The sequence below is a fragment of the Colletes gigas genome, unplaced genomic scaffold (assembly GCF_013123115.1).
Source record: "Colletes gigas isolate AHSC1104 unplaced genomic scaffold, ASM1312311v1 Colletes_gigas_Sc00008, whole genome shotgun sequence".
Classification (NCBI taxonomy): domain Eukaryota; kingdom Metazoa; phylum Arthropoda; class Insecta; order Hymenoptera; family Colletidae; genus Colletes; species Colletes gigas.
In genome coordinates, this window is record NW_025106637.1 from 1,036,458 (window position 1) to 1,324,815 (window position 288,358).

General features: G+C 44.7%; 17 protein-coding genes across 22 annotated transcripts in view; 2 read left to right on the forward strand and 15 right to left on the reverse strand.

The window, feature by feature from the left end:
* The first annotated feature begins 23,488 nt into the window (after positions 1–23,488).
* Positions 23,489–172,026, forward strand: LOC122396947 (dopamine D2-like receptor). Its single transcript, XM_043395744.1, has 8 exons — positions 23,489–24,151; positions 162,006–162,115; positions 163,025–163,277; positions 164,677–164,777; positions 167,044–167,220; positions 170,318–170,790; positions 170,989–171,185; positions 171,895–172,026. The coding sequence occupies exons 1-8, from the start codon at positions 23,489–23,491 to the stop codon at positions 172,024–172,026; spliced, it is 2,106 nt and encodes a 701-aa protein (XP_043251679.1).
* A 5,868-nt stretch (positions 172,027–177,894) lies between these two features.
* On the reverse strand, positions 177,895–183,210 carry LOC122396948. The gene is made up of 8 exons (XM_043395745.1): positions 183,199–183,210; positions 182,562–183,129; positions 182,268–182,506; positions 181,476–181,645; positions 180,487–181,022; positions 179,756–179,986; positions 179,356–179,504; positions 177,895–177,921 (listed from the first exon to the last, which is right to left on the reverse strand). Exons 1-8 carry the CDS (start codon positions 183,208–183,210, stop codon positions 177,895–177,897), a joined length of 1,932 nt encoding a protein of 643 aa, XP_043251680.1.
* Positions 183,211–200,313: 17,103 nt separating this feature from the next.
* Positions 200,314–222,643, forward strand: LOC122396691 (1-phosphatidylinositol 4,5-bisphosphate phosphodiesterase-like). Of its 6 annotated transcripts, XM_043395303.1 has the most exons (20): positions 200,314–200,540; positions 207,827–207,881; positions 213,349–213,577; positions 214,685–214,744; positions 215,086–215,223; positions 215,846–215,925; positions 216,480–216,615; positions 216,693–216,793; positions 216,893–217,059; positions 217,619–217,829; positions 217,960–218,218; positions 218,732–218,932; positions 219,032–219,236; positions 219,348–219,505; positions 219,582–219,788; positions 219,849–220,221; positions 220,297–220,446; positions 220,527–220,704; positions 220,792–221,242; positions 221,306–222,643. In XM_043395303.1, exons 3-20 carry the CDS (start codon positions 213,407–213,409, stop codon positions 221,372–221,374), a joined length of 3,315 nt encoding a protein of 1,104 aa, XP_043251238.1. In that variant the 5' UTR covers positions 200,314–200,540; positions 207,827–207,881; positions 213,349–213,406; the 3' UTR covers positions 221,375–222,643. The 6 variants fall into 6 exon arrangements, with proteins under 6 accessions (XP_043251238.1, XP_043251233.1, XP_043251236.1 ...); XM_043395298.1 differs by having other exon boundaries at positions 219,032–219,505; XM_043395301.1 differs by having other exon boundaries at positions 220,527–221,242.
* A 63-nt stretch (positions 222,644–222,706) lies between these two features.
* LOC122396693 lies at positions 222,707–223,299 on the reverse strand. Its single transcript, XM_043395305.1, has 3 exons — positions 223,258–223,299; positions 222,907–223,162; positions 222,707–222,853 (listed from the first exon to the last, which is right to left on the reverse strand). The coding sequence occupies exons 1-3, from the start codon at positions 223,267–223,269 to the stop codon at positions 222,750–222,752; spliced, it is 372 nt and encodes a 123-aa protein (XP_043251240.1). The 5' UTR covers positions 223,270–223,299; the 3' UTR covers positions 222,707–222,749.
* A 1,829-nt stretch (positions 223,300–225,128) lies between these two features.
* Positions 225,129–225,952, reverse strand: LOC122396949 (repetitive proline-rich cell wall protein 1-like). The gene is made up of 2 exons (XM_043395746.1): positions 225,938–225,952; positions 225,129–225,752 (listed from the first exon to the last, which is right to left on the reverse strand). The coding sequence occupies exons 1-2, from the start codon at positions 225,950–225,952 to the stop codon at positions 225,129–225,131; spliced, it is 639 nt and encodes a 212-aa protein (XP_043251681.1).
* A 1,133-nt stretch (positions 225,953–227,085) lies between these two features.
* LOC122396950 (MAGE-like protein 2) lies at positions 227,086–227,933 on the reverse strand. The gene is given in 3 exon segments (XM_043395748.1): positions 227,086–227,229; positions 227,490–227,825; positions 227,922–227,933. Coding segments are annotated over 3 exon segments (492 nt in total).
* Positions 227,934–230,621: 2,688 nt separating this feature from the next.
* On the reverse strand, positions 230,622–231,486 carry LOC122396875 (MAGE-like protein 2). Its single transcript, XM_043395604.1, has 4 exons — positions 231,475–231,486; positions 231,191–231,317; positions 230,873–231,042; positions 230,622–230,762 (listed from the first exon to the last, which is right to left on the reverse strand). The coding sequence occupies exons 1-4, from the start codon at positions 231,484–231,486 to the stop codon at positions 230,622–230,624; spliced, it is 450 nt and encodes a 149-aa protein (XP_043251539.1).
* Positions 231,487–235,773: 4,287 nt separating this feature from the next.
* LOC122396822 lies at positions 235,774–236,624 on the reverse strand. The gene is made up of 5 exons (XM_043395522.1): positions 236,613–236,624; positions 236,380–236,503; positions 236,212–236,286; positions 236,044–236,153; positions 235,774–235,962 (listed from the first exon to the last, which is right to left on the reverse strand). Exons 1-5 carry the CDS (start codon positions 236,622–236,624, stop codon positions 235,774–235,776), a joined length of 510 nt encoding a protein of 169 aa, XP_043251457.1.
* Positions 236,625–238,896: 2,272 nt separating this feature from the next.
* LOC122396951 (heavy metal-associated isoprenylated plant protein 33-like) lies at positions 238,897–240,078 on the reverse strand. The gene is made up of 3 exons (XM_043395749.1): positions 240,000–240,078; positions 239,273–239,818; positions 238,897–239,195 (listed from the first exon to the last, which is right to left on the reverse strand). The coding sequence occupies exons 1-3, from the start codon at positions 240,076–240,078 to the stop codon at positions 238,897–238,899; spliced, it is 924 nt and encodes a 307-aa protein (XP_043251684.1).
* Positions 240,079–242,904: 2,826 nt separating this feature from the next.
* On the reverse strand, positions 242,905–244,121 carry LOC122396952 (zinc finger protein 512B-like). Its single transcript, XM_043395750.1, has 4 exons — positions 244,098–244,121; positions 243,855–243,928; positions 243,562–243,791; positions 242,905–243,221 (listed from the first exon to the last, which is right to left on the reverse strand). Exons 1-4 carry the CDS (start codon positions 244,119–244,121, stop codon positions 242,905–242,907), a joined length of 645 nt encoding a protein of 214 aa, XP_043251685.1.
* A 2,351-nt stretch (positions 244,122–246,472) lies between these two features.
* On the reverse strand, positions 246,473–247,642 carry LOC122396953 (nuclease SbcCD subunit C-like). Its single transcript, XM_043395751.1, has 5 exons — positions 247,625–247,642; positions 247,210–247,485; positions 246,953–247,149; positions 246,656–246,893; positions 246,473–246,568 (listed from the first exon to the last, which is right to left on the reverse strand). The coding sequence occupies exons 1-5, from the start codon at positions 247,640–247,642 to the stop codon at positions 246,473–246,475; spliced, it is 825 nt and encodes a 274-aa protein (XP_043251686.1).
* Positions 247,643–248,330: 688 nt separating this feature from the next.
* Positions 248,331–251,341, reverse strand: LOC122396954. Its single transcript, XM_043395752.1, has 5 exons — positions 251,336–251,341; positions 250,883–251,237; positions 250,223–250,810; positions 249,708–250,151; positions 248,331–248,590 (listed from the first exon to the last, which is right to left on the reverse strand). Exons 1-5 carry the CDS (start codon positions 251,339–251,341, stop codon positions 248,331–248,333), a joined length of 1,653 nt encoding a protein of 550 aa, XP_043251687.1.
* Positions 251,342–253,291: 1,950 nt separating this feature from the next.
* On the reverse strand, positions 253,292–257,392 carry LOC122396955. Its single transcript, XM_043395753.1, has one exon. The coding sequence runs from the start codon at positions 257,390–257,392 to the stop codon at positions 253,292–253,294; it is 4,101 nt and encodes a 1,366-aa protein (XP_043251688.1).
* Positions 257,393–262,080: 4,688 nt separating this feature from the next.
* Positions 262,081–266,746, reverse strand: LOC122396956. The gene is made up of 2 exons (XM_043395754.1): positions 266,570–266,746; positions 262,081–264,153 (listed from the first exon to the last, which is right to left on the reverse strand). Exons 1-2 carry the CDS (start codon positions 266,744–266,746, stop codon positions 262,081–262,083), a joined length of 2,250 nt encoding a protein of 749 aa, XP_043251689.1.
* A 1,645-nt stretch (positions 266,747–268,391) lies between these two features.
* Positions 268,392–275,426, reverse strand: LOC122396958. Its single transcript, XM_043395755.1, has 7 exons — positions 275,319–275,426; positions 270,342–270,584; positions 270,017–270,245; positions 269,700–269,941; positions 269,126–269,524; positions 268,573–268,775; positions 268,392–268,476 (listed from the first exon to the last, which is right to left on the reverse strand). The coding sequence occupies exons 1-7, from the start codon at positions 275,424–275,426 to the stop codon at positions 268,392–268,394; spliced, it is 1,509 nt and encodes a 502-aa protein (XP_043251690.1).
* Positions 275,427–276,877: 1,451 nt separating this feature from the next.
* Positions 276,878–278,484, reverse strand: LOC122396959 (DNA-directed RNA polymerase II subunit RPB1-like). Its single transcript, XM_043395756.1, has 2 exons — positions 278,479–278,484; positions 276,878–278,371 (listed from the first exon to the last, which is right to left on the reverse strand). Exons 1-2 carry the CDS (start codon positions 278,482–278,484, stop codon positions 276,878–276,880), a joined length of 1,500 nt encoding a protein of 499 aa, XP_043251691.1.
* A 4,696-nt stretch (positions 278,485–283,180) lies between these two features.
* LOC122396960 overlaps positions 283,181–288,358 on the reverse strand; it is an 8,584-nt gene continuing 3,406 nt past the window's right edge. Inside the window, 3 exon segments of the mRNA XM_043395757.1 lie at positions 283,181–284,620; positions 284,736–284,927; positions 284,929–284,942. Coding sequence (XP_043251692.1) covers positions 283,181–284,620; positions 284,736–284,927; positions 284,929–284,942 — 1,646 coding nt within the window.

A 288,358-nucleotide genomic window follows, 5' to 3' on the forward strand; every position in this document is an offset into this window, starting at 1 on the left:
CTGATCTTGGTATCCAGCAGCAGTACCCGGGGCGGTATCGGGCGGTGGACCACGAGCGAACAACGTAAGTATAAATTTATACTTTGAAATTTTTAATTAAAAATCTCTATAATTTTAACAATAGATTATAATTGCTATCTTATTCTTTATAGCAGGACCATGCAGGGGGCTTTGATGACTTTCACTGGGCAGCAGCAGCATCATTATGCAGTCATCCCAGAGGCACAAGTTCATCATTGGTGAGTCGCATGCTATTTGTGTTCCTCTGGTCCCCAACCATGTTGTAGGATGAAAGATCCGAATCAACACGGGTGACCAGTTGTATACTTAGTATTTTTGACGAGTTAAGTGACCGCGGGTATGAAAAATACCCGCGAGTAGCAACATCAATTGTTATATTTCTTTAGTGTAGGCTAGGGTCTTCTTGCACTCGCGTTTTTTAATGTTACCAATAAATATTACACAACTTTATATGAATTATATAATTGAGTAGAATACGAATTAATATAATGCGAAAGCGTTATATTAATCATATGATCCAGTATTCATTTTATCAATTAATACATCATATGATGTATTTCACGTGCAAGAAGGCGTTTCGCGACTGGTCGTTTCTCAACTCAAAGGAACATGCATGTTAGTTTCATCTTTTAAAACATTTACTTTGACGACAGAATCGACCAGGGATAATTTAATATTTTGAATAATAATTTAATAAACTTATTTCAATTTGCAAAGTAAATTACTTCATTGTGATATCATTATTAGAGTCTTCCATTTTGAGCAATTAAATTTCAGTTACAAATTTTTCTTGAATAATAGTATTTTTCAATATTAACGTACTCTGTTGTTGATATATTACATATAACAAGTCGAGTCATTTTAACTGAGAATAGTTACCGTTTAGTTGATTATTAATAACCAGTTGTTCTAGTCAGGATTTTCAGGATACTTTTCCGTGTTCGTTGCCTAAGTTCGTGCACATGCCCAAGTGTTATTTGCACGAGCGAAGGCAACGGGGCACGATGACTTAGTTTGTAACATTTATAATAATAATTTATCCGTGCGACTGACAATGCTAGTGTATCGTGCACGATGTACTGTCCACATATGTGTGTTTGTGGTTAGGATGTGGAAGTGCATCGTTTCAAAAGTTCATTACAATTCAGATACAGAATTTTTTGACATTAGATTCATAACAATCGTAATAATAATATTAAACTTATAGTTATCATTTACTTGACAAAAGACTATATTAGATATATTACAATGTTTTACATAAATAATAAAAGTACGCAATGGGCACTAGCTTTGTCAGTCGATTCCAGAAATGGTACGTACATTTAGAGTATGAATGAGGTTGTGTCCGGGTGTCGGAGGAACCCCGGGGAGTCCTCTCTAGTTTAGGTCGCGCCCGGACATTGAGAATGAGAACCGTGGAGTGTTTGTTTGAGAGACTGAGTTTTGCATTTTTTTAAATATAGGGTTAGGTAGGTAGGTAACTTATTCTCTGGTGTGTGTGTTTAATCTAAGTAGGTAGGGTCAGGGCAGGACTGTCCACATTAGTTATTCGGGTAGGCGCGTTTTCGCGTGGCAGTTCTGTTCCTGTAGTTACGATTTCGAGAGTAGAAATTTTGCTGATTCAAACGGTGTACATGTGCTGTTTGTTTCGGCTTTATTTTCGACTCCTCGAATCGCACGACTCTTAAAGTCGCTCTCTCGCGCTCGCGGTCGCGATCAGGTCCCTTTCGAAACGTTCGTCCCGCTCGAGATGACCACGTTTGCTCTTTCAACAATTCGTATATTGTTGGAAGACTACGTATTGCACGAAATCTCGAGCCCGGTCTTAAGTAAGTTTCAGGCATCGGCAGGACCGCCGAAGAAAGAAAAGGCTCTCGATGAGCTGAAGAGGCCCTGACAAACTGTCTCAAGAGTGGGCTACAACAAATGGCTTTTCATCTTCATCCTCGGATGAGGATGGAAAGTCATTCCTATTGCTACTTTGTCACTTAACTCGTCTGTAGTTGTAGTTAGTTTATTTTTCTGTCTGGCTCCCGTATGCATGTACCTGATGGTACATGATTGCACCATACATGCCAGCCATCCCTCCCCATAACTCGCGGTTATGATATACATAGAGTTGCGAATATCGAATAATCGCGTTTGCTTTTAGAGTTGCGAATTGTTATTTTTCGCGTTTCCTTTTCAGGGTAGCGTTGCGAATAATTACCATTCGCGATTGTTTTCATGCAAACTTAGGTACCGGAAGTTTGCTTTAAAAGTAGCGTTGCGAATTATCGATAAACGCGATTGCTCGTAGAGTTGCGAATTACCATTTTTCGCGTTTCCTTTTCAGGGTAGTGTTTCGAATAATCACGATTCGCGTTGCTTTTTTACTCTTTTATACATATAATGGACATCAACCGCGTTTGCAATTTTCATATTATAAATTAGCGTTGCGATCTTGATCAATCGTGCGATTTTTTCTTTAGAGTTGCGATATTTTCAATGCCCAAATTCTACCCTAACTGTAGTAATAGAAGTAGTTAGTTTATTTTGTGGCCAGTACATGTGAATTCACATGTACCATGATTCCCCTGATTAAAGTTAGAGTTGCGAATAATATACAATGTTCGCGTTTGCTCGTAGAGTTGCGAACAAATATTTATCGCGTTGATATATCAGTGCTGCGAATAAATACGATTCGTGATTGTCTTTATGCAAACCTAGGAACCGGGCGTTTGCTTTAAAAATAGCGTTGCGAATTTTTAGTAAACGCGATTGCGAATTAGAGTTGCGAATTACTATTTTTCGCGTTTGCTTTTCAGGGTAGTGTTGCGAATAATTACCATTCGCGAGTTGCTTTTATTGTTACAAGTCGCGTTTGAAATTTTTCTATTATAAATTAGCGTTGCGATTGCTGATTTATCGCGTTGTTGGCCCGTAGTGTTGCGATATTTAAAACGTCTAACTTCATCCCCATATGTGCCACTCTATTGTAGTTTGAAGTAGCTTGATGTAGTTCGTTTCTTTGTACAATTTTATTTATTGTCTGATTTATGTTTCAGGGAAACATCGTTGGATTAATCAAGACACCAAGAAGAAATATTTTTTCATATTTATTTGTTTTATATGTGTTATATATTTTATTGAATATGAGTTTTTGTTTCAGGAAGACATCGTGGGAGTGACGAAGACACCAAGAAGAAAATATCTTGTCGTATTTCTTTGTTTCATAGCGGTTATATTTATTGTATATGAGTGTATGTTTTAGAAAAACATCGTGGGATTGGTCAAGACACCTAGAAGAAAATATTTCCTCATAGTTCTTCATGTTTCTAGAGACAGCGTTAGAATATAAGTACAAATGTATATAGATTATTAGATAAAAAAGCGTTCTCCTGCCATTTATTAAATATTAACGAAACGTGTGCGTAAATTTAAATGGGGATGATTAATATTAAGGTTCATTTTAGTATTCTAATATGCAAGGTCCATACGTGCAGTTGCACATTTCTGGTTGTGTCACATTTCAATTTCGTTTTTAGAAAACATGTGTATCATCTCACATGTATTGACATTTTGTTAGGTTCTTCATCTCTTGATTTTCTAACTTATCGATAGTTTCTCTCTTAGATAGGTATTCGAATTCCTCGCCAAAGGAAGGGTGGTTGGGGCGAGGCTAGCGTTTGTCTCCATTCGCAGCAACCTCCACGTGGTGAGACCCGGGTCATATTATTTACTATGTAATTAATATAATTATTAATTAAATAGCAAATAATATGAGCTAATGGCTGCGATCTTCCGCGTATAGTTTCGCGTTACAGTATGTGTTTATGATTATTATCGACTTTCTTCTTACGTCTAAATTTTCAACTCTGGCCTGTATAGCTTCAGTCCGGTGAAAAGAAAAGAATTCTTCTAATTTCATTTCCTACCATAGGAATGCGCTGTGTTCGCTTTCTATAAGCTGTTGGTAACGTTGGGAGTGACATAGAAATGGCAATGGGGCTCTATGGCATTTCCTGTAATCTCGTTTCTTACCGTAAGGGACGCTATGATTGCTTTCTGTAGCCTGTCGGTGCTGTTGCGAGGGGCACAGAAATGATAATGGGGTTGGAAAAACACGTTGGAGGTAACGTTTACTTGTATAACTCGTTTATGATGCGATATTCCCAACAGTTGGTAGTAGCACGCGGAATTAAGAACGTTGTTCGAGTTATAAGTACCCCAGTACCGAAATTGTTCGAATCTCTAAACAATTCGCAGAAACGATTTCCGTTAATTCTCGACGGTTATCTTAGAGTGCCTTATGGGAACACTGATTTTCCGCTAAATCGACTGTTTAGTTCGCCATACAAGCTCCCAATGAATGGTGTATACTACGCCTCGTTGTTAAAACGCATGCAAACGTGTATCCCTTGGTATCGCGAAATGATCCTTCCGACGTTAGCTCGAGGAAATAAACTGCCCCGAATAATTGTCGCTAGAGTGGCAATAAAATTCATTATCGTCGCGCAAGTGATTCTACACGATCCGGTGCACAATGTCACGTTGTTTGCGTTAATTACCCTCGTAAGTAGAATTACAGATTCGCAAAGTACAAAGGGCAGCGCCTGCAGTGTCTATATTAGCCACGAGGGGAGAGCATAATGCGGAGATATAGCTTTGTTTTCCGAGGAAACGGTACCCGGAGGATCTTACAGTCACTTCGTAATCCGTGGCGCGTTATCGGCGTATCTTTCGATACATCGGCGAAAGCAACGGGGGGAGATGTGCTTTTCTACCATTAGCATCCGAGGAAAGCGCGATAATCAGCATATTCATGAATAACAGACTAGGTTGGCTTGGTCGGTTGGACAGGAAGTATTTCAAAGTAAAATGAGTCGACGCTTCGCTCTCTGGGAAGCCCTCCATAAATATCAGATTCGCAAATTTCATTAAAGTTCAGCCGGTAACGCGTCGAAGCGCGTGTTGGCGGTTTTCAAGGCGATTCGACTTTTATGCCCGCGGATCCGTGGACCGAAAGGGGACTTCTCCTTAATCCCGCAATCTTCCGCGCGGTTAAAGGGAACATTGAAAGGACGATTCACGGGCTCGCGTGACGATATCGGCTGCCAAGTGCTGCTTCGCGCCCTCGCGGATTCAATTCGAGATTAAAGAAGCCTTATTGGCCGTCTCGGCATTCATCGGGGCCAGAAGTCACGGTGATTAGATTCGCGTACGCGTGTCGTGTCCGTTTCGTACCGTTTCGTCGACGACTGGAAATATCGGCGCGTTGACGATCCGAACGAAAGTATCACGTATCATTTTGTTCGGTCCGGGATGGAGAAACAACTTGAAATCGGTGAAAAGGTTCGAACGGTGCACGTTAAAAATCGTTTCAAGTTTATTTTTAGTGTAAAAATTTGGTCGCTACAAATGAAGCGGCTTTCCTCCTGCAAGTTTTCGCTCGGATTTGTTCCCTTTGGGAGGCGCGCATCGCTTTCGATTAAAACCATTTCATCCGAGGATGGATCATCGACCGTAATCCGCGTCATTTCGTTCCAGCAAAGAGGCGCGTTTCAACTGGAAACACTCCGACCGGCAAAACCCCTGTTGTCCGTGATGCGGATTATTTATTTTTCACAATGCCTGTCATACGGTCACCGCGTAGTCGCTGAAATTCATATGTAACGCCAGGTGGTTGTCGTGCAACGATCGAGTGGGACGGTCGCGAACCCGACGCGAATCGACGCACGAAATCGCCGGTACGTCGAAATTATTTACGCACCCGATCATACCGTTTCATTATCGCGCGTCATTGTCGTTAACGTCCACGCGTAATTGCATTTGCCTGGACAAACTCCTGCCCGTTTCGTTCGCACTGTCGCCGTTCCTCTCCATCGACGTTGCGTCTGCTCGTCGGCGTCGAGCGGTCATTTTCTCGTCAAGACGCGGTCCCGATCCGATTTATCGCGACGAATTAAACCCGCGACCGCACGTTGCTGCCGATTATGCGAGGACGGGCAAGAGTTTTCATTACACGGTACGCTTGCCCCGATCGCGCATAACCCCGCGATTTATAGTATTAATTGGTGTGTCAATCATTTTCGTTACGCTTGCCGGCGAACAACGTCAGCAGTCCAACCGCGTCAGGGTATGTATTCCTAATTCGCGATATGCACAGGGCGCTTCGGAATATGTGGTACGCACACGCGGAATAGAAAAGAAAAATGTCGGTTTATACTTGGTTGTCAGAGATGTCTACGAAGATTCGTCGGAAATGGAGTAGTCAATTTTCGCAACATCCATTAATGGACCAAAATCTCTATACTCTTCGATTAAATCACCAATAATCGGTGCACATCTATGAATAGAAATAATTGGCGATAATACGATCAGAACCGCTTACCTTTATGTTAATTCCATGAACATTGAATTGCCTATTGAAAGAAATTCCATTTGATGTTTCCTGTCGCTCGTGGTATACATTCGTGACGATGTATCGCCACATTTTGGCTCAGCATTGTTAATATATTTTAGGCAATACACGTATTTAATTGAAATATCATTTTCTATACCTGGGTATTCACACTTTTGCCAGAGGGTGCCTAGAATTCCATTACAATGGATAATTAAACGAAACAAATATTTTATTCCGTGCAATTGAACGCATGAAACAATTTCAGTTATTTGAATGATCCAATCCCCCTTCAATTAATTTGTCGTTTTCGTTATTGATAGAAAAGGGAGCGTTTTATTATTCAAAAATTCACTCGACCGTACAGTCTTTTACTATAGTTACACGAGCGTCAGGAATCGGTGGAGGAATTTTCATGGTCCCAGCGGGAACGAGCCCCTCGCGTCTTCAAGATTTTGATAAATGGATTTGCGAGCTGACTAACATTTTTCGCGCGTAGATAACCCTCTAAAGTTCTCCGAGCTCCGATCAATTTCACGGTCATAAAAGGCGTCCGGCACTATTACTTGCTTTATGAGAGTCCTCTTATCCCCGCTTTTCTCAGATCCGTGTGAAAAGAATTGTCGAGTGTACGTTGACTTTCATCGCGAAAACGAGACGGTTCTTATTGGCGTCCGGAATAGGGAACGTTATTAAATTAGAATGTCTTCGTTAAACGTTTGTCGTCCTAATGCCGGGAAGCTTAAGTGCCGGTTAATAATTAAAGCCACGCCATCTCGAACTTGAACCGCGATAGAAATACATCGGTTCTGAAAGCAAATTATCAAAGGTCGATTCTATACTCGTTCCCGACGAATATATTTATGAACGAAATTTGTTTGAACATTCTAAAACAAATAATGTTGCTAACAACTCAACGTTTCCAACGGCAAGTTGTGCGCAAAACGACGTCCGATAAGCGTTAAATTTTTCGATCCGGTCGGTTGCAATTTTATCGCGGGCCAGACGGACGGTGGAAAATATTACCCCGGTCGTGTTGTTTTTTAAAATTAAAGGCACACAACGGCGCCACTTTTGCGGACAGAGGGCGCTGTAAAGCTGCTCGTAAATTTCCGCGCTGCAATAAGGAGTATTTTGGAATAGCGGGGATGCCGATGCCGTTCGTGTCTCTTTATACGGTGAAATTCGCTAGGAATGCGGAGCAATCGCGCGCCGGGCACCTCGTAAGTAGGCACTTACCCGCGTACCAAAGGGCGAAACAGTAAAAAGTACGAGTAGACGCCCGGGAGACGGTGTTCCCGTGTGGCTTTCGCGTTTTAAGCACGCGGTGGTCGCGTATCATTTAAAGTCACCGCGTTTTATGACTTAAGTTTGCTCGCGGATGAATTTCACTCCGCGAATTCCTTCCCTGAAAAGCGTGTAGAGAGCGCAGAGAAATTCGAAATTTCTCTCCCAATTATATTTATTGCTTCCTTCTCGAGCGTAATGGTATCGACTTGCAGCATTGTAAGAGTCACAATATAGATACCGGTGATATTGGGTTATCCTTTTAAGATGCCACGTTTTCTGTGCTTGCGAAAGCTCGCCGTAGAACGAAGCGTAGAATAAAGCGAATACGTCGAAACCATTTTGGACAGGCGCGTTAATTTTCAGTCTGTTAAATTTCAATTCGATATGTCTTACTAATTTTGTAGCAAGGGGATCAGAGAAGTTAATTAAGTGGCTTGTTTTGTCCGGAGCATCCCCGTGTTATTTTGAGCGCGGTGTCGTTGTCATTTATATATAATTCGTCGGCACTCGTATCGACAGCGAAACTTCTTACGGACCGTCTAAATTATGAATAAGCAATTACGTGGATTTTAGGGGGAAACACGACGGACGTAAACCGTCGCTATGAATATTTATCCGAGTTTAAAAGCCTTCCGCACTTGTTCCACGATCTCAGGTTAATGACTATGAAATCCAGCGGTTGACAAGGCGGAGAATCCGGCGCGTATTCAATCTATTCGCAATGATCGTTTCGAATTTGCTGGGCTGGCTGTGCGTCATAAACTGAAATTCATAATTGGCAAGCTCGCCGTGTCGTATAAGTGGCTATATTTCGATCGAAAGTAGTTATTTATCCGATGAATATCCGAACGGCGCCGCTATCGGGCGCAGCGTTGCGTCACGAGCCAAATATTTGCACCGTTGAACGGTACGGAACAACAACGATTATTATCCAAATTTCCGATTGTTCTTCAACTATGTACAGAACTGATTCGAGCAAGAATTGACAACTAATTTCGAAAAATAAATTAGCGTTACGAAAGAATAGACAAAGGGAAACGATGAGATAATATCAGATCGTCCGATCGAGGCCTGTGAGGGGTCTGAGCGTTATGATTTAATCTCCAACAATTAATAAATCGCTGATTAAGCTACAAAGTTTCATTCATGTTTTGGTTCAACTATAGCCACTATAAACTCACAACAACGACGTATACTGTAAAGTTTGATTATCGAGGGGTCGGGAAATTGTCGACCCGAGGGGTTGAAGTTTCTATTACCTCTGGCGGTTAGACGAAAATAACAGATGAATAAAATAAAAATTAACTCATGATTAATAAACGATTATTTAGTGGTACAAGTCTATGTACTTTTACGCCACACGCGATCGAACACGCTGGTGCGATGTAGCACTCTTTCTCGCAGGCGAAAGGACTCGGCACACTTAATTAATCTCACTTTATAACGTCGCCAGGACGGAATACGAACCATGGAGGACAATGGGCTCCCCTTTCGCGTTCTCTGATTACGCTCGATCGTCGCTTAATTAACGGACTCCAGAACCGAATGCACTCTCTTTGATGTACGTTGCTAAATGTGAAATGTGAAAACACGCAAACTCCTGTGTGTTGGTTTCCTGTCTAAAAACAATTAGACCTTTAGAACGTTATTCAAAGACGTACACGCCTTTGTACTTTTTCCAATAGAAAAGTGGTTGATTATATTTTTTTCCTCGAAAGAGAACGGAACCTTAAACAAACATTTCTGGTCGCTAGAGTAGAAATACTAACAATGCTTTATGAGAAATAATCTCTAAAAATAATAGTCACACGCATCGACTTTTTATAATATATTCGACAGCCTTCGTTAACGACTTTCTTTGTACAAGTATTTCTATCGCATTCCACGTGAAAAACGTATAAAAAACAGTAATACTCCAGGTGGTTATCCACTAGCGTATTTTGTTTAGTTGCTTTCACCCTTACACGAGTGCTTTTTTTGCGCGACGACCGTTGTTCGCGGCTACGGTGCCGGACAAAGCGTTTGCTTCTCAGTCGTAACGCATTGCAGTCAAAAGGATTCAAACTATTTTTTGCAAATGCGAATTTTTTATGTTAAACGTAAGTATCATGGAAAAAGAAACCACATTATTCAAAAATAACTTCAACAATAGCGAAGTTTTGCGTAGAAATTTTCGCGTACTGTTTGAGGGATATCAAATGAACGAGAGTACGAACATTTCTATTCAATTATTGTTCCAGAGAACTCTTTCAAAACGCCAAAAAATGTACTTTTTCAAATCAGTTTTTAAACTCACCATCGGAAATAATAATTAATTGAAGCCTCGATGTTTTTGGAATTTCATGTGGAATGTTTCAGAAATAGGTTTCGAGAAAAACGTAGAAAACATTATCCTTTGATGAATGAAAGTTTTTAAATTTTACCTTCAGTCGGCTACTTCGAGCTCATAGAGTAACATTCTGGCTCGAAAAAAATGTTCAGGGACCGTTACGGTAGGGTTTCCTCTTAGTAATGCAGTTGTTTAGATCTCGAGCGATCGGTTTTCACGAATTTGCAAATGTCGTGTCGATTCGTTGACGGTTTCTCATTGTCGGATCGTCGTGGCGTTCCTAGCTACCAGAGTCCATGAATATTCAACCCCCGCCTGATGCGATCGAGCGAACGTCGTTATATTCTTGCATTCGAGAACGAGAACCCGCCGATGAACGTGTTGGCCACAGGTGTCATCGAATAAATATTATTCGAAACGATACGGCGCACGCTGATCGAATTCGCAACTGCTCCTTTCGCGAGAGAAACGCAAAAAATTCATTTTAAATGGAAAGAAGCCGCGAACGAGCAACAGCTACGCTAACACAAATATTTTCCGCACCCAGGTGGAATTTTAAACACGCACCGCGGCGGAACCCAAAGCCTCGTCTCTTTTTTTCTCCAAAAAAAAATTCATGAAAGTCACCTGTTCCCATTGCGTCCAAGTGCCCAATTTCTTCGAACAATGGCCAACCTGTCGCGCGAAAATACATCAAATATATTTACAACATCGTGGAAACGATCGTGTTTTTCGTGCCGGACGACACGCTTTCCTCGCGTCGCTCGGACGATTTTTCATCTTTACCGGATCGTAAAGAGAGAGAGAGAGAGAAAAAAAAACAGAAGAGCTGTTTGAAAGCGTCGAGAAGAACTCGCTGTAAAATGTTTTTACGAGTCACGGTCTAGAAGAGATATCACGACACCGTAATCGTTGCTCGTAATTCGGCCGCGGAGCAGCGCGTTTAACCGAGGTTTCGCGCGCGGATTCGCTTCGCGGTCGTTTCCCGCGCGGGCAGCGACGCGCGACGATTTTAATTAAGGAAACGATCGGAGCGTCGCGTTTTATCGGGTTTCGAAGAAATTACGCGTCGCCGCGGACTCGTGTCTTCGCCGATACCGCGGCCTTAATTATTTTTCCGATACTTGTGGATAACGAGCGACGACAGTTTTCGTAATCAACACGGAGACGACCAACGCACGCGTCGTTGGTTTCTCGTTTCGTCGACGTACGATGTTTGCGTAATAATATACGACGATCCGTCTGGCAATTAGGCCATCGTATCTAACGTAACAACCGATCTCAATGTTTATTAACGTTTTCGACCCAATTGTCTTTTAAAACGTGCACGTTGTTTGTATCCGTTGTCCACTGTTCCAATAATATTTCATCCATTCATGACTGAAACTTTAATATCCATCGACTCAGGGTGAAAGTTCGCGGTTCGACCGATCGGGGAATTTCCAAGGGTTCGATGTTTACTTCCGGCGACTCGCAACAGTGGCCACTCGTGCAACCTGTAAGATTCGCCATCGCGATCGCGCTGTCAGGCGGTAATTGCTGCCCTGTAAAGTTTACGCTGTCACATTCGTTCGACGTATCTCGAAATTAACCCGGTTGTCAAACCAGCGGAACACGCGTCACCTTGCGCTATTGCCTCCTCATTATTTTAAAATCGATGAACAGCGATCACCATTTAGATTGTGTGCCGCGAATAACTGTCCACACGGACTGTAAATTATGTGCCCTATATTTAATATCGATACTTTACGGCACGGGTCAGTAAATTTGTTCCCAATAGGGACGAGCAATAAACATTTTGAGCTTTACAGGCTACGAGGCAATATGAAAAACAATCATTTACGCTATTCCGTGTAGCTATCCCAACATTTATGATAAAATATCATTAGACAGTCAATTCAATTTGTGAAATAGAAAATTTTTCACTGTCCGTTCAGGAAGATGTCCTAAGCTAGATCACAGTTATTCTCAGGCGCGAATGTCGCTTCTAAGGATCAAACATCTGGCTAACCGAACGTTGGAAGATGTTTGCCATAGAGACTCCTGCATACTCCAAGTTGAACTGTGTTTCAACAAGCGAAATGCGTTGAGTTACTCGCATTACCGAATTCGGAATAATCCGCAAGCGGTGGCCCTGTTAAAATTCATTTGCATGTCTAATACGTACATGCCACGGACTATCCACGACTCGGATATTCACGTGACAATCGACACGTGTCACAGACAAGTTTACCTTCTCCCAGATTGTTGCAGCACACGGGGGAGAATTTTGATTAGGATCGTGTAGGAATTAAAAATTTGTTGTTGTTCTCTGAATAAAGCATAGAGTTTCAAGGGTCCTTGAAGTTGAGCGAGGAGTCAAAAGTAAATCACGGATCTAGTTTCGTACATGCAACGGATAATACATTTCCCGGCGCAAATGGGTTAATCAACCATCGCGTTCCGCGCATTTCGCACGCGTCAGAGTCGCGCGATACCGGGCGGCTGCGACGCGCGCGGAAAGAATAGTTAGTTCTCTGTGCAAATTTACGGGCAGCTGCGTCTCCGCTGTCGCCGGTAACCCTGAATAAAGCAAAACTATACCTTTTGCGAAATGAAATTCTGCCTCGACGGAGCCTGGTCTCTCTCGCGAGAGACACATTTCTTCGTTTCACCTCGTTATTTCGTATCCCCTTGGCTTACGCGGGTTGTCGACCACCCAAGCTAACAAGGGATCCGTTGTTTCCACGTCGCGAGGACGAGACATCCAGTCTGTTCCAAGGTCGTGTGAATGGAAATTTTACGCGGCGACGGTCGATGATCGTTGCCAGCTAGTGGAAAAGGTCAGGATTCGCGCACGGTTATTCATCAAGCACAAAACGCTTTCATAGACTCGTGAAAAAATGTCTCGATGCGGGGAAAATTGGGGAACATAAATTTTGCACGAACTAGAGGCTAAACTTCAAATAGTTGCGAGAAATGGAATATATTTTTTTCGCCCGAGACACGAGGAAGTCTTCTTAAAGGGTCTGTCGAGTTCCCAAAAGTTGATACTAGTCGAGACTTCCGATTGTCGTTCGAGGAGGGTGTTCTTACGTATCTCCAAAGTGATCCAGCTTCTTGGGGCGTCAAATGGCACACCGATAATGTCCCATCACAATGTTGGCGGAACGTCGGAACACTTTCCTCAAAGGACATGGCTTATAGCCGGAAACCTCAATCGGTATCAGCTGTCAGAGCCTCGGGCTGTCAAAGCCTCTAATATCTTGTCCAGTTCCTGGTTTCCAGTGTCTGTCCGCGTTGCTAGGGCGAGATATCCAGTCTGTTTCCGGAACGACGGTGTAAATGGAAATTTTACCTGGTGAGGGTCGATGATTGCTGGTAACCAGTGGAAGGGTCAGGATTCGGGTACTGTAACTCATCGCGCGTGGAACGTTTCCATGGGCCAGTCGGAGATTGCCTCGATGCGGGGTAGCATCGTTCGGGGACTCGGCGACAAACGGAAAATTGGAAACTATAAATTTCCCGTCTCCTCGCGAGCACGGATTCTACGATTCCGCGGAGATACGCGTTAAAGCACATTGGTTATGAACGGTGGCGATATCAGGAAGGATTTTTGTCGAGTATTCCTTCGTACGCGCAGTTTATTCGCCGAGCCAGTGACTTTCATCGGCTTCTTTGAGCCCCGTGCACAAAAGTTCCCGGGGTTGCTTTTCCAGGGTTCTTCTCTCGGTTCGAGCGACTAGAAAAGTTCCACGCATTCAGAGACATCTCTTTGCATTTCATTAGTTTTCGGTCATTTTCTATTCTACCCGCGTAATCGAGTTATTTCGAAATATTTAAAATGGAGTTTCATCTTCGAACGGATGTTTAATTGTTTCTATCTGAAATTATTTGGTAACGTCCAAGACTTGGTTAAATTATTAATGGCATCCCTTTGTTTCCCACAACTTTCGTGCCTCTAAAAATAGCGGTGACATTTAAGTTAAATAAAATAATTATTGCTCTACTCTGTTTAATTGGAGAACCAGATATAAGAACATAGCGAGGATTCCCATTAGGAGACCGATTAATTAGGTCACCATTATAATTGCTTTTAATGATATATTTTTCGGGGATATAACCGTGGCCTTCTGTAGACATATTTATTAACGTTTAAACGTATTGCCCGAATTATTTAACGCGTTGTATTAAATGTTTTGTAGACCAAGCAAAGGTATTTTCACTTTCGTTATGTTTGGAACCGTTCCAGAGATAGCAAAAGCACGAAAGAAACCAAACATTCAAACATACGAGTGTGGTTATCGCCATTAACAGCGTGCCAAATAAAAAGTATAATTTAAAGAAGCAGTAGAACTTAAAAGAGAACGCATTCGATATTGTATCAATTTTTTTGTTTGGTTCAAGAAGTTTTAAAGGTCGCGAAGTTGTGGAGATGATAAACGGATGTCTATTTCACATGCACGCGAAATTTCAAATCGATCGATTCGGTAACTTTCGAGATATCGTGTCGACGGTCTCGAGAAACATGGTTTTGAGAGAAACTCGTTTAAAGTTTTAAGAGTTCTTTCAAGATAGATAAATATACTTACGTTTCCCCCAGCGCACCATTCCCAACTAAGAGTTGTAGCTTTGATAATATTTCATACGTCGGTGTAGGAATTTTTATACACGTTTTCAAGAGTACGTAATTTTCAAAAATCATTACAGACATTTCCTCTAATTTTAATAAGAACTGTTGTCGTTACTGTTGAGAACGTTATGCATCTTGGAACTGTTACAACTCCGAGAAAAGTAGCCCTCGGCTTGCATATTCCCAAGTTGAATTTCCTTGGAAATCCTTTTACACTAGAAAGCGGATAAGAAAGGGAAGATGTTTCTACTTTGAAAAATGTTTTAAATTCAAACTTTGTTTAATATGCCATACGTAAAGTCTGAAATCGACTCGCCCAATAATTTTTCCAAGCCCGAATGAAAATTTCCGATCTTAGCGATTCTCTGGGGCCGCCAACACACTTAAGAATCAATTTTCCCGCGGTACCGCGTTAATTTCCTGCCGATCGACCCGTCGATAGCGACTGAAGGTCATAATTAGAGGAAGGAACCGTCATATCAAAGCGGTAACTAGTTCGCACCGCGAGTTAATATCATTATCGAATGGCTGATCCGCGAATTTCGAAGTTTCCCAGTCGTAAAGCGAAAAGTGGTAGCGAGAAGAAGCGGACGCTCGTCCCGAGAACGAAGCGTAGTGGTAGCGAATGATGGAGCAGGAGGAAGCGACCAGAGGAGAGTCGTGAATTAGGGGTTGGTGGCGAGGAGAGCAGCGTGCGCGGCTGGGGTTGAACAGAGAGGGTAGGTTGCTCCCCTCTTTTGCTCCTCCCTGCCTAGCGATCTCTCACGAACGCGCGAGCTTCGGGATTCGAGGCGGTGTGGAGACTCGAGCAGACAGCCAGTCGCTCGCCGTTCGTTCGACAACGTGGCTCGTAAGTGCCGTTGATCCCAGATAAACGGCCCAGTACCACGACGATGTGGATGACGACGCCGACGACGACGATGCCGTCGCTGGTCGTTGGATTTCGGGCAACGCGGCTCCACCGGGTGGTCCGAGGGCGTCGATAGAAGGCGGCGTGGTTCGATCGCGGATCGGTGATCGTGCCAGTGGAATCCACAGGTACCCTCGGTGGCGTCCCCGTTCGCCGTGCACCAACCTACGCCCGTCCTTGCGCTCGACGATGAAACGCGTGTGGTGAAATCGTCAGAGAGAGTTATCTCGCGATAAGTGAGAATCGACAGAGCGCCGATATCCATTGACTGGTTCCGGTGGACGCGATGGATCGACAACGGGGACGCGCTACCCTCGAAAGAAACGCAAACTGTGCGTCGGTGCGAACAGTGGACTCGGTACGAAGAGGAGAATAATGTCGCGCGGAGGATCGAATGGAAAGCACGCCGGGCGTTCGACGGATCCGCTTCGATCAAAGAATTCCCAGCATTCGGCGTTAGTGGACTAAATTTCCTGTTGGGAAATTCGACGTCGATCGACTGTTCTAGATTTAACCGACGTCGCTGGACGCCGCTGGTATCCGTCGACGTTCGACTCGATCGTTTAATTGGTGAATCGGTGGTGGGAAGGTAAAGAGGACCCGGCCGAAAAGTCGGAACAGTGATCCCTTCGTTTCGAAAGATTCCGTGGAAAGCGTAATAAACCGTCGCGGTACAATGCCGACCGCTTTGGACTGAGTACAATGCCGAGCGAGGTTTTTGATCTCGTTGCAAAATATTGAATCGATCTACCGCCGGTGAATGGCAGGGCTTAGAACGACTTCCGTGTATTCTATGGTTGGGTCACGGTGCTGGGGATTATCCCCCTGACACACACGCAGACACACGGGGCGGAAGAGAGCGCGAAAGGGAGACAGAGATACACTCGATACGTCGATCTTGCGCAGAATATGAGGAAGGCACGAGGAGAACTTGGCGACGAGCGCGTGACACCATGAGGAAATTCTCGGGCGAATCAACGTCGATTCCGGATTACACTTTGACCCGCTGGATTCCGAGGTGTCGAAGAACGCGACAACTCGCCTGCTGAACAAAACAGAACTCGACCAGGACGGTTTTAGTGTTCGTGAGTTCCGTGACAGATCGGATCGTTGAGAATTCAAGGAACAGAAGCGATCATGGACGAACGTTGCAACGGAAACGCGGATGCCACGGTGGTCAACAGTGAGTAACGGCTTTGAACTCTCAATCGACGAGCGAACGGCTTCGTGACTTTGCGTCCGCAAGGTTCTCTTGACCGAGAAATGCCTCGCCGTGTCAAGGGTGTAGCTACGCGCGATTTGAATTGTTAAACGGATCTTTAATGGCCATTAATTAAACACGATTCGACGGCGAGGAAAGGGAACTCGCTTCGGGATTCCGAAAGACGGTCGAATTAGAGGGGCGTGCAAATAATACGAGGCGACAGAGGGTGGAGAAACGGGTGTCGCGATAAGGACGGAATACCAAATTCCTTTTTTTCTTTCACCGCTCTTTCGTTCTTTCTTTTTCCGCGAGATTAAGAGCGCCGGTGCGGCGTCGCCGGAAAATTATTATCGACATTCGGTTTAAAACACGTTACGTCCGCCGAGCCGGGTCAAATTAATATTTGCGCTGTAATAATTTGTGGGAAACAATTTCGCGGCACGATTACATCCGACTGACGTGTTTATAGATTATCGGTCGGCGGATTTCAAAGTTATTGCGTCGAGAATCACTCGGCATCGAGTGGGTTAAACGCGTTTAACAACGAGCCGGAAGGAGTTTCGCGGTTCTGCTATAATTTCCGGCGTGTCAACACTTGCTCGGCCACGGTTAGAGAGACCAAGTCGGATAATGTGCGTAAAATAGCAGATATTCGTAATCTAGAGGGTCAAGAACGTTCTGAACGAACGCTTCCGGCATTCGACATGAAAGCTGGATAAACTGACGGAATAATGACCGTCGAATTTCGTGCTGCCGACCTTATTACGGCCCGTTCCTCTGTCGGGCGTAACGCGTGCTTTTACTACTTAACACGACGGAGCTATCGTTACATCGCAATAACTGCATCCAAACGTTTCGTGCCTATGTTATGCTCGGAATGCGACCTCTAAATTATGCTAATATCTAGTTTATACGTGTTGTTCCAATGTAAAATCGAAAACACGTTCCTTGGTCGTCGGAGCGTATATTTTAATATCTTTGGACATGCGAGTTATTTGAACGCTTTCGAACGCCACATGGTAATTTTCAGACTAAAATGATACCGTCGAATGAATTTTTTTTTTTATTGCAACTCGTGCTACAAATTTGAAACTTAAAATGAATTGCCTGGATTATTTGTTTAATGCTCGTACCGTTTGAATAATTTGCTTTAACTCGTATAGGATCTGTATCGATGTATGCTTGAATAATCACCGTTGTATTATTACATTTTCGATGGAGAGATAAAATGCTCGTTTTACTTTGAATTTTTCCAATTTTAATAAAGATGTCTCGCTCGGTTAAACGTTAACAGGTATGCAAAAAGTACTTGTCCTGTTTTCGCTAAATTTAATGTAGCGCATGTTACCTGTTGCACTGGCTGTCGTTGCGTTCCTCCCAGTGTCTTAGGAAAGAAATTTATAGCGCATCTCCATGCTCGTTTAACCACGATACTAAATCATAGACCCAGATAAATTATTCTTCCTTTATTGGTGCATTTCGTTCCGCGATAAAATACCAGGGAGATTAATCAAACAGACGAAATACTTTTAATCGATAACACGTATATTATTACTTTGAATTCAAGCCGAGACATTCTCACGTCAAATAACTTGTAAATTATGTGTTGCACGAAGAATTGTTGTACAGAATACGATCCCTATAAGTCAGTCCCACCCATAAACATGGATCCTCGCATGGGCCGTGGACAAAAGGATTTATTGGACGATCTATTATAGAATAATGATTCGCGCGGCTGTTTGAATGGTAATTGTTGGGTGTTTAGCGTTGTCGTACATTCGCGATCACGGCGTACCCGGGTTACAAGTCGATGTATGACTCGTGGTACTATAAATCGTTGCGCCCATAGCTCCTATTAGAATCCATTCACCCTTCATCGCTCTTCCCTCGCAACCGATACTCCAGCGCAAACATGTGCTCGATCTCTACCACTCTACTTCCGAACGCGTTCACTCGTCGCTCACATTTGATCATACGGTATTCAAAGCGCAGATATTGCTCGTGAAATTCTGCATGAACGTTCGTACGTCGATGTCCCGGCGGCCTCGTCTCTCCGGTTCAAATAATTACAGAAAAGAGACCGAAACATCTCCGTTCCGACGGAATTTCTTGCTAATTGGTGGCAATTAATTATGCCATTATTTCGCTGATTAATCTAAGCCGAGCCAGCCACGGCTCGGAACCATCTTTTTCACGGTGATGCATCGCGTTTCGTGCCTTTCTATCGCCGGCGAACAGGTAAAGCCGCGAGAACGATCAATCTTAGGAGCCGCGATTTCATTTCTTGCGAGACGGAAACTCGCCCGGCTCCCGCGGAATGAATTGCATATTGTGTTTCCGTTCGCGAAACGTGGAAACGTTTCCTTCTTCGCGACCCGTGCATTCGCACTTTTGGAACAGACACGCGTGATAGATTCACGGGAACGTCTGTTGAGATGCATTCCGCGAACGGGCTGAATGAAACGCCTTACGTATTCGCGGATCACGCCCGAACAATGATTTTACATCAAATGCCTTCACACCGGCTCGTGGCGAACGGGAAACTTCGTCGCGACGCTCGATATTCACTGAGGGCTGTTCGTTCGAATTACGCGATCCTTCGAGATTAACTTTTATCCAGACACATGGAAGCGAAACGTCGAGCTCGAAGTTCAATTCAGTCTTGTATCGCGCGTTCGTCGATTGTTTGCCATCCTCGTCTCGTACAATTAATACATCTTAATATTCTTAGGACGCGTATCCATGCATGTACTTAATTTCAGTTCCACTCCAAGGCATAAGCTCATTATTAATCGACATTTGGTACACTTACGCGTACGCTCTATCGTTTAGAAATTACCGCCACACGTGACCCCAAACTCCCCGATCCATGTATCACGTGACCACTCTCGAGATACAAATGACCGTAATTGGCCGCGAGAAACACAACATCGATACAACCACGATTTTCCACCCTCTCCGACTTTATTGTCAATTTTAGTTCCCCGTTTCTTATTTTATTCTCCATTTATTATCCATGTTTTAATACGCTACGCACACTTTGAATCATTTATATTCAATTTCCAGTACATTTGTTTTACGATGTCAGCAGTACCGTTTCCACGCGATCGTATATATGTACGTGAAATATCATCCACGTCTTTAAGCTCATTCCATGCACTTTATTCCTAATATTTGACTTTCTGCAAAATTTCATTCGTCTCTCGTGCCATGATTGTTTAAAGAAAAGTAAATTAAAAGTTGGAGCCGCAGAATAAACATTTCACGCGGACAGTTTTTAGGGGACCGTGGAGGACTGTCGCTCCACCGCGAACAGAAATATTTACCACTGTCGTTGAACGGGAGATTTTAATCCAGCGTAGAGGATGGATTGAAACGGGACGCGTAAACCGACGTGACCGATGGGAAATTTACACTGCATTAACCGGCGGTTTCGCGACGAAAAAAGGAAACGTTAGATTCGTGTCCTTCTAATTTACATTCCGTCGAGGAATAATGCATGTAATTGCATGGAGAGCGCAAAGAAAGACAGAAAAAGAGGGGGTGGAAACGTCAGAGCTGACATCGAGAATAAAATTTCAACACTGCATTCTTCGTTCGGGATTACAACGTTACTTTGCATATTTACATATTCAGATAGCAAGTTGCTTTCTTAACTGAGCACACGAAAGAATGGGCACCCGAAGGATGCATATCATTGCGACGCAAATTAATTACGAAACTTTGCGAAACGTTGCTCGGTATCGCGCGACGAGACAATGATTTTTCCGCGGTCCGGAGACGGCATCCGCGTCCGCTGTTGTATTTGTTCGCTGAAAATCCGCGGAAAACAGAACGTAGACTGACATTTGAAAATATCCCGGCCGAAATACGATATATCGTTTCGTATCGCGGAACTTGCTCTAACAGACGTCGTTCTTTCGCTGACATTTAGCCAGCAACGACGTTGAAAGCGGCAGCATTTTTCCTTCCGAAAAGCGCGAGAGCAACGACGACGCGTTTTGGTCGGCGGAAAGTTGAACGTTGCGAGCGGAACGAGATGCGCCGCGAGCGAGGAGGAAAAAAGGAAAATAATAAGGGAAGAAAATGGTCATACGGAGCAACGCGATGTCTCTCTTCGTGTCATCCTTTCGCCCGTATTCCGCCGTTCCACCTAAGCGTCGCGTTTCTTACGTTGTCGTGAATCGAGCGTCGTTCGTTATTCCCTAACGCGTCTCGTACGTTCCGAGTCGAGATGCAACCTGACAGCAGGTTTAAGCTATTTACCATCGACTTTCATTCTTTCTCGTTAAAATATCTCGTGTGCGTATACAGAGTGTTCGGCCATCCCTGGAAAAATATTAATGGGATATTCTAGATGCCAAAATAGGACGAAAACCAAGGATACTAATTTGTTGATTGAGGCTTCGTTAAAAAGTTAGAGAAACATTTCCGACCACACAGTATATTTTCGGCAAAGAATTTTTTTCTCAAAAGCACGTAGGATTTCGGGGGTATGTGTAGTCACCAAAAATGATTGTTATTGACCCTCACAACCGAAAATAATTTTTTCAGAACGATTTGATAAAATTAAAAATTTCAGTGAAACATATCGACGGTATGGTCAGACATCATATTTTCGGTAAAGAATTTTTTTCTCAATAGTGCGTAGGAATTCGGTGGTATGTCTATTGACCAAAAATGATTGTACTGGACCCCCGCAACTAAAAATAATTTTTTCAGAACGATTTAAAAAAATTTTTTTTCGCCAAAAAATTTCTGTATACTCGAATTTTTTTCTCGAAAGTCCGTAGAATTTCGAGGGTATGTCTATTGACCAAAAATGCTTGTAATCGACCCCCGGAACTGAAAATAATTTTTTTAGAACGATTTGAAATTTTTTAATTTAATTTTTTAATAACTTTTTAACGAAGCCTCAATCAACGAATTGATATTCTTGATTTTCGTCTTATTTTGGTCTCTGGAATCTCCCATTAAAATTTTTCCCAGGGGTGGCCGAACACCCTGTATACGCGCCTCCACTATGTCAAGGTACTCGAGAGTTTAAAAGTGGCGTACTTGCGACCCTCGTTTTACTTCGTGCTCCTAACGCTTTCCACTGCTATTACACCCGCACATATAGGCCGAGTTACTCGACACGCTCGTCTCGAATAAATCGTGGATTGCACGTTGTACCGAAAATTATTCCACGAAAAAGTTGCACGATTTCATAAAAGGCTATAATATCTATCATAAAATCTAATTCCTTTTGTGACAAATTTATTTAGAAATTCTATGTGTATAGTTTGCATACAAGGATCATTCGTAGAACGCATAATTTACAAGTTGCTCAAGGTGAGGATGTCAGACGATACTCCGCGTATAATCCAGGAAATTCTAAAGCAACGCTCGCGACACCTTCCGCCGAGAAATTTACAGTTTCGAAGATAGCCGGTTGAAATACAGTTCACTGGGCTAGCTAAGCGTATGTAGAACAAGGGAATCGGTGGAAACGCGAGGTCTTGTGGGATAAGGAGATGATTTCTGCCCTTTAAGAGGGTCCCTCGGAGTCCCGGGGGATGATGTTCCGTCGAAGCGCCTCGAGATCCCTCCCCCATCCCTCTTTCTTGCCGTGTCTGAGTCGGAAGACCGAGAGAAACACAGTAATGTCTGTCCATCTGTCAATCCTACCACCCTAGGCGTGCGTGTCTTCGATCCTTTTAACTCGCTAAGAGGACTCGAGTTCCTCCGCAAAAGCTAATCCGAACCAGACGCTGTAGAGAAGTCATGAGTTTTCTTTTAATTCTGAGATTGCCCCGCGACTTTCGTTTCGAGCGTATGAACGCCATCGTGATTCATGGATCCTCTTCGTCTTCGTTTCAACGGGAAGAAGAATAGACTTGCGCGAACCGAACGCTCGAAATAAATAAATATTTATTTAGTTCGGAATATGCAACCGCGACCGGTCGGTCTATCGATTTACACGCAGCGGCACGATATTTATTCCTTTTTCAACCGTTCCATAGGGCGATAAGCTTTTACCTCGTTATATTTTACTTCGTAATAATTGAATTTGATGTTATTTAAAATTTATCTTGGTTTACCCTCGCTGAAACGAATCTGGAAAAAGATCTATACGTCGAATAAATTCCCTTCAGGAAGTAAATGTAACTCTTTCCGCATTACTTTTATGTATCATCTTTATCTCGAGGGCCACGACACACCGCAAATTAAGGCAGACAAAATAATTATTCTCCGTTCCGTTCAACGTATGCCAAGGTTAACGTCGTGTTCGCCGATACAAGTAAGTGGCGTGGTTAATTTGGCGCGGAATGGCCCCTACGATTTTGGCAACTCTCCCCTATTTGGGGGCGAAACGGCAGATCGCGTTCATTTTCCATCGTGCACCGTCATCGGGGAAAGCACTCTGACCGCGGATCTTTTTCCCATTACAGAGATTCTCGGCAGGGGATTTCAATGATACGCGTCTAAGCTGAGGGGTGGCGGTCTGCGCGATCGGCGTGAGGTCAGTGAGGACGCAGCACCTCGTTTCTTGCGTGCACGGAGGATCGTGGGACGTTATCGCGCGCGGAACAGCGCCAGGCGAGTTGAGAGGAAAAACGCTCGGACGCGAATCGGGATAACGGCAACGAGAATGCCAGACAAAATCGAAGAAACGGATTTCCAGCCAGGTCGTCTAAAGATCTCGTAATTGGCTAGCGCCTCGTCCAGGAAGGGATTCGAGAACGGTCGCGATCGAAATGGAGACCAGGGCGAACGAGTCTCTGGTCGGGTCCATCGTGAGGAACTTGACGCTGAACCAAACGCGTCACCACGACCAACTCTTCCCCGTAACCGTCCAGGATGAGGAGAACGTCGTCTCGAGGAGCGACGAGTCGACCAGCGGCGTCGAGCTGGGCTGGTTCAACGACTCGACGACCACCGGTTCGACGTTCTCCGACTCTTGGTACGGCGCGTCGTCGTCGACGTTCTCGTCGTCGTCGCCCAGCTCCGACAATTACACCAGCATATCCGACCTGTTCGTGTTCGAAGATCTGAGCGACTACATAAATCAGCTGAACGCTTTCGTAAATTTGACGTACGCCGGCGGTGCGGGGGATTTAAATCCAAACGGAACCGTGAACTGCACATCGTCGATAGTCGCCGGTACCGCGGTCGGCGTCGTCAGGGCAGGCGAGTGCGCGCCGACGGCCGACGTCGACGAGAAAACGGACCCTAACAGCTGGTGGGCTCTGATCCTCGTGATCGTGCCTTGCTTGACCCTGTTCGGCAACGTCCTCGTCATCCTCGCCGTAGTTCGAGAGAGGGCCTTGCAGACTGTCACCAACTACTTCATCGTCAGTCTGGCCGTCGCCGATCTTCTGGTCGCCGTGCTCGTCATGCCATTCGCCGTCTACGTTCTGGTGAGTTAGATCTAAAAATTCGATTCAGAAAGTATTCACTTCGAAAGAGGATAACATGTGTTTCGTTTTTATTTTTGCTTCGTTTAACACTAGACTGCAATGTGTATTAAAATACCAAAACTTTAGACGCGTGCAGTTCCGAAACTGTTGGTGTTTTATTAATTATTAAGGCATTGTTAGAAGCGGTGAACCTTCCCCTTTAAAATGCTTTTTTGTTTTTGTCGATCGGACTTTCCGTTTTCGAGATATCGTAATTTATGTAAAGGGGTATTTTTCTTAATTTGACTATCGCTGTCTCCGTCAGACGCGTCGCGCCGGACCTCTCTTTCTCGCACGTGTCTCGTGACCGAGTTGGCCGAGTGACCTACTTTCTCCGAGTCACGTGCCGGTCAACGGCCTTGACAAGGCCGTAGTAAGAATGTAAACAAACGCTTCGGATCCTTATATCCCCGGAACTAGCCACCGCATCGACTTGAAATTAAAATCGCTATATCTCCGGAACTAATTGAGCTATCGACTCGTACAAACGCTCATTTTAAAGGGCATTTCATCCTCTATCCAATGACTATACCAGTTACTATCATTTATGTTGTCTTCTGTGTTTATTTTGATGTTTACTTTGACTCTACATACCCAAAGAAGTTTCAACAATTCCTACTTATCGTACGACTTTTTTAAAATAATTGTTTTCTCTAGAACTAACTACGGTTTCATACATAGTTCATTTAGTAAAATATATGAAATGATAACCGAGGAAGCCATTACTCTGCTTCGTATAATCTGGGGAAGCCATCAAAGAACGGAATAAAAATTGCATATTATATTAGAGTAACGCAGAAAATATTACGAATTTCAGTACTTTGATATATCAAATAATCGGATCCTCGAGTCCGACTTGTTCCTACGGATGCAAATATTTGTGTACCCGGATTACAAATTGTTCTCTAATTCGAGTATACTGTTATCGGACGAATCTACACGGCTCCTCAGGTTTCGCGTTCATAGTGATTCTATCGGACGCGATTGCGTCACGGTTCTTCCGTTTTCTATTAATTTGAAGCGTCTTCGGAACGTTGGGGGTCGCTAGGCGTGCAGAAGCGTATTTCATTCAGCGTTTATCCGAAGAATTTTATGGGTCGACGTTGCGCGATGGTTTCCGCAGTTAATTACGAACCTTTGTCCCGATAAAAAGCATAGTTGTCGGACGTTATCTTGGCGCGGTTAATGAAAACTGTTTCCAGATACAAACTTCTTTGGAATTCGCGAGTGAGCTTCCCGCGGTAATTAAAAGCTAGCATTACTTTCAGACTCGCGCCGTCCGAGCTTTACTTTCCGCCCGCAGTGGCGAAAAGTGGGGTTGGGCTTCATTATGCTCAATTTAGAAACGCGTAATATTTATTAAACGAGGCCTTCTACGAGCTTCCGTTCGCGATAATGTTTCCTTCGACGGTGTACATGGACGTCTTGTCCGTTGTTTTTTGCGATACCTAAGCAGGAACTCCATCTGGAGGGTTAATAGGATTGCAAAATACACGCAGAGTGATTCGAACAAAAATCCAACAAAAATCCAGCCAATTGTTCGCAAGGCTCGTTATCGAACAAACTATTGTTCGGCTCGGCTCACGACGCTCCCATAGTTGGAATTCGTCGACCAACAGAACAAAAACAGGATTAGTTCATTGAGCTGTTCATCGTGGATGTGGTGTTAGGCCATTTGTTGAGAGAATAAAGTTTCTACAGGCGACGCTTAAAAAACGCGTCGGATTTATCGAGGTAGAACTTTCGATGATACTTCCTTGTGAAATGTTTTTCTTTAAATTTAATTCGATCGACATTCAAAACTTCTTTCATAATAAGCGACCAAATTAAAGTGGTATGAGTAATTCTTGGAGTGACGGTTCTCCCGAATTCTGTGACAGCAAGTGACCTACTTCCTCTCGCAATGCTCTTGTCGTGTTACAACGCGACTGTCAAACGGACGCGTTCTGCCATCGAGTTCTTTTTACGGAAAGCCGGTATTTATTTAGCTCTCATTTCGTTTACGTTCGGAAATAAATTTCAATCTCATGGGAAACAGTACAATTCCCCGATGGAATTAGTTTCGCTTCATTAAGAAAATAATTCCGACTGTTCTCGCGCTCTTTACGAGCTCTCGTTTGTTTCTGATTAATTCGTTCGGAGATGCGCAGGCGTCTCTGCCCTCTAATATCGGCGAATTTCATTTTTCACTGGTTATTGCATCAACCGTTTAAAATTTACTTTGCGTTAAGCAAACATAAAACTTTACAGCATCGAGTAATACGCTGGCTCGCGGATTTATTCGAATCGATTGCTTAATACTTACGAAAATAATTACATATCGTGGTTCTCGAAAGGCTTTCGCTGGAACAGTAGTATACGAGTATCAAAATTATACAGAAATTCTTAGCTTCAATATACCCTTACGTCATTATTAATAATCTCTGTGCTTCCACGTCCAAATTTCATTACGTTCTTCTTACATAATGCAACTATGTTGTTTGAAGTATTAAATGTTAGGTTCAATACCGTTCGGATAGTATCGTGAGGCATTGAATATCCAGCCCGGTACTTACGTAACTCTGTTGCAAAGGGATTTCCCTTTAATCCACGTTTTCTCGTTCGCTGCGATAATATATCGACGATAATATCAATCACGGGTATCTTTAAATATTTGCAAAACACAAAACTGGTCATAATATATCGCAAAGATGAACGAAATTGTTCGATGGATACAGGTTCTTTCAACGTAAGCAGTTTTCCGACAATCGACGTTCTATTGTGTAGGTACAAGATCCTAACCGAGTTGGAAAACTGCCACCGTGGTCAGTAACGATTTTCCGAAAGTTTGTTATTAATTTAAGCTCGTCCCCTTCGATGATTCACGGTGGCGAGGTGAATAAGCAGCGCCCTGGAAAAACGTACGCTCTCCAAAAGTCGCAAGCAGTTTTCCAACAAAGTCGAACTTTCCGGTAAGGTTGACTCGGGCGTTCGATGCAAACTTTTCCCACGGAAGAAGATAATAATTCTATGATTGCAAAGAGGGAGGAGAAAGAGGAGGAAGATTCGGATTGAAGGATCGTAAAAACGATGTAAAAGTTGAATTTCTGGCCACGGAGTTATTCGCATTCTACCCGTATCGTACGTTTTTATGATAACTTTTATCTAAGCCACTCGAAATCGCGGCACGACCAAAACTCGCCACCCCCGGCTCGATTTATTCGCCCCGCCGAATTTAATACGGAATCGCGAGCTGATAACTTGACCTCCGCGTCAACGAATCCACTAAATTCGCTTCTTCGTTCACAAATTTCTTCCCGGATCGTACCTTCCTCTTTCCGCGTCTGCGTATTTTTTTAGATCAAAATTTGCATGCTACTGTGCAGAATGATTTTGGAAATTGGGGCAAGCTGCAGCTCTTTTCTAAACGAAAATATAACAAATTCATAGAGAAAGTAGAATCCTCCATGTGGGACCATTTTTGGACAAAATGTTTTCGTTCGATCCAATGGTACATGTGCAATATGAATTTATATTCCCGTAGGTATACAAATGTACGATGTTTAACCATTTTATTAGAAACGCATTGTACATCTTTCATAAAATATTCCACACCATTCTCGTCGATGTAAATGTCCCACGTTATTTCGCATTCTAGGACTGAAATGAATTTCTGTCATTTTCAAGCGATCCTTTTATCAATGTTATCCCATCACTGTCGTATTGTGTACTGATATTTCCGAGTCTTCGCGCGATATGTATATCCCAGTCGAATGTACGACTATCTATTTATTCTGTGCAATCGCGAGCGCACTTAATCACTGATTATTTCGCTCGCGGAAAAGGTGTGCTCTCCGCGAGAATTAACGAGCCCCGTGCACGGTAAGTGACGTTTTTAATGCCGGATACATGCACTGTTGGAATCGTAGATGCCCTTTTTCCTTCGTGTAATCCGTGATCGTTACAAACGCGTCCCGTATCGACAGGTCGAAAATCCACGTAACAGAGATATCATTTTGCGTGTCACGAGAACTTACGCCGCTTGACCATTACTGGGTACCGTTTTGCAAGCACGTCGCACACGCACGTCGAAACACAGTCATTGTGCGCGCACCGTTTCCCTTCCTTCGCACTAATTAACCTTTTATAGGAACAACAGCAGAGTGTAATTTATGAGTACGAGTATAATTTATTCCACGCAACTGACATGAAACGTAATGACCGTTAAATGGGCGACCCTTGCTACGTGCACGGGGCATGCTAATATTGGCGATTTGTCGGGAAAAGAGCGAAAGTAAATGTCATTGTAGTCGAAATTAACCAGTTACGAACCCATTGTAATTGGAATTGTTCTCCAAAGGCTCCAAGGGCCGATATCCCGATCGAGCTTATAACTTTCTGCCATTAAATTAACCTCCAGAGAGTTCCTGATATTCTGATAACTAGGCGTCGATGTTGATCGAACGCGTTGCTCATTTGACAGGGTTTCATTTTATGCAAACGTTAAGTGGATCGGTGGAACCCTTATAACGATAGATTACTCGACATTTTCCATCTGCTTGAAAGATTGAGCAAATAATATCCTGTTTTGTCTTAAATAACGTTGTACGATTGAAAACAAGAGAGTTTGATACCACCTAAGTGAAATCCCGTCTATTATGGATTAATTAATAACGTTCCTTCGACGTCGAACAGCGCAAGATGGTCAAAGCGTTCGAGATGATAAAATCGAGACGTCGGGGGTTGGATATTAACGGGATGCAGCGTACTAAAATCCCTCGTCGAACGCTTAAACGATCGTTCGCAAGTTTCGCATTAAACGGTTTAGCGACGCGCGTGTGCGCGCTCGTAAATGCGTCGCGACGATAATGTCGCGACGCGAGCGTCGTGCCACAATCGAAGCACTTTAGTCAGGTGCCAGCGTTGAACCAGCGTTCTAGAGTTATTCCCTCCATCGGCGAAACATTGGAAACGGTTGCTCGGTGCCGTCGAACATCCGCCCGGAAGCTCCGAAATTTCTGCTTCCTCGAATTCTCCCTTTTTAGCGCGGCGATTCGATTGTTTGGAAACGACGTAGCTAGACTGCACGCTCTATAAAATAATGACGACCCGTAGCGTTGACTACGGTGCAACGATCTCTGCCACGTCGCCAGTAATGTTCGTTTTATTCTGTTCGTATTTTAAGGGAAAGTTGCGCCAAGGCACTCCCCGAGGATCGCCTCCACGCGGTTCTCCTACCCGTGACCTAACGCTGATTGGTAATTCGCTTTTATCGGTCCTCTGGTAGTTCTAAGCTTTTACGGTTACTCGGATCACGAGTTTGCAGAAATTTTTAAATTCCTTCCCGAGCCGTTAAACGGGACTGTATTTCCGGATTTTTTAATAACGGTCACCGTGATTCGCACATACTCCCACCCGAAAAGTTTTTTATTTCTCTGGGAATTGCCTCTGTCCGGAGCAGTCTGCAAACAAGCAGAAGAAACAAATTAATTGTGAAATGTGTGTCGGCGGTGGGAGCAAAGATAACGGGGGACGGTTGTCGTCGCTTAAAAATTTCTCTATCGTTAGTTATTTCCCATAATGTCGTCGCTTAATCGTTTCTGCCCCATCGGTCGTAGTTTATGCGCGCATAATTCCTCGTTCAATTTGCTCGGTTATTAGAATTTTTTATCCTCGCGTTTTTATTCCCACCAGACAATTTTTTTTTATCATGTTGAACAGCTTACTTTAACGCCGCGAAGAAACGACCGCGAGCAGCAGTAGTTTCACGCGATCCATTACGACAGATGTTCTCGAAACGATACGCGGATAAAGAATGTGTGTCAGCAAAGTCATGGTCGATAAATCAGCCTCCTCGCGTCTGGATGTTGCAGGCGAAGCTAATTGTCAATTATCAGAACTTCCATACCGTGCACATTTTACAGACGTATCGTCGTCGATTTTCAGGGTGCTTTATACCCCAAAATTATTTTCTTCGAACGAAACTATTACATATTTGTAAATTAATAAACTGGATCTTTTCATCGCCAAACTAGATACCTTCGGACAATCTCGTGTTTCCCGGTCACGTCGTTTCCGTTTTGTATTTGAACGGAAGTCATCCGGTTGTTATTAAATTTCGTCGAGACACGGCGAGACCAAATGCGCGATTTTATATATTTCCGCGTCGGTGTCGGTGCAATCCGGCGCCAACGTCACCGTAAATCTTTCCGTGAATTTGTATACGGTTCGCCGTTCGTTCGTTCTTATCAATGTATTCGTAATCACCACTCAGAAATCGCGGCGGAGATACGTCCGAACGCGACGTCGATTTTAATTAAAATTTAAATTAATCAATTCGTTTTGCATCGTCCGCGAACGTTCAGTATTTTTTCCATGCGACGTGCTCTGTATTTCGTAAGATCCCGTTTGTCCGCGGACAGTTAGGCTACCGTCCAAGCGTTGTAACGTTAACCGGTTGGATAGCGTGCAATTTTCAGTCGAAAACACGTTCCAATTCGCGCGATGCTGCGGTGCAAAACACCGTTAAGACCGTTGAAAAGGGTCGACAATAGTGAACTTTTATGGTCGGGCAGTCCTGGCGGATGAACATCGAAGTCAATCTGGTCAAAACCGAGTGCCATTATTCGAGAACACGTGTTTGGTCTATCGGAACGAATTTGTCCATTTCGGTACACGTTAAAGTCCTCGTAACGTAATTGTCAGTTTTCTTTTTTCGACGATTTCTCATCCGCCGGTGATCTATCGCGAGCTCGAGGGTCTCGTGGACCACGATCGGGGCGTATTTCGAGACACGGTATCGCAGTTTTGGGAAGCGTCGGCACGTGGGCCTCTGGGAACGACGTCTGCCGCCAAAAGTGAAATATTGCGAAGGACGGAGCGTGCGAGACGCGGGAAATAGAAGGACGTGGACGCGGACGAAAGTGGTAGGCAGAAGGGTCCGCGTGGAGTTCCATCGAGGGTGTGCTGGCGTGACCGCAAGTAATTTCAACCCCTCTGACACCGCTCGCCCCCGTAATCCCAAGAATCGAAGGTAGCCTGCACCGCTCAGCCGTTTCACGGAGTGGGTAACGCGGTAGATCGCCGGCCGGGGCAAGGTCTATGTTAATAACAGAGATCACTTCATCGCATGCATGCTTATTTCTTGCTCGACTCGGCTCGGTTATGATTCGTGCTGAGCGCCCAGAGGTTATCCCATCGGCCACGCTGTTAACATGAATATTAATGCTCGCACCGGAGAAGCCACTTTTCTTCTGGGAATAGAGACCACGGAACCGCTTGACCTTCCTAGACCACCTGGATACGATTCATCGTTCTAGCCAGCTTTCGTTCTCTTCGCCGGTATTCTTCGCGTTTGAATTTTAAAACATTCGTGTCACTGATCCGCTATAACACTCGATTTATTTGAAGCTACTTTGCATCGAACGACGATGATCCTTTGGACTTCCATTTTAAGAAACATGACGCGATGTCACGGTGCTAATGTAAAATCCTCGTGACACGGGATTACGGTGGTTTCGAGGTCTGTGTAGTAAAGCTAATTTTCAAAGTGTTCAAGCTATTCTGAATCAGTGGTGAGACGAGGGTATAAGCAAACGCGAGTAGAACTGGTAAACGCATCGTCAGACGGAACGCTCCTTTCCCTTATACGCTCTCGACCGCCTCCTCTTGCGATGTCAAATGCTAAATGGTCGTGGGAGAGGACGGCTCAAAAGCCATCGTTCTTGATCCCGTCTCGCCCCATTTCGAGATTGATCGCAGCCAAACCTGCGTCCCTGTCGAACTCTACGAAATTCGACGCGAACGGTCGCCCTGGTTTCTATACGCGTCACGCAACAGGATCGAGAACAAAAAAACGAACAGAGACGAACGCATCGCCACGCTTTCCAACACGCGGCATTATTACTATTTGAATTAAAGATAATAATTATTTACACCAAGCTCCATTATCATAATTATATTAATTACAGCATTCATGACGCGCGTTATTAACGTGGTTTCAGCGTGCACGGTGTATGATTTTATTTAATTTTGCTTTAATTAGAGAATATGTTTATTTTGCTTTCAAGCCGAGATCCATTTTGTTCGCAGTCCAATTAAACTTTAGAATCAGAATATAGAATTCCGAGGTTTTATCAAAGTTAATTGTTTTTTAATAGTAGAAATGCGGTCGAGGGATTTCAAATCCTGCACTTTCCCGAATAAAATTTCTTTCGATTACACTTTGCCTCCCCGTAGGTTTCAAAGTGATAAAACGAAAATGCAGTGACATTTGCAGGAGCACGATTCGAAGTTCGGTCGGTGGGCAATATTTAAAAATTCCGGCCAACGGAATTTATAACGCGGACGTGCTGAAGCTGCTGTTTTTTAGACAAACGCTGGAACGAAAAAACTAGTCGCGCAATGTTCGCTTCGTGACAAAATTTTCCGATTACCAAAATGTGTTATTCGCTTAAAACTAGAGCACCGTCAGCGGATCCAGTCGCAAAAATTATTCGAGAATTTCATACCTAGAAATTATAAACGACAGAAAAAATATAAAGGAACAGTAGAGGAATCGTTTAAAGCGATTAAAATTCGGAAAGACATTGTACTCGCCATTGATTTGCTCACGCGAATTTCGTGAAGTCCAAGGCTGTTTAATCGTAAATCATTAGAACCCGAGTGGGGCTGGTTTGCTGAAATAATTTTTTTATACAATTTAACGTGACAGAGACGATAGAATTACATTGGTGATTCTGGTGGGAAGAACAGAACGTGTGGAATCTGTGTTAGGGCTTGGGTTAGGTTCGTAGGTGATGCGACGAGGAAACTAAGTGGAGACGTTGGAAAGTTTTCACTTTCGAGCTTGGAAAGTGTCGTAAGTGAGACACAGACGAGGACTATTGTCTCATGTTCTCTCGGAGGCCACCGGATGTAGCTTTTAAGGTTCAGACATCTAGTCACCGAATGTTAGAAGCCATTTACCAGAGAGAGCCCTTGAAATTTTTGTGTTGAAATGCTCTTCAACGGAGGATCAATTATTATCGCTGAATACTTCTCGAATTAATCGATCACTTGCTTAAACAAATTCGAAACTAACGAAAGGATGACTTAAACCTTCCCCAATTTTAAGTAAGCCACATCGTATTCGGTGGAACGATCTTTAATAAATTTTCAGTAGCAATATTTTTGATACCCGATGACTGTTCCCAAGTAATTAGCGTCGTATTCTCGAGCATAAGGGGCACGTACGCGATAACGATATGCCCGAGATACCTGAGATTGTTGGACAGAGTGTTAAACTCGGTTGAATACAACCGCGATACCACAGAAGAGGGATGCTAGGGTTAAGAGGTAGATGAAAAGTGGTGCTTGTCAGGCAAGAGTTTATATCCTAGGTTGAATTTACCTTCGAAAGTCGTGGCAACGTGAGTTTAATGTATCCCGAATCTTCTTACGGATGAATCTTGGGAGGTCGATGGACGAATCGGGCACGCTTTAACGCGAATTTCTGGTACTCGCGTCAGTTTGTGCCCCTTCAGATTCGAACGAGTTTGTCATCAGCGTTTTGTTAGTTATCGTTATCATTAGTTGTCTGTCTGTTGCTTGGACGCGGTTGTGGCGATTTGCACTATCACGATCGCGATTTTATACATATCTGGTAAACCGCGCTCGTGCTTTTGCTCGTATCGGGAATGGAAACAAAACGCGGGGTTATGAAATACGCGAGAAGAAGGAAAAGCAAGTTTTAAACGAACTGTACGAAACACGACGTATAACCCAGTCCAATCTGATAATTTCTGGCGCTGGCACGGAGGTTCGATATACTCCACGGTGGTTAATTCGGTTTTGAGATCGAGAGAACGATCATACGTACTTTATAAGTCCAGAATACTAATTTATCTTCGTCAGTTGTAATATCCCGATTAGAAAATGTCACCGAAACGTTCGATCTCGTCGTAAAGAAACGGATAGCGAAGTTATCGCGGACGGAAAAAAAAATCAGGATGCAGAATTTGCGCGATCGACAGAAGTTGATAGGTTTCTCGTCGAAAGCGGGCAGAGTGATTAGGAAAAAAAGTTTGGCAGCGCGGTGCTCGTAAATTTAGCATATCGAAATTCACTTTCCACTCGTGACGCCACTGAAAGCCAACGGCAGTATATCAAGTTAGCGGATCGACCTTAGCTGCCGGCTGGAGTGTTCATTTTTCATCTGCACTTAGATGCTAACCGATAGGTTCCCGATCGTTTTTACGGACGATGTCGGAAGGAAGAAACGGCATTGCACGTTGGAAAACGGTCTTCTGGCGGTGTCGAGCGCATCAGTCAAGTTCACGGGGCCAAGCCAAATATCGCGACGGTGATAAAATTGCTGGTCGTCGCTGTACAAAGCGTGAAACTTTCTTCTGCGTCCGCAAGTCCGCTCCGATCGATCATGTTCGCCGAGAAAACTGACACCCGAACCATTGTAGAACTCGTAAATGGTAAATGTTTGTCAGTGTTCTGAAACGGTTAACCAGAATCGTAAGCTCCTTTTCTATATGACAATTAATTTGGAAATTACAAGCACGAATAAACCGAAATAAAATCCAAACGTATTCGATGCTGTGTATCATTCTAACAGAGAAACGAAATATCATTATACTTATGATTGAAATCTCGTCTCGATGTTTGCAAAGCAGTAAATAGCACGTACTGCTGCGTTTGCGTTTGTGCTGTATTTTTAAAAGCTTGTTATTTCATACGTTCAAATACGTCATCGGTCGTTTCGTTCGAAAACACTCAGTAGCTTCGACATAAAAATCCCAACAACGTTTTAATCCAATAAAAAAATATTTATCGAGCATCGGATTACTCGAATCTTTCATAAATGTTCGACGGACTACGTCGACGAGTGACATTTTTTCCCGAAAAGCTGTATTAACCCGGAAAATATATTGAACGGTCGCGCCATTATTCAAAGGTGCTCAATATTACCAAATTTCCCATCGCCTGGGCACCGGAGAGAAATTCGATTTCGATAAATAAAGAATAGCCGATGGTCGGGAAAAAAATCGATCAATTGTGCCCGGGAACACTGGCGATCACGTTTTTGGAACTCGTCGCCATTCAGAGTTATATTTCTCTCGCAGATGCTAAATGTACGACGTCATATTTCTCTCGAATCAACGTAAAGTGCATAAATCCGCCATTCCTCTGTGTCACCGTAATCCGACCTGATTGCGGCATGAAAATCGTATCCGTTATAACGTGACCCAGAAAGTTCTGATCGAGCAGAAAGTTTCATAAATTATCGGCGTAGCACGCGGGCGAATTTTTAATTGATAGCTTTAGTACGATTCCATCAGTCATCGTTTGAATCGATCAAAGAGAACGAGTGTTGTTAATAACTGTACTCTGCTCGATGAAGTTTTACATTTAAGGGAGTTCCTATCGCGGTGGAAAAGGTATTTACAAACAGAAGTGAAAATATACGAACATGTGGGGGTTGAGAGTATTTGGCTCAGCGACTAATACTACTTTTAACCCGTAACAACCGCTCTGGTCGCGAGTAGTCTAGGTACACGTATGGTCAGACATTGTCTTCTTCTCTTATTTGAGATACTTTTCGAGGAATTTACCAACAGCCATCAGTTTGTGTAATTACCATCGCGATGTTTAGCATTTTATCGTAATAATTTTTTATAATTTCGCTTAGAAAAGATCTACGTTTTGTCCCAGATTCTATAACTACCCAGTTTATATGCACACGAAGAACGGGCACGTTCTAAGGGAACTCGGTGTGTTTCTTTCCTTTATTGCCAGTTAAAACGACTCGGATCGTACATTTTTCTCGGCATCTGAAAATCGACCAGAGGAACGTTTTAGAATTCCATTAGACTAAAAAGTCGGGACACCGTTATTTGAGGCACGGACGTTGAATGAACACGGGTCACTGTAAAATTCTCTTGGGCAGTTACCGTTTTTGTACGCTCGGGCGAAACAATCACGACCGGTTATACGCGAGTAGAATTTTCATTTTAAAGTGGCCCGCTCGCCGATGCAATCTTCCGATAGTTTTCATTTTTGTGTTCGTTATTAGCGTGGATACATTTACGTAAACAGCGATACATCAACGTACGTTTTTCCGCGATTCTCTAAAACTGAGCATTTTTTTGCTGGTTTTATCGCGTTGACCGTAGGAAGGCGCAGAAAAACAGAAAGCAGCCGTAAAAAGCGTAAGCGGTTCCGTCGGAGTGTTATTTTTCTACGACTCTGGTCGTTGGCCATAATCGACTACGAGGTGGTTCTTTTATGACAGCCGCGCGTGCACGTGTTTGCCGTAATGTAACACACACAAAAAAGCGCAATCTCGAGGAGCGTTAATTGTCCTACGCCCGTCGACGAACTAGAAACAATACCGAACACTGGGCTCGCGGTGCAAGGTCATTTTTCAAAAGATCGCGGTATAATTACAGCCCCGGGCAACGAAGCTCGACAAAGGGCGAGGGTGAAACCTACGAACGGAGGACTGCGTGTGCCCTGCCGCGAAACGCAATACTCGCGATAAAAGCATTGCTGATAAAATATTCTCGCTCGCTCGGCCTCTCGCCAATTTCACGCGGTGCAGCCGCTGTCACAGTATCGTTCGCGTTGACGTTTCTGTTCGCTTCACGGTGCCGTCGCAAACTTTGCAGAAATCATGATCGCGAATACGACCGGTAATAATGCCATTTTTACCCGCAATGTACGAGAACTCGACGAGAAAACGCGGTGTGTTTCGATCTTCGAATAATTAAATTTCCGTTTCTCTATTACAGAGAAATGTTACAGGGATCCTTGCTGGTAATACAAACAAACAAATTCTCGAATATACGGTTATAGGGTTGTTAGGGATAAACGGAGGCCACCACTTTCCGCGATATCGATACCGTTACGAGTTTTTGATAGTAGATAAAGAACTGAAATAAAGCCGGATACAAGGAAATAAGCGAACTCTTGGAATTTTTCTCTTCTCTCGGGGAATTCTTTTCTGAAATTTACTACTGATAAAAAATTTTATTCGGCGTTTTCGACTTGTATTTCTGCCGAGAAATCTCTTTTTCTTCGTACCCGGGGGTAACGGAACGGCATGGATCGTTCTTCCGCGACGCTGGCGGTGCGTTATCGTCGAACGAAAGACATCGATCGCGGTTCGTGCGAAACGATTCCCTCGTCGTTTAGAATTTGACAGTCGTACTTGGTCTCATTAAACTTTATCGCCGCGAAGCGTTCTCGAGCGGAAATGGAAAGAAGAGATGGCTGGACGGATCGAAACCTTTTCTATCCGAAGTATTTCTGCCCGCACAATTACGGCACGTCCATTCGTCAATCTCCCTGTGAACGATCTTGCCCTGAATTGACGAGGCGCAGCGCGGAACGAGTAATTTCCCAGAAAATTTCCTCGTTGCATCGAGGATCGCATTTGCTTCCATCGTCTGGCCGGAATAGGTGTGCTCTCTGTAAAAACGAAACGGTACTCGATGGTCCGCGAACAAGTTAACGGAGTAATTTTATTTTTACCTCGTCGGTTCAGGGTGCGAGAGGGGGAGGCAAAAGTTCGATCAAAGGTATCCACTTAAACCTACCCACGAATTGTTACCTTTTCCCCCGCGGATTAATTTCTTTCCGTTTACCCACTACCGTGCTGGAACGACACTCGTTAACCGCAGAGACGTCGGGCTCAATTTTAATCCTCCTAACGTAATATCCACTTTCCTCGTAATCATCTTCTAATTAACATCTACTTTAACCGCGAGTAACGTCGAAAGTGGAACGAGTCGCGCGACGGCTCCACGATTAAAAAAGACCGACCGACCATAATGTTCGCCGACGCGGTTAGTGGTAATTCGAAACTTGGCCGGCTCAACTTCCCACTGCATTTACATCAACGGGCGTTACGGTGCCGTTGCAAACTCAATCAATTCTAGCTTATTCCGTCGGAATTTCGTCGAACGAGGAAATCGCTACGCCACCGCGATGTTTATGGAAGCGAACGTTCGTCCATAAAATCGGCCACTGGGAAACAATTTTCTCGGGACAGTGGCAGCGAACAGGACTGGATGGGAAGCCCTCGATCGATCGTAAATTATTTGGATCGATGCTCGAACGAGGGTTCGCCGGTGTCGAGGATACGTTTCCCTGGAAATCGACTTCTATTGTCCATGCTCTTCCGTCCCACGGTTGCAGGCATTCCTTGACCTCGAACCGCAATCCGAGCGGTTGCTTCTTGGCTGATAACTCAAAATTCCCTGCACACGGAATACAGATTAAGATTCGTCCGTGCCTAAGCAGGTAGAAACCCTAATTTAACCCTTCGCCCGCACGCTGGACGTTATTTTGTTATCGAATCACTTCGGGCCCCCAACAACTTGCAACCAGAAATACCTCGAAATTAAATACCCTATGTAAATCGAGTTGAAATATAGTTGTCAAAGTTTTAAAAAATATTCAAACGCAAGAAATTTCCCTATTATTTGCAGCTGCAGTTTGCAGAAAGTTTCAAACAGTTTTTGATCCCCCCGATTCCACCGAAAAACGTATAGGTTTTATTTGTACGCAAGGGTTGAAGCCATTTGGGCAAATAGTTTCCATGAATTCCCGTGAACCAGTTTGAAATACCGGTATATTTAAAACCAGACTTCGGGGTACGTAGTTCCGTAAATTTCAACTGTTATTCCACATCCGGAAATTCGTTCCTACATTTTTTTTTTCTAGAAGGAATAATTCCATAAACGTGGCTTATGCATTATAGAACGTAACCACGATGGAACACCATCGAAAATTCGCAGTATACTCAAACTTTAAAGATAATTTCCTCAAGTTTTCGAAGGTTTAAAAAATTCAAACAAATTACAATGCTTCTATCGCGTTGAAAATAGTTCCGAAATCCTCCTTGGTAAAAAGTTTGTCCGCATTGTCGCGAGCGAGAGTTACTAGCAAAAATGACAGAACTCGCGAGCTGTTCGGAACCGTGCAGCAGAAACTTTTTCGCCGGTTTAATTAAATATTTAGACATCGGAGAGGCGCGCGATTTTTATCCGTAAAAAAGTTTCGAATAACAAATACAACGCAAACGACTATTTAACCGTTACTGCGTCGGATGAAAAAGTAAAATGAGATATTTCTCAGCGAACAAATTAAAAGTTTAATTGCTCGATAGAATAAACGTCACGAATGATTTGCCGTTCGTTAGTATTACTCTGTACTTCGATTATTGTAGGATGCTCGAAAGGGATAAATTCGATAATTAAGGGATTTCCGTAATTAGTTCGTCTTGTCGGAATGGAGCCAAATACAGAAGTGAAATTGTTGATGCATTCCGGCGAAAACGCTGCCAAAGTTGGAGAAGCGATAGTTGAATAGCCATGGGATGAGCGTTAAGGGAGGGCCCAGAAGAGGGTGTAATAGGGTGGTACAAGTAATCGAAGCAGCTAGAGGGAATCTATTCCTGTCGGTATAGGTCTCCTGGCAAATGTTAGACTGTTTGGCCATGATTACGGGCACACCTGTGAGACGATATAATTTCGATAGTCGAAATTTCAGTCGTTGGCTGTTAAATGGTTCAAACAATACAGCAACACGGTAACTTATCGCGAAATGTGTGGTCGCACAGTCGAGGTGAGCTATCGTTGCTCGGCTATAGTACGCGGGATCACACACGTCGATCGAATTGCATTTCCTGAAAATTGACGCGAAGACTACGAAAGAAAGATCGCGGCTCGTGTCATCGGGGGTTGCAGATGTTTCCGTGAAGACGTAGTACGGTTCGTTGACGGGAGATATCCAAGTTAAACAATAGAAATGTTTTACGACCACTTTATTATCCTCCGCGGGAGTGGATGTTCTTTTCGCCGTTCCATGGAAACTTCGCACGATGGATCGCGTCTTCTACTATTTTTGCCGTTGGCTGCTATGGAAATGAACCGTTTCCAAAACTTTCACAGTAACTTGACGCGGGTAACGCGCGGATTTATGACCGTCCTACGCGCGTACGTTTCCACATTTCGGCGGGACAACGTTGTCGTGGTTCCGTTGTATTTAGTTACGTAACCGGAAACGCGACGAAGTGGCGTTGTAACGCATAAATCGTTTCTCCTTTCATCGACGTTGGTTTGTCTAACGTCAAGAACAACGAATTTGTTTGTCTCCGAAACATACACAAATCATCGAACTTTTCTTTCTCCCGGCCGAATGTACGCGCAAAAATATCATTAATTCTTCGGCTTCCTTCCGCGCATACCATTTATCGTTTTGTTGAAAATACGTTCATTATTCCGACGTTTCTTCGCGCGGGAACAGCGTCGAGTATGCGAGCGATCGGGACGTCGGTGATCAAAGGAATCGACACTGACAGGACTTTGGTCCCCCGTACGGAGGTCGCCTTTCTACTTTTACCGTTCTCTTCTCACTTGCTGGACGAAAAAGGCAGCGTAGCGTGTTAATAGTCTCGCAAGCTTTTCGATTTCGCGCTTCCTTTGATTCCACTTGGACCTGACGCGGCTTCTGGGTTCTTTCAACTCGAAATTGCAGCTGTCGCTCCGCGCGTTTTCCGATCGACGCGACGTTCTCAGGCGCTTTACTTGCGCCTCCGGTCTTTGACAACGGGTTCCTGCTACTTTCACATTCGCGAATTGCGTGTTCGTATGAATAATTTAGGGTAAGCGCGCCGTTTCGCGCAGCTTCTCCGACACTTCGATTTTTCAAACTTCTCGGACCGATCTCATCGAGATTCGTCGATGAAAATTACTACTATTTCACGGAAACAATTTTATCCCGTCGTTTCTTCCGCGCAATTCGTCCTGCTAAACCAAATTCATTGCATCGACGCCGTTAGAGTTCTGACGCTTACATTTTTATCAAGATCTGGCAATATTTCAGCATGAACGTCAACCGCGGTCTTAAATCTATCAACCGTGGATACGCGATGTATCTCACGACCAGTTTCAACGATCGTTTCCCGACACTTCATTTCCCTGAGAACGAAATTGGAAGTTACGCGTCAGTCATTGTGTTGCATACCTTGACAAGAAGCGATTGTAGATATTCCAAGATTCTTCGACATTTCCCGATATGATTTTCCTATATTGGAAAGCAATTCTATCCGTCGACGACGTCGTAGCGTAATTTTCGTTCCTCCGCGCATCGTCGTACCACGCCTCTACTTATTTCTAATGCTCCATAGAAATTATTAAAAGTTCTTGAGCACACTTCGAGTTCAAAAGATAGAGCATCAAATATTTTAACACAGTACATTACGTATTCGAGTAACGAGATTGCAACTCTGTGTTGAGTAAGGTATTGCTAGAATTCGCTTGAATTTTACATTTCTCGTAAACATTTTTCTTCCTTAACGAGGAAATTAAACGTGGTAGCCAAGTCAGATCGTGTCGGGGAAACTGCTCGCCAAGAAATACATGCATAGAACACATCGGTGAGCCATTCTAAGCCAACTAGACTCGCCACAAAGCGGGTTAATACGACCATTTTTATTTTCGGGCGAGAAGAAACGATGTCAATAACTCTTAATACGCTAGGAATAAAACAGTTTCGGCCAAACAGGGGTGGATGGTATCGACGTAATCGAAAGTGCTAACATCTGGGAAAGACATAATTTTCAATAACCGAATATGTCATAATGAAAACGAAAAGTTGGACGAGAAATCGGAAGTCGTAGCAAGTGTATCGAGAGAGATTTTCTTTCAAAACGAAGTTGTTCATCGCCGTTGAGTATCGATTACCACGAGACCGCGGATAAAGACCAAACGAAGTTTCGATCGTGGACTTAGTCGACGTCGAACAGGGGTGAAAATAACGCGAGGGATATTTCGCGCCATATTTTGGCCGTTATCCAAGTCAAAGGCAACGATAACGATGCTCTCCATCCATTGGATCGTACCATTACCGAAGTGGGTCAAAGCAGACTTTGAAATATCATTGTCGGGACTCCTGTGTCCGTCTAGTTCGACCATTGTTGCTAAGATAACATTTAATTGCGATCGTCACCGCCGTGAGCCGTGAATTTACTTACTCATCGCCCGTAAATTGCCCGACCGTTGTCGATCTGCATTTTTGTAGTTACGCGCTCGACGAGAACGTTTCCAGCGCGTTCAGCAATCACGATTGCCATCGATCTCGACGCATGGTACTGTTCTAATGGAAAGAGAAATGCGATTATTCGATACCAGATACGGTTCCCATTACCATCAGTGGTCCAAATAAAGCTTATACTGGGTATTGACTCGGCCTGGAATGATTCCCCATAACCACGGCTCCGAAAACACACGAAATCGAAGATGCTTGTTGTTAAAGGCGTCGAAAATTTATCCGAAAAGTTATTCTTATTTTGGAACCGCGGGGAAAACTATCGAAAACTATCCAAAAACTATCGGTGGGTTTTTCTTTATATCGTTCGCGCCCGAATACAAGCATGTTCGACCCTTTCCAAGGAAGAATTCCGTCCGAAGGCAGAACGAGGTTCTCGTAAAAACGCGCGCCCTACTTTGGAACTGCCGTTACTTGTCGTTCCGCCGAATCTCCTATTTCCCTCTTCTGGCCATGTTTCCTAACCCCGACTAGCATTCGTTTCGACGCGTGTGCCGGAAAACTTGGCGACTGCACATGTTAGAGGGATTTCTGCTACCCGTCGGGATTTAATCGCGACCCTCCTCGAGACACAGTGCGAAACGAAATCCCTCTCGTCGTATCGCGCTGATCGCGAACTCAGACCCTTCTTCATCCGAGCCTTAGTTACCCGGATGCCTTTCCACCGGAACAATTTACTGCTCGAATGTTCTTTTCTCCCAGTGTAATAATAATAATACCCTTTTATCGCCGCGTGCAGATAGAAGATATTATTTACGGTTTCCTATTTTTTAAATGATCAATCTAGAGTAGAAATGAAACTCCGAGGCTCGATTCTCACTAAATTTTATTTCTACGCTACACGCTGATTTATGTTGCCCGACCAGTAAAATCATCAATTTTGGAAACGCGACTGTTGTGTTTCCCGAACATCCTCTTTACAGGACAGTATGCTCTACCTATTAATAAGGATAATGGAAGCTCCACTGTAATATTTTACCGTCCGCGGCCGATAAACAGCTATGATGTCCAAAAATAGAAAATGAACGTCGAAGCTCGATATCGATGTAAGCGGGAAAGTATTCGAGCTACGAATTTATCAGAAATTTATATTTTGTTGGCTGTCGTGCGGTTGAAAATATTCGCGTGTAGCATCGGGTACGCTAAACGAGGAATAATTTGAAAACATTCTCGAATTGAAACAATTTTTACCATAAATGAAGTTCAAAATTATTGTCAAATCGTACAACAAAAATAACAGAAAATAAAAACGGATACGCACAATTTCGTTACAGCTAGAAATTGTGTACACACGACCCGAAACGATAATACAGAATACGCAACAGCGTTTAATCAAATTACAGAAATATTTATAATTCAACAGCATGAATCGACGCAAAATATAAACGAATGTCGATATTTGGTCACTGCAGGAAATGAAATTTCCACTATTATATTACACGCTTTAAGCAGTAAATACACGTATTCGGTTATAGACATATTTAAATTCCTGAGTGTAAACACACTCACGTTTTCTATTTACCGTTGGCGATTCTGTACCCAGTTTTTCCCCTATTGTCCATGATAATATTCTGCTCTTTACCGCTTTGTTTAACGGTTTGGTGGCCTTAAAAGTTGCACGTAACGTCGATAACATACTATCGCGCGCATCTGCTGCACGTTCATTAGTATGGGTGACATTAACGATTTAATACAATGGTCGCGAGCTGTACCGCCTTTCGTAGGTTTCCCAACAAGTGTCGAGGAGAATAAAACTTTACAACTCCGTCGTTTGCCTGTAAACGTTCGATGCTTCTCGTTTTACAGAGATTCCGAGTCCGCGTTCGTTCGCGACGCCATAAAGCGTCGCTGTCGTGTAACACCAGCGACACTAATTAGATTAAGAGGTATGTAAATGCGCGTCAGCCTTTCTGGCCGCGACGTTGAATGAAATCACGAGCATGTAGTTAAATAGGGCACGGTGATGAAGTCGGTGCAAAGTTCGAAACGTGACGGAAAACTATGGAACAGAGACGCTTCTTAAATCGACAATGCAACGAATAAACATGCTTGATTACGATTGTAACCGCGATGCAATCCACCGTGCCCTGAATTTCTTAATTTATACAAGCTTGCAAAGCAACCCCTTATCAAGAAACAAAGGAAGCATAGAAATAAGCATAGAATAGGGGTCAGCGCACGATTATATTTCAAGATCTGCCGAAGTACGATCGAATAGAATTTTCGAATGGGTATTGGAGTCAGCATCCGTAAGCCTGCCGATTTCGTAAGGTACTTACCTTAAGAATTTACGTTGAAAACTCTCGAGCAGCCCGCTATGACATGGTAGCAAAGGGTTCGAAATTTGAAATGCATATTCAAGATGCGGAAGAATTAATGAGGTATCCAGAGTTTTGAAGGTCTGAGGGCTTTTAAAGTCAGCAGAGTGTCGAATAATAAAGCCTGGAGCTTTAGAGGCGGCATTCCTTATGTACTGGAAATGTGTTACAAAGGAGAAGTAGAGGTGGAGGTGACACCAAGGACACGTATTTCCTCTCGCGCATACAGCTCGGTGTCCTTAATAAAGTATTAAAACTTAATTGTGTTTGTTTTCGACGGTACGGACGATATAACATTTGGAAATTCCCAGAGGTATATTATTTAGAATAATATTTTGTTGGATATAAAGAATGTTGGAGCTTTTTCTTGGAAATGCATGGAAATTTGCAGCGTTGAAGAATGTCAGAAATGTTGTCGATAAAGAGACGAAATAAAAGTAGACTCAATTAAAATTCTTGCGATACAATGGACAGGGTAGATATTGGCTTGGATAAGTAATGGTTTTATTTGACAAAGATTGACTTATTGCAAGGATAATTAGACAGCTACACAATCATGCTACCTCTCCGGTACCGAAGACATTTAACATCTTAATAAGGTGACTATGATTGATGGTATCAAAGACCTCGTAGAAGTCCAGTATACAGGGTATTCGGCCAACTCTGGGAAAAATTTTAACGGGAGATTCTAGGGGTTAAAATAAGACAAAAATCAAGAATATCAATTTGTTGATTCAGACTTTGTTAAGTTATTAACGTTTAAAGTTCCATACCCATCGGAAAATTTTTAATCATTCTGGAAAAAATATTTTTAGTTGCAGGAGTCAATTACAATCATTTTTGGTCAATAGACATACCCTCGAATTCCTACGCACTTTCGAGAAAAAAATTCCTTACCGAAAATGTAATGTCTGACCATCCGTTGATACGTTTCACTTAAAATTTTAAAATTTTTCAAATCGTTCTGAAAAAATTATTTTCGTTTGTGGTGGTCAATTACAATCATTTTTTATGAATACACATACCCCCGAAATCCTAACCATTTTCGAGAAAAAAATTCCTAACTGAAATTTTTAAAATTCTATCAAATCGATCTGGAAAACTTATTTTCGGTTGCGGGGGTCAACACCCTGTATATTGTAACCATCTGAGTGGTCATTGTATATCTCTTGAGACAAATCGTGTCGGTATAATGATAGATTATTCACAGTTATTACCAAATATTTGCTCATAGACAATCAGACCGTTCATCCATTATAGAATTTCTCATTAATTCTGACGTATCGTTAATAATATCCTAAGACTTGACACCGAGACAGCAAATTGGTCCATGATTAATATTATTTTTGTTTCTGGAAACGATCACAGGAAATGATACATTTGATTTTATCTGCGCCGATAAAATTGTCGACAATTGTGAACGTCATCGGCGTTGCGTATACATTGAATAAAATTTACCTATCCCGTGCAAGAGCATTTCAAGGAATAACCAGAAATCGATGCAGAACATTTGTAATCTTGGCAAGAAAAAGCCGACGGAGTGAAACAGCGAAATATGAAAGATAGTTTCGCGTGTCCCGGATGACACAGTATATCACGTGCCTGGCAATGTTTCGCATAAATCAATAAAAATCTCGAGCATTTCAAACACATTTGCAACGGAGGATTTTCGTGGAATATCTCGACGGAGTTTGAGCAAATATTATCGACGAGTCGGACCGTCGCGCGATCTAACTCGATGGAGAGTGGAAAAAAATTATTCGCGCATCGGTCCCGTCGGCGTGGATTCCAAATTCCATATGCTCCGTCCGCGTCACTTCCTTTTGTCGGTAAGAAAATGTTTGCTATAAAAATATTGTGCAACCCTGCGTACCAAGCAGGACGATAAATGTGCGTTTATTCTGGTTCTATTTTCCTTTCGCACAAAAAGAAGAGGAACTTATTCACGTTTCCGCGCGTAGATATCGAGCCTCTGTAGCAACCACTTTGTGTATTTAAGTGGATTACAGAAAAAACAGTCTTTGTTTGCGGGGAAATCAAAAAGTTAGGCGATCCTGGTCGTAGTAATCTAAAATATTCGTAAGAAACGAGTGCAGTCTTGAACAATCTCGAGATTCTTTAGCAAATTTCCATCCCCGATCGTTCGAGATTTATTAGCGAAAGAAACGTCAAGTGCGAAGTGACAGACTGTCAGGTAGAATGGGAGGGAAGTGGAAGGTTCATGAAAGATTGTATAGTGGAATGTTCGAAGGCTGTTCGTAAAGCACGTATGCCACTCACGTATCAAAGGATTTTAGAGGAAATCGCTTGTATTTCATAAATCCCCGATTGCCGCGCGGTGCTCGGCTCGCAGGCTTAGCCACACGAGGGTTCTCGCAGAGAACTTGAGGATCTCTGGGGATCGTGAAATTCGAGTGACTTTCATCCCAGTGGCTCGTTACGCGTCATGAAAGGCGAGCACCGCTCTGTTTCAGCTCGGAGAAAAATTTTCGTCCAGCCGTTAGGGTGAAAACCGTCCGAAGGAAATGAAAGTGGCAAATTGACTTAAAAGAATCCTTGGAATTCTTTATAAAACAGAGGTACTCTAACAACGGAAACAACTTTCGGCAAAGATGATTCCAGATGCACGAGTTTCGCTTTTTAGTAGCTTCAGATATTCTTACCAATTTCAACCGGTCGTTAAGAGCAACTATAAACGTCAGAGTAATTAAAAGAGGTTCTGCGTGAATTTTTATCCCGGTTTTCAATCCCATTGTCTGAAGTTAATCGACTACGTTTAATGCTTCGCAATAAAATTTTTCAACGACCCTTTCCCGGACAACTTTGATCGTGGAATACAGATTAGGCGAGGACGGGCGATGAAACCTATGCGAGGTGAATCTTTGTGCTAAAGTGAGTCGAAAATGTGGAAAGAAGTTTCTTTGTGTCGGTCTTCGTTTTCGAGAAAATCTATTTCAAAGATTTCTGGGTAGGCGTCTGACCATATATGGTTCTTACTACTGTTCACCTAGGTTTCGATATTTCTACTTGATTTTTGTGTGATAAAATTCTCTCAGCTTACGTTTCGAATGTATTAAATTTTACTGTTCATTCCTCGGATCATATGCTAACTTTTTAATTTTGTATAAATAAAAGAAGAACAATTTTTATTCTACAATTTAGGGAATTTAGGGAATTTAATTGGTAAAATTTGTAGTAAAGCGTATTCAAGGTACATTTTGAATTTTTTGATTTAGTTTCGAAATTTGCTATCAAAAGCTCCACGAATTTTAATGTATCGCATGCATGCTCGCATTCGTAAAACGCGCTTCAGTGTCGCTTTGACGAAAATTCGAGTATTAATTGCAAAATTCCATCGCAGACGCATTTCTTTGAACAAACAAACACGAAGTATACATTTTCGTGTAAAATTAGTTTCTCTATCAAATGACAAAATCCTTCTCCACCAAAAAAATCGCGATTACAAATTTCATCGTGCGGTAATTATTTATTATCTTACTAAGGATCATCTTACACCAACGATGAAAACTTTGTAATCCGAGCAAAGAAATAACTTCAATGGGGAATTGGTGGTGTCTGCGGAAAGCTCGGATCTAATTAATGCACATTCGTCCGGCTTTTCGAACGGGAAGGTAATCGATACGAGTCCGTAGCATGACATAGTCGTAGTCAAAGGGAGGACGTTTTAGAGGTAAACGGGAATTCGCTGTAATCAGAGGCATCAGGTACGGTCGAAGAGTAGCGGTTGTGGTTTTCGGTTACGTTTATTGTTGTTTTGTGGCATCGTTAAAAACTGAGCGTGTTTTTTCGTGCAACTCTTTCATCGGGCTTCGTGTTATATTCTTTTTCCGTGGATTTGTCTATTCAGCGGGTTTGAATACATTGTGTACCTGTTCTTCGATCGAGTCGTTCACCTGTTGATGGATGTTCCGTCCGCGGGATCAAAGGGATCTCTCGAAGTATCTGGCGGGATTATTGGAATGGTTGAATTTTCACCAAAACTAAGGAGTCGGCTCTTCTAAAGGGTGTCTTTCTTATTCTGAAACTTGAGCCCGCGGTGATTTGTCAGTGGCAATTCGCTGTGGCTATATGGAATTATAGTTAGGCGTCGTTCGAACAGTGCATCTTGAAAAATAGTAAAAATTGTTTAATTGCAACGGAACCTTTCGCTTGCATTTGACGCATCGTTCAATTATTGGCCTCGAGCCCGCAAACATAAATGTCACGAGATGATAAATTTTCGATTTATCTCAGTGTTTCCGTACATATGAGTTTCGCGCGATCCTCGAGCCCAAATACGTGACAAATCTCGGCGAATAATCACGAACGGTTACATCGGATAGGAAAATCATGGCGCAAAGTCGATTGTTCTTCGTTTCCCGATGCGATTCCCGCGGCGAGATTGTGGAAATAACCGCGTGTATCTGCACGCGCCGGTGGTTGCGAGGGCGATGGGAAAAAAAATCGAAAGGACAGAAACCGAAATCAGGCCATCTGTATTCCGCTGTTTCCGTTCTTTCCACGGCGATATTTCGTCCGTCGAGAGAGACACCGACCCGAAAACGCTTTTATTCGTTCACCGGCTGGCTAAGAGGGAACAATGGCAAGTTAATCACCCACGATCCGCTAGTAAGAGTGGCCGTGGCTGACCGGTGGACGACGATTTCGTTTTAAAGCGAAAGGGTCGCCAAGTTTTCAATGCAACGACCAGTTGAGCGAGTTCGCGCCGTCGCACAATGGCTCGCTACGTTGCTTTCGGTGTTCAGAATCGGTGAAATTGACTAGATTAAAAGTTACGAAATATTTAAACTTCACTTTTAACCGAGTATTTTCAATTTCTTTGCCCGGAAATCTTACTTGCTTTGTTGAAAGTTTAATGTTTGCGCACAAATTAAGCTTTCGAACTTCTGAAATGCCGTTCTGGGTCACTACGCGACGCACTCCGGTTGGAAATCTCGGGAACGTGATCGGAATTCTAAAAATGAAGGTTGTAGTTCGGATTTAGTACCGGTGGAGTCTCACAAGGGGATCTGTACATTCAACGCCAAAAGGGAGGAAGGCTTTTGTACCTGAGCTTGTAGCTCAGTTCTTAGTTGTCGCTTTATGGAAAGTGCTCGCCAGAGATCCAGCACTCGGCACATTTTCAGATTTAAAAGCGTAATGTTTTATATTTTTATATTCTGCTTGGCAAACGGTGTTTTTGGGGGCGCGTAAAATACCCAGCAATTTTTAATTCTAGTTTTCACCTTTGATGGAATTAATTTCAACGGAAAGCTCGTTCTTCGGAATATAATTACGACGTTCTCGTAGGCTTTTCGGCGAACAGTTTCCGTCCAGTCGTTCTTTTCGACCGTTCGACGAAACAAATCTCGCGAGCTAATTAATACGAATTAACAACCAGGTGAAATATGTTTCCTCGAATTGGCAAGTATTGATTGTGCCTCGCACGTCGAGTGTCATGCACAACGCGGACGTGTTTCGTATCGGAAATTAGGTTCGTGGGAACGATAGATGCGATCGAACGAAACTCAGTGTCGAACACGAGCGATCGACGATGTTCGCGCGTATATTCCAAGCGTCCTCGTGCATCCTCCATAATTTTCTCGCCACTATATCGGCATTAACTGAATTTAATTTAAATTACCGTTCGTCTAGATACTGGGATTCCACGCTTCCAATAAACTCCACGATGCATGCGAACTGGAAAACTTAAAAATTTCATAATTTCCGTGATCACGTCGTCGTGTTTGGCGTGTATCGAGCTTCGTTACACATTCTGCGAAGTCTCCGTGCTACCGCCGAGTTCTCGGAGCAGATCAAATGCCTGTGATAGATTAGTCACGACCCCGGAACTTGATTTATCATTTCACCTAGTACAGGACCTTTGCCCTTTCTTCGCCCCCGATCGAATTTCGCGTCTCCCGAGGTAGTTAATACAAATAATTTGTATTAAAATAGTGGATACAGTTTCTTGGAACGCGAGAGAAATTGTCTAAATTTTCTATTAGTCGTATAAAGAAGGGAGGAAACGTGGAACTTTTGACGACGTAGATAAACGAGAGAAGGAATATAAGCAAAGAGGTCCAGATGAGCAATTTCAAACTTATCATTAATATGGGGTTGAACATTCCAGGAAGGATCCAAGGTTTTTACGATTTTCTTCCGCGGAAACGACAGTGGAGTTGAAATTAACGATAAAGGAGTTTAATATAAGATAGTGTCGGATCTAACACGAAGGAGAGAGGTTTTTGTAAAGTTGGAGCTTTAGATCACGCTCTTTAGAGTAGTTTGAAATAGTAGATAAATCACATTCAATTTCACGTTTAGCAGAAGAAGCGTCAGATGGTTTGAAAATGTTAATTTCGATTGCATATCATCAGCGTCCGTGTTCGAGGAAGAGTAATGGCGGACAGTAAGTACTTTAGCTATGTGGATACTGAATAATAAGAGATCCAAGATGGAGAAACCTGGAGTACCGCGATAGGCAGAACGAATGGCGGAGAAAGGGGAATAAATAGCTGAAATCATGACCAGATGGTCCTACATTTGGAAAAGTTAGGATCAGCTCTAAAATAGTACAGCCAACATTTTAAATACAGTTTAACAAAGATTTATCGAAATAATTCCTTTCGTGTTTTAATAAGCCATTAGATATACAATTTCTGGTGCTTGCGTCACAATTACGCGACACAGAACGACGGACAGATCTGAAAGCTGATTGGATTCCGGGGCGTGCATCAGCGACCGTTCATATTTCGAGAACAAGCGAGACAAACTTCGAATCGGACGAATCGGTGCTATCGTTTTTGCTTCTATAATTGCATTCCTTCAAAGTTGTTCGCGTTTGTTCGGCAACTATTCCGCGCCCGGTGAAATTACGCGTCCGAAATGCTATAAACGCGGAGTTTGAATCTGCTGGGTTTCCGTGATAAATAGCCAGCTTAATAACATCAACCGGGATATCGGGTCGGAACGCGTTGCGGGACCGAGATAATATCGAGTTTGAGCTAGCCCAGCGCACTCGAAAGAAAGTTTGGGAATTCCCGGTGGAAACGGATTAACGCGCGTCGACTGAAACTTAACGATGCCGTTCGTTGAAAACTTTTCACTCGTGGTTTCGGCGGTTTAAACTTGCCGATAACATGGATGATTGGGACGATTGTGTACGTTCGATCCTGAACTTTCGAGCGATTGCATTCGTTCCGGTTGGCGGTTGCGGATAGGGTGCTTTTTTTGGTGTCGTTGCAATCTCTGCTGAAATCGAGCCATAAGATTTTGGCTCGGAATTCCAATATTCTGGAGTTCACCGACTTCAGAAATTCTTATCCGGTTTCTTCGTTGGTAAAATAAACTCTTATTTTAGTGTTCTCGAGAGAAAATTCGGTAAATAATTTTATGTCGGAAAAACGACCAAGATCACAACATATTAAAACGTAAATTTAACAACGAGTGTTTTGATTTATTTCTGCGATTCATACCAAATATATTTCAATGGATTCATGGTTCGAGCTTTCATATTGTATAAAATTCGATAACAAACAGTATATGCCATACGTTTGAGATTACAATTTATAAACAGGTATCCCCTGGAAGGTTTTATTTTTCCGAATTTCGTTTAAATTTTCTTTTTAATATGTTCGTGAATATCGTGAATTATCTCGTTGATAAATTTAAGTTCTGGTGAATGGCAAATAATTTTTTTAAAAATGGACAGTTGCATACTGCAGAGGGTGCATCCTACGTTGCACGAAAAATGATAGAAAATTTAGGCTTTCAGGGAAAAGTTTTATGCATTCCACGTGTCAGTGAACGCATTAGGGTAGCGTGCACAGGATACCGTCGAGGACGTCGTCGAACGAAAGTCGCGAAAAGATAATTTTAACGTTTCGAAGTCGACGGGCGAGCGAATTTCTCCCTTGAACGGTTTCGTTCGCCCCTTTTTCACGCGGCAGCGAGACGCAATTGCTCCGTCCTCGATTCCTCACCCATCGATAAGAGCCACTTTTATCGGACGGCTTCTCATAAAAGGTTTCGCTGTAGAAAAAGGAGCCAGTCGATGGAGACGCGATAGCGAAAGGAATCGAGCGTATTGTTCCAGCCTCGACGACCCTTCTTCGCGGGTATTTCGATTTTCAGTCGGTTACGGGCTGCTTTGAATTTATTTCCGTCGAGGAATCGACCTTTCAACGGTCGTGAGGAACCTCGGCCATAAACTCATCCTCGATCGCGCGTCGTATATTTAAAAATCGTAACTTAAATATTCTCTGTTTGAACACGAATTTTGCTAGCAACTCGTGACCAATCAGAGTTCGAGGAACGGTCATTCTAAACGTGTAGTTGTAGGCGGGAAAGTTCCACCCTTTCGGAGGGTGCAAGTGATGTAGGTTCATGGGACTGAGAGCTGCAGGAAAATTGGACCCTGGTCGGTGACATCTGGCACGGTCGTCGATTCGAGAGCCTCGTGCCCTGGTGGTTTATGGTCTTCATTGTTCTTCGAAGGCATAAAGTAGACCTGCACGTGTTCGTCGGAAACGCGCACTGAAACGCGTTGCAACGCCAAATGTATAAACATAATACCTCTTCCGTGCGTCGGTCTCGTTCCAAATTGAAAACAACGAACTTTTGCTCAAAGGTGATGGCAGTCGTTCGCGTCATAATCAAAGTCCGGTTCGCGGGGACAATCAAAGTACCGAACAAAGCTTTAACTCGATTACATGCCTTTTTCCGGGCCGAGGCGTTGTTTTTCCGTGTCTCTTTCCACGCGCGCTCGCATTCTGGCCAGCCCTTCGATGACCCGTGCACTTCGATGCAACTTGAAACGCTCAAACTTTGCACCAGCACCCCAAATGGTTTCAGAGCCGGCTTACGTTCGATGATAAAGTGAAATCTCCACGATAAATAAAGGGAGCTTGAAAAATAAATCATGCTCCGCGCCGTTTCACACCTTTTTCTCGCCGGGCGTGAAACCGACTTTCGTGTGGTTTCCGCACTCGGTTCGCCCGTTCTCCCAACCCCGTCCGTAATTCAATCATATTAATTACTCATAATGGTCTGCCTTTTGGTAGCTCTCGAGGCGCGACTATAGGACACGTTCAACGTCTCTTCGTTTAGCGGTTCTTGGCAAATTTTCGTCGCGAACAATTTGAAAAGTTTCTAAAAATCGTCGGGGAGATAGAGATATTTGTAAACCGTCGAGTTTGTACGGTCGATGGGTAAAGAGCCGTGCATCTTCCTCTGTTTAATGAACGAGGAGCTGAGGGGAACAATAACTCCGGGCGATAAGGTTACAATCTTCCTACAAGCGCGGTGAATTATATCTTTGTAATTAGTAGTCCAGATGGTAGGATTATTAACACCATTAATTAACAGACTGTGTTAAAACGTCTAGAAGCAGTTGCTAATTACTAGCCGAAGACGCTCCGCTTGTTTGCTATATTTCAGCGTAAATACACCGGACCGTTCACGGTTAAAAATCACTGGCGATCGTACTAATTATCCCCGTTCGATTCAAAGCTTCGCGGGTTATTTAGAGACTTCTGGGAAGCTGCTTTGACGAAGAGGGACGCATCGAGCGAGATCTTTGCCGTCGATGCACCGGTGTGCTTAAGCGGATCAAAAGAATCGTGTTGTTATTTCCCGATTATCTGTGTAATGCGATCGTCGAGCATTTCCTTTCCCTCGAATCGTTTAACGAGAGTTCCGTAGCCCGGATTTATTTAAGCACTTTGCAAACGATGTTCTACTTGCCAAAGTAGAACGAGCCGATGTATAATCAGACGCCTTGAGCGAATAGAGTCCACAGAGTTAATTCTGACCATTAGAGGCACGGCATACTAGCCTTTGCTCGAAACGTTGAAAGTCTTTTCACGATTATTCATACATTACGTAACGAGTACCGAATAGTGAATATTTAATGGATACTTGTTACGTAAAGATCGCTGAGAATTAACGTTTCGAGTATTCAGGTATAAATAAAGATCGTTGGAATTATTTAGCGGAATGGATTACACGAGATGCAGCGACAGCGAGATAATAACGCGTACACGTACTTTGCAGGTCGATGTCCATTACGACCACCAGTCGTAGGTCAACTCTCTTTCCCTTTACTGGGATTCTCGATTCGACTGATGCTCGGAAACAGACTGTTCTACACTGACTGACTCGCTGACCCACGACCCTCTATCGCTTTGCGCCCTTATCCTCTTACTCGCGCGCACACACACACACACACACACACACACACACAAACACGCCATACTCGTAGAATGCGTCGCAAAGCGCCCGAAAGCTCCACGTCAATTCTAACAACGCATTCGTTATTCTGTTGCAACCGATAGCCGAACATAAATATCCGCTGTCGCATCGTTCCAAACACGCTTCGTGTACACCAGGGTGGATTTTATTTTTGAGTCATCCGATCTTTGCGACGTAACCCCTTGAATTTAGAGAGTATCGGGCTGGGTTAATTCTCTGATAAACGGTACAATTTGCAACAAATGTTTGAAGCAAGTACATTGACCGAGAGCAAGTGAAATCCAATTCGGTGCTTTCGCTCGTTTGAAACTTCATCTCCATATTTTATTTCCTTTAAACTTTCTCGATACTGCAGGCGTTACATATTAATGCCACTCATTTCAAAGCAGTCGGACTCCGCCACTTTTATCATCGAAAAATATAGCCGCCTCGCCAACCGATGCGAAAAGAAAATTTAATAACAGCTGCATAAAATTGAACGTCAATTTTTACCAAAGGGAAAGAAATTTATGGGAGAGCAGCGTATAAATTTTTATTCTTTCGTTTTGAATTGTACTCGCATTACGACTGTACGTTACCGTAAACCTATCGATCACGAGCAGAGAGGTTCGTTGTTTACAGACGTGTACTTTCGTTCTTGGTGTGGGTGTAACGAATCGTCCTTTCCTTTTCGCGCACAGAAGTCTTTATGACGCTCACTTCGAAGCAAGCTACACGCTCAAGGTGCTATTAACACACCTCTGGCAGTGAACGTTCGGAGAAACGTGCCTTCTAACGTCAATATACCGCGGCAGATTCTCTTCCCTTCTTTCGCTCCGATATTATTTACTTTGCGAGATCGCGAAGAGCTACTAAAGAGTTCACGTATTTATTCTATCAATTTTACCTCCGTTACGGCTCGATCGATTCGAGATTGTTTCCAGAATTTAAATACGATGGTCAATTTCATTATTTACCGAGGCAAAATCGAGTCGACGAGTTTCTGGAAGATCTCACCATTCGTAATATAATTTTATTCAACTTTTGTTCATTGTACTTCTACATCTCGCTTTGTGAAATTCATCTAAATTTTGAAATCAATGGAATTGCAGTAAAAGGATTCATAAATATCTCTTTTCCAACGGGATTCTCGAAATTACGCGTTGCGTAAATAAATTGTCGGCCAGGTTATCGCGTACGCGTTACTTTATTCGTACAACAAATATCCAGGGCGATCCGAGCAAACAAGAACGAATGGCTTCGGTACGGAGTCGAGCAATATCGCGCAATACACTGATGAGAATACACTTTGTACGATGTTTGCAGCGGCTGCTGATAGCTTCGGAGTTTCGTAGCTTCCCGGTGAAGCCAGACGTTTAATAACGATCTCGTCTCGCGTGGCTGGTAAACCATGTGAATCGAAGGATGAAACGTAAAGTCCGGTCGCGTTTATTGCATTTCAATGATTTTACGAATTCCATTTCGTCGCGAAGCGAGTAGACGTTGGTACGTTCTCGGTAAAACTCGGGTCCTTGGAGCAGTTCGATGCAGCGAGCTGATTTCCAAGAAGCCCAGGAAAATATACGCTGAAAGGAAAGCCAGAAAGTTTCACTCTCTTTCAAACTACGCCCTTAAATATCGCGGTCTTGCAAAATAAAAGATAGCGGGGTATAATTACGGGAGAACCTTTAATGGAATGTTTATAATGTATTCGAAAGAGGATACGTCGAATTTGAAAGTAACAAGCGAAAAAGTTCCCGGTTTAATACATAATTTAATATATAATTTAATCAGCCGCTATTCGGAACGGCGGTTGCACGAAAAAGGAACAGCTTCGGCGCCTCGTTCCTTTTTAATTTAACTAGAGAAAAAAGTTGCCACGGTCTCGAATGGAAACGACGAAACGCAAACGTCCCGTTTCGTCTCGGGGCTCGTGCACGCTGGTTTCGTCGTGGATAGTCTGCGGGAAATTTACGTTGGTCCAGGTGAAACGATCGGTTCGAGGGGGATGAATTTCGCAGGATTAGAGGCAGGATTTACGGTTCTGTTTTCAGGAGTCTGGGATCCGCCGCCGTTGAACAAAGGAGTTCAGTAATTACGGTCATCTTTTTAAGCATGCTCCCAGCCTCCCCACAGACCGAATCCCTTGACCATCTTTACTGTTTACCGGTCCCATTTTCTTTATGGCCTCTCCTTTTCGATGTAACGTCAGTCGCCGCGACGGAGCTCGCGCAATTTGCAACCTGTTACCGCTGTGCCTTCGGTCCATAAAACAAATTTTCGCTCCCTGAGCCCTCTTTTAGTACTCGTGAGACTCGAACGTTTCCTTCGAATTCGATCAAGATAATAACTTAACGAATAAGAGTGAAAATAATTTCAATAAGAATTTTTAGTACCAGATTACTAACGTTAGGAACATTCGCGTTGTGTACTGCACAGATATCTCAAAATTGCCTGCGAGTGATGTTCACGATGGTGGAAGTAATTAGTTCTACAACAAAAGTTTTCCCGTAGAGATGTGAATTCACTCGAATAAACAGAGCAACTAATTAATTACTCAATCATCGAAATTCGACAAAATTCCCGGGAAATTCGTAGAACAATAAATTCCACGCCGCGCGGGCGTCAATGCTCGTGTCGACGAGCAAAGACATTTAGTAACGAGAAAATTAATTACCAGATAAATCTTTTTTTCTGGTCGAACGGAATGCGATACGAGAATTGTGCTTCCAAGTACGTTACTCCGCAATTATTCCGTATAGTTTGGAACAAGGGATCGTTAAGGCGACAAATGAATAACACTCGGTCGTAATTTGGCGCGATGTCGGTCCGTCCGAGTGTTTTTTATCGATTGCTGACACAGACAGTCGAACGTCGTTTTCCAAACACACGACGTGGACCAATCGAAATGGATGCTCGAGCACGGTCTCTTGTTTCATCGTCTGTGAACGTCGTCGCGAAAGCTCCTCAAAGGGCTTTTACGCGCAGCAATGCCTCGCAAAATAACGTTCTCGAGGGCTGAAGGAGATTGGAAAACGGAGAAAAATGTTACGGGCGAGACGCTAAGTTCGCTGCTCAGAAATGGAAAAGGGACCGTGAGCTGCGCGTTCCGTGGGAACGGAGGCGAATAAACCGTGGCATTGAAGTACCGATAACGTTGCAAAGATATGACGCGCCTCGTAATGCGTCGTTTAAGAACCAACGCCACAGTAAACAGTCTAAAAAAAACAGATTTTTGCGTTTCTTCAAAATTTCAAAACTGTATCGAAACTCGTGCATCGAACAAAGCCAAAGACTAGAGTTCCTGGCACCGAGCAAAGTCGAACAATGCTATGAACAACTATAATCATAAAAATCCTCTTTCTCGTGTTGCTGAGGATGCGATTTGGTCTATTTACGAGGTCCTCAAGTTGGGTAATCCTTTAAAGATTTGTGTGGAGGTGGTTTCACACTAAATTCTAACGACCAGTATCTCCAAACTTGAGACAATTCGAATCTTTTGGTTATTCCTTTCTTGTGACAACTGTTCGAACGTAACAATTAATGATATGTATATTCGACGCGTTCTGCTTTATGAACATTAGAGAATCACTGTAACCGCATAAACAGCGCAGGACAATGGCGAAGGTGTAGTTTAGATTCGCGCGTGTCAAATGCGGTTCAGAACTTACGAACAGGAAATGTTGGTTTAAATAATGCACCGCGTTCTGGACGACCAAATGGAATAGATGAGGATGATTTACAGAAGGTAATTGCCGTAATTCGTTGCATCGCTACTAGAGAGCTTGCAATCGAGTTTAGCGCGTCCCAAACCTGCATTGTTGATTGTTCCATCAACTTTGTATAGTTTCGAAGCGCGATGTCTGGTTTCCACGTTCGTTCGGTGTCAGAAACAAATTGGGTTAGTTATCAAAATTTGTTTCGTTGATAAATCACTAGCAACGGGCGACTAAATTTTTAAACAAATTGTCACCTGCGACGCGCAGTGAGTCGGTATAATGATATCGGGGAAAAGTTATTGCAGAAACTGGAGAAGATCGTAGGAAATAATAGACACGACTGAAAAGAGGAAAGCTTGACGAGTGGAAGTCGAAGGGTGCTCGGTACGAGTTTTCCGCGTTTCTCGGGTGTATCGAGTGTCGGTTAAAGTTAGCAAACAAACGAGATAGCGGGCGCACAAGCAACCCATAAATACATTTTGATGTCCTCCGACATGACGAACGACACAAACGAGGCGAAGAGGAACTCGAATCAATCCCGACTTTTCCGACTTTTCTTCAGATGATTTTCATCTGGTCGACTTTCCTAATCTTTCAGCGAGCGTTCTTACGTCTTCCATTAACTTCCAAATACCGTTATTGCTGTGTACATAATGGAAATTTATGTAACCAGTTCATAAATATTAATAGAAACTGCTACATTCGCACGACAGAAGTAAAATTAATAGAAAGACGAATAAAGCTGTGTTCTACTGCGGATAAAGTTTGCTGAGCCTTAAAAGAAAGCCATTACAATTGTAGAGTGGATCGTAAAAAGCCATACTTAAACGAAGTAAATCGCGGGAAGAGATAAATGTTTGCGAAACTCCATTTTTAGGGGGAAACGTAGTGGATGAGTTTCATATTTGCGGAAGAAAGTAATTCAACGTTTTTGGATCAGATAAACGAAAAATAGTGCAGCATAAATTCGAACAAGAACTTGGAATAAAAGGTCCCAGACCGTGTTTTTAAGCGCGTTTTAACAACTGGAAAGGGGAATTCTTAGCTGCGAAATTTAGAATGGGAAAACTTAGCTCTCCTAACCCGATGGCGTTTATAATATTTTTCTTCCGAAGAAGTGGCTTTTACTATCGTCTTTAGGGTAGAATAAAAGATCTATTTTTAAAAAATTATTATCACTAATAGGAAGCGAAGGGAATATAGCGTTTCTTCGAGGAAAAGAGCCTTAAAAGCAATAACGAACGAAATACGATGGCGTCCGAATATTAATGCCAGTCACTCGCGAATATATCAGCCGTTGATATTGAAGAGAGTTGGAAGACGTGTTTCGGATCGCATTAATTCCGGTTTATCGCCGTCGTAAAAGACAAGGAGTTTGAATTATAAAATCAGATTGCGATATAGCACGTTTTATATCGAGCATATAACTCGTGCTTGCGACTAAACAAATAACAAAAATGTCGGCGATACTTGGGCAACCGAAAGTAACGGGAAATAAATATTCACATTTGAAACGAAACATCGGGACTTTCAGACGCGGTACATTGCGCAAACATAATTAGTTATCGACTCTCGGATGCTGCAGCGATCGAGCATCTGCTTGGAAAAATCAGAAACTGGCGAAGTTTGACGGTAAAATAAACGCGTCTAATTGGTATTCGCGGACAAAGAAAAGCGATAGTAAAAATATCGTTCGTTAATGAAAGGATATTAAATCGATTCGCTGGTGGGGTATTTCCTTCACTGGCTTCCGGGTAGGCAACAGAAGCGTCGAATGACCGAAATGCTCGTTGGATCGTGAAACTTGTAGACACGTCGGACCGTTCGATTGACGAATATTCTCACATTGGTCCCCCGGTACTGGGTATTCATCAAACTTTCATGTTTTTCCGGCGATTAATGGCACCGACCGACCATCCGAAACTCGTTGCAGGAAATTACGAAATTCGACATTCGGAATTAGGATTGGCTAATGTAGCAGCGAGCCGAAATAATTTAATTATTTATTTTTCATTTTACAATGCTGCTCGTTTGGTTAATCCAGACGACTTCCAATTTCCATTTCGGGTTTACACGTATTTATAATTTTACGATACGAATTCGTGACTTCCAAACTTGCAGAAATTACCAAAGCTTAAAAGCAGAAATATCATTGGCGATGGTACGCTCGACCCAAAGGAGAATTGTTTCCTAGACCCTGCCCTCTTATCTACCACCTAGCTCCTTTTGTCTGTCGTTGAAAGGACAAAGTGGAATCGGTGCAAATTGATGTAATACCTTTCTTAACAAGACGTGTCCGGGCAGGACATTGTCTTCGTTACTTCTGCTCGAAGAAATCCCTCGGTGTTAGGCCAATGAATTCTCCATCTCCGAGAACGACTCTTGCGAAGATCAGCGTTTGGATTTAAAAAAGCTCGAGTAACGCGTCGACGTTGTCTTTAAAATGCAAAGTCTGATCACGGTATCGTCTCAAAGGCGTTACACGTTTCGAAGCTTACACGAGCCGCCAATCTGTTCGAACCAAAAAATTACTCTTCGAATATTAAAGCTGAAAAATTGGGTTTTGGCCAGAAGATGTCGTTTACCGCGCCAAAGTTCGATCGAGAGTTAAACTAAGGGCCGTTCTCGAATAAATTTGCCGCGGAAGCCGGGAAAATCGTCGCGTGTAATTTTCCTCCCTGACGGCGTCGGAATTCGGGGACGCGTATAAATATGAACCCGCAGCCAAACTTGCAATTGACCATTAAACCAAAACGAGCCACGCTTTATATTATGATTGCCGCGGGTTATGCGGTCGGATATTTAAAACCAGTTCAGGGTGCAAAGGTCAATGCTATATTTTCGTACGGGATTGAAAATCGCTTTTGCCGCTCGACTATAAAAAACGAACAAAAACGAAACGCGTTTTTTAATAAACCATTCCTTAGCGCTAAAAATAACAGAACGCGTCAGTTTTATGTGCCTCTGGTGTTTTCCTCTTTTATTGTTTTCGTTATCGACGCGACCGTTTCGCTGCTTATATTTCAGAATACGTTCTGTTTATTCCGCGCGACGGACGCGCGTCGTCTTTGTAACGTTGTTAAAAGCCGTCTCGAGTGACCGAACACTTTGAAAAATGCCAGCTACCGGAGAAGACGGATCGCGAAGAAATGTTTCGTGCAACGTTCGCTCCGAGGGCCCGTCGCGTCATTTTCTTTGACGTCGTAAAGTCGAGCATTCTTTTCGTCACAGTCAGCCGCGCCGGTTAAAAGACGTTTCTCGATAAATCGAAACCGAGCTTTGAAGCATTCTTCGAGCACCCGATCAAAGACACCTTCGAATACTTTCATTTTATACTGCACAGAAGCAAACGAAAGCCTACTTCAAGTTGAGAACAGCCACTCGTAAATGCTATGCCGAGCGGAGGACTGCACTTGTTGCGCTTACATTAAGCCCCAGCAGTTTAATGCTTTTTCGTCTTGCTAATTAGTCGATATTTTCCATTCGTTAATTTTTCCACGCCTCGTGACCTTTCCGCTACTCGTGTGCTCGTACTTGCATCGTACCTTTTTTAAATACAAATTGAAAGAAAGAGATTTATCAACGAACGAACGTTGTGATATAACCGAATGATAAATCCGAGTCCAACCGTGAACGAAAGAAATAATTCCGCGGAGTCACGTGATCGTAGAATGCGACTGATATAGCGAATCAAATTATTGGTTACCAGAGTGTACAATATATTGAAATATTTGCAAGCACCGATGAAAGAATTCGATGAATGCACAAAGTGGATCGATGCCCGCTGGTATTCGACAGTAGCCGGATATTCGAGACGAAATTTCCAATAACGAAGTGGAGCGAAGGGATTTCTGAGGAACCGGATCATAATTGATACAGAAACTCGACGCGGTGGCAATTAGGCGGCACCGAGGCTGCGATCACGCACGATCGGTTCCCGTATTAATGGACCAAGAAGTCGAACCTACGCCACGAATTCGCCGATTCCCGAACCTCGATGCCCGCCATTGTATCTTGCGCGGAGGAAATTGGTTCTCGGGAAAAATGTTGTGAAAGGTTTCAGTAATCGTTGCACGCGCCGCGCGGAAAACGTCAGTCCGGCGATGTAACATCTTGAACAACAATGGGTTATTATGCGGGACCGGTACACGGTAAAGTGGCGGCCAGCTGCAACGTTTAACAACAAAAGGATCACGGCGTTGGAAAATTCTGACGGTTGGTAGAAGCAGGGAAAAATAATGACAGAAAAATAGAGAAATTGTCGAACGCAACAACTATCGCGGGTTTTTAGAGCTCGGTAGGGATTTACATTTTCCCATCCGTTGGAGTCCGATCCTTTCGTCGGGAAAAAGGCTCTTTCATTCGACGAACGGTTTGAATTTTTTTCATCGCGAACCGGTAGACTTTCGAACTCGCGCAGTACCGAGCGAAAACGCGAAAATTTAGAGTTCCCCGTTTCGCAACTGGCATGCTCCTTTGATACGCTTACGATGAAAAAAACGTTCCGCAAAAATTCCAGATAACCAGAGGTCGCTGAATATTCTGCTTTTTCTCGGTTACGTATTTTATATCCATCCCCCGTTGTGTTTCGCTGAGCCAAAACTTTTGCCTCCAGTGTTACAAAAATGTACGTAATTTAATTGCATAATCTAACGCATTAATAGTTTAAAATCCGAGACGATTACCGGCCCTTTTCGTGTGGAAACGGAGCATCGTGGCTCGTACCACCCATAAAATGGAAAGACCAGCGATGCAAGTCCTTTTCTAGAAAGAGGAAGGTCTACTTTACTGCCCGGGAAAAATAGACAAAGTGTTCGGATCGATTTTTCAGCTGTAAGTGTCGTGAAACTTTAAAAACCACGTATTTTTCAAACTGGTACGAAAGATAACTCAACAACGAGTAGACGGATCCCCTAAATTTTATTGTCTAGCTATTTATCTTCATCGAGTTAAGTAAATGCTAGAAACAAATTTAAAAATGGTCGCTAGATTCATCGAAATCGGCTTGCTCGCGAGCGTTTCATCAAGCTGGAGGCAATAATTCCCAGAAGGGGATAAAATATGACTATCGCGGCGCGATTGCCATGAACAATGCAACGAGCAATTACGACTATTGCTGGCAATTGCGACTCGTTACAGAGTTTGCCTGGTCTACAGATCGAACTTGATTTACATAACGTTCAGTTACAGGGCATAGCTAATAGGACATCGCTACCAGTGCACGACCTAATCCATACTCCAAGTTTAATCGATCAAATTTTATGATCCCCGTCGCACGCTACGCAAACGCGTGTTTCAACTCTCCAACTACGTGTTTTTTTATGGAAAGCAATCGTTACCAGCAAAATCGTCCTTGTAACCGAAATAAATTTCAATCTTCGTTCGATCCGTCGAGACTTGTTCGTTTTTTGGTCGTCGAAAAGCATTTCGAAGTGATTTTGTTTGAAGACGGGGCCCACACGACGGGGCTGACAGTTTTCCTCGGATCCGGTTTAGTTCGCGACGAAACTCGCAGTAGCGTGAACGGAGATTACCTATTCCTGAGCGACCAACAACCCGTGCGTTTGGTCCGTCGCGAATTTATAGGGCAAAATCCTACTGGCCGCTCGGCAATTGCGAAACAACCCCTTGAAATATCGTTCGGAGACGCGACGCCGCAAACAAAGTGCTCGATAAATTTTCCTGAGAATTACTGTTCGCCGCTAGGCCTTCTGACGAGCCGTTAACTTTCCTTTTTCGCATTTGTTGTCGTCGCTTTTTATTCGTGATACTTTTTACCTCGTCGGGTCAGTTTAGTTTCCTTTACATCGCCTCACCGCCCGTCAACTTTTTACAACAACGTTGTAGCTTCGTGTACTTTTCTTGCGATAGGTTGGTAGAAAATTCGCTAACACTTTCATTCAGCTAAACGGCGACATAATAAAAAAGAACCTGTTAATTCCACACTTTATTAAAACGTAGTTGACATACAAGAATTACAATTTGTTGATAATGTCTGTGAAAGAATTTGTTTTATTAACGTAAGCGGTACTACCAATTAGAGAATTCGTTATAAGTCGATACAGTTTTTACTTTTGAATTCTTACCGCAGAAAACCTGAGACAGTTTCTTGTTATCTTATCCAATTAGGAGTGGCGTTTTCAAGTTTACCCGAGTTGCTTCTTTGTTCGCGTTCTGTCTACCTGTTATTATTTCCGCCAATTATTAAATCTTTTATTTATTTCGGTATTATCTTACCGAAAGAGGATAGAACTTCGTGAATTGATCGGCAATTTCAGCACGCAGGGGAATATCACGCGTTCCGAACGATCTTTCAATCCTGGCGGATTCGATAGGTCGCGATGTGTTTCTCTCTCGCCTCTTGCGTCCTTTCTTTTCCAACGTGAATAGGCCATAACGCTTCGCAATCCGATTTCAATCACTCGACCGCGTTCGATGTATGGTAATCCCGCAGGAATTATCGAACGCCTTGTGGGAAAGCTATGAAAACACGAACAACTCCGCATTAATGTGTGTTTCACGGGCTAACAGCGACTCGATTTACGATTTGTAAATCTGTTCCGAGAGAAAGAAATTCATCGGACGCGGCGGGACCGTTTTAACAGCGAATATTCAGCGAGCCAGGAGCCACTTTGCGGTCGAAAGTATGTCCTCGCCGAGGAAATTCCTTCGAACAAAGGCGAACCGCTCAATTTTCCGATTCCGCGAGGCAAGGTGGAAACTGAAGAAAACTTCGATCGCGGCGAAGTCGCTTTGCGGCGAAGGCCAGAGTCGCGGGGGCGTGGATCAAGTTGACAAGATACAAATCCTTCGCTGGCAAACGGGATACAATGGCAAAGGGAACGACGATTGTCGTTCGACGTTGGTACGATGAAATACGCCGCGAAACGGGGAGGAACGGCGACCAACGAAAGCTCGCTGCACCGTGATTTGTTACGCCAAGGGCAACTGACTAGCCTAATAAATCGGTTGCCTTTCATCGGGAGCGGTTGGAAACGAAAAGGAGACAAGAATTACGGGCTTCGAAGCGTGAAATTAATAGATTCCCTGTACGAATGCTTGGATCGCTATTCTTTTAATCAACATTAATATTAAAACTGACATAACACGCTGAAAATTGTATGAAACTGTTCTCAACCTTTCCTCGATCGAATAATGAACTACCGTCTATTTATTTCATTCGGCAGGCCAATTTGTCACGCGAATCGATTGCCTTCGCCCATCGAACGATAAAATGTTTGTCAAACGGGGGTCTCGTAAAGATTGACAGGTTATTCGTCGATAATCGACTTTGTAAAAACGGCAATATCAAGATACATCGTTCCCCATACGATTTTACGAAACGGGTGAATTCCATCGGAACCTTTCAACCTTTGACACCGGTACAATTTGTCGAGACAACAGGTACGCGCGCAACACGGCCCGGAATTTGTGAAATACTCGAAAATCGAACGAACGTGTAAAAATACATTGAAACTGTCGAATAAAAGTTATTCATACGAGGACTTCGATCCCGAGAAAAGAGAAAATCGATCGAAGATATTCGTCGAGCACTCGCGCGCGATTGAATACGAGTTGGCTGATGGGTCTGACCATTCCTCGCCGTTTCTACTTGCGTTAGATCGATATTACCTTCTTTAACTCGGTTTAACTAGTTCGAACATAGTAATAGAAAACGAATAAAAGCACACGATCTCGCGTTACCTCCACGTTTTCTAGTTCTATTAACACTCGAACGGTGACATTTTAATCATTGTTTCATTACACCATTGGCGTTGATTTTATTTGAATACATTTTTATATTACATTAACCAAAAAAGGCACTTCACCAAACGCCAGCAAGAGTCCAACACTTGCGAGCGATCGAGCACACTCGTCCAAATGTTATAAAAATCGCCTGTAACCGTGTTTTCGAAATGCACGATGAAAATCGACGTCGATGGCCCGAACAAAACTGATAGCAGTTACACGGCCACTCAGAAAATATATGTTGCATGTAAAAGTTGATAGCGAGGGCGTTATTTGCGATGCTAGTTCGGGCGGAAATTGCAAGTGGCGAAAAGTGGAAAAAATGACAGAGTGCTGGAGCTTTTGTAGAGTGAGAATCGAAATTGCGTGAGTCCGGTTTTGCATACGTGACCGCTCGACATCGTTTACTTGCATGCCCGACAAACGAGCGAGGATAAAAGGCGCTGAAAAGCAGTTGTTTTGCGACACAAATCGACACGCTTTCACCCTCCATGTCGCATGATTCCTCCTAACGTACCTTGTCTTTCCCCAAGATAGGTTTTACCATTTTCTTTAAGGTTCCGTGGTCCGCGGAACCATAAATTCCTCGCGAATAGTTTATGCTACGAGTAAACTTTCCCGGTTTCGCAGATTTCGAATCGGGAATTCGATTATACGGAAGAATTCGCATTCGCGTGAAACCAATATGTTCGCGTGTGATGCGCAGCTATTTATATCAAGTATTCAAAGTCTGAACCCTTGCCATCTTCGTACGTTTATTATTCAACGCTTTATCAACTTCCTTCGAGCAGTTTAACGTCGCTTTTATTGCAACTTGATTTGTACACAGTTAAAGGACCAACGTATTGTTGCTGGACCGGACCCGAACAATGGATCGAAACGTTTAGCCAATAAAGGAGTTAAGCTTGTTCGGTGGCTGTTATTTATTCGCTTTGTTCGGAACAAGTAAACCTCATTTGAATGTTCTTCCTTAAATTCTCTTCGCCCCATCTCACAAACTCATTTTCTCCGCCAAGTTCTTTGAAAGCTCTGCGCCGTGCAACTGCAAAGGTTTATTGGATCGACCGATGTTGCGCCGGTTTTCCAATCTGGGCTTCGCGCTGGTCACGGCGCTACAACATCGCACGTTTTTGACCGGTGCCGTGTTGTATGCCCCGCTTCGTTCGACTTTACAATAGCATTTGACACGATTGATTACAACCTGTTGATTGCCAAATTACACGACTCCATCCGTCGACGACTGTAACTTTTCCGCGGGCGCACTTTTCTCGATGCACTCAGCAAATTGTGCTGGAACCCGTAAAACCTTCCAGTATTAAGAGGATCGTTCACAGAATCTCTCGAGCGTCCTCGGTTTTCTTTTATGTATGTCGATGACGCTTAACAGATTTCGAGAGTTTCGAGAGATGACTTAGTGTGTCTTATACGTCAGAGATTTGCCCGGCTTGTTCCTGGTGTAGGTAGTTCTTTCTATTTCTCTTTGCCCTCTTTTATATTCCCCGGGCGTTTTGTCAATTTGCTGTAAACTCGTGCTTTCTCGATCCTTAATGGTTTCCCGGTTTTATTACTTTGATGTGGTTTATGGTCCCCGACTTTCTTCCCGACTATCCACTCTTCTTCGTGCCCAATATTCGCGTCTTCGTCACTCTTGCTATTCTCATAAATAAGAGCACATTTCTCCTCGGTTCCAACGTTCTGGTTGGTTGAACAGAGATTGATTCTTCGTATCTGCTGCCTTATTCCCAAAGTCCTTGCATCAAAGTCCTCGTACTTACTTATTTAAGTCGCATCCTTCTTCGAACAGTACCAGGAATTCTCCGATCGCCAGCTTCTGTTTTGGATATTGGACAAAATTCTAATTTCTAAAGGTACATAGTTCGAAGTTCCTTGATTGGATCGATGCATCGGAAGCTTTCAAAGACTTTCGTTTTCGTTTTTTTTAATATGGTAAAGGAAGTCGTGACACAAATAGATGAATAAATAATATAACATGGGCACTGTAATGGCGGATCGCGTCAAGTTGCCCCGAACCGTGAGCCGAATTCCCGAGGTCGGTCGGAATGTGTTCCGCGATTCTTTATTCACGACACGCCGATGCATTAATGCCGGCCGTGTGCAGTTTCCGGCCGCGTCTCGTCTCTTTCTATATTTACGGGCGAAAATTTCGCGAAAGCCTGAGCGGGATTTGCATTTGCGAGACGCAACTGTGATTTAATAAACAGGAACGATTCCGAGGAAAGAGGCCGCCCCGACGCCTCTAAGAACCGTGCAAACGACGCCGACGGTAGCCGCGCCGAAGAGGCGAGTTGGGAACGGAAAGCGTTTCCCGTTTGATCCTGTCGCATTTTTGCAGGACCTCTCGGTATTTGCGAAACACAGACAAGCAGATTGAACGCGGAAAAAGAAAGTTTCACGGAAATTCTATATCTCGCGAATGGAGAAGGAAGAAGTCGCGGGTCTCGACGAAACGTTGATCACAGTTCGACGGTTCTGTACATTTTACCAGACCGTTTAAGATATCCGGTGTTAATATTGTTTACAAGGTTCTGTTTCATAACACTGTCACCGAAAGCTGGAACAGTCCCCTGTCTTTGGAAGTTGCAAACTGCAACGAACGATCGCGAGTTGCCTCTGTCGATTTACCAAAGTTCTAATGTTTTCTCGGGAAAGGGAAACCAAAACGGTGCAAAGTTCTGGCCGTCTCGCGACAGCGATTGGAGGTTTCCTTATCAAAGCCACAACTGTAGCAGACCTCCCCGAAACTCGATCTCATTTCTCCCGGCAGCTGTTTTCCAATGATTAATGGTCGAACGGGCGATGATAGGAGTTTGTTCGGGCGGCCGTATAAACGAGGCCAGTAAACGCTCTGTCACGGATCAATTTATTCGATATCTGGTACCGTATCACCCTCCTTTATCGATATTCTAATCGAGGTAACCAGTCGAGTGGGAAAGCTATCGGCCCAGCGAACTGCTTTCGCCGTTTTCGTGCCGCGAGCGAAGCGAGGAAACGGAATCGCTCGTCCGCATTTCGGTTTTACGAAAGCGGGCAATTCCCGCGGCCGGGATAATGGAAATCGATGCATTATTAACAATGCATTATCGTCTGTTTGGACAATTTGTTGTCTCGTTGCGCCGGTTACCTGTGCACTCGTACAATTTAATTAACGATTATTTAATCATCGTTGTAATATGTTCGGTAGTTGGCCGTGAAAATTCCGTCGACGCGATACAGCAATGGAAACACGAATTTAACCGCGACAAGCAGGCATTTTATTTATGAGTTTCACACCGGAAAGTGCTCGAGCTGTCGTTAAAAAAATATCAGCAAATAGGTCAGTGCCATGTCTCGCTAAGATTTTTATCGTTTCTTCCACGCTTCATATTCTTGACATCATTTTTTTATCTAAGCATGCAGTACACTTAAACTTCTAACAGAAACGTGTTAAATCAGTGACGGAAAATAATAAAAAAAAATATGATCAAGAATGATCTACGGCGTGTATAAATGTACGTTTTCAAATGCTGCAAACAGCTCTTGTCTGTTTCTGTATGCCGTGCAAACATCATACTTTCATGCAGTGTATCAATTTGTTATAACGAATATTTTTGTTTACCGTGTGTCTCGGAATTCAATATTCTGTCTGCACAAACGTTGTATGCCCATCCTAAAGTACATAGAATATTCCTATGGAAAACGTGTGACCGCATAAATGCAGCATGTCTATATCATTGCATTTCCTTCTCTTGTGTTCCTCGAACAATTCCAGATTAAATAAAAAATATTGTGAAACACATCTCGATTGAAAATGATCGAGCTACCGATTTTCTTGCCATATTTTCTGGTAAAAAAAGCTTGGATGCGCGGCGCTTTCGAGCGCGTCGATGTGCAAACGGTAAAACGGTGGGAAAGTTTCCCGTGGACGAGAAGTTTGAAGCGATATCCAAACAAGGCGAGAGAAATCGGTCGCTCTTAGCGTTCGAACGAGCAAAAGCCGCGATTCGCCGGGTTTCTTGTTATTTGCTCTGCCATCGGAGCGCATCCACGAGCGCTTTGGAGCGCTGGCCGTGCCTCGATCGATCCTCCCTGATTCCGTAGTCGAGACGTTGTCCCGACTCTGACTGATGTTAACGTGGCACGGGACGAAGTGCGCGCCGCTGACCTTAAGATTAATGCCCGCGTAGATCGTTGGCTACGATATCCTTGATAGCCGGGGAATAGAAAAACGCGGCAGTTGAACTTTTGCCGAGCGTGCTCTCATTATGCACCGGCGTTTAACTCCGTGGAGGGGCTTCGCGTTGCAACGCGCCATTTGCAACAAGGATCGGGCCCGATGGGGAGCCGATTTCAAACTTGGGGCGAATAAAAAATTAAATTTAAATCGCCCGATTGTGTAGCACGTGTCACGATACCGAACGATGTTTCCGCGCCGAGTATTAATTCGAAATACCACTCGACCTTTGAAAATTCGTATCGCATTGCCTGAGCTTTCGAATTCGATAGTAATCATCTGCCTCGTCTCTGTAATTATATATTATTTTTCCGCCTCTGAATTATGAAAAACTCATTAGTAAACTCACGATCAAGATGCAAGCTGAATTCGACAGGTTGCACTACGTTCATAAATCAGAGATAAAATCGCATTACATATTACTGTCCGGGCGTCTAATTGGCTTGGCTCTCGATCGCGACAAAATATTGCGCCAGCGCGTCGATACAGCGAGGAGGGAATGTAAATGTCCCTAACTGGTACACGCGTGAATCCAAATATAGTCGAAGTTTCAGGGAAACGAAACATTTCTCAAGTTATGTAAAATTTCGACTCATAGACTATTCAATCTTCTGGCTTAACTCGATTCTTGACGCTCGATCGCATATTCAATAACTTCTCTACTTCGGATCTCCTGCTGATGATACATTACTACCTCTTGATTCATTTAACTCTGCTTTAAAATCTTTCCAGTTTATCGCTTTCGCTCGATCACAAGGTTTATGAGTTTCGCCATCGAAGAACCATAAAATACGATTTTATCGAGGCCGATTATCTCCTTGGAAATCGGAATTAATAGCCTCTATCCATTAAGCTGGAAATAAATCGGGTGAAACAGACTACAGTTCAGACTTCCTATTCCCCAGTAAATATTCTCATAGCTTTCGCTCCTTTTTCCTGTCATATTGTGTCATTTCACAACTGACACTGCACGGTGAGGAGTCCGTTCTGGAAGTTTCCCGATAAATAAATGAATCAGATCGAAACGTTGATCCAAGCGGCGAAACGGTGCTTCTTTTAAGGTCTCGTATAATTGTTCCAGTCGCGCCCACGGCCGGGAACGGGAAAGATAAAGATCGATTCTCGCGTGAGCACGAAGGCGTTACAACGCGTAAAATTTTAACGCATTCACAGGCGAAAGGTTTACCACCCGAACGGTCGAAAAATAAATTACAGAGGGGGCGGGACGCGATAACCGGAATTACTCGTGCAATTTTCTGCGGCCGAGGCGGTAAGAGTGGGCGCAGTAACAGTAAATTCAACGGTGTGGCACTTAAACGCACCGAGGAGCATCTAAATAGAAAATTACAGTCCTATTCCGGCCGTTCGAGTAAATTAACTTCAACGGCGCTTCGACTTCGTTTCAATCTACCTTGCAACTCCGAGCTTGCTCGCCCGCGATTTATATATTCGCGAACGAAACGTCGACGATTTCCGAACGCACTCCAATTACTCTAACCTTATCTACTATCTCTGATTTAATCTTAATCAGTGGATACTAGTCCCTCGGACGTATTTACTGTCAGTCGTATTTTATACAAAGCCATTTTCTTGCTTCAGTTTCTGTTCTCGTACGAAAACTAACTAAAACGTAAACATTTGTAAAATTGTTCCACGCAGCTTGGAAATACTTTACTTAAGAACGAGGATTCAGGATATTTCTTGACGATTCTTAAATCCCTCTTCCTCTTGTTGACTGTTGCCGTTGCACGAGTAATTCTATTCTTCTTGAATTATCTTTTGATCCGTCTTTCTAACGTAACTACATGTACTTTTGAAGCATTTTCTCTTGGGGATCTTTCCAACGTTTTCAGAAACATCGAATTGGCTTTCTCCGACTAGTACTATTCAGTATCCCTTTCCTCTCGACTAGCTTTTTTATTTCTATAACATTTCTGTTTTTCTCATGTCTTCTCCACTGTTTATTTCATCCTCGAAACAATGCTTAATGGAGCGTTTCGTTTATTTTTAAGCCGGTTCAACGCACATAACATCACGAAAGAACAATCGGTAGGAAATGCATAACGAATGACGATAATGCGATTAATATATTGGCTGTAGTTACGGTAAATTCAGGGAGCAGTATTTGACAAATGGCGACAGATAAGGGAATCAGTCACAGTTCGGTACATCGAACACAACAAGTACACGAATATAATTCATATCGAATATCGTTGCATTATCTAGAAAGCGATTTCGAAAATCATGTTCGTTTTTGTACTTAGTGGAAGGGCAACATTTATCACCATTGGTCACGTTAATACGCATAATTTACATCACTGGTTCCCTGAAAACGATTTTGATATCGATGGTATTTTCACGTTTGACGCGGCATCATCGATAACATAATTATTGGATCACGCTTGACGGTTCTTTAACAAGAACAGTTTATTGCAATTTTTAAATTATTAAGTGTTCCTTATAACCCTAGTTCTGCACAAAAATTCTTCCCGTTATCCATAATATTTTCCAAGAAAAATAGTCCGTAATGCGTCGGACGGGATACCCTGTGTAATATTTCATGTTAAGGCTATGCTAATAAATATGTAAAACGTTATCGTCGTTCGTTCAGTGTTGAATTCCGGCCATGTTTCCTCGAATTTAGCCGACTATGCGACGCGATCAAACAAACTTCTGTCGAACGTTTTCGATGAGCTTTTACTCGAATTTGGCGTTCCTTTCACGGTAAATTTTTCATCTCGTGGCCAATTTCGTCTGGCTGCGATGTCTGTAAGACCAATTTCAGATGCATGAAAAATGTATAGGCAGCAGAAAAGCGCCGGGGTGCGTACGTCGGGACGCAAAAGGAGGTATTTACGACTGCAGACCCGTTTCGTTATTTACGAAAGCTGCCGCGTTAACGTCAGACGCTCGTAAGCGACGTAAGTATAAAAAATAACACGCCGGAATTATATCGCGAGTCCCTCAGGTAATGGCATCCGCGTTCCATTTTTAACGCGACTCTCCGGAGTCTTCTACCAACCCTTCATTGAATATTAAATATTTGCGTTCTGCAGTATTCAGAGGGTAAACGGTGCAAACGTAACGGAGTCTAAAATTTAATTAAACGTCGTTAATGGAGCGTTCGCGCGAACGCTGAAATTCCCGTCGAAGGTGCAACGGGATTCGGAATCGTTCAAGCTCGCCCTGTGGTCATCCTCTGTATTCAGTAGGGGATTTTCCATTACCAACTTTGGCAAAATCGATTATTACAACTCTAGATTTTTGGAAGTACGTAGCTCGAAGCTCAAAATTTCATTCGAGGAGTGTCGTGAAATTTTAAACTCCGGAAGACATTATGTAACTTATCGCAGTTTCAATAAAGTCAATCGTTAAAAAGTTTCTATCCACGATCCAATATCAGACTTCGAATAAGTCTTCAACCTCAGAAAGTCAGTAGAAGGATACGATTATGGTGCCTCGGAAAGTATTGCGCGTTTCAGCCACTCTACCTCGTATTGCTTTTATGTCGTCTATCGAAATAAAGTATGTGTATTAGTACATCGTTGAGAAACTCATTCTGCGCTGATTACGACGATATATCTTGTATTTATTTTCCATTTTATTATTCGATCCGTTTAGAATGACTCGGCAAGAGATCAAAGTTTTACTGCCTTTGCACCATTATTGGATACGAAAGTATAACTTTATAATTAAAACTACAATTCGTAGGGTATATAGTTCAAACTTTAGATCACACTTTTCGAGTAATGCCAGTATAGCATTTCAGTTAATCGTTGTGCTTGAAATTTCGTTTTATCGCGATCATCCCTTCATTAATTAACCGTGCAGTATTTATTCCTGTTATAATCCGGAATTCGATCCGCGGCAAATATTTTATTTTATTTGCCCCAATAATCGAACAGGTTATGCACCGATTGCATTAATAATTTATTTCTTTCGTCTGCTTCCTATATGTTTATACTCAAAACGCTTCAACTTTTAATTTAAAAAAATTCCAATAATCACGTAATTAATAGGGAAATCTATCTTAGGACGACGCACGATTTTCGTCGTAAGAAAAATTCGGCTACATCCGCGGAGGATCTTCGTTTTACGCGGCTTCGCTGAGCAGGGAAAGAAATCAAACGGACTTTATCCCGAAGGCTCGAAATCGGATTACATCGACCTCGTCGATCTCTTTCCTTATCCCGGTTACCCGGAGCCGGGCTCCATTTTCCCGAGAAAATCGTATTCGGGGATGAACCATGCGCGTGAAAATCGATGGGACGTTTGTGGCAACCAGAGGTTCGATGCCGACGCGTTACATCGGTACACGTTTCGCGAATGAAATTTTGCCCGCTGTGTTTCCTCCAAGGCGCCGAGAAAGTCGTTCTTGCGAGAGACAGTCGTGGCAATCAAATTTTCGACAGGTTTGGATACGAAGCCTCGCAGCGGATTAGATCCCGCCTGAAATGAAGCTATTTCCGCCTTCGTGGTTTTAAATTCGCGAAAGTTTCAAATTCGAACGCAATTTCAAGTTCTGGAAAGCCCGATACTTTCATTAATAATTTACGAGTACACCGGAGTTAGAAATACTTACAATTCGACCCGATCGGAACTTCCCAGACGGATATCGCGAAATAATAAATGTGAAACGACGTCTTAAAAAGTTTCGTTAAGACCCTGGAACGGTTCATACATCGTTGATAGCGAGAAAAGTCGATTGTCGTCGTCGCAGCGAATATAAAGTTGTACTTTTCAATCTTTTATCCACCCAGAACAGGCGCTCCGGAGCGCTCAACAATGCATACCAACTACACAGAGCGAAACTTGTTTCGTCTTGAATAAAACGCGCACTTACCGTGGCTCGATCCTTTCGCGATGCTCTCTGGAAGGAGGTTGGAAGCTCGAGTGTTCTTTAATGCCTCGCTTATAAATAAGGCTCTCGGTACACGGACGCTAATGTGCGCAATAATATCTTTCCGAAACAGCCATGGAATTCGCTGGCTCGGCCGGGCTCCGTTGCGAAGGAGTTGATTTCGCCGCGGGGATAATTAGAATTTTATTGTTCCTCGTGATTGCGATTCGGCGTGCAAAGCAGGCTGGAAAATACGTCAAATTCTGGAACGCGATGTATCGTGAATTCTGTCGCGCGAGTTCGGGGCTCACGAAATTGCGCGTGTCTCGTGGAATGGTGGATGAACAGGTATTAATAACCGACGTACAGCTAAGTCTTGCGAACTAATTGTTGCTGCCACGGGCAATCAGTATTTCCGATTGAAATCGTAACCGGGCTACGAATTTACGATCCTCGATGGTTCTCGTAAAAATGCGTCGATGTCGAGTGCTCGCTGATCGGGCGAGTGTGTAATTTGATTAACAAAAGTGCACGCAGTACTTTTGCGCCAAAAATTGAAAATTCTGCACCGATTCCCCGAAATCGCTGAAACGAAACGCGCGAATAATCGCGACGGGCAAGGATTACATTGCCGAGCACACGCGGTCGAATATGTATTGCAATTAATTTTGCGCGTCGATTTTTCATTCCGACCAACGAGCTCTAATAACACTACGGTTCGCCCCGATAGGACGGATTAAATAATTTCGTACGGATCACGATGAAATTAGGGATTCCTGTCAAAATCTAACCCCCTTGAAAAGTAATAAATTTGCGAACGAAATTGAAAACTTTCAGCCCCTTTTCGTTGTCTTTTTTAAACGTCAGTTTTGGTATCTCGTTACTTAAAAATATATTCCAGTAATAATGAACATTAGCGAAGATGAAAATGAATGTGATTTAAATTTTTCCCAGCCGGAGTAACTCGTGACGGTTCTCCAGTAATTGTATAAAATTACTTAAAATGACGAATGGTCCTTGTAATGCGTTCGTGACGGGAAATTCGAAGAAGTTCAGACGTTACCGTAAAGTTTGTTAAAGCGTGAGCAAATTGTGCGGTGTCTTGTGTACCGGCCCATGTACCACGATTCGAGGGAATTTCGCGAGGTCGTAAATCTCGCTTACGCATGGTCTTACATCAAACTGATAGCGTAAGACTGATTCAGACAGCCTGAGTGAATTGTAGCTCATTTGGCTTAACAGAGATAATGTCTACAAATAATACGATACATAGTAAATGCCACTGAATTAAGTTTTCAGATGTCTGAGGTATCGTGTATGAACACTGCTTGAATGCGTTTCCTTAGTACTCTGACGAGTGTCTGAAATTGCGCATAACATTAACTTTATGCGTGTTCTAAATTTTATGGAGATCGGTCCATTAGTATAGGAGTTTTTGGGGTTAACAGCTCGGGGAAAGTACCTTCGATAAAAACGGCATTAAAGTTGGACACTGCGACGGACGACGGTTTCATTTGCACGAGCAATTGCATTTACCGTAATTAAGTTTAGTATTTAAATTCCGTGATTAGTTTAATTGCATGGTGGCTTTCGTTAAATATCGCTTGGGATACCAAAAATATTTTCTACTATCTTTTAAAGTGAACTGTTTCAACAAATTAGTATCCTTGATTTTCGTCTTATTTTTCCTTCTAGAATCTCCCATTAAAATTTTTCCCAGGAGTGACCGAACACCCTGTATATTATTCCTGGTAGAATTCATGCAGCGTGAGTGTCACTGCCAGGCAGGCTTAGCTCTGCGAGAGGGAATGTCATTAATTTGCCTACAAATACTATCCTGGTAGTCTCAGGACCAGTTAGCAAAGATTAACGATTGGAACTGACTCGTAATTAGGAGAGTTCTAATCTATAACATAGTCAGAACGAAGAAATCTCCCAGACTCGAAGGTTCTCGTAATTCGCGAACATTTCATCACTAATTAGCGTCTGACCTTTCGTAATTGTGAATCTTGTTGCCCCCCGTACAAGACCAGGGAATTTACCCGGAATTTTCCCGAAGTTCCGAGCTTCTATTGTTAATCATAAATAGCGAAGCATAATGAATCGTCTGCCAAACTAGCGGGTTGAAAACAAAAGGTACCGGCGAAAACTTCGAAGAATGCTCCGAACGATCCGCAACAGCATCGGATATTTTCTGCGGAACAAAGTCTGGATCGGTGCAAGGGCGACGAGGCGAGGCGAGACGAGATAAAGGCTGTTAATTGGCTTCTAATCACTGCCTCTGGGTAACTGGCATGGCCATTAATCTTACGGGGGTTCCTGGTTCCGCCCCGCGGCTCTGCTTCTCTTCCTCTTTGCGCGTCGATTTTGACAAGATGGACCACGCTTGCCCGGAACTAGAAATCGGAAAGTTAATCTACGTCCAGGAATACGCGATCTAGCAAACTAAGGGATTGATGGCGTACAAGGGTATTCGCTTTGCTGGCAATTATTCAACAACTCAAGTATCACACCGCTGTGTCTGAGATATTGGAAGTACAAAAGTATAGCGAAATGTAATCTCGCGGTGGAAACTGTAAAATACAGTGAAAAATCCCTCGTTTTTCACAGTGTACACGATCACACCGCGCGGGTTCAATTTTCTCAAGCCCTTTTTCTCGCGACTCGCTCTCGTCTAATATTTTCTTCAACTATACGCTGTCGCAGACTTGCCTATAAAACTGTGCAGATCCTCTTAAGACCAACTAAGTTTACGGATACCTTGGAGCAGAGTTTGCAACACCCTTTATATCATTTTTCCAAATATGTGACAGGTGCGTGCTCGTAGCCCCTATTGCAAGTTGTTTCTCTCGATCCTCGATGTAATTACGTTATCGACGTATATCGAGAAGCGTCTTGTTTATGTCCCGCATGCCAAATGCGGAGAGGTTGTTCGAATGTTCGGGAATCCTTAAGTTCAATAGTGGTACCTCGGCCACCCCGGCGATTGACATGACGCCGGCGTCGTCCTGTTGCCTGTCGCGTTTAGCTTTCGAGTCGACACGAGTATCGTAAACAAAGACACCCACTTCCTCAAATTTTAGACACCCGTATTTCCCAATAATAGTTAAATTAGAAAATTAAGTTTTGTAATCATAGAATCGGCTATTTTCAAACGGTTATCGTCGATGGGCGATCGTCGAGCCACCCAGGTGGCGGAAAATGAGCGAACCCCGGAGCTCGTAAAAAAGGAAAATTCTTCCGCGTTCAGTTCGGTTGACGATTACATTTCGAATTAGCTTGCAAATTGGGTAGCGTAATTGCTCCTCCGAGATGTAATTAAACTGATAGCCGTTTTCGTGGGTCACCGGAAGAGCCACGTTAATTTCGCTTCAACAGTCTACCGGCGAGCTGCGAGCCCGCTTCCGTCGAGCTGGGGCTTACGCGCGATTATCTGAAGATCGTGTTTGAACAGGACCGCCTGATATTTAGGCGAAATAATATCCAGCGGACCCGGTGCCCAGATAACGCATCCATACAGACGAAACGGACTATACTTTTCTCGTGTGTCTGAAATTCGGTACGCGAGAGGGAAGAAACGAGCGAGCTTCAAAATAATCCTCTAAGGAGCCTGTGACACCAAACTCCTGGCTACGCGTGTTTTTCCATAGATAAATTTCATTCTGTTTTGCCGGAAAACTAATTCCCGCGAGCTCTTCAGAATTATCTCCGACCCGGGCAAATTACTTATGTTTTTCGAGACTCTCGAGGCTACAAAGCTCGTCGAATAAATGACCGACCGTTCGCGTAAAAAATGGAACGATAGTCGCATTGGCGTCATCCTTTTTATTCGAGATACGTTCTTTCTAGAGGTACCAGAGTTTTTAAGTTTCGGTTTCTCGATGTCAAGAATCGTGAATAATGTGAATGTTGACGACGATACGGAAGACCCGAAAAGCTTCTATAAAGCTGCAAACGATCGCGGAACAAAGATAACAGCGAAGATCGATGGTGGATAAAGAGACAAGCTTCTCAACGGAAATGACTGCGACGACAAGTAAAGATCCAGAACGGAAGGGAAGTATGAAAACTGATTCGCGAAAACCGGCGAAGGAACGAGGCGAAAGGGAATTCGTAGTCCGGTGGAAGAAAAAGCGAAGTGAAAAATGTTGGGGGGGAAGAAATAAACGTTCTTTCCTCGTAGCGCTGGCGGAAGAGTAATTGAAACGGAATGCTGGACGGAGAAGCAATCCCGAAACGTCAACGCGTCAAAATCGACTTCAAAAACAGCGTTCTACAAACGTGACGTTGAAAAGGATGAACGAGGAGTTGTTCACCGAAATTGGACTGTGTCGCGACAAAAAGCTTACGCGATCGAGAGATCTTTGTTCGTCAACCGTTCACCGGGTCTCGAAAAATTGTCACCGCCCGCGGCACGATCATATTTCATTCGGCTTTTTCCGTTTCAGCTTTTCATCCTCGCGTCGACAAAAATTATCTCGATCGTCGGAACCGTGAATCCGTGGACCGTATTAACTTTATCGTACTCAACTAGCGTCGAACTAACATCCGGCTGAACGCGGACTGTTGAAAGATGAAATCGAGGAACACAGAAACCTACTCTAGCCGCAGGAATAGCACGCTGAGATTGGTCACTGTTAGGCAAGTTGTGTTTCTCCGTGCATTGTTCGCCGTCCTGCTCAACCCTTCGCGTTTAGGCTTGCCTTATAACACCACCCCGTCTTCGAAACACGTTTACCAATCCTGCATACTCATACACCTGTGTACACGCACAAGTACACATCGTTACGAGCATATAATCGCGCTACTTGCCCGACGATATCTGCTCGAGGAAGCGTATCTGTGTCCATACAGGGTGTTCCATCGATTCCGTAGCTAGTGGCTTCCGATCAATGTGTTTACGATGTTTGACGATGGTCAATCAGGCATTGTGCAATGGACGAAGACGTTCCAGGTAGCGATACTAATGGGAAATTGAATTACGCGAATCGGATTAAAGAGTTGTAGAATCGATATTGTATTAAAGGCTCCCCTTCATTCCTGTTTGGTAGAAACAAATGATTTGAACCAACGAGGAAAGGAAGTTTCTGCAACAGATTCTCGTCCGCCGCGTTGGAAGGTTGCAAGAGGTATATTTAAAAAAAAAAAGTTACGCAAGCAAGAATGAGTAGTGTTTACGATGAACTCGGTGAAACACACCGTGTGTGCCTGAAACAAGTAGCCGTAGACGGGGCTACGCGTGCTGCAGTGGCAAGGTTTACGTTCAGTCAATCGAACTATCGGTCAATTGGAGTAGCTTCATCATCGTGGCACAATACACACGAGCGGTTAAGTAATTTCTAGTCAAAGGGGCGTTATCCGTGAGCCATAAAAGGGCGGTACGCTGCCGATAAGGGAACCGCACAAAGCACCGTGTTCGCAGCGTCGTTCAATTAGAATCCCGTAAGTTTCCTGAGGGTGAGGGGGAGGACAACGGTTACGCGAGAAGAAACGGGGATACTGGCATTGGGAAGGGGTTGTTTTTGAAGTCTGTAACAGCGTGAAAACGAGCGATAGCGAAACTGGCTACGGATAGCGCGGCGAAAAGCGGATGATGCTCGTTGAACTCTGATTAGTTTCAGTATCGAGCTCCTGTCCTCGACTTACTCGGCTTCGGAGTCGATATCTGTAGAGAACTGTATCGCGTCGAAAATCCTATTTGCTTTCGACGGCGATTAATTGCCACTCTATACGTCGCCGTTTCAAGTTTCCGAATCGCAAAGCGTATTATTGCGTTTATTTTATTTATATCTCGGATAAATCCCGGTAGTAAAGCAAATCCAATACACGGTGCAAAGAATTTATTAAACGCGACTAACGTTTCATAAAAGCAAAGAGTTTGCAACGCGCGAAGATTGTTAAAACCTGGGTTTACGGTACCATCGGCTGGTACACGCCGTTCTTGGTAATAATAGGTCACATTCCGATTCTGAGTCCTGGAAGTTGCTTCAACTTCGTGAAATTTGTGTGCTTTTGGCGACGAAATGCACTTCTAGCGTCTTACTGTCTCATTCTCGATAGCGAACGAGGTATCGTAAATTCACGGGGCGACACTTACAGTTAATGGCTCCGCCAAATTTGTAATCTAGAATCCGACTTCCTGCGCCCTTCCACGCCGCGATTCGACTATGTCCTCGTGCGAGGAGAAGCGGGGAAGTTGACTTTTTGCGAAGATTGCACCACGAAGGAGTTCAGGATTCCCTTATAATTTAAAATGTTAAATGAATGACGAGTAAAATTGATTCAGAAGATTGAATAAAACTGTTCCAACGTCGGTTGTAAGGCGCAGAAGAAATCTTTTCACGAATTGCAAAGTAAAAAGAGATCAGGATAAAATGGATCCATAATCTCAGCGGAAGGAACAAAAAAGTAGATAAGGAAACTGGGGAAGAAAAACGTAACAGGAGGAAACAAACTAGAAAAAACAAAATCCAGATTAACGGTAACAACGGAGTTATGAAAAGAATGCGAAAAATAATCAATAATGTATGCAAAGGAGAGGTACTGCTGGACAGACAGGAAGAGGAGGTAGTATTGCCGATATTTAAGGAAGGAGACAAGGGAAATGTATCAAACTGCAAAGGGATAACGCCGTTGAATACGAAAGATTAAAGAAAGGGATAGAAAGAACTTGAATAATAGCGGAAGCTTAAATTACTTTGTGAACAGAAACCTACCGAGGAAAGGCGGAAAAGTATTCGCATTTTATTGCGGATTGCGACTTTTAACAATGCAAACAGGGAAGTGTTGAGAAAAATTGTGTATAAGAACAATTGTTTTAATGGGAAACTATCGAAGGAATTTTGAATGGAAAAAAGAGGAGAGGTGGGAGGGAATAAATAATCAAAGATTTAAAAACAACTATGAGGGAAGAATGATGATCTATTCCGAATCTTGGGAAGCATTCTATTATACGCAGCAGAAATATGGGGAGGAAGAGAGGAGAATTCATGAAAAGTACATTAGATGGAAACTAGGACTAGATTTCGACACGCCAGCAGATATTTTACTAGAAGAGGAAAAAGCTGAGAAAATAGGAGCGGTGAGGAGGGCAGTAAAATATGAAGAAAATACCAAGAAGTATATGACAGGGAAGAAATCAAAATCGTAAAAAGGGGGACAATTCTACGGAAGAGAACTAATGAAAATTTAAGAAGCTGAGAGGGTAGTAAAAAAATACGGAAAAACTAGAGAGGTATCAGACTCAGGTGTAAAAATAAAGGAGATGCGGAATTTACGAAGAAAATACGAAACCATTGGATCATCTATTAAAGTACTGCAAAGAGACAAGGGGGGACAATAAAACAGCGATGTAAATATCTACTAAAAGGATCGAGGAATAGGATCAACGTCGGGAAAAGAGAGAATTCTAGCTGTTGAAATGGAAAGGATGGCAAAAGTGTGTAATACGTAGTATAAATTTCCTGTTAAGGGATGAAATGCAAATAAACTGGTACTTCGGACATGGAGAGACTATCGCGGAGCGGGTGCTCGACAAATAGGGACACTTTCGTTCCGTCAAAGCGGTCAGCGAACACCGCAAAGTGTGCAGGAAGCATCAAGATGTAGATGTTTCATTAATTAAGTAGAGGCATCGCGACACGCGATTCTGGAAAGCGATATCTTGCTGGCTTTGAAGCGAGGTCGGTCGAAAGCCATCGCGCTAACTCGATGGCACCGGATGGATCAAAGAGGCTCGTTGCGAATACACGTGTTTGCGTGCACACAGTCGCGCGTGTGCGCTGATCCGCTCGGTTCTCGAGCAAGCGGATTCAAATCGATACGCGTCTCATACGAGAGGCGCAGCGCTATTGGCGCTCTCCGGGCCCTTTAACTTTTTCCGATTTTATTGTCCCGCCGGTTCGACGAGCGGCGCTGTAAATTCCACAGAATCCCGAAGCTTTGGAGACCGAGCGGACGTTTGTACTTTTGCCCATTACGCTTGTACAAATCTACTGAATCCGTGCGGCGTAGTGTGTTTAACGTGTACGGTACACCCACGGAAGATTTCAAGTTTATCGCCAGCCCTATCGTATTTTCCTCGGGAAATCGTATAGAGTTTCTACAATATCGAATAATATTTATCGCATCGTGCACAAGGGTCAGGGGGTAGTTTAACTTCGCAAATAATGTAAGATAATTTGCTTTCTTTGCGCCATTACTTACCTGATAATTTCGCTCTAACAGTTGTTTTCCTAAAGCATTGCCCGCCATCGTTCATACTTTCCCAAAGTTTACATTCGTTGAAAGTTTGTCTTACTCGTTTAGTTTACTAAAGGCTAAGGTCGTCTTCCCTCCACTGTACACTCTAATATATATACCACTGGGAATACTATTCCTCGAGTAGTTGAATCTTGAACTTATCGCCGTGTTACTGAAAGTCTGCACTCGGCACTTAGCAACAATTTACGTTAAGTCTTCGTACTGCGAATTCCCCATATTTGGTTTACTTTATTCGTAACACAGTTTAATTTAGAAAGTGCTACATCTGAATAAAAAAATAGACATGTACATCGGATGGTTGGGGGGAACTGTCAATACGTGAGATATTTATTATACGTTATTAAAGTTTAAATATGATAGGTATTAAACGCATTCAATGGAATACACGACAACTGGAGTCGATGTATGTTCGCATAGTACGGTACCAAGTAAACTGTCGGTTAATCTGGAAATGGTGTGGTGTAATTAGCCACGTGTTTACCTGAGATATTATTAATCCAAGATAGATGTTATTACTGGTATCGACAGGATAACGTGCATGATACGAGAGCAAGCAAACGTGTATCGTTAGTACGGAGAAGCGAATCAAATTTGTGTACTATTTTTTATTTTCTCAACTATGGCTTGCTTCGTCAAAAATAGTTGGACCATGGGTTTTTAATATAATTGTAGAGATTAGGGTCGAAAACTTTTAATAATTAATAAACGTACAAATTTTAAGGAACGCACACGCGAACGCATTATTTTATTATAATTGGTCAGGACTAAATTGAAATTTTATGTTCCTAGTACTCGAGTACCGAGTTAACGACGTACCCAGTTGTTTAATTCTACGAGGCGCGCCTGTCGGAGGGTTAATGTCCACACTTCTCATAGCTACTTATGTGATTAGTAAACTGGTCGATATCCTAGTTGTACCAGCCTAAATATCAAGCTGTACACTTTCGCTAAAGCAACTAGTTTCGTTATAATTAGTACGAAATTGCTAGTACGATTTTATGGAGAAATATAACAAAATAATAAATGATGTTTCTCTGCGGAATATAGTTCGGAAACAATTTTGTCAGAAACGCATTCCCAGACAATTTGGGTGTCTGCAAATTTGACTGTTGGGTCCAAACGTGCTGACAGAAGCACTCCACTTTTACAACGTCGAACGTAAATTCTCGAGCATCGTTTTCTGCGAAATTGATTTTCGAGTCATCCGAAAAGATTCCCTTTCCGCGTTTCTTCGTCCCCGTAAGCGTACTTTCGATCCAACTGTAAATTAACTTTCTTCATTTTCTCCATCAGAGGTGGCTTTCTTGTAAGCTATCTGGCGTTCAATCTCGCTCGAACGACCTTATTCTTTATGGTTGGTCCAAAATTTATTTTACAAATACATAGGCAAAAAATTTGATCGATTTCAGTCTTTTCTCGTTCAAATTTCCTTAACAAGTTTAGTCTGTTTGTATCCAACCTGTGCTGCAATTGCACGTATATGTATATCCTCCGCAGCCGACGCAATGATAATACTTAATTTACAAGTCATTAATTCAACGCCACTTCCCATCCTGCATTAGCTAACTCCCCAACGTTCAACTATCGAGTTCCACAATACTGTATTCAAACGTAAATTTGACGATGTTTATACAATACTGCAGCTTTGTTGTGTCGCTCAATATTAGTCATTGAATACCCTAGTCAATAATCAGGCAACAATATTTTCCCGGAATAATATTAACCGAGGTATGAGTAATAATTAATATCAAATCGAATCGATCAACGAATTGCTGTTTTGCAACCTGACCAAAGAAAATATGCTGTAAGACATTTGAGTTTACATCTCGATCAACACGGGTATTCACATTTTAGAAGGAGAACGATTCCTTCTGGTGTTCCTGTTAAGCCAGCGAACACAGTGATTGCCCCCTACCAATCACTGTCCTTCTCGCGGTATACCTGACTCGTTCGTCGTACCTTTTCGCATAGTCGCGTTGGCATTCGTGCCAAGCGTTAGCATTCGTATTCTCGCGAAAGTATAAGCGTTCTACAAATTATCGACGCTGGTAAAAACAATTTTACTGGCCCATGTGGCTTATCGTGGGCATCGATAGTAATTAGAACGACGAGGTAGCTAAGAATACACTTCCGGATTCTTTATTTCATAAAAGTATCTACACAAATTGTTTTGCATCTACGCTTGGAACTAGGCTCGTTCTACTTTCTAAAATTATCTCGTACATGAAAAATGACCTGAAAAGTATTATCGCGACGTTAAAGGGATGAAACATTGCCGGCTACGAGGAAATCTATAAGAATGGCGTGTAAAAATGGACAGGCTCTGTGAAATAACGCACGCATATACAAAATTGTGTTGACCGATAAATCTGTGCGGGAATAAGAATGTATTTTCCGAGGAATATCTTGATAAACTGGTGGTGTTGTTTATCACGGACAGCTCGGACGAATCGCGAGGTCGCGATCCGCGTAAACGCGTGTTGATTGCCAGTTTTCAGTTTCACGCTGAGCATCGTGCGTTTCATGGTTGATCGGCTTTAATTGTAGCATGAGAGAGGGAGAAACACAGTCATCCTTAGTTAGACTCCTATTCACCGTAAACCGTGGCTGAATTTCCCTCATGATTTAACCACGATTCGCCTCTGTCAATTTCTCTCTCAGCGTGGATTTGTCGGGCAAGTAAACAAAACGTCTGTTTGTCACTAAACGATGCTCGTCGACACGACATTGTCACTCTCGCACAATAGGTTCGTCTAATCGAATTTCGCTTCAACTTATTGTTAATTACAATACTGTTTTATTCATGAAGCCTGTACATGCTCGAATAAAGGAACCACTATCGTCACATAGAATATTTTTAAATCCGGAAACTTTCCAAGCTTAATATATTTAAGAGCTTGTTAAGAAAATACATAATTTTGTTCACACTGTCTAACGATATTTATTTATATTGCTTGTTCCACTAGATCTCTACCACGTTTTCCTGATTATTGTGCATGTTTCATGCACTGTTAGCAGAGGTTCTTCGCTCCAATAATGGTAATTAATTGTCACAGTTTTATCGAAACACTCCCAACAGTCTGCGTTCGCATTGTATCGCAGAAATCCGTTCCTCCGGTTGCCAGTATTTTTCGTCGGTATTGTCACTTTTATGCTATTCCATTTTTCCGTCGGCAGGAGACAAATGTTCGTTGTTGATTTTGATTTCTGTATTCGTCGCTTTGTCTTCCTTGGTATCACAGTAAAATATCGTTCGATTGGCGCACACGTGAATGGTCAAAACTTTGAGTCCAGTATCACGGTGTTACGATTGCGGAAAACGCTCGGAACGTGTAACAAAATTGCCTTTTTTCGATTTCTCTTTTACGGCTGCGAACGGGATGAGGTAAACCGTTGCACTCGCTGGCGGAGATCTCCAAAAACAAATACGAGTTTTTCTAACAGACGTCACGAGGGCAATTGAAAATTTTTTAAGTCCCGACATACTTTCTTTCTTTATAGAAAGAAATAACTGATAAGGTTTATAATTTCCCCTGGAAAAATTCGACCATCGTTTCCAGGTTCCACCGCAATTTTGTTGAAATATATTTCTAGATAATGTAGAATATTCAAAGACTGCACACAGTCTACGTTCTATTCTTCTCTTTTATAAAACATTGTAACCAACGCTGTATCTCGTTTACTGGGAATCCCATTGCAACCCTTTTCCGTTTTCCAGCTTTCGTTTTGTCGAGGGCAGACACTCGGACTAGCACGCGACGCAATTTGCATCAACTTCAAAGGATTTCGAGGCAAAAAATATTGATTTCATTTGTTACACTTTTGTTCTAATTCGAGTCTCGAGCATTATTCTTCGACACAGGTTCTTCGGTATACGTGATTTAAATTCTAATAGCTCGGAGAAGCGTTAATAAACATACGTACAAAGTTTGACACCGATTTGTCCAATAGTTTCCCCGAAAGCAAATTTCAAATATCGCTTAATTATTAGGGTTCCAAACTAGACAAACTCCCTAGCTGCGCAAGCATTGTTAACAGCGCGCAACAAGTTACGCTTCGCAGCGTAGTGATACGATTCTTGCGGTCGAGTGGCCTCGATCGATCGTAGACCATGATCGAGAATCTCTCGAGGTCCAGTGATTTTCTTTGGAATTGTTGAGCTTTCCGTGCACGATCCCGACGTTTCCAACCCTTTGTCTCTATTTTCCGTTCATCCGCGTTCGCGAAAACTCGCGCTGCATCCGTTTCACTGACAGATCCGTTGTCTGACAACGATACCGTTTATACATTTGACGTGTTTCGGTGGAAGATATCCAGTCGCTCGGTAACTTATCTGAAACGTTCAAACGCGACGTGCCTGCTGTGAAACGATGGCGCTTTGAGAACGTTTTGCTAGATTACATTTCCGGGGACGATGCACACTCGCGGCTAGGGAATTTAGAGTTCCGTGGTCGAAACCAGACAAGCTTCCTCGCGTCTTTTGTCCCCGTTCTGAAGCCACCTGTTATCAGTTCATCCACAGTACGTGCCCTGAAAAGTCTCACAATTTCGAGAAATATTCTCTCTGTACGCGTTGAAATAAATTAATTTCCAGTCGTTCCATTCTTCGATCCTGCAATATTTACGAATGCACGCGTACACGAGCATTGATCAAACCCGTCCTAAGACTGCGGGAGTTTTCTCCAAGTTTTCTTTTTGACCTCCGGGGAACGAATTCCTCAGCTCTCTGCCGAGGCGGACGATTCCGGGGGATCATTTCGAAAAGCTTGCATCGACGTGGAAGAAGCGGAAGCTTGATTCGACGACCCGTTCCCATCGGCTATAAGAAATCCATTAAAGTATACACTGATTTTTGTTGACTCGCCAGAACGTATCGTTCGAAGGCTGCTCCTCGGCGAATCGAAAGACGAAGCTATTAACGAACGCGATATACGATTCTCGTTTCGTTCGATCGCTGTTTTATTCTATTTGCGCGCACTCCGGTTGAATTAATTTAAACTAGACGTACTTCGTTTTGCCTCGTTTCCGACTGCGCTCGTCCGTTTTACTCTGATCGTTTTCGTGGGAATCGTTCGCGCAGATGTTCGAAGGGCTGCTTGATAAGAAATTAATAATTAAAACGGTAGACGTCGCGGAGAACCTTCTGTTCTAAATTATTCTTTTAAGCGTGCAAAGATTAATCGAATAGTACTGTAACTCGATTGAATACAGTTATCGTTCACTCGACTAAGAATAAAACAAATCAGTTTTTATTGTTTTGAAATTTGATGTGCTTTTATACACCCTCGAGGGTGTTTCAGGAAATAACAAATGATCATAAAACACAAAACGATTTTCCGTATCGACGAAGCGGCGCGAGTTTATTCGCCTGGCTCGAAAAATAACCGGAAGTGGGAGGACTGTTGGATAATATTTCACTTTCCGTAGCCGTGAATACAAATGTTTAATAGAGTAGCCCCGTTGCCGTTCATCTATCTTTCGGAATAATTTATATCGGTCTGTAAGTTTCTATTGCGAATCGATAGATCAGACGCGTAACGTTGCCCGGGAGGGTTCGAGGCGAGAAAGTCAGAGAGAAAGAAAAATATGGGGGACGGTATTGCGTATTGATGGATCGTACGAGTCAGGGCCGACAGATCAGTTTCGCGAAACGAATGTAAAACAAGACGCGCGCGGACTCGTAGAACCAGGATCGACGGGGTTAAAGTTACGAGACGAAATTAGGGAAAAAGGGAAAAGATATTGACGGTGTACGGACGGATTTACTCTGGTGCCTAGCAACACTCTCCGCCTCGGAGTAAATCGAAAGAAAATTCTAAAACTGCGAACTGCGGAACGATGGATAAGTGACCGTAAAACCGCTCAACGTCGGCGGATCGTTTCGCAAAAACGACATCGTTCAAGGTGGAAAATTGACGAACGGTCGAAGGAGATGGGTGATTCGGACGCCGAGCGATCGCCTTAGGATAATTTCGCAACCGTGCGAACGAGAATAAGTGTTACCATCCAGGTCGGCGCGAACGATACGAGGGTGGCCCCGTAAATTCTTTCGATTTTTCTCTCTTTATTGAAAAGCCCGACATAAATATATCAACGGCAATACGGTTCGTAAGAAACTGTGTACTCGTCGATCGTTCGAAGCGAAAAATACAAACCGGACGCGACGAAAGTACTTCTAAAACATCCGAGTACATCTCCGCGAATGAATTTTGTTTTTTAAAATCCTGACACGACCCACTGCTAGAACTTCGTTCCACCGTGCGATCAATAATTTATTCCGGGAAGGCGCGGGGAGGCGGAGAACTCTGCAAAGAATCGCTAACAGTAAAGAGTACGAAAAATTGACTCGATGAAGACGGACGAGTCTTCGAGCCGGAACTTTTCCTAACGCGTTTCCTACTTGTAAACAGTTGGTAAGCTGACCCTTAAACACTATCGTTTTATCGGTTTGGCAGCGTTCCAATATTTTATACTGCGGCAGAAGAATAATAGTTATCGCATAGTGTGTTTAGAAATATTCTGATAATTCTCTTTAAAAAGTTTCGAGAGACACGCGTGACAACACGTGCCAAGCGGCCTGTTATTCCACGTGTATTCTTAGACTTGATTCGATATAAACTGTGTCTCTTTCTCCCCATCACAAACGGTTTTCATTCGCGCTTAGTGGTATAATACTGTTTGTCAGTTAAGGAAAAGTATTGTACGCAATTCGCAACAAGGTATCTGGAGAATCGTAGAGCGTTATATATAAAGTGTATTATTTTGCGACGGGGGAACAAATTGGTTTCGAAGGAATCGTATCCAGGACGTGCGAAAGGAGATCATTGCATTACTCGAAAAAGGAATCTAATAACTCTTTGTTGTCCCAAACATTTCTGCGAAACGCTCGCGACAAGAAAGGCCGCGATAGGGAATGAAAAAGATAGCGGAGGAGGGAAAATCGTTTTTACGATCGGCATTTGTATCGTCGCCGGGAGAAAGAGTAAGGGACGAAGTAGATATACGACGGGAGGACTTTTCTTCCCTGTCACCACCGTACGTCAGAAGTCATAAATTATGTGACCTTACGGGTTTCCTCGGAACGTTTTTTCCCCTTTACTTTGTCTTCCACGCCGAATTTTTGCGATTTCTTGTGCGTTCATTCATACGAGACGTCGCTCGCAACGTCTACGACACATCGTATTACGTTCTATTGCCTTTCACAGTATTTTCAACGACACGTGGAAATTGGAGAACGGAAAAACGTATCATTTGTAACCACGCGACAGTTACATGCTTTATTATGACACCATTAGGCAAACAAGATTGATAGAACCTGGTATTCTAGGACCAATTGATTTTCAAAATGAAGTCTTTCTTTGAAGCAAGGGTTCAATTAAAACCAAATATGTGTACATCCCTTACGGATTTCCACATAACTTGACGCATCAGTCACTCATTTGCACACGCATGCATCTCCATCGCATGGAAACTTACTAACAGGATAACAGCAAGGTTAATCTAAAATACAATGTCACGCCATGCAGATAGAGCGCAATTAGAACTCCCAGAGAACGCGTCAAAACTCGATCAAAGATCGTCGAGGATCTTCAAGAAGCAAAGAACTCGATTAAACTTCGGCGAGACACATTAGAAATCAGTTACGACCTAATGAAACGTCACGGAAACGTGATATCTCGGTTAGAACTCGACAATTATAGAAGTTAGAGCTCGTTTGTGGTATCGCTAGAACAACGAGAGTGAATACGCTTCTGCAAACTAAGCTCCGATACGCGATCTTCGTGGAATTTTGTTCGGCATTAACTTTCGATAATAGCACCGTGCATTCGCGAACGGAACTCATTAGAAAAAATCCATTAGCGATTCCTGTAGTAACAAAAACCGATTCGCGAAGATTTTCAGAAGTTCAGCGGGCGTTAAAGTCTTGTATCTTCCTTGGGCTACTTCGAAATAAAGTTTTCTGCAACTTCTTCTCTGCATTTCCTTTCCTCGAAGAATGGAAAACGAACTACACAATATTGCAGGGATTTTCTTCGGGAAATTCTTTAAAAAATAACTTCCGCAGTCTATTTAAACAAGTAACGTAGGAATTGTTCTCGTTGATCGTTTGATCCACGACCCGTAAATATATTTCCGCGTAGAAACGGTGTCTGGGTCTCCGAAATTTTAACGTCCTTTAATGGAATTCGTTCCGCCGTATTTGCGGACTCGTTTCCGTTGCAGAATCCCCGGAACCATATCGAGGAATACTTCTTTCCATCGACACCCGTATTCCGGTCGAAGTTCCGTAGAACGGTTTGCAAGCGATCCATTCGTAAAATCTTTTTCCAACTACTTTCAACGCGCAACGGCAACTATAAATTGTTTCGTATCGGGTCCGCAGCACGCGAAAAGAAATTGCTATGTCTCGTCGAGACGACGATAAGACGGTACAATCGATGAAACTCGTATCGAGAAAGGAGATTGGAAAAACATTACATGACCAGACACGGTCCATCCACGCCATGAAACGTCAATCGAGACAAGTAAACGTGTGTAAATTTCCATCTATGGTTCGACAATGCACCGTTATTACGAGAAAACAATTGCATACATACACGCGTTGTACACGTAGGTTGTTCTCATCAAATAGATCACTCGATAAAAATGTTTTTGAGAAGATTGTCTTCATCAATATCGCCCCTATTATCATATTGATTAGGCGTAGAATGACCCATACGTAACACGCTCGTTCTATTCCCGCTTTTGCGGCAAGAGATCGGTCCGTAGACGCTTTTTAGGTTCACGACCTTGCGCGCGGTTGAAATTGCAAATAACGCGTAATTACGTTTAATTGCTAAATTGGCTCATTTGTGTAACTACAGGACTGCCAGGGTAATTGCGAATTTCTGCACGTCTGACCTTTACACGGCCGCGAATTAATTTTTATGCTAGTACGTACACGGAAATCCAATAATGACTGGCGTATTTACGTTCAAGATTAGGCCAACGCTACGGTCATGCCATTCTTTCGTGTCCCTGCCAAGAATAACGCAATTGAACTATAGCCGTTGAAGTATAAAAACCGGGCTTGAATAAGAAAGCGTTTGATCGAATACTCGTCGTTGTAAACGATACAGTTTTTTAACTCCCAGTGAAATAGAGGGTTAATTCTATCGTTGTTTGAGCTTGAAATTTTGTACATTATATTCGTCTCGTCACCTTCTATCCATTACTCAGACACTCTTGTCGCAGTCTCTCGTAATCTCCTTCGATTATCACGACGTTGTATATGATCCTTGTCTTTCCTGCCACCCTGTCTCCGCGTATCCAAAATTCTTGGCCCCCGGTTCATGTACAATGGTCGTAAATTTGATCACATCACGCCCCTCTTTGAAACTTCTAGGCTGGTTCCACGCGAAACAGCAGATCTTTCATCGTCGCTGCCTCATCTACAACACTCTTAAACACCGGTTCTCCTGCTTACCTTCACAATCTCATCCGGCCACCAATCTTTCATGTCAGTCCGTCGGTCCTACTCGCTCATAGTCATATATTTTTATCCCGTTTCCGCCGTGCTTCTCATTTTCCTATATTTCTTCCAATATTACAACTCGCCTTCGAAATTCGTAATCATTCATCCGTTTTTTGTATCAATTTTTACATCGGGTTTACAGAAAATGCGCCAAAATAAATGGGAAATGTAAAAGAAAATTTTCCAGTGGAAATCCGTACCATTTGTCAGACGTTTCCGACCAATATCGTGTTTTTCTACTTGCACCTATATTCAAGTTATAGTTTGGACCTATTTTTTCACGAGATATTACCGCCTGACCGACGTGCCAAGAAACACCATACTTCCTGCGAACATAAACTGTATCTACGCGCTGATTAGGGGCGTGGAAGAATTATGGTAATAGATTTCTATCGCGACGGTCAACGAGCGCGAGCGAATTAAAATCGGGCTGCTCGTTCCTTAAACCAAAATCGCTGGTGTTCCGAAAGTCTCTGGCACGGTGCACCGTGACGGATTATTTTTCCGATCTCGGCCCGCGTAAGTGCTTTCACGTCATTCACTGTCGTTTCGATGACTGATCGTAACTTGTACCGGCGTACAAGGCGCTGGAAGAACGAAGCACGCGAATTATCGCGCTCACCGTTCGTTGGCTTCTTCACCGACGATGATAAAGTAAAATAATTCGCCGCAAATCTTCGATCGATCCTCGAATTTCCGCCGACTCGAGTACCTTGGCAAAATGTGTTTCGGAATTCGCGAAACACGAGAAACAGAGAAACCTTATCGCGAGGAGAAGAATCGCTTGAGAAGTCGTAATGCATCACGATGACGTATCATCTTTCTCGGCGAAGAAACGCGATTTTCGAAGGAAAGCCCTCGACCCGTTCCGTGTTTTATCGTTTCAGTATCCGGGACGTGGCATAACAAACGAGAGTGGTTTAATTTGTCAGCGGTTATTCAGACTTCGTGTGGCCGCGTTGAGTCGTTCCCGTGGCTATTTGAGTGACGTTGGCCGACGAAACGATTGGGATTTCGATTCTATTAGAATCAATGGGAACTATAAATCGCTGCGGATCGTCTCGAATTGGGTTAAGTAGATTTCGCCGGTGAATATGGACAGCTGCAGTAAATCCTCTGCTCCAGACATTGAGGAAAAATATGGATTACGTGATCCTCAAAGTGATATTCTGGAACACGCCGTTATCATCAATCGAGCCGTTAAGCGAAACACGTGAATTATATTCGATGTCAATAACAATGAAGACTGGTCAAACAGAGCATAGTAACTCTTGAATCTTAAATTTGTTTTATGGACGGATTTCGTGAAAAGTAATCGAATCTTGTTACTTGCAATTTCCTGATAATTACTCGAGCGTTAGTATTTATCGTTCGTTACACTTAACAAAGAATTTCATTAGCGGTAAATGCGAGGCGGCACAAGAATTTGCACGGTAACGATTCTGCGTTGAAAGCAAACCCGTATCAAACGGATACAGATTTCAATCTACGGTTATTAACGAAGCCAAGGCAGATTAGAAGAGGTGGAAATGGGAGGTGGACTCGAAACGGCGTGGCTACCTGTGGAGCGGGAATCCGGGTGCAGGTATCCAATATCAGACTGATGGAGAAAGTCGATTCAAAGGCGGCTAATTCTGGAATTTGAAATCGAGAGAGACGGTGGTCCTTTCGGGGGAAAAACGAGGAAAACGGAGGGGGAGGGGGTGGGGGGGCTAATATCGAAGGAAATCGTAGCGAAGAATCGTAGACGCCGAAAGGAGGCAAAAACGATTTGGCCGGAATCCAAATGCCGTAAAAGGGATATTACCACATAGCCGAACGCGTTGGAGCTTGTTACGCGGAATTTGGTAATTTTCAGATGATGGGGTATTAAGGCATGGTTAAGTGGTCGAGATAACGGCGTGGCTGTGCTTCGATGTAATTAACAACGACTGCAAGGTCGAGAAGTAAAATGAAATTGCGTACTAGAAGCAAAACACGCCCAAGAGGGTGAACGCGAAGGAAAGACGATAGACGTTTCCTCGTGGCCACTACGATCGATTAGTCATGGTGGAAAGTAAAAAGGCATAAATAGATTCATTTGTTTCTCGAAGAGCAGGACCCGTCCTCGGAAGAGCATACAAATTTAATATACATATATACAAGAAAGCGAAGAGGAAACGGATTGCTTCCTTTTAACAAAAATTCCGTGTTATGTAAATATTTTTCATTTGATGCACCGACTTCGTCATACACTTTTTCATGCTTTTAACATACATTTATTCATGCGACTCTACGTTCTGCAATTTAATATTTATGGCCAACTCTTTTCGTGGAAAATTATGTTCCTCAAGAGAGTTCCAAGGAAAAGAGTCGACCGAATAAATTATTCTTTACATATTTCTACAACTTTTACTTGCTCTTGTGCGGAGCAATCTCGTTCGTACTTTCAGAACGGGGGAAATAAGAATGTGTAATACATTTAAAGTTATGATTTTATAAATCGCTGAGTTTATCGCGTATATATCTTCGGAAGCATACGGGAGATTAAAATGGGGAACTCGTTATATTCTATGAATGTAATCCCACAACATTGGAGTCGTATCTTTCCTCTTTTTTAATGGCCGGAAGCAGATTGGAAGAGATTAAACGCGGCGAGGTTACGGACGGCCTCTGGGAAGGTTTTCCACGCGAGAGGGAGGAATTAGAATTCAGCCAAACGGTCGGTAGGTTTTAATTTGAGCGCAAGCTTCGATTACACGATCCGACCGCGATCGTGCACCGCCCGCATCTCATTGCAGCGCCAGTCCGTGAACAGTCGTTTGGAGGGTTTTTCGTCGGTCGAGCGAGATTTAATCCTCCTCCGTGTCCTCCAATTTTAATACGGTGCCGTAATCTCCGGCAGAGGGGGAATCTCTAGCGTCCGGTCGATTGATTTTTAGAGGACCTGGTTTCCGGGTTCAAGATCCACGGTCTCGGGGCGAGGAATCAAGATGTACGAGGTTAACGCGATCGAACGAAGTTCCAGAGACCCTATTATCGCGGTAAAAATAATACACGAGCACACGTTCGCGAAGCGGGGGCAAGAAGAAACGATGGTTTCTCGATAAAGGAGTCTGGTCGAAGGGAGAAGGAGATACGATAAAGCGAGAGGGACAACTCGCAATTACGTTCTCGAGGTTCTAGGCAGCTAGGAGGAGAGTCGAGCTAATCGATCGGTGCGTCCATTTCGTCCTCAACCCTCTCTTCTTCGTCCTCGCTCGCCATCTGTCCCGTGCTTGTCTTCCACGTACTTGGCTCTCGGAGTCCTTCGTCCTCCGAGGCATTCTGTCGGTGCAGGGGCGAGCGAGTGCACAAGTCGTCACACTTTGCGGTTCGTTTCCCAGTTAACGTGTAAGCCGCATTAAACTGATTACGATTTACGAGTTGGACCGTCCGCGACCCTGTTGCGCCGCATTAAAGCGCGACGCGGAGAAATTTATTAAAGAAGACTAATTTCGCCGTCACCGCCCATCCCGCGGTTCGGGCAAAATTATATCGCGAGGGAAACACTTTTAATTCGCAGCCAGAATGCAAATTCTTGAACACGGTTCGTTTCGAATCGCAACTTTTCCGGCTGCTTGTAAAAATGGAAGTTGTACACGGACGCCAGGCTGAAATATTCGCGGATTATGAACACAAAAGCCGAATATAAGCAGCCGAGCGCTAAACCCTCCGAGTGACAAAAGAGGCAAAGGCGTTTAAGAAATATAAGACAGCTGCAAAAGACGAGTTCCCCAAAGAAACAAGGGTTTGTTATATGGCCCTGGAATAGCTGATTCGTCCGCGAGAATAAAAAATTTAACCCAAATTATGAAAGAAGCACACTCGAAACTTTAAACGAGATATTCCCGAAATTGCCTCTCCAGCTGAAGGGACAGATATCCTGGAAAGTAATTACGATATTACCTTGAAATTTCAACTGCTTATAAAATACATATTTCTCCAGAGATGATATTAAATTAATTGAAAGCTTGAAATATTTCTTTTCAATCAGCTAAATCGTTCCAGATTCTTTCGACGAAATTCGAGCCCTTTTTCTTTTAAATCCACTCGTTATTATTTAGCGTAACACTTCCATCGTGCTCTTTCGATTAATTGTTCACACTCGAGTCTTCATGAACTTCCTCAATGCAAATTTAACGGTAAATTAATATCGCGTCGGAGCCGTTTCGCGAAGATCGTGACTTCGCAGCTAATTGTATCGACTACAGAGAGTTGAGAAGTTTCCGAGCATGACTGGATTGCTGATATTCATCGTGAACCTAGTCGATTCATCGGAGACTTAATATTGACAGTTACGTTCCCTCTGTAATAGTTTGACTCGATTAAAATTGCTTTAAAAACTTGAGATTTAGGAATATTTAAACAAAATTCTCGTCACGGATACGCGCTCGTGGGCAATAAAATATCCCGTCCTCGTTCTTGAATTACGACACGCGACTGGACGGACGGAGATCGTGTTTCGCTGCGTACGAAATGGAGGACAACGATATCGCGCGGGTTCGTAATAGTAAATCGCGGGACATCGTGAATAGCGAAGCGAAACGTTCGTTCCGCTCGCGGGAAACAAAGAGATATGCGAAACACGACGCTTTCCGACGGTTCAATTTTCACGAAGGGCTTGACGAATCGCGCAACATACGTCAGATGCGAGAGATTCGTATTATCGCGTCGTTAACACCGCGTGAAACGCAACAATGTCGCGTGAAATGGGAAAGCTAATGATGCAGAAACGCGCCCTGGGGTACCACCCCCGCGTTCGGGAAACGGTTCCGTAATTATTTATACGGAATACACGGAACATTTCGTGCCGCGGCGTGGCAGTATAATTGGGTTATCTGGCAAATTTCGTTTAATGCTTAAGTTTATGCTCCAAGATTATCGATTAACACGGCCGTATGGCGTGACTTTGCGACAACGACGCTGTAACCGGCCTCGCAAATCGTTCGTTAACGGGGTCCGTAATGTTTCCTTCCTTCGAGCCGCGGTGGGGGCAACGAATAATCGAGAAGTTTTCGGTCACGGCGCTCCTCCAGGGAAATTAACAATAAACCGTGAAACTTCGCCGTGCCGCCGACCAACTTCCGCAGGGTTGCGAATTTAACACTGTCTCCAAGCATCTTGCCCCTTTAATTATTACCAAAAATTCTCGGCAATAATTAATACCAAACGTTCCAATCACAGTCGCGATAACTATCGTGGCACGATGCCATCGCGACTGCTTAGGGATAAGCAAGTAGAAACAATCGATTTTGGTCAGACACATCGCCCAAAGTCGGTACAATCTCGCGAGAGAGAAGAGAGAAGATTATTTTGGAACTTGGGGAAGATTTTAAACAAAGAATCGTTTCTCAAAGAAGAGCTGGTGCTCGCAAAGAACATAAACTCCTGTAGTAGCGAGCGTTTCGACGGTCGACGCTGTACTCGTGACTCGAAGCGATTCGTTATAAATTTGCGATGGAAACAATAGCGAGGGTCTGCGCAACGGGTTGGTAATCAAGAGATACACGGAGTTGCGAAGTGAACGAGGACGAAGGTGCTCCCTCGTCGCACGCTGAACGAGAAATGACAAGCTTACCAGGAGACCCGCGAGCTGCCTCGTGATAACGAAGCTTCCGCTCGAAAGCGAAGTAGGACATACGGCGTTTCCCTCTGTGAAATTTGAATATCGCTAATTGAACACCGTTCCTCCGCGCGTTTATTAATACGCGAGAGGCGCGAGCGCTCCAAATGATACCCCTTAAGGGGCAAACAAATTTTTTAACTCTGCAAGGATCTCTACGGAAATTTTGAAACAATCGTCTTCGCTTTACTCAAAAATAAGGATCAATGTTTAGAGTGAATTCATTTCTAGTCAATAAAAACATGGTTACCTACGTGTATAATGCATCGCGTGAACGTTTGATAAATTAGCTTGTCGGCGATCGTCAAAAACACAGCCAATTAGCGCTTATCAATATTTCCCAGTCGATTGAAACGCAAAACATTTTATATCTCGAAACACAGATAAATGGACTTACTCTGCTTTCGTTTGAACGGCTTATAGTATACGTCAATTATATCGCAGAAAATGTCGGACAACAATGTGCGAATTTTAATCCTTCGCATCGATGGCACTTGATTCGACGCAAATTCTCCCTTTTGTCGGTGCTATAATCAAAAATTTTTCTGTTCTACTGGCACCAGAGGGTTTCACCCGTTGATTGCAAACGAGTATTGTTATTATAACGAGGGATTAATCGCGCAGGGCCATTATTGCGCGGAACCGCAGCTTCGAATATCGTTAACAACGAAAGTATAAATCGAATCGCGATTCCGAAGCTTTCTCTCTGTCGCGCTCGTTAATTAAAACGTACACGTACCATTAAGTACCACAGACTGCATTATGGCAGTGAAGGCTACCCCGCGATACCGCGTTCTCCGACACCCAGTCACAATTGCGGTAAGTTTATCTGAGCGAATCGGAACGGCCAGGTAACAACGCGTCCAGGTACAACCGCAACCAAACTCGGTGCAATTTGCGCGAACCGCTGGCCGCATCTATATCCACCTGTGTTGACCGTGTGATAAATGGTGATCAGATCTCGAATATCCCTCGTAGGCGTATCACGACCTGTCGCTCCCGCGCAAATCCTATTATCGGAGAACCGAGCAGATCCTTCTGATGTACTCCGACCGACGGGCGTCGTTTTCACGAGTGTCGACTTCCGGCGAAACATCCGAAACGTTGTCCGAGTTCGGGGATACACGAGGATCTAGGCTTCGAAAGCTTTAACGTAACAACACGATGTTCAGACATTTCATTTGGTAAAGTCATTTCTAGAATTGCTAAACCCGCGTTGTGAATTATGAAACTTGTTAGTTTTACGCGCGAATATATCTCTGCTAGTTCCAGGTAAATGCAAGAATTTTATCAAGCGCCTCGTTTCGTGCAATTAGAAGTATATTCAAAATTATGAAAATGGAACGAGTTTCCGCAGTATTCTTACAACGAGCGCAGACGCATATTAAATGGCGCAGTCATAGCAATAACGTCGACAGTACAACGTGCGTGAACGTACCTCTGTACGTGTTTCTCATCCGCATCGCGTATCTGTCCCGTTTAAAGCTCCGCAGTCTGAGATCTACCCTTTCGAGAACTACGTCTTGGACGCGAACCAAGAAATTCTCCGCGATCTGATCTCCATAAATCGATAAAATTTCATAACGTGTTTGCAATGCTTGGCGAGGTTGAAATAAGATTTATCCGGTTTGTTCGGGATGCTCGGTACGCGCGACGGTTGCATTCTTCGGAGCGTTTGTCAACGAAACGAGCGACGAAAAAAAAACTTTCATTTTCCCCGGTGTAACGTCCTCGAAACGATTCTCGCTATGTCATCGTCGTAATTTATCCCGCGATTTTCGACTATAATTCTATCATGTCGAATTCGCATAGGGCCGAGGCATTGATGCGTCGTACTGTAACGTGAAGTTGACACATTCTCGATCAATCAAGCGTCATACGCAGCTGCTTTCGGATCCGTGTGTGCGCGCGTGTATACGCTGTTAATTCTGCGCCGCTACCGACGCCACCCCTCCCCTCCTATTTTCATCCCTACACGTAGGTGTTAAGTGGCGACCGATCAAAAATAGCCCCGGTACATTGGCACGGTGTTCGCGGAGGCTCGACTTTCGATGAGCCTTGTAATTGAAAAGGGATATGAAGAAGAGCAGCCCTTCACCGTACTCCTAATAAAAAATTCACGCGAAAGGTTAAGCTCACCGTGCATTTCGTAGCTCGGGACAGAGGCGTTTCACAAGTTTACTTCAATCACGAGCGTCTAAAAATCCCTCCTCCTTCGATATCAACCGCACGATGTCAATATTTGTCAGTATTGGCAATACTATTGACCGTGCGCTGGTCGCTCGACGATACTGGTTGGTCAATGTTTACTGACGCGAACGAAATCGAAACCGAACCGATGCATTTATTTCACACATCCAAGACTCTCGAAGGACTGTTCTTGTCAATTAAAAAAGCCATGAAGCCCTGACAAGTCTCTTACCATTTTCCAGCAAGTCTCGATACAGCATAAAAGGTTCACGTTCTCCGGTATTTACAACTCAGATTTCGAATCGTCGAAGACATCCGGGGGATTTCATTTGGCCGCTCGTAACGAAGTAAAAGTCAAACGAACGGAGAGACCAACGGATTTTACATCGGGACGTGTTCCGCAGCTTTGAACGCATCAAGATTTTCTCTAATCGCGTTGAGAGTTGCCTAAGTCGCGATCTCTGTGACACACTTTCTCCTTGTATCGTCGGCGGTGTATTTTCCTTCATTCGAACATCCCTCTGCACGCGTTCTCCAAATCGAAACTAATGGAAAGGAAGGACGCGAAAAACAAACGCGATGGAGGGGGCCGCAGAGACGCGGGGATTTCTTTTATGACATAAGTTCACCCATGAATAAAATATCAAGCGACTTTGCCACGGTCTATCCTTTCGATCGACTTACCTTAAACCACACAGACTGCTGTGGCCGGTGCGATGGCTACCGCAGAATCAATGGCAAGATACACTGTATTCGGTGCAATTTAAAGTAAATTCGTCTGTTTGCATAACTGAACATCGCCCCGCTTTGAAACTTTGAACGATTCAGTGTTGATATACACAGTCGCGTATACGCATACAAAGCGGGGGTTCGTAAAGTGAAACATGCTTCCTTTACAATTTACACGCGCGGTATCAAATCGTGTTTTGGAAGATTCAATAGAAACGTAACTCAATAGAAGCGTAGAGTAACGAAATAGTTTCAGAAAATGATATCTATGCCTTAATTGAAATTTTCCACTACATATGTCGTCGTCAGAGCGTTCTTCGAGCAATCTAGCGAAAGAAATTGCAATATTTGCCTCGGACTACAGGCAGCACAAAACCCACTATCCTGTTTTCGGCGTCCACGCATGTTCGTCGCGTTTATACTTTAAAGGCGAGCTCTCGGTCTGTCCGCTTCACACTCGAGAAGTTCCAAGCAAGTTATGAAAAAGTTCTTCCCGCCTCTTTGAAAGAAAAAGGTGAAAATTTCTCGCTCGAACAAGCCGTTCACTAGGTTACCTCCGAGACTTTTTCCCTGCCAGAAGATTTAACGCTGTTCAAGCGATTACTTATAGGTCTGTTACCTTCAAGTGCCTTTTCCGTCCCGAGAGTACTATCGAGTTAATTAAAACAGCTAATATTCTTAAAGACAGATACAACTTGGCCGCGGTACGGGAGATCCGAGGGCAGGACGGGGAAAACTCGTCCAGCAAACGGTGACTACTTTTCATTGAAAAGTCTCGGATAACGGAGAACGTTTTATACCAAGTTAGGATGTAATTACGAGACAGGGGCGAGTGGAGTTGATTTACATTTCGTGAATGGACGACGACCGATTAAATGTGTTCGTAATTAGTCACCGGAGCAGAGCTAATGCGACGCGTGACGAGCCATCTTTATTAACCGATGCTCGAACGAGTAATAAATATCAGATGACCAGTTGTTATTGATTTTTAATATCGTGCAATGATTTCGACGTGTATCTAAGATTGGGATATCTGTGGGGATAAGATCTCGTCGAGGATGTAGTCGAGCACGTTCTATTTGATTAGAAGTTTGGTCTGTTAAAACCGAGAAACTTTGATACACTCTAAATTAATTGCGTGAAAGTTCTTCGACAACGTTTCGAAGTTTTTGGAAAAATATCTGTTCATACTTTGCTCGTGGAACAAGTCGAGATACAAGTTTCGGGAAACATAGTTGTACGTCTAGAGGCAAGAGTTCCAACTCATCTTTGTAGCTGCAATCGGAAGATCTTCGGCGAAGCTAGCAAAGGTATCGTGTTCGCGAAACTTGTGGATGTTCAGGGACGAAGATACACACCAAATTCAATCGTCGAGACAGAAGGAAAATTAGATAACTGGGATACGGTGCGTAGTCGAGCTTCCGCGAAATATTTTCCCCGAAAGTGCCGAGGCGTGGTAGGATCACTCGTAATGAAATCCGTTATGGCGTTACGGGGCTAAATCGATCATACGTTTATCGTTACGGATGCAACGCATTCGCTTGGCATATTTATACGATGCTTGTCCGATATTAAACATTCACGATTCGCGAATTATGCGGCAGCTGCATCCAAAATACTCGTGCACGTCGTTTAATTGCGTTTATAATTACTGTAACGAGGGTAATAAACCAACGGCGCTTTGTAATTAAACAACTGGAACGGGTAAAAAAGCCGCTTGAACGTTAGTTGCAGACGCGAGTTTGACTTTGTGCCATCGGGTACGCGACGGCGGTCGGCGTCTTAAGCGAGTTAAGTTTACGCGAAACTGGATCGAGCCTCCGGGATGAAATAAAAATTAAATCTGGTCTGCAATTTAATTAACATTTCATCTGTCGGCGCTAAGGGAAAATATGGAGCATTCGTACCGAGTTTCTCAAACTTAACAAGGCGGGCGCTCTGCAGTTTCCTCCTTTTCAATTGAATTTGCAGCCGTGAAATATTACCAGACGGCGAATATTTTTAACTGACGCAACTTGCTTGCCGGTTGCTCCAAGTTCAGACGCCGTTGCGAAACTTTCTGCCCGACAAATGTCGTAAAAGATTTATAACGTTCCAAGTTTTCTCAGGGCAAAGTCGAAATTAACAACCGCCGGTACCGGTACCAGTGACAAATTAGTGCCTCGTCTTTATCGTTTCTGTGATTCAGGAAATTTTCGAAAACCCAGTTATTCCGCATTTTTGTGAGAACGAAACCCTTTGGCCTCGAGCCATGCGTAGTCAGCGACATCCAAGCTCGATGGCTGATATATCGTTAGGCTTTGCTACTGGAAACGTTAACGCCGGTCTAGTTACTGCGAACACTGGCAAATACACGTTCGTTCCAGCGTATTGGTGGATGATAGCAGAGGATTCGATGATATCCGCCCCCTTGGTCGATCTAAAAGTACGGGCGTAAGCCAAATCCGAAGGGCACAGGAAGTATCAATCTTGCGTTATCGGAGGGTAGATAATACTCATCGAAATAGAAATGTTTATTGAACAGTTCCATCAGAGGCACCGTAAAGTAACCGAGAGTGAAATCAATTTTGGCTCGATATACCATCGCGGCTATTCGACCGGTGTTATCGATAAACTTTGCGCAAGCGAAAGTAATAATCGGTATAATTTGAGGCCGATATCATTCCGGTCCTCTGCTCCTCCACAATTACCAAGATGATGACCTAGAAACAGTGAGCGTCGACAGCCAGCAGTCAACAAGGGGTGATACGATCTCTCGACCATTTGCTGGCCGAAACTGATTGTGCTACTAGTCTAGGCAATAATTTCTAGTCTACGACGAATGGGTTACCGGATCTCCGTAACATGGATTACAGTATCGATAAGGAACAGATCCGTTTCTCTAAAACGGATCCATTGTGCGTTGATTTCTCTGATATTTCGAAGTCTATTCCGCTTTTTCTCGTTTTGATATTCCTACAACGGGTACAGATTGGCTATTTGAAACACGAACGAATAGGGAAAGATACGACGCGATAATCGCGTACAATAATCCAGGAATTTCGTTTTCTGCTCCAGGTGAGTTCGGAGTCGCAGTTTCTCGAATCCGGCTATTACCGTAAGTGGCGGTTCGGAGTCGGATTTGCATACGCGGGTATCTCGAGAGGAGAATAAACGTCGAATCGTATCGGGATTAAATTCCGACCGACCGTTATTAAAAATAGTTGTCGAGATTCGAGCGTTTCAGCGCGAACAGAATACCTCGCTGTACGAATATATACATGTATGTATATTCGTAGGGGTAGTTCTACGAAAAATATAGGACTACGGCGCAAAAGCTATGATTCGCATTCCGAGCGGGGGTCGTATTTCCATTGGGTAGTTAAACCCTCCGCGCGACGGAAACGTTGGCTGGGAGCCAGTGCTCGCGAAAACGCGGACAACGCTCGCGATACCCCCGAGTGGAGATTCCACGGGACGTGTCTGACGCTAGGTAGCTTCTAATTTATTCGAGCCCTCCGACAACGCCGGCAACGGGCGCCCGTTGCGGGGAAAATTTACAGAAAATATCGCGACCGGGGGCGGCAGGAATTTTCCTATTCCTGGAACGGATTCCTCTTGCGGTTGCTCGCCGTGACGCGCATCAGGTATTCGTTCCGATGCCCGCGGGAGAAACGAGAGGCAGTTCTGCTGTCGGGAAACAGCTGGACCGGAAATTCGCCGTGTACACGTCGTGAGTTTGAGCGTCACCGGGAAGAAAGACCGAAGAATCCACGGGGGGGCTCTGGACCCGTGGAAACAGACGGGGATGCAACGATGTTCCTATCTTCGCGGCGCTGATTCTCCTCTCTGATCAGCGATTCGAAATCGCGCAGACCGGATAGGAAATCCAATTTCGCGATAGACTGGCGTGTGCACGCGAATCCAAAGGAGTCGACAACGCGACGACAGAGGAACGACCACCTTGTCCTTTGGAAAATACGGATTCGCTGCAGCACGCGCCGGAACTGATTGGCATACGAGCAGGTTGCCTTTCAGATTTCTATCGGCGGGCTGATGCATGCATAATAGAACGTTCCTTCTCGTGGAAAGGCAGTTCTCCAGTCTATAACGCCGGTAACTTGACGGTTCGGTGTTTGAAACCAAGCCGCCGAGCATTTGTTCGGTCTCGTTAATCATTTTCGCGGATAAGGACTAATCACCGATCGCTGATTACTTTAGTTCGGGGCGCGTTTATGACGGTCATTTGCCATATTTCGTTTTTAATTGAGCAACTCTATTAATTTCTCGTACGTTAACATCAGCATTATCGATATCAATGGTTATTATTTTAACGAGATCCATTTTCTGACATATCTATATCCATTACGTGTTTCTACGTTCCTTTCTTTCGGAGCCACGTCCTGTTAAGGGAATAAAAGATGCCAAGAGCACAGCAGAGGTGATTTACTGCAAAGATTAACGTCGGCCAATAAATGCAGATTAAGGGTAGGTAATTGGGGCTTCAGCGAGAGAAAGAGACGCAACGTTGACTGATAACATAAACTCCTGACGCGTCCTCACCCTTTTAATTAGTTTCTCTTGTCCCTCCGCGTCAAGGTTAATAGGAATTCGTTTTGTCCTTTATTAGGGTGCTCCGACAAAATTGCGAATTTCAGTCTCTTTGCTTCCTGATTATTTTTAACGTACGATTTAACAGTAACGACGATATTAACCGTGGTTGTATTGAGCCTCCGCGTCGAAATAACCAGGGACGGTGTTGCAGAGAAACGCGATTGTTTTCATGCTTGAAATTGCGTTTCGTTGTAGCCATCGCTTAACGAGTCAAGGTTTTGAGATGCTCAGTATTTTCCGAGACACTTTAATAGCCGAGTTTCAAGTTACCATCGTTTATCCGTTTAGTGTGTCAGAGAGTTATAATTGGGGTGATCTTTGGCAGAAGTTAATTGAAAGGACGAAGTTTCTGAGTATTCTCAGTGTATTTTGTATACTCTCCAGGGAACTGTCAGAGCCTGATTTTGACGAAGCTTTGCATAAACGCTCATTAGACCAATCTAGAGCCGTCTTTCGACTCTGTCGCTTTTTGACTTCAAGAGAGTAACTATACCCTTATTCGTCCCTTTATAACATTCGAATCAAAGTTTAATTTTAAATATGTAATTCGAAAAATAAGCTTTTATTTATTCCGCAAACAGCAACGCACAGTAAAATATCATTAATTCCATTATTATATGTAAAACTATTCTTTTGAATTTCTCCTGAACACGACGCGGGGCAAAAATTAAAATCTCGAAAATAATTGTCTTTTTCATACATATTTACGAACTAATTTACAGGCTGTCATAAACAATACCTTCGTTCGAAAGCTTTTGTACAAAACGTTTTTCAATACCGTTTGTAATACGAAAATTACGTAAACGTAATTGAAACGAATGGCTCCGATACAAAGGGGTGGTTTCTCTTTCGAAATGTAAAAGTGGCGAGGCATATTGTTCTTCGAGCGTTTGTGCGAAGCTTCATCCAAATCGGCGTCTGGACGTTTCGCGATGTTCTCTTGTCAGCGCGATTCAGCTTCACCGTGAATACCTGAAGCGCGAATATTTGCTCGACAGTCGATCGCGTCCCGGGTATACACGCAGAAGCGTCTACTTTCGAGGCAAGTCGATTGTTTCTTTCAGTCGCGAGTGTTGAATACACGCCGGTCGATGAAACGCGTCCAGGGAGTTTCGCGGACCCCTGGTGCGTCGTAAATCCTCCATGAAATAGCAAAGCTTCGACAAACTTTCACGGCTGCGCCGAAAGAGACGTTTGGTCCATTCCGTTGATTATACTCGATGATTGATTTTCGCCTAAACGAGTTACTCGTAATTGACGCGGCGATCTCGCGATCCGATCCAAACCCAAAGAAATTTAACATTAAAAACTTCCTTTCTTTGCATTGAAAAGCGACGATGTATTCGTCAGCATTCGTTCCCGAACAAATTTTGCGTATTGATTTTTTATGGAAACAACCGAATGTGCCATCATAACTCTCACGCCCGAAATTCCTGCTCATGGCTGCAGCTTTATAAATATGTAAATCGTGACGATAATATTTGAAAATAAATTCCTTTTTCGTCCGAAAATATAACGTTTCGTAGTTTCATACTTTCGCGCCACGATCTTCTTCAATATTCCCGTCCATTTCGTATTTCATGGAGCACGGTTTGAATCCTCGGACACGATTACCTCGGCGACTAAGCCAAAGATGAAAAAATTTTCTTGCTATTTTTTTCCCCAAGGAATCTTTTTCCTTTGGCTCGCGCGTATACACAGTAGGCTGTACTATTTTATGAAACGGCGAAAAGGTTAACGATCCAGTCACGCGAGCAAAGTAAGGCGTAAAGCGCGTCGCTTGTAAAGTAAGCGTCGACTTTATGGAATGCCTTGATTTTTCCCGGGCAATAATCCGGAGAATTAACGTCGACGATGCTCGCCGACTGGGCTCTTTATCCCGTGCACGAACTCCCGATACCAGGAACAAAAGTGGCTCTTGATAAAAGTACTCGGAGGTCGTGAGCGTTACGTGGACGGCTACGGCTCGTAAAAAGTTGCGAAAGGTTGGTGCTTTGGGCGGGAAAATGCGTACCACCCGGTGGTTAGTGCTCGACCGAGAACGGACCGCCGGAAGTGGAGGGTCTTCTACCGCGGCCGCAACGAATCTCGCTGAACTTGAGCCGCGTTATCTTCCGTCTACGGGACGAGGCTTGTTGCGGCCAGCTCTACAGGAAACACCGAAGGAGAATTTCTACCCGAGGCCCCTGCATTCCGTTTTCTCTTCCCGCTGGCCAAGCATTTCCGTCGTTCGTCTTGGCCGAGTGCCGACAGACGAAAAGGGAACCTTAGCAACAGCTGCTACGTGCAAAGGGTGCGCCGTTTCGAACGAAATAAAACCGGAAGCGACAGTCCAGTCACGTAATATTTCGTCTTTTGGCTCCGGTGCCCGGTCGAAACTTTTCAGAGCTTGAATGCGATACGACAGAGTCCAGGGATCGTTAATACCTTCGCGGGAAGGTCAAACGTTTGTTAATTCAGGCTGCGTTACCTCGACGAATCTGGAATCAAACGACAAACTCGAAAAGTTACTTTAAGGGGTTTTTAGTCTTTTTAGTGTCCTTAGTTTGCAGAAAGTATTAGGTCAGGATTTTGTATCTGAAATAGAAACAGGCAATCTTCGTCTCTTCTTAAACAACGTTGCACAAAGTAAACGATAATTAGAATTACACGTATGGTAATACTTTGCTCTACCTTTGTCGTGACAAACGCTTCGTTTCTGTTTAATGAATTACCGTAGTATACGTTGGAAGTGGTAGTTTCATTACACGGTCATAATTTAAAATATAAAACACTGTAATGATCCCATCAAAGGCACGAAAAACTTTACTGAGATGTAAACCTAGTTTTGGGGTCAACGTTGCGGTAGTTTCCTTTAGTAGTCCAGCAATGTTTCCGCTGTATATCATCGCATAACATTAATTTCTCATCATCGATCAATGGCGGATCCGAACTAATCGGGGCTTGCAGCTAATTGCGTCGTACAATTAAGGAAATCCTGCGCAGGATTCGAGCTTCGATACCCGTTTTTCCGAACTGATCGATATATTCCAACGTTTTGAAATTCGTACCACAGCCAAAGGAGCCTAATCCCGGTACACGATATCATCAAAGTACCCGATAAAAAGAAAATTCGATTTTTTTTTTTTATTCGTTTGCAAGACGTATCGCCCTCGATCCGGAACGATCGTCGAGGATTTAAGACAGCGAAGCACGTAGCGGGTCGTTGAGAATTTTATCGCGTTCCAGTTGGCTCCTTGCTCGTTTCCGTAAGGATTTTACCCGACGACCGAACACGGAAATCGAATTAGTGCCGCGGCACGGTGGCCTTTTTCAAACGCATTTTTATAATCGCGAGAATGGAGGTTGCCCTTCGTCGGACAAACGCGGGCGTTCACGGCGAGGAGGAAGGATCGATGGCGTCCGAGGCAAACGTGTCCCGCGTGACGGATCTCTCTCTTGCTCGTTCGCGAGCTTTGTTTTCGTCCCGTTGAATGCCATTAATCGCAATTCGGGATCGTCAGGTAGAGAGTCGGTTTAATTAATTTCACGCTCGCGTTAGCGTTATACGCGAAATGAAAACTGCCGCGTGCCGCAACGCGAGCGAGAAACGAGTCCGGCGTTGGCTTTCGCGCGGACTCGCATAATCGAGTAACGCGAAAAGGATTTAAATTAAATCTGCAAGGGGTGTCGGCAAAGCAAGCAGGTCAAACTCGTTTTTTCCCTGGGGCCAATTTGCACTTTGTCAGTAGTTAATTGCATCGTCGTATAAGACGGAAACGTTTCTAATACCGAGAAGAATTCATCGAATGAAAAGTGTTTGTACATATGTACGAAGGGTTAATGGTTTCCGTGCACAAAGTGCTGGGTAATTGTAGTGGCGAGAACCCTGAAACGGACGTAGATAAACGATAACGCAGTCTTGCAGTAACGGAGAACATAGACAGATACCCCCCGAGAGGATCGTTGGCCTAGTATCCATCAAACACGTGGAATAGCAACAATACTCTCGCCTGTCAATGGTTCGAGGATAGTAGCACCGGGAGAAAAGAAAATGAAATATCTCGGTTCGTGGGAAATTCTGGCGCCGGGTACTTAGTGGGAACCTTTCGAGGGAATATTGCACGCGTTTCGAAAGACAGAAACGTCAGGCGGTTAAGTTGGTGACAGGCTGCGGTGAAATTCGTCGCGAGGATTCGATCAAGGGACCGGAGTCAGGAAAAATCCACCGCAGCTAGGAACGCTCGCTCGATAAACTCCCGGTATAAGCGAGGAACAGTGTTAGAAAGCCCGGAAAATCCATGAAGTAAAGTCGCGAAAAATGGACGAGAGTGTAAGTAACGACGCTTGTACCGGAGGTTAAGGCGATCAACTTGTTAACGCGAGAGGTTATCAAATATGCTCGATAATCGGTTCTTTGGTTTCCAATGCAAACGGAAGAAAGTAATATTGAAAGTGAAAAACGAGCAACTTTCTGCAGATTCAAAAGTAAGAAACCCATTTATTTAATATTTACATTCATAAAAGTTTCCGAAGAAGGGCTGGAGATTATTCTTTGAAACCCCACGATCGATGCATCTTGATAATTGATTAAATCAGGCTGCAGGAATTCGGGTAATGGGTATGTGACTTTAGAGTCACGCGACGTTATAGAGGGTTAACTTAATTAAACCAACGACACTTGATTATAGTAATTGTTCCACTGCAGTGTGTTGTGTATTATGGGGCTTGTCCTGTCGATTAAGTGGAGCCCTCATTATTTGTATTAAAGGGGAAACAGGATCGCTCGATCGTAGAAATTTTCGAATAATAGAACATTCGCTTTTGTCGCACCGTTCGTTTTATACTTGTCTTTTGTTTTTAAAAAATTCAAAGTACCGCTTAATTTGTTCGAATAGTACGGGAAACTTAGAAGGGAAAGATTAATTCCTCTTTAAAAAGGCTGCACCGTAAATTTCAGCCCCCGGGTCTGGAACTGTTGGTTACGCGAGTGTTCAGTAGGGTCGAAACGCAGTCGTGAGTTGTTCTTTGACGATTTATCGCACCTTAGTGCCGTTAAATCTTCCGGCTCTGATTCAGAATAGGTACTGTTCGTTTACGTAAAGAGCGGGGAAACAAGTGGATCGTCATTCAACTGTTCGGTAAAACGATAGAACGGGCGGTTGCATAAGCTTTCGAGAGGCTCTTTTGGGCATTCGAGGATCTGCCAATGCACAGTTTAGCGAACCGAGTTAATTCGAAAAAGAGATCGTCGGGTTAAACGAAAGCCGGATGTAGTGGGTGAACACAAATAGGATCGACTTAATATTCTCAAAGTTCGTAATCCGATGCTTCCTTCCTTGGCCCCATTTATTAAAATTAGAAACGATAGTTATCCCCTCGAGGTATCCAAGTTTCCAGCTTCGTTTCTCCCGGTCGTCGACCAGCTTTCGAGTTTCGCCTAACAAATTTTGAGGGATGGAAAGTGGTGAAAGGAAATACCGACAAGTAATGCGAGTCTTTTTTTATAGAATTAGCAGTAGTTCGCGTGGGAGGTTGGTGGCTACCGTAAATTTCGTTCATGAGGATTTTAGAGGAATTAACCTCGCAGCTCTAACAGCGCTCTATAGCGTTCCTTGGAAAAATAAAACGGGTTCGCCAAGACTTCAGGGTAAAATGATTTTATCAAGAAGAATAAATCTTGATAATCCTTCGATATTGTCTATAATATTTTTGTAATACGTGGAAGTATTATATTACCTAGTATCGTTCACGCTGACAATACTTTTAAAATATGTGCTTATAAATGGTCAAATCCCCGATTGCACGGAATAAATTATAGACTGAAAGAATTTACGAACTTTGGTCTATTTTGATCCTACCGCGTGTAAATGCATACCAAGTATGGCACGTTTAATCCGTACCGAACAGAAGCTTATGAACGTATAAATAATGGCTCGATTTGAAGAGGATTACTGGGATTTTCACCGTGGCCAATAAATCGCAGCGGAAAGGGCTATATAGACGCTGCTCGAAAGTTGTAAATAGGGTTGAAAGTAGTCCGCAGAGTTTCCAAAAACTGTTCGCAGCCAGTGCCCGTAAAATTGGACGAGAACAGTTCGTTGATATTTATCGCGCGGCGAACAAAGCGGGATCCAGCAGCGTTCAATGTCTTAAAAGAACTCCCGTTCTAAACTCAGGCGAGGTGACACAGATTTTCTCCGAGCTCAAGACGGCCGTAACACTAATTTCATGCCCTGTTTGTTCGATCTTCATCTAGAAATTAATTCCAATGCCGTTCGTTTAAAAGACGCGTAGACACGTAACGCGTTAGAAGTTAATTGCAATCGCTTTGGACGAAATTATAGTAAGCACTATTTTACATAAGTAATAGAAACTATTCCATTGTAATATTACGTCAAACAATTTGGGAAATCATTCAGGAAGAATATGGAAGATTTAGTGATCCGAAAAAATAAAAAAAATCTGTTATAACGCGTATAGAATTTGCCATGGTAGAATTCAACTTCGTTTAGCAGAAAAATTTGTAGTGAAAAATTGAAACAATCCCAGGAAAACCCGATAAATCACGAGCGTATAAAGTGAGAGAGGCAGGAACAAATGCTGCAACACAAGGATTTTTAGTTGTGTAAAACCATCGATACGGATTTCTGCGTTTTACACGGTGGTTTTGTGATGTCGCCATTATTAAGTTGCTTTTAAGAGGAATTGGTCGAATCGCTTCCTCCGTACACAACGTGTTTTTACATTCCGTACGAGTTCTGAGTCTCGCATAACGCGATTCACCACGCACGTATCAAATAAAATAAAAAGTTACTGAATATAACTTGTTTTTTTCATCGCTTTTCCAATAATTCTTGAACTTTTCGACAAGCACGTAACTTCTGAACGTTTTCTATTATGTTTGGTTACAATTTTCAAAGAACTTTTGCGATCTTTTAATATCATTTACGTTCAATTTCAATCGATTAATTATTTCCTGACTTTTTCGAACATACAAGATGCACGTCGCGTGAAAATTGTCAAAGCGGTCACCTTTTAACAGGCGTGTAATTTTTTAAAAGGTCCACCCTCTCGGATTTAGGTGGCGCGTGGGCTCCGCCTATGGAAAGATGAAATTGAAAATGGTACTCTATCGTGGATACAGAGTCTTAAGCTTAATCCCTGTTCGCTTGCACCGAGAGAATCCCGTGTCCTACGATCGTGCTCCATTCAATTGTCTTTTTGCAAAAGGTATTATATTTCTGCCTCGGGAGTTGGTTCCTCAACTGTTCCAATCGCAGAAAAAAAGTATTCGTAATTTTGTACACACGAGTTGACAGACGATCGATTTATCAAAATGCGTGTTAAAAATATTGCTTTGAATTTAATAATTACATAAACATTAGCGTTAAGAGAGAAAACCATACTCGATGACAGAAATAAATCTTTAGGAACGAGGAATCCTACAATAGAGAAAGTATTATTACAATGTTTTATTCAATAATTCTGAGTGGCCGCGCAATGGTGGTTGGAATAAAAGTGTTCGGAGGGAAGAAAATTCGTCGGCTGGCGTCGACGGGTTTCACGGTTTCCGCTGACTTGCATCGAATTAATTTCCAGCTATCCGAACGAAGTCAAATTCTGCTCGAACTTCTCGCCGCAAACACTTGGCGGTAGATTGAATTTTCATGGAGAAAGGAGCGACCACCTGCATGCTAATCGCGACGAACGCGCGTTTCACTTTGACTTCACGCCGCCATTTAATTCTGTAACACGCGCTGTGACTGCTTACGAATACACCGGCGCGGCGCGCTGTTGGAACTGCGTTCAGTTAATTTGTGGGATTCTGACAAACTGTGTTACGGTGACCGGTGACCAGAGATCGAACGTTTGGTCGGTTCGTTGGGCTCTGCCGTGCGGCGAAACCAACAAAAGTTTCCAAACTCTTTCTCTCTCGGCGACAGATTCGAACGAGCTGGTTCGAAATCGTATCGAGTCGATTGAAACTTGCTGAAAGACAATGCTCTTATCCGAGAACTTTAACGGATAAATTATTTTGTAACCTCCTGGTTGAAACTTGAAATTACAAAAGTTTCCTTAATGCGGACGAATTCCTTGGACGGTAGAACGTCGATACAATGAGATCTTGGCGCTATGTAAATACGATTTATGGGTCCATAAATGGAGTATTCGGTGCGCCGTGATGCATAGGAATATTCGGAAAAGATAGTACATTGTAAACGCCTGCAAACTCTCGTAAACACGAGCGTATTCTGAAGTTCGTGACAGGTCGGATCATAAAGTGGTACTCTGTGTCGAAGCATGGAGATATGGTCGATGGGTACTCGAAATTTTATATTCCCAAGTTCTTCGGTAATCGATTTCTCAATTTTTGCTAGCTCCGACATCATAGCTTTCGGTAGACCACGGTACCAATTGATAGTGACAATTACTGTAATCGCCTCGACAAATTTTGATCTTCCAGACGGCTCTCAGACGATTCTTTCATTTCGAAATTAGCCAATGTTAAGTTTTGCTGAGATAATATCTGCCATGGGATTTCTCGGATAAGACCCGAAGGTTCAACGGTCAGACGTCTTGAACCGGTACGGAGAATACGGGTTAATTAGAAGAAAGGCAACGACAATGGTTCTGATCGAGGAAAAGGAAGACTATTGTACAGATCAGCTGATCCCCAGAGACACCGTGCCAAGTACCGGAAGCACTTACCGTTATCAGTTTCGCGAAAAGAAATTTTCCGGGTTTAACCGGTCTTTCGTTGATAGTTGAATTAAAAGGCGCGATTCGCCAACGTGTATCGCCGTTTATCGGGGATCGCGCGTGGATTCAAACGAAAAATTGTATAAACTCTAATAGTCAGAAACACAGTTCCTTTGGAATGTTTATAGGATCGATACGTTTCTCAGGAAATGTCCGATTGATCGGAATATAAATAGAGATGGATTCTTCGATTCTACTGCTTTGGTTGCAAAGTTTTAGCCTGAGAAACGCCCATCTATTTATTTAAGTCACTCCTTTTCGATGTAACTACGATAGATTTGTGTCTCGATTTAGACTGCAATTCGCTGAACTCTGTGGAACATTGTATTTTCTTCCATCCCGATAACAGAGAACAAATTTTTTTAAATACAAAAACGGCGCTGATGCAACGTTGAAATATTGAAAGCGTACCATCCCGAGACCTTTTTCGCTGCCACGAAGTGCTGGTTTAATTCATGCCGAGTACCATCGTGGCCGTTGCTTCCAGGACCATCGCGAAAAAGTAACTTCTCGTCCCGTCGTTTTGTTATCCTTCCGTTTCTACGTTTTCTATTTCTTTGGCAAGCATAAGTGGCCCGCGGAACGTTGTGCTCGCAATGCTAACGTTGAACTGAAACTCTGAGCGGTGTTTTAAAAAAAAATGAAGACACCTCGATGCGCGTCCAATCCCGCGGATAGGTTAACAAATGGTTTACACGGGTACCGAACTCCGTAATCGAAATTTTCAATTAATTTTAGGGCTCGCCAGCATCCCGGTCTCTCGACTGTTTATTTAAACGTGGGAATTTCAGCCGGTGTCATTAGCACAGAAATGCGCATCACCGCGACGGGGAGAAACCAATTAAAATAATGTAATTCATTCGTCTCTGTAGCCCGAAATTTGTTTCGGCGGACCGATATTGTTTCGCGCGGGACAAAGTGGCGTGTTTCCGCTTGTAATCCCTTTTATGCTTATTGTCTTCTCCGATCCAAATTTGTCCCCGCGATATTAACGGTTTTCATAACATGTACGCATATTGTCCCTTCCGAATTCTTGCGTCTTACTATAACAATCCCTCGTGTTGTGAAACTCTGAACTGTCGCAAATCATTTGCCTTCTTCTTTTGAACGAAACTAATTAAAATAATATAAATTTTCCTCAAATTGCGACGACCTCTCGCAAAAGCAGTCTCTCTGACAATTTTTATAAGCATTTACGTAGGAAACGTGCCACAGCAGCATTATGAAAGTTTAAAATTTGAATAGGTGCTTTTAAAACGCGCTACACTCGACCGACGAATGTTCTGATCCTATCAAAGCACTCGTGACGCCATTTGAAAAATATTAGAGCCATGTTTGGTTTATTCATTTCAATCCAAAGCTCGTGGCGGTTCCCCACTGAACAAAGTGATCTCGCTAATAATTTTCTCGCCCTGAACCCTGACAGCAGACCACAAACGTTCTCGCGTCCATTCTTCCGTTTGTGCGTGCATAGGTGTAATCGTGTCCGTTTCCTTTCTCGGAAATTACTACTCGCGTTCCCAGAAATTCTCCAGAGAAGCTCTAATAGTCAGCCAGGAAGACGACCGTATTTGCGAAGCGTTCGACGCGTGTTACATCTCGCTGAACAAACACGAATATTCCTTGGTCAACACGAGCGCAGCGGGAGAGACATTTACTACGGAGTCTGCTCTTTTCGTCAGCTTATCTTTGTCGTTTTCTCCCGTTTCACGTCGCAGAATGCCCGATACCGCATTCGCTTCGAGCCGGCAGACGCGGCTGCCTCCGAGTTTTCTTGCATTAAAAGGAATTTCTCACGGGTCGGAACCACCTACGACGCGTTTGCACGATTTTTCATGCTCCGATCGCACAATAGTTGACAGACTTCCTTGCCTCGTTAACCCCGACCGTATCATGCGCGTTCCGGGTCATCAATAACACGACTGCGTTAAGCGGCTGTCAACGTTCATTTGGATATATTTGCGCCGATACATCAGCCACCAGTTATCGAAAATATCCCCTGTATCCGCTTAGACCGCTGCATCTTCGGGCCCCCGCGTAATTAAAATCCCATAACGCTCAGCCGAGTTCTCGTTAATTAAATACCTGATTGATCGTTCCTATAATCCGGTCTCGTACGTATCGATAACCACCGAATGACGTCGCTCGTATCGGCGGTTTCGCATCCACGGGGAGAAAAAATCGTTGCCTCACCGTTTCTTCTCGGTGGGAGTAAAATTTTTCGCATGCTCGTCACCGAATAACGTTGCCCGTTCCGATCGATGTATATTATCCGGTAGCATAAATTCCTACGCGAGGAGAACGGCGCATTCCCCGGCCATGCTCGCGCGAATTCTGGCCTGGCTGGTCAACCGACGCATAAATCTATGGATTTCAGTCAAATTGTGCGACAACAGGAAAAATATCCTACGAAACAGTTTATCTGAAGCTATAGCCATCGATGAACCGAACAACATAAAATTCCACTTTTTCCGTGCTAAATTTCAGTAAATTTTTGTCCGACCATTGCTCGCTATTTCCATTTAAAACGAACCCATTCGCGATAACCACGCTGTTATTTTAATTTTAAACTCCTTGCAATTTAATAGCAAGGATCGCGTGCGAGGTTGACTCCGGAGTGTTATACGACGCAGACACGAGTTGATTTTCAATTTTAGCAACGAGCAGAAATTTTTCAAACAGACCGTGAAGTTTCTCGTCCGCGAGGACAAAGATTTTCTGGGGAGGGAAAGAACGAGGGGAGAGCATCTTATCGGAGAGCGCAGCTTTTATTTTCAGTCGAAGGAGTTTTTACGAGCAGGGAAGGCGCTGAAGGTTTCTGCGAGAAAGGTCCGCATGATCGATGGTAATCTGGCAACACATAAATTTCGACGCGCTCCGCGATGTTTTAAATGGCAACCAGACGTATCTCGAAGGCGTACGGCCCATAGCGATTCGAGGACTTTTACGGTTCTCGTCGGCAAAAATTTCTTTCGACGGGAACAAAAAATAACGCCGGGGTCGCGTGATCGATATCCATTCGAAAACGTATAAATGCATCGTCTTCCTGAATGGCCGCTGTTACGGAAGCCATCAACGGCGAAACGTGCCAAGGTCGAGATTCGATGGAAAATAGGATCGTTGTACGTGAACTCGGCGAATTGATCGAAATAAGACCCTAAAATAGGACGATAAAAATTTTTATTCCGATTCGATTACCGACGCACGAAACTTTAAGCTTACGGGATTCGATGCAAAGTACGGGATACAGCGCCAGAAACGCATAATCGCCTCCTTCCTTTTTGGCGACGCACGATGGACCGAAATCAAAAGAGTTCTGGCCGGACCCCAAAACGTAAAGTCGCCGAATGCGTCTGTTAAAACTCCGTTACCGTTTTGGCCATCAACTTCCAGTGCAAGTTGAGCTCCCCGTAGAGTATCGTTTCCGCCAAGAAAATAAACTGTAAGAGCAAAGGAGGCGAACAAGAGCGATGATACCGGCGAGAAGAGCGTCGAGAAAGAGCAAAGTAAAGAATCGTCGTACTTTGGTAGATGATGTAATTAAATTCGACAAACCTGGTTAGCACCAGCGACCCATCCGCTTCCATCGGGCGGCGCAAAGTGCGGGAGGAAAAAAGATGGAGAGGGCGACAGGAGTATCGGGAAGTTACAGGATGTAACGTATCGGAACTTTTGACGCGAAGTTCTCGGCGACGCGATTTAATTAAAAACCTTTTCGACGAATCGTTGCTCGAAGTTCCAGGACTTTGGAGCCCCGTGATGGAAACAGCGTCTTCGCGGTAACGAGGTCGAGACTTCGGTGGGATTCATTAAATCCTGTTCGCCCGTTGCGATATTTTATCAACTTTCGAGGCCGTTAAAAAAATTTCCCGAATTCTAATTAAATCCCGGACGATGAACGCGGTTAACGGTGGACCGGAGGGCGAAACGAAACCCCCCGAATCGAGCGTTAATCTTATTCCGAATTTCTCCGTGGTACTTTCCCGGTTACGTTCTATTATTTACATCCACGAATATGCTAGGTTTCCGTGAGGTATCACGTTGATAAGTATATGTAGACGGCCACCGACCGATGTTGAGGGATCCAATTTAGCCGGGGCCATAATCAGTTTTACAGCCGCTGTTTGTCTCCGGACGTGATATCAGAAACGGTTCCGCGTACGTCAGCGCATGCTGGACCATCGGTATTACACCAAAATTCTAGGGACGTCGGGTATTTCCCGGTGATCCGTTACAGCGTTTGCTCGGAGTCACGCTGTATTAATATATATTAATATTTAATGCCGGCAGTGCATCGAGCCAGACTAAATTTACCCGAATTCAATATTAACTCGTCCCCTGCCGTAGTAATATATTCTGATACACGCGAGGGATGTCGACGCTTTTCGGCATCGTAATAGAGTACTTTGAAGGTCACACAGTCGCGTGTTTGCTAAATGAATCAATAGCCGGCTGACATCCTAAACACGCCTCGCTGCAAAGAACGCGTAATAAGGCGGCTTGTTCCAACCCGCGGCAGCTCCTCGCATGTTCGTGTCGTAAACCACATTCCCGTATAATAATAATAACCATACATCGTGGAACAACCGAGAAGAGAATTCCTCGCAGAAAGGTAAATCGAAAATGTCTGACGAGATTTTTCCGCGCGAGCCTCCGTTTCGGTGAAAATCAGCGAGACCGGGCCGACACGTCTGACCAATTTTCGTTCATACTACTTGCGCCTGTACTTTCAGTCGTATTATCTGCTTTCCGTCGGTCTCGCCGGTATCTGCCAACCACGTAGCAGCGAACTCGACAGCATCGTCGAGAGTATTTTCATCGGAAGCAGAAATAATAAATAAAAATTTGACGTGTTATTAAATTTTCAATATTATTTTTACTTTTGCTCTAACGTCGAAGTAATTTATTTCGCATTAATTTTCCAATACAGTGTTCCATATTACTTCCCATATATTTGATTTTAGTTCAATTCTGCAACACGTTATTTGTACTTTAATTTTATTTTAATTTCGAATCGCTGCCCGCGATCCATTTATTTTTGTTCGAACGTTGCGCCACGGATTTTACCACGCCTTACGTAACATGGAATTGCCATTAGGAATCTTTTTACGCAAAATTATGCGTCGGATATTATTCCGAAAACATTTCGATAGCTCGTCGATAGTGATCGTATTGTTTATATTTCTCCGATCGCGTTCCACAATTGTACCCAATCATGCGTAGGGTTTCGCCACACGAGAGGCATCAAGGACAACCTGCGTGGTGTGACGTGTGTGCGGTTTATCGCAACCACAAGTCACGAGGCGTCGCAAATAGACGCTCGACCCCTATTCGGGAATGATTGACGGAGTACAGGCACTTTCAGTTACAAATTTCGCGCGTCCTCGACGCCGACGCGAAAGAATCGGCTGACCGATTTAAGACTACCCCGCATCCGTTTCGTTTCGTTCCGCCTGAGCGTCGCGACGACAGGATGTCACGTTCGACTGTCTCGAATAGTTTCACCGTCTCCTGTCGCTTACTGGACGCTTCACGCAACGCGTCACCCATATGAGCCCGTTGTTGTGTGAGTGGGGCTGCTGTTAGACGGTTATCAGGATTTCACTGTGACATGCATGTATGCACTCGGCCCTCAAACTGCACCGTCACTCGGGAATCTGGTAATATGATTTTGGAACGGCTACCTGTCGAGACCTTGATATTACCATTATTATCAGTTATTAATATCTAGCGGATTGTATGCGATGTGTGCGTCTGGTAAATAGCGAATATTTCGGTAACGTTCGATTCATCGGTTCCCTAAAATTGCACATTGATCTGGACCTCTGTATCGCAAAGGATAAATTTATAATCGGTTGAGATCCTGTGGGAAATTCAATTACTTCCTCGAGGGGCATACTTTACTCAGAAGTTGTCTCTTAGTGTTTGTTCGCAATTAATACTTTATTTATACGCAATTCTTGATTTATTCATTCGTTTCAACTGGAAGTAGTATTAGTCTCGCGACACGTGATTCAATCTTAATACAATGTTTCAGAAATAGATGGCTGGGCGTTCTGTTTTAGTTAATTCCTCAATCTTTGTAAAAGTCACATTCCTGGATTACTTCGACGATCGACTTGATCTGCGCGGTACTTTTGTCTGAAATCTCACCGATATTTTTCTTCCGCTTCGTGTGCTCGGCCCGCTGGCTTTCTCAACCAGTCTATCTTATCGGACTCTTACTGTATAAAATACTATTATTTCCCGCAATTTCGTCCAATAAGTTCGTGGCGAATTTTATACCAGAATATAATACAATATTTCAAGTCTTTGAATTTCATAAAAATTGCAATCCGATTCGCGTGAAACTTCGATTGCTCGAAACGTTTGTAAATTGTTGATGTACGTACGATTGAAATTTTGTACATCTCCGGTACGTTCGCTGTCCACTGACCCATATATGGGTCAGGATGGTTTTCACCGCAAACATACAATCAAATCGCAGGCTTTTATAATATTCTTGTATCATCGTCTCGAGATTTCGCTACATTTACGGCGCGTAGCAAGTCCGTTGCTAGCAATACAAACTATTCCATCTCGGTTTCATAATTGGCCAGCTGTTTCTGACGTTCACCGTTTTTGCGCAATTATTCTGGCCAACGAGACGCTTCGTCGAACTCCAAGTGGTCGTTTCGAGGACGTTTTAAAGTTTCTCCGGCGCATTCTTCCTCGAAACGTATCCTATACTTGGCTCCAGGACGTTGCCATGGACAATTTCGTGTCCGAGCGTCTGTGCCCGGTGTGCAGTCGTGCGGGGCGTGTGTACACAGAAACTGTCCGTCGTGTACACACAGCATTTAACCCTTTAGAGAGCGTGGACATGCTCGTGCGATGTCCTGTAAGCATGCAATTCATAAACGCGCTGCATCGTTACGTTACACAGCCCGTGACGCGTAATCCGCGCGATCCTCTGGGACGCGAAAAATGTGAAAATATCGTCGGGCATAGTTAGAGGTTCGTGCAGAATTAATAGGAAACGCCATGTTGAAAAATGATACACCCGTTGATGCGAAAAAAAGTTCTTTTCTCGTTAGGAACTGGGCGATCTTCTCCTGGTATATATTAGAGGGAACTTTGCACGCGGTGCACGACGAAACGTTAAATTCACCGTGCGATTATTCTACCCTCGTAAGCAATAACGTTGCTGGTTATTATTACGTCGACCGATTAATTAATTAATTAAACAAATGCGTCTCGGGTTGCGTGGCGTACAGTCGATTTCACGCAACGAAACCCATCGGTATTTGCGTTATAAAGCGCGGGAATCAAAAACTAGCTGGTTTATTATGAGACACCCCTGGTACTTTCGTTTATAAAATTATCGGAATTACGCCATTTTCCAAGCTTCGATTCCGGTAATTATCGCGATAATTAAATATGCAGCGTCAATCTATTTTATCGGGCGCGCTGTGTTCGCGCTCATACATAATGTAATTTCACCGAGTATAGAAATTAGTATGTCCTCGTTCGACGAAGCCATAATTAATTAAAATATCCGAAAACTCGTTAATTTCGCGTCGTTCGGCGAAAGTAGTCGTTTCTGATCGCGACGCGCCGATTACACGATTCGTAGCTGGATCGACGATGCCCCGTGGATTTTCTTCTTCATTACTGGCACGCTGGGAAACGATGCCGCCCTATATAATCGCGATCCTGTCCCCTTTGATTTATTCGTCGAGTTTTCAATATCGACTGCCACGCGCAACGCGCACTAATTTTACGATGTTCGAAAAGCGAAATATTTCTGCTGTCCGTGTTTTCGTCGGCGTTAAAACTCGGTTCCCGCGGGGGCTGAATTTGTAACGGGCTCGAAAGTCGAATCCATAATTATCTGTCACAACTTTCGTTCGCCTAAGCCGATCCACGAAAACATTCGCCGCGAACTATTTGCTGCATATTATGCCTCGTTTATTTTCACCCAGCGCTGGACAGAAATGACGCATCTCTCTTTTTTCAATTTCAACTCGTTCCATATTCCTATAGTTTAAAGTTTTAGGCTTTCCTGAACCTTCCTGAAGATCGTCGCTAGTGTTTTCTGTATTATAACGCACCCCGAGCGTACGAATCCCGGCCAAGGCTCGAAATCGAATCCTCCTCCGCTGGCTTCGACAAGCTGGCTTTAATTTCCTGCGATTCCCAGCTTTTTCGATCCAACGAAGGGAGACGGCCGCCGACGTTCGCCCTCGTTTCATCCCCGGGAACGATTTGAGAAAAAGGGAGTCGTGGAAACGAAGGCTCGTCGAGGAAAGACTGAAAATTCCCAGGGCCTGGGCGAGCCGAGGGGTGTTTGCATTGTAGATGTTCGCGCGTGCTTAGCGCGTTTCGATGGAGGATCGAAGCCCCTCGAAAATGATCGAGCCATCGACAACGGGGGCACGGTACCCGGCAATGGCAAAATATTCGTGAACCGTGGCGACCCGAACTTGTCCAAGTCTCCAACGGGGAAACTTTCGTCGTACGCCTCGCTAATATCGGCGTGTATCAACGAAGCCTGACGCCTGCACGTTGACCTATACCGCGACGGTGTTTTAGAAGCACTTGGCCAGAAAGTTTCCGCTTTTCCGCTAGCCGGGTCAGAAAAGTTCGAAGGTTTTTCGATCTACTACGTTCGCGTCGTAAATCATGCCCCGGGGGGACGCGGACAGAAGGAAAGAGATTCTTGGGCTTCCGGAAAATTTCCGTGCACAATGGTGCGATTAATAAAATCGCCATAATTCCTCCGCGCGACTGTCATGGTAATACGTTCCCGCGTTGCGCCTTTGGACACTGTGTTCCGGCGCGAGTCGATCGAATCGCGATTTATCGTCCCACGAGACTCTTTTCGGGGGCTTGTAACGTTAAGTTTTCCCATTCTTCGTAGAATTTACGTGCTTTGTAAAATTGTTCCATCCCTTCGTCGATGTATGGTTTACCGCGAGGTGACCGTAGATCACCGATTAATTAAAAGAGACGGAATTAGACCGGAATCGGGGCCAAGTAGTTGAGCGGAGGTTCCGACCGGATCCTGGAATCTCAGGTTCACCGTAAGATAATTGATGAATGGCAATTACCGTCTAAGCTGTAAGCATACTTACCTGAAGCCTCCATCGATGCTCGTAGCTTCCAATACCGCAAAATGCACGGCCACGCATCGGCCAGTTAACCGTGAGCTAATTGTCGAGTAACCCATCTCGGTCCATCGAAGAAGCGCCTGGCACCTCTTGAACCATGCGGTCGGCCGGAAGTGACTGCCGCGAACCAGAGAGGAGCAATTTCTATGCATTTCTGGGAGGGAAGAAATTAGGAAAAAGAGACGGAAAGAAAAGGGTCGGTCGAGGCAGGGGACCTTCAACTGACGGGAACAGCGTTCAGCCTTAATTAACTTTTACTAATGAGCGAGACAGAGGGGCCTTCCGTAGTCCCGATGTCAGAGTGCAAAATAACCAGCGCGTAATTATGCCTAGAAGCGTCATTAATTAGGATATAGGGAAGTTCGTTTCATCTGTATTTACTCTAGCAGCGTCGTTGGGTCAGACTTCGTTATTTTTTAGTCGAGCTACAGACTACACCCTTTTTTCTCAGAACAGGTACCTTCCTCGATAACGTTCGCGTCGCGGACCCGAGTCAGCGAACATTAACGAGGGATCGTCGTAATTACAAAGTTGATTGTTTCGCGAATCGGGCGCGGGGGAAAAGGCGTCGAACCGGTCGGATTATTCGGGCCGGATGATTGCATTATTTGCCGCGACGAAATCCCGTTTACCCGGACAAAATAAGCAAACCGTGGCGAGATACGGTGAACACTAACGGCTAGTTGTAAAGTAAGCCTCGCGTCGGCGCCGTCGCCTCGAACGCACGTTAATTAAACGCGGATAGAGCTCTCGTCGTTGCACGTACTTTCCCGCCGGTGGCTTTCACAATAATGGTACAGACGCTTCTACAGAGAACTTCCGCCGTACTAATCGAGTTTTGTCTAAAATATTCTGCGGCAATTTCGCGTCCCGTCCTGCCGCTCCTCGAGAACACCCGTTAATATTAAATTGAACCGTGCTTCGTTGGTTTTTATTAACACTTGGCCCGGTTAAACTCGCCGTCCCGCTCATCCGACGGCAGTTCTTTCGATTTATTAAATCCCTTCGTTCGCTCTAATCGTTGCTATCAATACCGGTGGTCAACGAGAAGTGCCCGATTTTCAGTTTACTCTTCCACGATATCATCTCTGCGTACCTTCATATTTTAACTTCAAACTTACAGCAATTCACCATCGAGTCGAGTCAATCCGTTGATCGCTCAAATCTACGCGCTGTTCCTACAAATATTAATGGGCGGGATAAACGTTATTTCATACATAATTAACGCATGCATTGTGCTCGATCAATATTCAATGGGTAAAATTGGAACGGATACACGCTGTAATTTGCCTATGTAATGCCGCGACGAAAGCTATTTGACAAATTTCAAAACACTGCCCGGCGATCCGCGCGTCGTTTAACAAATCGAGGATCGTCATTAGATGCAAATTGTTTATAACGTCGGGGGGAACTCTGCTCGACTGTTTCAATGCGCGTAACCGAGCGATTAAACTCGAGCCGTCGAGTTTCGATAGAATAATAAAGCAGTCGACGAACAACGCGCGCGAAACGTTCGAATCGCCGCGACGGACTTTCAGACGCGTCCCCGTAAAATTTAATAACATCGTGGCTCGCTTTTCAGCATGTACGGAACCCTCTCTCGTATTAATTTCGGAGGATACTCCATTTTGATATTCCGTTTCGATGCGATTCGACGATAGTTCCTCGCTGAATTTTCCGTGCTCGACTATTCCGGTGACACGACCTCGATGCCCTGGAACATCCTCTGCCTCTTCCCGTCGTTGTTTACGCGTTCGCCTCGCTTTATAGAGTGGATACATATTTACCACACGCATGCAACGTAAACGATCAGGTAGATAATGGAAGCGGGTGCATGCGTCGCGTAGAAACGGGCCACGATAGAGCAAAGCGGTACAGTTCTAGGTGCCAGTTTAAACGAAGATTAGTGGAATCAAAGGGGAACCACTGTACCCCAACGCAAGCACCCCCAATACGGTGAAAAGCGTCGAAATTTGAGGGAGATCAGGGTCCTTCTTGTAACCAAAATAAAACGAAAAAAGTATCAGAGAAGTCTCACATTTTTTAAAAACTTTTTCGAACTAATATTACGTAGAATCTCTTTTACAGAAACGACGGTACGCAAGATATCGTGCGTTTTATGCACTCCAACCGTTTGCCAGGGTTCAGAAATAAACAAAACTCTATTTACTCTACGTAAATAATTGTTTTTTTTTGTACAGCGCAGTTCGCGTTCGCGTTCGCTTTACTCGAGGCGCCCACATTCCATTTAACCCCGGAACTGATCCATTCAGCTTCCTGAAAGCTGTGTTTCGTCGTACCCGCGCGCCTCCGTCGCGAAACCAGATATCCCCGAGAGAAATATTGCGGTACGAATGATTTTTCATAGTGCCGCTGTCGGTATTTGTCAAGAGGATTACCTCGAACGGCAAGCTATCTCGAAAGTATACGTCAAACCGCTGGACGTCGAAGGAGAACGTACAAACAAGATTAAAAAGACTATAGATCTCACGAATGCTGATACTCTTCGCGAGAGGACCGTCACGGTTGCAGGGACGCTGCATCGTTCGAATTAATAAACGTTTCATCGCGTACCTTAATACGAAAGATTGCTGCGAGCCCCGATAGTTCGTCAAGTAATTAAATTATTAAGTACTTGATTTGCATAATCCAAACTTAACGCGACGAAAATTATGCGCATAATATGCAAATGTGGTCAATAATTTTCTCCATTAAGATAGTCAAAGTCTTCCAGCAGCCAACTACGAAGTTGTAAATTCGAGGAGACTCTACTTCCGAAGTAGATAAAGTCCGTCGATGATCAGACGGTCACGTTTAAACTTATATTCGTAATGCATAAGTAATGAATTAATATTACACGTTTGCACGCAGAATCAAGTACGTAATTGTGTACCAACGAACGTAACGATACCAGTAATCGTTTCCAGCATTAAATTATTCCTCTCGCGGAGTGTAATTGCTTTTCAGCGTTCGTGCGAAAGTCCAACCCTGTTTTTCAATAAATCCGACGAAGTGCATCTTGTAATAAAGCTTTAAGTGCTCTTTCGCATTTGAGAGGACAGAAACCAGAGAGACTGTTTTTCCAGGTCCGTTTTCTCGCACAAAGGAATGCGTGTTCGTTATTCCGCGCGGCAAGAAGTTTGCACGATGCAATAGAATCACGTAGCGCACCGGGAGAGATTTTTAATTAAAGACTTATGTCTCCGACGCTCGTAGCATGTTCTCTCGCAGGGGGGAAAAATCCTCGGTGCAATTTTGAACCGACCACTATCCTCCGAGATAAAACTTCGTACGGTGTTCTTTAGAATTTCATAGGCAGAATTTAGAAAATATTATCTATAGAATGGGTCGTTTCGTTGGACCATCTGGAAAAATATTTCTGGTATTCCAGGGAGCGTCCAAAAGAAGTAAATGTTTAATGGCTCTCTAAGAGGAGCGAGTAGCGTCCCAAACTGGCTGAATCTTTAAAAGATAGTTCCGTCGACGACCCGAGCGAAACACAGCACTACCCTCCGGCCCTTAAAAAAGATTTCAGGATAAAGTTTGGTGACCGGCGAGCCACGGTCAGCCGTGAATATTTGAGAAAGAAAAGGCTATAAAAGTTCAATTTAATAATTCCGCCTTTCCACACTGAACACGATTCTCTCTTTTCCCCCTTTATTATTTTCTACCGGCATTTTCCGCCCGTACGATTCTCTCTTTTCGTTCGTGTCTACCCTTTGCGCGGCAGTGTCCTTTCGATCGGAAAGACTATATCTTGGCGAGTTGGTCATCGAAAGCCAATTTCGTAGGATTCGACTTTTTGATCGTTGGAGGACCATGTCTCGTTCGCTTCTGCCCTTCCGGCTGAATGCCGTGGATCTTCGTCGTTTTATCCGTTTGTATAGAGTCTTGGATAGAAATATTGCGTTCTCGATACGTCGGTGCAAAGTCTGTATGTACTCTTAACGCGCCGGTTGAAATGGGAGAAGTTTTCGCGTCGAATGCTGTCTACCTCCACGGATTCGGCTGGATCTCATCTTTCCGATAACAGCTTGTTTCTGTCGCTGATAGTAGGTTTACTTAGCACCTACTCGCCGTTATCGGTTTTCTCCTACGCTGCAAAAAGGGGATCGAGTTAAAGGGATCTACCGTTCTAGATATTCAAGACGACGCCTTCGTTCGCGATCCTTCAAAATTTTCGCTATTAAAAACAACGAGCGGGCTTCGTTCGATCAAAAACGTCATAACTTTTAGGTATTCCATAAATAGAATGAAATTGGCAAAGTTACGGGAACTCAATATACTCTTTTAAGAATGTTATATAATCTAATTTCGTTTTAACGAAGGGCTCCCATTAAACTACTCGCCAAATTACCGTAACGATCTTTATTACAGTATACAGAGTTGTTCGCGCAACCGATGCTTGATGCGATGTCTAACTTTAAAGCCGCCATGTTCCTCGAAACTACTGTTTCAGAGCTGTTTCTAAAAACTCCTGACACTAATGAACTAATCTTCATGAAATGTATCTCCATTAACAAGACTGCAGTTACTGATTTTTGTTTTAAAAAACATTTCCCATTTGAAAAATATTCAGTATTTCTTTTCCCCATACATGTAAAAGTATCGATAGTGTTTGAGCGAGAGAGGAATAGGAAGGATGTGAAATATTTTCCGAATTTAATTACCGGACGGTTGGCCGGAGTATTTACCTTAATTATTGACCAGGTGTATAATAATATTCCGCAACAGCTAACCATCTTTCGCAACACGTTTCGCGCCACTCGGCCGGATGGTAGCTGCGGTAACCTACTTGAGTTATAATTAATTAGGAAACTTTTAAGAACCACGCTTTACCGCTGCTTTATTTTTCGCCGCGGACACGCTCGGCGACGCCAGTTCGCGCGTTGTTTCGCGTCCACGCGGAGTGAAAAGAATAGGAAAACTTGGAAAGCCTGGACTATCGGGTGTCCTATAAACCAACATAATTGACGCTAGCGTTCGACGATCGACTGGAAATCGCGCGAAGCGGAAAATCCGCGTTAGGCGCGACAGCCAGGCCGCCGCGTAAAAGGCGCGTAATTGCCAGCACGACGAACCGCCGGAATAAAGGAGAAAAAAAATATTTCCGCAGCGCGAAAGTTCCAGGCCAGCTTTTCCATTTCAATCGGATTCAAATTGGAAAAATTACACGTCCCGATTGCAGATCGTGTCTCCGTTTCTCTCGCGTTCTCGATCGCCTGGCCGTGTTTCGACGAACGACGAACGCAATCGGAGGGAAGAATCGAATTGGTTCGGGCTAACTTCGTAAGATCGTCGCGACGTTTCCACGCGAAATAATTATTCAAAAAAGTAATGGATAGCCTCGGCCAACAATAAAATTTGGCGAGACAGAAAACATGTGGTCACGCGCGTTGCCACGCCGTTTTAAACACAGAACTGAGAAACGCTTTGAGAGAAGTTGCGCGCATCCCGATCTGCAAGTTTTGTATCAAATTAAAGCTACTGGCCCGAGAAAGCGCGCAAGCGTGAAGACGTTGCCTCTTTGTAAAACGGCCGAGACCTTTAATTAAAACTTACTCCTTTCGGGCGTCGCGCAGGCTCGGTCTGTTTTCAAAGTAAAGAGCCGACTTTTTTGCGTGTCAGCTTTGCGGCCACGGTGGCAACGCACGGGGAAGGGTCGTCGTAATCTCGCGTCGATCGTGAAATATTCGAAAGTTTGGTCATCCCCGTTAGCTTAATTCGGTTGCTCTTTGGATGAGCGTTCGATGGTCGGTAAACTTGGAAAATTATTCTTTCCGTTCGAGAAAGGAGTAGTTCGTGCACGAAATCGTTTCTCCGGCGAGTCTACGATCGAGTCGTTCTCTACATTAATTCGTCCGCGGTTCACATTGCGGACGCGAAGTTCCGCAGTGCATAGTTTGGAAAGTTTGCCGCAAGTATTTCTCTCGCGAGGCATCGTTTCGCGTTGTCTGGGCTTTCCGGGCGCGTTCGGTTCTTCCGGGGTTATGGTAGCTGGTACTTGGGAAGGTGCATGAAACTTTGACGAGACGGGGCATAAAAATTAAATAATTGCGCCGTTTCGTTTGTTTAATTCCTCCCACCAGCAGGTTTAAGTCTCTTCCGCCGGAAGATAGCGCACCATTTAACACTACTCCTACCGGCACTTCGTGTATATTTATTTAAGAAAATCCTGTATTTAAATTTAAATTAATTTTCCTTGAAAGTGTTGTTACGGTCCTGAGTTTGTCATGGAATTACATTTAGATCGGGGAAAATTGAATCATCCCCTTAATTCCATTTAAACACTGCACTTCAGGTTCTGTAATTTAAATACGCCAAGAGCAACGAATATCAAACACTGCTTTTGCACGGATAAGAAGTTTGTATTCTCGACAATTTTCTCCAGTAAAGAAAATTTGGTTCTTGATTTTCATCTTGCCACGCATAATTAAAGAAACACGGGCATCAGGATGCAGTTTCCGATCTTTTCAGCCGGCAACTCGCGAGATTAATAAATCCTCGAGCCAGTATTTCATTGCTCGGGCGTGATTTATGCGACTTATGTTGCACTCAAGGGATCACGGCGCGGGGGCGCAATAAATCAGTTGAATCTTTTTCCTCGCCGGGTTAATCATCTGCTTTTACGCTTTCCTATTTTCTCCGCCGACCGGTTTCCGTGCTCCACATTGGCCTTCATTTTCTCCCGCCTTGTCCGGTCCTCGGTCTGTTTCCGCTCTCCGGTATTATTCGTTACGCGACAGTTGCTGTGGGCGACTGGATACATAGGAATACTTCGACTTGCGCCGAGAGAACCGTTTACAACATGGGTTCTGTAATTAAGCGTAGCACAAAACGCCCCGGGGCACTGCCAGGGAGACGAACACGCGACGTTCTCATTAGTCAGCTATTCCGCGGGTCCTGTGACTAATAAATTAGAAATTCTTGGGGTACATTTTCGTGGGCATACTTCGAAGATGCACGGAACCTTCAAAGTAAACTTCAAAGTGAGCTTTATTATTGTATATTATCTCTGGTTTCTTCTACTCTTCGAGTTACTCCTTCACCACGAAACGAAAGTATGAAATTATTTCCGACGACGTTGTATAATGCAGCTTGACAAAAAAATTTAATTCAGTTTCTTAGTTTCCCCCCCCTCGAATCACTTAGGGTAATCGAGGCCGCGGCTCGTCGTACGTTGCCGCGTAAGAACCGTGTTCCTCAATTTCCAACAAGATAACTCGATCGTCAGAATTTCCGCGAGCAGAGTTCGTCGTCCGCGGCGAAATAATCGCGTTTCTCGCGACAGTCAGCGAGATGCTATCGCGCGTCTAACCATAAATCATACGTCTACGTTCGCGAAGAAGCCCTAGCTATTTGCTCCCGAGTCGCGAGGCTCGTTTGCTGGCTAGTTTAATGAGTTATGCCGGCGACGAGGGTGCGACGTCGTCGGTTACGAGTGCATTATGAGCCCGCGAATTCGTGATGAATGCCGCGATGCTCGAGATACGATAACGAAACGTTGTTACCGGGCGAACGATAGACCAGCCGCATTACCGTTTATACCGGCAATTTAACGTAATGCATATTAGCGTGGATTTCGCGAGCAAGCGTTCGCATCAACGGACAGACGAGGGGAGGGAACGTAATTCTCATCGTCCACAAAGGGAAACTAATTCGTCGTCTTCGGGGCAATTTTCTTGGTGGGATCGCGTTGGTCCCGCGACAAAGTAATCGCGGTATCAGTGAAATATTACAAAGATACAGAAGCAACCCAGGGATATCATATTGACAAATGGCCTGTCGTATACCTTGGCGCGTAGCCAAAATAACACATGGCCGGCCGGATAAATCGCAATGCTATCGGTGTTGCGCTCGGCACGCTGAAAGAACGATTAATCGTCGGCCGGATTCGGTGCTCACATAATTACATGGTCAACAGAAAGATACCGAGAATTTTGCGAGGAATGATGGCGACATTAATTATTGCGATACTCATCGTAATTACCATATCTGCCCGCGAGGCTCTCTGCAGTTACGAATCCGCGTTTCGGGGAAAATTTACCAGTTCGATGGTTATTTTTATATTTATCGCGCGGAGGAACACGCTTCAACGTTAGGAGAGGTTGCCGGAACCGAGGTGGCGATTAGATTCGGTAAGACCGAAATTTAAAGAAGCGGACAAAGTCACGAGAGAATGAAATAGGTGGTCTATTACCGCAAAAGTGGCGAGCGGAAACTTTAATACCGTTTTTCTCGAGAGTACACTTTCCAACGTTGCGGAAGTAATATTTGAAGAACTGATGAAGCTTTTATCTACCGCGAGTCCATCGTTGTTAACGCAAAAAGTCGAAATTTCCTTGCCTCTTTCGTTGGTCCTCCTTTGTAGACTTTCCCCATTATTTATCAATTCGGCACCATAATAAAACTCACGCCGAACAACATTCTACTTTTAGTTTTTTAAAAAATAAATTTAAAATTAATTTTAAAACTTTTTGGGTTGGTTAATCTCATCGAAACTGCTTTTGAACGAGAGTTTCTTCGGGGCACGTATCTCGGCAGTCTTTTCGCTCGTTTTACCTTCGCCATGAAATTCACCCAAAATCCGTGTCGCGGGGTTATCTATGGCTTCCGAGAAATTTGAAAGCACACAACGCATAAAGTAGCAAGAAGCACTCTCGTCGATACCGGGTGTCGCCTACCGAACGACAAATGACTCTACTTCTGCTTTGCCGCTCGATTATTCACGATACATCCGTGGCTCGAAACTTTCTCTATCTTCCCCTAAGAGGATACCAAAGGTGACGGGATGCGTTTGGAACTTCCCCACGCTTTTCTTTCTTTACTTTCCCCGATGGTATTGCTCGTCAAACGGAGCATATCGCATTGCAAGGTGCACTGTCTGTTTAAACCATTGGCTCAGAGCACATTTCGATCACGAGGTGTTCCAAAGCCCACGCATGGGGTGTATCGATACACGGGGGGATAATTAGCTTGAATTATGGTTACAGACAAATTAGACGTCCCCAGGTACGTTCTAATCAAGACGATGGTTATCGCTTAGATTCCGCGTTCCATTAATCCTCGCGAAATAATGGTAAATTAGATGACAGCGACAGAAACGTCAATCTTGACATTAACCCTTTCAGACTCATCGAACTTTAAGACCACGTACAGATTTTTGTCGTCGTGAGAGTACATTACTTTCTATGTAACGATAACAGTCGACGAAGCACAAATTCGCTGCACAAAAGGGCGCACGAGAATAGGGACGATGTAAAAAACACAGGGACAGACGCGTCCCGTTCAATGGCGGGGCCTGGCTGAGCCCATCGGTTCCTTCTTCCAGTTAGGCTCGGATAAAATCCGCGAAATTACTGGACCATGGATAAATTTTTCATCGAGGTAGCATCCGAAGAACGACCCATGTATTTCCCATAGGGATACCGTTCCCTTTATGGCTGGTCTACTAGTTCATAGTGTAACAATGCCGCTTTAATACGATACCCTATACTCGCGTTTAAGTCCCTGATAATAGAGACTCGTCGGCATTGTCCCATTCACGAGAGATTTAACATAATATTTGCCATTGAAGACCTACTCGGGTCATTCAGCAGCCAGTTAGAATCCGCGCAGAGAAAGTGTTGCATTTCCTCCGAAGCCTCCCTGTCTTCTTATCTTTTCCCTCTCTTCTTGCTAGTTTGCCACCCACCGTGATCTTCCAAGTGGAATCGTCGCTTCGATAACAGACATCCTGCTGTCTAAACGCCTCTTAATCGTTCCACCGCGTTGGAAATCAATTTTAACCATCGTCCAATTCCGAACAAATTCGAGGAAAGCGTTTCCTCTGATCGAGTCTTTGCGTGAACGTCGTGACCGATAAAAATAAATGCAAGCTACTACGTTTGAGCCCACGTACTGTTATGGTATCTGTAAAAATCGTCGGAACTTTTATTTTATTCAATTCTCGTTTATAAGTTTTGTTTCTCTTCCAATGGCTGGAACCGCGTTCGAGCCAAAACTCCTCAATATTTCATTTCATTATCCCCCGAAGCGCGGAAATATTCCATTTCGAAAGACACAAAGAGCAAGAACTTAATTAAAATATCCGCTCGGTCGAAACAATTCCGCTGAATACAACGTCGTCGGATTCCTTGTCAACAGAATTGGATCTAAATGAAAATTCATGCTCTTGTATCTCTTTCGTTGTAAAATTATAAAAAATTAGTGTCTCGGAGAGTTCGATTCAGAGTTCTGAGACATTTTCAATTTCTAGAGATTTCGCCAAGATCTGTTCAGGGTAATCCTTTTAAGACTGGAGCCTTTGAGAAAATGAAGAAAGAAAGACCGTTCTTTCTATCTGAAATTGCTAGAGTGGCCCCCACAATGCACGAGCAACGCAAGCTCGGATATACTGTACGATATTTTTCGCTTGAATTTCCGGACACGCGTTTTACTGCTTCATGTACCGGGAAACGCTTTAACTCGAACTTGTAAACCGAAATTTGCGTCGAATGAGCGAAAATTCGAAGGGCTATTCCGCTCGAAAATGGCACAAAGATAAAGCAACAACGAGTGAATTTTACTTCGTGCACGGAAGTTGAGCGCCGTGCTCTGCGTTTCAGTTTTCCGTCTGAAAACGCCCGTCGATCGAACTAATAAAACAAATTCGTTATCGGGAATTTTCATACAAATTGCTTGTTCCATGGTCGAGCAGAAACTCGCGGAGTTGACTGAATTCCATGGAAAATACTTCTACGGAAATATTCAATCGTAATGATCTTCATGCTCGAGGCGTACGACAGGAAATTAAGTAGGATAACGGATAGTACCTCTTCGAATAAAAGAGGAAAAAGGGGAACGGGACGACTGCAACCGCACAATTTCCTGGCGAAGCTGTTTCCATGCAGGCGCGTCTGAATTTCCTTTCTGGTCGCATCTGTGGCTAATGAGTAATGACTCGGGGTCGCCGGAGAAAAATGGTAAACAAGAGGCAGTAATTATTGAAAGTGATCTAACTTCGTGCATTCATCACTCTTGGGAAATCGATAGGCGGGAAAGTTGGGCGACGAATAAACTGGAAAATTAATGGAAGAGATTTATTTCCATTTAACTTTGTTGAACGAAAACGATAAGGTAGCGCGCGGTGTTCTGTAGTAATAAACGGATAACAAATTTCCAGAAAAAATTGCAATCTAAATCTTATCTGTTATCCGAACGAATCTACGACTTTCTGGAAACGATATTACGACGTATTTACAACCTACCTGTTGCCCTAAGGTGAAAAAACATACTCGATTTTCCGACCCTTTCGATTATGCCAACAACCCTCGTCCCTATTAGGCCAGATAATCGAGGGACTATCTATACGAGGGTTTAGACACATATAATACTGAACTCCAGAAATCGTTTTCCTTTTTAAACATCCTAACTGTAACATTATGGTGGAAAATACAGTAATAGAACGTCCCTTATTCGTTGGAAAAGAATGTATTTTGGTTGAGGCCAGCATTAAGTGGTTTATCCGTAGTCGACTCGAAAGTGAAAGAGATTTAATGAACAATTCCGGGAAAGTAGACTCGTAAAAAGCGTCCGTAGAAAATAGTAAAGAACATTCCATCTTCGTGTTTTGTCTTCTTTTCGTTTCATCGTCGTGTGCTTGGTACGATTCTGCTTGAAGTACACGGCTGACATAAAAGTGGCAGGAAAACGAGGCGAGTTTCGCGCAAGAACGCCCCCGTCTCTTCGTGTTTTTCCCTTCTTTCATATCCAAGATATTGGACAAGTTCAGAATTGTCCCCGAAGCTTCGAGACGGTTTTTTGGAACCGCTGTTGCCGATGTATTTCGTGGTTCCTGTCTCGCGACCCCCCGTGGAAGCGACAGATGGATGACCGAGATGAAAATCGAAAGTCGAAAAGGGAATATTTTCGTTCGTACGGAATATCCGACGAGATCGAATTGCAACGATCCGAGAAGCGACGATAAACGATAGAGACAAGATAAACCTCTATGAAATATCAGTTATCGTAACGTCAGCGGCGCGGAGTGCAATGAGAATTTATGATGCATCGAATCCAGGAAGAAAGCTTTATTTTCTCGCTGCCGCGGATCGCAACTTTTGATGGATAGGATCAGCTATTCATTTTATTCGACTCCGTGGAACTGCGGAAACGGTTACTTGCGAAACTGTTACGGCGAAGAATTCTAACGGTAAATTGTTTTAAGACGAAATCGTGTCTCCCTCCGCGTGACTGGTTGGGAAACAATTAAAATTGCGCAAACGTCGTTACCTAGTTTGAAGTTCGAGTCGATACGGACGCAGTTGAAGTATCTAGTAAGTCTTAATTCCACTTACTTGGAGATTCTTTTTCCACGATCGGCGGCCGGGAGGGGCCGAGGGGGAAGCTTTCGTGACTGGGAATAGAAGCCAGTGCTTATAATTAATTAACGAAGACGGATGGTTCGAAAGCCTCTTGCGCAACTTAAGGAAATTCAATTGTTCGTTTAAATTATTCCGCGCCACGGTCGTAAATCATCGAATAACGTCTTTTGATCGCGGCATTAAAATTTCCATAAAGAATTCCCGTCTAAATGTCCACGTTAGCGTTCACAGGAAATTCCATTTTAATTAGTGCCGGCTTCCGTCGAACGGGAATACTTCCTTTATACATTTTACGGGCGTTTCTTTCGAAATCTATTAAACGGACAAAAGATAGTTGCCGAATTAGCAACGAATCTTACCACCGTCTGAAAGAAGACAATGAGGGGTTTAATTCCGAACCGTCTTAAATGCAAACTTTTTAAAATTCGCTGGGAAACTTCAGGCTGTGTTCTTGAATATACAGGGCGTGTCAAGACCGAAGAAAGTAGTCCGACCATACGCTTGGCCCGGCGCGTCTGACCATTGCTCGATATTTCTACTCGCGTCGGTGTTCACGATCATTCCCTCCGTAAAAGAATATTAAATAAAGTTAATGCAATATTATGTTTTAATCACGCGTGTGATCGATAATTTATTCCCAACGTATTTTATCCTCTCTTGCAAAGATTAAACCGTTTTACTTTCATAATTGTGTATTTCAGGGCGTTGCTGACGCGTGTCCCAGATTTTTGTAATTAAACACGAACATTCCTCTCCCTGAAAATATACGTTTTAGGTAATCTTTGAAAAATCTTGAACCGTTAAAGATCTTCTCGTTTAATACATATATGCTCGAAGAAGGAGCACCTTTGACGTCCAGAAACCGCGATCGATAATCGATCGATGAAAATAATTTCCTTCGACCCTCCGAGGAATGCTATGGAAACTGTTATATGGAAAGTTTCCAGCGCATTCCTGCTATCCCGGGTCGACGTTATCCCAGATTCTTAGCTCCGTCTTGCAAATATGGACCCTTTGAAGCCATAATTAACAATCGGAATAATAGCCTACTTCTGCGAAATTATGAAAACTCATTGCAGTCTTAACCAACAGTGGTTTTCGTTTCTAGATTTTGCCCATACCATTTGGAAAAAAAAGAAAAGAGCCCCGTAATTGCGTTATTACTTTTATTCGCTGAAATCCCAGCTGGAAACTTTATAATCGTACGGGAATAGATTAAAACGCGTTCCGTAACGAAGGTGTAATTGCAAGGTCAAGAATGCGCGATAATGGCGGTGTCGTTTACCGAGGTAAAGTGTGTTCCAGAGACGCGAGGAGTTCGTTCGTCGTGTGCAGGATGCACGCTCGAACGAGCGTATCCGGCAAACAGCTAGGTAACAAGTTGTTAAGACTACAATTAAAACTTTGCATTCCGCGTCGTTTCTGAACCGGCAAGTGTGCCGGTGTACTTCGCGAAATAGTCAAGTTTTCGTCGGATGAACGAGTCGAGTGCTTTCCCCGTGCCTTTTATGACGCGCTCGGTTGACTGGAAAATTCCACCTTCTGCAGCTCCCTAAAACTTATGCCTCTGCCCCGCGTTTCTCCACCCTCGTTCGCAATTTACGAACCAACTTTGTGCGCAATCCTCGGACAATGTCGGTGCGTTCCCGGTTATGGGAACGAAACGTTTGACCCAAGATGCAATTAGATTCATTCTTAACGGGTTCGCCGCCAGACCAGAGCCGTACAATTTTTTTACGAGAGTTTCCACGAGTGGAACATCGGCAATTATCATACTACGAATTTTTAAAAGGTTTGGAGCTCGAAAAATCCGCCATTACCATTAGCTACGCTTATGGATTTAACATCGTTAGTAAGGGTGTAACATTTGAATGGTAATACCACGACAATAGAGAGTAGAAAATAAAGTCTCCATGGGTGAAAATGAACCATGAATTTTCTCTTGCGCGGGTTAATACGATAATGGAGCAGGTGACCAATATTTTGGAGCGCAGGCAATTCGAACAGACTATCGCGGTAATTACTAACGCTGGTATTTAGTTACGATGGAAGATTACCGTTCGCAGCGGTATTAGTGCCTGGCGTCGTAGTTCTTGAGCGAGGATAATGGGTGTTGGGCGTAGAATGCAAAGTACATGGATGCACTCGGCGTATCAAGCGTTGCTCATCTTATTCCTCGTATCGTCTCGAGCACCACAGGTGCATCCGTTGAACAAATCACTACGCTCTCATTGGCACGGCTCGTGTCGCGCGCTGAATCGCTCATCGTTGTCGACGGAACTTCCCATCGTAGAATCCGTCCAGTCACGTTAGCGTCGCGCGCGCGGAAGCGCAAACATTGTTATCGATTCCACGGGCTGCGGAAGCAGGAAAGGATCCCCGATCGATTCTTCCTTTTCTCGTTCCCTCGTACCAGCGAGCCATCGACAACGAAACTGCGACGAGTACAAACGGATCGATCTTCCCGGGGTCTCTTTATCAATCTCGATCTGCTCGGGCACAATTGAATTTATTCGCTCCGAGCAATTTTGTCCCGTAAGAGCGAGGAATTATTACCAGGCCTTTTATACCCTAGGAATTCTTTGTTAAAGTCCGGACTGGGATCGCCGGGGCAGCTCCAATTTGTAGGAGCTTTTTATTCCGTTTGGCCGGGGTACGTGACCATGGCTACTTCGACGGCACTCTCTAATGAGGACGATTACTCGCGCGCTGGCGCCACGCAAGAAAAATGGCCGGGTAAAAAATTGATAATGAACTCCGGACGGTATAACGAGTCGCGGTCGTACAGTTGCACGACACCGGCCTGTTATCTGCGGTCGCGGTTGATTCGAATACGAGTGTTTATAGCGAGCAACGTTTCGTAGAGATTTATCGCCGAGTAAGTGGTATACAATTACGTTACAATTTGCGAAGCTGTTTCGTCTACCGGTGGACTATAATCGCGCTAAAAGCTCGACGGTTATTTTTCATGCAACCGCGTTTCAACCGTTGGCGATATTTCGCGCGACGTTCGCGAAGGTATCGCGAAAGGCCGTTTCAAAATTAACCCTCTCTATCGATTCTTGCGCCTCGTACGCGCGAGCTGCGAGGTAAATATAAGTCGATCTCTTTGTTATTCGGTTATACGTCAGCGACATTCTTTTATGAAAAGCAGAAAATGCGAGGAACGTGCTCGCGCCAGACGCTGGGGGAATCTTGATGGAAAACCACCTCCTCCTCTTCCTCCGTAACAAATAAATTGTTTCGTACGGGAATGATTCGTAAAATGCACTTCGTAAATAGACGAACAGTGAAATAAAGATTCTGGAAATTGCAGTAGCGTTTTGCATCCCCGGTTGATCGGACGAAATTACTCACAGTTCGGGAAAACGTATTCTGTAATTATCATTCAGCTCAACGAACAACGCTAATTGATCGTTTGAGCGACTTTATGCCGAATAATTAGTCCCACTGGTGCTCGCGTATTCTCCCATTTCGTCTTCCATTGACACCGTAAATTTATGCAGAGATACTTCAAGCACGGTTGTCATATTGCACAATAGCGTCGGTGCGGAGTACGATATCAAATGAACCGTAATCAACGTTAATTCGATTGGCAACCGTAACGCCAGCAAAGCACATTCTCAGTGTACCGACCAATCAATTGGACACACGCGCGTCCCTAGCTTCGCGAACCGTGTGGATTACAACTCGAAAGCGACGCGATATAACGACACCGGGGCTAATTGGCCGATCATTCTTCGCTGATATTAACGGACGATTCTATCGCGACGACGCGTGTCGAATTTAGCGGGTTGCACCGATGAATTGCCTTCATTTTACACCGATACGGAAAAGAGGCAATATCGAGGAACCTATATACCGGGAATTAAAACTGTTTTTCGAAAACAGAATGTTTATCGTGACCGCGTTTTCAATTATCGGTAAAACACAGAAGAGATTAATTTTCCTAAACGTCAGTTAGTAATTCGGTTCGGAAAAAATCTCTAAATTTGAACACGCCTCCTGGGCATAGTCGGAGCCGCAAAACGGTTAACATTCGACGATCGGACTTTCCACTTTACTCGCCGCCAGAGTGCAATTTTCGAGGATAGAAATTTTGCCTCGAATTTCGTTCGTTCTACCGGCGAATCCTGAAAAGTAGATTCCCTCCTTTTTCCAGCGGAGTTCGCTGATAATGGTTAATGTTTATCAGCGGCGCGCACCTGGGCACCCGGAGTCTCGTCCCCGAGGAGGAACAAAATCAATCAATTCCGTGCACGTATGTCCTCCGAGGAAAGAAACCGATAACCGGGAGACGTAAATTGAGACTTTTCAGCGAATTGACCACTCGAGTTGTTCTGGGACTACGTGAGAAATGATCGGGGGCGACTTTCGCGTCGTGCTATCTTTCGTAACGGTCGCATTACCAGCTGTTAGAACCATGATATCGACGCGTTTCGATGGAAACCAAGGATGCAACTTGTATATTAAACGAGAAATTTTTATTTCCCGCCAGTACGCGTTGGGTTTGCAAATATCTGGAAAAACGAAGTTGCGGGTCCGTTTCTTTGATTGCCCTCGATAAGCGTTATTTAATTAAAGCAAGAAACGCTGGGAAAATGTATCGAGCAACGTCCGTGGATTGAAATATCACATTGAATATTAATCACTGGATTATGTTATAAGAGTTCAACAATGCGCGTAATTGGAAGGAGTGTAATGTAAGAATTTCCTTGAAAATATATTCGAAAGAAAGCTCGTGTGGTCTCGTCCAAAGGCACCACAGAATTTCCGGTTTCTTCGGAACGAACAACTGCACTGCGTATCTTTCTTTTTGATAGGTCGTATGTTTCTTCTCGGGCTGAACTCGAGAGAAACCTGATCACGGTTTACATAAGAATCACGAGAAAGCCTGCAGGCAGCAGGAAACACGAGAAAAGGATAAGTTTACTTTGGGAATTGTACTACTTTAATGATGCTCGCAGAGACAAATGAAATTTAATCATTCCTCGAGTTTTCTTTCCCGAAATCGATCGGACCGATTGGAAATTTTTATCGTATCACGTTTTGCACGCAACAATTCGTTTGGAGAGTTACGCAGAGGAAACCTAATATCGAGAACAGTTTAGCACGCGTGTTTGGTTTACAAAGCAAAATCGACGCGTAAAATAGCACGTGTATCGCGTATCATTTACCATGTTTTGCGGATGCACTCGCCACGTGTTTATGACTGCCTCGATCGGCTGAAATTCAAGCATCACGATTCGCGATACACTATCATACGCGTTTATGTCGTAGTAAAGTTACACCTAAACCATTTGCCTCGTTATTCGGTGCTGCAACGCGTATGAGAATACAAACTGGGTGGCCGTATCGGCGACAAAACGAAAAAGATGATCGTTAACGAGCAGTTTACTTAAAGTACACGGCTCCAAATCAAACATCCATTCGATACACTCGAAACGGTCTTAATCGTTCGACCGAAAGTCTATCGGAAATCGTGTCGCTGAGCAATCAACGTCACCGTAAAAAAGACCAGCACAGACACGAAAAACGAAATACGGGAGAAATATTTCCGCCAGAAATTCTATACCGGAGTTTCCAGACAAACGAAGCTAGGAAAATGATCATTTTCCAACGTATAACATTGTACTCGAACTAAAACTCTGTTCAAACGAACACGACATGAAAGATGCAGCTCTCGGTGTTTAATTAAACTATCATACGAACGAAATTAGCGTTACCTGCCAGCGACGTGCGTGTATTCGGTGGTCTTTATATTATTAACGTAAAATATCGTATATAGTTTCGGCGTGGAGTCGGAGCTTGTTCTCGTCGAACGTCAGACTGCGCGATTACGCTCGTTCGATCCATCTCTGGCTCGTTTTATTTCCGACTGGAGGAAGCGAGACAACTTTTCTTGCTCGAGTAAAATCCCACGACGAATGAATTATCCAGGACGATTGAGCTGAGGGCACGAGAAAGGAACGGTATCTGTCTTTTTGCTCGCTTACGCTTGGCATCGCGAGAAGACAGGAAGAATCCCCAACGACGTTCTTTTTTACTTTTCGTCGTAGCTGCCCGTGACGGTCGCTAACGAAATAAAATTTCAAGCATTAAACCGTGGCGTGTTTTGCGCTAGTCAGTGTCCAGACACGGTACGTTTAACAGAAGGGCTTCGAGTTAAAATGATACGGACTGGATTTGGAAACTTTTCCTGGAAAATATTTACTCCGTAAGATCGGTCGATTTTATTTCTACTGTTTCATTACGTTCACAGTTGTAACACAGTTGGTCAGTGCGTAGGAATGGTATTCATAATCACGTACCCTTTGAAATAATTAGTAAACGGCAGGAGAACGTACCGAGATTTCCGTCATAATTATTCATGTAAACTTTCTCTCTTCCGTCTTCCTTGTGTCGCATTACATTTTTGTTTCGAAGCAACGGAAAATGAGGAATTCGATGTACTATTTTTGTTGGAAGATGCACGAATCAAGTTCTCTGTTTTCCGAGTTCTATCTTCGGGTTCATAAATATGTAAATGACTAGTGACAAAAACACGATAAAACGAGGAAAGTGGAAAGAACATTTATAAAAGGAATGCTGACCAATGTCGACTGATTTTCTCATCGGAATTCAACATTAATTTTTAATAATTCAGACTCCAATTAAATTAAAATATGAATTTCTTTGACGTTGTTGTTTCCCATAGTTTGACAAGCTTTAAGAGGAGACTGCGTTTGTATTTTCAACATCGAGGAACGTCAAAGTATAGGAAATATGGTCGACAATTTTGCATTAAAACTTTAAATTATTCGCGATTATACCGCTCTTGGAAAGAATTCCCAAAGAACGCCCTCTTTTGCTCCCCAATGAGCACATCTGCTCAAGAAACGTTACAAAGTATAAGTAGAAAGTTTATTCGTTTAAATATTTGAAACTTTCGCTCGGTGTAGTGTAATTACAGGTTAACAGAATTGAATAAGTCACATTGTAATTTCATCCCTATACAGGGTGTTCGACCACTCCTGGGAAAAACTTTAATCAGAGATTCTAGAGGAAACAGAAAAATTTCAGGGAAACATATCAATGTATGGTCAGACATTACATTTTTCAGTAAAGAATTTTTTTCTCAAAAGTACGTAGGATTTCGGGGGTATGTCTATTCACCAAAAATGATTGTAATTAACCCCCGCAAACGAAAATAATTTTTTCAGAACGATTTGAAAAATTTTTTTTTCACCCTATAATTTCAGTGAAACGTATCGACGGATGGTCAGACATTACATTTTCGGTAAGGAATTTTTTTCTCGAAAGTGCGTCGGAATTCGAGGGTATGTCTATTCACCAAAAATGAATGTAATTAACCCCTGCAACGAAAGATATTTTTTCCAGATCAATTTAAAATTTTTTTTTTTCGTTCGGTTCTTATGGAACTTTAAACGTTAATAACTTTTTAATAAAGCCTCAGTCAATAAATTGTTATTCTTAATTTTCGTCTTATTTTGGCCTCTAGAATCTCCCATTAAAATTTTTCCCAGAGGTGGCCGAACATCCTGTATATAGGAAAGTAAAATATCGCGTTTAATTAATTAAATTCCTATCGTAAATAATTGAACACGATAGAACGGGAATGGACGGATGCTTAAATAGTTTACAAAGATATAAATCAAGCGTTACCGCGAAGTTCGAATATTAAAGCGAGTAACTGTATAAATTAACAGGAGCGACGGGTCGCCGACTACTGTTGCAGATTAATGGGAATATTTGGCCCCGTTGCATGGCCTTAATAGCCGAATAAGGAAACCCTCGGAACTCTCTGCGATAGGTGTGACTTTCTTTCGCGCCCTCCCGATAAATTGGTAAACGCGAGACGAACCGGAAGCCAAGGGGCCCCCAGCATCCCCGCGACTGTATTTTCCATCGACGTGTCGGCTACGTTGGGTATCATGTCGGCCGCTTAAACGGGTAACGGCGTCCCTATTAATTCTCGTATCGAGCGGCTGCAGTACTCGAAGCGATTCACCCATCGTAATTCAATGACACGAGGCAGAGGGTTGCGGAGACGAGGGCGCGCGCGCGCCACCGATACGAAGCCCGTTGGTAAAATTGATTTGGAATTGATATAATCGCCAAAGTTAAGCCGACAGAGGGAGCGAGTCAGCTAGATAGACGTATTGATAGGCATGCCGTTGAAACGGACGGTCTGCCGTGGCCAAGGAGAAGATCGAACGGGGTGGATGGACGGACAGAGCCGCGAACCTCACCAGAGAGGGACGAAGACACACTTCGTGAAGTTAAACGCGCTAGAAAGTGCGAGAGCCTCTTATAGGAGGACCGGAGGAGAGCACTCGAAGACTCAATCCTGGATAGGGATTGTGAAAGCGAGTCTGTGGTGACAGAATTCTGCCAGGAGAGCCAGAGACCCCAGATATCGAGGGTAGAGATGGCATCGAACCGAGTTCTAGTTCCAGGGCGCAATCAACTGGCCGATAATCACGACGTGCAATAGTCCCTCGCTTCAAGACGGAATATCAGGTCCCCTCAGATGTCGTATTCCTTTCATTTAAGCAATTTAAATCCAGACATTTTCTTAGAAGCTAGTGTTGCACATTTGTGGTGCAGGTTATATAAAACTATCAAGTAGAAGTGACCTATCGTTTCGCTGCCGGGGAAAGAGTGCAGTCTTAAAGCGAAGGACTATCGTAAAATGGAAGGGCACTCTGCTCGAATGCTTGTACTCGAGAAAAACGAGCGCGTGCGCTCGGTTGTTGTTGCGAAATTATTTCCAATAAATTAGCCAGCCATCCGCTTCTGACAGAAACTCGGCGACTCGACTTTGAAAACAGACGTACAGCGAATTTGCGAGTAATTTCCGCTGCTCGCTTCTGGCTATTAGAGTTCGCAGCTTGTCCTCCGAGAACGATAAATCTTTGCTAGCCGAAGTTTCGCGCACACTTACAGCCATCTCTAATCTTAGACGTGCGGCAATGATCGATCAAAGAGAGAGGAACGTTGTGTCTTAGTTTCTCGATCGCGTCGCTAGTTAATTGCTCGCTAGCCTTTCCCAGCGTTGCCTCCTCGGTTTATACAAATCGTGAAAGTTCACTAACGATGTAACCGTTGCTATTTCAATCTTCCGCCACTGTCTTTCGCGAACGTCCATCGCACAATGAAAATGCAAATTGTATTTTCGCAAAAATCATTTCTGTAAACAACTCTGCAATAATACGGGCCAAGCTTCTATGATTGTACAGTGTTTTCTGGGTTATCCTAACATTACCAAATAATTGATAAAACGTGCGGTGTATTGATCGCTTACGGAATAAACAGTTACGCGTGCGGTGACGCATGTATAGATAGGAGAAAGGAAGGTCAGTGGGTGGAATTGCAAGTCGTATCGGGTCAAATGATTCCAAATGATTCCGTGCCTTTCGCAATACCCGCGAATTAACAATGTCGAGGAAACTCAAAAACTAACTACATTACTCTCTTTTAATTCGTTCCGTAAAACTTCGCGTGTACACAAATTTCTTCTCTATGTTTTTTTACCAATTCTCAAACAAACGGGAAAATTGGAAAAACGTATGGATTTCATCTCTTGAACAAATTCACAAATTTCCAGCCAGTGAAAACATATTCTCTATATTTATATATCGAACGTTTCCTTTATAGACACGAACAATCGAAAGAGTTTATCGACCCCTTATGGACAAATGAAAATTAAAACCTGAATTACAGAATGGAACTATTATTCACGCTGAACTAATAAAACCCTGTTTGCGTAAGCGCACGATCGGGTAAACATAGCAAATAAATCGGTGCACGGTGTTTTCAATTGTCCGGAGAATAAATATAGCGACGATGCTTTTAAATGTCATGTATTATTCGTGCAAAATTTCGCCCTTCTCTCCGAACGAGCGCCGTCGACGAGAAAACTTTTGAAATGGTTATTTCATCCGTGAAAACGTTCTGCCATCGCGTCATCGTTTAGCTAACCGGTGTCAGTTTTAAACGGAGCTCGGTATCCATCGACGCTCGTTCCACGGGAATAAAAATTCTTAGAAGCGTTTCGCAGATATTACCGAAGTAATCGACCGTTGGACGATCACCTTTGGACCAACCCCTTGAAATTCCAAAGCGACATTAAAAAGCCATTAACCCGGCTAATGGAAGCTTCTGTGTCCGGCGAGGTTTTGACTGACGACTCGTGGAAGCGAATTAGCTTCTTGCCGCGCGAGATGACTTTCCAAGATTAAAGACAACTTCGTTGACAATTTCGTAGCAACGATACGGGCGAAGATCCTTTCGCGTATGTGGGCCACGCAGCCCTCTACGACATTTTATATTCGCTAGAAAGTAGTCAGAAACTCGTGTTTACGTTTCTCGCGTTTTCAAGCAAATTATTTCCGGCGGTAGAATTTTGACAAGTTTTCCCCGTTCGGTCGAAAAAAAAATTGCAGGACAACAATGAATATGTCGGTTCCCAAAAATTGCAAGGACACGGTCGGTTCCGCGGAGCGTTAAATTTTTCGAACCGGAAGCCCGAGGACGTCAATTTCGACGACGCGAGAGCAACACAGGTGTTTCCGTAAAAATGTTCAGCGTAGGAAGGAAGAGCGTCGCGCAATGTACCTAGCCCGAGAGAAATATCGATTCCATTTCGGGGCTATTATACGGCCGTGTGAGCAAAATTGTCACTGGCGCCGTTCGAAAATTGAAATAATCACGGAACGTGTAAACACGGCCAAACACACACACACCGTTTCTGTTATTTTCTCATAAAGAAACAATTTGTACGAAGGGTCCATCTCTGTGTGATAGCAACGCCCGATGATTGTCCATTCGAAATCGAATTGTTGTTCGATTGATACATCGTAATGCAATGTTACAATTAACGGAACACGTTGCTAAACGTTACTTCCGTCGAATCGTTTGATAGCTCGATCTTTTCCCCTCGGGGATACGGCTCGGGAATAGAATATTCCAACAGCGAGAAGTAATCACTCGAGTCCAGATAATAACGTTTCCTCTATCCACCGGAGGAGAAGTATTATTTCCAAAATGGATACGACACAGTCGGTCGCAATATCTGTTCCCGCGATTTTATTGCAGATGGCACCCGAGCGGGATATTGCTTTCTTCGGGGCGGCTGACCAGAGGCGGAGCATTATCACTCGATTTTGATACGTTCCTCCAGCGACGCTCTTTTTTTGCGGGGGGCTCGTATTATTCGCGCTCCTCGTGATTCGTGTCACATCTACGGGGGAAGTAAGTCCCCGGAAATGTAACTACGTGGTCGTCGACGGGAATAAAAACGTCGAAGCGTACGTGCGTCCCGCTGCGTGCGAAGTCTCGCAGAAATATCGGATTATAATTCGAGTCGAAAGTTTCCGCGCTGAATCGATCCGAAGCTTTTCCATCCTCGTCGCGTTCTCACCTTGGAACTTACCCATTCATAAGACTTTTTCCCCCCGAAGACGTTTCATTCCTGCCTCTTTAAAGCGGACTTCGCTTGCTCCGCGAGACCGACCGAATTGTAATAATGGAACTTTCTTGCACTCGTCGAACTTTTTCTCCGTGAATGATCCTGAATCTTGCTCCTGCGATGAAGTCACCGTATTATACAGCTCACGACCTTTCGCCTAATAGTCGTATACGTCGTCTTTCCGTGTAACTTACTTCCAATTTGATTTATGAACTCGATCGTAGACTAGGAAGGTTTCGAAGGCTTTTTCGGCAAACATAAACGCGCTAGTTTATGTAATATTATGAATAAACAAACGTTCGCTAATCCCTGTTGTCGCGTGCACGAAAGTACAGCATAGTTGAAGTAATTCGCTCGGTTGAAGCTGCCGTGGACATCTAAGCGGCCGTGCGAGCGGCTGGTCCACAGGGTTAGAACTGTTTCACGTTTCGGACACGTAGTTACGACTTAGCTCGGGATTAGATTAAATTTACCTAGCCGTCTAACGTGGCAGGATGCTGTCCGCGAGGAGAGGGCCGGGGAACAGTGTGAAGGAACTTGTTGGAAACGTACGGGTTAACTTGCCATAAATTCAGATGGTCACGAAGTCCGTCCAGACGGCTTCCTTGAAAGGAGCTGTATTGTTGTCCACCGCAAATATTTCTATAGCTAGAAGCAATACACAGTTTCTTGCTATCCAAGATGTACACTTTACTAAATACAGTTTCGCCACTGAACAATTAGCCCAAAGTTACTTGGATGGTCGAAAGATTCAATCGAGCGGGGCTAATGTCTCAATCGACAACACATTTCGAGGTTGGATGCTCGCGATTAAGCGGTTTAGGTAACTCGTAAAGAAGTATCTCAATTTCGTGGGAAAATAATTTGAATTAACGCGAGAGATAATTTATAAACCGTGCGCAAATTAGCCCTCGTAGTCGCTGGTATTTTTAACCAGTTACCACGCGTGCGTTAGGCGGAATCGAATTTACGCAATGAGCAAACCGATCCAATTAATAATGGGAAATAAGGGTGCGCCGCGTGCAAGGAATCTCAATTAAAATCAGTTAACAATTTTAAATGGGATTAATTAATTGTATAACGAATACTAGCGCGACGGTACAATGAAAACGGACACCATAAAACTCCGCGGCGCATTAAACAGGAAAGCAATTTATACGCGTTGATACGCTTAATAATAAATACAGGGAACCAGCATGCTACAAATTGCATCCCCGGCGCTATGCCGATTGCCGATAATAATTATAAATGGTTTCGTCTAACCCCAAAGCTAATTTGCCCATTAACGACGATAATCGGATATTAATGGAGATACGATATAAACGCAGTGTTCCGCAGATCGCTGTAGTCGCGTTCCAACTTTGAAAGGCATCGTGCCAGCTCTTATCGACGTTCATAGACTGAATGGCACAGCTATTCGAAGAGCAGTTATCGCGACAGAACTGACAATCTCTGGTTCAACGTGATGAATTCACACGCCGAGTCGACGATCTTTACATTTGTAATAGAAAGAGACTCGAGAAAAAAACGATCTGTATTTTAATAGAGACAGCTTCCTAACGCGTGCCACCGACGAAACCTTCGTCAATTTCGACGACAGCTTGACGGATATTGTGGTTCGGGCTTCTCCTGCTTCCAGACTTTTCGCACGTGTTAATAAACAATTCGTTCTCTAGTTTTCGCGGCTCCGTGTTATTAATACATCATCCCCCGAAAATTAGAAAAGTTTGCGGGAATTGGAGATTCTTAGAGGACGCGGTCTATCCAAGAATAATGACAGGAGATGGCTCATTACTGACTCCCGCGGGACCGGAACTTCCGTCGACCCCGTCCAGCGTTCCGAAAACAGAAAGTCGTTCCCGTCTAAGCGTGCAAAAAGTAAAACGTTCCGGAGGGGGCGGGAGGTTTGCTTTCTACGAGTTCGTAACCCGCAAACTTTGACACTTAACGCGCTAATTATTCAAAGGAACTCGCTCGGGTCGTTCGAGCCTTTACGATGGATCGAATGGCTCATTTTGTCGACCGTGCGAGCGTCAGCTGGAATAAGAAGACATTGTCTACAACTTCCAGCGGTTACGCTAACTTTGTTACCCCAAAGGGCTGACATTTTTTACAGAACGATGGTTCAAAGTTTCATTTATCAGGGAATCAATCGTTTGGCGTGAAGTTTCCTCGTAGAACATTTGATTTAATTTAATCTTATCAATCGGCGATAAAATTACGCCCGAAAGTCCGAGGTGCTCGCGTAATGACGGAGAACTAGGAAACAGGATGAGGACGCGAGCTCGAAATTCGCGAACATTGTTCGCAGATCCTGTTATCAACTCCGGGAGACTCGAAGGATTTCGTTGATGGTGCGCTGCCGAAAACTGAAAACGAATGCAGGCTGACGGGGTGTACGGCAACTTCGTTTAAAACTGTAGGTACGAATTTCAGCCGAGTCGCGTGATCCACGGCGGGCATTAAAATTTGGCGGTTTTGCGCGAACGGGGGTCGCGAGGTCGACGAAGAACCCGAAAGCGACAAAGTTTGAAGCACGAATTACCGAACTTCTATTCCGTCCGGGTCTCGGTAATCCGGCTAATGATGAGTGTCACGGAGTCTCATTGTTCGTTGTTGTTTGCATCTCTGCGAAACCGAATACTCGGGGCCATCACACTCGAATCCCTGCGCTCGGTTCTCGTTATTCGAGAAGGATACGCCGGAAGTATCGTCGGTTATTCCATAGAATTTCAAACCGTAAATGCAACAACGGCGCCCTGATCGCGCTGATGAGTTCGAAGTTTGGCCGATTAATGGTTGAAAGTTGGTAACGCAAGAAGCGCCGTGGCGTCCGACATTGCACACGCCCTCCCACTCTCCCCAATTAACATAGTTCGCGATACTGGGATCATCAACTCGACGTTCTTTCCGGCAGCTTCATTAATCTCGATCCTAGATCCCGCATAATAACCCCGTCTTAATTTTTACATTTTATTTTAATAAAATTTTATTCTCTTTGGGAACGTTCGACGAACGATTAAAAACTTGATTCGAACGGTAAACACTGATGAAATTCGTGTACCACTTCTGTGAGGTTTATATATTTACACATAGTTGTGTGTCTATTAGTTTAGAATCGTATACATAGTAGTATTTGTGTACGTTCGGTGGAGTTGACGCTAAAGCCTGTTACCAGTTGTTAGGTTGGCAAAGTGTGCAACAACGCCGTGTCAAATAAACAAGAACAACGGTTAAACAGATTTATGCAAAGTATTCATTACAATGCAACATAAATGGGGGCTTCGATGTACGCTGAAACAAGCTATTTACATCCACCGGAGTCGACGTGACATTTAAAATTCCCATTTGTGACAATCGAACCCCCGGTTGCACAAAGAGACTACCAACAACGGAAACATTTACTTACGTTTCGACCTTTGTCCTCGGAAAAGCGATGGTAATTAACATGAATCCCTACGAAAGGGAACGAGCAGGGACTGTGGCACGGAAATAAAACAAAACCGGTCGATTATGTCAAAAACAATTGAAATAAATCATTAGAAACGGTAAAGGAGGAAAGTTTCGACGATCATGAATATGCCGAGCAATGCTTGCGAACGGGAACAGCTTGGATCGATAGTTCCGGGGGGAAATTGTAACGCGTACGTCGGCCCAGAGAAAAATAGGCTGCTAATAATCCCGAAAACGAGGTCCTAACGACTTCTTTGTCGGAAAAGTTTGGAACAATGTAACGGAAGCCTTGCGCGGCCCTACCGAGTCATTAAGGGCGGACTCGCGGGGAAAAAGTTTACCGAAAGGCGACAAGACGGATGAAAGAACGGAAGACCGTAGTAAAAGTTGAGCCGAGATATTGGATTGAACGCGCTGGTGTCCCCCGTCCGACGCCTAATGTCGAATTCCCTTTACCGAGTTTAATTTACGTCCATAGGTTGATCCTTTGCGCTCCGTGGAACTTGGCGCGGATTTTAATTAAGTTTTTACTTTTTCCCCGACGTTTCGTTTAAAGTTCAAGATTGTTTGCTCGACTGCACTTGCTCAAATGAGCAGGCGAAACTTCCCCTTGTGAATCGGACATCAAAAGGAATTTTTCCGTTCTTCTATAAATTTCTTTCCGGCTGCCCATTGTGAAAAGGGCAAAGGGAGTTTGGACCCGGGGTTCGGCTGAAAGCTGCGGTAAAAAGCCATTGACTGTAGAGGGTACGCGTTAAATTGTTTGCGCTTTCGCGGAGAGGCGCACGGATACGTCAGCGGCACGATATTAACAAGACAATACGGTGTGCCGTGCACCGGTGTTTATCACGCGAGACACGCTGCAATGAACACGATCCCCGATCCCATAATCTCCGATTGTCGCCGCGGCTATTACTTGAATTATACACGATCTCTTACGAATCTCCCACACAACAGTCTCGTTCGCTGTGTCGGAGCATTCGTAAACAGCTAAATCGAAATATCCATTAGCCGCTCTTCGAATCGAGCTATAACAACGCCATTTTCTAATTGCCGTTGCAACGGCGATATAAAAGGAATGTCTGAACGGGGGGGCGCGGAAACCGTGGCCGAGCCGGACTCTTTTGTTCGGAAAGTGTCGACTTTGTACCGATGGGAAACCGATACAGAGAATCGAGAAACTTCGGATCGACTTTTTGTCCAAGCGGAGGACAAATGATCCACATCATGGAGATTCGAACTTTACCAATCGTGTTCGAGAGAGACTGCGACTGGATTCGCAACTTTGTTACAGCACTTTAATCATGAAACTTCTCGAGTGTTTACTTTCTATTACATCGAGTCCATTCCGTTGGATCGGAAACACTGCAGAGGACTTGACAGCGATTCTTTCGACGAAACAATATCATCCACGCGAGCTGTGTTTCGTCGGGAACTATTTTTAAAAAATTATAATTCTTTAACCTTTTTAAATACTTTCTATTCGTGTCGCTGATGATGCAATAACTTTTATCGCGTACGTGCAATTTGGAATCAGTGTTTTGGAGGGTAAATAAAATAGGATACAACCGATACGAATGGAGCCAACAACGTGTTAATTCTCACTGGTGTAACGCGAACGCATTCGTGTGGACAGATTATCCGCGTATAGTTTGCGAATCCATTCGTGGGTTCCGTCGCGCGAAAAACTGCTTGCAATCCGAAAAGTCAATTCCCCGACGATTTCACGCGTTTACAATATATCTTCATTCGTCGAATAGCCGCGGAAACGCGTTCGATTCCTATAATTTCAGTTTTCCTCTCGCGAATGATTTTCCATTAGTTGCTGTAGGTTCTAAAATTCTTTCTTCCTTTTAATACTTAATTTTGATCGATTAAATAATTACCAAAAATTTTTGCCTTGGGAACGTTGGAATTTTTCAGGCCAACAATTAGTTTAGCTCTGCAACGAAACGTTGAATCCGCGTTTTTATCGATCCTGTCATTCGATTCCTACGCGCGAACTTCATTTTCCCAAACGAACGTCGAGCAAAAACGTTCGCAGCTGTTCTCCGAACGTATGAAACAGAGTGGTTCGTTAAAATTCGAGGATTCCGGGTCTGCCCTCGGAATTAATATACGAGAGAAACGGGGGAAAGCGACCGTTTTCCATTATTCGGTTCAAAGGTCAGCCGGGGGAAGAAACGACATCGAAGGAGAAATCTCCGTTTGTTGGATCGTTGACGTAACGATCCATTTGACTTCGCAACGCATCGACTGTTCTCCGGCCGTGTTGATCGTAGCTCAGATGGTGCAAATGGATTTCGATGAAAATTAACACAGCACTGTCGATCGAACTCTCGATACGGATACTCGACAATGTCGAGTGTGTTGCCGTGTCCTTGATGTCCCGTGCAACCTGCACAGCGAAACGCACCGTATGCATGACGGATCTGCATTATATACGACGATCGGGTAAATTATGTGAAGTGCATTAAAGCGAGTGCGGACGAGATGCAACTTGCAGTGCCGGGCAATTCACTTCTGCCTCGTCGGAAGTTTCAACGGACCTTCGGGACCCCAGTTTTGGATATCCCCCGGAATATCGATCGTCCCGAATTAATGGAATCGTCGAAATACCCGGGACAATTACTAATTAATCTCCCGGCATTATATTCGAGTGAAACGACGTTGCCATGTCGTAGACATCCAGGACGTCGCGGTCCTCTATTGTCCAGTATGTCGATTCCAAACTATTATTCTCTTCCGCGACTTCGTGCACGATTAATGGAACCCGCCACACGGAAATAAATCACGGCTTTCTCAGACTATGGAAACGCAACTGTTGACCCACGCGATGCTGGGCAAAATATAAATTCTGTTTTTTATAAATTCGATCGACGAGTAACTTGCTAAAACAACTAGTAATCATAATATAACAGAAAAGAGAAATGACGTGCAAGGGACAGAGAATGAGAGAATGTTGTCTGCTACCAAAATATGAGATCCAGAATGGAGGGTAACGGCGAGCCCCGGCGACCCTTTTCCGCGAAGTGTTGCGTAAATTAAATATCATCGTACACGGCCGCAACGTGACAAAATTTTTAGAAGCCTGTTTCCGCGCGGTCCTAAATTATCCGGCGAGCATAGGTGCGGACGTAGTCCATAATTCAGAGCAGCGGCGAAAACTAAAGAGCGGAAACATAGGTACGGCGTGAGTCGAGAAACAGGATTGATAGCGTCGTCGTTCCGCCGACTGTTTCCCCATCTTCCCCGCAAGGTCGCTGGAATAATTTAAGGTCGACTCGTTCCGCTCCCTCCGCTTCTAATTATAGCTCTCTATGCACCGGCTATAAACGCCCCGATAATGTACATATCGCGAAGAGGCTTACGTCGACCGGAAGTGTCGCTTCACCTTGGCCTTTCTCGGATCCCTCCCAGGGTTTCGTCGTCCTGAGAGAAACCCGTTTAATTCCGGCTAAAGGATCCGGCTCCCGACGCTTGGAACCGTGCGGCCTGTCGCATTAACGTCAGAAATTCGAGCTTCCGGAAGCGTGACGTACGACCTACCGAAAAACATCGACTGGCCCCTGTTCGTAACTCTGTTCCGCGATCAACGGGTCACCACGACGAATTTTTAGGGTGATCGATACGCGGGTCACGCTTTCGGACAGAAAGCACCGCGAACAACGATGCTTGCAGCTATTTCGAGCACGCATCGAAACGATATTTGCACGCGGTGGCGCTCAACGAACCGACGACGCTCGAGGCTAGCGTCTCTTATTAAAGACGACGCCACGCCATAGACAGCCGGTCGCCTCGTTCGTTATTTGAACGTTATTCACGATTGATTATCTCGCGCAGTTCGCACGGCGGGAAATAGCTCCTCCCGGTGATGAAGCGCGCGGCTATTTCGAAAGCGCGTCGATGTGAATCCCCTCCTGACGAGGGAGACGCGTTACCGAGCAACGCGCAACAGAGTTATGGCTCATTTAACCGCTGTTGCTGGCAAGTCGGCTGAAGGGTTGCGGATGCAAGAGCACGGGTTAAAATAAGGCACCGGCTGGAAAATGCAGAAACTGAACCTCCTTCGCGCTTGGAGAGCACCCTGCGCTCGCTCCGTGCCTCGCCAATTCTTTGCTACCGAAATTTTTTCCCCAAAATACCCGCTCGCAAATTATTTCTCCGTTCGTCCAAACGTCAGAAAAAGGTCGAGGCGTTTCGTCTATTTTATAGACCAAAATTAGGAAGCATGGATACACCCGCTGGTCGCCTGTATATTCCCCGAATCGATGCCCAAATATAGCTAATATCGAGAACACCGAACATCCCAAACATATTTTCGAGATTGAAAAACTAATTAACGTTTAATATTCCCGATTAATACACCCAATTATTCAAAACGTTTACACGCGTCGAATAAAATATTCGCGCACGTTGTGCCCGCTTGCATTATCGAGCTATTTCATATATTCGGTGCTAATAACGAAATTGACGACGTCGATTCGGGCGACCTGCACGCATTAGGCTCTCCCCCAAATCCGTAATATGCGAAGCATAAAGCGGTTCCGAGGGAACCGGCATACCAAGTCCTCGGAACAGTCCCGGTCAATGTATGCCAGCACGCTGTAATGTCTTACTACCGTAAACGTAATTTGGGACCTTAATTAATTCCCTGGATTTCCGTGGAACACGTGGTGGTTTCGTGTCAACATTAGTCAGTTATTTCGGACGCGCGGAAATCAACGTTCGTGACCCAACTGCCCCCAGAGCGATCGTTCCATTATCCACATACGTCGAATCCGAAACCGACTGTTCGTTTAAAAAGAACTCAAAATTAATTTTAACGTTTCAACGGAGTAGACGAGTTCTCGAGCGAATAAACTTCCAGGCATTGGATAGGTAGGTCGAGTAGGATCTATCGGTTGCCCCGTTTATCCAATACGCGGCGAGAACGGAGGAAAGACTGTGCAGTTTTAAACGAGATTTACGGGCGTACACGAACGACGCTTTGACCATCGTCCGAGGCCTCCATCAACGGGGGATTCAATCGGCAAAGTGTTAAGACGTGTAACGATCAACGTAAAGTAGAAGTTCTTGCCGTGAGTACACGGTGTTTCCTTGCGACGCGGGAGTAATCTACGCTTAGTAGCTTAAAGGGGCTTTGCACCGAAGGCTTAAACGCGTTGGAACAAATTTTGCATATTTCGCGTTCTAAGCAATAAGGATAACAGCGTGGCGCATACCGGATAACAAGGCCGCGTTACAAAGCAGACGCGGGACTACGACTGGGGTGCTGAAGTCGCGCGTTCCTCTTAAATTACTTCGTCCTAAATACTGCATTGGCATTTCGGCCGAGGCTCAGCTTCCGACAAAGACGCATTACAACGGCGCTTACCCGTATTTAGACCATGTTAGGATTTAGACTGTAGCGGACTTGTAATTAACGGCGCGTCATCGTAAATCTACGAGATCAACTCGTTCCGCTCGAAATCTCTGTTCCGGCCGCGGTCGTTGAAACACGCGACTAACCGGACGATGGGGTTCTAAACTTTCCTCTCGCTCCAAGTTTTCGAGCCTCCACGGGAAAAATCTTCGACGCTGGAAACGTCGATCTCCGAGACTCTGTCGAAAGTTCTTAGTTGCTTATTTATTTAATTACTTAACTCTTCGTCGATACTTTAATTTTGATCGGTGCAACGCGGACGGAGAACAGGTATGGTCATTACCATGGCGTGGTAGAAGAAAAAAGAAGATCTAGGGATCCTTGAACGGTCGACCTGGCGGCAGATAGAAAGGATTTGACACGATCGAGGACAATCTGCTGAGTGGATCGGGGGAAGCGGGATCGCAGAAAAGTTACAGCACTCGGCGGGAGGTCGAAGTTCTGTAATTTAACAATCAACAGGTTGTGATCAATCGTGTCAAACGCTTTTGTGAACTCCGGGGGGGAAGTAGTAGTGCATGCAACACGGCGCAAGTCGAAAGCACGGAGGACAGTATCAGAATCGCGCGATAACGCTGTTGCAGTGCCGAGTACTGCTATGAAACCTAGATTGGAAAACGGACACAACACCGCCGGAGCCAATAAACATTTGTAGTCGCGAGGCACAGAGTTTCCCAAGGACTTTGGAGAGAAAAGGAGTTTGAGAGATAGGACGAAACCGAATGTAAGGGTGGAGCGTTAGGTATTCTGTGGATTCGATAGCTAAAAGATAGCAGAGGAAATGGAGTAGTCGCAGATATGGGAATGCAAGTTAAAACAAACAGAAATTGTTTCCGTTATCCGATCGTTTGGAAATTTACTAGGAATTATTTCCTCGCCGAACATCGGATCCGTTTGTATATTAGTTTCTGCTCGCCTGGATCCGGGTTTAAAAAATCGATAAATTGTAATCAAACAGGAAATTAGTTCACCCATCTGAATTTTCGTACTCGCTATTCGGTACGGAATTGTAATTTGTAAGCAGTTGTAAACAGAAACTTCCCTTATTAAAATGAACTTCTCTTGGTTCTGAATTGCAAATCATTGCAAGATCCATTCATTGATACGACGTAACAAAAATATCCCTCGTATTGATTACTGTAGATATTCAGAGGAAGTAGTCACGAGGTGTATATGGTCAGACTTCGCGAGGAATAATAGATTCAGGGCAATCGAAATATCTAATTGTTGCAAACTAAAGAGTATTTCTTCGCGGGGAACAGGTTTCCTTTGGCCCAAGAATCTCGAGGAAAAAGCTTCAATCTTTTCCGCTATTTTCGCTAGACCATGTTTAAAATCGTTGGTTCGTCGTAAAATTGATCAAAAGCACGGCCAATAAGAGCAAACTTTATTTCCGTAATTCTGCCGGGATCTTTTTGCTTCATTGTTCGGGCGTTCTTTAAATTGAAATTCTCGTTCCGATATGTCCGCATTCTTCTCGCTCGCGGAGCGGGACTCCTTTGAGAGTCAAGGGTGACAGCATTTCCAACGTTTAATGGCATCTCGGAGGAAACGGAGTAAAGCAGTAAAAGCAATCCTCGAAAGAATAGAAAAACGCGCAGCCATCGAACGCCATAACGACAAACGTTAGACGACGTCTCTGGGGTTTTTATGAGACGTAGCGTAACATTTGTCGAAGGAAATGCACTTCCCTGCGTTGCAGGTGGAATCCGTCGAGCGTTATAATTCAAGGAATTTTCCGTTTGTATTCCATTACCGCGCAACTCGTCGGAAACTGCCATAACATTTTAATTATGAAACCTGCGAACACGTTACAACGATACTGGGGATAATAATCGCTGAAGTTTCGCGCGATACCAACGAACTAATTACAAACTTACTTTTCGCTAATTGCTACTTCCGCAAGACCGTTTGTTTGCGCGGATACATCGCCACTCACGGCCGATTTTCGAATTTCGCGCACGGTCAAAATCTTTCTCGCTTTCCTGCTTTCGAGCGTTCATTATTTTCGTCGCGGTTTCTTTTTCGTCGCACCGGAACATAAGTAGAAAAATCGAGCCGCGGCGTTAAATCTCCATCGTCGTCGTGGTTCGCGACATTTTCACGTTCCCCTGCATCCGGAGCCTCGCGATACCCAAAAAATACGCGCCCCAAATCCATTGTAGCAGTCTCATTATTTCAAAAACGATGGATCGCGCATATTCGATAGCTACCAGTCATATAAAAAATATAAAATAACGATGGTGATTTCTATTTCAATATGTTATGATTGCAAATTTATGCAGAATCGTTTTGTTGACTGGTCGAGAAACAGAGAGAGGCGTTGGAAAATGCTGCAATTCAGATATCCTGAAATGTATTTCAATTGCATGTCACTGCAAGAGATCTAAGACAGCCGTGATTTACTGTATCTGAAACGTCATCGCGCGTTGTACGATAAATTTAATTTTATTAATTGTACGAACACACCTACTAATTAACGAGTACAACGATGCTATCGAACTTCTTTTCTACTCAACGCTCGCAATCAAAACGATCTGCGTTGCGTGCCTCGCGTCGGAAACAATCGGTATTTCATTTTTATTTCTATACACCGAGTTCTTTATGATATTTACATAAGCCTGCCGTTTTATTAAAGAAAGAAACAGTTACAGAAGAGCGAAGAAAAAAGATTATTAAACGAGTATGACCACAATGGTAGTAAAAAATTTATTTCACCGTATGAGAGAACTTTCGTCACGCTCGTGTATGTTTCTCTAGAGCGACACGGCAGTTACTTTAGATTAAATTATTCTATTGTTCCGAGGAATACCAAAATGGTACGCAATATAAGCCACTCGTTACGATGATATATCGTTATTGTTTTATTTACGCAAGAAACTGCCAATCTTTATCCCTTGAAGCTGCTGTTCCAGGTCTATTCCAAGTCGAGGCTTTATGGTATCCAATTTTTTCGCGAAAACTACAAAGCTAAACAACAGCCCGGAACGGTAACACAAACTATCGCCTTTATTTGCAACCGAGTAATCCTGGATTTGAATCTCGAAACGATTACGTGCACGCTGTTTTCTTTCTTCGTATCTCATATCTCGTGCAAGGGAACTCGGGACAACACGGTTAGGTTTATTCGCCAAAATAGAAAAAAGCGATCCTTGCGAACCGTAGACGAATTTATTCCGTTCGAGATACAAAAATTTGTTCAGCCGACTCCTTCGTAACAGGGAACAGCTGCGTTTCGTAAACTATGCGATCGTTCGTTATTCGTCGTTCGCTTGCGTCAGATTCGAAACGCGAGCGTGTATTAAAGGACAGAAGGAGTAACATTGTATCATGCACACGTTGTATATTTCATTGACGTTATGGCGTCGTAAAGTACCGATAGATCGGACGTGTTGCTCGCTACGGTTCTACGTATACAACGTGACTATATTGCGGTCTGGATCGATATAAACCGATAGTCAAGCCTACGGGTAACGCAACTTAATACTATTCGCTAATGCGCTCCACGAGTAATCGGAGTGCACGTTGCGGAGCGTGGTCGATAGCAATAGAATTGAACAGATTTGCGATTTATACCGCAATTCTCCCTCGCGAACGACCGTGCGAATGAAACGTTCGTCCATCATCGTTTGGTCCGAGACTGTGCGTGCGTGGACTCTTGGATATGCCAACGAACGGAAAAATTGAACGCCACATTGGTAATATTGATGCTGTCTCGGAGGAAACGAGAATTTATTCGGAAATATAGCGAGTGTTCCTAGGATAAACGTAAGCTGGTACAACTATTAGCAAACGATGAAATAACCACTCGATCGTAGTCTGTAAAAATGTGGACAGTGTGTAGAAGAATATTTGTAGAATAACGCTTTTTCATACGAGACTTTGTTTACGAGAAAATAGAGTAAGACTGGGATACCAGAGCAAGTAGAAATATCGAGGATTGGTCGGACGCGCCGGAGCAAGTAGAAATATCGAGCATTGGTCGGACATGCCAGACGAATGGTATTCGATCACAGCTTTCTAAATTCATTTTCGACTTACAACGAAACGCTCGTTACCACGGGAATTCCGTATGCAACGAAACGCGAGCCCCCCAAGATGCATTCGAAGAACAAAGGGAGCCGGCTACAGCTGCGGTACTTTGGTTACAGTACTCTGGTCGATTTGCGGTTCGAATGCCGAGCGATTCGATTGAATCGAGAATAGGGCAGAAAATGGGGGCCCTTTGGAGAGGTCTGACGGAAAACGTACGTGGTCGACGCGTAGACGCGTTTACCTCGCGTCTGAATTTCGCAACCGAGGCACGGTTGTTCCGTATAAATCACGGATTCGCTCGTTCTGGCAGCTTGCAGGGCGCAGGCCCCGTCGACCACGCTCTCGAGAATAAAAAGGCGGATGAAGATGCGGAGGCTTAAAGGGAGGGCAAAGGAAGAAGCGCGCCGGCCGGAATGCAAAAGAGCAAAGATAAAGCTGGCCTTTTGATTCGAACGAAACGCTCTTTGATTCCGCGGAGAAAGCTCTCGGAATGCCTTTTTCTCCAGCGACAACGGTTCTCGAGGACACTCGTGCACCGTTTCAGGCCGGAAATACGGCCGGGGAATAAGAAAACGATAATTTTACGGAACGCGGGGCTAGAATATTAGCTCTATTTCCAATTATTAAAGGGGAATATTTTTCCTTCCGAGCAAACAGGATTTTATTTACCTTTCCTGAAGAGGATCGCAGTGCTCGGTGACCGAAACGTCGATTCAATTCGCGATATCGGTGCTCGTATATTGCAACAGTTGAAAGGAAAAAATTGGCTCGTTATCGCTTTTGAAAAATATGCACGAGCCTTTTACGGAATCAGATACTTTTATCCGGTTGTAACGTATCTCGTGTACCGTTTCATTCCTAACAGCGCGCAGTTGTTCCATCGAACGCACTGATAATTGCACATCCGTTTGCATGCGTTTCTGGTGATTTGCGCGGAATGCCGTGCGAATCGGACACCATTAATTTGCGTCGAAACAATAGCTGTACGGTGTAATGAAAGTTAATTCCGCAGCCGTGATTCGGTGGCGAATTTAATCTTCACAATTTGCCCATTCATTTTACAGGTAAACGGATCGTGGAGCCTGCCGGGCTTTGTGTGCGACTTTTACATCGCGATGGACGTCACGTGCAGCACCAGTTCCATCTTCAACCTCGTAGCCATCTCGATAGACAGGTGAAACACTTGTACCATCCAACTATAACGTTATCAATTTGGAACTTCAACTTCCGCGAATAAAAATTTCACGCGCGCCTCGAGCCAAATAACCGTGGACAAGTTCGAAAGAAAAGAGAAAACCGACCGGTGGCTTGTAAAAAATGTATGGTGGTCGCGAGCCTGGTTAGAAGTTTCCGCGGAACTGGCAGTCGGGGGAGAAAACAAACTGAATCGCTTTCGCGAAGTTACGCAGAATTGATAGAATTCGTTCGACGGTAGCCTGGGTCCGTGCATACTAATATGAACTGCGTTTCCCGTTCTTCTTTTCCCTTTTTCTCCTCCCTCGAACTGCATTAAACGCGGGACCATCAATTTCGATCGTACAGGCTGAAAGTAACTTCGCGATACCGTCGTGTCGCACGTAGTTCCGAGGCAGGACGCGTTCAACCGGAAATGGGGTACGGACGAGTGACTGATACCGCGCTTTCTCGGATCCGCATGTTAAAATATGCACGTCCCGATGCGGGGAAACGACTACGCTCTATTAAAGGCGCATTCCCTCGTTTTTCCCTCGGAGCTCCGCAGAATCTGAATCTTCCAGGAATTCCCAAGACCGAACGTTAATTCAACGGATCGATTAATCAGCGTTTCTTTCCGCGGAAAACATTATTTCCGACCGGGCGAAAGAACGCGGATCGTTACCGTTTATAAAGCGTAGCCATGAATATCTGTTTCTGTTAAAAAGGTTGGACGGTGAAATAGAAATGATCGAGTTTCCTCAAAAAGTGAATTTCGTTCCGAATCACTGGAGAACCAAGCCACTTATTATTTAGTGGAAATTAATTCGTTGCATTAGCCGATCCGACGTCGATTCGACGATCGAGTCGTGGGACACTGTACGATACGCGAAACGAATTTGAATTGCAGATACATCGCGGTGACCCAGCCGATAAAGTACGCCAAGCACAAGAACAATAGAAGAGTATGGCTGACGATACTGTTGGTCTGGGCGATATCGGCCGCGATCGGTAGCCCGATTGTTCTCGGCTTGAATAACACCCCTGACCGAATACCGGACCAATGTCTCTTCTACAATGCGGACTTTATCATCTACTCGAGCCTATCCAGCTTCTACATACCCTGCATCATTATGGTGTTCCTCTACTACAACATATTCAAAGTAAGAATGATCGAATATCGTTACACGCGCAAATTGAGCAAGCAATCTGTTTATTGCCCCGTATGCAAACGCGAGTCTGTCCACCCTCGACGAGCGTTAAAATAACCACACGACGATACATCAGTTACCAACATTTTATAGAACGCAGAATAAGGTTTCGAACATTCTTTCAAATTAAAGTTGTACAAATTAGACACGCTGATAGCCGATACGAGCAAGCTTTTATTCAGGTCAAACCGTTCGACCATTTTTACTCCTGCTCGGTGGGAATCGATAGGCTATCGATTAAAAATACAAATTTTTTTAATACATTCTTTTTACGTGGTTTCAAACTCAAAAATGGTCTCGTAAATATCACAGGAAAGTATTAAAAATAATTACTAACAATTCCCACTAAAGGGGGCACCTTATTCTACGCGCCACGCTAGAAGTCACAATTTTATCATTAGAGACGTTTTGTTGGCTTTTTGTGGGAGTACCGCGATTAGCTTTATTTCGTTTTTTCTCGACTCCGTAATTCAACGGGAAGAATACGTGTACAGCGCACACACTCGTATCGACCCGTATAACGCCAGAACGGAAGCAAAGTCTCCGAAATTATGCAGATATAATTTTAACGCCAGATGGAACAAAGCGTACCGTGGATACGCGGTATTTTGCGGTTATGCAGCGGTCGATCGTAAATACGGTTTGTTCCAACATTTTCCGCCCGCCGAGATTCCCGGGAACGTTCTCTTTGCACCGCTGTCTTCGTTGTCGCGTTATTAATACCCGACGACGCGAGACGTCTCGATGCTAGTCTGGAGGACGCCTTAAAGTACCCCCTTGAACACGGCGTGATAATTACATTCCTCGCTTTACGCGTCGCGGACGCCGACGGACGGCTCGTGTAACACGAAATTGCACACTGGAGTCGTCCTTTGCGCGAAGGTTCTCTTTCTTACGTAAAATCTGAAAACTTACCGAATCGTATGAAATTCTCTGGTTGGAAGGAATCGATCGATCGTTACAGGATCGTTCGTAAACTTTGACCAAAACCCTATCGCGTTGCACGGGCGTCGTCGTAAAAGCGTCGATCGTGGTTTAACGTCGCAGAAGGGGACGATATCCTCCCGAAACATCGATGTAAAGTAATGAAATATCTTTCCTTTACGCGCAGCTGTAACCCGTTTGCAAAAATAGTGTCCATCGCGATGCACAATGGAATTTCGTAATACGTCCCGGCCACGAAAAATATTTTCCAGCCGCGATAAATCCCTCTGTTATGATATGTGCAGTCGATAATGGCAGTCGGACAGGTTATCTGCCGCCGCGCACCGTGGGAAGATTTATTTCGCGCGCTCGAAACCCTCGTTCCCTGATTTATCCCGAAAGGGCAATTTCAATTTAACGTTTCCAGGCGCTGCGGAACAGGGCGAGGAAAGCGAGGGCCAACAGGAAGCCGAACCTGGGCGACATAAAACCCGGATGCATAATCGAGAACATCGCGCACACGCGCAGGTGAGCCGACACCTTTGCACCTGCCCTTCCAGAATTCGCCAGGATTTTTCTAGGAATTTAACATCTGCACCGGCTAAGGGAGAAATTATATGCAAAGACTCCTTGCCTGTGTTATCGCTAATCTATGCAGGGATATTGACGCGATGTTCGTTTCGATTTCGAGAGGATACTTCGTTGATCGTGAATGAAAGCATGCACCGCTCGCATGGAAAGTTCCCTTGCATGTTTTCCCTTTTCACAAACACATTCGTCAGCAATCTGCAAACCCATCCAATCAGACAACAACACTGTCGTAAGCGTCTCGAAGTAAGGGTCGAATGAAAATCGATTACAACTCGGGGAAAACATGTCAGAACTGATCGAGAGTTCTGTACACGTTTTATCCAGCGTGGGTTGTTAGGATTCTCCGTCGGAAACATTTCAGAAATTCTATATAATAGTTTCTGGTTAACGAGGTCGGTCGGGCGGAGTAGATTTTCAATTTTCGCGCGGCGAAACGATTCCCGATGGACCGGAGAGCGTCCCTTTAAGCGCGACGGATATATTTGCAGCCGGGTCGCGCGACGACTCTTTTCGCGGCAGTCAAAGACGAACAGCCTTCATTTGGAATGTGTCGCGTGCTCGAGGAGACCGCCATTTTTTTCAATTTTCGCCCCGTATAACTCTTGCATTCCAACGAGACGATTTCTCACGGAGATTGGTGTCGCCGGGAAAGAGAGAGAATATGTGACCCCGGAAGAAGGTAAGAACGAGCGTGGAAAAGAAAGGCACGTAGGCGGGGGGGAAGGGCTAAGGCTAGGTTAAGCCCCGAGCATCTACGGATAATACGCTTTTCTCGCGAACGGGCTTCATTTCCGTTGTCCCGAGGTCGGCGCACTTGCCTTGAATAGCCAACTACTTCGCCTTCGATTTAATTGCAGGCTTTTGTGCCTGTCTGTTCCCGAGTGTCGTACGTTTGTTCATCGCCGAGGACTATGGAGCCGGGGATCCGCCGCTTTTCTTGCCAGCCGATACCAAAGCACGTAGTCTCGCACGGTGAAGATGATTTAATAACCGTCCCGACGCGTTTCAGTTTTCCGCGGAAATAAATGAAAGTTTATCGAAACGATTGCGCTCGTACGCGGGGCCAGCTTCGAAAGAAGGTCGCGCTTCAATTTGCAATCATTTATCCACCGATCATTGCCATCGGACCCGCGATTAACCTACTCCACTCAGCTACCATCTATTCTCAGGGTGACTCGTTTCAATCAATAAATTCGTGTACGGAAAATATTACGCTTAGGTTTGCGCGATGCAGGTCCCGATTAAGGAGTTTCCGCAGCAACGTTAACGCAACGCCTTCCTAATTATTGTTTATGGCTCGCTATGTACGAACACCGTCGATAAATTGGACTTAGATGCTCGCAGGGACGGTCACATTTTGGCTACGCGACCTCGCCTCTTCCCTCGGGTCCGATCTATTCACCATAAGCTCGGACACAAATTCTCCCCTCGTTGTTTTTCCAACGGAAAAGCGTTTTCTCTTTCATATCGATCCCGTAACGAAAATCGCTCGATATACAAAGTCAAGATTGCCGCAGCGCGCTGATATAAATAGCCGATGGCTGTGTTACGTCCGCATATAAGGATAACGGTTTCGGATATTAACACCGTCGGATGCGGAGTTAGCGTCGAAATTTGCCGAGCCACCGAAACTTTGCTATTTGTTTTCGCTGTTGCGCGGCGGGGAACTTTCGGAAACAAAATTATTAATTGTTCTCGCGAGCTTGCATCGAGTATCGGCGGCAAGAATTCACGGGAGAAGCTCGAGAAGTTGTCTCGAACGTCACCGGATACCTGTAATCCGACGACTGCATGTTCCCATTATCCGGATGATGTTAAAATCGAATTAAAATTGCCGCACGATCGATACTTTGAACAAAGTATCTGCTCCGTCCCAGACATTTGTCATTCACGCTCGAATCCATTAGAATCCAGGTATCAAGATGCATGCAGTTCCTTGTTGGAGTAGGTATGCACTGGCTGGATCGCGAAGATAACTTTCAACGAAGTAGAAGCCGGGCTCCTTTGTTCGTAGGCGGAGAGGCCAGGGCGACCGGTCGCAGGGCGCAAGCATAATCGCTTTGTGCATGATAGATTAATTTTTTCCCCTTTGCCGGATTAACGTCGCTCGTCGTCGAGGAAATACTAAAAGCATGCTAAGTGTAGAAGCTTTTTTTTTTAGAGGCTTTTGACTAAGATCACGTAGTGGGTATTCTGTGGCAAGGTTTGCGGAGACCGCGCTGGGAGCGACAGCCCTCGTGGCTCCCGGCATGGAAGAACCGACGAACACGGCGTCCGGGAGCAACGAGGACGAGGACGAGACGCCCCTCGATCCCGTCGTGGTCATCTCGAACGACAAGAGCACGGAGTTCTTTTTAGCCACTGTCGTCGAGGAAGCAGCGTAAGAGTCCAATAAACTTCTCGATCGCATCCAGGCACCCCGAGACGAGCATTCGTGATAAATCGTTGTTGCCTGTCGATCCCCCGCCCCCTCCGATTCCACGGCGCCGTCGTTCTTAGACGCGACTTTATAAAATTGTTACGTCCGCGATTTGACGACTATCATTTATATCGAGGACGGTTCACGGGCGAATAAAACGTGGGTATCGTCTTCGAGACACAATATCGCGCTTCCCCGAGAAACCGTAATCCGACGCCACTGCGTAGACTTCATAAAGAACGGAACGCGCTCGTCTGGCTGCGAGACGCCCGCAATTTTCGAGTTTCGAAAAGGGAAGGAAGCACCGCGGCGCAGACTTCTTTAAAATCAAATTATATTTTCGAGAGGAGAACGGTTCCTGGCTCTTGCTATTTACAACGTTTAATATTTTTGAATTCTACGCGCTTCCACTTCGTTGCTTTCGCGTTATAGTCGGACACTTTGGAACTGAATTCGGTTTATTGAATTTATTTTCTTTAATTTCAGCAACATTGGTAATGGAAGCGTAATATTCTGTATTTCCTTGCTCTCGACGCTTCCGTTATAACGTTTTCGCTCGATAAAGTTTTATTATTGCCCCCGGACAGGACTACGGAACAACCCTTGGCTGAGTGTGTTCTTTATGGCAGGAGTATTATCATACAGACCGTTCTAAATAGTAATACATCATAACAGACCGGTGAAATTTGAGTGGCATCTCTGTCGCCATCGACTATAAAACAGAATCGCGGATATTTCGTCGGAAGTATAGACCATGACTTTTACGGCGCATGGAATAACGCGAGTGTCGATTGTTTAACCGGGAAAACTAAAATCAGAATAGAATTTAATAAGAGCGTTCGAATTAAAACCGTAAAATCCAAAATACTCGAATGCTTGGGATGTTGAGACGGTAAGGAGATTTATCGAGGAGTTTCCAGAACCGTTAAGTTTGTAAGAAATTACCGAGGGAAGCCGTAATACTATTAGCACTGTCTACAACTCACCGCGTTCGAGCATTTACTCTAATTAAAATTGAGTGTTTAAAACAGTCAAGCCCAGGACTGGGAATAAAGATTCCCGATTTCATTAAGGCTTCTAAACCTTAGAACCAACTGCGTTGCAACCTAATTCAGCGGAAGCATATTTTCAGGGAAAATATTTCCCGAGGATCGCGAGAGGAGGGAGACGTCGAAAAGCTGGGAAGCCAAGTTCTCCAAACCGCGAGAGAACTTTCACGATCGAATTAAGTCACCCCCGAAACGGGGATGGGAGAACAAAGTAAGAGACGATAGAAATCGATCGGCATACCGGATCGATGGTACGCGACGGGGGAGGGGCGAATATTTTATTTCCCTGCTCGTCGTACGTAAGGAGTTCTCGGTTACTTTGGAGGACGAAAGTCGATCTAAAGTTACATCTTAATTGGCTAGATTCGGGAATTAAGATAGCGTCGGTTCTTGTTTGGCGCAGTCGTATCTCCGTCTGCTATCTTCCTTCTGGAATTCTTCGAGCCACCGACTAATTGCAGTTCGCCCGCTATTAAGAAAGATACGCCCGGTAGATTTCTCGTCTAGCCCCCCATCACACGGTTCCCTCGAAACGCCAGGTGCTGGGCGAACAGATCGCCGATGGTTTTTCAATCCGCGGCCCCCTGGAACTGTTATTACGACAGCGATCCGCTGATTCATTGGCGCGAAGCATTATTCGCGACCGCATCGAATGGGGGGAGGGGAAAAAAAAGAAAAATAAAAACAGACTGTCGATAAACCAGTTCAGCGTGAAATCGATTCGTTTGTTTGTCGACTGTCCGGTGGTCCAGCAACTTGGAGTGGTCATCGTATTGATCGAACACGGAAGATGCAGCCTCAATCGAACCCTCTTTAATTGACTTAGAATTAAATTAAAATGGCTTTTGAATTATGTCGATTCAACTTTCTATTCTAAGAAAGCCTATAAACGTGTATTAAAACTATTAAAAGTTTAGACGCGTGCAGTTCCGAAACTGCTAGTGTTTTATTAATTATTGAGCCACTGTTAAAGGCGGCATACCTTCCTCTTTAAAACGGCTTTTGGTTTTTGTCGCTCGGACTTTCCGTTTTCAAGATATCGTAATTTATGTAAAGAGATAATTATTTAGTTTCCACTATCTCACTGCGCGGCTTACGTACAATACCCTATTCACGCGTATTAAAAATACTAAAACTTTAGACGCGTGCAGTTTCGAAACTACTAGTGCTTTATCCACAAATGAGGCATCATTAGAAGCGGTAAAGCCTCCCCTTTAAAATGGCTTTTGGTTTTTGTCGATCGGACTTTCCGTTTCCGAGATATCGTAATTTATGTAAAGGGGTAATTTTTCTTAATTCGACTATCGCTGTCTCCGTCTGACGCGTCGCGCCGGACCTCTCTTTCTCGCACGTGACTCGTGACTGTCGTGGCCCAGTGACCTACTTTTCAATGCGCGCGCGCGGTCAACGACCTTGGCAAGGCCGTAGTAAGAATGTAAACAAACACTTCCGCCCCTCATATCTCCGGAACTAGCCACCGCATCGACTTGAAACTAAAATCGCTATATCTCCGGAACTAATAAAGCTATCGACTCGTACAAACGCTCATTTTAAAGGGCATTTCATCCTCTATCCAATGACTATACCAGTTACTATCATTTATGTTGTCTTCTGTGTTTATTTTGATGTTTACTTTGACCCTATATTCCTAAAGAAGTTTCAGCAATTCCTACTGATTGTACGACTAGTGTACGATAAAACTAGATTATAAATTGTTTATTTAAATTTAAATACAGGATGTTTGCGTATTTACTAGCCAGTACTTTTTCTTAAATAAATATACATGAAGTGTCGGTGGGCTCAGTGTGTTACTCGTTACTCTTGTATCAAGGTTTATGTTTATTCGGCGTGGGTGTATGGTGGACTCGGTTAACGCCAGAATTTCCGTGTCAGCGCGTGAAACGAATGTTCGTCTCCGTATTTACGCTTGAGCTCGTAGGTCCGGAGTCACGGAGCCGTGACTGGAAGCGCTAAAACGGCTCGGAATGTTACTGATACTCGAATTGCAGTTGTCGTTTCAGTGCAGTTGCCCAAGCCCAGCTGGGCGGAACGCAACCCGTCAGAAAGGATTCCGGGTACGACGGGGCGGCGAGCAGCATGGCGGTTCACGAGCCCTTGGAAGGGAATTCCAGCCCGAGTCCAAATCCGCGGGGCACCTCGGCGCCGTCCTCCTCCACCTCCTCGTCGCCGCCCCCGAGAGGCACCGCCGCCAGCTCCAGCTCCCAGACCAAGAAGAACGGAGCGGAGACGAACAAGCAGGAGCTGAAGAGGCTCAAGAGCGCCGGTTCGCTTCTTCCTCTTCAGCTTGGCAGGACTCCCAGCGTTTTGTCCAGCTCGTCCACCTGTAAGAAGGACAAGAAAAACGCCGCCTCCGGCTCGAGGTTCACGATATACAAAGCTAACAAGGCCAGCAAGAAGAAGAGGGAGAAAAGCTCCGCGAAAAAGGAGCGCAAGGCCACAAAAACGCTGGCCATCGTTCTAGGTACGTCGCACAGATTGCTTTCGATCCATCTGTTACGTATTTATTAGACAGACAAAGAAATAGTCCAGGAGAACACTCAACTACAATTTGCAGAATAATATAAAATACTCTAAAATAACTCTTTACAAGTTGGATTGTAGGGAAAAGCGAAATCGTTTTATCCAGGCACCAACACTGTCTCGTTAACGATAATTTCAGGTGTCTTCTTAATCTGTTGGCTGCCATTCTTCACGTGTAACATCATGGACGCGCTTTGCACGAAGCTGGAGGCCACTTGCCAGCCGGGCGTCACAGCTTTCATCGTGACCTCTTGGCTGGGCTACATGAACAGTTTCGTGAACCCCGTGATCTACACTGTGTTCAATCCCGAGTTTCGCAAAGCCTTCCACAAGCTGGTCAGCTTTTAAACGGTCGACTCCGTTCATAATTATGTTTGTCTTGGAACACGGAGAAACAACAAGGCACTGGACAATCGAACAGCTCAACATTTGTTCCGACAGAAGGTACGTAACAGTCTCTCGTCGGATCGAACTGTCGGGCGTCGCGTCAAAGTACTCAGCGCAGCTTTCGGTTGCATCGTCCTTTGTACACAAAAGCACGAACGCGATTAAACGGTGAGCGTAAGAAAGGGTTCTGTGCTTTCTCTATTGAACTTTTACTTTCCTCGATTTTTCGAGTAGCGTGCGGATTCCAATACGATAGAAACGCCACAATACCGCTCCAAACTGTCCAACATCGCGTGAAGTGAGTCATTGGCGAGATTGCGATCCACTGTTTTGCCCGATTCGAGTAGCTCGTAAAAGATTGCATCTTTCGCACCTTGACATGCACGGTGAAACTATTTTTGGATATTATAAGGATTTTTGGTCAAGGTTGGAATTGGACAGAATTTTATTCGAAATATTTCACCGTATAATTGAATTCTTTATCCGTTTTTAAACAATTTCAACTCTCCCTCGAGTCGGCGTTGGATTTTCAATTCGAAGCTCCGCGACGTGTAAAATTAAAAGCACCGAACTTCTTCCCGCGCCGAATCATTTAAATCCCGGCTAATATCGGGGATGGAATTAAATTTCACGCTTTCTCCCGTGTGTTTTCCATCAGAGAACCAAAACCATCGGTAGAGCGCTCTCTGCGCAATCGCATCCGTGGATATCGAAGTCGCCGACGACGATGAAACCGGACGTAGAGCGCGTCGATGTTAGAGCTGAATTACCAAACGAACACATAGACTAATTAGTCCGATAAAAGGATCATCACGGTATTAGGCACGCGACAATGTGGATAAAATGTCAACACACAACACGGGGATCCATGGATCGTCGTTTAAAACGAAAGATGGCGAACGGTGGCCGAGCGGATCGTCCAGGGTGGCAAACGAGACGCGAGGTTGATGGAGCGGGTAATCGACGAGCGAGAACACGTTGTAGATATTATACTTCGTTGGATATTAAATATGCCGTGGCAGTATTACCGTAGCTCGTAAGGCGTAGCAATATTATTTGGCTCAAAGCGGAAACGATTCGCCGTATTTATAAAACGCGTACCTCTGCTCGACCGTCTTCTTCGTCACGATTCTATCGCCATGTCACCGGTCGCGGACCGTCCGCAAACGAGATGCACGGCAAACCCAAAGTAAAACTTTACCGCGACTCTGCTCGCGAACTTTGCAAATCAACACGAGGAGATCGAAAAATCCATGTTCTTTGGTCTTTTACAACTCAACCCCTACCAACCGCGGGGAACGAACAGAAGTTTCGCTCGTCGAACACGTCCGATATACGGCGTCGCGACGTTTCAACTTTTGCATGCTCGAACCCTTTCATCCTTTAACGCGAAACGGTCGACGCGACTGGTCCGAGTCACCTATTTTTCGTAACCGGATTCGATTCGAACTTTAAGAGATCCGTTTTATCCCCGTTTTCTTTCAGCTTCCTTCCGCCTTTCCGTTCTGTCAATCACTTTACGCGTTGCGCCCGCCTCGATCAAAACTTATGTACCGTCTATCGCGGGTTAACTGCACCGAACGTTCCCGTCCAACGGCGAGGAAACTGAAATCGATTCCGGGAAAATCGTCGTCTCGTTCTTTTTTTTTTTTCCTCGTGCCTCGAATATCGCGGAGGAACTCTGCCGCGAAGATAAACGTTGCGCGTGCACGGAACAGACAACGGAACACGGACGACGGGGCCGGAAACACCTGTATCGAGCTCATCGATACCGTGTACGAGCTTCTTGTTCGATCTCCGCGAGTGGCCATGAAGTCTCCCGCGAGCGAATTTTCAAACATATCAGTACGAATACGAGGCACCTGGCCGTGCATTGGCATCCGAGACGCGTCTACGCTAGCACGCGTGAAACGGGACACGCGAAACACAAAGCTCAAGGGTGTATTTCTCGTTTGACAGTTCGAACATATCGACTCCTCCTTTCGAACAAAAATTACAATTGCGTTTTCATTTCTTTCTGTAATGCAAATTATGGACATCTATGTTTATTCGATGGCGTTGATACCTTTAAGTCGAATGGGATAAACGTACCAGCGATCGACAACAAAACGTGAGACCACATCGCGCTCAGGATTAAATTTCGATGGAATTGTTTAAAAATTTTTTAAGTCTATACTTCATAAGCAAACTTAGTTACTATCGAATTTATAAATTCCCTCCAGAGCATGGATGGGATGGCAAATAAAAAGAAAATACTAATCAAACGGGCCACAGAATCTATTAAATCAGGCAGCGTGTTTAATACGCCTGCTTTAAGCGGATTTCTAGCTAAATAAATACAGGGTCTTCGGTAAGTAATATTCTTCCTAGCAGTGAAACTAACCTTAATACGCTGCCCCGGAACGTTAAAGGATCGCTATACGATCTCGTGAAAAATAGCGAAAAAGTGCTGTAATTCTGCGAGAAATAATCGTACAGAAATGTGGAAAAAATTCGTTTTCTACTCTAAAAATGCAGCATCAGATGCGTGTTGAGTGATCTTCTGTACGGTCATTTCCCAAGCAGCGGCATCACATTTGAATATTAATACGATTGGCTTTGAAACGATGCAAATGCTTCAAAAACTAAAGCCAGGCAAGTCGTTGAATACGCCGTTACGGTTATTTCTCACAAAATTACAGTTTTTTCGAACGATTATAAAACGATCGTTTAAATTTCTGTGGTATGTTTAACTGCAACTGCAAAAAACAGTCGATCCGTTATAGTCGTTACTGTTGAACCGGTACGTTTATCCAATTCCGAGCGTACAGGCGTTTCGCGTGGCCCGTACTGTCGCAATAACGTCTACAATCAAAGCTTTTTACTGTGTATGAGTTCTACGAACACGTTCTATCGCGTAGCCGTAAAACTTCCAATGTATATTTGTAAATAACTGTAGAGACTAACGAATTACAGCAGCGATTGGCGCTAAAGGAAATCCTAGGTACACCGCAATTACTAACAAACACTAGAGGTAACGATAGAGAGTGTATCGCTAAACGCTAGGCAGAACAATAGGGAAACTTCTTCTCGATGAATTGTGATAAAGCTAGCTTTTATTGAAACTGTGCGTTACGTCGTAGTTCGTTTCGAGGTTTTTCGTTGACACGGAAACGCGACTGTCAGCGGACAGAAGTTACATTTGCGTTGCACGACGCAGGATCAAAACGCCCAGATTGTGCTTTAAACTTTACACATTAAAACTGGCTTAACATGGAAATGATTTACTGAACACCCTTTAACAATAAGTAGAACACTTGGGCATCGTGGATTAGACTAGGAGCTTATTTCCAACTAATTAAATCCATTGACTACTGTAGGAGTTGTGGACGTTTGAAAATTGGATCACTTTTATGGGGTTTTTCTCAATTTATGGGGTCAAGGAACAACTTTCCGAATATTCTTGGAATTCCAACATATTCTCCATTAAAATACGCATCGTTTGCTTTTTTAAACATTAAAATCCTACAATCCGTTCAGAAGTTATGATGGTTTAAAGATACGCATGAAATTTCAGTGAAACATATCAACGGTATGGTCAGACATATTTTCGGAAAGGAATTTTTTCCTCGATACTGCGTAGGAATTCGGTAATATGTCTATTGACAAAAAATGATTGTACTGGACCCCTGCAACTAGAAATAATTTTTCCAGAACGATTTAAAAAAATTTTTTTTCGCCGAAAAATTTCTACATACTCGAATTTTTTTCTCGATAGTCTGTAGGAATTCGAGGGTATGTCTATTGACCAAAAATGATTGAAATTGACCCCTGCAATAGAAAATAATTTTTCTAAAACGATTTGAAATTTTTTTTTTGCCGAAAAATTTAGGCACCTACCTTTGGACTACTGTGTTTCACTGTGTAGTCGTACAATGAATATTCGTATTTTATTCGATAGGCAAAGCTCTCACTAATAATTTGCAACAAACTAAAAATGTATGCTTCCAGTACTTACCAGAAAATCGTAGTTTTCTCAGCTTTTTATTTGTTGGATTTACGACGTTCTGGAAATAAGCTCTTCAATTATGAAAATCCATTTCGTTTTGCGCGGTAAATCTACCGTCGACCGACTGCGAACTTTACACTCTCGCGGCATGTTTCTTTTGTTTCTTTTATTATTGCTACGTGGATTGCTCTTGGAACCAGCGAGTACGTTCGCCGTACCAATTAGGAGCAAAGATGGAACAGGAAAAAGAAAATTTATCAAATTATTCTGTGCTATTCCGTAACGCCATAAGGAACTTCTCGCCCCCGTTATTCCGGCCGGTGACGTTTTAAACGCTTCGCGATTCGCGGTGGATCGTGTCACGTGACGTTTCACGCCGCCGCGAGATAAAGGAACCATCCGGAGGATTATTAATTGGCAAAGTTCTCGAGGTTCGCCCTCGGGATCGTTAACGGGGAAGCGAAAGTTTCAGAGGGAGAGACCGGAAGTATAGAAACGATCGTGGAATTTTTTTCTTGCTCGCGAACGAACCCTTAAACCGAAACGCGAGATATCATATTCTCATTACCGCCTTCGCCTTTCCTACGTGCGCCAATTGTTTCTCGCTTTTCCCCCTCGAACGTGACAAGAGAACGAACGTGTTCCGCGGAATAGGCGAAAATTAAACGTAAACACATTCTACCCGTTCGTTCTTTGTTTTCGAAAGACAAGAATTTTCTCGAATTACGAATTTTCCAGCGAGACGAAGTGTGAACGCTTGGGCTTACCGTAGAATTAGGCGTAGAGAAATACGAGTAACGTTACGAAATTCGCGGAGTTGAGACAGTCAAGTACACTAAGTCCTCGACTTATGCGGTTAATTCGTTCCAAAACTAACAGCTTAAGTTGGAGACTGCACCGCTCGAACTGTACGAACACAACGTGTTACGGTGCGACGAATAAACCAGTCGGAGTAATTCCTTCAACGAGTTTTTTATTTAAATCAACGAGAATATAAAAGTAACTCGATGAAGATGTCTGTTAAAAAATGTAGGAAACTCGTGTTGTCAGAACGATATACGTTTCGGTGAAAGGGTCGAGGGTCGAATGAAGTTGGCAACTGTCCCAAGTGCAGCCATGAAGCGTAATTTAGCCGCATCGAGCGAAAACCAACAAAGCCTAGCATTCTGTTCTAGCGTAACGCGCTTAAAGGTACATTGAAAAGTTTCTTACTGATCCTGCGTAAAATTGGTGTATTTTTCTAACCTGGATACGTTCCCTTCTCTGTATATAGATATGTATGTATATGGTAAACGTACGCGACGTGTGTAACGTGTCTGTACCGCGTACGAAGCGTGTACGATGGCGGGTCTGTACATCTGTGTAAATATATATATTTAATCGGCGACGATCGCGAGCGTATACGAATGCCTGCGGGAGGCTCGAACGAAAATATCCAGGGCTTCTGTACCGACACCCTGTTCACGAGAGATTCACTCGTGGACGCGCAAGGAGGCTGATTTCTACCTCCTCGAAAACGCGAGAAGAAAATAATTAAACGAACGAAGCGGAACGCGTTAAGTGTCCAGTGGGAGAGAGTGTGTCGCTCTGGGTGCGAGATAACTACGTTTTTCCTATGAATTTCTTAATTAATACTACGAATGGTCTATACAGGGCATAGATGTAAGCGGTGAATCTTTAATTTGCCGAGACTAACGATAAGCGTGACGAAATGAAAACAAAAGATACAAAAAATGAATGTCTAAAACGCTGTATGTACCGATGGCAATACTTATACATGTTCACACGCGATACACGGACACGATCATTCAGAGACACGACAAACCGACACACACGGACACTTGTTAAAATTAATAAAATATAGTATAAATTAGACGGAGTCATTTCATTTATTTTCGCGTGATACGAAGGTAAGTGACGCTTTGTTTTCGATGAATATTAGTTAAACCTTCTCATATTATAACGATACTCAGAATTCTGGACCAATATAATGATACTCCGAAGGATCGAAGCGTTTTAATAAAAACTCGTTGGGACAGGTTTTCGTTGTAGAGGTTTGTCCTTCTCTTACGTGCTGGTAGCCTGAAAGGCGCGAGATCTCTAGAAATCAGAACTCCAAAACCCCAGGCAATGCAATTCACAGTGACAATGGTCATGGCTGTGAGTTACAGACGTCGGCCAAATCCAATCTACAACGAAATCGTTTCACATCGACTTTTACGAATACCGTCGAACCAAAGGGTACCTTCGGAACTACGCAAGGGACCAGAACCCTTGTTCTCGTGGGCGTCTTGGGTCTTTCACGCGAGGCCATTAAGAGGCAAAGAAAAGGGTGATGTAGCGACAAAAAAAAAAGCGGACAAGTAACGCGAAAGAAGAAAATACAGGACGTTTTCGAGGAGAAAGCGAGGAAAAGGTAGGTCGGGAACGGAATTTCTTCGTAATAAGAATAAAACGCAACGTGTTGATACGGGTATTTTCCACGATCGAGGGTACAACAGCTGGTCAAAAACAATCTTTTATTTCACTTTCGTGGTAAATTAACTTACATGTACTTAGAACGAGGCAACACGTATAACTAAGCTACGAATTATTTCTCTTCTGTAGCGTTAATCTAGATTCTCTTCAACTTTGGCAGTTTGTTAAATATATTCTTCGCGATGCGTCCGTCTACCACAATTGTTGTTCAAGCCCAACCTGAAACAGAATCGTCCCGAAACTCTCGTTTAAAACGTTCGAATCGATGAAGTGCGGAAAGTCGATTTCACCGCCGAACGTTAAAAGTTAAAAGTTAAAAGCTGCTTTAAATCTGTTCCGATTAATATCCTCGTTGCTTGCGTGTCGAGGATCTCACGGCGCCTGCCGTCGATGCGCAGACACGAACTTCCCTGATTATAATTAATGTAAATAAGAAACTTAGAGAATGTTTAAGGCGCGCCCCGTCATTCTCGGGTTACCTTTTTACCCCCGCATCGCTAATACAAGAGCAAAGCAAACCACATGCATAATAAAACCGCGTCGACATCACCACAAATCAAGGTTTATTTTCATTGCCCGCCGCTGGTAAAACAAACGGCGAATAACGTCCAAATATCGTTCCGAAAAGGTCGATCAGAAATGTAACCGATATTTTTTTATAGAAAATTCTCGGCGGCGATTTCATAGGTTTTAAGTTGCACGAGCGGCTGAACAAATTCCGTACGAGCTGGATTCGCGTAAGTATTTCCACGCGCGAAATCCCAAGACTCCTCCGTTAAAGTATGGATATTCTGCGATCGATGGATCATCGTTTAAAATTCCTGCGCGCGAAAGGAGCCCCCGACAAACAATATTACGTGACGCGAGTATTTGCAGAATATTCCCTCGTATCGAGGCACGAATAAAGAGACTTTACAGCGAGATACTTTCTGATACACGTATCGCGATACTCGTGTTCCCAGAATGCGTCGGGGAAGAAGTTTAGCGACTTGCCAGACTACGCGATGCATAAACCAATACAAACTCGAAAACTTCGTGCACGGCGAAAACCACGAATTCCTTTGAGAACGTGGGAAATTTAGCGAGGACGATGGCTATCAACTCGTCTTCTGTAACCGGCGCTATCAGAGTGTAATAACGCGTTGCAACGTATCAAGTAACACTTTAGGAAGGTTCCAACACCCGGTAAAATTACGCGATCGAATCATTATTTCAAATTATAGTAATAAGAACGTTAATCGAAATGGAAACCAGTCGTGACCAAAATTCGAGGAAACTGGATACGACTAAAACAGCAATGTAAATAATTCCGTTTCAATTAACCATTTGGTGACAACTGGTAATTGTTGTTACGCGCGAAACCACCCCCTGTGTACGAATAATAGCCAGATGCTATACTGTCCCTGAGCATAAATCTCCGCCATCGTCGAACCACCGACGAAATAAATTCCGCGAATGTCGAACTAGTAAAGTAATTCGTCTCAGTGAAAGGCAAAAATTTAAATTGATAACTCCGTGGCTCGACTGCCTTTTAAGAGAAGCGTCTTCGAGCGTCTGCGTTACTTTCCCAAAATTCTTGCTCGTTTGACGGGGTGGGTGGTTAGCAGCCACTCCGAGGCAGGTAGCGGGCGTAATTACACGTTGAAAATTTACCTTGGAGAACGTAGGAAGCTGGTGTCGCTGTAATTCCGGCAAACTTAAGCCCACTTTCGCGATGCCGAGCTCCAGCGGCCGTGGGGCAAGATTACTCGGCCGTAAAGCGTAATCTATCCCTCCGTAACCGCCCAACTGCATCTGCAATCCTGCACAGAGACGCATGAGTTTCGCGGTTCGTACTTTCCAAGTGAAAGCAGAACGATCTCGGACACGCCCACCGCGACGCGAACCGCATAATAATCGGTAAACGAGTTTGGATCGCGTCGATTCTCTCGTAGCGATCCGTCGAATGGAATTGTTACATTCTGTTCGATTGCATCAAATTTTTATATCCGCTTTTCGATTGTCTGTTTCGACGCGCGTTCAACGCCTCGACTCTCGGATCCGATCGATATACCTGTGGCGTAGGAGAGCGGCTGACTCCTTGCAGCTTCGAACGGTCGCAGCTGGCCAAAATGTTGGAAATTCTGAGCCAAGTTCAAAGTTGGTATGCTGGTAGGAACGCCCGATAACAGGCTGCCAGGCATGCTCGCTGATATGCCGTTCAACCCGCCAGGTAGACTGTTGAATATGCTCGTGGACTGAGAGTCTGAGACGCTGGGAGCCAAGCCCGAGGCCAACGTCGCACCTGAAACAGAAACAAGGCGGTTAGGTGCGAGAGACGTTCGCGTGTTATGCAACAGGGACATGGTCGATATCTTTATCCAGATTGCATCTTCGAAGGTAAACAAACCGTGCATCCGTTCGGTAAACAAAAACTGAAATTTGATCTACGGATTTCCGACTCGTGTCTTTTCTACGCGAAAATGTTCCTTCGAATTCAACGAGCCCGTTAACTTCGGGTTTCCCGAGCTCGAATTTAAAAAGAGAGAAAATGGAGTCGTGGTCCGCACACGGACGATTTCCGCGGCGGAGAGAAATTGGAGACGTTGGAATTTTGAAAATTATAACCGCCTCGGAGGCGGTGGAAAGCGAGGCCGATAAATTCGCCGCGTCAGCGACGGTGGGCGGGTGAAAACGGAGTTAAAAAGGTTAAATTTCTCTCGACAAAACGGTCCCTGGAGACCGTCTCGGGCGATAGAAGAACGATTTGGCCCTGGAATTTTATGAGTAAAAATGTAGACGTACCTAAGGGAAGTGCAGAGGACGACAAGGAGTCTTGAGTCACGAAGGCCGAGACTCTGGGCATCGTGGGTACGTAGTTTACGGTCTGCAGCGGCCGAGAAACGCCGGACAAAGTTCCGATCGGTATACTCGGTATCGAAAGCTTCGGTCTCTCGACCAACGCGTTGCCCAGTGGAACGTAATTCACAGTTTCCGGTAGCGAAGATTGTTGAAACGATAGAGCGCGATTGGACTGCGGCTGCAGCAGATAGCTCAACAAGGAGCTTCGCAAGTTGTCCTTTAACGCATCCTTGGATTCCTCCGGAAGTACGTAGTTCGACACCGTGCTGTGGATCTTGTTCAAACTGTTGTTCGATACATCCGGCAGCGCGTAATTCACCACCGAGCTCTCTTCGTTGCTTTTTATGGCACTTTTCGCCTGCTGGGTCAGCAGATAGTTCAGCAACGACTGCTGTAGTTTGTTCTTCAGACCGCCGGTTACGTAATAAGACGATGGCACCGTAAACTTTGTCGACGGGAAGTCGACCGGGGACAGCGTCCTGGAGGAAGAAACAAACGAGACCGAAAAGCGCAGGACTCGATAACGCGGATACTAATTTAATCGTGCTTCGAGAGACATCTCCGGTCGATTCGGTGATCCGCTCCTCGAGGATAAATATCCACCGTTATTCAAGACACAGCGACGATCGTAGTGCAACCGGGAAAGAGATAATTTCGCATTTAGCTTCGTTCTCGAGAAAGTCGATATCCTTCCGCGACTTTTTCGCGTGTTTTCCGGACGAAACGAGAATATTATGCGCGCCGAGTAGAAGCTGCGTATTTTCGACGGAGGATCTTTGCACGTTCTTCCCGATCGTACGATCGCCGCTGCGCTCTGCATAAATAATAACGCGGCAATTCCGGAAACGTCTCCTGGAAACAGACGGACGGCCAAAGAGAAAAGGTCGCAGCCGTTGAAGCGAGTAAGCAATTCTGACAGTGCCATTACGTACTGTCTACCGAAGGATATGATCGGAGATTCCGTGGCCATGACAGGTAAGCTGGCCACCGTGGGCAGAACTGTCGGTGGATGAGCCAGGTTCGAAGATTGCTTCGAAATGACCGACGAGGCTGGCGCCGTCGAAACAGTCGGAGGCGGACTGGTAGCGGAACCGTCGGCCAGCTAAAACCAATTACAAACTTTTATTGGACCCTTTAAGACCCGGTGGCGTCGCGACGCTCGAGTGGGTCCGTTCCCGAAAACTTCGGAGCATCGGTTGATTGGACGTTCTCGAAAAGATACTGCATCGACCTCGAATTCACCGAAACATGTTTTATAAATATTTCCAGCGAATGTTCTCGCAACATCTTGCAAAAGATATAACAAGAACGAGATTAATTCTTCGGTGATGAGATTTGGAGGTACGGTTACGACGTAAAAAGGAAGCAACGAATAATGCACCGTGGATCTGGAGCACCGCTTAAATTTAAGACTCGACCAGATGCGGATAAAATTATGACCGCTATTTCTTGGGGTTATGAAAGCAGTTTTAATCGAGAGTTTCTCGCGTGAAACTACGGTCACTGTGTTCCGTTGGACAGATACACAGAAATCGTAAAGAAACTCAAATGGATGGAAGCTGTATCGAAGAATGAAAATTTATCTCGACTTTCATCGTTATTACAGGAAGTTTGTGGCCCCCCTGCGTGAACTGCGCGACTGGAAACGAAGGAAAATGTGAAAAGGATGTGTCGACGGGGTTGAATGGCAAGGTACCGACGTGCCAAGGGTGTATTTCGCTCACCGTATCGGATTTCCCAGGTATTGTCGCCCCGTGCAAAGCCATTTTCGGTTGGGAAGTTGCGGACGTATGATGTTTTGTGTTATCCTGAACGGCGGATGAGACTGTAGACTGCTGCAACGGCTGGGTGATTGGCGACGCCGTCGACGGTGCAATCGTCGTAGACATTTCCTCGTTTAATGGCAGAGGGTTCCCGTAGGATGAGATCGGCGGCATGGAAACGTAACCCAGGCCGTGGTTTCCTAAAGATTAAAATAATCTTTCCGTTTCTCGACAAGCTCCCTATTTTTCGCTTACCGTGTTTCAAATACTCCGAGTCTCTGCCGAACTGCTGCTGACCAGCTTGCTTCTGCTCGTTGTAGGAGTTGATCTGCTTGTCGTACGAGTCCGGGAATCGGTAGTTGTCGGCGAAGGATTGCTGCTGGAAAGAGTACTGATCGTCCAGCGACTGATCCTGAAAGCTCTGCTCGTTCCTGAACGTTGGCTCCCTAAACCGTTGATCCCTGAACGACGCACCGTCTATGAAAAACGAAGCCTGTCCCTTGGAGTCCGGGACGTCTCTGAAGGACGAGTTGTCCACGTAGAACGGTCGGTTTTTCGTCAACGAATAGTCTCGTAGCAACGACTGATCCCTAAAGGACAGTCGTTCGGGAAAAGACGAGAGGTCCTGGCGATAGGGCCGTTGCCTGTACGATTGATACTGTTGCGCCTTGAACGGTCCTTGTTCCCGGAAAGGCTGATGCTGTTCGTGGAAAGACGGATACTGACGCGGTCCTTGATAAGGCGGAAAATCCTCCAACGGCGATAGGGTTCTCCTCCCGTCCTTGTACGCGGCGACAGCCACCGTCATCGCGATGATTATCCCCTGGAGGAACAATTATCGATTATTATCGCCGTCGGCGATTCCCCCGGGACGACGTCGCGGCGCACTCACCAGTTTCTTCATTTGAATTTCTTTAGACGAGAACCTTCCTCGACTATAGGACTGCGAGACGGTCCGTGGTACGCATGAAAACTGTGAAGCCACGCGAGAGAATCGTTTGAGGTAGATCGATACCATCGATACCTTCTTATATAGCTACGAAACGAGTGAAAAAGCCGCGGCTACGCGTCTCCTCCGCTCTTCCCTGACTCTGTGGGTCTTCCAGTTCAGGTGCACAAACTGGATCTGGTAAATCACGTATATCCACGCCTTTCTCCTTCTATACGAGGTTCATTGCCAGGCCCGCAAAGGGCGCGATGAGTTCTCCCAACAACTAGGACAAACTTGCTGCTCCCCTTTTACTTTTCGATATAATTAATGACTAATCGCGGCGAGCAAACACCGCCGCTCCGTCGAAATCCCTCGAACGATAAGTCCAAGTTCCTCTTTAAATTGTCAGATAAATCGATTTAATTGCAATGGATCTGACCACGGGTGAAACTGAAGATCGTTCATATTCCTTTCCAGGGCCAATCGATGTTCGATAAACGCTTTAGAGCGGAAGTGCCGGCGAACGTGTGGTACAGGGGTGTCTTATGGCTTCCAGCAGAAAGGGTGAACGAGTGCACGCTGGTCGACTTTTAAGAAGGCAATAGCCAGGGGTAATAAAAAGTATACGTCACCCGTGTTACGTACGTTCGACATTACTTCTCACATAAAATTTAGCCAACCGAGAGTGCATAGTTCTCACGGCCGTTAAACACAATTGGACGTTGTCACGCTATGATCTATTTCGATTCGAGGATTTCGTTCTTACCGCGCAATTAAATCCGCGTTATTTGAATATTTGCAACTTGATCGATGCACGCGGCGTTTATCGAGACGCGTTTCCATGAAATTACCAGTTATATTGATACAGGGTTCCAGGCTCGTTATAAAGCGATATTTATATTTGTCGGAAATTACGAAAGAGAGTGTGAACGAGAAAGATAAAGAATAAATTACCGGACGTCGCGTGCGGTTTTAAAGGGTTCAATAATCCATTACGCCGCAAAGCATATAATTTTCTGTGCGATCTCGCGCGGGGATGATTATTCAGCCGCGTGTTCCATTCATTAAAAGTTAATTCGACGATTTTACACGCGCACGTGGCTTCGATAAAATAAACTGGTAAACGGTACGGTCTATCCGCTTTGCTAGCGAAATAGCCTCGCGATGCAATATGGTCTTGCCAGCGACAGTTTATTATAAAGCAATGGCAATGCGTTTTCCGAGACTGCTAACCACTGGAACAGATAACGGAACGTTGTAAACGCGCCGGCGAGAATTACGTAAACGACAAACAGATTACGAAAATTCATTTTGCTAATTAATCGTCCCGACGTTGGCGACCAGGGGGTTGTTTAGGCGCCAAATATTTGTCCTGGGGAATATCGTGCTTCTCAAACTATTTATTAAGAGATTACCGGTGGTCGAATCGTATCGAACGGGGGGGAAATATTGCATTATAAACAATAGGAGACATTGTTTACAGAAATTAAACCGCGAAGCACGTCGTAATTCGCGCGAGATAAGTCTGAGAAACTCCGTGCATGCTATTATATCAACACTGGGTTTGCGGAGCGCAAATATGTCAGGATTTTATACTCCCTCGCGAGAAACAATTTTTCTTATCTTCGACAGCCATGCTCCGGCCGTAATTAGCAAACATTGCTTCGCAACATTCGATCGATCTTGCCTCTTGAGAATCTTTCGGCCATTTTTCATTCCGGCTACTACCAGACGTTCGTTTAGGATTTAAGAGCAGGGGCAATAAATTTCCCCAATGTTTCCAACAAATACTCATTACCGTATCGCGAAACAAATAGTCCTGTCACTCACCAGTTTGTATTCTTTTAATTGGATCTTTCCCTCCCTCTGTTATCATCTTTCGTCAGTGGTAAATGCATGTGTGAAAATTGTGCAATAATTATATAGATGTACATACTGTATACGTTGCGGATAGCGTTGCACACAGTTTCTGTTTGGAAAGTAAAATGGGATTTCACTTTGCTTGTTTATGAGCCAACAGTTTGTACGTATAATTCTGTGGATTTGCATGAATCATTAGTCCGCGATCGAGATTAAGCTCCACCAAGACCCGGTTAGGAAACAATGGCCACGATTTATACAATTATCTTCGCGCGAAAATTCGGCATTTTGCAGAAAATATTCTTCTCGAGTTAATTAACTTCCGCAACTGTGATACGACAGCTTCGAAACGAAGTACAGTTCCATGAAATATGAATCATTTTCAATAGAATTTCCACCCTTCTTTATAATGCAAACCAGTTTGATTAATTATATTGTTCAAACTCTTCGATTCTGCATTGTTAAATATCGACGATGAATTTAACACGAAAAAGGAACCCTGAACTGGTATCGATCGGCTAATCTTGATCTTTCAGACGCTATCTTGATCTTCATAAAAATAAAAAAACCGTGTCGAACATCTGAAAAGTATAAAAGTTTTATTACGCTGAACCATAAAAATCGATTGTTGTTTATGCAATTGCATTCGTGGTCGATGGGTCAATGGATGAAACGTAAAATGCTTGTACAGCGATATTGTTTAGCCCGCGATGGAAAAGAAACAGGAGAGCTGGTAGCCTAAACTTTCACGCCAAATAAGTGACGTGGAACCGGACGTTCCCCGCGGAAAAATTGCAAATTTTATTACCCGAGCGACACGGCGTACCCGCTGTAGCAAATTGTGATTTGCGAGCCTCCTAATTGGACGTTTTGATCGCGGGTAAAATTGGCCGGTGCAATTATTACTCGACCACGCGAAAGCCCTTTTATCGTCGCTGTCGCGTATTGTGCCTCCTAATTAACGACGCGTTCTGTTACGACCTGCAAATAAACCTAACTAACTGTAACGAAAAATATATACGACCGACGAGCAATGGCGGACCGTTTGCCTTTCGGGGTCGCCGATATTCTGGTAAATTGCGGCGCATGTTTCGTATCCGAAAAGGAAATGTACGTCCCGGCTAAATGCAGAGTGTCCCTAAACACGCGATACTGTCCGAAACGAGTGATGTTTCTCTCAAATAAATGGTCTTGAGGGACGGCTTTGCATGAAAGCAAATGGTCTGCTTCGCCATGAGAGAAAAGAAACTTGGAAAATTTAATTAAGAAAGCTCGACTGTCGCGACTTTCCAGACCGTAAACGTTAATATCATTGGTCGGTTAACAATATTTGTGGCAAGGGTTGCAATTGCTTCCTACGATTATCTCCGAGCCCCCTCTAAATCATTTTTTTTACCATTAACGAACCAGGGGTGTGCGACAAGTTGACGCAGCGTCGCCGCAAATCGACTGCTGGTGCAATTCATTACTCTGGCATTTCGGTGCAATCCCACATACGCTGGTCCACGTGGATCGATACCCTTGTTTTTTCTCTGCTCGTTGTAGTTTCGTTCGATTTTTCATCCATCCCCACCAACCAAAGAAACGAAACTGCGTGCTCTCGATTCTTCAGGTTCGTCGACGTGGAATTTCAAGTTTCCTTACGAACAACTTGCATCACGACATTTTCTTGCGAACGCGCCGATGCACCGCGTACTTTGTTCGATTACGCATCGAAAACACGAACGAATTTCGATCTTATTCCGCGTTTCGAGAACCAACGATAACTTCGGGCAGAAAGCAGTTTGGAAACGAACGTTTCTTTTATCGCGGGGTTCTATTTAGTTCTCCGCGAGTCGAACGAATAGAAAATGACACGGAGAAAATTGAAAATCACTCGAACATCGAGTTCGTTCGCGCAGAATCGATTAATTTCGACTCCCACCCCCTATGGCGATCGGAATCGCTCTTTTTGCAGTAATTTTCGTTGCCATTATTTAATTCTCCGGCAGCCAATATCCTAGAATATTAACGCCGACGTCGCGTGACCATTTCGCCTTCTCGCGATTGGCTTCCCCTCGATTTCTCTGCTTCCGGTTCCCCCTCTAGTCAATATCATCGTCGAATCGAACTTCATTTTAATCTTTAATTATATTCGCGACAATCGTTACGCTTTCATATTCCTATCCTGGTTCCTCTCTCAATTTAACCGCTGTTCCTTCCACCGTGATTCTTGATCGAGAAAAGGGCGGAGACTGAGGTTCGCGAAAGCAGAAAATTCCGGGTTATTTGCTTCTACGTTCCGTAGCATCGAAAATTTATTGTCTCGAAATCGGCGTGCATCTGTAACGCGTCGGTTACGCGAACCAGTTATGTTTTTTTCCACGCGATTTATACGTGATTTTTTGTTTGTTTGTTCAAACATCAGTCATACGAACGGACAACGCGTCAGAGATATCCGAGTAATACGAGAGCCAGCGAGCGCGAGAGTGACATTTTATTTATCAGCACGGTAAAAAAAAAAAGCGAAAGACAAAAACGTACGTTGCAACAGTGTAAAGAGTATCTCGTTCCTTGCGTTTCGCTCGATCCCCGACGCTCGAAAAGGCCATTTATCGCGCGACGCTAAAAGGCTGGGGCGAATACGAGTACATTCTTCGGATACATTTTCTCCTCTCTCAAGGCATCCAACGGCATACACGTCAGGTAGGAAGTAAGGAATTAATTCGCTCGCGGGAGTGAGATATTTATCGTTTTTTATCCCCGTCCCCGATACCGGACTTTCAAGGAGCGAGTTCGAGCCCGTTCAAGTTCACTCGACTCGCCAAACTGGACGCGACAGGTTCCATTTTCTGTGCATCGTCGTCGATCGTTTACGATCCGACGCGTCGTCGCGCTGGTTATTCGCGAAAAAAGATAATGCCTATTGTCGCTCCTCGGAAACGTTTTCCTGTTCATTATCGTTAATTAAATAATGAGACTTTGTCACCTTCGAGTCCTGAAGAAACACGTTCCTCTAAACTTTATAAAAGCGATCGAAACGTATCTCATATTTTTACAGATTTCAACGTAATATTTCCAGGACACGTTTCGAAGGCTTTCTACTGATAAATAATGCAAAAAAATGATTTTTTTCATCGTTTTCGACGGTGAAAGTCCCACGAACTGCTCAATGATGATGCGTATCGCGTTCGTCGTGAAGTTGCTAATCGCATGGCTTTTACCCGTCGCGGAAACTGGTCGGATGAGATTATTAACCGACTGGTGGATCGATCTCGCCGCTCGGATTAATTTCATCATGGTTACGCGCCGTCAAAAATGTCGTAACGCCGCCCAACCGCGAAATTCGTTCGACGGTCTTGCGTTTTCCGGCAGTTTCAGAAATGTGCCCGCGCGTTAAGTTCTCGTGGTCGAATGCCCCGTCGAAGAGCCACGTTTTCGAAATTTAACGATGCTGTTTTATAATTTGCACGCAAATTTTATTCGCTGTTTCTTGCGGACACATTGCAGTGTTATTTTTTCCCCGACCGCCATCAGGACGAGAGGGAATAATTAACGGAAGTGATAACAATTATAAAAGCACGTTAAAATAACACATTTACCGCTGTCGGTTTGAACTTCGACCACGACGAAGAGTGACTCGACGGGAGGGCAATTATATCGCCAGGGTTAATCGTGTCGATTGTGTTTTGCGGCTGGTTTAACGTTGACTGACAATTTTCAAACCGACTTTGTCACTTTTACGCCGGCGGATGTTTATTTGCTCGGAGCTGACACGAAACGAGTCGCATTAGCGTCAATTTTTTACGCTGTTGGATCAACCTGGTTAACCATTTAGTATATTCCCGATAATTGAACGCGCAACCACTGAATAAACGAGCCTTCGCGATGCGTCGATCGCCATTTAGAGCTGAAACTGTTCTCCGGTGAAAGTTGACGAAGCCTTAAACCGTCAGAGATTTCTTAAGAGTCTCGATATGAGCAATAACGAATCCATAAACGCGAATATTGTCCCGGTAAACCGTGGCTCGAGCCGTATCATCGAGTTTCAATGATTCGAAGCGCTAGTTATTCCATTTTAATTATGAACCATTCGGTCGATCCCCATCGATCATCGATTCCTTTTCTCGAAATTGGTTCTCGTAAATGTTTCGCGACATACTAAATGGAACGATTCATCTTCGTTCACGGTATTGACAAGTTAGCTTTGACAATATACACGTATCTCGCTCTTTTTTTTCGAAAACGTGCAGCAGGTTTAATCGACGAAGGATTCGCGGCGCCGGGCGATTCGCTGAAACGCCCCGAACGAAGATCGATCGTGATATTTCGGAAAATGGAAAGCCGGTGACGCGAGTGCCGGAGCGGATAGCGCGGAAAAATCAAAATTTAGAAGTAGGGGAGAAAGTGTGGACGAGTCTGGTTCGTCGACCATAAAGCGCCACGGACTTAAGGCAATAATGGTGTCCAATGTGGTTCTGGCACCTCGCAAAAGTAGGAGCGATAAACATAGAAGAGTCAAGAAAAAGAAAGTGCTCGTGTAAAAACAGTTTCTTCTCTTACCATTCTCTCCTCAGCTTATTAATTCTCTTGAGCATAAATTACACAACGAGGAGAATGTTCGCCATAAACGTAAACTGACCAATGGTTTGTTTAAAACGATAGACCTATATGCATTTAAAACGTTATTGCACGAAATCTCTCGTCTCTACAGAGTAATGTAATTATAACCGAGGACGCAGTCTCGTACGTGGACGCTCTGTAACCACGAATTTAGCAACTTACAGTTATTATTTCACTAATTCCATCGCCAGAGATGGTCAGCTCGATACTCCGGCCGGATTTCCGAAAAGCTTTTGAATCCGTGAATTACTTCATTTTATTACGCAAACTGCAAACTCTTGGGATTACCGGAAGTTTGCTCCCGTAATTGTCTAGTTTCGTTACTGACAGAGTACAGGTAGCCAAGTTTAATAACATGCACTTTAGAAATATTACTTCGTTCTGGAATCCCACGAGGACCTCGTGTCGAGCTTATACGTTCCAATTTCAAAGTTAAAAATACGTTCCAAAATAGAGTTTATTAAATATATCAAAGAAATTGAAATAGATTCTTAAGAACCAATATTTAATTAAAAATTACTTAATCTCGAATACAGACAACTACAACGAATTACATTACACTTAGATAAATTAAACGTCAGCTAATTCGTCGCAGACCACTCAAACAATTGAATGAGATCGTTTCGTATTAAGGGCGAACCGTTATTAGACTTTGCTGGCTGTATTCTGTCGGTAATAAAAGTAGACGACCAGGAGCGTAATTTCGCCATTCCACCAGACCCTGTAGGGCTCGAAACATTTTCATCAATTCATACACGTATATAACATTAAATCGAGCATGGTAGAGTTACATAAGTAATTATTGTAACTTCCTAAAATAACTCCCGAAGGTCCAGACGCGAACTTGTGTTGCTGAATTATAATTATACTGCTGCACAGAGACGAGAGCTTACGTGCACTCGTGTTCTCGAACGCATATAGAATAACACTTTGAATTCAGACAATCTCTTACGTTGTAAAACACGTACGATTTGGATGTCGAACGTTTCGATCTAGGAAATAAAAGGGCAAATCGAGGTTCGATATAATCGTGGCCTTAAACGACGCGTCGCGTTCAGCCGTGCCATATTTCGATCATCCGTTCGCCCCGAAGGGGTGTCGGAGCTTTCCACGGTATGTAAATTTCACGTGTGCTTTTCTTGCTGAATATCCGGGAGCCAACCGTGGCGAAAATTTTCGAAAATTCGCGTTATCTCGCGACGCTGGAGACGAGGGGGGGAGGAAAAACGACGGCGCACAAAAGGATTCGGCGCTGTTTAGACAATGCACGGGTAAAATGTTACGTCCGTTTGTCAAGCGGTCGTAGACACGACGCGCGATCCATTCGACCGGAGAATTTCCACCGGTGGAACGTGTTGCATCGTTACTGTTAAACTTCGCCTACGTAGAACGTATTTCCTGGCTCGCGCGTATGTTCAATTTAAACACGTTCGCGCGGAAACATTTTCCACCGAGGCCCCCGATGCAATCGCTGTCGTTTACTTAACAATGGACGAAATTTTGTCGAACGAATATTTCTTGGAAAGACTTGGAGAATACCGTATGGAGAACGGTCGAACCGTGACGGAATCTCCTGCGGTAATATATTCGGCAGATTTGTTCCGAAACGTGGTTGCGCGTGATATAATTCGGTACAATGGAGTCGAACGACCATGGGCACCGATTCGTTGATTCGCATTCGGTATCGAACAATACGCCTTTATCCAAGATCCAATTCGCGACTGGCCGTATGCATATAACGCTGCGAAAATAGCAGGACCAACGGACGAACAAAGCCGGCGATTGGTCAATTTGCTCGGGAAATTAACCGACGGAAAGTTGCACGAAAGAAATTCCAACCAGCCGACCGATCGAGACTGGTTCACCGAAGAACGTTTTCCATTATTCGACGAATCAAAGATAATAATACGAGAGAAGGGAGCTTATGCAGATCCTTTTTCCACCACGTGTACTTTTTATGTGTCGAACGAGCTTTCCTGCTCGATGACAAGCTTCCAGAAATAAGCCCTGCTCTTTAGAAATTTTACGATAATACGGTAATCCATTCCTTGCTTCGAAAGATGCTCTCAACGTCCTCGTCGTTCGGGCTTCATATTTTTAAGAGAACAAATTTGTTTTGCTCCTGATAGTTTGTTAAATGATGAAAGAAACGCTGGGACAGCATAATCCTGTGAGGAAAAGGGTACTTTTTTTTACGCCTCTAAAATTTACAATAATTTACGCTTAGGATGCGTTCCCGCGGTTCGCTCGGTATTTACCGTAATTGGCGAATGTTCAGACCGTGGCGGATAGTATTGTTCGCAGTATGCACGAGGAGCGTCGCAGGCAATGACAAAGATTGAATCGTATTGTAACGCGTTAAGTGGTGTAACGGCGCGTGGCTCTTTGTGCGCGACGCTAGACGTCGAAGAGGCCGTTAATTACGCGCAGAGATACGGCGCCGTGGAAGGAAGGAAGGCAATTACGAAACAACCCCGTTAATGCACTAAATCCTATGATTAAACGAGTACGCGATCGCTCGCGCCCAACCTAAACGGGCCCGTGTGCCGCGTAATAATAATTTCATGGCGTTTATTCCGCCTCTTCACGGAGCAACGTCCCGGCGTCTTCGATCGTTTCCGTTTAACGAGACGAGTTCGTAGCAACCGGAGCATCCACGATCCGTTTACACCCTATTTTACTTTAACCCCCGGCGATTCGAGGCGTCAAACGTTTGGAAAGCATTCGGAGGAAATAACCGGTAACCGGAAGTTGAACGGCTCGCCCAGTAGTCGCGTACGTAACGTAAATCACTGGCCCGTATCGCGGATGAGAGCAAGTTGCACGGTCTCGCTCCGTGGTTCAGCCATCGAGGAAGGAAAGCAATTATGAAATTGCTTCATCCCTTACCAGGGCACGTTCCGTCGTGAAACGTACACGCGACGGCCGATGCATCGGTTTACCATACGTGCACACGTCGACCTGCGACACGTGTCACGGGTTAATGCGTACCTACAAATCATAATCCACCCCCCTACACGGGACGGTGTAATTTCATAAATGAGCGGCTCCCTAAACGTAGACTCTGCAAAGTGTCTCGGCAGAGAATCTTTCGGATCCTGATATACGCGCGCGAATAAATCATTTTGAAAGGCCGTGTTATTCGAGTTCAGTCGATTCCAGTCTCTTGAACTGTGTTTGGCGCCATAAAAGCATCTCGTAATTAAATATAACAGGAATTTGTCCCTTAGCTTACTTTAAATAAATCATTCTTGCACCTATAGTCATGGAACGATCTAATATTGCTAACTGAAGTGAGGACCCGCATTCCTTTCGCCAGCCAACTTCTCGCGGACGCACAGTACATGTAAACGATGTTCCAAATAAATAAGAGGTAGTGTCCAGTTCTGAAATTGGATGTAATGGAAAGGTATCGACACGTAGGCGGCGAGAGGGACGGCAAGTGTGCACAATTCGATGCGCATATGCGCAATTGCAGCTCGGCGATGGTCAGCGACACTCCGAGGGACATCAAAGGAAGGTCGGAATGCGAGTTAATTTCGTAGCGAGGGAGACCAGAACGAGGGTTAAGAGAAGCACGTGAACGGGAAACGAGGTTGATGCGGGCTGGACGGAGGCAAAGAGAGAGAGAGAGAGTGCTGGTATCCGTGGACGACACCGAAAAAGGGAACTGTCATGCATATTCAAAACGGGGGTTTACACTGCTGCGGCTCGCCGAGTTAGTTCTCTCGCCCGGCAGAAAAAGGAAAATGAAACAAAGTTGCTTCTGCGCGAGTTGCCCTACTCGTTACTCTCCCTTTCGAAGCCTGTTTCTCCCACGGGCGTTTTTCCTTTCCGTTGCCGAACAGCGGCAAGTTGATACTGGTATTATTTGCAACCAACGATGGATCTGAGACATATCTCATGCCACAAACAGGTTTAGGTTCGAAACTGATACGCTTGCGATTCGAGATTTATCGAGACCAGAAAGTGGACTACCAACGTCCATCGGTTGCGTCAAGCTTGATAAACAAAATTCTTTTATCTTGTTAGCTCGAGACAACGCAATACTATCGTTGGATTAATAAGTATGTCACTGGGTATTACGTATACAATGCACAGTTAGCAAATTACGCGGAGTAGTTAATATATCAGAAGACTAATTAGACCGCGTGTGCCAAACAGAACGCGAAATATAAACTCGCGAGTTTCTGGACCGAGAAAAATCTTGATTGCGTGTGCAAAACGATCGTTGTTTAAACACCACGTGTATAAGTACGCATTCTGTGGTATTCTTTCGTGTTTGAAAGGCAAAATTTCGAACTGGATCTCTTTTTAAGCTTTCTGTACTCAACAGGGGGCCATTGTTGGTATTTTACAACTTCTGTAAAGACTCGTTGTGACTTTAGCATCGATGAAACGTTGTCGATACGCGGTGTCTATAAGGAAAGATGAATTACACCGCGGGAGGGTATAAGCTCGAGCAAGTTGTTCGCTCGGACGATAAATAAAAGCATCATTGAGCCGTTCGGTCATCCAAACTCCATTGGGATCGAGTGTACCGCGTCCGAGCGTGCTTCACAAGGAAAAAGCATCTCGAGCGGCACTGGTTTAGTTTTCAAGACTGTGACAGATCTCTTGTAACTAAAATGTCACCCACGCTTGGGAGTTTCGCGTGTGTCAGCCATTTATCGCCAGAGAATCGCGTTGCAGGGATAGGGGTATCAAATATTTTAGATTTCTGTGCTTTAAACTCTGATCGATGGGGCAATATGCCGCGAGAATCTTTCGAAAGCATTATTAAAACACCAGAACACCAGAAATTTGACGACAAATAAGTATAGAAGGGAGGTTGTGGAAATCCTTTACGATTTCTCCAAAGTTAGAAGAGAAAATAATAATTCCAAGCTTTCGATAAACTCAAATGGAAGATAAAAGATATTTATAGATAGAAAACATGGAATTTTTTCTGTTCATTTTTTTCTGCGATCGATTTTGATAAGGGACTTTGATATCTGGTTTTATGAAACGAACATGATCTCGTTCTTATCGACCACGGGCTATAGTCATTCGTACCGACGCATGAACGGGGTTTCCCCACAGTTGAGATGCAGAACAGACCTTGCACGCGATGCAATTGCTCGTTTTCTCGCAGTTTACCACTTGAAATTTTTGCACATACGTTACTAGCGCCATTGCACTTTGCGATCAGCTCGAATGGAATATTACTGTCTGTTGGTAAGATCTACCAAGTATTTTTTAAACTCAATCAGTTCTATTGTCTATAGCTTTGACATAGAAGTGATTAGGCGGGCTCCAAAGTCTAGAATTCTTTTGACAGAATGATATCCATGTGTCTAATTTGCTCTATGCAATGTTTAACATTTCAACGCAATAGTTTGAACAATTCTTAACAATGTGTGGTGTGTGAATAATGAAAGGGCCCATCAGTATGCGTAAATAATCATTTTTCGGGTAATAATTTGTCCACCGGACGGGTCGAGGTGGCAGCCACACGCTGCGCTCTCCCCACTCCTCCGTCACTACATAGAAGGCTCGTGTGGCGACTTGTATCGCTCAGTCTCGCGCGCGACTCCGCGAGTGGCGGACCTCGTGGTTTGGTCGGTATCCCGGGATCATCCCAGGCTGACCAGTGGCGACCAGGGCGGCCAGGGGGACCACTACTGACCACTACTGACCAGTTCTGACTAGCGCTCCTGCCACTACTGACCACTGCTGACCACTACTGACCAGTGCCGGACGGTGATGACAACGGTAAGAACTGTTCAAAAATACTCTCCCCTCTTCTATTCTATCTGTTTGATACCAATTTCGCCTCAATGAACTGATTTTGCCTTGCTTGCCTAACTGACGTTGCTATAATACGAATATTTTCTTACTTTACAGCTGGTCCAGTGGTAACTATCCTATGTCCTGACAACAAGTAGTAAGTCCACTCCACTGATTTATATTTTATTATTTTCATTTGTTTGTTTGATGTGAACTCCACTTTATTTATCTATCTGATTTTATTTGGTTACTATGAATGTTCCTTGTCTGTGTTTCTACATTTACATTGTTTGTCGAATTTATGTTATTGCTTTGATATGTTCAATATTTCAGGATATAATAATGTAATATCGTTTCCAATCATATACTATGTTTGTTTCCATACAATCTCATGAATTTTCACGACTCGTTCTCGTTCTCGTTCGAATTCTCGTAATATTCTGCGGAGGTACTTTGTTCGATTCTTCCATTTCGTTTGATGGTTTGGTCTTGATTCAATTTGGTGTCTCGATCTTCTTTGTGTCTCGAAGTTTCTTTCATTACAACGAATGGTCGTTTTGATTTGTTTCGATGACACTGATCAATATGAGAATGTTCGTTCGAATGGTGTCGATGCATACACCATACTTGTTTCGACGACACTGATTAATATAAGATTTATATTCTTACATTTCAGCTTAAATTCTTGTAATATTTTGCTAATACACTCTGTTCTATTCCCTTTAGTTAGGTGATAGATTATTTTTAAGTGTTTATTCAATTTCCTACCATATCTCACTAATATAAATATTAGTTTTGATTTCAGTTTATTATCGCAAGGACATCGAGGGAGTACGTCACAGCCGCCGAGGGATTTTTAATTCCAAGGTGATTAGTCTCGAGCTTCGTCGCGAGTATTAAAATTAACGTCGAAGCCTTCTTTGTTATACGTGTATCCGCGTCCTACCAAGCAATTATTCAACAAGTAGCTTATTTCTCGTTCGTTCCCTCGTTCCTAGCTTCGATCACCGCTGTTTCATCGATTGAATCATGTGATCGGCCGTGTATCTGGTCCGAAAGATCTAACCGCCTTCCCTTGGTAGCTAGATCCAGGGAAAATGGTACTCTGCTGGAAGGTGTGGAGTATCCGTATCCTGCGGAAACGCATACCTTCCAGCGGAAGTCGACACTGGAACAGAGGTACTCTCTCTTTGTCAGACAACTTGAGTCGGGTCCTTCGGGCTCCCGGCGGGTTGCGTTGGAGCAATGGAGACCTTAGATTCGGAGTCGCAGCCGTCTGTTATCCTGTAGAGATCTAGTTAGCAAGGGCAGTAGGTTAGATCCTCGGATCCGCTGCACGGTTCAGCATCGCGTCACGTCGCGTCGCGTCGCGTCCCTCGAATTAACTTCGTCCCTCTTTTTAACCAAATAATTGCTTGGTACAACCAAGGAACTTTGTTTCCTTCTATCGTCCGAATTTTAGTTTCAGCATGACCAGACTTGAGCTTCGACGTTAATTTTAAGTCCCTATTGTATGTGTCTCCCAATATTGCCAAATAATTATTGAACAAGTAGCTTCTCTCGACTCGTTCTCTGGTTCCTAGCTTCGATCACCGCTGTTTCATCGATCGAAACATGTGATCGGCCGTTCAGTTTGTCCGAAAGATCTGATCGTCTGCCCATGATGGATCGATTTCTAGAAATAGAAATCAATCTACCAAGGGCAGTGCCGATTTAATCCGAAGATCTGCTGTACGGTTCAGCATCGCGTCGCGTATCCCACGATATAGCTTCACCCCTTTTTGAACAAGATAATTACTTGGTACAACTAAACTAGAAGATCGAAGGAACATTGCTTCCTTCTATCTCTCTAGTTTAGTAATCTAGCTAAGCTTAGCTAAAAGGGAGATCGATGGAACTTTGATTCCATCTATCTCTCTTTGGGTCTCCAGTCGCAGCAACCTCCACGTGGTGAGACCTGGTAATCGGTGTTATCCACGATAAAAAGGCTTTTCTATCGTGGATAACACCGAGCTAATGGCTGCGAATTTAGAATTGTTTCTTGATATAATAAACGAACATAGATTCATAGTTAGGCAAGCTATTTTTATTTCAAAGCAAATTCTTTTGAAAATTCTTTCAACTCTCTTTGTTAGCTGTGCACATTTCGTTGGTTGCACTTTCGTTTGTTTATTAATAAAGGTGGTCCCATTAATACTCTTTATCCCGATCGCGGACAGTTAAACGGGCACTACTCTACCTAATTCACTGTATATCTATATTATATCAAGATGCATGTACACCCAAGTTTGCGGTGGGAATAGTTCGTTATTTTCAACGCTAGATGACACTCATTTTTCGACCTCACACCCCCTGGTGCTAAAACGCCCAAGTTTGTCGTGGAATAGATCGTTACCATCAACATTAAATGACCCTTATTTATCGATCTCAAGCCCTTCATTGAAATATATTCACTATTGTAGGTGTATGATCGTTCATAAAGTCAATTCCAAATTTTCAAGACGGTATGACAGTCATACGGGCCGCGATAGTTTATCAGATGTAAGATCTACTCGTATACCTCAATTGTGAATGCATTTCCTGTGCATACTCCACCGATAAACGATGCAATTTTCCATCTGACGTTAAATTCGACCACCTGTCAGGTAACTCTTGCTCGTTGCTTAGCCAGAAGATTCCTGGTTTATCTAAACTCGCAAGATTCTAATTTTGCCATCGATCCTTTGTAAACTCACGATAGTATTTACGACACGCGTTCGCAGCTTGTCTTGGCGATAAATTTTAGCGAGGGATTTTATGAAACGATCGAGCATTGTCGCCGATCGACCGAAGCGGAACGTGAGCATAAAACCGGTTTACCAATGACCTAATAGTTACGCAAGATTCTGAACTTTGCTATTTACCTCGCTACTCAAAAAATACTCTCCTCTGTTACGCGTCCAGCGTGCAATTACTTGCAACATGAAATTAATTTTACGATCAATGTTTCATGCGAGATAATATGTAACTTGTCGAGCACTTCCTTGAAATTAATTTCTAACTTGCCTGTGACATAACGGTGACTTGTAAATTAATTTTATTGACAAAGTCGATCACCCAATACTCTCGTTACGCGAATTGTTGCAGAAAAAGCAATAGGTATAACCAATAAGCATTTGATCTTTCGACCCGTTTGTCTCGTTAATATAACCACGTTCCTGTTTTATTTTTATTAGCCTGCAGATCAGAGTGGCATGTTTATTTACATATCACCTGTCTGCTAGCATAGTTAGCTGTCTTCGCTCTATTCGCGAAGAAATGTATTTATATCTTCTGATTCAGCATTTCGTTCTCTACTGAAGCAAATTCGGAAATATCATGGGATGTGTTTCGAATATACGGTTACCTGATGTCTTTTCAGAGATAATCTTTCCGTCCTGTTTCGTTCTTTTCGTTTTAAGTCGAATACGAACAAGGATCCCGGTGAAATATTTGCATAACAACGTTTCTAAATATAATAGAAACGCGAGTTCAACGTAATCCGGACACCCGAGCATTTCAAATGCTAAACAAACGTGTACACGCTTCTAAAATGTCCCGATATCTAATTACTCTCCACTCGAAGAATCTAAATATACTGTGTCCAAAACGAGCTTCCATTCAACCGGTATAATTTCGGTTCACCGCTTCGAAGTGGCCTGGTCCCGTAAGTACTCGGACACGGAAACTCGTCGCAGGGCTGAACGATGCTTAAATATTAGGCTACGTTGCTAGCTGTTTGCAGAGAGGGTCTTTTAACCGGACTCGATGACTAATTTATCTCTGTAAGGATATTTGGGCTAGCACGCAAGTCGCTTTTGAGCCCTTAGTCGGCAGTTAGCTTTCGCGAAGACTTGCGCGGGTCACACGTGGCCTCACAGAGTCAGACAGAATCGCCGCACGAAAGACAAAGGGGACAGTCAGGGTATAAAACCCCTAACAATCATGTAGAACGCATTTTCTTAGTTCCCTCCGTCCATTAATTCCTTACATCTCGTAAAGGAACAGTAAATGTCGCGAAAAGATGAATAATATTTAGATGCTACTACCTGTTTGTTCTTCATTTGCGACATTCGAATATCAGGAAAAACAATTCTGTAGAATCTATTGAATATTCGTCAGGATAGCTTCGTAAATAAGGATAAGACAATTCCCATTATTAAAATTTAATGGATAAACACCGTTTCGAAAGATCGAATGCAGGGAATGCAAAATTCAGAGAATGCATGAATCTTTTATCTGGAAAGTAGCAGGAGACCTCAAGAAACATTTCCGCCATTACGCAAAACTGCAAGGCTGGTCTAGATACGAAAAACAAACACTTGTTTGTAGCAGAACTCGCTAATGCATTCGGACAGTTCCAGGCTGCAATCGTAGACAACGAATTCGAGTGAAATGAAATTCTTTCCCCAGCTGAAACGACATAAATAACACTCCATGTTACGATCTTGATCTTAGATAAAGTTCAGGGACGATCTTGCATAAAACGATTATGTCGTACATATCCGAGGAATCTCGATCCGAAATAGCAACATCGGAGAAGAAGAATGTTCCCCGCGGTCCGATTGAAAACGACGGGCCTTTTCGACAGGTTTACCAGTTCTCTTTTTATAGCTCGAGTCTAATAATAGGCGGGGCGGGTGTGTAGATCGTTTTGCCCGGTTCGCGTTTCGAATCGTGTGATCCGCTCGTCAGGGAACGCGTTTACCAACGGAGAGAAAGCTGTAAACGAAGCGGCAAGTAGCTGGCACATGCGCGCAGTGAATAGGACGGTATCGAGCCAGGCCTGGTGGCTTGCCCGTCAACAGACGGTGCCGCACCGTCAGTTTCTTCCGCCGCGCCTGAAAGGCGTTCAGTGTCGCACCGAGGAAACCGCGCGCGCTCCTCGCAGAAACGTTCGTTCGGCTTTTTTTTTTTCTTTATTTTCCCCCCTCGAAGCGTACGCGCGTGGACCGCAGCGTGCGAGCCCGCTGACAGAGGAACCAAGTGGAAGAATGTGATCGGGGGACTGGTGCACGTCTGCCGCCGTCGTTCACCCGGCGATCTCGCACACCGTGAGTACAAGACACCTTGCACGAATTACGCCGTTCAAGTGCGTGCGTGCGTGCGTGCGTTGTACGCGTCCGTGTCCGTCCATGGTCGCTGGACGTCACGAGTACGCGTTGCGTGTCTCTCGAACACCGACAACCTTGACGATCCGTTTACCGCGGTTCGAACGACCATCGAACGACCAGCGTCTCGTGCACCTTGTTCGTTTTCGCCTTCCGTTTGTCTTTCCCGCTCATGCGTGATGGGCATCGTGCATCCCGCGTGCACGCACGCCATCCACCCTCGATAAACCGTGACGCGTCACGCGAATGCGTGATCGACGTCGCGAGGCACCGATCGCGCGATCGACGGACCTTCCAGACACCGGGTAAGAAAGTGGGAGGGCGATACGATGGTGATCCACACGACCCTGACTGAGAGCCTCCCGAGGGATTTTCGAGGTCAAGGGGATCCGGAGCGTGGCCGAGTAATAGCGGGACAAACACACGTCTCCCCCGTGAAACGTCGCGGTCGATCCCTCGATATTAACTTGTCATCAGCCATCAACCACTTTATCTCCGGTTCTCTCGCGTCTCTGCCCTTTACCACCCCCCTCTTCCCTGACTTCTGACCTTCTCGTCGGAGGGGACCCCCGGCTCTAACGACCGGAGAAACAAGGCGCCTCCGGTGTTATGCTCGTTAGTTCCGCGGTGACGTGGTTTCCATTCTTCGAGAAACTCGTCGCGACCGATCCGCGAACTTTAAGTCCCGCTTTACGGCTACTCGTGTCAAAGTTCACCGGAGACTTTCTACTGTTGTTACGCGCTAAAGAGTTGAGGGGAGACGTTTAAAAAGCGTAACGAGTAACGAGATAACAGCTTTGACAGTGCGCTTAAATAAAGTATAGCTGATTCGTAGAAACGATTTCCGTCGATATTCCTAATGAAATTCGAACGACTCGAGGACATCGATGAGTCACAGATACTAGCACGACCCGTTGGGAAGCTAATGCTTCCGAGAAAGTAGCAAAAAACCTTTGTCCTGCCATCTAATTTATAGTAAAACAACGATTGAATATAACGCAATACTCGATGAATTGTTTTAGAATTGGCTGCGTTGCTCGAAGAGAATGCCCCTGGAAAGAATTCAGATTCACCGATCAAAATATTTGAGGAAGGCTGTTCAGTGTTGACCAATATTTAGCATCGTATAAATTAATGACTAATAGCACTCGTATCGCGGGAACGCAATTTATGGGCAACGAGTACTCTGTTTACATCGTGTCCTTCGCTCGGGGCATTCCTCATAGTTTCTGGCAGTGGAGAACCAAAACAGAATTTACCAACTATTTATTCTTGCGTATTTCTCAACTCTAAAGGATTTTCCGTTTTGTATGGACGCTATTTTAGTACTATAGAAACACATCAATATGTCATTCGATTAAAAATAACACTGTTCTCTGGAGCGTCGCTGTAATCAGGCCTTTTTATAGCCGAATCGTCGTTTAATCTATTTTTAATCGAATGACTCAAATGTATACGTCCTTGACGGGAACTAATAAAAATTTATGTTGTTAGCTTCGACCAGTCTAGCAATGTGATCTCATGGTGTGTGTTTTACATGATCCTCTGGTGTTTTAGATTACGATAAGTCTACTTATTAAAGCTGTTACGCAACGCTTACTATAAATAGATCATATGGAAATACCTGAGTATAGTTTTTTCAGGCATCGTCAATCATTCTGTCTAGTTGAGAGTCAACGTTTCTTTATTATATTTTTAGAAACGATAGCGTATTATATTAAATATAAAACGTGCGGATAGCAAAACTATAAACTGCGATAGAAACAGAAACCCAAATAAAAATCACAGTCGGTCTCGTAAAACGACGATGTAACTGGATGTAACGGAACATGTGGTTGATGTCTGGCGTAACATCGGTTTATGTGTTCTCGTTGAAATTTGGATCACGCGACCGACGAAGAATCCAGAGCGCCGCGCAGACAAATTGTAAAAAATTCATTACGACCAACTAGAACAGCGTTTCTGAAACGGTAGTCTGCCGTCCCCCAGGGGTCTGCAAACGTGTCGGAGGGATTCCGCGAGGGGGAGGAAACAAGACCCGTACCATCTAATGAAATTTTTTCAAAATACTGCTCGTAATATTGTACCGAGTCCGGAGCAATTGAAACATCGTTCACGAGTTTTATTAACATTGTTCTGCGCGGCGAGCCTGACAAATGACAAAACTAAACACGCAATAATTATGCAGAGAGCTATACTTGGTTAGAAACTACGAGGAAACGCGAGTATAACGTCCAAGAAAGGTAGGAAGGTCGCTAAACGTGGCTGAGCGTAATCGCGAACGCAGTCGAGTTTGCTGATACCGAAATTATACTTTCTGGCGCAACACGAGAATTTATGATTACCGTAAACGAGTTGAACAAAGTCGAGCTAGAAAAATATTAAATCTATACGCTTGTAGAAGCTTCCACGAAGAAGTTGACGCTCTCTGACAGACGGAGTCGTTTAGATCGCGTGTCGGAGGAACGATAAATTCTCGATCGCGTAACAGTGATTGTTGTAAAAATCGCAAGAGCCTCTCTCGTGCGTTGCTTCGAACGTGGCTGGCTCCGTTGTTCTTAAAGCGACCGCGAAGCGTATTAAGCGATCGAGCGGTCAATGTCGCGGCTTAACTCGTCCTTCGAAGCCCGCGCCGGAAGTTATGTAATTATCGATCCGTGAGCGGTAATTGAACCACGGTCAGCCGTCGATTAATCTGTCGGTCGAAGAAATTCCCGGTGGCTCGTAGCGCGTTCCCGTGTGTGTGCGCGTGGTGGCCTCAGGATCCAAGCAACGCCCCGCTATTCATCGACTGTGCAAATATTTTTTCACGACGCTCCGCTTATTATGTGTATCAGAGTGTAAATGTTTGCGGTGTATTTACGAGCGTGTGTGCGCAAAGTCTAATGGCTACTTCGCAGGCGATGCTGGCCATATTTTAAAAAAAAACGGCACAGAAAAGGAAACGACGTAGCCGGTGTGGCTACCCTAAAGAGGTAAAACGCATAAAATGCACCGTAAATGTTTGCGCGCGTGCGGCCGGCCGCTTTTATCGGCTACTTCGCTTTTCCATTCGCGTCCGTCGGCCTTCTATTGAACGTCAATTTCATTCACTCTCGCGCCTAGCCACGATTAGGGCGTTACGTAATATCGCACGGACTCGTAATGCACACAAGTCGGGATGGTTCGCGGCGAAACGAGGTTGCGCCGCACGGTGAATTACTCACTTAAGGCTTTCACGCGGCTCCGCGCAATCGACACACGGATATTATAATGTCACGACGGCATTCGCGCCATCCGCGGCAATATCGGCCTCCGAAAGGTCGGTCTCGACCCGCGCCACTTCGGGAAAGACGATATTCGATAACTTTAATTAGATCCGCCGTCCTATTTAAAAGCCAAGAGTTTTCACCGCAATCGCGGTTGCCCTGGGATAATTGAATTCTTGAATTCCATTAGAGATTCTCGAAAATCAATACACTCTGTCCACTTTGGCGCGCTAGAACATCGGGATCCACTCAATTAGGCTTTCACAGATCAATCAAAATTGACAGAAATCAACTTGCAAACTACTTCGAGCATCTTCGAACTCGTATATTCTAATTTAGAATAATATTAGGAGGATCAGGTGCCCGATCGAACGATCAACGTGTTCCTTACGAGCGTGTAATGCGAAAGAAAATTTATTGTCGTGAGTTACGTATGGATCGTAGATACTATCGATCGACTCTAATAACGTGTCATTGAGTTCGTAGGCGTGTACGTGTATGAGAGTGTGCCTTATTTTATGGCGCTTGGAAATATTAAAATCGAGTCCATTGTTTGGACACCACGTCGAGGGGCTATCGAGCTCACTTTCGAACAGCTTGCAAGACTTCGTTAACTTTGAGAAATTATTCGAGGTAGATGCTCAACGTTGGCCAGATTGTCGAGGACTTAATTTACTGCCTTAATTTTTTGACTGGCTTATACATTTAACGGTTATTAAAAAATCTAGAATGAGAATAGGAAATATAAGAGTTAAGGTCTCTTTTGTGGATAATAAATACTATCGAATTCGCTGTTATTCCGTATTCCCAACAATCTATTAAAGTTCCAAGTCGAAAGTTTTATTAATTTTTGTAGCAACGCTTCGACTAGCTGGAAGAATGTGTTTCCAGGGGAAAAGGAAAATGGCTCCGAAGTTTTCTATCTCCCCTCTTAGCCGTAATACACCGCCTGCTCCAAACTCTCGAAACTTTATCAATACTTCGAATTTCTTGCGTATTTATAGCAACTTTCTTTCGAAAGTAAAATCGATATTTTAGGAAAGAATTTGTTCCTCCGGCAGCGTTCAAAGTTTTGAACTTAAAAATTACGTACGCCATATAAATCTCGCTGTAATTATATTTGTAAAACTTGATACGTTGAGCGGTAGCTCGGTAGGAAAATTGATTTGCATAAAATTGATATGCGACGACTAGTCTGTGCTCGGGGAACCCTTGGCTACAATGTTATGACTCGTCTATAAGCCTAGAAACTTTTAAGAATGGAGGGATCAAAGTTCGAGAAGTTCTGCTTGGTCGATGCTTGTTAGTAATTTCTTCAACAAGTAAAGTCGCTGAGTGGCAGCATAGGTTGCGTGCTAACTTTTCCACGCGAGTTCAAGTCCCGCTGGGACGAATACGCTTTTCCTTTCGACGCGCTGTCAAAACATACGTGTATCAAAAATATCCATAGAAACAGGCTTTCAATTTCGCATTCATCGTGTACCTACGGACAGAATCAACGAGTTGGCGAAATTTTATTCGCGAACAACGATTCTAGAGCGATTTGTAAATTATCTAATAAACCTGTCCCCATGTAGGAGACGCGAGGTTCGTGGAAATAGCGTCCGAGATGTTTTGCGAGCAGTCAGCGAGGTGATTATCAATAGCGACAGGCTGTGTTACGACATATTCTGCGTTCTTCCGCTTTCACGATCGAAATACTTGCTCCACGCTTGCCCATCAAGTATCCACGGAGTTCGCGTGTTAGCGCGGTCTTGAGAAAATCGTCGGGTGCCAGGCGCCAGAAATGTTTTCATCGTGCCAGGGAAGAGTCGCTGTACACACCCCCGCATTATCTTCGCGACGTTTCCCCGTTTACGAGTACGAAAACTTCCGTGGAGGCTATGCGCGGGCAGGTTGCACGACACGAACCGAATCGACGTTTACGAACGATACCGCTATTTCAAGCGAGAGAACCGATGCGTCTGGAATAACGTTTTGCAAACATCGGTTCCGCCAGCGGCGAATTAGCGGGTTAGGCATCGAGCCAGTCGCCGACAGACGGATCCTCGAATCTCGCGGAGGTGTTAGCATCGAATAATACGGAAATATCGAAGCCACCGACGTCCACCAATTTAACGCGATCAATACCCGTTCCATTGGAAGCGACAGGGAGCTTTATTTCGCCGTCGATCCGGTTGACGTTTTCTTGAAAGAACGCGCGTGAACGCTCTCGACCCCTCCTGTCGTTGATTTATAGGTGGATACAACGCTTTTATTCTGATTGGGAGCCAGAACCGGGGGGACGTTTCCCGAAAAGTGCGGAAACACTAGAGATCCTAAAAATATCTACGCGTCTTGGAGCTGTTTCGTTGGATAACGCTTGACCTTATTCCGCCGGTTCCTTCGCGTTTCCTTTCCCTCCTCCCCCGACGACTGTATTCTTCCGTTATCATTGTTGCTCGTTCGCTGAAACGCGTGCACCGAATACGTGCAAACGTTAAAAAATATCGCCAGCAGCCGATGGCCCCGACGCTCCCATTCGTTTCGGTGCGGGAACAATGGGTCGGTAGAACAATGAGCAAAGTCGCGGCTGTTCTTCGAACGTTCAAAGCGACGCGAAAACGTTTTGGCGCATCTAATATTCGTACGCTACCGTAGACGTCATTCGTTTACTTTTGCAAAACTCTACTTCCTACTGCGTCAGTCGAGATAAAGTCTCGATAACTCGCGGGATATCCGTGGCACGATAGCAGCCGTCGATCGGTACCCGACCTTTCTCGCCCGCGAACGATAAATCCGGTTACAGAATAATGGTCAATCTTGGCCGCGCGATAAGCGTTTAATTAAACGCGCTTCATTAGCCGCTAGTTCGCCGCGAAACTTGCGACGTCGACGTTCGCGTTTCACGACCAGCCTCGAATTCACCGTCTATCGACGATCGTTTCGTAATCTCGGGATCAAGTGTGACTAAGTGTTTTCAATTAAGGTGTTACGTCACCCCAGTTTTTGTTGTCTTCGATAATTTAATTAATAGTCAACGTATCAGTAAACTCCTAACGTTCACCGGATAAACAAGGTAGGCTGTCTCGTAGTGACTAATATAAATGCATTAACTTTTTGTTAATATCCTTGCCCCGTGTTGTTTGAAAGAAGTTCGTAATCGTCTGCTTCCGCGAGATTGCAGACCTAGTTTTATCTGTGTTTACACGTGGATTTTAAAAGAGTTTTCACTTTGAAAGTGGTTGTATCGAGTGGTTGTCGAGTTATGTTTATCCAGGTCAAGATATATGGTATCGAGAAGAACGCGATTTAAGCTTGACATTTTTCGAGAATATACATAATTCTATAAAGTACCTCCAGTCGACCGTTCCTACGCCGTACATTTACTCGTTCGCAGTCACAACAAGGTTTGTGTATTTTGTCCATCGATTTTTTACGTCCGCGTGCGTCAGGCGGACGCTCCTTACTAGAGTATATTGTAATCATGTTTGTAGAATACACAGAATTCAAATATACGCAAGGCAAATATCCTCGAACAATGGAGTTTCTCTCTTTCGATCGAGGAACGACGAACGACGAACAACCGGTGTTCTTTATGGTCCCACATTTTTCTCGAAACGTATATCCACGTTACTTTGTCCCAGTCAGCACCCGCTATCGGTCTATTATTAATAACATCGATAAAGTTTCATCCCCCGAAGCTTTCCCCCGGAACTCCCAAATATTGGCCATTTCTCGATCCGCGAGAATCTCAACCGGAAATCGAGTAATGCAGCCCGCGTCGCGAGATTCGGTAGATTGAAAATGAGATGAGATTCGGGGATCTCTGCGCGGCCGGAAGCGCGGGAAACGATGTTTGACAGACGCGTGAAATATCCATCGAAGATTGGTCGTTTCAATTTGCGTGCCGGTTTGCTATACATAGTCGCGGAGACCTTGACTCTCGCGGGGTTGTAAGAAAACCGCGTTATAAACTTTATTCGATCTTTCCTGCCGTAGGTGCAGCGGGGACCTAAAATGTGCAAGCCAGCCAGGAAGAAACGCTCTTAACGTCGTAAGTGGCCTTCACTGTTCTTCGCTTCACTTTGTTCCCTCTACCGTAAGTTAACGTCGTTCGCTCCCGCGATTTCCCCTGCCTGAAAAGGAGCCGAAATTGTACAGAAAAATTTTTCCCGAGTTTTACGCTTCGCGTGGCTCGATGGCGGGGTAAACGAATCGCGGGGGCGGGAGCACGGATCTAAACTCTTTCACTGGCAGAAATACACGGCGGAGGACGTCGACGGCTATCAGGATTTTTAAACAGCAGATATCCGTGCCTGTATGCAATTTATGAGAAGAGTTCTCTCCGCTCCGTTCCGGATGAATCACGATTAAAATCCCAACGAGCGCTTCCCCGATGTTGATTTATGCAAACAGCCATCGCCATTGTATACCAATTAATAAAGCCGATTATCGTCGAGTATTTTTGTCCGAGCAGCTAAGAATCGCCATCCATTCTTTGCAAAACTTCGCGATAGCATCGCGGGTAGTTCAGTTCGCTTACATTGTATCTTTACAAATGTAAATTCGTTTTTTTTTTACGTCATCGGCTTCTTTTACGGTCCATTTCCGCGGCGTAATACGCGAGTCGTTATTCCAACTTCCTGTTCTGCACACGTTGCTTTTCCATATTTTTTTTATTTTTCTCTCCGTATCGGTTAATTCCACACGCACGAAATTGGAATTAAATTGGCAATTACGAAACGCAGAAAATTGTAGCTTCGTCCACGCGAACTTCGGTTGAAAAATCCGACCTCTGTCGCAATCAGTCTTGAAGTAACCTACTTTTGCAAACGTTAAGCTTACAGTTCAATTTCACAGTAATAAACTCTCGTTCCAACCGCCAAACCGTCCGAGTCATTCCCAACTAATATCGCGAGTCTTAATTTATGGTTCGAGAGAAAAATCCAACGAGGAAAACCAATTCAAAAGATATGCAGAAAGTTTTCGCTGAATTTGCATGAGCGATCGTGGTGTATGTGTTTGTTCTATAGTTACCGCCGGAATCCTGCATAAAGTCCAAAGTACATGTAAACAGAGTCGAAAAATGTGAGCATACGCGATTCGAAAATTCAAAGAATTCGACTTCGTACACATGGCGTACAAGGACTTGACCGATTCTGATATAAAAATTAATCCGATACCCGGTGCAAAATTCCGTGTTCAAATATTTATGTTTATCTAAAAATCCCTCGGTAAAATTGAGGATTTCGAATTCATTCGCTTGTATGCAGCCTTATGTTGCAACCTAGGCACGTTCGTGTTTCACAGTCAGGAGCAAATTCTATATTTCTGTTTATGTATTGAACTTTATCCACGAGTAATGTTTGTTCCGAGTCAGAAATATTAAACTTGCTCTCCTCTCCAGAATCTATTATCTTTATGAATATAACTTTCCACAAAGATAACAGCGAGTAGACGACAGACGAAAACTTATAAATTGCAAAATAGCATCGAAAGAGGTATTACGAAATAAAATAATGGAAATATGGACTCTCGTAGAAATAATTAAACAACTCGCAGAGAGCATAAAACTTGAACTCGGACGTATAATCAATGCGAAACGCGGTGCAACTAAGTATATATACCAACGTAGAATAATACAACAATACTTTATGCGTTCGAGTGCTTTTACGGTCTTCGTAAAAAACTTGTTTACGTTCAATGTTCTGCGTATTCTTCATAGGTGTTCCGCGTCCCAGAATTCGTCGGATTTTATCCTCGATGAATTATTAATTATTAACTACGATCGACATTTAGATTGATCGACATCGGCTGTTTCATTTCCGATTAGTCGGGAGCGTAATCAAACAGGTATCGAAACCGATGTAATTGACAGATATCGACAAGATAATCACGCGTCCGAGTAAATCCGAAATCGTTTGAAGACGTACCTTGGAACGTCTCGATCAAGGATATCAATTTCAAACAGAAATGTATCAACGGTATCGAGACACGTGTCGTAACGATAAACAGTATTTCTCGTCGCTAATCAACCGGACAACGATGCAAGGCGCTTCCGGTGCCGTGAAATAACGCGTAAAAGCCGCGCTCTATTTCCATGGAGAGAAGTTCAGGATTTATTTCTCGGCGCAGGGGGGCGTGTGCCGTGCTCTAGCGTCGTTCTATTTTCACCTAGTCGTCTCTGTCTATGGTTCGTCCTACTTTGTAGCCAGGGAATAAAGGTCAATCGGTGCAACGATGCCAGCAAATCCTTTGCGCTTCGATACAGTATCGACCCGTCGAAAGAACCAAAAGCGTGTCGCGATCGCGGACGATACAATTTTAGCCGAATAATATTTAAGCGATAAAAATAAACTTTCGACCGTTCGACGGGAAGAGGAGTAATTTCTGTTCGACGGTTGGAAATTTCGTCCGACCCTGCCCCAAAACCGTCCAATTCGAGTGACCTTTAACGGACCGTCGCATCCCGACAGCCCTGGGAATTTAAATCCGTTTGTTATCGTTATACGCCGAAGCGACGGTCAATCTCAGTTTCGTTCGACCGAAAAGGAAAGAAAGCTCGAGTTCGAGATCACTCGAGCTCGAGAGGTCGATCCGGAGCTGCAGCGACCTGACTGAAGAATAACTTGAGAGGTCTGTGTGTAGTTTGGACGCGAAAAGAACTTCTTCGTTTTCACATTTCTTTAATTTCTTTCACACTATCGCTAAACGGTGTTCAAAAAACTTTGGAAATTGTTTGGGAGATTTAGCAACGTTTATAGGACTTTGAATTCTCTGCATTCGTGTTTCCCCCGAAATAAAATGTTTCGATCCGGTCGGCACGATATCTCAGGATATTTTGACTCTATCATCCGAACTAAAATAAACTCGATATCTGTAAACGTTTCTTTTATCGCCGCGAAGAAGCACGACTTAGCGAAGAAATCGAACTTTTGCTCTAACGTGCTGTAAGTTTTTCGATTCCCAAGCTTCCTCGTATCTTGCGTTTTGATAACTACTTTTCTGCATAATGACTCCCAGTACGAATTGAAGCACGTTTGAAAATTCTTTGGCAATAATTGAGACTGATTAAAACTCAAGGTGCAGGCGCCGTAGATAAGACTGTAACTTTGAGCAGAAAAATTGAAACGATTATGAATATTCACGAGGTTAAGACGATTCGAAGTAGAAGCGTAGTTATGTAGTACAGGAATTTGGGTTAAACCCTTTCGAGTGCGGTAATGTACTTCGCTCGATTCTCTCGAGATAAAAGCAAATATCTTTGCAAGTTATTTAAATGCTTCGAACAACGTAACCTAATTGCCTTGTAACAATATTGATAGCGGTATCGAACAACGGAGGTGAATAGAAAGTAACACCGAGGTCGCAGTTTACGCGAATAGGTGGCAGTGATAGGCGATTATAGCAGAGATATATTAGTACTATGGCGAGTAGAAAATATTTTTAATTCTATATTAACCTCGATGTCACAGTTGAACGTAAAACACACGGCTGAATATTAACGAATCGGACGTGTGCGTCATTCACGCGATGGAATCTGAAAAGGAAAGGCATCACGCGAGGCAAGAAAGTCTTGGAACGATGACATTACCGTTTGAGACACAGCCTGTCGGACGTGACAGTACATTGGGTTAAGAAACGCTGTTAACTCGATCCCCGAAGAGGCCATCCGACGATCGAGGTTGTGAAAATAGTGTTAAAGTCCTCCGTGAACTGTGCCACCGAAGCCAACAATAACAAAATTGATTGATGCTCGCCTAGATTCCGTCGAACAGGTCGTTGAACGGACGCGAAGATTTATCGTTCGATCGGCAAACATGAATTTCTTTACGGACGAGGCTCCCGCGCTTAGAAAGCCAATTAACGTGGAGCGTCTCGCGCACGGGGCGAAGATCGAAGCTCTCCGCTTAACGAGATCAACGCCTAATTGGATTCTAATGCCGGTGAAAGACGTCGTAAGCACCTATGCGGCTCATTCTGCCCCAGGTTAATACGCAATTCTTGTTGGTAAAATACAATTAACGGGCGATTTACACCAGGAACGTTAAAAAAGATTCATCGGGCTCTCTTCCTCGGTCGAAACGAGAAAGATAATGTTTAAATTCTATTTTAAAATACCGTCGCTATATTAAATCACATTTTTTCATTCTGGTAGCGAGCGATAACCAATCTCATATACTTTAATTATTTGTTTTCTCGATCTGTTTCCTATCTGTGAAATGCCGCCAATCGTGTTTACAGTAAAAACATGTTTGCTTCAACAGCGAATGCATCGTCGCTTGGAATGCCTAGAGTACTCGTTCCGAGTTAAACAAAAATTCGGGCGATATAATTCAAGGTCAATAAATAAACCTATAAAAAATTTATGTCCGTATACCTTGTGCTTTTCGTTAAAAAAATTTCGAAATATCGAAAGTCGAAACTTTATTTCGTTTAGTGAGCCGCGATATCGATGGGAAATCCCGTGCAATCGATACTTCTGCTTTGATTAAAAAATCTTCTGTATTTCAGAATCGAACAACTGTTTCGTGCTCCATATTCTGATCCCGATTGTTTACATTGTTTCGCATTCCTTTACTTCGATTTACTTTGCGCATTCTTCTCGGTGAAACGGTTCCTTTTTCTCGTGCCACGTTGTCTGTTCGAAATGTAATATCACAGTCCAGAATACTTCAGCAAGACGATTGCGAGGAATAGAAAAATAAACGCGTAGAATTCTATTCGCATAGACAGCGATAACTTGCGCCAACAGTTACTTTTAATCGCGGATTTGCAATGCACGACACTAAAGTTACAATAAAAGCTCGGAATTTCTTAAGAAAAATATACCATTAGAAAATGGCGTTTCTTCAGAAATTTGCTATAATCGGGAGGACTTATCTCGAAAGAGGCCAGATAATCCATAGAGCTCCTCGGTTAGCTGAACGATCCTCTCGATGGGAATCTCTCCTTAAAAGACGGTCCCGCGAACGTGTTTTTATCCAATTCGGTTAACGCGTCGGTGGTCGTTCCAAATAAAAGAACTTCAAACGGTAACCGCGACGATCGTTTGGTATTCACCATCGCGCTCGCCAACTTTCGTAATCTCGACGAACGACGCTGGAATCGGTAATGAGGCGACGCGATAAGAACGCAGCCGCGCAACTATTCCCCCGAAACTGCTGCAATTAATAATTTAAACGAATCTCGTTCGGGACTTTTAAGTGGCCAGTACAGTCGGACAGATCCAACTTCAACTACCATGTAAAAATTTATGAGCAGCCTAATTTGGACGCGGTAGACTAATTTTCAGGTTGCACGCGCAACCGAGATTTCATTCGTATCCACCGTTCGGAGCAATTAACCGTGTCACGGACGCGCTGTCTTTTAAAACGCCATTATTTTTGGCATATTCTATCAGCGTTTGTTTTGTCTCGCGATAGAAGCTCGGTTTTGCGTGGTTTGATCTCAAACGTGGCGACTTTAAAATACCTTGTGGCGTTTGGAAATTGTTTTTTAAATGTTGGGACTCTCGTTAGGAATCGGACGAGAACCGACGTGCGTGCTGATCGACGCGGACAAATCGGCGCCAGGAAGATGACGAAAAGGTTCGAGTTCAATTGGCAGATCGAGGTACCGGTAGCGCTCCGTCATGGATGCACTTTCGATCGGTGGGCAGAGGAGAAGGACAACACGGAACTCGAGCCGAGTTGCATGTTCAAGGTCGACGAATATGCCTTCTTCATCTACTGGCAGAGCGAGGGAAAGGTGAAACGAGAATTTCCTTTGATGTCCGGCTCATCCTCCTACTAGAGAAACCTGTCCGCTTTCGATCTTAATCTGCTTCTGTAGATCGTTTGAAAAGTTCGTGATCTCCTATCCAAAATGCGTTGAAGTTGCAATTTAAATGCTCGAGATAGTACATTTTCAGTTTACAACGCTCCTCGTAGAAAATACGAGGCTCCATAAATTTCGAGATATAACTTATGCACACCTTGCGCAACGAATATCCATCATTTTGTCATTTTATTCCATCGAAGTGACCGTGGCGCAGATGCTAGAAATGGGGGTTGGTGTGTTCGAGGTCTCTTTTCCTTCCTTTTCTGCCATTACGATAGCAACGTGCATGATGCACGGCGATAATGGTAGCTGTAATCCCGCTTTTTACTCTTTCCAAGGAAGCAGCTCGGTTGACTTTACGAAATATTTCCGGGGGAACGTAAATTAATTTCGTAGTCTACCAAATTGCCGCAGTTACAAACGAATCCTATTTAACAAGACAGAAAAGGAGATTCAAACACGCGACCTCAAGCATGAAACTCCCGCTTATATCGTTCACGCCACGGCGACTTCGATGAAAAAGCGACGAAGATTGATATCCTTACTACACGTTGCATACTATGCATACATGCAACTTGCATCGCATATACATTCAAACTTATCAAGTTATGATATTCGTTGCTCTGCATATATTACCCGGAACGTGAAATTTACCATCCAGCAAAGGTAGATTAAAATCGGAGGCGGACAGGTGAGGTTCCTCCCTCGTTATCGCGTCGACTATGGTTTATCCCCAACCATTTTTCAAATTACAGCGTAACAAATGGAAGCATAAATATTTTACAGTGTTCCTAATACCACTGACGCGATTAAAAAATTGCAAATATCAAGATTCGTTTATTCTAAGCGTTTCGAAGTCGAGGCAGAGTTGGGCAAAATGTGTATCGCTGAATCTAGCTGATTACGACGAATTGTTATCGTGGCTCGTCGATCAATTACAAATGCAATCGAGGGTTGATTGATTATTGGCCAACGCTGCGTCGTAGACGAAGGTGCGAGCAAACTGTTTTAGCGTCGATGTAATTTGTTGCGCAGGAGGGAGACGTGATAGAGCTGTGTCAAGTGAGCGACATACGCGCCGGTGGATTGCCCAAGGTAAGAAAACCCTTGTTCTCGAGCAGTTTGAACCCCGGAGGTTTGCTTTCGTTTGAAATATTCAGCGGAGAGCTCAGCGAGAGTCCGACGGAGACGAATGTACTCGAGCGGAACTCGTCGGTACACGGAAATGTTTTGTCGTTTGTTCGCGACGTTAACGAATTCATTCGTGCCCCTCGTATCTCCATTCATAGCCAAGCATTTCGACGTTTCATCCTCTCTGAAAACTACTTTGCATCGAAGCGAATTTAATCGACGGCATATCGTATAATTTTTCCACGGCGTGTTTCAATCGAATCTAATTAAATCCGACTATCGCATCGTTCTGTAATGTTACGTAGGATCCGAAGTTGTACGATAAGCTCTTGACAAAGCACGGTGAGCAATTGGAGGAGAAAAGTTTGACCATCTGCTCCGGCGTAGATTACACCAATATCAATTACCAACATGTCGTTTGTCCGGATCCAGCGACGGCCAAGGTAAGTTGGATCGATAGAGCCTTCCGCTCCTCGCTGTTTGATCGTCCGTCTGGAAAATTAGCGAACAAAATCTCGAGAGTAATAGGATGCTCCTTAAGGGATTATTCTGGTCCAGATGGTCATCTTCGTGGAAATCCCTACGAATTAAGGAGCTATTGAACGCGAATAATTGTTTCTGCTAATTGAGCGTTCCAAGTTCTCGGCGTCTTTTCAACATCGGTCGCAGAGAGAACGAAGGAAAGACTGGGAACGAGCCTCTGCAAAATTTATGGCTACTAAACTTTTAATTCTCTCTAATCTGTTCCAATCTCGTCGTTTCATTCTGCCCCACTTCCCACGATATTATATTTTTGTCTTACTTTTGCGTTAGATTTTAAGTTCTGTTTCTCAGTATCGCGGACAAAGTGGGATAAACAAATAGAGAAATATGGTATTACGGGGAATTGCTCTTTTAGACCCTCTGGACCGCGATACTCCGTTAATTGGAATATCGTTTTGCCCCGACGTTGGCGCAATTAGAACGCTCGCATGCGAATCGAACGTAGAAATATTTTCCGATCCGCTGGTTAGGAAATTATTAAGGTAATCAATAAGCCCACGTGTTTGCTGTGTCCTGTGACAGGTATGGCTGGATGGCGTACGATCGATTACGCACAACGTGAAAGCCAACAACGTTTGCCCGCTTACGTGCTTGAAGAAACAGTGAGTTTACTAATGCAATTACACAGCGCGCACCCACGCCGCGGTAATGTTTACGCCGTGAAATAATTGGCCAGAAACGTTCTCGAAGGCCTATCGTACGCAATATGGACGTCACGTTGTTGGACGTGACGTTCCATCGTGGATTCTCTCCGCAGTCTGACGAAACTCGCGAAGCCTTTTACACCCGCGATTGTTGACTGAATTCTTCCCCGCCGTTTAGACGCCGTCGATATCCTTTTTTCTCCGGTCGATCGAATGAAATTATTAAATATAAAACACTTTCTATCGCGTTAGGGTGTGTCACGACGCCAGAAGAGTGGCAACCCTTTGATATATCGGTCACTGGTGTTGATCTTTCTCTCTCGCCACGCGCGAACGGGTCTCTGCACCGAACATCTAGAATTCGGATCCGGATCTTTCCGTTCGACGCCCGATTGTCCCGATTTCACGAGAAAAAACGCGGCCCCGTAACGTTTCGTCGCGCAAATAGGAAAGTTATCCCTGGAGCATCTTTTTGTCGTTGAAAAATATGCAGTTTTTTTGTCGTGTTCCAGTTGGATGAGGCTCAGAATGCTGGTCGATCCGATTGGAAAAGTTCCGGTGAAAGTGGTCGCGAGGACTTTCGCGTCCGGGAAAACGGAAAAGCTCGTCTATCAGTGCCTCGCCGATTTAGGCCTACCTAGCGGAAAGGTACAAAGAAAGAACCACGTATCGTTTCGACGCGAACGATCCCGTAGACTGAAAAAAAAAACGATCGAAATTTCTAGAACGACGTGATCGAGCCGGACGATTTCACCTTCGACACCTTCTACGCGCTCTACCACAAGATCTGCCCGAGGAACGACATAGAGGAACTGTTTCAATCCATGTGAGTACGGGAAACGTAACTTTTTCCCGGTTCGATATCGATTCCACGATAAACCCCGTAGAAACGTGTACCGTTTTTGTTTGCTTTCGGTCGTTGCAGCACCCAGGGTAAAGCCGACACGATCAATATGGATCAATTGGTTACGTTTCTGAACGAGAAACAACGCGATCCGACTTTGAACGAGATCCTCTATCCCCTGTACGACGAGAAGAGAGCGATGGAAATCATAAAGGATTACGAGCAAAACGAGACCGCACGAAATCAAAGTAAGACTTCCCTTCTCTGTGTTTCTTAACGGTTTCGAGGGAGCTTCGCCAACATCGAGTAGAAAATAATTGAAGAAATATATACGTCGTACGGTCGCGAGCGTTGCAATAAAGTATCGACAACGGAATTGGTTTAGGGGCTGCCGGATATAAATAAAATTTTCTAGCGGCGGTCGTAGCAAGTTCGCTATGGTTACGACTTCGATCCTTATCTTTTAATGCTCCACGCTCCTATAAAATAAGCTGAATCTGGATCCAATTGTTTGTATCTCGATGTCAAGAATTTTCTCGTTCGTATAAAATTATCGATGCCGGAAGCAAATCTGTTTGATCGCCGATAGAAGGGTAACGATGCTTCGAAAGATTCCGGCTCGTATCCGGCACAATTGAATGGAAAATATCTGGAGAACGTTCTCTTCGAATATTTTGTACTTGTTGATTGAAATCGCCTGGCTCCGCGGCTCTCCCCATTGAATATCTGCTATCGACCCGCCTAAGTGTTCGAACTAGTTTGTATCTGCGAAACGGCATCCTTTCAGAAGCAATCACGTCCTTTCAGAAACGATGACGAAGGACGGTTTCATAAGGTACCTGATCTCCGACGAGAACGCGCCGGTTTTCCTGGACAGGCTGGACGTTTACATGGACATGGACCAGCCTCTGGCGCATTATTACATCAACTCGAGTCACAACACGTATTTGAGCGGTCGTCAATTCGGGGGGAAAAGCAGCGTCGAAATGTATAGACAGGTGTTGCTCGCTGGTTGTAGGTAAGGGCAACGAAATGACGGTCGAACAGGCGTGAATTTCATTCGACTCGCGTCTCGGAGTACCGTTCTGGCCGGAGATAAATCAACGTTGTTCGAAACTTTCGTCGTTAATGACGGTTTAACGTTTAAGGTGCATCGAATTGGACTGTTGGGACGGGAAAGGCGAGGACGAGGAGCCGATAATCACGCACGGGAAAGCCATGTGCACGGACATTCTCTTCAAAGACGTGATCTACGCAGTGAGAGACACTGCTTTCGTTACTTCCGAGTTCCCCGTTATACTCAGCTTCGAGAACCACTGCGGCAAAAAGCAGCAATACAAGCTGGCGAAGTATTGCGACGAAATTTTGGGTGACCTGCTGCTGAAAGAACCTCTCAAAGAGTATCCCGTGAGTTTCGTCGGTATTCAGAATTATTACGCGCGATATAAAACGGCTTAATGTTTTGGCGAGTCTCCGTAAACATTGCCTGATAACGGACAAAGCCCCTACGTCAATCGGAATCTAGATTCTCATCGATAAACAAGGCAAAAGTACTCCGAGCCTATTGTTATCGAAGCTTATCTTTATTGAGCACTCGATACACTATATACAGGGTGTGTCGGCTCGGGTAGCACGATCGGGCATATTCAGATTTACGATGAAAAAATAAATCGAAATATTTCCATAACTTTTTAACGAAGACTCGACCAACAAATCAGTATTCTTCATTTTCGTCTTATTTTGGCCTCTAGAATCTCCCATTAAAATTTTTCCCAGGGGTGGCCGAACACCCTGTATACTTCTATTCATATATTAAAGATTAGATTACGCGTGTTCTAAAAACGAGGTTGACAGTTGCGGGCAGATATCGATTAGGTAACACCGAGCATTAACGAAATGTTCGATGTTTCGATAAAATAGCTGGAACCCGGGGTGCCTCTGCCGCCGCCCAGCGCTCTCAAGCGTAAAATCCTGATCAAGAACAAACGTTTGAAGCCGGAGGTCGAGAAGCATGAATTGGAGCTGTTTAGACAAGGTCAGTTCGTAATCGAGGACGAGGTCAAAGAAGACGCCAGCGCGCTGCCAGTGGTGGCATCGGTCGTTGAACAGCAATCGGTAAAGGTAACCCTCGATATATGCGCCAGCATGGAATCCCTTAGATCCATCTCTCGCGATCGACGAGGCGGAACGGTTCACCATAGCCGATCGTGTCGTTTTCAGGAGGAAGTTTCGACCGCGGAATCGGTCGCGTCGTCGACGACCGGTACGCAACCGCCATCTGTCTCCAGCGCCGGTCTTGGCGACAGTTTGGAATTGGCAGTGGTTCAACCGTACACCGGAAGCACGACGAACGTGCACCCGTTGCTATCGTCCATGGTTAACTATGCTCAACCCATCAAGTTCGTGGGCTTCGATATCGCCGAACGTAAGAGCACAGATAAATCCTTTAGGTTCAATCCTTTTTACGATGCCCCTTCGACGACCCTCGCGAGGGAAAAGACGGGAAGGCAATGTACTCCTTTGTCTGTTCGTACAGAGAAAAATATTCATCACAACATGTCTTCCTTCGCGGAGAACACCGGCCTGAACTACCTGAAGACGCAAGCCATCGAGTTCGTCAATTACAACAAGCGACAAATGAGTCGAATTTACCCGAAAGGCACGCGGGCCGACTCGTCGAATTATATGCCACAAGTAATTTTCTACGACGTTGTAGATCGCGACCAAACGATCTTTTCACGCGTCTAACGATCGATCGTTGGGTAAACAGGTCTTCTGGAACGCTGGCTGCCAAATGGTGTCGCTGAATTTCCAAACCGCGGACCTGCCTATGCAACTGAACCAAGGGAAGTTCGAGTACAACGGCTCGTCGGGCTACCTTCTGAAGCCGGACTTCATGAGACGAGCCGACAGGAGCTTCGATCCTTTCGCGGAGAGTCCCGTGGACGGCGTGATCGCCACCCAGTGCAGCGTCAAGGTATTCCTTCGCGTCTCAATCCCCGTCGAGGGTCGCGTTAACCTTCGTTCTGGATGGCAGGTGATAGCTGGACAGTTCTTGTCCGACAAGAAAGTCGGGACGTACGTGGAGGTGGAGATGTACGGTCTACCCACGGACACCATTCGCAAAGAGTTTCGAACCAGAGTCGTCCCGGCGAACGGCCTGAATCCCGTTTACAATGAAGAACCCTTCCTGTTTCGAAAAGTGGTCCTGCCGGACCTGGCTGCGTTAAGGTTCGCCGTTTACGACGAGTCCAACGGGAAACTTTTAGGCCAGAGAATAGTCCCTCTCGACGGTCTACAGTCAGGGTACAGGCACATATCTCTGAGAACGGAGGCGAATTTCCCCATGTCTCTGCCTATGCTCTTCTGCAACATCGAGATCAAGATCTACGTGCCGGACGGCTACGAAGGTTAGCCAGTTTCTGGAAAGAAACGACAGTCGCGTGATTAAGGGTAGGCTGAGAATATTTTGACTGAAATTTCAGGACTTATGGACGCTCTTACGGCACCGCGGGCCTACAAGAAACCGGAGAACATGTCGCAGAATAAAATGCGCGGCCTCGGGATCGAGGAGAACGACAACAGGGGCAGCGACTCCGCTCCTTCTCATCATCGCGAGCCACCCAAACCCAGGGGTAAATATTAAGTACCAAACGTTAGGGGCAACGAATAGCGTTGTGCTTGTATTCCTGTTGAAATTGGAATTTATCAACAGAGGAGATGAAGTTCGACCCGATTACGGTGGAGGTGTTGCGACAAGAGAAGGGTTACCAGAAAGTGCTGAGAAAGCAGCAGAAGGACTTGGAGTCGTTGAAGAAGAGACAGCAAAAAGAGAAACTAACCGTCCAGAAGCAACACTGCGTTGCGATAGAGAAGATTATCAAAGGGAAAAAGTACGTAACAGTTCGCTTGCTTCGCTTTCGTGGCATAGTGATCGTGCCTTCGATAAAGAGGCGAGCGTCTGTTTCTTGTTTCGACAGCAAAGCGGAGCTCTCGAGGGACCCGACCGTTCGCAGAGCAGTTTCCGACCAGACCGTACAGTGGTCCCGTCTGGCCGACAGGCAGCGTCGCGAGGAACGCGACCTGGTTCGTTCCCACCTGGAGGAGCGACGGAACACCTTGTGCAAGCTGTGCGTGACCGCTCAGGTGTCGCAGCAGAAGCAGCTCGGGGCGCGTCACGAGCGCGAGATCAAGGAAATGAACGCGAGACAGGCGAGGCTCTCGGTGGAGAGCATGAGGGAGGTGATGAACGACAAAACGTTGAAGACCAGGGGCATCAAGGAGGGCAGACTCAGGGAGAAGCAACAGAACAACACGAAGAAGTTTATGGAGGAGAGGAAGATCGCGCAGATCATACAGAACAGGGAGAAGGAGAAGCTGAAAGTAATACACGAGAAGCAACTGGAGGAATTGCAGAAGGACATGAACGCGGTACGAAACAATCTGTTCTTTTTAAAAAAGTAATTTAATCGAGCGGGGAAATTATTCTTACAGATCATGGACATGTACAAAAACGAGGAGATGGAGTACGAACTGGGCCCTAAGACCGAATTTTACGTGTGATGGCCGTCGCGGTGCGTCGTATTCGTACCTCTGCGTCCGGGACGGTTACAGGGGAACTGAGGTGCTGCGTTCAGAGAATCCGCTATAAACGTTAATTACAATTGGAATTGGGAACAAGCCTCGTTAGCTGTCGTTCTCCGATCCGCCGACGTTTTCGCCCTAGCGCGATCACGTCAGCGTCGCGAGAACCGGAAGCAACAAAACAAACTCCGCGTTAATCGTAATTCTAGTTCATTCTCCTGGATATTTTTTTATAAAAAAGAAAGCATCTTGTAACTCTCCATACTCTCCGTCGTCGCACGAGCAAGTACCTAGACTAAATAAGGGAGTCAATAAAAACTAAAGTGATCTAGTCAAGTTCTTATATTAATGATAAGTATATATTTATTATACGCGCTGGTACGTTCGGTTGAAGCGTGCGCGCTGCAATTGCGTCTCAACGGTGTCCAGAGATCATTTATTCGTTTTCAGAATCGCATTCTGCATGAAATGGTGCACAGCCATATTTTTCTCTAGGTTCTCTAGAGAACAGACCTTTTTATTTCAAGTAATGAGCTAATTTTATTAAAACAATAAGATATTTCAACCTGGTACCATTTGAATCCGCTTTCAACGAGCTCGCGAAAGTCGAGGGACAGTTTTTCTGTGTTCTCCAGTTTGAGAAACGATTGCATGTGCAGGCTGTAGCCGTTCGTACCGCGTACACGAGAAGCGGATCGCGCGGAGTCAGCGTGCCGCGTGATTCGTCGATTTAAATATTTTTCGATTGTTAACGCTATTATCGAATTCTATCGTACCGCGTGCGTGAGCGAGAGAGCGACTGTGCGAGCACGTGTGTTTCATTGCCTAACGCCGAAAGGGATTTGCCGTCAACGTGACGATTCCTTCGCTATAATTGTACTCCGAACAATGCTTGTTACGGTCCGGAAGCAGTCGATAGATGACGCGTGCACGGCCATAGCCGTGCATGTGTTGCCGGACGCGATTAGAGTATTAGTGTCCCGCGATCTTCAGTCACGATCGAGCAGGTACTCGTTTCGGGAATCCTTTTTTTCCCTCCTCGGAAGAGTACACTCGCACGAATGGTCCAAAGTCGTAACGTCGCGAGCCAAAATAGCATTGTACATAAAACCGAACTAAAGGAGAGCCTAGCATAATAATTACCACGTCGTTGTTTTCATTCTAATAATGTTATTTACACAAATGATTATATTAACCTATATTATATATATATTGGATATAAAGGAGTAAGGAGAAATAAAGAGATTGCTAGCCCAAGTCGTCGTCGTCGTGTCTCAAACTCGATCAACGATTTATTTAATGACCGTCATTAGAAATGAAATTAAATTACGATTTCGATATCATATTCCAGTAACTAATACTCGTAATCGTGCTCGTGGTTAAATCGGTCGTAATCTTGAGGAAGACTGTGCCGGTGCTCGAGGTCCAAGTCGTTCGTCGTTACCTCCTCGAACGGATCTGGAAAGATAAGTCGGTGATATCGATTCGCGAATAGTTCGAACGAGAATTACCTTCCGCCAAATGGTCCACGAAATTCTGCTGGATACCAGCCGGCTGATCTTCGTCGTAAGCGTTTCCTAGATCTAGGTTTCCATCTTGCGTTTTATAGTCTTCGAGATGCGGTATTTCTGGTTCACCGATTCGTACGTTCTGGTAGCTAGTGGCACCGTTGCCATGATAAATGCTCTGGAAGTTCGGGAAGTAGGTCTGATCCGATCCTCTGGGAAGTCTTGCCGCTTCACAGATCACGACAACCGCGAGATACGACTGGAAAAACAGATAATACTCATAGGTATTATGACGTAAACAATGATGATAATTTTTTAAAAATTGTTCGAAGTATTGCGGAGATAGCAACTCACAAAGTATCTCATAACGAAGGCTTGGAACGAGTCGGTGATCGTCTTCGGTATTCACTGAAGGAAATTTTCCCGTCAGCATACATTATATACGTCCGCGTAGGGTTTCGAAACCCCTTGCGAAAATCTGGCCGGATGTTTACGATCGTTGGTCGGCGCGGACACGATACACCGACGTGCACGTGGTCATGAGAAAATCGGTGGATCGTTGCGGTTTCAAAACCGCGAAACGGCGCGTCTCGTCGTTGCCACTTATGCAACGCTCGACGTTACGAGCTGCGTGACGAAACGACGATTCCTCGAAATAATCGGGAATCGGTTGGAAAGCTCGACCCATCGATTAATTCCCTAGTTAGTCCACCGTCGATCTGTCGTAATCGGGTCGAGTGTTAAAAGGCAAAGAAATGTCGGGACTCGTCTAACCTTAGAAAGAGCTGTCACGTTGGAGGTCGCGTTTTTCAAATTGGAATTAGGGATAATTAATTTAGAATTACGAAAAGTGCGCCAAAGTTGTTTGGAAAATCGTGGCAGTGCGCACGCGTCGGACAAAGCATTCTTCTCGCTTGATCCCTCGTGGGTAGAAAGGGGATCCCTTTATGGCAATTTGGGGACAATTAGAAACGAATCGATCGAAGGCCGTGCCTCTCACCAGGTAGCAATACCTGTTCCCACAATGTAAACATCGATGAGTCAATAGCGTGAGTTTGGTAAAGTTTTAAAGAGAATCGTACTGCAGAATTGCAAGTGCTTTGTGCTATTGTTAGCGCACGTATCGTCTGCTAACGATAAATTTTTCTTTCAGGTTCGCGAGATCTTCAACGATGCGGTGTCTGCAGAGAAACCCCAACGACCATAAATTATAATTCGCGTCAATATTATCTTGCTCGTTTCTAAACTCACATACGTTCATTGCGGTTGCTTTTTTCGTAGACTTTCATATTTTACGGCGTCAAGTACGCCTCGTTCTAGATTCTCATGTAATGTCAACATAAATATTAGGTATCCATTTTTCTATTCACACTTTCTAAGCTTCGTAAAAAATAGTAGGAAAACAACGAAGGTATTCTCTAAGCATACGAGGAGAATTTAACGATCGCTGGCGCAAACTTGTTAAATCTGTAGCTTCGACCAGAGGTGATCAAACTGTAATCACACGGTAATTACCGGTCTAATTGCGACGTAATCCAAATGGTAAATCTTTAAAGCTATCTAACTACGTTTTGCCCGACTCTGACGTGCGCGATAAATATTCCATCCGGTAAAAATCAAACCACTGCGCGAGGCAAAGTTTGTCGACCCTTGGATATCCAAGGATGTAATATCCCGAAGGAACGAGTGTCCAAGAGTGGCCAGCAGGGCTCGGGAAGTTATACACGACCTTAGAAGCGACGTTAATGCTATCCAGCCTCCGAGAACAGTCGAGGAAACTTTCGCGGATGAGTTTCCGCGGGTCGGTCGAATTAAGACCCCTGGAAAGGCAATCTCCCGACGAGATGTGGTCCTGTCGAATGAAAAGGTTTGGTAGAGTTTCGCGAAAATGACCGGGCTATCGAAACTTTGCGCTTGAAACGGTCGTGTACCCCTATTCGAGTCCTTGTCGCGTCAAGGATCCTCGTTTCGCGGACGTTGAAGGGAGAGATTACGGAAAGGGGAAAGTTTGATGACGGGCGGACGGGTGGAGTGTATACGACAACAAGATTGATACTTCCTTCGTTTTTATTGTACAATCCCCGAAATGGAAACCTTGCTAAATTACGCGTGACTGCGACTCGTTGCGACGAAGAGGGTTTCGCGGAAGAACCTCGAAGCTTTTTGCGTTCCCGGTACTTTCGAAGCTGGACGATCGATCTGGTTCGATCGCTGTGATTGACCCTTTAGGGACACCATGGTTTCGCCGCCGGTTGGTAGACGGGCGCGGGATGGACGACAGGTTGGACCACCGGGTGGACCACTGGATGGACCACCGGGTGGCTGACGGGGTGCACTGGCACCTGCACCACCTTTGGCGGCTGGTATTGAGGAAGATGGACGACCTGGGGGACTGGAACGTCGTACTTCTTGAAGTAGACCTTGGGTGGCTCGTACATCACCTTCTGATAGGTGGGCTGATAATAGACGGGCTTCTGGTAGACCGGCGCGTACGAGACCATCGGTTTCTGGTAGATCGGATACACCACTTTGGTGGCCTGGACGACGGGCTTCACCACCACTGGAGCTACAGGCTTCACCACCACAGGAGCTACCACAGGCTTCGCGATGATCGAATAACTAGGCTGATGAACAATGGGCGCCGGATGCACCACCGGTTTCACGTAAATTTGTGGCGGGGGTGAGTAAGAGATCGGATGGGAATAAACCGGTGGACACGGGTTGTGATACGACTCCCTTTTCAGCTTCATTTCCTCCGCCATGGCAGCGTCCTCCATCATTACGTCTGGCATGTGCATGCCCATTGCAGACTCCGAGCGCACGCTCGACAGCCATATCAAACACGGTATCTGCAGATTACAAAACAGTTCAACCACGAATTAATAACGAAAGAGCAAACTAGGATCGACCGTAGTCTTTGTCGAACAGTTTATATTTAATTATTTGCAAAGCAGCGACGTTAGTGTTATTTTCAGGAGGCAAGGCAAGACGTAGGATCGAGATCGAAGGGTAGACGGTTTTTCAGTCTGCTTACCAGTAGCCTGATCATGATTTATTCGTCGTGGTCGAAACGATCTTCCCGAAGAACGCCGGATCTAATGTCCCGGGCGAAACTAGAAGCGCGTCGTCCGCGCCCGTCGGTTTTATAAACTTTTGCTCCACTTAAACGGGGCAGGTTTCTTGCGGTCCGAAGTCGAATGCGATTCCCTTAAGCGGCCGTAAAAAGCGGTCGTCGATGCAGGCCTATGATGCAACTGGTCTCGCGCCCCGGTATTTCCTGAATAAATTCTGTACCTCGGGGCGTACAGTCACGTTACGCGGTCGATAGTTAGGCGTTCGTCATTTACAACACCGACGGTCAGTCATTGGCCGGTTTCTGGACCGACAAAACCGGAGGGCAGGACTCGTAACGCGCTCCCTGGATCGCTGCAGGTGTCGCCTACAGAAATTCGCGATACGGGCAAGAAATAGTTACGCTCGCTGGAAATATTTACTACGACGTTATTTAATTTATGGTATATCCAATCGAGAGACCGTAAATCAGTGTTTTCCCAAGCGGGGGGGTCGCCTTCCATAGAAGGACGGTCTTGCGATCAAAAGGGATCGCGCATACAGTCGCGTTCGAACACCGTTACAAAAATCGTACGAGATCCTTTCGGTTTTCGAAATAACTCCGTCTTTTATCATCCTCAAAATTATTGAAAAGCGTCTCGTAGACGTTCTCGATCAATTCGAAGTCGTCGATCGAGCAACCGGTTCCGGAGATCCTCTATTCGCAAAATCATCGACTTTTACTTTCACCGAGACGCAAAGTAATTATTTCGCTGCAGATCCGGTGGCAATTAAGTCGAGAAAACACGCGGGGTATTCGGTCCTCGAAAGAATCGTATTTGGTGTTGGGTGACCCAATTAAGAAATACTGCGACACAAAGGAAAAACGAGTCGCGGTGGTCGAAACAGAAACAGAGCCTAGCGTCGCGCTTTCGAAACGGATCGGTTCGTCGGAGGAAAGAAAGCGACAAGATCGGTTACGATTAAAACAATTTATTTAAACAACGTAACAATACATTATGTATACAGTGACGTACTATTTACAAGTGTTACAATTCCAAGAAACAACGTGTTTCTATCGGTTATAGTTTTTGGCCAAACTGCTTCGAAGACGTCGTTGCTCCTGAGGGATCAGTGCTTCCAACCGTGCCCCTTGCTCTGATGATGGAAGACGTGTTTGTAGACGGGCACGTGGACTGGATACGGTTTCGGGATAGGCACTGGGTAATGCTTTTCCACCGTCACTGGGTATGGTCTCTCGACGACGTACGGTACCTGTGCACAAACCAATCTTGAGTCTCTAGATGGAATTACGGGAGTTCAACGACCGTTGTTACCAGTCTATCGCGAACGACAAACGACGTTTCACTCATAAACGAGTGACAACTAGGGTTCTCCGTAGACCAGATTGTCCAAGAATGGTACACCGACCAGATACTTTCGCGTATAGATCGTCGGAGAACCGAGGAACGCGATGCAATTTGGTATCTTTCGATAGATCAGGAGTTGGACGCGATATTACGTTCACTGTGTACCTTTTTCTCCACCAAGTAGGGCTCGGGCTTTTCCACGGGGATCTCCACGTGCTTCACGACCTCTACTGGCACCGGATGTGGCACTGGAACTTCGACCTGGTACGGCTGAGGGATCGGAACCTTGATCTCTTGAGGGATCGCGACCGGGACCGGATGTGGAATCGGTATGGCGTATTTTTTGTAAATCGGAATTTCCACGGGCTTCGAGGTTTCGTGGTAGGTAGATCCGCCATGGCCCTCGTCGTACGATGCGCACACTGCTGCCACCAGGGCGGCAAATATCTAGAGTCGAGACAATAAATGAACTTTTTGGTACACGTCGGTGAAACTCTTGCACTGGAGAAAAATCTCTCAAGAAAGATTAGGGGGGCTCGCGGCCGTGGAACTTCACGCGGCAAACGCGACTCGAGAAACTCTCGGATAGAAACTTACGAAAATCCTCATGGTCTTTTTTGCTGAACCCAGCGATCACGCTCGAACGAATCTACGGCGCTCAACCCGCAATGTTAACTCGCCACGAACTGTTTGTTACTTTCAAAGTCACGGCCAAGTGTTTATATACCAAAGTCACTTTCTCCCTTCTCTTCATTACGTTGCCTCTTTCTACACGTCGCGTATATTCGTCCGGCGTTTGTCTGCGTAGATAAAATAACACATCCACGAACGGACGAGCATTCGCTCTTCCTGACATTCACGCGTCGACCTGCTCCCAGTTCCCGTAAATCCAACTCCGTATTAATTGGACAATTAGCGAGATTAACATTTCACAGCGCATCGATGCTGTCGCGATACCGATCCTCCTCGTTCCCGACGCTAAACGTTCATTTTTTTTTTTAACGCCGACGATCGATCGCGATCGAAGCGACGCCCCCGTTCCGAGAACTCGTCAACCCGTGTATTTACGCACGAGTAATTAGACGAGGGAACGATAGATATTCGAAAAATGTACAGTCACTGCTCCCACGGATACCAAACGCAGCAGTCGCTTTCGATTTTCACCGTATTGAATGAACGTTACATTGTCGTGGAACAAATAGCTCCAGCGAAAGGAAGTTGTTTCTATCCCGTCGATTATCATCTCTTCATTGAGTAATTAAGGGTGTAATTAACAATCCTTGTTATCCGGCGGCGAATTAGTTTTTCGATAATCGTAGGTGGCTGAGTATAGTAATCTTCGAGTTCGATCGAGCGCGGAGAACACAACCTGGTCGTGGTCTGGTTCGCTGGATGAACAATTTGTAAATTACTGTCAGCCAGGTTCGTTATTAGTCGAGGCGTTTTCATCTGGAATTAACACGCGATCGCTGTAGATCGTTTAACGTCGTTGTAACTTTCGCGCCCAGGGTGTAAAACGATAGACAAAGCATACTATTATTTCGTATAGAAAACGGGTGAATTTATTGAATTTTTCGATACAGTTTATTTTTTACAATATTCAATAATATATAGAATGTTTCGAAGACATTGATATAATTCTATATAAAAAAAATATTACATTCTAATTTTGGAATCTTGGTGTACTATCCTTCGCTATTACATTCGACTGAATTAACTTAGTGTACCCTAGTAATATGCATACAGTTTCTACTTCACTCTCTTCTTAATCAGGTTTAGACTTAATCTAGACCTACTTCTTTACCAGTGTCATAGATACCAGTGAAGTCAGTCTTTAAATCCAGTTCTTCGAAAGTCTTCTTTTAATTTCTCCTTCCAGATCTTGACACTAATTCGTTGTAAACAAATATCGTAGCAGTGTTATTTTATTAAATGTTCTCTGTGACACAGAATTATAGATTATAGATGACATTTAACAGAAGTAGAATTGGTCAAAACATATTCAGGACTCTGATACTAACTCTACGTTCGTGTGAGACCGCAATTATCGTTACAAAATAAACACGAGTTAATTGCCACAAACATTTAAGCGTGCAGTCGGAGATATTCGATCTAGCGCGAGTGCAGGGTTCATCGAATGTCCATCGATCATCCCGTCGCGCCGTGGATCTAACTTTCAAACGGGCCTTGGCACAGATGCATGAAAACGTACAGCATGTGTTGGAGAAAAGTGCTGTCGAACTGTACGATGATTTTAATAAATACATACGAGTACACGGAACAAAGCAGAAAATAATACACATCGTGAACCGACCAAGTCTTCCCCAACGTATTATTTTCTCCTTAATAATCTCGTATCGTTGCATAAAGAAAATATTAATTTACTCTCGTAAGACCGACAGGGTGAATGTCAAGGTTGATCGAAGAAATCCGTCATGAAAAGGCCATCTGGTGGTTAAAACTTAATCGAAAGATGGGGAGTAAAACTTTAATATTGAACGTGTTAGGGAATGTAACCGTGGGAGGAGAAATTTCGATCGTAAAGAATGAAATATTAGTACTTTTTGAATATTCAATACGTGACGTTACGAGAGCGTGCCGAGGAAGAAAGATGCCGAGGTGTGGCCATGGGAGAGAAGTTGCACAGAAGATTCGAATCGTACACGATACTCTCCGTATCAGCGAGCGGAACAGTGAAAGTGTATCTCGAGTAAAAGTGGTTTCGATGCAGGAACGCCGCTGTCTCGGGCTCATTATGGCGAATCAAGATCGCGCAGAATTCCCTGACAGTGGTCGGTTCCTTTCTAGTCGATTCGTAACACCGCGGATCAAAAAAGGGGGAACGAAACGCGGGGGGATTACGCCGTTGCCCCTTTGTTCGTCGATAAACCTCGACCAGGAAGACGCGTTCGACCTAGTACCGTTTCCTGTCGATCGAACCCGCTCGATTATCTTCCGCGATCGACTAATCGAATTATGCGCGGGGTGTGCGCGCACGCGATCGTCGGCGCGTATAGATCACCGAGTGCGATTAAGTCAAACACGAAGCTTTACATTTCAGACATCGTTTATTAACAAGAAACAAACTTCGGTTCGCTGGAGTAGAAAAAAAACTTAACGAGTGCGTAAAATTCGTAACGGTAACATCGGTGTCGACGACGCAGCGGTCGACACGAGCCTCTTATCAGCGTTCGTTCGGACCGATGCGTCAAGTTCGATTAAATGATTTCCAGGCGAAACGATCATCGGTCCGTAGAGGAGTTTCCCAAGCAGCTTAGCGGCGAGCTGAATCGGAGCTTAGTGCCATCCTTTGCTCTTGGAGGTGTAATGGAATACGTGCTTGTAGACTGGAACATGAACCGGATACGGCTTGGCGACGGGAATAGGGAATTTCTTCTCCACGTACACCGGATACGGCTTCTCCACCACAAAAGGTACCTGCGTCAATGCGAGAATTACACGTTAGAACGATCGATCGAGACATTCGGCGTTACGAACCGCGCAAAGATATTCCTAATAATTCTATTCGAGCGATGACGAGTACTTACATGCTTCTCGACGATAACTGGTTCTGGTTTCTCAATAGGGACTTCGACTTCTTTGACGACTTCCACCGGGTATGGCTGAGGAATCTCGATGGGGACATTTTGCGGCTGCGGGATCGGGATTTCTATCTTTTGAGGTATCTCGACCGGCACTGGATGAGGTATCGGGATCGCTGGAAAAACAAATGATTATCGTTAATCATCGCGCTTTTTAAAAATACGTACACAGAATCGGGCAATCGTTACGCAATTTTAAAAATACGAGCGTCCAAATACTCTTGCCCGATTCTACGAGTGCAGTAAATTTCCTAAAATATTTACCATATTTTTTATAGATTGGTATCTCCACTGGCCTCGACTTTTCCTCGTAGGTCGAGTGACCGTGGTCTTCGTCCAGGTGACCCGCAAAAACCGTTCCAGCGAACATCGTTAGCCCGATCAACGCGATCTGTAAACATTCCAGTCGTTATTCTCATTCCTCGTCTATGACCGATAACAAGTAGAAAGGTTTCGTTAGTGTTCTAATAATCTGTAAGTGCATTTAGACCGTTGGAACGATTTAACAAAATTTCCAGTTCCGCGTGTTTTTGGAATAAAAATCTTACAATTTGATTCATAGCTGCAGGTGTTCGGACGGGGGTGTATTAATTGTGTGAGTACAAGAATCGAGCGTTGAATGTCTATGGCAGTGGAACACCGAGCTTATATACTAACATCGATTCCACCACCTTTCACTGATTCCTTATGCTAGAGTCTCGACCCTTTCCATGTTATACTGAGCTAGATCTAACCGCGGGACAACCTTTAGGGGAAGTCTATGCGCCGGCTGATGAATATGAAAGGTTCGCGTTTCATTTTTCACGCGGTTCATTGAACCGCTCCCTGTCTACGATACACAGGAAGTTTGGATTACGCGTGCTTGCGGGCGCGGGAAATGCATGGAAGTATCCGTCGTTAGGGTAATACTCTACGTTCAATGGATCGCTTTTGAATGAAAGAATTTCACCCAGATCGGGTCAAAGTGTACCCTGCTCGCGTTAGATGCTCGATGCTTCGTTCGTAACTTCTTCGAATTTCGATCAACAATTTTAAGGACCAAGTATTATAACTAATTCTTCTTAAGTTTGGAAGAAGTTTGGAATTAGAAATTAATCCAGATATCAGGGGGAAATTTAAGTGGGATCATAAATAATTTTACGCTTACCGCGAAGTCACCGCCACCGCGAAAGATCAAAAGCGTCTTCGGGATGCAACCGCAAATTTACACGGTCGTTCCATTTACCGGAAGTGAACGCCTGGTGCGGTCGCGAAAACTTCCAGAGACGATTCCGACTCCGTGGCAACTGAGCCGTCGGTTCTCTGTGTGGAATTAAATATTCAAGAACGGCGGCGGTAGAAGAAAAAAATCCATTAATCGTCCCGCATAAATCACGATACCCAGCGAGGAGCTCGAACCGCGGCGGTGAAATTGTTTCGCCTGGCATTTTTGGCTCGCTGATGCGAGAAAGGGCGATCACCCATGAGATTTCTTTTTTTTTCGGGTGTAGACCGGCCCCGCGGCTGTATCGCTCGTATCTAAATTTTACCGGAAGTGAAGGTGAATAACGCTCTCCGCCGTGAAGGCATTCAAAGCAACTCAAATTTTTCGGTGCGATGGAATGAAAGTCGTAATGCGTTCTTGTGAAAGGATTTCTCGCGAAACGGTGATCGATCCAATGAATTTCTTTTATTTTTATCCCATTATAAGATGCAGATAGGTTAATATGTTTCGCCAAACTCGACGTAACGAGATACATCAGTCAATAAGCTGCTCTCTTCCGGAACAGCATTCAGTTTCTTTTTTATTTATCATATTATCATATTACGATGATGGTTCTGCGATCGTTTCCTTGAATAGGTGCTTTTTTAGACAAAATCAGATATTTTGGAACGTTTGATCCAAACGATCGATGCCCGCGAGAGAGGAGAAGAAAGTGCATCCACTTTCGTAGATCATACATTTGCAACATTCTTTAACGCGGCTGGTACGGGTAGCGTTTCTCGTGGCGTTGCTTTGAAAATTTATAATTATCATTCGTAGCCGGGATCCTCTTACTCCGAGCGGTAGTTTAATTATTCGACGCCGCCTCGTCGTCCAGGAAACATCGCAACGCAATTTGGTTGTCCGCTAACGTGTATATTAATCCCAGAAGCCCGGAGATGAGATAGAACAGAAGTTAAATGTAACTGCGGCAGCAATTTAATGCGAGCGCGGATAATATGTAATATGGTAATATCTCTGGATGGGAGACCATGCTACCGTGAGCTATCATTTCACGGTGGAAAGTTTGTCTCGGAATTCGGTACGGTTTATACGGCTACAATGTCTCCTCTGCGCGAATTTCCGTCGTACAAAGTCGTTGTTTGCATTAAAAGCAAGTATCAGAATGTCCCATAAAATATTGCTCGTACTAGAATCTTAATTTAATTACCGATAATTTGCAACGAAACACAACTTCCACCGCGGTGATCCATGGGATTCTACCATCGTTCTTTCCTGTTGATCGTTTGGACAAGATAAACCGTACGAAGTCTCTATTATACACCGTATGAATTATTATCCCAAACGTAGAAACAGTCCGATTGTTGCGCCGGAACCGCTAATTTAATGCTCGATGTTTAGCAACAATCGAGGCGTATCGCCTCTGTTTAGAACGTCTTTAACACGGCGGCTGCCGAGCTCCGCTTCGAATTTTACTTTCGCCGGTGAACTTTTTTTCTGCATGCATTTCTTTCGCCCACGTTCTTGTTCCTGTTTCTGCGCGCATGCAAGGTAGCGTTGAATTACGCTCGTTATCGTAAAGAACAACGTGAAAGGACAGTCGAGAGGCGGTGCGCGAAAGCAATCGTTAGAGAAGTCCTTGCACTTCTTTGCATCGAGTCGAGAGAGCAATTAAATTTACCGGTTTTAACAATTTCTTCGTGCGTAATTATTTGATCGTTTATATCGGAGTGTACGGGAAACAGAAGAAAGATTAAATAGATAAATAGATGGTATGAAGTAATAATACCTCTCGAGGCAGGCATTTCAAACTTTAGACGATTTGCTATTGTTTCCGAACATGATTTTAAGCTATGATGAAGTTTAAGCTATGTTTCTATTTAAGTTCAAAAATAAATTTATTATAAGGGTTGATTGCGTTGTTTAGGGAATCGGAAAATCGGAAAACAGCCCTTAGAGCTGACCCAGACCTTTCAATCTATTTTACATGTTTCGGTTTCTTTTGTCGCACGTTTGATGTATTTATTTAATTATCTGCAACACGTTTGCTCGCGGAAGAGCAATTTGGAGGCGCGTTAATGCCTGTAACCGCAAGTTATTTAGAACCGGTCGACTGGCCGATGTAATGCTACATCAATTCCGGCTTTTCGACCAGTCGTGGCGACAGGTAGATTATACAAATAAATTGTAATTCTCTTTTAAGCGATAATATTATCTTATATAAATGTTCGTATCGTCATACACTTTGGAGGGCATAATCCATAGATTGTGCAACGTACGCTTGGATAACGAATCTCGCGAACGTTAACGTAGAAGAACACGGAACCTGACAACTGAATATTTTCCCATTCCTGCACAATGTACAGGAAAAAATCCAAAGATACATCCTCCTACGATTTCCTTTGCTCTTCCGTCTTCCTCCTAGTGATTGTCAAGATCGACCAAACGACGGATCATCTTCGTGCCTTACTTTCTCCGCGTCAGTCATCCTCTATCCACGTTTCTTGGTACGTTTTCACTACGCGGTCTATCATTTGCAGGACCCTTTTGAACCCGAAGTCGAGAATATAATGTATTCTAAATAACATACATTTCCTCGCTTTTGACCACTTTCCCGCTTTTCCTCTGTCGCGCTGCTCGACGGAAGGATAACGCGTCCTTCCGTTGCAGACGAGCTTGATTATCCATCAATTACCTCATCGTTTCTTGCGTTAACGATGTGCTCGCGAGGCTCGATTAAATGCCCGCTTCCGTTCTTCCGCGTTGAGCAAACGAGATCGGAAAAACGTCGGGTGAAAGTTGATTTTGAATTTCGTTTTCGTATCTCTGCAAATGCTACAATTTAGGTAAAATTGATTCCGTCGACGCGGAGACGAATCTCAAGAAGAATAAATTTCGACCAGTTACATTCTCTTTCCCCCCATCGAGCACTATCTTGCCGTGAATTTGCGAAGGTCAATGACAGAGGAAAGCAATCGCGGTGATTACTTTCGCCACCAGCGTCCTGCGTGTACATTCTCTTTTCTCCATCGCACCATCGTCCACCATTGTCACGACTCAATAATCGTGACATCGAGTCAACGTGATCACGTAACTCGGGATTCCTTTGTTTTTCTGTATCCTACGATTGCTGAAATTAATTTGAAATACCAGAACTCTCGTGCAGCTACATTATAACATCGTTACCATAGAATTTCTTGGTAAAGCATGCATATTCATATAGAAAGTAAAGTAAAAGGAAAGAAGATAGGGACATATGCGTAAAACGCGGAAATAAAGTAATGATACAGCAGCAGGCTGAACCGTGAATCACGAAGATCGTTTGAATTCGAGCCATAAGTTGTGTAACGAAGCAGATTGATATGGCATTCGTTAGCGAGCACAACCATTTGATTAATTCAATTTTTACAGTATAGAGTGCGATGAGAGTCTAGATATTCTAAAACGCGTTGCTTTAGATTTCTAACCAGGACATAAAATTCATATATTACGAATGTAGACCATCTTTCAAGGACTTATCTCGCTAGTTACTTGGGAATTATTTAGACCAAACCATTTGTAATCAACAGTTTCAATTTATTAATAAATAATTTTGAACATCGAAAGGTACAACGTGTAACATGTTGGAGTAATTAGCGAACAATTAATGCCCCTTGTGACTGTGAACGATCGTCTTGTAGACCGGAATCTTGATTGGTATCGGCTTGACAACGGGAACGGGAATGTGTTTCACCACTTGAAACGGAACGTGCTTCTCGACCTTCACAGGAATGATCTTCTCGACTGGCGTGGGTACCTTCTTCTCCACCTTCTTGAACACCTGTTTCTCCACCTGTGGAAACAGAAACGAAATTTAGGTTGACCGGACGGACGCGACTCGAGACCGGATGAGGTAATCAAGCGTCAATTTAACCTGATAAGGAACGGGTTTGTGTACGAAAACCGGAACTGCGTAAGGCTGCGGCACTTGCTGAACTTGCAGACTCTTAACGTAGAACGGAACGTGCTTCGCCACCGGTACTCCTATTGCGGTGAAAAATCCTTTTGTAATGATCGTTTTCGACCACGGTGATTTACGTACCGATTGATTTCACGACGGGTATATAGTGTCCACCTCCGCCGTGACCTCCCGAATCGATCTCGGAGTCCCAGCCTCCTGATTCAGTGAAATAAAATACACGAATGTTATCTTAGAATCGATAAATAATCGCGTTCGATCGTGAGTAGCGCGACAGAGGAAGGATCGGACCTATTTCACCCAAACCAATATCGTGGCCATCCTGACCCACATCGATCTCCCCCAATGTCAGTCCGTGGCCTCCTAGTTCCAATTCACCGGCCAAGCTTGACCCGACCACCATCAGCATTAGGATCTTAAAAACAAAAAACATCCCGGAAGCTGGATCGCACTTAATCGATATCGGTTACTGGCATGAACGATGACATGATATAGGGGGGTGGCAGACGTCACAACTCACGTACGAGCTTCTCCATTCTATTCCTGTGCCGCGCATACGAATGCTTCGTGAATAAAAGATAAACTCATGACAAATTCTTCGCGTAGACACTTTATATAGCTGCACAGAGGGAAACACCGGGACACCCCACTATACCGCGAAATCCTATTCGACACCTTCACTGTACAGGTTACGTTTCTCTGTTTCTTCTAACGTCGTGTGTACCAGTCGAGGCTGTTACGTAACGCGCGACTTCCGTCCTTCTTCGATCACACGGTTTTCAACAGTGTTTCTCTCGGCGTCTTCCTTTCGCCGCTAATTATCACACACGATCCACGCGAATGTGTGTCCATTGCTCGAGCGAAATATTTACACGCGATGCCCAAAATATATATTTTTTCCGTAACGAAATAAAATCCTCTTTCGGTCTAGATTCGTTTGAGTTGATAAATAGAATAGAGAAAGCATGTGGAGGAAAGTGTATAACAATGTCATGCTTCTGGACCCAAACGTGTCACGAGATTTATGTGATTCCACGTAAAAAATAACGAACGAGAGTCCTTTTACGTTTCTTCGTATCTCCCACTATTTAATAATCGTAACAAGAGGCGCTTATCGTGGAACGATCTGTGTAAGTGGGCTTGCACCACTTTTATAATGAACTCGTATACGTGGACCATCGGTAGCCTTCCATCTTGACGCTATTGCGCTTTAAAAATATTTATGATAAAGAATATAAGTTAACCCGGACCGATGGTCCAGATCCTCTTTCTAAATGAAATAAAACCTCACTTTCTAGTTGGACAGGAAGAAAAGTAATATGTTTCATTTCGGATATCGACTTCATCAATCTGCGGCGAAACATTTTTCGAGCAAATGGTAGCATGTTTTGATGGAAGTCCGTCGAAGCGAAAGGATTAAGCAACTTAATCGAGCACCTTTCTAGACACGATCAAATAAACTTCTACATGTTACACGATGAACCGAGAGTAGAAGTAGTAACAACTTCCTGCTTCCCGATACCGGTCAATCGCCTTACCAACATTGTATAAACCAGCGTTTCTCAATCCGTGGGCCCAATATTGGGCAGCGTTACATTCGTAATGAGTCTGAAAAACGGTAGTTGCTCGAATCGTTCGCAAGGAATGCTTTCGTTAATCCCTTCCCGAACTTTAACAAGCCTGATTCGTGATGAAGATTTTGGCCCAAACATGAATATCACCTATTAGAGGCCTCTGAATAATAATCGAAGGAACAACGTGCATATTTAACATAAACTTTCTTGCACTTAACGTGCAACTTTCGAGAATTATTGGATCTCGTATAAACTGTACGTTGTAATCGATTGTACGGGTTAATGAATAAAAGAACGACTTCGGTGGACGTGAAAACTAATTTGCATTTTCATTACTATGCGACTATTAATATACATCGGAATCGTTTTAACTGCTTTCGTGCGGTCGCTTTCTGATCATCGGAAACGTCAAAGAAAGTGTCGACCGCTCTGGTCCCGGCGACTTCCGTTTAGCGCTCGCTTAGGCGAGCATCCCCGGTCTTCACGGCTCATTTGCCATGGTGAATCGCGTCGATCATGCTCCCTCCTGTCCCGAATTAGAACGCCGGCTACGTTCACTTTCCACGGAATCTGTAGGCGATGTATCGAAAATATCAGTGAAAGTTTTGATTACCGATCTCGTGAGCGTTAACACCGATACATCGATGCACGCGTCGTACAAACATCCAATTCGTACGGGTTAATAAGAAAAAATTAATTAATCCCTCCAATGCCGCGTGGAAAGTTCCGTCGAACGGCTATCGAATTTCTCCTACGAAATGTGGCTCTTCTCAAAACTATTCCATGCAACGTACGAGGAAGCGTCGAGGGAATCCGCGATAAACTTCTCGATTTAATCCGAAGATACAAGAATAAAATTATACGGAGCAGTAATTGCGTTCAACGCGCGTGCGTCTACTTCGTTCGACGTACTTTACGTGGAAGATAAATCGGCTCGTAATATCGAGAGGGAAATCTACGCAGAAATCTCGACGATGATCAACTTTCACCGGCAAAGAATTCGTCTACGTGTATTTTTTTTTTCCAAGCTTTTTATTGCAAAAACATGAACAATAACGTTTAGAGAGACTTAGTAACAAAAAGGACATCGGTAACAACGGTGCTTAACGTATATACAAAAGAAACTGTGAATACAGTCGTTCGTCTCGGCGATCGGATCTTTTCGCAAGCTTCCACTAGGGTTCCATAATTGGCTGTTCAGCCTCTGCGGTCGTTTCGACATCGATCGAAAGCTCTAGTGCTTCTTCGCGTGGTGATATATCGTCTTGTAGACGGGGATCTTGATCGGGTACGGTTTGATGACCGGCACTGGCACGTGTTTCTCGATCGTGATAGGAATCGGCTTCTCCACCGGCACTGGGATGTGCTTCTCCACGGGGAACGGAACCTTTTTCTCGACCGGAACCACCACGGTCTTCACGATCTGCACGGGTACAGGCCTTGGGACCGGCTGGGCCACCGGGTACTGCTGAGGAACACCCACGGCCACCGGATGGGGCACGGCTATCTTGTAGATTTGAGGAACTGGCACCCCTAAAAAAGTTTATCGTGTTAACACTTTGGCTGTCGTGATTGTACGAGCATCTAAGGATGTGGATCAGGAAGCTTACCGATGTGCTTGATCACTTTGACGGGCACAGGTTTCGTGACTTCGACGTGCTCGGACACAGGCACGCTCTGGACCACGCTGTGTCCGCCGTCGAGGGAGACACCGCCGCCACCGTGGTCTCCACCCTCGTATCCGCCGCCGAGGGAGGAGTAATCCGAGCCCAAGTGATCACTGGAAACCTCCAAGTGTCCTCCGGAGGATCCCTCGAAGCCCCCATGACCTCCCAAATCGCCTCCATAGCCGCCTCCGTAGCTACCGCCGCCCCCGTAGCTTCCGCCGCCGTAGTCACCGCCGCCATAATCACCGCCACCGTAGCTTCCGCCGCCGTAGCTTCCGCCGCCGTAGCTTCCGCCGCCGTAGTCGCCACCGCCGTAACCACCACCCCCGGACGTGCCGTGGGTCTCCTGGTCGGACCTTTCTATCGGATGGAAACCTCCGTAGAGCTGAGGGTGGTACGCGTTTTGATCCTGGTTCACGATCACGGGCGTGGCCGTGGCCAAGGACACCAGAGAAAGCAGCACCTGCACGACGAAGGTAAAGTTCAAGTCTGAGCGAATGGAAAGTACTCGTGCGAGGACTCTACTGAACATTACCCGTCAAGTGTTTAAAGTTAAACGCGGAATTGCAGTGTAGCGAAGTTAAACGTTTGAATTTACGGTTCGTTTGTCACGGAACGATTCCTCTTTGTCACGATGGAAAATACTTTGCCTTGAATGTTCTTTACTCACGATCGTATTCATGTTTAGACGCATTTGGCTCTGTAGACCAGGTTGCTGGTTGCAGAAGTTCCTTCGCCGACTGATACATCTTTGCTCATTGCTGGTCTTAATATACCGACGGGCCTTTCACTGTCGACGATGTAGTTTAGTCTGGGATACCGTGGCGGTGAATTGCGCGCGGTCGGTGCAATTCTTTCTCCGCTCATCGGTCCAGCGAGCACCGTCCTAGGCATTGGCCGCTTTTGTGGATCCGACAGCGCCGCGCGAATTAGACATTTGCTGCTCTATTCCTACGCGTACGCTCGGAATTCCCTGCTACGATTTGTTACTGCTGCCCGTGCTCCTACCATTACGTCAATACATATTCAAGGCTCGCGGAACTTTGAAGATTCCCAGGCGTTATTCGTGCTCGGTTCGTTGGCTTCGTAGCCTTGGCTCGCTTGCTCGTTTCAATCCTCGCGTTGTACTGCAACGGGTATCCTATGCAGATGCAATTAAATTATCAGAGAATCCCCGGATTAAAAATTTCATTCAACAAAGATCTATCGCGCGGTTCAACGAACGTCATTTAAAGCTTCGAATTGAGCATACGAATAGTGCAAACGAGTTAATTCGAGGAAGGGGTATGGATATTCATGCAATTAGAGTTGCAAGAATGTGATATTAGAATGGTAATCGTGATCGAAAGTCAGGCCTGAACGTTCTCGAGCTTCGAAGTGCATTAAAATCAGTGTCTTTCAAAGAGGGGGAGGGCAACCCCTAAGGAGGCGTGGACCGAGAGGTTCAGTAGAAAGGTGCTGTTGTCTTAAACATTTTTTTATAGCAGTACATTGATCATGAAAGTGTAACATCTCTCGAAGTGTATTTTTTTTTACGATTGTAATCTGAGCACATATCTTGGCCGCAGACATTTCCTTTTCTTGGGGCACCATTGTTACAGGATAAACTATTAAGAGTATGTCCAGTTTTTAGAATCAATAATCTTATTTTACAGCCTTCCTCGGTTTGAAAATTATTCTGAGAGATTTTTCAATTTATAAAGATCGTCAAGATTAGGAAAGAAATGCAGCAATTAATGTTCTTTTTGCCCAGATGTGTAATACTCGATAAAACGGCAAGAGGAACGTTAATCATTACATTTCTTTCCTGTACCCAGTGATTATCGTAGTATGTTGCACTGGATTCTTGTAATTTGTGAGGAATAGTTAGAACGTTTAGTTGTAGATGCTACGATTAACGTGTTTCATACACTTTTCCTTAGCAGTTTTAGTTCAGAAGAAGATCAACGTTCATAGAACAAGCACCATTTTGACTTTTTCTGTCTGGAACGGCCAGAATGGGAGTCGTGCAAACATAAGCACAGAAATCGCTTTCTAATAATATATATAAATCATGTATAGCGTATCGATGGTTTAAATAGAATCAGGAAGCAGAGTGAGTAAACTCTGCGACAGTTGTTCGAATGCTCTAATATAATGGGCATTTTCCTGCGTGATCGCGCAGAAAATCGAATGAAAAGAGCGGTCAATTATGAGGCATTCGTTGGCGTGAGAATTCGTAACGAACGATAAATTAATCTCCTCGAGGAAACGGCTACTGGACAGGAAGAGAGATTTCCGTTTATAATTCTCCTGAAATCATTAAATGTCGAATTTTCTGCACCGCGATGAAAGCACTTGATCCCACTCGTTTACAATTTTCGTTCAGACTTCCCGAAGTTAAAATTATCTTTTATTATTTCACTCACCGTGTTGCCAAGTATAACATTGAAGTTAGAAAGTATCGAGAATAGACTCATCGGAGGTGCACGATTATATTCCATCATCCGGTCGGTTCGTTAATCAACGAGCCGAAGTGTCGCGAAAAAATGCGCCTCTCGAACGATTCCTGGTGAAATTGTTCGTCGAAAAAGTTCGTTCGTTACCTTCGGAGAAGTTTCTTGAACTGTTACGTGCGGGCGTAATTAATATCTGAAAACTAGAATGGTAGAAAACGTTCGCGTTAGACGACAAATAACCGGCTGACGATCGCATGTCCGCGATACCCGAGACACAACAAGGCTCACGCACTTCTGCAATTTAACCGGAGCTGTGGAGAGAGCATAACGAAAGCCTCTCAAGATCATCTAGGCGCGAAGTACGCTATCTGCTATCGTAACTATCCAGAAAATTATGATAATTAAGAGGCTAAGGCGGTGCCCAAGGATTCGTGACTCAACTGTCCGTAATTATTCTCTCGGAAACTTACGCGAACCGATCGAACGGTCCGTTACTCCGACTAGGGGCCTTCGTAATCGTTTCGACGATAACAGTACCAGTTGTCACTTTGATCGACAGCTCCGAATGGTATCGACGTTCCTCGGAGTTCAAGACTGCACGCACGACCACGTCGCGAAAATAGTCCGTCATTACACGACCGGTAACTCCGCGACCATTGTCGGATTGGCCAACGTGAAGTGCATCGACTTTCCCGTGTGTAAGAAACGACTGCAACCATTCCTTACTCTCAACGCTTTTGTGGAGATTATTTATGTAGCTTTGGCACTTTGACTGGCAGGTCATTCACATACGAGTGACAAAGCTTTTAATTCTCAAGTTGAAACGTTAAAGAGGATATTTAGTCGTGACAAAGGAGAGAATAAACGGGAGAACGATTAACTATCAATCATTTATTCAACACAGCAAACAAACAAACATAAATACTGCTTAACAAGACCCTCGGGGGGGGTTTGGTCGTTCCTTATCGACGGATGTGTCCTCGTCGATCCTCCGATTCGCCGGACGATTCGTGTCACCTTCTTCCAAGGAGAACTGCAATGTCGCTTATCGGAGGATGCACGCGCAGAAACTGCATTTCGTATCTTCTTCCGTGGAAGCGTGAGTATCTGTACATCTTCTGAGCGTCGAGGACGCGTTTAGTGGCTCCATCCGTGCCCGTGGGACCTCACCCGATGGAACACGTGCTTGTAGACGGGGATGTGAATCGGATAGGGTTTTTCCACAGGCACCGGGATGTGCTTCTCGATTTGAATGGGCACGGGTTTCTCCACCGGGACCGGTATCACCTTCTCCACGGGAAACGGTACCTTCTTCTCGACGGGGACCGCGATGGTCTTTACCACGGGGATCGCGATCGGCTTCGCGACGGGCACGTGAACTGGATACGGTTGCGGGACGCCCACCGCCACCGGATGGGGCACTGGTATCGCTACCGGTTGAGCTACCGGTACTCCTGTCGATGGTCGGGCAAAAAGTCTAGATTTAGTTACAGTCTACGTGCGTGAAAGCGCAGAAATCGACGAGTCGATTTGGAAAATCGCAAGAGGACTCCTTCCGATCAGAATTTAGAGGAGCAGTTACTTCGTATCTGCTCTAACGGAGTCTTTTTTATTTTCAGGGAAACTACAACGCTCCGCCTCCGTGAATTTCATTTTAAAACATCGCGTGCAGGTTCCTCGACTCTCCGGAGGATTGCTTTCATCGCGTTCCCGATGCATTGCGCAACAGAAGGTCAAGATCCACGATCGTACTGGGCCAAGGACAGGTTTGCATCGAGCTATCGAACAACTTACCGATGTTTTTGATTACAGGAATCGGCACGGGCTTGGTGATTTCGACGTGCTCGCTGACAGGCACAGCGGGGGCGTAATGGTGTTGGACGTGTCCCCCGTGCAATCCGTGGTCAAATCCACCGCCCCCGTAGCCGTAGGAACCATAACTAGACAGGCCATCGTGGATGCCTCCCGACAAGTGTCCTAATTCCACGCCGTGTCCCCCACCGTAACCTCCGCCCCCGGAGACTCTATAGAGAGAAGCAATCAATTATTAAAAAAATATTTTCGTTCACAGGGACGTTCGATCTTACCCTTGCCAGCCTCCATAATCGCCAACTTCGATCTCGGCCAACGCAGATCTTGCGATCAAGCTCGCTACGAGCACCTGAAACAGTCGACGATTAATCTCGAGTCTTTTTATTGTTACAGAATCTACTATTAATCGGACCAGGGATTCGGTCATCGGTTGCTATTAAATCACTTATTCGCGGCGATGATTTCACAATAGAAGCTCGCGATGAACGTGGAGGGGGGTAGAACGAGGAAGAAAGTACCGACAGACACTTTTCACCCGGCATTGTTCGCGAGGGAGCTGCGATTTTTGGTCACGGTTCGCAGAGTCCGTTCTCTACCGCCTGGAGGGTTACTTACATGGGGCCAAAAGATCATTCTCTGGCCACTTGACGAGGACAGTGGGTGAAGAAACGGATAGGGATACTGCGGGTAGTTGCCTATGGACCGCTCCTTCTTATACGCTTTCTCCCTCTCCCCTTCCTAACCACGCAGATGATCTCTCCTGAAAACCGGACTTGCATGCCCGCGCCCGTACCTTACACGCGTATAGGAAATTCACTCATGAAACGAAACGTGACACCGACTGTTCGTGGATATCCTAGACGAGAGACTTTCAGTGTCACGGTGACAGAATCTGACAGGCTTTGAAACCATGTGTCTACGCGTGGAATTCACGTGTACCAAAATGCTCCGTACAGAGCTGTCGAAATTGATACGCGGAGGGGCAGGTTAGGTGATCGCTCTTCCTCGAGAAACGGCGACGGAATGCAGCGTATTCGCCAAGGCGATCGCGGTGAACGTGGTGAACGCCCATGCGAGCGTGGACCCTCGCGATGAAAGCGATTTCCTTTTCAACTAGATCTCTTTCTTCCGTTTTACCCTATTTCGCGTCGCGGGATCCCCGGCCGGAAATCGATCGCGTCCACTCGCTCTGACCAAGGCAAACTAGCGCTCACTGTATCAAACGATGCATAGTTTTTGTTTAACGCACACGATGGGTCGAACCAACGGTCGAAAGTTTTTTCGGATCTTAAATATTGTTAAAATATATGCTAGGCTCAGTGAGAGTAGCGCGATCTCTCACGCAATAAGAAAGGAAAGCAAATAAAACTGGGTGAGGTAAAAGGCAAAACACGAGTAGAGCCAAAAAAGCAGCATCGATGAAAGTATTGGCCGGTTCGGCGTGAAAGGAGGACTGCTCCGCCGTTATAATAGTCGCGTCTGCTCGAGAGACGGTCACTGCGATCCTATTCATGAACCAGGTTACACCTCCGTCGTTTAGAACGATCGCTGCACGGTGGTTAAGGTCGAAATTCAAGGCTACTGTATCGTAGATGCAAAATTAAGCTCTCCAACCACTTTGTCCGAAATAAAGAAACACTCGAACCCATTATCGATCTATGACAGCTACCACTCTTGTTTTCAAGTTACGTAACATTCATTTACAATACTATCGATTACTTTCGTGCTTCGATCTGTCCCGAGAGCCGAAGATCCCCCATTTCTGAAGCTGTCGAGCTCTCTGTCCGTCTCCCCGGGCGATTCCCCGAAACGTAGGTGCATCGATCCCGAGTGTTTCTTCGGCTGGTCGTGCCGACGGGTGACGGAAAGGACCATTGTCCAGGTAGACGGACAGAGAGTCACGGGAGTCACCGGGCCAAGAAAGAGTGACTTTGATCGAGCGACTTTCTTCCCACGTAATTGGCCCTGATTTGCGGATCTGCAGCAGCCGGACAGGATCGCCGTGACCGCAGCGACGGAGAAAAGGGGTATTACGGATGGTCAGGAAAGAGGCGAGTGAAAGGATTCCGTGCCGGACACGCTGTTAGATTCGAGGAGGAGAGTTTGTCCGATCCGGTCGTTCTCCCAGCGCGGGCTGCTGGGCGTTGTATCGCACGTAACTGGACACCGATCTTGCATTCTTTGGTCGCCAGATACTCCGTCTTCCCGCGGCCACTTTCACTGCGATCCTACGGCAAATTGCGATTTCCATTGTCCGGAATCGGTCCAGGAAACGGTAAATTCGAGAGGGAGCTGACCCCCTGTCGAAACGACGTCGTTTCGAAGCGGTTGCCTTTAACGATCCATTTGTCGCGACGATCGAAGTGTGTCACGACCGCGCTCTGTTAGATAATCGCGGATGAACGCGACTCGGCGAACCGTGCACCGGATCGCACAGGAAGAGATCCGTTCTTTCGGTCAACAGACCCGATTAAATTTAACGAACGATCGCGAGACCGGCACGCTCAGCGATTCCGTTACCGCTTGATCCCGATACAATGCGTCCATCGGTGAAAGCACACGCGGTACTTTCTACGCGACACGCGAATAATAGCACGAGGGTCCTTCGATTAATTGAGAAACTGATCATTCCTGAAATATTATTAACTGAAATCGAACGCTTTAAATTGTCCACGAGAACGAAACTCATTTCTGCAGCTTCGTGTAATCTTTTACAAATTTAAAGACTTAAAAAGTCTATAGGAAGGGTGTGTTTTCATGGGGAAGAAAGTAAATGAACAGAGTTTGTGAAACAGAATTTATTTGTAACAGATTTAAACAGTACACGTAACCGTCACCATAACTATAACGGGCAATATAAAGCTTTCGAGTTTATGGGCCGACGAGATGGCTCTCAGCGGCTCCAGGGATGGTGGGTTGGTTTCTGCAGGGCAGCCAGCTGAACAGCGTTCGCTACAGCGTTTTCCTTCGCTGCTATGACGTCCTTTTCCTACGAGTCGATCGAAACAGTTACTCCCCTTCCTTTAAAGCCACGGTTTACGCAAATTGCTTTCGTTTCCTTGAGATTTTACGGTACCTTGGCCTCCTGTTCGCTTTGACTGATCTGCTTGTCGACGTCCTGCTTCTGTAACTCGGCGGCTGTCGCGGCGGCGTTCCTTTGAATCGCCGCTGCTGCAGCCGCTTCCCTGGCCGCGGCCACCCGCTGTGCAGCTGCGACTGCATCCTTCAGAGACGCCAGTCTCTGCTGGAGAGCCACTAACTGCTTCGCGCTGGATCTGGCTTCCGCGTCCGCCGACGACGAAATCTCCTGAGACCTTCGCGAAGCGGTCAGAAAATAACTTTGACGTTGCGTTGTTTAAATGATTATATTTACCTAGCGGCAGCCTCCCTCGCAGCTGCCTCTTTCGCCAGAGCAACCTTCTGTTGAACGACAGCAGCGTGTTTAGCTTCCGCTACCCTCTGTTGAGCCGCGTTCACGTTGTGGTTCGCTTCGCTGGCCTGCTGGATGGCCCTCAGAACGTCCGGAGGATAGGCTATGGTGGGCGTTCCGGGGGCTGGGTCCTTCAGAGCCTGGGGGCAACGCGATAGAATTAAAATACGGAATCATTAACCCGGATAATTGAAACGTACCTGAATAGCCACGTCGTGCGTGGCTTGAACTTGAACTTGGGTCAAGGGAATGTCGGGCACTCCTGAAGGATTCCAAGGAGCGGATCCAAAGATTGTCGGAGATGTTCCGAAATTGGTAGGGGCCCATGGCCCGGTGGAAAAAATAGGCGCCACTCCGAAGAAATCATAGCCAGATGGCCCGAATGCCACCCCTCGTTTTTCTTTCTTCGACTGCAATTTTGGCTCCGCGACTGCGATCAATGCGAGCGCGATAACGATCTGAAACCATTTTAAAAACTCAACAAAACAAGCTTCGATGTTCGGTAGAAATAGTGAATTTTTAATTTACTGGATTAAAAATCGTCGATTACTTTTTCGATTACATTATAATATTGTAATCGGTGAAAATTCCCGTTTAATGGAATAAGTAGATTACCGTGTAGGCTGCGTTCATCTTGGAGGAGTTGTGGATGACGATATCGATGATACTGAATTCTCCTAGTCGAAGGAAGAGTATATATACAGATTCTGATTCGTAGGAGAATGCCCTATCGGCGTTGGCGTAATGACAAAATTAATTAAGACCATCGAGGCAATGGAAAAATTGACATACCGCGGCAGAATTACAGGCCTTTATTGTCTAATTACGATTAGCCGCGGTGGCGTTGCTGTACAATCACTGCACGGAAAGCCGGTTACCTGGCTGGAAATTGATGGACCGCCATGACTATGTTATGTTCTTGTTCAGGGAAGCAACGTGAACTAACTGTATCCCTGCACGCTTCCGGTAAGCTGCATTTCTCATCGAGAGAAGGTAAATTTGTTTCGTCGACGCCATAAGTAACATCTGTCGAAAGTCGCCTTCACTCTCGACGAATGTAAATCTAAACTAATATCGAATCTGAATCTAAATCCTACGGTAAAAATACTTATCGGTGTACGGAAACGCAATGATCAATTAGCTTGTGCTGCTTCATTTACAACTCAACTTTATGTAGAACATATATACAAACACATACAATGATACAGATTTGACAACAACATTTAGAGCAACCATACATTCTAAATACTGATAGTTTTCGGCAACAACGATCCATTGCACGCAGAATACACAAACTAACTACTGTTGATTAACTTCTTTCTCAAGCGAAGATTTTTGCGCGATTGCTTCTTATTTTCTTGGGTAATTTGTATCCAAAACCTCCCTCGTGCGCCATTTGCACCGAAATATGGGAACTCTGTCCTTCGTGATCGTTGAAAACTTGCGGGAATTCGTGATAGTTAAAACTTGTTCGGCTTCCTTGGCTCGTCGCGTCGCTGTCGGACTCGTAGGCGTCTTTATTTCTGCTCGAGTACTTTGATCCGTACACCACTTCCGGTACTTCCTTCGCGTGCGCGTACCCTGAAATTACGAAATACTGTTTATCCTGCCACTTGTTCCAGCAATATTCTAACGACCGGAAGCAAAATAACACGAAGACTTTTACAACCCGTGATGTAACATCGATCATTTGTTACATAGCCTGTTGGTTGAATCGAAACCTCGATCAGCAAATTAATATTCTTAAATTTCGTCATGTAAACTCATAAAAACGAGGAATATAATCATAGATCTCTGGCCACGCATTATATTTGCGGTAAAGAATTTTTTTCTCAAAAGTGCTTAGGATTTTGGGGGTATGACTATTGACCAAAAATGATCGTAATTGACCCACGTAGCTAGAAATACTTTTTTTAGAATGATTAGAAATTTTTTTTTTTACCGAAAAATTTAGGCACCTATTCGAATTTTTTTGTCGAAAGTGAGCAGGATTTCGGGGGTATGTCTGTTGACCAAAAATTATTGTAATTGACCCATGCGACTGAAAATAATTTTTCCAGATCGATTTGAAAAAATTTTTTTCCGCTGAAAAATTTAGGCACCTACCCCCTGTCGATTTTTCTTAGAAACCTGTTTTTGATTTTTAATAATTTTGTGTGACGCCCCACAGAAAAGTTGTCTAATACTTTTTTGTAGGTGCCCATGATCTCTATTACAGAAAAAAGTTTCATTGAAATATATTCATTATTGTAGGAATTATGGCTGTTTGAAAATTGGACCACTTTTATGGGGTTTTTCTTATTTTACGGGGTCAAGGAACAACTTTTCCAATATTTTTATAATTTCTACATATTCTTGACCAAAATACGCGTTATTTGCCGCTTGAAACATTAAAATCCTTCAATCCGTTCAGAAGTTATGACGTTTTAAAGATTCGCATGAAAATTCAGTGAAACATATCAACGGAATGGTCAGACATGTATAATTACGGAAAATAATTTTTTTCTCAAAAGTGCGTAGGATTTCGGTGGTATGTCTATTGACCAAAAATGCTTGTAATTGACCCCCGGAGTTGAAAATAATTTTTTTAGAATGATTTGAAAAAATTTTTTTTCGCCGAAAAATTTAGGCGCCTACCCTGAGGAAAAATGTATTTCCCCACGTTTCCCGTCAAAAACACGTTACAAATGACACCTACTCTGCTTAGGCGAGGCCTCATACTCGACATCCACGTTTTTATCGATGTACTTGGACCTGTAGGTATCATCCGAAGTGTCCTCGGTTTTTTGGCTCTCATAACCTTGTCCATCCTCCTCCTCCTCTTCCTCCTCGTCTCTGCTGTAATAAGGCTTGGACGAGGTCTCCTTAGAATGGTATTTAGCCGAGGGCGTGTCATCGCCATCGTCATCGTCGCTCGACGAAGAGTAATCGCGATATTTCGGGAATGGTTTCTCCTCAGCTTCCTCGTCGTGATTTTGGCTCGAGTACTTGCCGAACTTCTCGTCGTACTCTTTAAAAGGGAAATACGTGGAGGGCTTGAAGTCACCCTCCGTTCGGGGCGCTTTAAAGTGCTTCTCCGGTTTCGATTCATAGTCGTCATCGTGCGCGTTTGGAGCGTATTCCCTATCCGGGGGCGTGTACCCTGTAAAACGAAATCAATCGCGTTTTAAAAGTCAATTCCTCGGTCGTTCGAAATTGAAATAAATCGCGAACCTTCGTCGTCCTCGTCTTCGTCGTCGTCGGTTTTGGGTGGGGGGAGGGAGGGTTTCTTTTTGTTAATAATCTCCACGTCGGTTCGAATTTCCTGCGCGGGCGAGAGATTACGATGGCCGCCAACGTGTTGGACGTTTCCCTGTCCAAAGTGCAATTGTTGTTGCGTCTGGAGGGGCGCGTAGTTCGCTGGAGAAAATCCACCGACGGTCGGATAAATTTCTATGGCGGCGCCTTTGTACTGCGGGAACTGTGGATTGTTGCTGGACGTCGATATCGGTATCACTTGACTGTGAAAACTGGAAAGAGGCGATAAGAAGGGCGCGCTCAGCTGAGCGTTGTTAACTTTAGGCGTCCTCGCTGGGAAATTGAACTGATCCACGGGGTGCAGAATCAGCGGCTGGCTTTGGACGTTCGCGAAATTTGTGGGGATCTGTTGACCGTTCTGCGCGTACAGAATCGGTAACGGAGTCTTCTTGGAGTACAGATTGCTCTGGAACGGGGGCATATAGATCTGAGATCCAGAAGCTTTAGACAATGGGTAGTTGGTCTTGTATACTGGAACCTGGAGATTGGATACTCCGTGGACGCCTGAAAGGGAAATCGCGATCGATCGTGAAGTAAAAGCGAGGTTAAAATTTACGTTACGATCCAATACGTCACCTGTGCTTTGATGCGAAGCTTGTTTCACCGGCACAGCGTCGTTCGCTACTTTGTAGCCGGCTGTCATGGTGAACAGGTTTCCAAAATATGGCGAAAGCTGGTCGTTGGGATGAGAATTCGGCTGACCATTTATCGAGGATTCTCGTTGAACACCTTTGGCGTCCTTGGAATACGACAGGAACTTTGGACTATCGTTTTGGGACGGCTTCGATTGGTGAAATTTGTAATCCCGCGGGGCATCGTGGTCGTTCTCGACGGTTCCTCGCTTCGGTTTCACAAAACTGGCAGTCTTCGACGGACGATCCGCGCTCACGGCCAAGCTCAGCGCCGGCACGAACAAAGCGACATACAAAATCTGCAATATATTGTTCATATTTACGATCGATCGTCGATCCGTTTCACTGTTCGAACGAATAAAAAATGTATATCGAAACCGAGTCACGGTAAACGTACCAGCATGTCGCCGATATAACGAGCACAGACGGACACCAAAGTTTGTTCTTAACTGGCCGCCATCGAGCCTCGGTGATCTTTTATATTCAGTGATTACCGATGCGAGACCGTCCGAATGGGTTTAGCTTTTCTACGATTGACAAAAAGCGTGTCGAGAAAATCCGAGTCGAATCTCCGCGACTCTCCACCGATCGCGAACGTTTACGCGCCGTGTCAACGACCTACTTGTTCCTTGATCTACAGGGCGTAGCAAAATACCGTGCCATTGTTCCAAGTCGATCTATTTTTGGACACCTCGAAAGTTTAAACTTTAATTTAGATTTATAAAGAAACTCCTTTAATTAATTCTTGCGTAAAATCAATAGGTATCCGTGACATTTGTTTTTCTGCTAAAAACTAATTCGTCTGTGGCTGAACAGATTCCAAGATAATTAGATATATTTACTGATTAGATGCAGCAGTAAAGTTAATAGCGTGTAATTAATGTAGGACCAAGGCACGCCAAGGTACACCGTAACCATCGACTTCACCGGAAGTGCAATTACTTGACAAATATCGGTCGTTATCCACGGAATATCGGCGTGGTTAATAGTTCCCAAAGACGAGGATCGAAGCTAAAAAATTTTGCTTCTAATTGTTCGCCGACTATCGTTTCTGGAGAAAGTCACGACGGTTGCCTGGCGATACACGTTATACTTTCGATGCGTTGCACTCTATTATAAATCGAATCTTTCACGGTTCGGCGCACCGGGTGTGGGAAATTGAGCGAAGGATACGCGTGGCAGCAAATCGTGAAAAATAAACGACCAAGGATACGTCAATTTTCCGCGGTTAACGAATTTCGTCCGCCATTATTGGATCGTCGTCGCAATCGGATAACGTCAACTCGACGTAACGCTGATTGCTTTTCTTTTTACGAACGGTATTATGTTCTCGCCCATCAACCGGAAAATTATGTTAGAAATCCGGGGGGTGGGCATTTTCGAGCCCGCGTGTACGTACCACCCGTGACGTTCGAAGAAAGAAAATCTTCACACTTTCCTGCCCGCCCTGTAAAACAAGAGAAATTATCCTAAAGGTCGATGTCAAGTTCTCAAACGACGGAAAAGCTTTCGCCTCGCGATGGCACTTGGAGTGGGATTTTATCGCACAGAAGGGTAACATAAAAAATTTATTGCGCACTCCTTTTATTATTGTTCCTCGGGGAACGACAGTGACTCCTTTATCAACGTTGATACAGAGAAATTACATAGGCGAAAGGGACGAACGTTTCGTTTTTCGGTGAAAGTATCGTTTCACTCAAACATTCGACTTACATAAGTGCACCGATTCGGTACTAAAAACAATGATAAGTACTTTATAATCGCTTTCGAAAAAGAGCCGCAAATTTTCTAAAAATAATTATCTAAACAAAAAAGAGTGAATTCGATGAATCGCAAGACCAACGTATACATTTTTGGTTTATAGATAATATGTACAACAATCGCTAGCACCTTAAAGACAAACAATTAAGACTTTCTCCTCGAGTCTCCATCGTTTAAACTTAAACTAAGTATCTAACTTAATTTCATACAATTCATAAACGAGCGATAGCCTCTATATGAACATAAATTGAACGGAAGGAAAATCGTCGTCCAAGAAAGTACAATGCACTTACTATCTAATCCTTATTACGCTAAATGCTGTCGTGGTCGAAATTTAGACTTTCATCCCATCGTTTGTCCCCATTCTTTTGATTTGGTAGAATTTTTCATCTATTCTTTTGATAGCACGCATTGGAGCAGGCACGCCAAACACGCAAATGACTTTTATATTTTTTAAACCAACAAATTAAATTCCTTCCCGGGCGAATCATTCATAGAGGAAACGAATCATTTTTAAATATGTTCGACGTGCCTGCGTGATTAACATCTACGATACAAACAAATTGGCCATCGTCTCCTTCCAAAGAACACATCAGGCACCTTTTTGCCTGTAATATCTTCGAGTGTCGGGTCCACCGGAGTGGCCCAAATTGGGATGCTTCGTGCCCTCGGACATCTTGTAAAAGTACTCCCTCAAAGTATCGTCGTAAAATTGCTGGGATCGTTGCTTGTCGTCCTCGAAGAACTGCTTCAGCTGATCCGAGCCCTGGAAGTAATTCGGTGCAAGGCCTTTGGGCAGCTGCTTATTCTTCATGAGCAGTCCAAGGAAATTGTGCATCCTTGGATGATTGATGCCATTGTCTTTGCCACCCTTGTGGTGATCGTTTCCCTTCAGAAAGCTGTTCTTATCGATGGACGAAGGCGTGAAAGGATACGAATCCAACGAGCCCTTTTTATATTCAGGACGATGGCGTCTCGAGTCATGAACGTTCTCGAACTGAGAGCTTTCCGCGTGAATCGAATCAGCGTTCTTCGAGGGAGCTTCCATGCTGCCAGACTTTGGAGAAAACGCGTGCTTGGGATACGTCCTCGGCCCGTGGAAATGATTACGATTGTTGTACCTGGATGGTCCGGACATCGGTCTCTTTTTACCTGGTTTATCGTGAAAATGGCCCTTCGTACGATGAGAGCCAGACTGTGGAGGAGTCATGAAGTCCCTGACAGGCTTCGAGTCTCTGAAATCACTGTTCGAGCCAAAGGTAAACTTATCTTGATCCGAGGGTCTGCGATGTCGATGCGGTCTACCGCTTCCATGGTGACCGTGCAAAGAGTCCGTGGGATGATTCTTCTTCAGCATCTGCTCCAAGGCCGCCAGCAACTCGTCAGGCTTCTTATTAGGCAATTCTGCAGTCTGGGTCTTCGTTTCACTGTAGTGACCTTCGTGATCCTTGCCCCGCTGCGAATCGGAGAGCGAGGCCTTCAATCTCTGCAGCTCCTTCTTCAGCTTCGCGATGTCCATAGTATCGGACACGTTCTGACGATGGATCCCCGGCTTCCTGTCGTTGTTCCACTTCTGCGAGTTGTATATAGTCTTCAGGGACTCCTTGAACATCTGCTCCGCGTACGTCTCCAGGTCCGTGTTCAACTTGGGCTTGGCCAGCAACTCGTTCTGAGCAGCGAACGAAGGTTTGAAGAAGTTACCACCGGGGATCAATGGAACGAGATTCAGACTCTGCTGCAGTGGCTCGTTGGCGTGCAATTTGCTGTTCAGAGCATTCTGATTCTTCACCAAGTCCATGTTGGGAACGAAGTTGATGGGGTTGAACATGGGTCTGTCTTGCGATTGGAACGCCTTCATGTCGTCGAAGGAATCGGTGGTGGTGGACAGCACAGCAGGCCTCGAAGTGACCACGCTGGTGGTGGTGAACATCGGGAACGGCGTGGTGAAGACTGCAGTGGGATAATGCATCGTCTCGAAGGAATTAATCACCGCTGTGTCGACAGGACTTGGTTTGATGTTTGGATTCACGATTTCGACGCTCCGCGTGCCCACGTACGGAAGATGAGCGTTCTCCACCATCCCAGAAGCACCTGGATACGCGCTCAGAGTGTTGATATTGCTGTTGCTGTGACTACCCATGCTGTCCATCGTTGGGTAAGTCAGGGACGGCAGTTTAATGGTCCTCAGCGTCGATATTCCGTTGTCCACTCCAGTGTGGGGCACCTTGACGTACTGTTGGCCTTGATCTCGAGGCTGCAGCAGGAAATTCCCCCCGTGAATCGCGTTCTGTTGTTCGGAGATCAGCTGAGGAGTGCTGGCCGCGAAGGTAGCCAGAGTTGGCATCGGTTGCAGCACGGCTGGCAGCAGATGAGTCGTCTGAATGTACGTCTTCGTTTTAGGGGCCACGTTGTGCTGGTACAAGTTAGCCTGCATCTGTGGCTTCGCGAACTGCTGAGCGTTGGTGTTTTGCAAGTAGTAGGAGTTCAACGGTTGCCTCTGCTCGTTCTGACCCACCGCCATGGTGGCAGAGGCCAAGAAGTTCGCGGTGGAACCGGAGTTCAGGGTCTTCTTGTTCTGCGACTCGGCGGTGACCAAGTTGATCTTCGTCACCGGCATGGTCTGGGGCGTGGACGTGACCTGGAAGTTGCCATGGTTGACCAGATTCTGGCCGTGCATGCCGTGAGGGTTCACCTGAATGTTGAAATCCGAACCGGACTGAATGGGAGTCTGTATCAGAGTCGGGACCGTTTGATGAGTGGGTTGGGGGACTATCAGCTGGGGCATATTTCCGCTCATGTGACCGGTCGGAAGTTGTTGCATCTGGTAGGTGGGCCGTGGCGTGGCTGTTCCTTGCATGTTTTGGATAGGAGTGACCGCGAACACCGGGGCAGCCGTGCTGGACACGTACTGGGGCTTCAGGTTCGTCTCGAATTTGTTCTGCTCCGTGATCCGCGGGTACACCGCCTGCATGGAGTTCTGATAGCTGTTCTGGCCGACGATGATGTCCGGGAGGGGCGTGGAGACTCTGATCTTGGACTCCTGGCCGACTCCGGGCGAGTTTACGGTGTTGACAGGTGTAGCCGAGACGATGTTCTGCAGAACCGCGTTCGACACGTCGAAGCCTTGGCTGTTCCCCATCGCTGTCGCGTGATCGAAGTTCGCCACGGGCACCAGGTTCACCTTCACCGGGACGATGAACTTGGGTTTCTCCAGCTGACCGATCTCGATACCGCTCGAGTGTGAGATCTCCAGGTTCGGTGACACCTGATTCCAGGTGTTGCTCGGTTTGAACTTGGAGCTCTGAGACTTGTGCCTGTTCTCCGACAGTCGACCATTGTACTTGGTTTCCTCGTAGCTGTCGTTCTCGTCGCGGTGTCGATCGTCGTCCATCCACGAGTTGCCCCTCACCCTCTGACGATGGGACTTGGATCTGGACGAGTGATGTCTCTTACCCTGGCTCTCGTACTCCAAGCTGTCGTCCATCGATCCTCGATGCTCCTTCTGGAGCCTCTTCGATCCGTCGCCGCCGGAGGGTCGTCTCCTGCTCTTCTGGACTCTTCTGGGTCTCTCCGCGTACTCCGAGTAGTCCACTTCGTCCGACGCGTCCCTGGAGTCCTCGTCGCTGCGAAATCTTCCGTCCCTGTTGTCTATGGTGAAATGCTGCGACGGTTCCTCGTTGATGGAATCGATGACTCGAGACGTGTGGTAATCGTTGGTCGAATCTAGCATTATCGGCGACTGATCGAAGGTGTAATTAGGTTCCGCGACCACGACCGGTCCAGAGAATCTCTGATGGTTCTCGTGTTCGGATGGAGCCGCCACGTTGTCGTACGATTCCTGGTAGTTGTTCGCGTTGGTTTTAGCGAGGTCGTTCGCCTGTTGGTCCGTCCTTGGGAAGGATCCCGTCAGACCGTTTTGTTCGCTCTGCCCGTGACCGTCGTACTTGAGGACATCTTGCTGATGATAATTGTCGAGCACTTTCTCCTCCGGTTGGCTCGCTTTTACCTCGTCCCTCGGTGAATTGCGCGGGTAATAACGATCGTAGGAAGAGCTCTCGTCGTTATTGTCGGTTATCGTCCCATAGTTTCCTGTGTAATTCTCCGACTTCTTTCCCTTTCCTTTGTGTCTCGAGGAGGGCTGCGTCTTCTCGTTTCCGCTTTCCACGGAACCCGGTTCGTAAAAGTCCGGATAATTGGCCACCGCCGGCGTGTCGTTTCCGACTTTGAGCAACTCGAAGTCGTTCTGCCGTGCTTGGAACTCGAAGGATCTGCGATTGTTCCCGTTCAAACGAGGGAAATTTAAGAATATCCTGGCCTCCGTCGAGTATGCAGGATCGTTCTCCAGTCCGTCCTGGTCGTCGTCGACGGTCGCGTTCCTGCGTTTGGTCGTGGAATCGCTCCTGGTGGTGTTGTTGGCTGGTTTCGGTTGGTCCCGCCGATCGGACGGCCTGGACGTCGACGACACCACCATAGGAACGAAACCGTTCGAGTTTTCGTAGTGCACCGTGGTGTCTATTATCGAGGTTATCAGCTGATTACGAAACTCCTTCTCTTTATCCTCGAAATTCCCGTTTCGGGCCACATTCTCCGACGCGGTGGCAATTTGATCGAGAGCCGGCGATTTGTCCTCGGGATCCGCGACTCTGGCCCCCGTTAGGTGCGGCCAGCTCAAAGATAACAGAACGACCTGCATCGAATACGAAATCATTAGCAAGGATTCGCGAAAATACAGGGTGAGTCTACGATAACAGGGTCGAGCTTGATTTTCCCTAAGTCTCGAAACTAATCTCGAGGCCTCTTTAATTCATTGTTCGATCGTTCGAAACATTTCGTGGCGTTACCGACAGAAAGTTGCGTTGCGCGCACATATTCTGCAAAAATAGTTTCTCCAGCTCTAATTAGCAAAACGTTTTCTAGTTTAAACGAGTTTAACTCGTCTAACGGCGCGCAGAGAATGGAAAATAATAATGTGTATTTTCATCGTTTAATGTGTTTTCATTATCGTACAAAATGAAAATGTCAGGAGCGCGTAAGAAGATTTATATTGCGAGCGAAAGTGCGGCTCGTAAATTGTTTTTTCTATTTGATCCATAGTTGATGTCTGCCGTATAAAAATATTCCTGATTCGAATTAAATTTTCATCGTTCCTGAAATAGTGAAATTAATAATTCTCATCGTATTCTCGTGGTACGATGCAAGAACGAAGTGTAGATCTCGTACAGGTATCGCGCGATGGATATGAAAGAGCGTTTGGCTCGAGAAAATGGGAAATGGTTCCAGACGACTCGATATATTCCCTCAACCGCGACAACGTAGACGTCCCACAATAACCGGAAGTGCCGTCAGCGTTTCGTAGCTAAATTTAACGGCTCCATTGGCTCGGACGACAGGTCTCGAACCGATCCACAGCACCGATGGCAATAAAACGCGAACTCGTTAGAAGAAAGCTATCGATCGCGCTCGAGCTCGAAAGAAGAAAGCGCTCCGATTATTGCGAACTTGAGATAATGGCAAAGTTAAACGGAATCATCGGCGAAAATAGCTGGCAGTCAAGGGACTGACCTAGAAAAGAAAAGCGGAGTGGAAAAAGTAAAATGCGAATAGCATGCGTGTGTACTACGATGGACAAGGACTGAATGTGCACGGAAGCAGATCCTCGGAAACTTTCTCACCGATTCATGGCGATCGGATTCGTATCGACGGTGGGGAAGGTCTTGTGTAATTGCCAGCCGAACGATTATTCGTCGATAGATCCGAGAACGATCGAAATCGCCAGGCGATGCGGATGAAAATGCAAATTGCGAAGCTTTCTTCTCGTTTAGAATTATTCCGGTAGTTGGAAGGCATTCTCGAGAAGATTTCAGACAGAACGTGCATAGTAGAGGATAGATTGCAACCTTAGATTTTATTTTTTCCAACACAGAGTCCATGGGGGGAAAAATGGGGCCGAGTTTTGTCTTTCATAGTGTTCATAGTGTATTTAGAATAATGATAGTCTAGAACCTTCTTTTATAGCGTGTCTATAGCCGGAACTATCCTCACCAATTTTTGTTATGCTAGAGCAAGCATCGAACTTTCAAAGGATTTTAGAATATTTTATGAATACTTGGGAGAGATTCTGTCTTCGGAAAAGGTGATACAGGAATTATACACGGGGTAATGAATTTTCAATGAAACAATCACCGTCGATAGAAGAGCTTACGCTAAATTGCCTCTAATTGCAAAGGAAGCGTGCATCCATGCAGGGAGCAATGAATTTCGATCCACTTTCGACGGAATCAAAATGGAGCGACGTAGAAAATATCCCCGAGCGCGAGGAAAGTAAGGTATTTCTTCTAATTGGCGATCTTATATGGGAGGTAAATTAGGGAAAACACGTCGAAATATTAAGGAAGAAAGTGCTCCAGTTAGACCGATCCGTGTATGGTTAGATACACTCTAGAAATTTTAGCCGGCACCGAATCTATATCTTTTTGTCATAAATTTCCGGCGCTACGTCTTCCGTGAAATAAATTCCTTAATTCGGCTGCTTAACCAACACTCTCGAGGTCCCCGGTCATCGTCGAATCGAAACCAAAGCGTGGATAAAAATTTCTTTACAAAAATTCTCGTACCAAACACTCGAAACGACGTTATTTAAGTATATTAAGTATATTTGAAATAAAGTAGTATGGCTCCGCGTTCGACGGAGCTGCGCGTACGGCAGCAGCGAAAGGGTTGAATAAAGCGGAGGATTCGACTTGAAAGAAGCGTTCCTCGACTAAAACCTTTGAACTGACAAAAAGGTTCGCACTAGCCCGTCGTGGTGGACACAGGATTGGCACTTGGAAACCCTGTACGGTCCCCCGGGTACTTACAAGATGTAACAACATTTTTCTGGCTCGGTGTCGGTCGCACCGATCTTTCCTCTCGAATCACAGTTAGGCAGGTCCGAGTGTCACTAAACGTCGCGTAGAACACATTGGTTGCAGCTTCGTGGACTGTCCGAGCTTCTGTAATCCGAAAGACCTTGCGAGGCGAACATCCACGCGAGAACTGAGCTACATAGTAGACACGCGATTTTCTTTATACACTCCGGTAGCCAAGTGAAAAATATCGTTCTAAATATTATCCTACAGCCCGCCGGCCGGAGGATACTTTCATTCGCGACACGCGACCGCCGCTGGGAAATTGTTGTCCGCAACAAGTGCAGGATGCGACCACCCATCATTAACGTGGAAGCCACGCGAATTCGCTGGACGAAGAAAAAGGGGCCCGGGAGCGTTCGTATCGCGCTTCGAGATCTACGAATGTTCGATGTAATTAACTGTAATTTCTTCTAATAATACATAGCGCCAGGATCTTTTTTCCTGAAGGAAATCGTTGGTGGATCTTCGCGATGAGACCAGTATCGGCGGATCGGATGTGATCGAAGAAAACGGGACGCTGTGTGCGTGATTTTTGGAATTCGCGTAAAATATCGCGTCCGAACGAGCCGCGAAGTATAGGAGATTCGCCCATAGGTGGTCAGTAATTCTCCGTCGAGGATTTTATGCGCTCTAAAACGCACGCATTATGCACAGCGCGCTCGCTCCTCCCGATGCAACCCGTCTCACACGATAGAAACGACGGCCAGCGTCGGTGTGCCGGGACGCCGCGCGATGCACCAAAGATTTGGCTGTGTGCAGGAGCTCGCTCGCGCCGACAATCGCCACAGTTTAATGCCTTGTGTCTAATTGCCGTGCTCCGCAGATATGCGGAGATATCATCGTTGCCTCTCGTTGTGAAAACGTGGAATTAACTGCACCCTACGACTATCGCGAATAGTTTGTACGTCCCCGCCTAAGTAGACAATTAACGCTAATTACCCTCCTCGCAACCGTGTCGCGTTCACTCATTTTTTTTCCACCCCCCACCGCCTTTTTCGTTGGCCATTTTGTCGCCGTTAACGGCACGGCGGTCTTTATGATAATTCGCGCGAACGTTAAATTGGTCGGTAAAAATCAATTTGGGATTAACGGAGCTGGGATAAATTCTCATTTAAAAATAAAATATGAAACGGCTGAAATGTCCCTTCAATCTTTTATTTCCCGCTACACTGTCTGGAAATTCGCGGTGTAATCGATTTATTCGATCGAACGGGGTACAGTGAACGTAAAAAGTATTGGGGGAGCATCAGAAAATACCCTCTCAGGTTTATTTATTAATTTGCATAGCGTATAAAATTTATACATATTTCTAGAAGTGTCTGGAATTGATTATATACGAGAAAGATTGATATATTTGGGTCACAATCGGTATGAAAGTCTTTTCGAAAACTCTCGGATTGTTAATAGACCAGGATACGTGATACAGATTACGCAAATCGATCTGAAACGATACAAAGAATTTTTATCCGTACGGTTGAGGAAAATCCAAAAATAGGCGTGTGTTAATATTAATGTTTCACCTAGTATTGCCAGATATGGCAACGTAGTAAAAGTGGAGTACAAAATATTAATTGCATATATATAACTTTCCTTATGATTAAAAGAAAGCAGTTGTACGAATATTTTTTCACGGCTACTTCTTCCAAGTGCGGATTTCTTCTGAATATCTTTGTCAAGAATGCAAGTATTTCATTTTTCCCCGTGTCTAATTCATTCTACAAACATTCCTGTCTGATGTAAAGACTAGAAGATTGAGTGTATTCTATTAGAGTTTAAAATTTCAAAAGTGTATTTAATATTTACTATTTTTTTTTATTTCTCCGTCCATCTTTTGCGCTACGCGAATTAAAGCAATCACTTCACCTTTCACTTAGCATATCTTTCTATCTCTGGCTGGGGGTATAAAAAAGTGCTTTAATTTCCGATTTTTCCTAGCTTCTTTCCATTAAGACGTACGAGCAATTAAGAGTAATGTATAATAGAATAGACTTCAAACAATAAATCAACGTTTGCATATCGAACTTACGAAGAAGAGGTTTCTAATTACAAAATAAAAAAATAGTGGCGTTTGATTGGCGTGGAAATGAAAACACTCGAGTCGATTAGGTACGAGTTTTATTCAAGTAAATAGGAATGTATACAAAACCACAGGTGTCTTGAGTCGCAGGGTGTCCTTAAGAAAACTAAACTTATTAGGTACCTTCTTGAAGCGAAGAATTTGGTTATCGCGACGGATTCCACGCAAAGAATCACCGTCCAGGTACAGTGTTTCGTGGTAAAAAAATTTATTGCACATATCCCTCGTTAAACACCGTCGAACTGTAATTTCCCTCACCAGCGATGGCACGTCTTGCGAATTGGGGAGAAAGAGTGTGCCGAATCCACCGTTCAAGAATCGTCGCTGTTCCTAACTCGTCATAGTATTCGAAGAACGAAAGTCTTTCCCGGTCGATGCGAGATCTAAGCGTCACTTTTAGCTCTTTGCCTTGTAGGTCGTGAACCTCGGGTCGTCCACTATCTGTACGTTCTTCACTTTCTGCCGCGTTGTCGAGCGTTCTCCAAAATGTCCGCCAGCGAAGTCCGTCGGAGCGTCCAAATTGCTGGCCTCGTAACTCGATCTTCCGGCGTAGGTGGTCGAAGCGTAACTGGGTCCGTCGCGGGCGTCGTCTTGCGTCAATCGAATCAGATCCAGCACCGGACTTTTACCAAGCCCCGAGCTCTGATCCTTGCCAATGGTTTCCGATCCGAGATCGTAGGTGGAGGGTCGCGCCAATTCTTGAATGCTGTTCGCGTACTGGATCAAGTACTGTTGAAGCAGAGCCTTCAAATTGATGTTCTGCGTGGTCTTGGTCTGAATGGGAGATGCCCCGTCCACTCTGAGGATGATGACGGGGATCAACGAGTTGCCAGCTTGCACGAAAGTCGGTCGAACGTTCAGGATGGAGGACGGGTTTCTGATGTACTCCGAGATGGAGGGGTTATAGTTCAACAGATCGGTGTACTGAAGATTGGAATAGTTGTTCAGATCGTTGTTGCTCGGCTTCTTGGGCTCCTCGCCGGCTGTTAGCACCGTGTCCAAGTAGTTCTGCACCTTTGTATTATACTTGGACGTCGAACCGAAGAAGCTAGTGACGGGTGTCGTGTGGTTGACAGTTGGTTCCGTCACGTAGGAGTCGGTGTACTCCGGATTTGGGCTGTTTGCCTCGTACCTGGAGGGGATTTGTCGGTATGGCGAGTCGTAGTTAGGTTTCTGACTGCTGGGGCTCGGCTTAGTTCTTCCGGAATACGCGGACGAGAAGGAGTAACCATTGGCGGGCTTCCGTTGTTGCGCCAGGTTCGCGTTCTGCCTCTGTGTCAGCAAGTTCTGATAACCTAGTCTGTACACTTGCTGCTGAGGCAAGCTCGAGGACAACGACTCCGAGGAGACGAACAGGTTCGCCTCTTGCTGTCCGTTCTGCTCGGGAACAGTGGGGAATTGCACCGGTCCCTGGGAGAGGACGCTGCTCTCCGTGGTGGCTTCGTAGATCGATTGGGGTCGCTGGGATTTCGTCAGATGAGTAGATTGTGGATACTCCACGTAGGTAGCCGGAGGAACGTCGGAGACTCGACCGTCCGGGTACTTCCAGAAGACTTTGTTCTCGTAACGGACTCCGTTCTCCAGCGTGTACCTGGGCCCTGATCCCTGAAGACGGGGGTCGTAGCTCGGGGGAGCGATCGTGGACGACTCGACGCTTTGTGCAACGGTTTCAAAGTTCTGGGAGTTTACGTTGGATGGAATGTTCTGTCTCTGGGGGAACGGACGCGGCGTGACGTAGTTGAACGATGCAGTGTGCGAATTCTCCGTCGGGATGAAAGACGATTGCGTGGTAGTCGGGGCCACGTTGCCTCTGTACCCCGAATACTGGGCCCCGAACGAGCTGACCGACGGTTTAGGCGTAGGGAGGTACTTTTGGTACGATCCGAAATTGTAGTTCGACGGTTTCTGCGGCTTCGTGCGCGATCCAAACGGCGGCTGAGAGCTGACAGGTTGTTGGAAGTTCAGGTACTGCAGGTTCGGTTGTGCCTGAGCTTGACTTTGAACTGGCGGTGAAACGAACGAGTTCTGTTGCGGCCCGTAAAAGAAATGCTCCCCCTGGTTGACGGGCTGAACCTTCTCGATGATGGTTTTGGGCAGAAACGGGCTGATCGACTCCTCGATGGTCACCGCGGTTCCCGATTTTCCAGCTGGAAAATAGTAATTGTATCTCCTCGGTTGCAGGGCGTTCTTATCGAGACCGTAACCGAGGCCACTGTTCACGGTTCGCTTGGACTTCTCCTCGGACGCGACGCTTTCGTCCGTGTCGTTCCCAAAGTCCAGCAAAATGATCGGTGGCAAAATGGGCAATCGATCTTCCTCCCCCGCGTTATCTTTCTTCGTGGTAGGGTCCTCCGCGTCGTTTAAATTTGCAGACTCGACGACGGCGTCGGCCTGGGCGCTCGCTTTCGACAGATCCTTTCTGGACGTTTTCGCTTGGCCGAGGCCAACTATCAGCAACATCGTGGCGATCTGAAAACGAAGGACACGGTTTAGGGATTGTCCTCGATCGTAAAAAGACGATATTACTGGCGTAGCAGTTTGATATATTAACTATAAAAGCATCGTAAAATATAGCTTTGCATTCTGAAGGTTTGGGGTTCGGGAGGAGTAAATCGGTGCCTTAGTGGGACATAAAACTGTTGAAAGAAAATATAAACGTTCGATAGAATTGTTACAAACTAGATATTATGTATATTAACGCGTATTAAAAATACTAAAACTTTGGACGCGTGCAGTTCCGAAACTACTAGTGTTTTATTAATTATTAAGGTATTGTTAGAAGCGGTAAACCTTCCCCTTTAAAATGGTTTTTTGTTTTTGACGATCGGACTATCCGTTTCCGAGATATCGTAATTTATGTAAAGGGGTAATTTTTTTAATCCGACTTTCTCTGTCTTTGTCTAGCGCGTCGGACCTCTGCGTCGCACGTGCATCGCGCTGACCTACCCCAATTTACTACGAGCGCGTACGTGACGGCCTTGCCAAGGCCGTTGCATTTCCAAGAATTTACTATGCACTCTACTCGCGCGCGCGAAGTCAATGAACGCGTGCGCGCGCTGATGTCAACAAACTTCGAACCCTTATATCTCGGAAACTACCCACCGCATCGACTTGAAATTAAAATCACTATATCTCGGGAACTAATAAAGCTATCGACTCGTACAAACGCTCATTTTAAAGGGTATTTCATCCTCTAACTAATGACCATATCACCTACCATAATTTTTACTATCTTCCATGTTTATTTTGAAGTTTACTTTGACGCTCGCTAATAAAGCTATCGACTTGTACAAACGCTCATTTTAAAGGGTGTTTCATCCTCTATCTAACGACCATATCACCTATCATAATTTTTGCTATCTTCTATATTTATTTTGAAGTTTAATTACCAAATAATTTTCAGTTAGATTTATTGTGTTAAATTCTGATTTCACTTAATGTTTCATACAGAAAATTTTGCTTACGTTTTACATATATTAAATTTAGACTGTATAAAATATTGTTGACCAAATTGGCCAACAAACAAATGATACTCGAGGCATTAAAAATAATTTCCCCATACGTGGATCTACAATTCCACTAGTTGGATAGAAAATCCGTAAAATTAAACGTGGTTTTGTAGTTGTAAAACACTGCATAGGATAATCGTACTTTCGCTTCCCTTCTCCGAACGCGAAGCCGCTCCCATTTGCGTTCGAGAGATGTTTACCGAGGCAATAATGATCGAGGGGAAATCCTGGTCGGCGATCATCGCGGGGGTCGACCTTGGAAGGAAAGAGTTTGGATTTCTACAAGGTTACAGTCGGTGTCAAGCACCCGGAGAACGAGTTCCACGCGCGGTGCACTTGTGATTTTCACCGCTTTCTTCGACAGTCGCCTCGGGGTATATCCGCGAATCAAGCCTCCAACGCGGATCTTCAGCGTGAAGAGCAATTAACAATAACTATGATATATCGGCGTTCTATTCGAGTTTCTATGAATTTTGATTTTGCTCGAGTCACGGTCATAATGATTCTCGAAGAAGGAAAGTCCCGCGTACGGCCTGGTTTTTCGTAAAACCGATCCGCCTGGAAAGTCGTCGATCGTAAACGTTTCGCAAGCGTTGTTTATCGAACGAAAGCGAGAGCCTCGTCATTTTCGTCGGGTTTATCCCCCTGGCCGGATATGAAATCAACCGTTACCCAACGAGGACCATGGGGAACGGACTTTACGACAGTTCTCGCACCAGTGTTCCCCGAATACCTTCCAAGGACTTTCACTAACTTGCTCAAGAGCATCTGCCACGGTTACTTTGCCGGACGCTGAGCGACCATGGATGAAAGAAGATAAGAAACACTTTCTCCGTAATGACCGATTCGGAGGAGATTGGACAACGACGCGAATAACGAAATTCATTTGCAAGTTTCCATTTAGATGTTCGCGAATTAATACCGGTGGAGTGACGGTTTCGGTCGAATCGACGTGTATCCGCGGGATATTAGACGAGATCAGTCGACGTAGACGTAACGAACGCACGCTCGAATGCATACGAATTAACGTGAATCAAAGGTGTCTCGTATTACCCGGAGAATAATAGGAATGATCGCTTACAAACGCGATAAGACGGAAAACGGAGTCCGTGCACGTAAAACAATTACTCGTCGCGTCTATTCCGGAGTTGGAAATTTCAGCTTACAACTGTGGATGATTAAACTGCGCGACCCTGTCCCTTCATAACTTCGTTGTTACGCAAAATCCCAACTACGATGCACAGAGGACTAGTTCGCGTAGAGTTAGGAGGAACGATCACTCGATAGAAAAACGTGGACACTGTTTTAATCGAAGAATGGAGTAATAGAAATTAAAGTGGGAGTGGTCGCGATAGAACGAAAATCACCGTACTTACGTAGATCGCGTTAGGTCCCATGGCGACGGTCGACCTTAAACCTGCACGCTTTGCGGTCTCGTGGTGTGTATTTGGGACTGATGAAGCACAGACCGCAACATCCCACCTTATATGCCTTCGCCTGAACCGCGAGAGGGACAGCACGATTATAGTTTCACCGCCGTAACACGGAGGCATTTCTCATTCGATACGTACGGAAAGACACCTGCCAGTAGCGTAGCGACGCCTTCGAGATTGCATGCTCATCCTCGATCAGCGTTTCGACGCGAGGAAACCAGGAACCACGATCCGATTCCCGGGCGTAACACGAGCCATTCAAGCGACCGATAATCGACGTTAGGTTTCCGCGACGGGAATCTCTTTTTCTAGCCTGCAGGAATTTATGCAATCGCGCGAATCGTTGCCGCACGCCTAATTCCGTTGCGTCATTTCGCCACCTGCTAACGAAGAATTGGAAAACGTCCACGCCGTAATCTATTTTAACACCTCCTTTCCCACAATCTTGTTGGAAAATTACGCTGATACTATTTTACGTAATAATATGAGTTTATCACTCTCACAATTTAAATTTAAATTTAATTTTTTTTAATTATGATTACAGGTTTCTAATGAATTTCTAAATTTCTGGTCGTCCAAAAAAAGATTGTAAGTTTAATATTAGTGTATCGATAAAGAGGGCCTGAAGATGGCCGATCGAGGATCGTCGCGATTCGAACGAGGGGGGATTTTTTGGTGGAATGTTGGTTCCAACGTAGCTGAATTTCTGGGAAGTTATTTTGAAAGCCTACACCATTGGCTCTTTCCTACAGCATCCGCTTTCTCATTTCGGCACGCCGCGACACACGCGCGACCTGTGTGTGCGTGTGTGTGTGTCGGTGGCGTGCCTCGTGTGACACAGTCTCTTCCGTCGGTGTACGTTGTGTGTACGATGATGATTTTGTCACGAGCACATTAGCGCCACAGTCATAGATATTAGCGAATACGTTAGGTGTACGAGAAAAATTTACGGGGCCCAGATTTCGAACGTTTCTAACATCTAAATCTCATTAATCTTTCAAGGTATTTGAATAAGTCGTAGCGAGCGCCGTAACAAAATCTTCTTTGGTAATTCACACTGATATTCGCGGACGATTCTCTAATGCTCGAGGGAAATCTCAACTGACCTGTATAAATGAAATTGAAAAACAGTGAGTGTAATATCTTAACCTACTTGCACCGTAAGCGATTTAACGGTTTCTCGATTGAATATTCTCGAAAAGTCTGGTCCATGACAGTCACGATACGTATGACTTCGTTTTCTATTGTCTCCTACGCGAACAAAAGCATCTTAATCGCTCCTAGTCGCTATCGGAGCAATCGTACGACCATTTACGCGCCGAATAAGCTTGCAACGATGCATCTTCTGTCTTAATTGCGCGAACGTATACAATTACAGATCGCACCTTTATTCGGGCCAAGGATAAGATCTCTCTTTTACTAATCGTCGTTGGACCAATTACGAAGTTTCGGTGCGATTCCAGGTAGATAACAAAAGACTTCTTTAATAAGACTTTTATTTTTTTTTTAAAGAGTCGTATAAAACGTATAGGCCTGTAAAAGGGAGAGAAAAAAAAAGAAAACAACAGAGTAAAGACGAAACACGACGTTCACGCTCGTTGCTCGACGTTCCTCGATGAAAGACTAGATATGCGATCGCGCCTTGTATCGTTGGCGAAATGTCTTCGGCTCGTAACTATTTCGAACGTCGAAATTGTCCATCGACGAGACCAAAACACCCTACTGACCACGTGTGCTCGACGTTCGTAGAGACGAGTCCACCGAATTAATCGGTTTTGCGTTTCTTGTGCAGGAAGTTCTCCTTCGACGGCAGAAAGCCGCTCTCCAGCTTTATAGGCCTCTCTTGATATCTGTAACAAAACATTACGTGTCAGTTTCACTCGAAAGTGGGGGAGTAAATAAATTTAAAAATGTAAAAATGGCTGTTTTCCAGGACAGTGGCTCACCTGGCGTAATCCTGGGCCGCGATTAATTTGCTGGGAACGTACGAGTCCAGCAGAGATCTGGGTTCGGACAGACCCACGTCGTTCTGCGCTGAAATGGACTCGTCGTCCTGCGAAGGGACGGGCAACAGGGGCGTGATGTCGGATTTAAAATCTTGAGCGGGCAGTTGGGGTGGCACCAAATCGCTATTCGGTTCCTCCGGTTCCTGTCGCAACAGATCAAGTTATCAAAAATCTTCTCGAATGTAAAGTATTACGCGTCAAAGTAGCAAGAAGCTCGCAACTGTAAGAAGTTCTCCCATGCATAGTTACAGTCTGTCAGTCGGGCAGGTTCGGTTTCATTTTTCGCCGAGTAGAAATTTTTTCTAAAAAAAACTCGACCAGCAACGCCTTTTTATTCTAATAATTACTCTCGTTAACTCGGTTAATAACGTACTCCTTTCGCTACTACGGTCTCTGGAGTCGGTTGTCCGCGGTAGTGAAAGGTTCCTAGAAGTCGATCGCGATCAAGATGAATCTTTCTCCCGTCGCCATTAACGAACCCCGGTGTACCAACCTTGACGTAATTTAGAGAGACGGTCTGGCTTGCTTGCTGTATCGGTGCTTGATTTGGCAGCTGATCGGCGATCGTCGTCGCGGTGTCCAACTGCTCGCTCGGAACACTGTACTTCCCGTTGGCGTGCGGGGCGTTATCCTGACCGTAGGCAGGTGCACGAGCGTAAACGTCGCTGTAAACCGGCGTGGCATGCATGTAAACCATCGTGGGCTGAGCGTAAACCAGCTGGGGGACGTATTGCGGCTGGGTCTGAGCGATGTACGCCTGCGTGTATAAGAATTGCCTTCCTTGGGCGTACGATTGCTCCGTTGGAAAGTACGTCGGTACGCTCGCTAACGGGGCGTTTGTGTACTTCTTCGGAGTAACGGGAGTGGCGTAAACCGTGGTGCCTTTTATTGCCTGAAAGAACGATCGTTTTAGACCTCCGGCAGCCTTAAATCCGTCCACGCGATGCCGGAAGCGGCAGTAACTTGCGTCCGCTCGCGCGGCGAGCAGAATACCGGATCGATCGTAAGGGAAACTAATTAGAACCGAGCCATTATCGTCGAAAAGATCGTTCGTTCGTTGCACCAACCTTGGTCGTGACAGCGGTCGGGCTCGCTGCATTGTATTTGCCGGGGTATTGAAGCTGATAAGTCGGCTTCACCGAAACAATTGGTTTCTGGTTTAGGGTAGACGTGTAGACAGGGATGGATATCTGGTCCGACGTAGCTGCAGTCAATCGTGGCACCAACACGCTGCTTTTACCGGGATTTACGTCTAAATTCGGGTAATAGGTCAGTAGGTGCATCATGGGGACGTCGAGGTACACTGTTTCTGTAATAACAAGGACACGTGTGTACGATCCAACCCGAGGGGCGGGCTGATTTTCCGTAGAAACGATATCGATACCTTTGTTCCCGTTCCTCGCATACTTTGCCGTCGCCGATTTCTGCTGGGTGGTCTGCAGCTGATTGCCAACGGTCACTTCCGGTTGATAGATCAGGCGTTGGGTTTCGTAAACGTTCGGTGGAGGCTGTTGTTGCTGATATTGATTGTAGTATTGAAGAGGTAACGTCTGTTCGGGTAATACGTTGTTCTGCTGTTGGTAAACTTGACCCCGGTTGGCGTATTTGTTCTGCTGGACGTACACTTCCGGCGGAATTTGCTGAAATAAATTTCTTAATAAAATTAAGAGAATCTGCGACGATATTTATTCGAGAGAAGTTTGCTTTACGTTTTGATTCGCCGGAGGGGTGACGTATGTCACGGGCGAGCTGGTCGGCCTACTGTACTGGCTGGGGATCTGATATTGTTGCTGACTAACTTCCGGTTTCGTTAGGTACTTGGTTTCCTCCGATCGTACGATCCCAGACTTGGACGCTTCCACTCTCAAATTGTCCCTCTCTATGTCCTCCAGATTAATCTTCTTCTCCCCGTTTATGCCAACGAACAGCACACCCAATACGAAATACAGCTTCTGCAAATTAAACAATGAACATTGCGATCCGCTGATCGAAGATTCTTGTCGCGATAATAACAGGCTATTTAAACGATAAGGTAAATCGATTTCCCGTTAATCTAACGAGCTAATTTTCATGCGGATACGATTCCATCGAATGCTCGACGTTATTTAATTTCGATCATGTATGTGTTCCTTAACCATTGCGAATACTGGTAAAAAGTGAACTTGCATCGGGGTACACTTTCACTGCCCGCGAAGTTCTGGGTTAAACATCCGGAATGGACCAGTCTTTTATATACTGCGCCGCGCATCGAGCCCCTCCCGTGGACCAAGTGTATCCCATCATCAATACAAAAGTAAAAGTTTCTCTTCCTGGATCTCACGTGAATTTCGGTGCAACCCGTTCGAAATGGTTCTCCACTAAATTGTGGTGTCGTCGAAAAAATAAAATACGTCCCATCGAACTACTTCGAAAGAACTACGTATCAAGTAACTTTCATTTCGGTCTAATCATTCGTTCTCGTAAAAGGAAAATCATAAGCTCTAACGTATGTAGCAGTCTGATGCGTTAAGTATACAGGATGTTCAATGCTAAGTGCCGTGTATTTTATAGAATGAACGTGCAGAGACATATACTTTTTCTGAGCTCGAAGATTCTTTTTAAAACTTAATAAAATTATGGCACGTTAATGTCCAAGCTCATCCGGGATTAGACAGTTAGTTTCGTGGTAAAAGCGATCTCCAAAGTGACTCTATGATCCCAGCTATACTTTCTAATATGTAGGCCAGCTCCCAGAAGCAAAAAATCGACTCAAAAAGTGCAATAATTAGAAGCAAAGATTTTATTTTATTAATACGTGTATCTAAATGTGAATTTAATATACATTTCGTGGAAACGAATTCAGGTGGGAATATAGAAAAGGGAGCTGAAAAATATCTCCGGAAATGCGCAGAAATAAAATTAGATCCAGCAGAACCCAGTACGGTAAACAGGATCAGAGATGTAATGTTTCAAAGTTTAATTAAAAGAGAGTAAAAAACGCGTACAGATTTTTATATACCGCCTCGTCAAACTCATTTTTCGATGACTACACCTCGTTATGCACTCATTTTTGGTTGAACTTTCAAACATCACATCACCGGTTCTATATATCGCGGGGGATTTTCCAGTTTCTCGTTTCCTTTCGCTGAAAGCTAATTAAACATTTTTTACGTAATTTCATAAACTGAAAAAATATTCCCCTTTCAACTTTTCCCTATATTCCCTTTTGAATTCGTTTCTGCGAAATGAAATAAATTAAATTCACATGAATGCAATAAAATATTTTCAATTATTAAATCGAAAAACATTTTAATTGTTTGTTCTGTTCCTAACTTTGACATTTCTGGTTTTTAAAAATATTTTCCTCTACCATTGCTTCTCTAACATTGCTTTCTTGGAGCATCCTGTGGACGACAAAGTTCCTCAAAAATAGCAGTTCGCGTTCGTAAGTAGAGCCTACGAGGAGACATAATTCGATGAAATCATGTACCACTTACCATGCTGCCCAAGCGTAAAAAAGTACGATCGCGACACAAAGATCCTAGCTCTACTACAAATCCAAACTAGATTCACCTTCTCTTATATAGCCTTTACCCCTACCCGTTGCATCCCCTGACGCAGCGCACACTTCACTTGAGGATCAAGGCGCGTATAATGATCCTCTTGAACCACGTGTTAAGGAATAAAATCGGTTCGTCCTGATAAAAGTGAAGGGATCAAGAGAAGGCACTGATTGTCCATTTCGCGCTTAAAACCCCGTGCAGCGTGCGTTGTGTCGCGTCGTAAACGAGAGGAACGTCGCGAAAGGCGAGATGTAGTTGAATAATAGTTGTTCCGACGTTAGAGTAGAGCAACCTTGATTTTACACGCTTCCATGACGCGTGAAACGGAAGTACGCGTATCCTTGGACTTCTCGACGAGTCGCGGGCGGGAAAAATCAATTTGTTTCGTTTTGGATTATATCAATTTTTTAATTTCTAATGCCTCCCGGAGCCGTCGAGAGCCGTACTCGTTTCCTACGACCGGTAGTAGCTTACGTCGAACGGTCAATTCGAGAAAAACAAACGTTATTACAGGCTCGACCGTGAGAACCTGTGCAGAAAATCGATGGAAACGCGGATGTGCTTCGTACCGTTCGGAAACTGATCATTAGTCGTGTATTTCTAACTTCCAGCCGTAGTGATCCACACCAAATGCATTTTCAATGGATGGGGGCACGTTAAACGGCTGTCGCGGAACAGAGGGGACCCGGCAATCTCCGTTTAAATCGTTCCAAGTTTTCCAGCACGAAGTCGTACTAATTATTCTGCCGGTTAATCGGTTCATTAGTTTGCTAATGAAGTGAATTCGTTCCCGGGCTGTGTTCGACAGCTTTTATCGGGGATTCACGCGTTGTATATACTGTGTGCTTTTGAAAGACTGTTCGGAACTTCTGGTACTCGCTATACCGAATAAATATACTCGCTCCATGGGGTCCAAGCATCGATCATTTCGGAGTAAATAACTATTTCAAATATCAATAATATATGTAACTTGAGAGTCAGTATTTTCACACAGATCATTTTCGTTACCAGAATATTCGAACAAATGAATCGTTTCGAAAACTTTTAAGGCGATCATGGATTTATGAATCGAGCTGTGAACTTTCTATCTATAGGGTGGAGTCGGGATTAAGAAAACACTTTTCTCGAACAATTGAAGAGAGGATATTCAGAGAAAGACGGAATTATCGTCGACTTACCAGCAACCGAGTCTAAAGTTTTCGTTCCGCGTATCATTCAACTCGAATAGAATGAGAATGATGCATTTCGTCGGGACAAAAGACAACCCTTTCGGCGTATAATCACGTTATTTTATTGATCTATTAAGGGGATAAATATTTGTTGTCGCAAAAGAAATTTAATCGTCGGATGAGTTTGCAAAATATCCGTGCATGTTTTTTAACGAAACGGGGATCCCGAAGTATAGTCGTGTGCGTTATATAAATTACATATTCGCGTTACGCTATCTAGATGATCCAGTTTAGATATACGCCGGGAGTAAAATCGGTTAAATAAGAAATTCGTACGCTTTGCCAAGAGATATAAAGGCAAACTGGATACATTCGTTCGAAGACTGCATAAGAAACGCCTAAACGACTTAACAGATAACCTACGGTAACGGTCAAATAGAAAATAAAGTCGCGCAAAGATACGGGCCAACGAGACAACATTTGCATGCCAATTTCACCGACACGCCGGTACAATTTATCGAACGTTTTATTCCAAGACGTACGCGTAAAATAGTCGATCAATGATCTGGAACTTTTCCAGACACGCGCCTCGAAGGTTGCTGATACCACATATCTTTACGATGTTCCCAGGAAATTGTACACTTTGGGATTCATTGTATCTGTTTAACCCTTACATAAATTACACAGATTTTTCTGCAATTGTCATTCCGTCCGTGTTCGCGAATACTGGCCCGTAACTTCCTTTTCGTCTGACGTGCGTACGCGTTGCTATAGTTCTTACATTTAGTAGATGACATACTTTCTCCCTGTTTTCTCCGATTCGACTTCGCCCTAAACCGAAAATGTTCTTGACATGATTCTAATCTAACTTTCGAAATATGTATCGATGATCGTACGATCGCTCTTGTTATTGGCCAGGAAGAGGCGCCGGTAATTCTCTTCGCGGTCGAGTGAAAATTAGCAGGAAAGCGCGTAAGGACTGCCACAGAAGGAAGAAAAGAGGATTTCCACTGCGAAAAATTGGTTTACGGCCGACGGAGGGAAAGGAGATCCCGCGATGACCGTCGGTCTGTTCGCCATTGAATCGCGCGTTTCCGCGAACCCTTTCTTCGTACGTGCACAGGTACGAATCGCTCCAAGAGGGAAAAAACACTTTCTATCCGCATCCCGGGCGTGGAAGCGGAGGGACCGATCTATAAAACGATGACCGCCGCTCGTACCTCGAATCGAATTACCTTCAATTAACTCGAGAAACTTTCTCGGTCGTGCAGTCGCGTGATATTTGCGAGAAAAAACCCCGTACGGACGAGCGTGCCCCGCGTTTTCGGGATTTCGTCATCGCAGGTAGAAAGACGAGCGTTCTACTAAAAAGGGGCACCGCACGCTGGGACCCAATGACCTCACCTGGGTAAAAAATCTCTAGCATGGGCCCTGTTTGAAACATTTAGATGATATCTTGTATTTAAAGAATGGTCCACCATCGTGTACTTTCCTTGCAATTGTTACTAATTGTACCAGACAACTTGACCCTAAACTTGAGGACTCTTACTCGTGCCACAGTTTTAAATTGAACCAGCTCTAAATCCCTGGCACACTCTCACCAGCAAACTTTATGGACAACGCTCGATCTCTCTTTTTATCTTCGGTCATCGGTACTTCGTCTACATTATTCATCTGTTACACTGTTAATTCAGGAACTGATCATTAATTCGTCCAGCTCGGCTGAAAGTAGGACTATCTGAGCCGTGCATCCGACGTTCGTGCAAACGTCAGTTCGCAGCAACGCCTTTTTTATTACGCGGACTTAGAAGCCACGATCATCGTCGCGATAAATTATATTTTTTCCAATTACAGCACCTATGAGAGATTTTTTCTTTCCTCGCGCCGCAAATTATAACAGTACGGCCCTCCGGTTCTTTATCAACTTTCAACTTCTTCAAACACGCAGCTACCGCATTCATTATTCGACACTAACAATCAACTTTCCCTTTCTAGTTTTCCTCTTGGTTTTGTCTCCGGACTCCACATTTTGCTGTTTACTTTCTTTCGCTCGGCGCAATTGCCATTTTATACACACAGGCATCTTCCAAATCATTATGCACATATTTTATGTACTTCCACTCTGTACCGAGCCACTCCTTAGTTTTCTTTGGAGTATAACAAAGACCATTGTCTTGTTGAAAAATATAGCCCCCATACTCCGGTTCGAGCAACTTATTAACAAGTTCTTGCGACGTGTTTGTACTCGTTTTCATTTTAATTCGACTCATAGGTGAAGTACAGTCAAAATGACAGGTTCAGGAATGGATAGGTTGGGGTAGTAAGAATACAAAGTTTCGCAATAATTAATTTTTATTCTATAGAATGTTGGTACAATGTTATTATTAAATCCATGTCGATAGACGAGCGACGAAATTTAACGCAGACTTCGCTCCTACGCAGAGGTCGAAGTGTGTCAAACGCGTCGTTTGCAGAAAGTTCACAGGTTACCGGTACGCTCACGGACAAGAAAGTTTACGGCGTTGCGCGACATTGAAACATTCGCAGTTTCATATTCCCAATCCAATAAAGAATTCCAACCAGAACGAGGAGAAAGCAAATTCCGTGATTCCATCGCGTATGCAACGCGAAAAATCGCCGAATCTCGGAGGCGTTCCTTCAAACAAAAGTATAGTTAAGGATCCTCGATGATCGAGAAAAGCGTCGATGTCGAGCTTCCAGGTCACCGTGTACATTGCAGATCTAAATCGGGCCCGCGAGAAAGTAAGAGGCTCGGTACGTCCGATTTTATTTTCGACCGCCGTGAACGCGAAAAATAAAGCAAAAAACGTTGGTACACGCCACTCTCTCTCTTACCCGACGCCGATCCACGTCCGAGAGATTCTGTTGGATCGCACTTCCCCTTTCCATTACCGCGCCCAAACGATCGACCGGACGTTGCCGCGATCCGGATCTCTTCCTTTCGTTCCGCGATCGTTGCTCTGCCCTTCCACGTGCATCTCGAAACGCTCGAGAACTCTCGATCCGATCGAGACGCGTTCGTCTACCGTTCACCGGCTCGCGATCGGTAAAATATCGTTCTCTTTTTTTGGTCAGCGAACGTTTAACACTTTCTTCGGGCAACGGTTTCTGGGGCTCCGCGCAGGAAAGGCGAAAAGGAAAGGAGAAAAGACACGCTTCGCGGAAAACAAACAACAACGATAGTTTATTAGCTAGTGACTGTGTAACAAATACAAAATGCGTAGGATGAAAGATCGTCGGGATCGAAAATTAAAGGAATATTAGTGCGTCTTAATCTAGAGAGGTCCTGCCCTTGGCACTCTGTCAGAAAGTATTCGTTATGAAAGAAATAAAATAGAAACTACGAAACGGTACGTCCAGAGATCGATTTCTTCGACTACGATTCGGTAGAAGAATAAAATTAGTTCAAACGGAATTATACATCAGAGTCGAAGAAACGTTTCTGAGACATCTAACGAAGTTATTGCACCATGCCCACCGAGTTTCTCTCTACCCTTAATCGCGTCTAGTAATCTACCCTTTCTTCGTCTTGGCGCCAAAGTTCACGTCCTCCAAGTTGTTCTTGTACTGCTGCGTTTGCTGCTGCTGCGTGGACGTTTGCGACGGATTGTAGCCGGAGTACTGATAACTGTACGCCCTGGGTGGCTGCGCCGTGACAAAGTTGTTCGGGCTCTGATAATACTGTCCAGAATCGTTCTCGTAATTCTGGGGCTGCTTGTCGGTCTGGCTCAAACTACTGTCGTAATCCTGAGTACCCTGGGAGGACGGGTTCTCGTAGGTGTCGTACTCGCCAGAATCGGTTTGCTCCTTCGTTTTCTCAACAGCGGTATAAACGCCTGGCGTTAGCGGATACTTGATACCTTTGAGTTGGTTCATCGACGTTTGCACCGGATGGTTCTGACCGACGTTCAGCTTCCCCAGAATATTAGGGTTCACGATGTAAGCCAGACCGGTCTTGGCGATCACATTTGGAACGGAGACATAGCGTTGTCCATCGATGCTTCGATCGTTCTGGTTCGCGTACTGGTTTGAGCCCGTTTGAGAATCCTTGTTCGCTTCGTTCGCGCGTAACAGAGCGGATTGTTGTTGCAAATTCTGCGCCATCATCTTGGCCCAGGTCTGGCTCATCAGCTCCTCCAGCTGCTGGGCCTTTAAATAAGGTGCTGGTAGAGGATAATCGGGGCCCACTGGCTGACCAGCTACGCTGATCACTCTGTAGCTCGTCGTTGGGACCGGAATTTGCAGATTCTTAACGCGTAGATCGCTCAACTGTTCCAATTGGTTCCGTGGACTGCTGCTCTTATAAGTGCTAGATTGACCATCGAGATCCTTTCCGTTTCCAGAAATATAGTTACCCCCGTCCACGTACTGATTACCCACAGTGTCTTGGTCGGCGTCGTTGCCTCTGTACCTTTTCTCTCCGTTCGATTTCTTCCTGCCGTTTTTGTCGTTGGGCTCGGAGTACGGGTCGTTGGAGTAGTCCCCGGTGGGCGGTGGCATCGGCGGCGGCGGGTACAAAGGCTGAGTGTAATAATTAGGATAATAGTAAGGCGGTTGGTAATAGTAATTAGGATAGGAGGCCGAGTAAGGAACCGCCGAATAAGAAGGCGGTGCCATCGCGTAGGGAGAAGAGTACGAATTGTAGTCGCTGTACGCCGACGTTGGGTACGGTGCCGTTGGATACGCTGTTGTTGGATACGCGTACGGAACGGAACCGTACGAATAGCTGGATGGAGTGGTAGCCTTGGAATAGAGGTTGTAATTAGGATAATAAGGATCTCGGGGGTAATTACTGCTGAAACTGGCGCTGTACGAGTCTTTAGCGTCGACTTTCGGCGCGTAAAGTTCCGGAGACAGCTGCGTGGACGACTCCCTGTCGGCTCCTCTTTTGATCAGTTTAGGGCTGTACGGGTACACGGGGTATATCGGTAGGAAGGGCTCGTCGTTCGGATCGTTGCTTTTCCCGTAGCCCTGCACGGCGAACGCCGTTGACAGCAGTAGCAATACCTGCAACAGTCGAGAAGTAGTTTATAAGCAAGGAGAGTGATCTATAGATTTCGGGGTTGAGAATTGTCCCTCTTGGTGCACGCTTATCGAACGTAATATATACCAACCAGCATTTCCATATCAATCAACCGTCACCCACGCCTGTCGATAATTACGAGCCTCTGATCCGTCCGTTCGTTTCTCGAGCCAGTCTCATTCGTTCGTCCGATTCACCGGTTCACCGTCGATGGAACAGATCGTACCGACACGCCGGCACGATCTCTAATGACGTATCAGTCGACATTGAATTTCTCCTTTATACCCGGCCGGCTGAAAAATCGCGGAAACTAGTTTAACATTTCACTGTTCTTATATGTAGATAGCCGGTAGCGGCCGGTTCAGTGAAAACGCGTAGCAAAACGCCTCTCGATTCTTGTCGCCGGGTGTAGGGCAAGCAGCGACAAACTGGTCCAAGGTGCCGCGAGTGGGATACAGATCCACCTCTGGTCACGTGCCGGGCGTCTCGCGACGGGGGAGACAAAGGCAACGATCGACAGGATCGTAACGTGAAAGCTTCTCGTCCGACGTGGGACGGGCTAAGCTCCTTTGGACAGCGAGTAATTGTCGCTCGGACCGCTGTCGGCTGTAAAACATCGAAGAACGGGGAGACAAAGAGCGTCTCGTTCGGCACGCGATCCCGCAAAGACGATCGAACCTCGAGGCTGGGGGGGGGGTCGAAAAAAACGACACCGATTTGTTCGTTGGTCACGGAAGCGAACCGCTCCGCGACGTACGGCGAGGGAGGATTCGACTTTCGACTTCTAGGTGGACCGTTCGAGTTCATCTATTCAATTTGTTTTACTTTCACCTGCGTCGCGTTGGTCAGCTAGGAATCTCTGCGGGAGACCACACCTTCGACGACCGTGCGCGGTCGATGCGACGTGCGGTGGCGAATACAGGGTGTAACGCGTGGGACCTACTTCTGAGGGTGGATCGGGGACACGAAGGACAACGGGGAACGTTTCTAGATCGAAATAATAGTTGGAACGACAGGTTGCTTTCGTAGAAATATTAAAACGAGCTTTACGCAATACGTTTCCAGCTGTAATTTCAGCCTCAGAATCTATGCACCGAGACACAGGATATGGCTTAGTTGGTCTTACCGAAATTAATTGAGCAAACTGTACTTGATATTGAATATTCTGTAAATACTGAATACGGTTCGCCGGAGGAAAAGCGTTGCATGTTGCAGGTGACACAGCTCTCACGAGCTGCAATATGTAACCCTTTTAATCGAGTTTAAACCGCGCCCGATATTTATGGAATATGGTAGAGGCAATTAAAATTATCCACAGTCGACCCATTTTATTCAATAATTGATCAATCCAATTTCACGATAATATTGCCAACCGAGTATATCAATCTTTCAAATATTCCAAATATTTTGTCGAAATAAATTTTTTACACGGATAGGTCTTGAATAATTTTATGTAATGTTTAAATCCGGTAAACGAGCGAGCCAGGCTCGTTCTGCTTGGCTATTCGATTGATATGTGGCGGTGCACCGTCATACATAAACTACGTATAACGTATAGCATCTGGTGAAACTTCTTCCCACAACTCATGCAACTGATTACTCGGAAAATTTATGTAAGTTTAACCCTCTAATCTCCCGCGGAGAAAAACAGGTCCGATTACATTCGAACGTTACGCTGAATCGTATTCTTCCACTGTTCCTATTATTTATAGCCTCGAAAGTTTCGAGTTTCTTGAACATTTCTAGGCCCCATAAATTAGAGTACACCCTGTATAATAGAAGACAACCCGAGAGAACGTGCACTTGATTCGCGTCGAGGCGACAGCTTCGATGTTGCACACGTTTCGCCCGAGAAAGTGCCTTTTCCAATACGAGTCGAGAGGAAAGGTTCGTCGGTGATCTAAAATACGCCTCGATATCCGATGGCTCGCATTTTCTCCCTGTATTTGCATGAGCGATCGCGGAAAGCTTTATTATCCGGAATCGTACGGCTCCCGGCGAAACAACAATGAACATTGTTGATCGTTTTAATGGCGATTCTGGCATCCTGAGCGTGACGGTACGCGATTAAAAATTTCCGTTTGTCGATCCGCGATAAATAAAAGCAGAATTTTCGCTATTTTTGCTCGAGGCGTCTACCAGGACGGGCGTGAGAGTGAAGAGCAAGTATGTCGTCCGCGGAACCGGTCGGAAAATAGTGAAACGTGGCTTTGCAAAGACAGGAGACGATACATGGCGGCTTCGAATGACAAAGGATTCCATAAAACCTTGTTTCAGATTCTTCTGATTCTCTCAACGACTCAGTCGTTAAGATTGTCCCAAAATTGGCCACTCGTATGAAAAATAAATTCTTTGAGTCGGGGATTTTTTAAAAAAATGATTCTTCCATCGTCCTTTCGAGACACTGTGCGTCTCTGTCGGCGAAGACGCGTGTTTACTCGTGCATACGCACGTGCGATCGACCGGAAGTAGGTCGAACTCGTTCGAGAACGGCACCTGGGATACAGCGCGTACGCATCCGCGCGCTTTCTAGATGTGTGGGTGCTGTTTCGTATCGCGGATCGGACAAAGAACGGAGGACGTAACGACCGCGGAGGATCCTTTGAACGTGGCCCGATAACAGACGATCGAAAATTACTTTTATTCGTTGCAATAAGAGCACAAAGACGGGTTACTGTGATACGGGTCCGTCGTTCGAGTACTTTCGAGTTTCGGCATTCCCTATAAAGTTTTAAATATTTGCGTTCCCTGAAAAGCTCGTCGAGTAAATGGCGCTTTCGAGCTTCGGCGCGTCCCCGATGGGTCCGATAGAGCTCTTTAGTTGCTCGAAAACTTCGATACTCGTCCCCGCTCGAAGAGTTCTAGATCAACATGGAACCGGGCCGTACCCTCCTCCTTCTCGGAAAGACAGTAAAATTGGTGGAGTTTCGAACTAATTTAAGCTCGAAACTTTTAATCCCGGGCGCAGCGCGACGCTATTAATACAGAGGAAAATGTAACAAATTACACCGACGAGAAAGAGCGTTATTTAAAGAAGCGTTTGTCGAGTCAAATGGAACGCGAGCAATTAGGTATACGTGTAAGAGTTCTCGAATAATTTCCAAACGTCGAGGCGCAGCCGCCTTTCGACCATGAAGTTCTACAAAGAAACGGACACATGCGGACGAAAATAAACGAGCGTGGGGGAAATAAATCGAGTAGAAGGCGAATCTGAAAAGGGAAAGTCAAGCGAGGCGTAAAAGAATATAACAACTGGTGACACGTTTGAAAGCGGAGGATTAAAGATCATCAATATCGAAGAGGGAGTCGTGATATTGCGGGGAAAGATAGGAAAATACGGTGAAAACCGGTACCGGGGTATTTTAAAAACGAAGAGTCGAGCTACGGAGTCTTTGAAACAGTGTAGACTCGAAGAGAATTCTCGAAAGAAGAATTGGGTGAACAGGAGCATGATTTCAGGTAGAGCGAAGCGATCCAGAGAGAATAGACGTATTAAATATGTGGAGTATGGGATCGAGGTAAAAAAGAGGCAGGAGATCCATTCTAAGGACTCGCGGAAGTAGGCTTAGTACGTTCAGACCAAAAGATGGCTGCCTTTCCTAATGCTACCAGCGGAGAAACGTTGAAACACAGCTACTATAGTTACGTACGATGTGTACATTTCATGGCAAAATGAAGATTTCAGAGACTGAAAGATAGAAAGGAGAATATTGACTGTTATGGTAGTGTGATAAAATAATGTTTTACGGTCCCTCTTCTGTTACAACGTGGAGGCTTAATAATTACTGGCTAGAGATGTAAATAAAACATTACAACGACAGCGAGCCGGTATCGTTAGTGTCGTAGGACTAAAGGCAGAAGAAAAGTTCTCTTATGAATCATGTTAAACCGGTCTGCGGACTTGTAGGGGACGCGCGATACTTTCCCAAAAAGAACAAAGGTTTAGAAAGGAATCCGCCCATTTCGCCGGTACCGGCCTTGGAGTAAAAGTGATCCTCTTTTTACGGTTTGGGGGCGCTTCTTGTCGCCGTGATAATAATAATAATAATTATTATTATTAAGCAGCTACCGTTCCCGTTTACTTTTCCCGGTGCAGATAACTTTCTCGGCGAAATGGACGCCGAAGAATGAAAAAAAAAAAAAACGTGGCGATCGTGACGGAGCCTCCGCTGATCGACGAGCGAATAATAACAACGTTGACGAGTACCGCTGACCGGGATGCAAATTAACTTCCAAGCGGATCCTTTGGGGGGCCCCGGCAAGCCGTAAATTAACCTTTTCCAACCACGCGGAAAAAAATTCATAGCCGAGCGTTCGTTAATTAGAAGGCAAATTTCATCTGCGTGCACGGTGCAGCCGAGTGTGGCCGGATTTTCGATTTGCCGTGCCTTTTTTTTTCAATCTCGAGGAATCTAGATAATTAACGATGCGAACGCGTCTAGGTGAAAGCTTGCGAATACATTACATGCTGGAGGATTTTCTGATCGAGAGGTTTCAAACGGTACGTCTGGCGATTATAAAAAAAAAATGAATCACTTTATTACAATAAAAAAAAATGATATAAAGCTATATAACAAACGCGATCGTCGACGTTACAGAGCGCATACAACGGTCCTTAAAAGCAAGTAACAGCGATATAAATATGCAACGGCAACTTAAATAGATTAATTATACTAGTAACATAATTATAAATTAGCACACTGTCCTTCGACCATCGGGACTTTCTGCTTCTAAATCGACGTTCGCGAATCGACGTTTTCGGATGTGTATCGGCGCGCGGTGATTTCTACAATTTAATATTTTCCGCTAGGACTGGAGTACGAGATCGTGTCGTATTTGTTGCCAGTGCCGCTCAGGCCCTCGTAGCTCTTGCCAGCTGAGTATCCGACGTATCTGGGGCTCAGATTCGAGTAAGATCCGTGAGGCTCCGAGGGGCTGCTGTACGACGTCGACGGTGCTGAGTAGCTGGGTGAGTAGCTGCTAGAAGATCCAGAATAGCTGGAACTATGGCTGGGGTAGCTGGAGCCGGAGTCCGAGTAGCTGGAAATGGGGTTAGGGTAGCCGGGGCCAGAATATATGACGGTAGGCTTGGAGTGGGTGGAACTGGCAGAGTAAGAGACAGGGGGGCTCGAGTGGCTGGATCCACCGTTGGAATAAGAGACAGAGGGGCTCGAGTAACTGGATCCACCGCCGGAATAAGAGACAGAAGGGCTCGAGTAGCTGGACCCACCGCCGGAGTAAGAAACAGAGGGACTCGAGTAACTGGAACTACCGCCTGAAGAGTACGACGACGCTCCGGAGGAGGAAGGTATGTAATTAGAGTACGAATTCGAGCCGGACGATCCGGAAGAAACAGGAAGAGAGTAACTGGAGCTGTCGGAGGATCCGCCGGAGAGAGCGATGTGGCCACCGGATGATCCAGAAGATACAGGCAACGAGTAGCTGCTGGATCCACCGGAGTGCGATCCGGAAGATATCGGGATGTAGGTGCTGGAACCACCGCTGGAACCTTTTCCGAACGAACTCCCGTCGATCACCAATCCTCCGGTCACCGAATGGGAGGAACCCGAGCCGAGGGATTGAAGGGGAATGCTGTGTCCAGATGAGCTCAGAGACGAGGTTGGCAGGCTGTAGGAGCCGTGAGAGGATCCCAGCATCGCCGGAAGGCTGACGCTGCTCGAGGATCCTCCGCTGCCGTAACTGGACAGTCCGTGGCCTCCGGTTGCGTAGACTGGCGCCGCGTAACTGCTGGAACCGGAATTCGCCGAAGAGATTCCGCCTCCGTTTTGGCCGAAAGTGACAGGTCCATTCTTCGAGGGAGCGAAGAGCGCGACGCTGGGCGAAGAGTACGAAGCTTGGCCGTGTCCGCCCAGGGAGAGCCCTTGAAGACCCAATCCGTGACCCAGGCCCAGTCCTCCGGAGCCCAGATTCAGACCCGACGATCCCAGCGAGTATCCCAGGGAGCCGTGTCCCAGAGAGCCTCCCAAGCTTTGGAGACTCTGGATGCCTCCGTGTCCCAAGGAATATCCTCCGGAGGAGCCTCCTCCGCTGTATCCCGAAGACAGGCTCGAGTGCACGGGCGAGTTGTAGGACGATCCTCCGGACGAGTAGCCCCCGGAATAATCACTGACGCCACGTTTACCTTTACCAGGTGGTCTCAACGATCGCTTCTCGCCCTGCGCGTCCCGACAGGACACGCTCGAAACAGCGAGGACCGCGAGTCCCAATAGAATCTGCGAAATAACGGCGAATAAAATATCTACGCTCGAAGAGAGTGGACGTCGAAAGGTGATAAATATCCGGTTAATGGGAGAACGTACGCGATTTAGAATTCTGTGAGACGCTTACCAATGACCGCATGTTGGCTCGAAACGTGTTTATCCAGTACGTTATTTCTCGTGGCTCGGTGACAACCGGGTGTGTAAGTGAAATTGTGGTTTCTGATGGCATTGCTACCAAGAAGAGACCTTTTATATAGAAATCCCCTCTCGCACGGCGAAAGAAAGGTCTAGGTGAAGGTGAGTCTCCCCGCGCTGGTACATAGCGCACCACCACCTTCACGGTGCCCCGTTCCAGACGATCGTAGATTCAATGTATCTGGAGATGCGAGGCTTGCAAATGAGAGTGCCCGGGCCCCGGTAAAAGTGACTAGATCGATATTTATCGCGCATTGTTCCTAGCGATCCTAAACTGCCACTTCCTTTCGTAGAAGTCGATGCTCTCTTACGAAAGGTAGGAAGAAAACGACGTTTCCTCTTTCGGATTACGTCGACCGAGACAGATACGAGACTAATTAGGACGCGTACGCGAAGTTCCTTTCAGAAACTTCTTTTCAGCGCCGGTGAAATTTCGTTATCGGAATTTGATAGGGCACCGGTTAATTACGGGGATCTTGATTTTCTTGTTTTTCGAACTTCCCTCGACAGCAGGAAACGCACGATTATTGGGTTCCACCTTGTGCAAAGTCTGAAACGCGCACAGTATCAACTTCGTTTTGCATACAGTGCAACTTCATTTCCGTGAAACGAAACGTGGATCAATTTCTACTCGGGCGACAATGTTCCTGGGCATATTGCATTACCGAAGAAAGTACACCGTGTAGGGGAATACGTCACGGCGCTCGGTAATTAGTTCTGAGATGGGTTAGAACCGACACTCGCGGGACCCGGTAATTAAAACTTCTTCCTGGTGGATAATTGGCTGGCGTTTACCAGACATAACTATCGTACTGTTTCTGTGAAGTTCGTCAAATCGTCTGGCAAAAGGATTACGCGGGCTCTTTTTCTTCTCGTGGAAGAAGACTGGATTTCCTTCCGGAAAAAAAACAGATTGTCGCGTGGGCGAACCCACGGCAGTCTGAACAGTTTCTCTCTCACGAAGTCGTTTATTTGTTAGCATCCTGAACGTTCCTCGTTCTTCTGTAATCAGTGTACTCGGGGCAACAAAAAGTCCTTTTCCCCGGACGAGTAGCGAAACCGCAGTTCGAAGTAAAAACCATATTGCATCGGAGGATATGATTTAACTCAGGTTCGCGAGTCAATTCTGCATAATCAACATAACCACGGTGGATTCTAGTTCATTGCTAGAGTCAATGTTTTAGTTTAAATTTCGCGTTTGAACGTTCTTCTTTTCACTCTTCGAATGATCCATAAAAATTGATTAAACAAGTACTTTGGTAGAAACCTCGACGGAAAACGCAAATCAGTCACGCGTCGAAGCTCGTACGAGGTTTCGCGAAATTCTATCGAGCTCTCGATGAGTGTTTAATGAAAGCAGCATCTTCTCTCCTCGCCTGTCAATTAAGCATGCGATGTGCATCGATATATGAAAGGAGCAACGAAGGTGTGGTTTGTGTGCTACACGCGCTCCACATTTACAACCCGCTGAAAGTAGCTTCGATCTAGGAAAGTGAAATGCTCGAGCATCCAGCAAAAAGTCACGAAGATTTTAGGTGTTTTTACGCTTCTATTTCTGCCAGGCATAATCCTGTCGCGAACGAAGAAATTAGTAGCGAGATTGCTGCAAGATCGTGGACGTCGGGCAGTGGTACGGATTCGTAAAATACGAGATGAAATTGTGGTCGAGAATCTCGTCTCGAGTGTACTCCGTAGCAAACTTGTTTTTGGACGAACGAATTGAATTGAACGAATGCTCTGACGTATCAATAAGGAAAGAAGAGCTACCTTCTCTGAATCAGCATAATTACAAAAAACACGTTTGGTTGCAATTTGCATTTCAACAAGAATCATATTATTTATCTCAACGTCGTTAACGTTTACGAACAGGATGCTCGGCTCCCGAGAAGCAAAAAGAAAAGGAAAACACAATCTCTAGCTACGAGAACGGCGCCAACCGTCTGTTGTGTCAACGATCTGTAACAGTTGAAAACACCGATTGATGTCGAAACTTTCACTCGTGGGACGAATGAAGCCTCTGCCATTATTCCTGTCCGGTTTCTCGGGCGGAATCATGGACCATCAAAAGTGCAATACTTTGTCATTCGCCTCTACGTCGATCGCGTATAGAAAAAATTTGGAGCATTAAATGAACTGTACAGCGTGCATAGTATAAAATGAAATAGTACTCTTCGGGTTTTACGTCGAAAAACTTACAGTTACTCTCATTCGTATTCGTGCACTACACAAGACACTTAGTATAAACGAAAGAAGTCACGTTCTCCAGTAACGTTCTCTATTTATTTTTATCGCACAATTCCACTTCAATTTACGAGGCAGTTTTAGCTTTCATTAGCTCGAAATAGAAAAAGTTAAAAAGTAATGCAACTAACTGTAAAGCCCACTCTTATATTTGACTACTTCGAGTAACCTGTTCAACAGAAACTGGATCGATTCTTTCGTTCCACTCTGTGTCTAACAATTCCTAGCTCCGTTCATAAATTTCTAACGAGGTTAATATCTGGTCTCTGTTGGGGATTAAAATTCACGTGGAAGTTAATGGTTGTTTGTTTTGATTTAGTACTTCCTCGGTGTGCGAATACGAGCGGAAGTAACCGAGTTGTTGCACTAATTTTCTAATAACGTAATACACGTGTGTTCGATGAAGTACAATAACGTTGCACTTCGCACATTACTTAAAAAGTGAAAGTGGCAAATGAGTTACGCGTAATTACGAACGCTTCTCAAACTCTTGTTCTTCTTTGCATAGTTTCATATCGCCATAAGGAATCGTGTCTCGGACCGTCGCTCCAAACAATGGACGAGATCTCCCCTGGATTAAAACAGTTTTGAACGAACTGTAACGTTTGCATAGAAAATAACGTGGCGTTTCTGTTTCCCGTCGAAGCGTTACGCGTTACATAGTATGCGTTGACTTATTAAGTAACACGATCGTAAAGAACTCCTTAATGTCGAGAAAAACCGAAGAGGCTCGGGATGCTTTCGTTTCGCCACGTTATAAATTTAATACATTGAGCCCCCCCGGAGCGATTTATAGCGGTCAACATAAATCACGGAGAAACAACGCTCCTGTTCTACTGTACTCTTGCAACGGAACCGCTGGAATTTATTTTGCTTTTAAAAATAATCGAACGCAAGTATCCCTAACGCGAGACAGTACTGTTCATCGTCGGGTAAAGAGTTTTAAAACAGAAGTAAGAGATTGCTTAATCGTTTCGATTTTGTTGGGCAGTTCGTAGATTTCCCAAGATCCAAACGGTATCATCGAGAAGAAATCCCGTTCGGTCGGGTCCGAGGCGAGACTATAAAAGTGCACCGGGCGCGCTAAAACGAAAACCAGGATGAGATTAGGGTCAACCGCGGAAAGTGAGTTGACAAGCTAGTTTCGTGCGCGCACGGTGACGAAGCGTCGTCTGCCCGTTCATTCGTAACTGTCGTCCGTTTTTCCGTCCGTGCCCGTGAGTTTTCAGAAAATAGGTTGACCGCTGGGCAATTATACCTGCTCAGTCAGATTTGTAGAAATCTAGCGCATTTAGCGGTATAATCGTGCGAGTG

Coding starts and splice junctions, on each gene's coding strand:
- LOC122396953 (XM_043395751.1), bottom strand. Junction 247,150..247,209: donor CGCACGACGTGGCTATTCAG/GTACGTTTCAAT, acceptor CGTTGCCCCCAG/GCTCTGAAGGACCCAGCCCC. Junction 246,569..246,655: donor AAAGCGAACAGGAGGCCAAG/GTACCGTAAAAT, acceptor ATCGACTCGTAG/GAAAAGGACGTCATAGCAGC.
- LOC122396822 (XM_043395522.1), bottom strand. Junction 236,154..236,211: donor ACCCGTCGTGAAATCAATCG/GTACGTAAATCA, acceptor TCACCGCAATAG/GAGTACCGGTGGCGAAGCAC. Junction 235,963..236,043: donor ACAAACCCGTTCCTTATCAG/GTTAAATTGACG, acceptor CTGTTTCCACAG/GTGGAGAAACAGGTGTTCAA.
- LOC122396875 (XM_043395604.1), bottom strand. Junction 231,043..231,190: donor ACCAATCTATAAAAAATATG/GTAAATATTTTA, acceptor TTGTTTTTCCAG/CGATCCCGATACCTCATCCA. Junction 230,763..230,872: donor CAGTTATCGTCGAGAAGCAT/GTAAGTACTCGT, acceptor GCATTGACGCAG/GTACCTTTTGTGGTGGAGAA.
- LOC122396691 (XM_043395298.1), top strand. CDS start 213,407: ATGACGAAAAGGTTCGAGTTCAATTGGCAGATCGAGGTACCGGTAGCG. Junction 216,794..216,892: donor GAGGAACTGTTTCAATCCAT/GTGAGTACGGGA, acceptor CGGTCGTTGCAG/CACCCAGGGTAAAGCCGACA. Junction 218,219..218,731: donor AACCTCTCAAAGAGTATCCC/GTGAGTTTCGTC, acceptor TCGATAAAATAG/CTGGAACCCGGGGTGCCTCT.
- LOC122396958 (XM_043395755.1), bottom strand. CDS start 275,426: ATGCCTGTGTGTATAAAATGGCAATTGCGCCGAGCGAAAGAAAGTAAA. Junction 270,585..275,318: donor CTAGAAAGGGAAAGTTGATT/GTTAGTGTCGAA, acceptor TTTAATTTGCAG/AAGCTGTATTTCGTATTGGG. Junction 268,477..268,572: donor GCGGCCCAGGATTACGCCAG/GTGAGCCACTGT, acceptor GTTTTGTTACAG/ATATCAAGAGAGGCCTATAA.
- LOC122396955 (XM_043395753.1), bottom strand. CDS start 257,392: ATGCAGGTCGTTCTGTTATCTTTGAGCTGGCCGCACCTAACGGGGGCC.
- LOC122396951 (XM_043395749.1), bottom strand. CDS start 240,078: ATGTATCAGTCGGCGAAGGAACTTCTGCAACCAGCAACCTGGTCTACA. Junction 239,819..239,999: donor GTCTAAACATGAATACGATC/GTGAGTAAAGAA, acceptor CCATTCGCTCAG/ACTTGAACTTTACCTTCGTC. Junction 239,196..239,272: donor CAAAGTGATCAAGCACATCG/GTAAGCTTCCTG, acceptor AAACTTTTTTAG/GGGTGCCAGTTCCTCAAATC.
- LOC122396956 (XM_043395754.1), bottom strand. CDS start 266,746: ATGCCTCCGTGTTACGGCGGTGAAACTATAATCGTGCTGTCCCTCTCG. Junction 264,154..266,569: donor TGGGACCTAACGCGATCTAC/GTAAGTACGGTG, acceptor CTTCGTTTTCAG/ATCGCCACGATGTTGCTGAT.
- LOC122396948 (XM_043395745.1), bottom strand. Junction 181,023..181,475: donor ATCATATCCTTCGGTAGACA/GTACGTAATGGC, acceptor TTCTTCCTCCAG/GACGCTGTCCCCGGTCGACT. Junction 179,505..179,755: donor GCCGCTCTCCTACGCCACAG/GTATATCGATCG, acceptor GTCTCTGTGCAG/GATTGCAGATGCAGTTGGGC.
- LOC122396693 (XM_043395305.1), bottom strand. Junction 222,854..222,906: donor CGTGGACCATTTGGCGGAAG/GTAATTCTCGTT, acceptor TTATCTTTCCAG/ATCCGTTCGAGGAGGTAACG.
- LOC122396952 (XM_043395750.1), bottom strand. CDS start 244,121: ATGCCGGGTGAAAAGTGTCTGTCG. Junction 243,792..243,854: donor GATTATGGAGGCTGGCAAGG/GTAAGATCGAAC, acceptor TTCTCTCTATAG/AGTCTCCGGGGGCGGAGGTT. Junction 243,222..243,561: donor TCCTGTAATCAAAAACATCG/GTAAGTTGTTCG, acceptor GACCATCGACAG/GAGTACCGGTAGCTCAACCG.
- LOC122396947 (XM_043395744.1), top strand. CDS start 23,489: ATGGAGACCAGGGCGAACGAGTCTCTGGTCGGGTCCATCGTGAGGAAC. Junction 170,791..170,988: donor AACGCTGGCCATCGTTCTAG/GTACGTCGCACA, acceptor CGATAATTTCAG/GTGTCTTCTTAATCTGTTGG. Junction 171,186..171,894: donor GCAAAGCCTTCCACAAGCTG/GTCAGCTTTTAA, acceptor GTTTTCCATCAG/AGAACCAAAACCATCGGTAG.
- LOC122396954 (XM_043395752.1), bottom strand. Junction 250,811..250,882: donor AGCTTCGCATCAAAGCACAG/GTGACGTATTGG, acceptor TTTCCCTTTCAG/GCGTCCACGGAGTATCCAAT. Junction 248,591..249,707: donor TGAGGCCTCGCCTAAGCAGA/GTAGGTGTCATT, acceptor TCGTAATTTCAG/GGTACGCGCACGCGAAGGAA.